The sequence below is a fragment of the Sminthopsis crassicaudata genome, chromosome 2 (genome assembly GCF_048593235.1).
Source record: "Sminthopsis crassicaudata isolate SCR6 chromosome 2, ASM4859323v1, whole genome shotgun sequence".
Classification (NCBI taxonomy): Eukaryota; Metazoa; Chordata; class Mammalia; order Dasyuromorphia; family Dasyuridae; genus Sminthopsis; species Sminthopsis crassicaudata.
In genome coordinates, this window is record NC_133618.1 from 597,602,531 (window position 1) to 597,890,888 (window position 288,358).

The window sequence follows — 288,358 nt, forward strand, 5'->3', positions numbered from 1 at the left end:
ATGCTCTATTATAAAAAGAAAGCAAGACAAGGGTTGAAGTCCACAGACTGTTATAGACTGAGTCTCAGTAGGTATCTACACTTCCTGAGGAGAAGGAGGAAAGAGTGGTATCAAAAGATCAGTACTTTGAGTAAATAAGCTTGTAGAAAATTCCCACATAAATACAACAGTGAATACTGGGTCCACATAATAACTGTCAATTTGGAAAGAAATGACCATAAAAATCACCTATGCAGGACAGTAGGACTGACTGCTCCCAATTAATTGCTATCAGAGAATGACTAAAATCTAAAAGGGTTTGAGAAGAGGACAGAAATATTTTTTTGGCTGATGATTTCTAAAGCACTAGACATTTATTCAGAAGAGCTGAAGTATTTGCTGTCTTTTTGGTTGGTATAATAAGTAATAAATCGTGATGAAACAGAGGGCTCTGGAGCATTTCCCACTTTAACTTTTTTATGAACTTTTATATTTTTATGAATTTCCCCTTCTATGGGATTTAGCATCCAGGAGTCTGTTTCTATCTATGTGTATACAGTAGACCAGAAATTCTACTGGTTTCTGTAGTGGGAATCAATTGGAAACGCCTCTGGAATGGTCAGATTACTTTGAAAATTAGTGGCTGATGATAACTGCAAACCCAATGGGATGAGATATTCTCACTCTTTTACAATGAAGAATTAGGATCAAGGGCAGGTGACATCTATCACAGAGATACCCTGGGGGGTCCTGCATCTGGACCTCACTTGTACAGATGCAGATACTAAATTTTGCAAACATATAAAAATGGAGTTGGTTCATATTAGCTATGAGTTGTTTAGGAGCAGAGATTTAATTTCACTATTTTTTATAGGAAATACCTCTAGTCAAAAACCAAGTTATTTGCCCAAGTTACTTGCTCAGTCTTGATGGTTAGGTCCACTTAAGCAAATCTTTCCAAAGATCAGAATTTGCTTGGTGAGTATAGAAACAGGGCAAAGGCAGCTGAAAGTTTTTAAGGGTTATTTTTATCAAGGAACAGTAGCCTGACAAATTACCTTTTGCTCTAGGGATATTTCTATCTAAAGACTGGCTCCCAGAGTACCTTCTCCCTGGACAAAGCTTGAAGTGCACTGATGAATTTTCTCTCCTGCATTTGTCATTATAACAATTCCTTTCATTATTTCAGCAGATGGTCATAGAATTTCCTGAGCTACTGATAAGTCTTTGTTGATTTTATTTAAGGGTGTTGGGGTGTTGCATCCTAGTGACATCTGTTATTTGTTAGTCAACTATCATTAATTAAGTATTTATTCTATACTCTATGCCAAGCACTCTCCTAAATTCTGGAAATAGATATATAGGCAGAAAGAAAAACATCTCTTGCCCTCAGGAGGCTTACTTCTAATGATTTTATTATAGAGTGTGACCTTTTCAATACTTTCAATAGCCTATTGCCAGAAACACCCCAAACTAAAGAAAGCCCCAATTTTAATTTATTTTAACAATATAGGTCATTTATATCAATCATATCATTATCATAACAAAGTCAAAGGAATCTTAGGTATATAGTATAACAGTTTATAAATATTTAACTGAGATTTACAGTTTCAGCTGCTAGGTGAAAAAGGAGATTCTTTGCCTCAGTTGCTGCCCAGTTTTAATGGCTGCAGCCTCAGTCAAACTGAGACCTGTTGAAGACCTTAGCTTCAAAAGTCTCCCATTGGATCTAGGGCCATCTCCAGTTGTCTTGATCTGTATCTTGCCACTGGACCTCATTTCTGGGGGAGAAATGAGGCAGGTAACCTTGCACAGCCTCCCTCACTTAAATCCAATTCACTTGCATGTCCTAGCATCCCTTTTCTGATGTCATGGTCATCTTTGAGAATGACAAACAACAAGCACCTACTATGTGTCAGGCCCCATGTTTGGCAGGAGGTATACAAAGTCCCTTCCACCAAGAAACTTATACTCTTAGATCATAATGAACTGCATGAATATATGTCTCTTCTCTACTGTTCCTACTCCCAAACTCCCCTGCTCATATATCTTGTGATCACTTTTTTAGTAATGAATCTTTCCAAGAATAGCCTACTGGAGCTTATATAATATATATAATCTCTTTCTTGAAGTTTTTCTAGCTTGGTAAGATTGTTCTCTACTCACTGAGAACCCAGGATCACCGTCATCACATGAGAAGAAGCAATGGTACATGCACATAGTAGGAAAAGCACCGAGCTCAGAGTTAGGAACACCTCAGTTTGAGCCTCATCTCACTTACCAACTGTTTTACTCTGCCTCAACTTTCCACTGCTTCAGTTTCTTAATCTGAAAACTCAGAAGAAAGTAGTACTTATTTGTTGAGTAGAACAAATGAGGTCGCATGTAGAAAGTGCTTTGCAAACTTTATAGTGATAAATAATTGTCAGCTATTTTTATAAGATACTAGAAGAGAATGTTAGAAAGATATAGTAAAAAAATGAAAATACTGTTTTTTCTTTACTGATTATTATTATATAATATATTCACAAATGATATCTGCATTTGTAGACTTTTTTTTTAACCTATGATTTTTCATCAGTACAGGGAACTTTGCCCATGGAACTCCCTGCCCTAATGTACATCATGACTCATGTCTGATTTATAGTTTAGAGAGTTGCCTGTAACACTGAAATTATTAAGTTACCCATAGGCATATAGCTAGTTATATGTCAGAGACAAGATTTGAACTCAGGTTTTTCCTAACTGAAAACCTGCTGGCTACACCATGCTCCCTTCCATGTATCTGTTATTCATAGCTACTCATTTATCTAACCTTCCCTTTGGAATTAATATAAAGAGAAAGCTTTATTAAAAAGCTAAACACTTTAATCAATATAAGCAATGTTCAGGTAAAAGTAGACTTTCTTCTACAAGATTTCCCAACCTTTTTTTAATCATACAGTATATATGATAATATTAATGTGGTTAGCAGAGAACATCAGATCATTGTATAAAAAAGCATTTCCCTAGTAGTTATAAAATAACAGCACCTGAACTAATTATTGCCATTTAATGGTTAGGTATTACAAAATTTATTCTTAAAAGGATACCACATCTTTTTGATAAGATAATTGAATTCTTGTTATAATCAAATTTTCCTACTGGTTTTCACAAGATAACAAATGTCTCTGAGAGGTATTTTTTCATTCCCCAGATGCTGTTGCTGCTGACAGCTGGGGTTTGGGGGGGAGGGCAAGTTAGCAACACAAGCTGAACAGGAAAAGCAGATTCAAAAGAATTTGGTGAGGGGGAAACAGGCATCTGAATAAAGAGACTCCTTGTAAGTTATAAAATAAAGAGTAGAAAGAAAACTAGAGAAAGAGGGATCTCTTGGCAGCTGATGCAAAAGTGACTTCAGAATCAATATAAATAACTGCCAAAGCAACATATTAGAAATGCTACTGCTGAAAATCCACTTAGGATTTAACTGTAAATATCAGTACAGAGAGGACCTAGGAGAAGCAACCCATGTTCACTCACACCAAAACCAAACAGACTAAGTATAATTTTTTTCTTTAAAAGAGAAATAATGGCAGTAATGACAATACATGAGAAAAAGGATAGCTACTACTGGTGGAGGGAAGAGTCTACAAATGGAACTTTATTTTCCATGAGAGTCCGGCTTCTCCTCAAACCTATTAGTTTTGAAGTGAGGTCACTTTGTGATGCCATTTCTAAAATGGGATAAATCTTACCTCGGGGCCTAGTTTCCCTAAGCATATTTTAGAGCATTTGAAACATGAGTAAAGCAGCATAGTAACATTGCTACCCCTTCAGCAACATCAAATGGTAATCATTAAGGCTCTATGATTACATGTGCTAAGAAAAATTAAACATGAAAGATTCCTGTTCATCAAGTAAAGTAGCACAATATTAGAGCCTCATCACTACTAACCACTAATGGTTAATAGTCCTGTGACCACTAATGGAGGTGTTACAGAGGGAACAGGAATGATTTAAGAGGGTCTCACTATTAATGCAGGTGGTGCTAACTTATGACAAAGAGTCATTTCTACATAGTCTTTGAGGTTATTCAATGTTTAAGATTTTAAACAATTTATAGCATAGCCCCTAAATAAGACTGAAGGAACACTTAAAAAACTATGTAGGTAACCAAATCCCCCAAAACTACACTGCTATATTATAAAGAGTACTCAGTGACTCTAATAGTCTCTCTCTTTCAAAAAATTAAATTCACATGCACTGTCTAAGGATTATTGGCTCTGTGTTCTTTTTTTCTTCCAAACTGTCCCTTAATGCCTGAAACGCACTCTCACCTCACTTCTTAAACTTACAATTTCTAGTTACTTTTCAAATCACCTTTTACAATGACTTATCCTGATTTTTACAAACAACTTTGTCTTCACCAACAAATTATCTTTTATTTTGTTTATTCTTTATGCAAAAATTCCCTTAATGATTCTAACTTCTTCGAGAGCAGATAATGTTTCATTTTTGACTTCCTATTGTTAGTAGTACTAGCCTAATAATACAGTACAGGCTTCTTAAGTACTTCTTGATTGATTAGTACACTGGGAGATTAAAGACTTCATTTATGTGAACAATTCTATTGATTCTAATGGCCACCACTTTATGTCTCTCCTCCTGTGTGATTCTTGTCTATGTTTTCCATTAATTCATCATAGAGGATGTCCTAGAGGACTTTTAAAAAAACTATTTTAGGAGCATCAGCGTATCAATTGAGTTGTCTATGTATCATTTCTCATCTTAATTCAGAAAAAGTCCTTTAGTCCTACAGAATATCATTTATGCTATGATATTGTGCAGGTTGCAGTTGTTAATATGCTACCCAGTAGCTTTCCATCAAGTTACATCACAAAGAAAATATTATAATTCAAGAGATGGATATTTGTAGCAAGGATTAGATCAGTGGAAGTGCTGAGTGATTGCCAAAATGCCCATTCTGACTACTGAGCTCTAGGCTTTCTTGGCCTGTTAATCATTCTCTGCACCTGTCCAAGATATTACATGTATGTAAGTGGTGCAGGAGATGGAGTGCTAGACCTAAGGTCAAGAAGATGGTTCAAATCTGACCTTTCTAGTGATGCTGTGATAATCATTTCATCTCTGCCTGCCTCAGTTTCCATCATTGTAAAAAGAGGATAATAATAGCACTTTCCTCACAGATTTGTTGTAAGTATCAAATAAGATAAAATTTTAAAAGGCTTAGCAGAATGTCTGGAACAAAGTAGATACTTAATAAATGCTTATTCCTTTCTTCTTCCTCTTCTTCTTGCTCTTTTTCTTCTTTCTCTAAATATGTATATCCACACAGGTATGTATACATAATGTCTATATATCTATGTGGTATAATTACTTCTTATATGTTGATGCATATAGATGCATAAGCATTTATGATTTATATGTTTATTGAAATTAATTTAATGAATGAAATTTATGAAAACATGATCTTGATATAACACTTTGATGTTTAGAAAATGTTATATATAAATTGTCTAATTTTGTACATCAACAAATTGTCTCATCAAATTGACCAACAATAGTGAACTAGGCATTATAATTATCTGTATTTTTGAGACTATTCAGTGATTCCACCAACATTTATTAAGCACTTATTATAAGCCAAATACTAGGGTGGGTATAGACAATAAAAATACCAGATAACACCATCACTGCCCTGATGGGAATTGTATTCTATTAGATAAGGAAACTAAGGCTCACAAGTCACATAGATAGCCAAGATCAAAATTGGTATTGAGCTCCAGATCTTCGCAACTTCAGGTATGACACTGTCTACTTTCCTATAATTCCTATCAATATAACTTCTACTCTGATATCTTTGGCCATAACAACACATTACAAGGAGGCATTTCATAAACAACCTTCTCTTGATGATTCAGAGTCATTGTAATAATGATCATCATTACACAGTGCAGTAACATAATTCTAGGTCTGCTTTTTAGTTTAGTTTACTTTTGTTTTTTATGGGCTTTATTTTCAATTTTCTTCCCAAACATTAGATTCTGGCTTCTATTGTTGTTTGGATATTTTCTGCCTTTAAACTGTTCTCTTGTCGCAAAATCTCCTTCAGTTCTACTGCTTCCAATCTTCTGTGGGCTGAAGACCCTAGGTTTATTAAGAATATGTTAGAATATCTGGCATAATGTTTGCATTAGAGATCATATCTAAGCTCAGTTGCTCTTTATCACTTCAAAAGAGTAATAAATTGACAAATTAAAATTAGAAAAACAGCAAAAAGGAGACAGCAAATAATTTATCTCAATGAAAATCTCCCCAAAATTAGTAGAGTCTGAAAAGATGAGCAAATGACAAATAAAAGTGAGTAAATATTATGGGATAAAAAAGATGTGAAACTTCAAAGAAAGAAATCATACTGTGAAAACAACTCAACTAGTCCTTTAGAAATTACTAAATGACTCAAGAATTTCCTGAGTGGTTTAGATGTTCTATGATGAAAAAAAAAATCTTTAAAAATAGAAATTGAACCTCTTGATAAGAGTTTTTTATAAATAAAATAGTGAGAAAACTCATAAAAGTAGTAGATATTGGGGAAACAAGACTAAGAGATTCAGAATTCAAAAATTCTGAGACTGAGGAAAGAAAATAAGAAAGACATATTAGAAGGGCCCTTGGGATTTCTACACATGAAGAATTGACTTTGAAGACAGCATGTCAACAGAGAAAACACTGAGAATTATTGGTCCCAGAAAAACACAGAAAAAACTAAGCTTGAATATTATACTTGAGGAAGTTATAAAGAAAATAGGTCCAAATACAGATACATAAAAGGTTAAGAATAGAAGACAAGAATATCAACTTCAATTCATCCAGAAATGTAGTAGTCATTTTGGTTCAGACCTTTAGCACTAAAGGAATAATCTTGAAAATCATAAGGAGAAAGACCTTCACAAACAAAGGAAAAATAATTCCAATTTTCAAGACTGTTAACTGTGAAAAATAAAAGGAACTTGCACTATGGTATTCAGAAAACTAAAGGACATTCGTTTGATCCAATAAATATTATGTTCTGTAAATCTTAACTTAGTTGCTAATGAAAAAACAAATTTGTTTTAATAGGAGGAATTTGAATTATTCTTATAGAAAGCACAGATGAATGAACATAACATTTCACATGCAAATCTATTACACAGAAGAAACCAAAGAAAGACACAATCCAAATAGTATGAAAATATGTCAGAATGCTTCTAAGCTTAAAATATAGACATGCTTTCAAGATTAGCATTTTAAAGAAATCTTGCTTCTCTGAAGATTATTGAGAGAAGACAAAAAATATGGAGAATCCCATCAAGTATAATTTAGAAATGATGGATTATCTCTGTCTAGAACAAATGCTACCTCTCCTACACTACACTGTCTCCTTGGTGCATGGATATTTCTGGGACTGGGACGTCAGAGCTCAAAATCTTTCTAACAGGGAACTAGAACATTAGTCTTATCTATACTAGACAAAAGAGGAGACAAGCTTGTTTTTTAGAGGTCTTGCTTTGTATGAAGGTCATTGCAAAAGCAAAAAAAAGAACACATAGGTAAAACATGAAAATAAATTATATCACAGAGTATTTTAGGGGTGTAAAGAACTGAATTCATATTTTTGGAGTGAAATACTATAGATAAAACTGTTTCAAACAAAAAGAGTGATGGATAATGTGTAAAAGAATCTTTTATCAGATTTGATTATAAGCTAAAGTAGGAGAATATTGTTATTTTTAGAAGGGAATAATGATAAAATGAGGATTAAAGAATGTTCGGAGATGCAGCTAGGGGAGATGGTAAGTCATGTCTGGGGCAGTTGATTCTCAGATGTGTGTGTGTGTGTGTGTGTGTGTGTGTGTGTGTGTGTGTGTGTGTGTGTATCTCCCTAACCTTGTTCCTGATCTCCAGTTTCATATCACCAACTATTTACTAGATATCTTGTAGTAAATATAACATAGCTGTCTCAAAATCAATATGTCTAAATATGTCTAAAACAGTTCTCATCATCTTTCCCAAAAACCTTACCCTCTTCCAAAATGTCACTAGTTTTTGTCAAGATTACTACTTCATCCACTATATTATACCCTCTCTAAACAAGGCAAAAATTATGGATCTGAATAAAATGTTAGAAGAACATTTTAACAGATAGACACGCAGTGATTATTGAATAAGAACATTAAAAAATAGGCCAATGTAGGTGACACCATGGATAGAGCACTGGTCCTGTAGTCAGGAGGACTGAGTTCAAATGTAACCTATGACACCTAACACTTATTAGCTGTATAACTCTGGGCAAGTCACTTAACCCCAATTATCTCACAAACAAAAATAAAAGAGGCATATTTGTTTTTTCACACAATTCCCATTTAAAAATTGATCAAATACTAGATGCAGGGGTACTCAAACTATGGCCCTTGTGCCAGATGTCGCCTACTGAGGACGTTTATGCAGCCCACCCTGTTATGGCAAATGGGCTGAGGGGCAGAGACAAAGTGTGAGTTTTTGTTTTTACTATAGTCCAGCCCTCCAACAGTCTGAGGGACAGTGAACTGGTGGCCCCTACTTAAAAAGTTTGAGGACTAGTGTAGAGCATAATGAACTAATAAATGCAAAAAGCCAGAAAAAATAAATCCATCCATAAAAGACTATTAAAAATAAACATGATAATAAAGGAAATATTAAAATATATAAGTAAAGATTAATGGGAACAATAAAAAATTAAGAAAACAACAGTGAGGCAACATAAAATGAGGTTTTAAAATTGTCATCAAGAAGAAAAAATATGTCTCTGAAAGCATTAATAAAACAACAAGCTAGGCATGCAGTTTAAAAATTGTTTCAAGATCAACAGATTAAGACATTTTGAAAATAAGAAAAATAGATCCAGTTGAAAATAGTCTATTGAAGTGAACAACAATAATAACAACAAAAATTTTTATAGAAAACAATAAAGTCAACACATTAATAAAAGGTTAATAAAATCATCAAAAATCAAATTGCCAAAATTTTAAAAATCAACAAGGCAAATTCACAATTAGGAAGAGATAGAAAAATAATTATTAGAAACTGCTGTCCTCTGTTATAATTCAGAAAACTTAGAATTTGAAGGAAATGGATGAATATCAACAAAAGTACTAAGTACCAAAATTAATAAAATAGGAAGTAAAGAATCTAATTAACTCAATTTCAGGAAGAAAAAATGTTCCATAAATTAACTTCATAACTTTAAGCCAGAGAGATCTGTAAGTGAATGCTTTTAAACAAAGACTAATTAATTCCTATTTAAATTCTTCTCAAAAGTAAGAGAAAGCACTCTACTAGACTTCTTTTATGAGACAAATATGATTCTGGTATCTAAATCAAGGAGAAATAAAGCAAAGAGAACTATAAAGTTCACATTATTAATAATTGATGCAAAATATACTAAAGTATTAGTTGAGACTATAGAAATAGATTTATAGCATTATTCATTATTACAATGTTGGATCTTTCACTTTTCACATAATTAATTATATTGTGAAAGTCAAAAATATTTCCATGATTTTTTGAGTCAATTGACTTTTGGATAGGCTGCCACTGATAGAGATGTGGTTCTTCTTTTTACTCTTTTCTAGAAATATTTAGAAAGCTTCATACCATCATCATCACCCCTACCACCTCCCTGCTTCACCTTTCATACTCAACTCTGTAATGGTATCTTGCTGATCAGTTCTCAGCTAATATCACTCCAGCTACCTTCTGACAGAAAACATAGGAAGTCAACCAGGTATGCCTGAGGGGAAACAAACAAATAAATAACAACAACAACAAATATTTTTCCTATAAAGATGTATAGTCCCTCTCTACCATTTAGCCTCCTTGGCTATTCCTTCTCTTATTCTGGTGTGAGATTGTTGTTGAACTACTTTGACCATATCCTTTCACTTGTTGATCTTTCTACTGTGTATTTGATCCCAGTGTTTCTTTAAGTCTTCCTTTGTGCATGTGAATTATAATGTGTTATCTATAATAAAGGCCTCTTGCTTTAAGCTTTGGCTGACCTAGCTGGTTATTTTGTAAAACCCTCCTTAAGTTCTCAGTTAGCTAAGATAACAAACATTAAGGGAAAAAAAAAAGGTAGTGAATTATTTTAAAATTTAAGTATCAAAGTCCCAAAATTTCTTCAACATATGAAACTTTTATTGTGGGAAGCATTACAAAACTATCTGTGACCTATTTTTTAAATGCTAAGGATCTTCCTGAATTTCAGAACCTTCTTTGATATTTTTAGGTTCAATGTGTGTTAGAAGCAATATTTGAACCCATGTCACATTAATACCAGTTATAGCACTCTAAACAACATACCACTCTGGTTATATCATTATGTAATTACATATAATTTTATGTATTATATATTACAAATAATATCTTTATATGTAAAAATTATATCAACAGAGGCCAAAAAGACTGACAAAATGTTATATTTCTTATGTTTAAAAAACTGAGAAAATAGAAGAGATATTTTAATATGATCAAACATATCCAAAATTAAGAATTAGTTTTACTTATAATGGAGAAACATAGGAAATTTTCACATTGTGATCATAACAAAGCAAAGATGTCTTGACTATTACTTGACATTACTTGACAAGAAATGATTTGTAAGGATGAAGAGATAAGTATTTATAAAAAGTCTATTAAATTATAGCATTTTTGCAGATGGTATGATGGTTTACTTAGAAAACACAATTAAGTCATTATGTCAGTTGTTATTTCATATCTAATAAAATGGACTAAGAGTTTGAATAAATGCTTAATTTAATAAAACTATTTACTACTAGATTAATAATAATCTACAAAATGGTAAAAGCTGATAAAAGCTTTCAGGCAGTTGACAAGTAAATTCCTTGAGTTCTTAGAACTTCTTGCCAAAGTCCTAGAAATGTATTTAATAACTCCATGACTATCAGGTCGACCAAACTTCTCTTACTTGTGCTTCACAAAATCATGGTTCACAACAGCAATGATTATTCATATAGAAAATAGGGGTCTCACAAGTATCCTGACCCTAAACAGCTTCATCATTATACTCAATTTTGGAGGTTGGGGAGCAGAGCCAAAATGGTGGAGAGCAGACATGATTTTCTGTGACCTCCTCTGACCTTCTCTAAAACCAACAGCCTATTAAGCCTCTAAACTGGTTTTAGAGTCAAAGAATGCACAAATATTTGGAGTACATTACATTCTCAAAAGATACCGTAGAAGATCTTCAGAATAGTTCTGTTTCAAATGGGAAGGGGGACAGTCTGGTTAAATTAACACCCATTCCTATTTAAAAACACTAAAGAGTATGGGAATAAATGGACTTTTCCTTAAAATGATCAGTAGCATCTATTTAAAACTATCAGCAAGCATCATATATAATGGGGATAAACTAGAACCATTCCCAATAAGAACAGGAATGAAACAAGGTTGCCCACTATCACCGTTACCATTCAACATTGTATTAGAAATGTTAGCTTTGTCAATGAGAAGAAAAAGAGATTAAAAGAATTAAATGAGTTGGAAAATTATCAAGTGCTCACGGGTAGGCCAAACAAATATAATAAAAATGACAATACTACCTAAATTACTAAATTAATCTCCTTAGTTATTGCCATACCAATCAAATTTCCAAGAAATATTTTTTACAGATCTAGAAAAAATAGTAACAGAGTTCATCTGGAAGAACAAAAAGTCAAGAATCATAGAGAGTCACAGACAGTGGGAGGACTCCAGGTGAGGTATAAGACCTTTTAGCCCAGAGGGAACCTGCTAACAATGTCTGACTCAGCTCCCTATCTCCCCTAAGGGCTCTTGGCCTTCCTGAGAAGTCAGGGGGTGGTGACAACCTATGTTGTGATTGAAGCAGAGTGATAGTGATGAGGGTGATAAACTTTTGGCGCCCAATGTGGGGCTCTAGGTGAGGACAGATACACAAATCAGCTTGACTGACTCTATTGAGTTCAGTGGAGAAGTCCCCATGACTCAGAATAGGGTAATATAAAAATAGGCAAGTGGGAAGAATCGGTAAGGGCTAATCTAGGCACTTCCATTTTTCAACCAAAGTGAGGCAAATACTAAGAAATAAGTCTCCCTTCCCCCCTCCCAGGGAAGTATGAAGCATGCTTAGTTAGGTTGACAGAGAAGCAAGGTTTTTTGATAACTCAGAAGCAATTCTTTGGGTTTTCAGATGCTCTGCAGTATAATTTATAAGAAAGAGAGTTTGGAGATAGAGATGTGGAAGTTAGATGGAGAACAACTAACTGAATACAATGGAGTAAAATTGGTTTTAAGGAATCCTATAAGTTTTAAAACAAGGAAAGATTTTAACTTGGACAGCCAGACAAGGAAGTATAAGGAGAAAAGCCTACAGACCCCTTGCTTCCATACATAGTAGACTTGTCTATCCATACACTGAGAAAAATTCTGGCAAGCGCCGTATGTCTGGTATGGGAGGACCAATAGTGGCTAGGCTTGGTGCTGCCCCTTTGGGGTGGAGGTTTGGGGATGGAGCCGGGGTTTTTGCTCCTTTTGTATTAAAAAAAATGAATCACCATTATTCTATGGGGAAGAGACATCAAGATACTCCTCCAAAAATAAAAGAGAGGGGGAAGCTGTAACATCCTTTCGTATCTCAGCTGTAATCCTTCTCTGGGAGGAGGTTTCTTTTCTGTATAATCTTTTCCTCTGTGAACAGGTTTCTTGAGAGGCTTCTGGAGCCTTCCCCTCCAAAAGTGTGGGATTGCTGTACTTGCAAATCCATGGGATGTCTTCTTTTTGACTCAATCCAGACTATCCAATCTAGACTCCCATCCCAGTCTAGACTGTTCTTCAGACTCAATGTTGCCTGCTTGTGATAACTCAGGGGCTTGTGGGAAATACTTCAACCAATGAACTTGCTCCTTTTAAAGGTGTAAACTCCTTTAAATATGTAAACTACTTTTCAAAAGTCTAAAGGTGTAAACTCCTTTTAAAGGTTTGAACTAAAGGTGTGAATTCTGAGCTAGAGAATTGTTTAGACAACCTGAGTGAGTTATCACCTTGTAATCCTAACAGGGAGCCATAGGTAACTCTAGAAAATTTCTAAACTTAACTATAACTTTTTTTTTTGATGGAGATGCACTGGTTCCATCAGACAGGTATCATAAGGACTAGGGGAACTGAATGTACATCACAACATAACATTCTCACTCTTTTTATATTCACTTCCATCTTGTTTTCTTACTCATTTACTTTCTTTTTTTAAATCTAATTTCTCTTGTGCAGGAAGAGAATTGTATAAATATGTTTGTACATATTGGATTTAACATATATTTTCACATGTTTAACATATATTGAATTGCTTGCCATTTAGGGGAAAAGAGGGGAAAGAGGATAAAATCTGAAACACAAGGCTATGCAAAGGTCAATGTTGTCAAATTATCTGTGTATATGTTTTGAAAATAAAGAGCTTTATGAAAAATTATTAAAAATAAATAAATTGCAAAGACTTTATCTTTGAAAATCAGAAAAAGGGAAGATTTCTCCACTTTCCCCTTCAGAGGGATTTGCCTGATAGAGATGAACTACTTTTGAATATGATCCCAATTTTTTTCCAGTTTTTTTTAAAGTCTATCTTTAATAAAAAGTTACCTAAAGGTTTAAACCCCCCCCCCCCCACTGCCAAGGATCCACTTAACTTAAGGAATTGTCAAGATTTCCTTTAATTGGAAGATTTTCTTCTTTTTCCCCTACCCTGTAACTTAGATAACTCCTTCCTAAAAAGGGTTTGGGAATCAAAGGGTAAGATTTTAGGGAGGGCTTTTGTTTTTTAATACTATCTTTTTATCCTGAGTATTTAGTATTTTAGTTACAATTATACCTATATATATATATATATATAGGCATATATGTGTGCTTACATATACTCATTTGTATATATGTGTATTTTTATGTATGTATATGTATGCATGTGTGCATATTATCTATATATGTGCATATACATGTGTGTGCATATATACATGGTTGTGGTTTATATTTATCTTCAGCACAGTGCCTGGCATATAGGAGATACTTAATAATGCTAAATTATCTTTTTTCCCCAATAATTGTAATGCCTATGAAATTATTGAAGGGAATGGAATATTTTGACTTCTTTGGCTATGTTTCTATCTAATCAAGACGAAGAGGAATTTTCATATAAATTCAATGGAATAATATTCCTCAGTAGAAGTCTCTAAAGTAAATAAAATTTGATAAACTCATGATAGGATTGTTTAAAAGGGAGAAATTTTGGCAAGGAAATCTGGGAACATTGAAAGGATAGTGTTATGGAATGAGTCCAGGTATCAACTTAAGTCTCTGGGCAATTTACATGCAAGAAGGATATGTTTTGAGGTAAATTGTGCATATCAGTTATGTGGAGTAGTGACTAGTAGTGCTAGAAATATTGTTGACCATCCAGTAGACATACAGCTTCTACTGTTAGACTTGTTTTATGCTAGAAGATTTTTCTGAATTTCCCATGGTATCATTTCTTTACTATGTAAAAATTACCATTTACATTGTTTTGTGTTTTTATTTTTATTTATTTTAAGCTTATCCAATTTTAGTATCATTTTTAGATTGTTTTGGTGTTAGTGAATTCCCTACAAAAATTTTTGGTACTTTTGAATTAAGAAATTAGGTATAATTGGAACTTGGATGGTTCTTCCAGGGCAATTTCAACTATTATAGTCACAGAAGTTTTTTTCTATGCTACACCTTAGCTCAGCTGCACCTAGGTCCTATATCTTGTAGTTTGAATTACAAAAGGATTAATTAGCAAGAGATCAGGAATAGTTGTCCGAAATCCATTCCTGAGTTCCAACTATATTTCCTGACCATTTTAAGTATTCATTGATTTTCATCCAAATTTCCTCAGAAAAGACATTTAAAATTATCATATTTAAAATTATGCTATTAAAATTATCAAAACCTATTATTATTATTATTATTATTATCATTATTATTAATGCTCACATTGAGATAGCAAGTTGAAGTTTAGAAAATATTTTTTACCACATCATAATCATATGAGAAAAGTAGTCTAAGTGCTATCACCCACATTCTAAATAGAAAAAGTGGGGGCCAAGAAAAATTAATGAAATTGCCTGAGGTGACATATCTAATAATTTTCATAGAAAAATCCAAACCTGGATTTGCTAGCTACTATATTATGCTATATCTCAGGGTTCGACCCAATATGCTGTGTGACCTGAAATAACTTTCCTTCACTGGATTTCTGTTTCCTAATCTGCTAAATGAGGGGAATGGACAAGATTATAAATCAAATGTATTCCAACTCCAAAGTATTTTGTATAATTGGTCCCTTTTTATGTCTTGAGAAATGGAGAGTAAGGATGTCTATCTCTAACAAATATTCTCTATACTTTTGGGGGGAAATACAAAATTAAGTGTTTTAAACTAGTAAAATCACCATCTAATATCTAAATGTGCATTTAACAAAAACAAGTCAATGCATATTTTTAATAAAGTGATCATTAATGTTATATATTTGTTTTTTCTGAGTATTTAGTATTTTAGTTACAATTATACCAATATTCCATCCCTCTGAAAGAAAACAACATTCCATTCTTTAGGAACATGGTAGAAACAGGAGATGAGGGAAGTAAGTTGCCTGTTCATTTGAAAGAGGACTCTGGAACTAGAGAAATCCAGAATGAACCTAATAGAGCCCAAGGGAGACTGAATACTGAAGCAAAGTATTGCATAGAAATGTCTTTCTTCTTAGCGTTATTGGCTGCAGCTGTGAGTTGTTGATAGGAGCACATTGATTTTTATGGGAGGATGGCTGGGCCCTGGACTGAGGATGAGACTAATTAGGGAAAGATTGAGCAGGTGTAAATGAGAAAGAGAGAGAGAACAAGCAAGGAAAATGCAACAGAGAGCAAGCTAATGAGTAGTTTGAGGAAGACCAGCAGGGAAATAAGAAAAAGCAAAGCTGGTTGAAGGAAGAGAGATAATGGGTAATGGGGTGAAGAGAAATGATGAAACCAGAAAACCATCCACAATTACATCATGGTTCTTCTGCATGTACCCTTGCTTCCTAATCTTGTTCCAGCTTCCTTCCTTGTGCTGGAATAAGGCAATGACTGTTCTCTCCCAAACCAGTCATCTTGCTTCTGGATAGGGGCTCTGGATGATGGCTGATGAAGGACTAAGTAAGTAATGATCATTTATGAATTCTTCATATCCTTTGTTGTTGTAGAAAATGGAATCTATGCTATTGAGTCTATGCAAATATTTTAATGTCTTGTAGAGAGTTTTTGGAGAGTAAAATTTTAGAAGCCCTGACTTGATTTGAATTAAACATTATCATTTTTTAAAGTCACATTAAAATCACATTAAGATGAGTTCAAGGCACTGGAAAATACAGATGTGCCTTCAGCATAGCCCTTACCTTCAAAAAGCTTATGATGGTAATAGATATTGTTTTGGTGTTTTTATCCTTGTCAGCATTAGTCTGGAGTTCTTTGCATATTTATCAGGCATATTCATGGTGAAGCTAGCCCAGCAAAACCTGATAAACTTAATGAGGTTAAAGGGGTAAATTCTAGTGACTTTGGTTATGTTTAAAAGCCTTTGTGACTTCTGGATGGACATAAATATCTTCATAAGAAAATTTTGATAGCACCTTCCTTTGGAAGGTGCGGATATATTCACTGATACATCTTGACATGATTGAAGACAAAGAACAAAGATTAGTTTCACAGGGCTTAGGCAGGTTTTTGGTTTTCAGTTTCAGGATTTATGGATTCATTCCCATCACTGATTAAATCTCAGAATGGGAAACTGTCTGGAGGAATGGAAGAAGGAAAACTACCCCTTGATGATGGGCCTTTAAAAAGGAGCAGAGGAGAGATTTGAAGTAGTCCTTTTTGTGAGAAGGCTGAGAATCTAGAGAGGATGCTGATTTGTGGCTATGTGAGAGGAAATGGTGTAACCAAAAACTCTGTTAATAAGTTACCCACCAAGGTCCAGAATGGTGTCTGGGAAGAGCTAGTAAAGAGAGTGCTTCTTTAGCCACTGGAGAGATGTCAGCTTTGGTACAATATGGCCATATACTAGAGGAAAGTAAAGAGAAAGGCAGAGAAGATTGTGCTTGTCAGAATTATGCCCTATGAGTGGCTAAAATGAGAATACTCACTTGAACTAATTTCATTATAGAAAAAAAAAATCAGTTATTAGCATATAAAGCTTAGTGCTATTGATGTGGGTTAAGATTCCTTTCGGATTCCCAACCCCCATGAATTCCAATGGGAGATATATGGGCTCTCCCAGCCCCCATGGGATCTAAGCCAACTTGGGCTGTCCCAGCTCCCATTCTAATGAGCTGCTCAGGTTTCCCAACCCCCACCTTAAGCACAAACAGCTTCCTTCTTATCTAAAAACCCATTGAATTGTATTCAAATTCTAACCCTGCCTGAAGCTCAAGCCAGAGGCCAACCTGGGACTCCACTCACAAGCCCCTTCAGATTACCAAAGCCCTCTATTATTAAAGGAGCAGAACTGGAGTCCAGTCTTTGCAGAAGTCCCAAACATGACATCCTTACGCTGGTCATGTCAAGGGTTTCTGCCCACTGGACCTGTAGCTCCGGTGCCCTCAACTTTACTAACTAAGCTTTACTTCCAAACCCCACAACAAACCTCTTTTATCAATCTAGGTTTTCTTGTCTGTAAATTCCTTTACAGAAGTCTCTTGTGCGGCCACTAGACCTCAATTAAACCTATTCCATTTAGATACTACTTACCTAATTGTCATCACTATAACATTCAAAAATAAGAAACAGATTTCAACTTAATCTTTTTATTTCTCAAAACTATGATTGTTTTCTGAATGACTGTCTATATCACTTCAAAACTTCAGGAAATGGGAAAAAAAAAAAAAAGAAATGTCAGTTCTATTTATGTAAGACCTGCTGTCCTAGCTGGGTATTCACTTTATATAAACTTTAATAGATACATTTGGTCTCTCTTGTGGAATGTAAGCTTCTTGAGGATATATTTTGTTTTTGTCTGTGTACTCAGAGCCTAGCAGAGTGCCTGAAACATAACATGTCTTAATAAAAAGCTTGTTGATTAGTTTAGAGTTTCATAATTCCTGATTGCTGGAGGAGTATTAAGGGTTCATGAAACTAAAGGAGTAGTAAACAAATGAAACAAAAAACTATTTGTATTTGGATCAAGAGCCACAAATTACTCCAATGACAAGAGACTCCACAGAGTTGGAAATTCGTGCAGAACCCTTTGCAGAAGATAAACTCCAAACAGAATCAGGCTATTTAGCAGCTTTCTACTTAAACTATTATTCTTGATAAATAGGTGGTCAGGTTAAGTGTTTTTCACAGTTGACTGATGACTAGGAGGTAGACAGAAGAGTGGAGTGTAAACTCACAGAAAAGATTCTTATCTTGGAAATATAACTCAGAATAATGAGGGAAAGGAAAGGGGATCCCCATTTCTCGGTGCATAGATAGTAAAATAATCCCATGAGGCACAGTGTCCCCTGTAAATGAATTTACAGGCCTGAAAACCTAGATTGATAAATAAAAAGTTTATTGTAGAAATTTGGAAGTAAAGCTCAGTTAGAAAGACATCAGGGCCAGAGGTGGCCACTGGGCAGGCAGGAACCCTTGCATGGCTGGAAGGATACCATGTGTTGGCAGGGAGGGGTCCTACAAAGAGAGAGTTCCAGCTCGCCTCTTTTATACCTAGAAGAAGATGGGCGGTACTCCCAAATTCTTGGCAGGCTTTTCAATAAGCTTATATCGGGTGGTGGCTGGGGAAAGCTGAGCTGATAATGGGGCTGCGCCCGGATATTCAAAAGGGTGCTTTTGACCAGGATTTGTGAATTAAAGTCAGCCATGGACAGTTAGAGAGGAATCTTAAAGGGACCTCAACCCCCATTAAGAAGAGGAAAAATGCATCTTTATTTTCATTAACTCCTAACTGAAAGTGTGAATTTCCCTTTTTTCTGTTTTCATTCTGTTAAGAAGGGGTAGATAGATTTGACCTGGTTGCCAAGGCAGTCCATGACACAAATACAATTAAGAACCTGAGGCTTAGAGCCAACAGGTTCTGGTGGTAAATAGGTTGAAGGTTCAATGGAAGGAATAGCTCACATGGCCCCAGGTCATGTCCTAGACAAGCCTGACCCTAAAGTGGGGGGAATCAGGTCTTTTCCTCATTCTTGGGCTCATCACACTTCCTTTTGATAGCAGAAATCTGTGAAAAAGCTTTTAAACAAAGCTCAGGTTTTGCTAAGGACCAGAACCTAGACTGTTGGCTGTAATCAAAAAAGGATTAATGGGGGCTCCCTTCTATAAAGATTCTCTGATTTATCTCCACCCACAATTAAGAAACTACTTGTGAAGTTATACAAAACATTTTCAAAGAAGTCAAGTTGTGAAAAAAATAGATCTCCCACCCTAATGAAAATAAAAACCCTCAAGAAAAATTAAGCTTAGAAGAGAGAGACAGAGATAGAATGAGTCAGTCTTTATTCAATTACAATCAGTTCTTTCTTTGAGTACAGGATTTTTCATCATAAGTCCTTCAGAGTAGTCATGGATGATTGTCTTATTGAGAATAGCAAAATCATTCATAGCTAGTCACCCTAGAACACTGCTATTATTTTGTATACAGCACACTTCACTTTGAGTTCATAGAGTACTTTCCTGTTTTTTTTTCTTCCTGAGAGCATCTTATTCATAATTTCCCACAGAACAATACTATTCCATCATAAACACACACCATAATTTATTGGCCATTCCTCAAATGATGGGCGTTCCCTCAATTTTCAACTTTTTTTTGCCCTGAGAAGAGAGCTGCTATGAATATTCTTTGTACATAGGTCGTTTTCCTTTTTTTGAGTCTCCTTTGGTATTCATGCCAAGTAGTAATATTGTTAGGTCAAGGATCTCTCTATAAGGTAAATAATAAGATACAGAGCAACTATTTTCTCTATGACAACAGAAATGTTTAAAACACAAATTGAAGTATGCTATAAATCACTCCTATTTTGTTCTCCTTTGGAATTAGTACTTAAAGCATGAAACACCTTGTGGGCCTGCTGAACAGGTATTTCATCTCTGATATGTATTGTCTGAGGGGGTCAAGTAGCATCTAGGTGATTCAGTGAATAGAGAGCACTGGGCCTGAAATCAGGAAGATTCATCATCTCAGAGCAAATGCAATAGTTTTCCTTGGGAAAGTCACTGAACCTGTTTACCTCAGTTTCCTTTTCTGTAAAATGATATAGAGAAGGAAATGGACATCACTACAGTATCTTTGCCAAGAAAACCTCAAATGGAGCCAGGAAAAGTCTGAAACAACTGAGTGACAAAAGTATCGTTTCAGCAACTTACCAAAATCTATATCTTCTGGCCAATCATCATGCCTCATCTTTCTAGCAATAGTCAGTTCCTATGACTTTAGAAAGGTATGGCTTTAGAAAGCACCTTGTAATGGGCAACACAATCCCAGTTTATTATTTTGAAAGTAAAAAGTTGAGTCAAGATGTGAAGGGTAAAAACTGGACCTTAGCCTCCATAAGCTATATGAGTAGTGGTGTTTATGCTGTGTATGGGACAGTGATGATCCCTACCCAAATTGAAATTAGAGACTCTTAAGGTAGAAAAGCAAAAAAGGATTTAATATGATCTTGTGAGAAAGGGCAAGTCCCAACATACAAGATGTTGTCAGTAGAGAAGTACAAAGCACAAGCTGCAAATATTTTGCAGAAACCTAATGCAGAAACCCCCCACTTCTGACCTTTTCTTCCAAGTGGCTAGATTTCTAAAAATCAAAATCAGTTAATGGAAAATTCCAAAATCTTGGTGAGACATCAATTGCTATATCACCCATATTGACAAAGGAGAAAATCTATACTTCTCTGGATTTGTCTGAGTAAATAAAATGAACAGGAATACACCCAATAACCCAATTGTAAATTATCTTTTACTATTTGATTAAATCTTAGCCTTAGAAAATCTTTGGGATATTTCCCACATTGTTTAGTTTTGGAAGTAGAAAGGGGGGAAATATTTTGTTCCTAATACAAAAAATTGTTATTAAATGCAAGAAAGAAATACTCATTTATCAGAATTCATAAAACACTGAGAGTGACCTACTAGTTGCTCCCTTGTGACAATAAAATTTTAGGTCAGTTCTATTTTACTGGGTTCCTCTTATAAAGAACTCAAAAATCATGCAAATAAGAACAATTTCCTCTGGACTCCATGGCATAGATTGAAGACTTCCTGAAGCCAAAATAAGCAGTGAGTTCTTATGACTCTTCCATATTCCCCTACAAATAGCCATAAAATCCTGGAGAGACTTACAGGAACTGATGTTAAGTGAAATGAGCAGAACCAGGAGATCACTATACACTTCAACAACAATACTACATGATGATCAATTCTGATGGATGTGACCATTTTCAACAATGAGATGAAGCAAATCAGTTCCAATAGACCAGTAATGAACTGAACCAGAAAGAACTCTGGGAGATGACTATGAACCACTACATAGAATTCCCAATCCCTCTAATTTTGTCCGCTTGCATTTTTGATTTCCTTCACAGGCTAATTGTACACTATTTCAAAGTCTGATTCTTTTTGTACAGCACAACAACTGTTTGGACATGTATACATACGTTGTATTTAATTTATACTTTAACATATTTAAGATATATTGGTCAACATGCCATCTGGGATGGGGGGAGGAGAGGAAAAATTAGGACAAAAGGTTTGGCAATTGTCAGTGTTGTAAAATTACCTATGCATTTATCTGGTAAATAAATAAGTTTAAAAACCAAAACAAACAAACAAATAACCATAAAATAATATCCCCAAACAAATCCTGGAATAGCAGAAATCAGCAAAAAGGATGGGTTGAAACAATCTTCGAGCCCAAGCAATCCGGAAGATCAGCAGTAAAGATCTGCCTCATTAGGATAAAAGGGGAACACACCCCAGGTTAGGAAGTATTTCAACAAACCAGGAGAAAGTCCCACCTCAGGAGAACCAGTAGCAGAGCCTTAGCCCCAGTGTGGTAGAGCAGGCAAATACCACACCAGAAACCTTCATGTGTCGCTGCTTAGCCAGGGGAACAAGCAGGCTCCAACTTCAAGAATAGTCATGTGCTTCAGCATAGCCTGGACAAAGAGGCAATCTCCAGTGGCCAGATTCCATGTACTTCAGTGTAGCCCCCGGGGCAATCAGATAGATACCAATCCTATAAACAGGCAGCTGGCAGCAGCACCCTCCCACATGCTTCATTAAAGCCTTGGGCAAACGGGCAGCCTCCAGGAGCCAAGCCTTCACCTGCTATGGCATAGATCTGGGGAAATGCAGAAACATCTTAGCAGCCTCAGTACATACCAGATACCACTACTAGGGCCTACCTGGTGCCTAATGGCCTCCAGGATTGCCAGTCACCCTCATCTTACCCCTTCATTGCAGCACCAGACATGGGAGTCCCCTGTGGGACTCAGAGCAGCATCAGCTCAACACTAGGCAAACAGCTAGTGTTGGTAGCCAAGAAGTCCTAGGAGCAAAGTTCAGATTTTTAAAAATTGCAAGGGAGAAGATTCTGGGAAAATGGTAGAATAAGTCAGAAAATTCCAAGCTTTTCAGATTTTCCCTACAAAGGAGAAAAACATGTGACTGAATGAATGTGGAGCTGTAAAAACAAAGAAGTGTTGGGGCAAAACAGTAGTGCTTTTGGGACCAAACATACAAAGAAAGATTTATAGGGTTGGCTCCTGGAATACATCCAGGCTAGTTTCATGAAACCACAATAAGGGAGTCCTGGGCTACCTGGGACTTATCCTCTGTCCCAGCCATAAGTTTCACCTCCCAGACACTTGGGTTGTTGGGTGTCTGATTTGGGAAAACTTTACAGAATCTCTTCTGATAAGGAAGGGGCCTGTTGTGCTGTGGAAATGCAGCTCTAGGAGACAAGGTGAGTACCAAAGCTGTGAGACAGGAATGCTGCTGACTATGGGCACTTATAAGAATCTGGAGTCCTTGGTGAAGGAGAATTTAAAGAGGCATAACCCCCTCACCCCAAGACTAGAGGTAATTATACCAACAATCTCCCATAAATGAAAACAAAAATGATCAAGCAAAGAGGAATTCAACCATAGAAAGTTACTATGGGATTAGGAAAGATTAGCATCCTTCTTCAGAAGATAATACTGAAGTAAAAAAACAAAACAAAACAAAACAAAAAACAAAAACAAACAAACAAATAAAACAATACAACTTCTATTCCCAAAGAGTAATATTAAATGGTTACCTGCCCAAAAAAAGGATTCATAGAAGTAAAAAACAAACAAAACAAACAAATAAACAAAAAGGAAAAAATCCACAAAAATCCAGTATCAAAAATGAAAAGAGTGAGATCACCACCAACAAAAAAAATGCTAAAGCAATTGTTAGGAAATATTTTGTTCAATTATGTGTCAACAAATCTGACAGTCTGAGCAAAATTCATGAATATTTGTGAAAATATAAATTTCTAAGAGACTTCATCTTTCCCTTCTTCTCCCCTCTCCTTTTCTTCTCTTTCTCCTCCTTCCTTATTCTTTCTTTTTCCTCTTCCCATCTCCATCCTTCCCTCTATCCCTTCTCTTTCCTCTCTTCCTAGACAGTGCAATGGTAGAGAGAGTCAAGATGACCACAGAGCCGATCAAGGTGGACATCATGGAGCTGTACCAGGAATGTTTCTCTAAGATGACCATATGTCTGACAGTTAAACTGACAGCCATCACCAAAATCTTTAAACTTCTGGAAAATATGAGCAAGTTAACTAACTTTATCTAGAAATAACATGGGACACTGCAGTAAACATAAGGATAAATCTAAAGGACTTAAGCCAGAAATATGCAGCACTTTAGCCTTATCTGGATGAGATCACTTTAATTGGAAAGCAAATAGCAGCTCTTGAGAATGCAGCCTACTAGTTGAATTCATTTTCAAAGACACTAGAAGCAAAGTACAAGTTAGAGAGGCAATGAAAGAATTCTTTAGCACAAAGACTTTATAAGAATATTTCATAACAACTGAAATGTATTGGATGGAATTTAATAAACTTCTAGACTTTAGTTCCCTGAAATACAGCAGTGCTATAGATTTAAGAATCACAGCCACACCTTTTGTTGGATGTGTAACTTTGACCACCCTTTGATGCTTTCCTAAAATTGCAGGCCACCCTTGGAATTCCACCTTATGGTACCCTGGATCATGGCTCAGAAATTAGGATCAAGCTTTGTTAGATCAATAACAAATGAGAGGCTCTGATACCCTGTCTTCTCCCTCCTTCCCTTTATCTTTGAATCTTTGTTCTGAATGTTCTCTACCTCCTTCTAACATGTTATTGAACTTGAATAATAAATGCTGACTTATGACCCACAAAAAATAAAATATAAACTTCTAGATTAATAGATAAGAAAATAGAATTTCTAACTAACCCCATCTTAGAAAAAGAAATTAAATATATAATGAATTCAATTCCATAGGAAAAATTCCCCAGGGCAAGTTGGATTTATGAGTGAATTCTACCAAACATTTAAAAAACAATTAATTCCAATACTATAATGTAATTAAAGTTGGTAAAGAGGGAGTCCTAACAAACTTTTTTCAATGATACAAATATAGTATTGCTCCCTAAACCAGGAAGAGCTAAAACAGAGAAAGAAAATTATATGTCAATTTCCCTAATGAATATTGATGCAGAAAATTTTGAACAGAACATTAGGAAGGTGATAGCAGCAATATATCATCAGTATTATACACTATGACTTGTGGGGACTTATACCAGGAATGCAGGGTTGGTCCTATATTAGGAAAATCATCCTCACAATTGATCATATCAATAATAAAACCAACAGAAATCATCTGATTTTCCATTAAATGCTGAAAAGGCTTTTGGCAAAATATAGCATTCATTCCTACTAAAAATGCTAGAGAACATAGGAATAAATGGAGCATTGTGTAAAATGATAAGAAATATCTACCTTAATATCAGCAATCTTTTCATGTAGATACTTTAGAAGCCTTCCCAGTAACATCAGATGTGAAGCAATGAAGTCCATGATCATTACTATTATTCAATATAGTACTAGACATTTTAGCTATAGCAATAAAAGAAGAAAAAGTAATTGAAGGAATTAGAATAGAGAATGAAGAAAGAAACTATCATTCTTTGCAGATGCTATGAAGACATATTTAAGAATCCTAGAAAATCAATTTTAAAAACCACTTAGAACAATTAAGAACTTTAGCAAAGTTGCAGGACATAAGGCAAACCCACATAAATCATCAGCATTTTTTATATGAATAACAAAGCTCAGCATTAAACATAGACAAATTGAAAGTAACTTCAAACAATATAAAATACTTAAGAATGTATCTGCCAAGACAAATCTGAGAACTAAATGAACACAATTACAAAACACTTTTCATACAAATAAAATCAAATCTAAACAAATGGGAAAATATCGTTTGCTTATTTGTAGGCCAATGAAAATGACAATTTTGCCTGAACTAATTTACTAATTCAATGCCATACAAACCAAATTACCAAAAAAGTTATTTGATAGATCTAAATAAAAATAACAACAAAATTCATCTAGAAGAACAAAAAGTCAAGAATATCAAGGAAATTAATGAAAATATATAGAAGAAAGTGGCAAAGCAATATGATATCTCAAACTATATTATAAAGCAGTAATCATCAAAACTAACTGGTACTGGCTAAGAAATAGGGTGGTTGAGAAGTGGAATAGATGAAGTACACAAGACACAATAGTCAATGATCATAGTAACTTAGTGTTTGATAAATACAAGTGTCACAGTTTTGGGGATAAGAACTCACTCTTTGACAAAAACCTGATAGAAAAACTAGGTCCAGAACAACATTTCACACTATATACCAAAATAAGGTCTAAATGGGCACATGATTTAGACATAAGCATTAACATCAATATAGACAAATAGCAACATAAGCAAGGGATAGTTTGTGTTAGATCTATGAAGAAGGGAAGAATCCATGATTTAACAAAATAGATAATTTTGATTATATTTAATTTAAAAGCTTTTATACAAAAACACCAATGCAACCATTATTAGAAAGCAGAAAGCTGGGAAAAAATTCTTCATAGGATGTATCTCTGATATAGACCTCATTTTTCAAATATATTGAGAATTGAGTCAAATTTATAAGAATATAAGCCATTCCCCTATTGAAAGTTGGTCAAAAGGTATAAACAGGCAATTCTCAGAAGAAATCAAAGCTATCTATTAGCATATGAAGAAGTGCTTCAAATCATTTTTGATTAGATAAATGCAAATTAAAACAACTTGGTGGTAGCATTTCACAACTACCAGACTGGTATTCTGACCAAAAAAAGAAAATGAGAAATGTTGGAGAGAATGTGGGAAAATATGGACACTAATGCATTATTGGTAGAGTTGTGAACTGATTCAACAATTCTAGAGAGCAATTTGGAACTATGCCCCAAGTGCTATATAAGTGTACATTCCCTTTGATCCAGCAATAACACCATTAAGTCTGCCTCCCAATGAGATCTTAAAGGGAGAAGAATCTACATCTGCAAATATATTTGTAGCAATCCTTTTTGTGGTGGCCAAATATTGAAAAGTGAGGGGATGCCAAACAGCAGAATGACTGAATAAACTGTAGTATATAAATACAATGGAATATAATTGTGCAATAAGAAATGATGAATAGGTAGTTTCCAGAAAAAAAAATTGAAAGGATTTCAAATAGATGAAAGGTGAAATAAGTAGAACAAGGAAAATATTGTGCACAATATTAGCAACATTATGATCAACCATGAATGACTCGGCTCTTCTTTAGAACATAATCCAAGTACAAAAGACTCATGAAGGAAGATGCTATCCACATCCAAATAAAAAAAATGATGGATCCTGAAAGCATATAGAAATATATTTTTCACTTATTTTATTCTTTTTCATGTTTATCCCTTGTGATCTATTTTTTCTTTCACTACTGTAGCTAATATGGAAATTTTTTGCATAATAGCTTATACATAAACTGTATCAACATTAAGCCTACCGTTTTCAATAAAGGGAGGAGAAGAAAGGGGAGAGAAATTGGAATTCAAAATCTTTTTAAAATAATGCTAAAATAGTTTTGACATGTAATTGGGAGAAATATACTATTTAATACATACACGCGTGTGTGTGCACACTTGGCTTCTACACTTTTGATGAATGCTAATACACACTTCTCCTATGGTTTTCATATTAGATTTAAAGACCTCTCCTGGTATGCTTTAAAAAAAAAAAACCTCAGAATATGGTTTTTATTATTCACATTTTAAAAGGATTCTCTTTTCTTGAAAAGGATTCCCCTTGAGGTTCCTTTAAACATCCAACTCCCCTAATGCATTTAAAATACATGATGTGCAACAAGTTCATTTCTAAATATATATTCAGGAGCTGCTCTCCTCTTGAGCCTTTAGTTCTTTTATCAATAAAATAATAGGGTTGGATTAGTTTTCTACAGTCTCTTCCACCTCTGAACAGCATGGGTCTATGACTTCAAAGTCAGAAACACCTGTATAAGTAAACTTATAAAATGCAGCATATCTGAAAACCAGCTTATATTTGCCATGTTTGGCAAAGAAGGGGAGGTAAAGACAACTTTAGAGAAGAAAATTATTGCTTAGATGAAGAATAGAAAGTCAGGGTACCAGTAAACATTGATTCTTTGTTTTGTAAAGACCATATCTTTAGGCATATCTGCATTATGATGCGACATTAAATGCTATTACTCCCAGCCCAGGGTGTCTAGGTAATTTCCCTCTTGCTGTGATGGTAAATTCATTTTGTTAAGGAAGGCAGACAGAAAGCTGCCTGACATTCTGAGTTTTGCTTTCACCACTCTTCCCATCTACTCCACCACTCCCCCTCCATTATAGACACAGGTGATGAAGGTGAGGATCCTTTGTGTAATCAGAGAAATAAGACTGGAGTGATGCATAAAATGCCACCTCTATGCCCTAGGCATTGAAAGAACAGAGGGGGTGCTGGGTAATCACAAGTGCCTCTGGCATACTCCGTACTGATTAGTGTCAGGTCTGAGAGGCAGCAACAAAACCTCATCACTCTCCCCAAATGAGAATGCACAAAGTATACTTGTTCTTTATTGCTTTAGCTTCAGAACCCAAGTGGGAATGGAACAAAAAGTAGCCAAAGTTATTAGTTACCTTAAAATATGTAGATGTCCTCTTTGTGACTTGGAATGAGAAGCAGGGATGATAGGGAAGGGAAAGGAAAATGTAACATTAAATATATTTGTGTGTATGTATACATATATATGTACATGGAGCACATCATGGGAAAATCAGATACCTAGCTTTTAGTCTGAATCTGTAGTAACCACCATTACTACTCAGATCACCTCTTAATCTCATCTCAATTTATAAATTTAAGGAACTTGAACTTGGAGAGAGTGACCTGTCATAGGCAACAGCTCTGAAACTCAAATCTAGAATTCCAAAAGGAGTACCCACTCTTATCATGCCAGCCTAAGATTCCAAAAGTCTTTATTTCTTTGAAATGTTTAAAGATCTTTTCTCTAATTTGGGAACTTAATTGAAGAAGTAATTTAGATATTTTAAGGAGGATGTTTCATGAAATTTTAACTTCTTTCCTTGAAATTATACCAAACAAGGCAGTAGACAAATAGAGCTAAAAACATTGAAAGACAATCTAACTGAATCCAAGGAAGCCACTATATGTTTCCTATAGCTCTTCATTGCAATTAATTTCCATTGTTGCCCTGTGAGCCTTTTAAAAGATCACCTACTTGAACAAATATATACTAGCACTGAAAGTAATGAAAAGAAAGAAGAAATGCCTTCTCTTTCCCTAAGCCAATTGTCAGCAGACCTTCTAAAGTTCAACCCTGGTTCCCTGCCTTAGCTTTGTTCTTCTACATTTACATCTGTTGCTAATGAGATGACCTTGAGGGTCCCTTCAATTCTAATATTTTTCTCTGACAGAACCAAATGAGAATAAAATAAAGTATTGTGCCTTCCTTGACAGGTTCATAGTATATACACATACAGGAATATTCTACCAAACGTCATTAACTAGTAATACAAAGAAATTATATTAAATGAAAAACACATCAGGGGGGACATTTGGTATTATTGAAAAATGTTTATATAGGGGATTGATTATATGGAATTGCCAGGAGGATTTTGTGTTTTTATGATGGGGCATTTAAGAGTCAGACACTGTTTTTGCCCCCCTTTTTGGTATCCTCTGTGCTTAGTACACTGGCATGCTCTGTTAATATAGGTTTGTTGACTTGTTTACAACATATTAATTATATTATCACCAAATGATTTTATAGAGGGAACTATAAGTACAGTATCCAAGCTTAAGAAGAAAGGAATATGGCTTTCAAAGCTTAGAATTTTAGGATCTTAATTCTCAAAGGAAGCTAAACAATTTTTCTCTTTCAACCTTTTCTCCAAAACTTCCATTTTGCATATTAGAAAACTAAGAATACTTTCTCTTACCTCTGAGCTTGTGGATAAGAAAATGAGAAATGGTTCCAAATGTGTTTTTCAAAGAGACAAGTGTTGCTGATATCATAACAGAATCATCAGGACTCAGACATTTTAATGTTCTGTACATTCAAGGCTCTGAGCAGTTGGTCACATAGCCAAATGTGCAAGACCTCCAGAAACATATATGATAAGAAAATACAAAAAGTGGCAAAGCCCTCTGGGAACATAAGATTCCTGGAATTTCATGTAATGATCCACAAAGATAAAGTCCAACCTACTTCATGCTTTTTTGCCTTTCAAAATTCTCAGCCATGCTAATATAATGGAATGTGTTAGCCTATAATAAACACCATTCCTAGCTTCCTTTCCTTTTATCTAATATCTATAACAAGTCACAAAGTGGAAGACTGGTGTCCTCAATTGGGTTTTTGGCAATATTATTACTACTTCCTCAACCCAACAACTCAATTGCTCCGCCTTTCACTGTTGTGATAATACAAGTCCTGCAAGTATACATTAGAATTGCTTTTACCTATGGAAGTTGTAAAATGTTGACTTTGAAAACCTAAATTACCTGAAAGAATTGGAAAAGTTCAAATTGTGGAAAGGAGATTGCTTTTTAAATAAATTCAGTATCTGCAAGTATTTTGTCTACGTAAGATTGACTTTTAGAGAAATAGCTCCCAATGACCCAATATTAACTATAGTAGAGCATTTCACATAGGAGTCACCAATAATGAACTTGGGAATAACGATTTCACTGTGCCAGCTGTTAGAATGATTGAACAGAACATCATTATAAATAAGCAGAACAATTTAGAGGAAAAAGAAAAATCTTTGTGCTACTATGATATATTGAAGCAAACTATTTTCCTAGCTTCATCCCATTTTCCAAAATAATTCATTGCTGTAGTTTTATCACTAACAATCAGTACAGAAAACATGAAAGCTCACAAGCTTCCTAGTGTAATTAAATGCAATTACTATATATTTTAAACATCATCAGTCTTCAAGAAATCTGAGACTGATTTCTGATGAGAGGAAATTTTCATGTCCTTGGAAAGTTCATTTTTCCTCCTCAAATAAGGGCAAATTGTGTTCAGTGGTCTTCCATTAATAGCCAGAAAGAAGCCAAGAATGCATCTTTCATAATGTTCCCGCAGTATGCTTGTCCATTTAGAGAGAATACAAATCTAATTTCATCAAATCCAACAAGCATTTATTATAAATGATGATATATTCTCAATCTCCTCAAATACCTTTTTAAGCATTAAGAGCCATTTAATGTCCATGGAAATTATATTACTTTTTCAATTTGTCATGAAGAACATCAACTATTCTTTGGAAAAGGCCAATGGTCCCTAGATGTCAAATAGATATGAGCCCAAATCTCTAATTAATCATGCTATGGGTCCAAGAAAACGCAAGGCATTTATTTCAAGTTCTCAATATTTTCCTCATATTGAGAATGGGAAAAAATGTGATTCTTTTACATAGTAAAGTATTACAATATTAATTTTTTGTCTCACCCTCTGTGATCATTCTTGCCCTCAGAACTAACCATTGTACCCAGCTCAAAGCATTTGTCCTGAAAACAACAGCATTGCAGTATTTGACTTTTTACATAATCAATAGGTTTTTTATATCTTGTATGATGGATGTTTAATGCAAAGTGCTCCAACAGGAAAGTCCTTTGGATTCCATAGCCATCCTTTCATCATTGATACAGATTATGTGCACACAGTTGTTTGTCTGATGGTTAGAAACCGTGACAATAGGGTTGGATTTTCTTCTGTTACTGATGCCCATTAAACTATTTCAGAAATTGTGAAAAGGTGGATGTACAATTTCTCCAGGATAATTTTTATAAAACCTACTTTTGCTTTGACCTTAGCTAAGGCAAGAAAAATCTGGCTCTTCCATCTATTTTTCAAACAAACTAGGTTAACATATTCTCAATATTACAAGAAATAGTGGAACACATTAAGCACCATTTATCAATGTTTTTAGAGTTATAATGCAAGAGTATGGCTCTTATTCATTAAATTGTTCTCTTTTCTGTACACATTTCAGAAAGTACATTTGGAGAGGTTGGAATTCCAGTGTATGAAAATTAATGGAGAATAATGAAAGGTTGGTAAATTCATTACAAGTTTCAAAACCATCTCATATATTATCTCTTTCCAAAAGTCATATCTCCTTATGCAAGTAAAGGTGAACTTAACAATTACTTGTTTAACTTGAGCCAAATAAATCTTTTTGCCTCCATTATCTAGAAATTTCTGATAAAAAAAATTGTTGAGCTAATTGAACCAAATAATTGTCATAATTTTCCACTTCATCTCACAATGTGGAGTATATTAAATCACAACAAAAATCCAATGGGAGTTTGAAATCAGTATTTTGTTCCATTGATCAATGGACAGCTGGAAAACTGTCTTCAAAGCATGCTTATGTCTCTATAATTATCTTTAATATTTAGATAATTAGAAAAAAGACAGTTTCTGTGTGATGAAAATCAATATACTAAGGGAGTTTGAATCTGAAATTCTTAAAGAAATTATAGAATAATAAACAGGTCTCTTGATAGGTCAATCCCAAGGACAGAGCCAAAGCTTTAAAGTGTGGTGAAACAAATAATCATACCTTCTTAGCCTAATGACCCCTTTTTTACTACTATAATCCGGTTTTCCAAGCTTATCAGAAATACCGTCTTTCTCTCCCCATCCCATGTCTTCTGCAAGTTCTGTTTATATAATCTAAACTCTTTCTCCCTTTCAATTATATGTACTTCATTGTGCCAAATATATCTTTCTGTAAAATCAGTTCTCACTATTTTGTTGTCTTTCTCCATGGCCTTAGAAACTGAATTATGGGCTATATCCATCTACAGAGCCAGATTCTGCCAGTATATAAAGCTTTCCCAAGAAGGGTCATGCTCTCTAGTCCCTGTTTAAACTTAGCCAGGCAAACAGAAAGAGTAACAGATAGGGAGTGAAATGAATATGTTCCTACAGAAAAAATTGTAAGAAATGAGGCAGAAAGAGATTTTTGCTAGTGGGTTAATTGAATTTGCTTGTGTGTATTTATAACAACATTTCTTGGCAATTTCCAACATATTGCTAAGATGTTGCAAAAAAAAAAAAAACAAAAAAAAAAAAAAAAACTCAGAAAGGTTCACTTTCTTTTTGCTTTTTCTTAAGACATAATGAATAAAAGATACTTAACAAAGGAAGCTCAAGTAACTTATAAACCAAAGAACTATAATGATTGGTAAAAACAAAAAGATGATATAGAATTTTTACAAGGACCAAAAAGTCTTTTTGTTTTTAATTTTTTAAGATCAAGGTTCTCTCCCTTATTTCCACCCACAATTTAAAAATCACATATGAAGTTATGGAAAACATATTCATAAAAGTCAAGTTATGAATGAAAATATTTATTTCCTACCCTGATGAAAATGAAAAATCCTCAAAAAATTAAGAGCTGAGAGAGAGAGAGAGAGAGAGAGAGAGAGAGGGAGAGGGAAAGGGAGAGGGAGAGGGAGAGGGAGAGGGAGAGAGAGAGGGAGAGAGAGAGAGAGAGAGAGAGAGAGAGAGAGAGAGAGAGAGAGAGAGAGAGAGAGATTGGATAAGATTTTTTTTCATCAGAAGTCTTTCAGAGTTATCATGGATGATTGTACTACTGAGAATAGAAAAGTCATTTACAGCTGGTCATTTCAAAACATTAATATTACTTTGTATATAGGACATTTCACTTTGAATTTCTGGGGGACTTTTCAATTTTTTTTTTCTGAGAGCATCCTACTCATCATTTCCCATAGAAAAACAATATTACATCACAAATACATATCACATTTTATTGTGATATTTATTATGGGCATCTCTCCAATTTATATTTTTTTGCCCTGAGAAGAAGCTGATGTAAATATTTTTGTACATATAGTCATTTTCCTTCTTAAAAATCTCTTTTGGTATTCATGCTTAGTAATTGTTAGCTCAAAGGATATGCATTTATTTATGGCCCTTCAGGCACAGATCATAATTTTTGATCATTTATCAGTTGGGGCATGGCTCTTATTTTTTATAAATTGATTCAGTTCCTTCTATGTTTAAGAAATAAAAGATCCTTATTTCTTAACAAATATTGCTCAGATACATAATAAGCCAAAGTTAAATCATTGAAATGTTCTTATATTTTATTAACATTGCTGCAATAAGATTTAACTTCTAATCCTTTGGCAATTCCTGTGTGATGCTCTAGGATCCTGTTAACACTGCTGTAAAAGTGCCATGTTCCACATATTGACACAATAAATCAAAAGTTATAAAAAATACTCTAACCCATTAAATGGGTTATCAGTGAAATGGAGGATCTACAATTAACAAGTTTTATATAATTTAGTCTGTATTTCAATTAACTTTGTCAGCAAACAGACCACTTTTTGTTAGATTGGACAAGATTCTCTTGCTTAAAAAATATCCATTAGTGAGTTCTTACAAAAATATTCCTTTTACTAAAAGGCCCATGATGTCTATCTTTCATGTTCTATATTTCACGTGCTGACATATAGATACCCCCTTTCCCTGTCCCCTCATAATTCAGTAGTCTTTTGTGTAGTATTTTCTCCTACAAGAATCTAAATTCCTTGAGAATAGAGATTGCTTTTCTTTTTGCTTGAATTTGTATTCCAAGCATTTGGCACTGTCTGGCATTTATTAGTAAATTCTTGCTGATTTAAGACTTTAGAAATTTTAATTTGTTTCAAAACAATGGCAAGAAAATTATGGCTGATCCCTTTTTCTTGAGATAGGCAGGTGGGTGGTCACAATGGTATAGCCTCCTAAGTGGGTTTTACTGCTTCAATTCAGTCAACAAACATTAACTATGTACTTATTATGTATCAGGTGTTTTAGTGAAGATACATAGAAAGAAAATAACAATTTATGGCTTCAGAAAATTTACATATAATGGGGAAGATATAAATATTTAAAAGTATATGTATATATAATATGTAAACAAAAATAAACTTAAACATAACAACTACATACAAAATATATACAAAGTAGATGGAAGAAAATATGAATGGAGAACTTCCTGAATAAAGTGGGATTTGACCTTTATTGAAGTAAGCCAGGGAAGACAAGAGGCAGAAGTGAGGACCCAGAGCCTTCCAGATATGAGCGATAGCCCGTGCAAAGGTTCAAAGAAAAGAAAGAAGGACTGCTTTATTCAAGATCTGCAAGTGGACCAGTGTGACTGAATTGTAAAATATATAGGGGAGTAAAAATGTAAGACGAATAGAAAGTGAGGAAGGGGTCAAATTATGAAAAGCTTTAAGCGTCAAAAATGAAGAGGAAATTTTGGATCCTGGAGGTAATAAAGATGCACTGAAATGTACAGTCAAGGGGATTTATTGAGATGGAGGAAAAATAGTCAGCCCTAGGCATGAGAAAGAAAAAAAAAATCCCTTTTAGTCACTGAATCCCCACAAGAACTGCCATATTGTTTGTTCTTTCATATACCAGGCTCTCTGAAAGTTATATCCAGAATCATAAATCTGCTAAAGTTCATCATAGCTTTTACCCTCCAATTTCAATGAATAATAAAAAAGAAAAAGAAAAAAAAGATAATGAATGGATGAAAGGCAAAGAGTATTTGATCAGAGCAGAAACAAAGTAAACAGCAAGGAACTAAATAACATGAAGGGTATGTTTTCCAATCAGCTTCTGAGAGATAGCCTTACCATACCATCAAAGAAGGTTGGGAATCAAATTCTATTCTACTCTTAACATACTCTTAACATAGTAGAAGTAAGAAAGACACTATTTAAACTTCCTGCAGGTCATTTGATATAATAAACTACAAGAAGTCCCTTCTGAGTTACTCCATTCCCTTTATTAGCTCTCCATTTAGGTAGGAACCAAAATTGAAGGGAAATCATATTCCACCCCATATCTCTACTATATCTATGCTTGTTATCCCAGGCTGAATCTCATAACCTTGGTCTGTACCCTCGATATTTTTTAGATATTGATCTAAATGACACATTACATAAACATGTAGGTATATATAATACATGTAATATAATGTATATGTAGTATAGTATTATAGTAGCTATATTATATATATTTTATATAGATATAGACACACATATGCATATATATATGTGTACATATGTACACATATATATCTGCATGTGTTTATGTGTGTTCTGTCCTTTTAAATATTTAATACTTATAGGCATATCTAGATATACAAGTATATATAATGCATATCCTATACTGTATGTGTAGTATAGTGTTACAGTAGTTATGTTATATACATATATAAAAATATAGATTTATATGTATATATTTGTGTGAATCATGTCTTTTTAAGTGTTTTAATACTTATTTGTTGGTGCATCTATATAGTGCTCAATGTTCAATTAATATATATGTATATATGTGTGTGTGTTTATATATCTATATCTACATCTATATCTATATATGACATCAAGAGTTTTAGAGGTAAAATCCCATATATTGAGTAAACCTAATTCATCATTTTACAAATGAGAAAATCAAATCCTGGAGAGATTGTGATTTTGTTTTTGTATGTATGAGATAAAACAAGAATTTTCATACCTTCATCTATTGGTGGTTGTGATTTGTTCAACATAGGGAACAAACATCAAATGCAGATTTGAACTCAGGTCCTATTAACCCAGAGCTAGAGTTCTTCCCACTGTATCATTTTCCCTCCCCAAACAGAATAATGCAATTGATAAGATAAATCTGAAGCAGAGGACTCAAAGATTGCTTTTAGTTGAAAAGATTAGGAAAGTTTCATAGAAGAAGGAGCTTTTAAGTTACAGTATGAAATCAACAGTCAGAGATTTAGGCCAAACATATTATAAGCCTTACAGAATACCCAAAGGTAGGAGGTTGTAGGGAAATAGTCCAACTTGAGTGGAAAAAAAGATGCACAAAGAAATGTAGCATGAAGTATATTTGGAAAATTAAGGTGACATCAGATTTTAGAGGGCTTTGATTCCAGGCTAAGGAGTCTGGACTTTGTAATCAATGAAGAGCTATGAAAGGTTTGGGGGCATTAGAATGATATAAGCAGACTTATCCATTAATGAAAATTAGACTGTCAGTGGATATAAAGTGGATTGTGGAAAAGAGAGTACAAAGGTAAGAAAATCAAAATATTAAGATGAAATTTATTTTAAAAATTTTAGGTGGTATTAAGTATATGTTTAAATATAGTGGCCATGGGCATGAGAACTGAGAGGAATATAAGAAATTACAGAAAAATATGGGATAATTCATGAATTTTATGTCATCTCTGTGTAAGTTCAATCTTTTCACATTCTTTCATATACACTATCACCCTTTTTATACATTGCATTGGACAGCCATTTATGAAGTCACAATTATCAATTTTTTTTTTTTTGAGGCTGGGGTTAAGTGACTTGCCCGGGGTCACACAGCTAGGAAGTGTTAAGTGTCTGAGACCAGATTTGAACTCTGGTCCTCCTGAATTCAAGGCTGGTGCTCTATCCACTGTGCCATCTAGCTGCCCCACAATTATCAAATGTTACAGGTATTTACATTCTGTTTGAATATCACCCTACTCCACCCCAGAAAATACAGAGTAAATATAATTATGTTTAGGAAAAATACATATGTGTACCCAATCATATACACACACATACCCCCATACAAAAGAGTAGTGGTAGCAAGGTCTAAGGCAGAGGCAAGATGGCAAACCAACCTTCCAAGTGTTGCAGTTATTTACTTGCTCAGCTTTCATGCCCTGTGCATTTTATTCCTGTTCCATGTTCCTGTTCCTTTGACACTGAGATCTCCACAGAGAATGAAGAAAACTCTCACTAAACCCAGAGGAATAGAAAATAAAATAAGTCCATCAGCTCAGAGGAAACACTCTCTCTTATTTGTTATTCACCAGAGTCATGAGGGAAAAGCTCTTTTTGTTCTTGTAGAAACAAAACCAGCTTTAGGCTCTTCCCAAGCACTTGTCAGAAACCCTTGGAGTCCTTTTTGCAAACATTTAATTAATTAGATCCCCACCCCAGGTAGGAAGTAAACATTAATATCTTTCTATTCTAAACAAGTCAAAGAAGTGGCCCAAAGTGAAACACAGAGTCAGAATGAACATGATTCAGGCTATTTTGGTCTTTGTAACACATGTATCTACTCTTGCCATAGCTGGATCCAATAAAACATGCTATGGAAATCAGTAAGTCTAGCAAAAGTCCCCAGTGAGCAATGTGATACATGCAGTGAAAACTTTGAAGACTGTGGTCAATTGCACTGAAATGGAATCCCACAATGTTGGCATTTGTCAAGCTCCATTTTCAAGTAATTGTCTTTTAATAAGAGAAAGCCAGGACTCCCTCTCAAAATTCTTAAAAGTTGAATTAAAAAATGGTCTGCAGTTCCTAACACTTTGAAAAGAACACTTTAAAAATTTTCTTGCTACTGTATCCTGCTCACCTGGACAATTTATTGTGTAGGAAATTAATAGACATCTGGGATCCTGCTGCAGTTCCGAGTTCTCTCACTTGTCCTGCAGTTAAGGGAGCTCTGAAGTCCCAATACAAGGAAACAAAGAATGTTGCAGTATTTGCCCTGTCTGGCCCAAATGTGATTTTATTGAGGTTTTTATCAATGAACATCTGAGGCCAGTAAAGAAAAAAAAAGAATCGTGGTTGTGGTATGGGATAGGATAGGCGATTGTTGATTCTTAAAGACCATTCTCTGGGCTTTCAGAGGGTTATATAAAGGGAGAGCAGATGAGAATGGGATCTTAGTGATTAACTGTCTCAATCTTGCCCCTCACTCCCAAATCTGTTTCTCTGCTTGGCTTACCTATTTATGGTATATATGGGGAAGTTCAGTTTCAGTCATCTCTCAGGCATTTAGGAAAGTGACTGTGTCACCCTGTGTGCATCACTATATCATGTCTTCAAACCTGTTTCCTTTTTTAAAATGGAGATGATAATGGCACTAATCTGACAATGTTGTAACAAATAACAAATGAGCTAAAGCACATGAAATGTTGGGCAAACTACACAGCAGGTCTCAGGAGAGTTAGTGCCATTTTAAGTTTTGATAACTTAATAAAACAGCAGTATGATTTTTGGGGTGCCATATCTAACCACCCCCACTACCCAAAGTCAAATGGTTAAAACTAGCCCTTAGCATTACCTTTGACCATAACCTTTCTCTTCCTTCCCAAATCCAATAAGTTGTTTTAAATTCTCTTTATCTTCTGCTTTAGGCCAGACCTGCCAAATCTTGGCAATAGGCTCCAAGATCATCATCTCACCTCTACTGTCACATCCTTCCAAACTGTGTCACACCTTTCCAGGCTTATCTTTTTTATTGCATATTCTAGTCACCCTAACTCCTAAGCTTAAATGGATAACATCCTCTGGACCTCTTCTTCATTTATAAAACGGGGGACAATAATTATCATGAATACCTAAAAGCTTTGTAAACATTAAAATGTTATATAAATGAATGTTATGATCCTGTGGCTTTTTATTGTTCAGAATCCACTCATTTTAGAGTTTAGAGGTTGAGGATTCCTCAAATATCTTTCTTTTTTTTCTTCCTTTGTAGTGATTTGGGGAGCTCAGCAATTTGCCATTCAGCTAATCAACCAAATTTGATTAGGCTGGCAAGTCATGACTTCTTATAACTGATATCTCTGTTTGGGGAAGGCTGAGACTTACATAAAATTATCTCTTTAGGACTCAGCATAGAGAAAGAGAATGATAATCTAGGAAGGAATCTTTTCCCTAGACATTTTTTCTTATTATATACAGACTTACTAAATTCTCTTATTCTTTACAGCACTTATGACCCCTCATTTGATACTTCATAAATAATCACACTCAGAGGCCAGTTTTCATCAAGGTATGTCTTACACTAGCATCTAGAGTATTTTTCCTGGTCTTTACAAAATCCTGGGGCATAACTGGTAGCTGGAAACAGGTGTTTTTTTTTTTCTTACTACCTTCTAAGCAAACAATTTGCCTTTTATTATTTTTTCCTACTCTAATACTGACTGTTTGCAAAAATATGTAAATTCTGTAGCATGGCATTCAAATCACTCCATGTTATGATCCTACCTTAACTTTCCAGCTCTATTTTATGGTACTCCCCCTCCACATACTCTGCCTCCAGCCAAACTGGATTTCTTTAGTTTTCATTATTAGTCCTCATTATTACTTCTGATCACCTACACACATTTCACATTCTCCTTCCCCTGTTTTTTCTCATAAATTCTCATATGTATATAAAGAGGAGAGTTCTAATTGACAACAACCGACTAGTTAAACTTGATGAATGGCTTAGAATATAATCTCAGACTTATTAAGAAAATATAATTATCTTGTGCTACAATTTGTTCTCTGTGACTTTTTTCATCAGTTAGCAAGACATTGCCCTGTTTTTGAAGCTATTCTTGAGCTCACACACAGGAATTCAGATTTATTTATTTATTTTTTGAGAAAAGAGCTTTAAGCAAATAGATAAGCACATCCAAGCTTGCTGTTAGTGGTACAGAGCACAATGCCCAGCACATAGTAGCTATTTAATAAATGTTGATTGATTAATGGGGAACATTAACATAAGTAAAATACATGTAATGTTGGCCAAGTCATTTCACTTTTCTGGATTATAGTTGTCTCATCTATAGCTTAGACTACAAAGTACATAAGACTCCTTCAGACTTGTAATATATGAAAGTAGAGATTAGCAAAACTTATTGGGGCAATACCAATGAACACAAATAAATAGAAAAATCTGATGTATTTTGAAACCATAAGCAAGATGGTGATAAGCTTTTCACAGTAAAGGATATCTGTCATGATGTATAATAAAAATATACTGTATAAGTATATTATGTAGCAATAAATTATATGTAGTATATTGCTTAATATACCTTATATTATAATAAATAAATTATAAATATTATATACACACATATATATGTGTATTTCACAGTTCCCTGTGGCATTCGAAGGCTTACATAGTTTGCATCTTCTTTGTACACTTTGCATCTGTTCCCCACCTTGGTTTCAACTCCATGCAACAAGATGCACCTCCCAGAATAAAATCATCACTGCTAAACACAATACCAGGTTGCTAACTCAAGCATTTCCCTCTCTTTTCTGTTTGAAGGACTGAATGAAGAGTTGAAATTTCTCCCAATACCTTCCCCTATGGAGGACAGAATTATACTTGCAAATCACTCCAACTTGGATTTCTTACCCTTTATAGTTTCAACTCCATGGAACAAGATTCCTCTTTCTCAGCTACCTCCTGGTGTCCTATCTGCTATTTACTTTCCTGTCTCCTTATGTGTGTTGTCTCCGCCTTTAGATTGTAAGATCATTGAGAGCAGGAGCTATCTTTCTTTTTTGTAATTGTATCCCCAGCTTCTAGCACAGTACATGATACTTATAGACACTTAATAAAAATTTATTGGATTGGATCGAAATGTGGTGTGTCCTGAGATAGATCTTTAAATGTACTAATATGTTTATTCTTATGGAATTTTCACATAAATATATTTGCTTGTGAAGGAGGTTTTGCATTCTCAATTTTTATTTTGCTTTTAAATTTAAATTTGTTTATAATTTCAGGGGACAATATGAATTGCAATGAAAGATTCTGTCAACATTTGTTGCTAAATATTCATTCTCCCTTCATATTCTGCAGAAGGGGAAAAAAAAAAAAGATCCTAGTATCTTAGAGAAGTAAAAAGCTATGCAGGTTATTTAGTTGAGTATTCTCATTTGTACTTCAAAGAAGGTCAAATGTTTTGTCCTAGGTAAGTGAGCACCAAATTTGCATAGTAAACTGGTTCTTCTGAGACTGAGGCTAATGTTTTGGTTTTTATTTTTCCTATGGCATTCAAAATAAAAATGGTTATGATACCCAGAGAGAAGACTGTGGGGACTGAGTATGGATCACAATATAGTATTTTCACCTTTTTATTGTTATTTGTTTGCATTTTGGTTTCTTTCTCATTTTTTTTCCTTTTTGATCTGATTTTTCTTATGCAACAAAATAATTTTAGATAAAAATTACACGTTTACTATATTGGATTACTTGCCATCTAGGAGAGAGGGGGAGGGGGGAGGGAAGAAAAAAATTGAAACACAAGGTTTTGCAAAGGTGAATTTTGAAAATTATCTATTCATATGCTTTGAAAAGAAACAGCTTTAATAAAAAATATGGTGATGACATATATTGACAGGGAGCCATGTAAACTTTGCAAGGCACTTTCTTTTTGTGAACCTCATTTTCCTTCTATGAAAAACAAAAGACAAACAGATGGACTAAATTGACTACTGGCTGGCTGGTTAGGATCTTCTCACTAGAAATACACAAACTAGTTATTTATGTCCCCAATGTATTCTGGTGGAAACTCTAGAAGAATTATTTGTATCCAGGAAGAGTAGTGCTTTTGAAGCAACTGATACTGTTTAGGGCATTTAGAAATTAACAGATTTGTGCATGGTTACATAGTCAGTTGTTTACATTAGCAATTGAATTAAATTGCAATATCTTTGAAGAGAAAATTGAGCATAAGGAAGAATTTCAGATTCAAACTCTTTAGCTTGTTCTTCCTATGGTGGTTACATAAGTTAATTAGCTAATATTAGATATGATTCCTCCTTTCTATGAATCATAATTATATGCTGCTTTGGAGATATTTGAGTATTCTCATTTGTATGTACATCTGCATATCTGACTGTAAATGAGATTTAGGTGTCCTTATAGAATTGCAATTTTGTGTATATAGAGATCTCCTGGTGAAGAAACTCTCTACCAATGTACAGAAACAAGAGTCCTATTATCTTGAAGAATGACTAAGCTACTCAAGAGACAAAATGACTTCTCCGGAGTCATCTGTTCATTTTGTATTAGGGAAAATATGTAAACCACTTGTTCTTGACTAGAAGACCCAGCCTTAACCAATAGTGGGGCTTGTCTTCAATACAGATTCTCTAGCCAAAAATTGCCCATTTATGGGCTCTTCCCTCTACTACTGAAGCTTGAACTTATTCCTTCTGATGGTGTGTGTGCGTGTGTGTGTGTATGTGTGTATGTATGTGTGTGTTTGTGTGTATAGATAGTTGTAAGCCCCTTAAGGCAGTTATAATTCATCCACCACCAGGGCATACTTAGCATAGTTATATGGCATAGTATTATTTATACTCTTAAGTTTTGTTTTTTTTTTTGTCTTTCTCACCCATGTGTATATATGAATATATAAAAAGAAACATTGAGTACAAATAAAAAAAAATTGTGTTATAAATTTTAATGATCTTTGAACTTTTTGTTATAACTACAGACATGTATTTACATGCATCCATATACACATACATATTTAGATACATATATATATATATATATTGCACATGCATATATATTTGTATTATTATGTTATATGTAGGAACATACCTATATACATATATATATATACACACATTTATGTCTCACACACACATAATTTCCCTTCAAATAAGATGTACAAGCTGTAAGTAAACCTAATGGATCAACAATATTAATAGAGTAGTTTTCTTGGAAATTCAGTTTAGCATAATGAAAAAAAAACATTGGTGTTAGTTAGAAAACATAGACTTGATTTTGTGCCCTAGTTTTATCACATCCTGAGTGCCTCATATGGCTCACTTCTTCTACAATTATTCTCATCAGACTTTACTCGATTTCCTGGTCATCTTCTTAGCAATTGCCTTATAGCTATAGAATCAAATATAATTTCATACTTTTCTAATACTTTTAAATTTATATTTTATCTAAGTTTTATAATACACACAATTATTATGACAATAATGCATATTATATTCACAATTAAACAAATATATAATGTATTGGTGAAACAATTTCAAAACATTTTATTGAGAAGAGTGCATGATCAGAAACGTTCTGAGACCACTAATTTGTAATTTATAGCATGGTATTACTTCTCCTCTTCTGCTTTCTAGTTTAAAAAAAAAAAAATCATAATCAAGTCAATACTTCTGTCTAGTAGTTAATCTCCCATGGTTCCACTCATCATATCAATAACTCTCCAAAAGAAACTCTAGGCTTCTGGCCACCATTGCCCTTTGTCTTGTTTTTCAGATGAATGAAAGCTCCTTGAGATCAGGAATTGCCTTCCTTTTTATGTTTGTATCTTCAGCACTTAGGACAGAGTTTGGCATATTGTTGTTTATTCTGTGTTCTCAAAGAGGACCATGACATTAGGAAGGTGATGCTGTGACATGCAAATGATTTGTATTCAAGTGAAGGAGGACTGTCCACAAGTCTCACTTTTTCTTCTGGAGCCATTTGAGTCTAGTGGCAATGTGATGGGAGAACTTGGCCCTTTTAAGCTAAAGTCTAGAGTAGTACTCAATTGTTAGGTTCTTACTAAGTACTAATGAGATAATGAGATATTGGGTTTTTACTAAGTGCTAAGTCGGTACTTAACAATTTTCTAGTTCTGGCCTTTCCTGGTAGTTTGACTTGTGAATTCCTGGGGAACAGCTTGCGTGCTTGGGAGGAGCAAGCTCATTGGTTGAAGTGATTCTTCCCAGAAGCCCTTGCATTATCCCACGCCCATTCTCTGTGAGGATAAAGAGGGCAGCTCTGGAAGAAAAAGTTAATCTCTGCTTTAGACCAGGCTTGATGCGGCTCTCTGCAGGAAGGGAAGTCACTTCTCTGGACTAGAGTTAATGGCAACTATCTGGAGACAACAGCACGTTACATTTGGCACCCAACGTGGGGCAAGGACTTTTCCTTATCCTGAGAAGGATTTATTCTGAGCCCTTCAGAGGAGATCATAAGACACTGTGCTACAATGGGAACAAATACTTTTTACACCCGGACAATGATGAACGTGGAAAGACAGGGTCCCCCCTGGCAAGGGCATCTCATTATTACTTAGTAAGACCCTAACACTCAATAAATATGATTTTTTTGTTTGTTTCTGATTTTTTTTTCATTCATTCAGACTAATTATATGATTGTGGAAAAATCACAACCCCTCCCAGACTTAGTTGTTTACCAATAAAATGAAGATAATAGATAGGGTTAATATGAGGAAAGTGGCTTTCAATTAGATAAATGTAAGATTGTTTTCATGTCTAAATTCTGTGACACCATACATTGTTAAAGATCAGCAGTGTAACTATAATTTATAGTCTTAGGAATTTTTTATTTTTTTTGTATCAAGACCCCTTTGGCAGTCTGTTGAACCTATGAACCATTTCTCAGAATAATTTACTTAAATAAATAAAATAAAACACCCAGGCTTACAAAGGGCAGATAGGTAGCACAGTGGATAAAGGACAGGGCTTAGAATCAGAAAGATTCTTCTTCATGAATTCAAATCCAGCTTCAGATACTTCCTGGCTATGTGAGACTTCACACTGTTTGCCTAAGGACAAATAATAATAATAATAATAATAATAATAATAATAATAATAATAATAATAATAATAATAATAAAATAATAATAATAATAATAATAATAATAATATGAGCTAGAGAAGGAAGTGGCAAACAACTCCAGTATCTTTGCCAAGAAAACACTAAATGGATGCCTAAAAAGTCATCCATGACTAACATGACTCAATAATTGCAAGTATTACAAAGAAAATCAATTTAAAAATAATATAGTTATAAAATGTTTTTAAAGAAAGTTTACAACTGTGCCCAAAGGGCTTTCAAACTGTGCAAACCCTTTGATCCAGCAATGTCTCTATTGGGTCTGTGTTCCAAAGATATTCTAAAGGAGGGAAAAGGACCCACATGCACAAAAAAACATTTGTAGCAGCCCTTTTTGAAGTGTCAAGGAATTGTAAACTGAATGGATGCCCATCAGTTGAAGAATGGCTGAATAAGTTATAGTATATTAATGTTAAGGAATATTATTGTTCTGTAAGAAATGATCAGTGAGATGATTTCAGAAAGACCTGGAGAGACTTACAATAACTGATGTTAAACAAAATGAGCAGAACCAGGAGATCATTATATACCGCAACAGCAAAATTATGCAAAGGCTATGACTCTTTTCAACAATAAGATGGTTGAGGCAAATTCCAATGATCTTGTGATGGAGAGAACTATCTGCACCCAGAGAGATGACTGTGGGGACTGAATGTGCATCACAACATAGTATTTTTTACCATTTTTTGTTTTTATTTGCTTGTTTTGTTGTTTTCTTTCTCATTTTTCCCTTTTTGATCTGATTTTTCTTGCACAGCATGATAAAGGTAGAAGTATGTACATGTTTAACATATATTGAATTACTTGATATCTAGGGGAAGTGTTGGGAATGGAGGGAGAAAAAAATTTGGAGCACAAGGTTTTGGAAGGGTGAATGCTGAAAACTACCTTTGCATATATTTTGAAAAGAAAAAGCTATTGTTTTTAAAAAAAGAAAATTCACCTATCTCATGTTAAGAATTCTGGTCTTAAAAGAGCCTGAGGCTCCAAGAAGTTATAAGTTGTTCATTGTCACACAGCCAATGTGGGTCAGACTTTATGCCATAATGCCACACTGCCTCTTGACATTTGTCAAATGGAGATATTACTATGTCAACCCTTTTGTAATCTGTTAAGCATTGTGTTATTATCATCATCATAATAAACATCAATGATACTGATAATAACAGCAACATACACATGCTTCTAGACCTCCACATTCTTAAGCTTTATTTACAATAGATTTAGTACAAACATTGATATCAGGAGGGAACCGTACATTAGACATCTCTGAGAAGTATTAGTGCTTATTTTTTAATCTAGGAAGGGATTTTAGTTGAAAGTTTGAAAAGCAATGTAGCAAAGTTCTGGACTTATTTTGCCCAAACAAAACATATGGCAACAGGTCAGCTTATTAGAGCAAATCTGGTAATGATCCCTATCTTAGAGTTTTAGGAGTACCCCAAAGGGAAAATTTTTCTTCTAATATTATGAACTAGAGCTCAGATTCCAATAAGTTTTCCCCAATATCAATTGTCCAAGTTGATATCAATTAGCTTTTACAAAGAAATCCTTATTGAGAAGATATAGCGAGAACAAAAGTCTAAATACATTTCTATTTCCAGACATACCATCCCATCTACCATCTCTTTCTGTTATTATTTTCTTGCATTTTTGTTTTTCTTCCCAGGTTATTTTTACCTTTCTAAATCCAATTTTTCTTGTGCAACAAGTTAACTGTATAAATATTTACACATATATTGTATTTGTATTTAACAAGAACTTTAACATGTTTAACATGTGTGGGAGTGCCTGCCATCTAGGGGAGGGAGTGGAGGGAAGGAGAGGAAAAGTTGTAACAGAAGTGAATGCAATTGTCAATGTTGAAAAATTACCCATGCATATGTTTTGTTAATAAAGAGCTATAATAATAATAATAATAATAATAATAATAATAATAATAATAATAATAATAATGTAAAAATGTGTTTTGGTCACTGAATAAATAGATGAAAAATAGTCACAGAATATCTGCAATTACTCTAAAGTAGAGATTTAGTCCTCTCTATTTTATACCATCATATACTTTCAGAAATAGTGTCCCTTTTTCCTTTCCCTTTCTTCCTCCCTTCCTCCCTCCTTCCTCCCTCCTTCTTCCCTTCCTCCCTTTCTCCCTTCCCCCTTCCTCCCTTCCTTCTTGTTCTTTCTTTTATAAGGATGAACTGAATGAATATATGTTTAAAATGAGTAATTGTTGCTTTGTGTCTCATTACCAAAATAACATTTATTTCCCTTTTCTGTCTTCTTTCTAAGTCATTAAAGAGTATTTACCATATTTTCCATCCAAAAATTATAGTATTTAAGCTTCTCTTCCAAAGTAGTAGTCAGGATTTTTCTACCCACACAAGATAGTGAGGCAAAGAAAATGCCATTCTTTCTTCTAAATTCCCCTTCAAATGAGTAATTTAGACTCTTTTCCAACCTAGGCTAATCCTCATAAAGTGCAGAGCTCCATTTCTTCTCATTCATCTGAAGCAGTCACTACCTCCCTCATAGTTAGGCTCTTTGTTTTCCCACACTGAAACCTTATTAAGACATGATGCATTTTTTCTCCCAAGTTCATCTTCTCAAAAAGTAGTTTTCTAGGTTTTTCCTAGAATTACTCAATTTTCTCGAGTCCCTAAATTCCCATTAGTTCTTCTATGAGAAAAGCATTTACTTTCTCAAGTGTTAATCTAGGCTTTTGTGCCAGTATTATTCCTCTTTACTCTTTTCTGACTGATGAAACATTGTGTTTCCATGTTTTCCTATGATAAGCTATTCAGCTGAGACAGTCAGCTCAACAGCAACAGGAAAAAAGCATGAAATTGTTTAGCAAGACATTGATCTTGCAGAACATGAAAAAAGATGTAAAAGAACTTAGTTGTTTTGACAATAATATTATTACCGTAAAAATTGTTCACCTGGTTCCACTTGCTTCACTCTGTATCATTCCATATAAGTTTTCTCAGGTTTCTCTAAAATGGTTCTCTTCTTTATTTTTTATGGTACAATAATGTTCTATAATATTCCTTCACCAGAATTAGTGCTATTCCTCACTTTATTCCCCTTCTCAACTCACCTCTCCACTTAGTTTCCATTTTAGAGAAGTGATAAACTAAATCAGTTGGGTTTTTCCAATTAACAAATTTAATAAACATTCTTATTTTCAATTCTATTTTCAAGAAAGATGATCAAAATAACAAAAAAATTTCAAATGACAACTTTATGAAAGTAATAGCATAACATAGTGGAAAAATTCTGTACTCAGAGTCAGAATTTGGGTTCTAATCTAGATTTTGCTACTAATTGGCAAATGTTTCTACCTCTGTGACTCATTCTGTAAGATGAGAGAATTGATAGAGAAAATCTTTACTATCTGTTCTAGTCATGGAATTTTATTAATCCCTGACAGGCGATCCTGATTGCTATTATTTAACTTATATGGAAAGACCAATGGACCTGGAACAGAAGACCTTGGTTGGAATCTCATCCCTGAGAACAAATTATAGGGAAATCATTTAAACTCTCTGAATCTCCTCACCTATAAATGAAGATAATAAGACTTGAACAGTCTTCTTCCCAAAGTGGTTCTGAGGATCAAACAATATGATGCAGGTCGTTAAACTTATAACTGCTCTTTAAATGTAAGTTATGATTAAATAATAAAATGCTACAACCATCTCTTTGAGCCTCAGTAACCTTATTTGTTAGATGAGCAGGTTAGATAGATGACATGTAAGGTCCTTCATACCACTAATATTCTCTTAACTTATGATCCTATTCAAGGCTGAACTATTATTATTCTCTTGTAGGGACTAAGGGGTGCCTACCCTAAGTCCTCTTCCCCCCCTCTGCACTTTTCAAACACCAGATATGTATCATTATAACTGTTGGCTGACAGCAGGTTAAAAGAGCAAAGAAATATCCAATTTAATGCTCACAATTTATGTCATGAATCCAACTGAAAATTAATCTAAATGAATGTACATTCTTTAAATATATATTGTATAACATAAAGTCTGGTCAGGAGATTATACTTTTATATCATCATTTCTAATCTAGCAGTATGTCATCTAGATGTCAAAACTGGGAAAACATTTTCAGAGCATTGAGGGTTACAAGAAAGTTGGTACATTAATATGATTATAATGAAATGTTTACTTAAACTGAAATTAAATTGTCCATTTCACTGTAACTTCAATTGTTAAAAAGAAAATAGCACTGACAATGCCTTCCACCACCATGGTGAGTGATGATTTGAATTTGAGATTACTTTGCTTCTTGTTGTAGTTAGGTATGATTTCCTACATTGGTGTATAATTTCACATAGGTCTTAATTAAGTGGCAACTGGGGTTTAACTGTCACTTTATGACATGACTATAATTCCATGTACTCGAATTTTATAATACAAGCATAGTCATTTTTTTTCCAACTATAAAAGAACAGGGATAGCAAAGATAATTATAGCTCAAAAGCAATTTTCTCCAGACAGGTGACCTAGATTAATAAATAGAAGTGTGGTTTCCAGAACAAGAGAAGTGAAGGACCTACTGTATGATAGTCTGCCATAGCTTGATCTACAGTTTTGTTCTCACATTTAAGAAAATATATTGATAAGCTTAAAAGATCTAAGGGTGGCCAAAGAGCATCATAACTAGCAATCAATAAAAATGTGTTTATTTTTGGTTTTGTTGTTCAGTTGTTTCAGTCCAGGGTCTGACTCTTCATGACCTCTTTTGGGGGATTTTCTTGGCAAAAATACTGGAGTGGTTTTCCATTTCCTTCTCCTGCTTATTTTACATATGAGGAAATGTCCAGGGTCACACAGGTAAGAAGTGTCTGAAACTTTTCTTGATTCCAGGCCTAGTGCTCTGTCAACTCTGTAGCAGGTGAGATGAATGAAAACTCCAAGAGACAAAGTTTTTGGAAAACTAGTATTCAATTTATTAATTAGGTTAGCTGATAATCAATAAACAGATGGTAAGTAGTTTCTTTCAGTAACCAAAGACCCCAAGGGAGAACTTGAAAGGCTTTGGATCACTTCTGAAAGAGAACTCTCTTGACAAGTGAGGATCAACCCTAATTGGTCTACATTTAATATGGAATAAAAATATTCAGCTTCTCCTCCTGAGAACATGGTTTGTCCATGAGATTCAATAGCCTCCAACAATCTAGGCAAGGGAAGCCTTTCATCCACATCTGTCTGACTTGTTTTCTGCTTCATGAATAGGTTGCCTAAAACTCTAATGAAGGGTACCAAAGATAGGGGATTTTTCCTCCTGGAACAAAGGCTCCCAGAAAGGAAACTGTTTCCACTTTAAACAGAAAGTAGGTCTTCCAATTGAATTGAGTCCTGCCTAACAAGGAAGCATATACTTTGAGGGCTAATCTCATCACTCAACCTTACCCTGCAAAAGCTGCCTGATCTTTTTAGCAAGTAGGTTTTAAGAGAAAAAAAAGAAAAAAGATGGATCATAAATTAATAATTAGTTATCAGTATAATAGTATAATATTAACTGCCTTCACAGACACCATGCTAAATACTAGAAAGAGGTCTGAATAATATGCCATGGTAGAAATTGGGGACCAGTTTGGCCTTTAGAAAAGAAAACATGAGACATGATGCCATTATTGATTTCAATAATAAGGAAGATTATACTGTTAAAGAATGATTTGACTAGTTCTGCTTGGTCTCTGAAGGTTACATGAGGAGGATAATTGGATGCAGCATGGTATAATAGAATTCTGACTTGGGATCTGCTTTTGTAATATGTGTTTTCCAGAGAATAAATAAATCTTGGAATGCTAGACTTGGGGTAAGGAGCAGATGGGTTCAGAGCCTGCCTCCAATACTAAATATTTGCTTGATCATGGGTAAATCTTTGAACCTCATTTTCCATTTTTGTAAAATGGTGATACCATCTCTAGTACCTACTTCACAAAGTTTTACTGGATAAAATTTAAATTTAAACTAAAGGATATAAAACATTTTATAGTCTTTAAATGTTTTATTAATGTCAGCTATTTGGATAGTGATGCAAAGTGGATTTATGTTTTCATTAGTGCCTTCTATTCATTCTATAAGTTCCCAGATTGAGGGAGGAAGAATGACTAAAGTCTTCAACCCTGGAGTCCTAAAGGTGGTGACCTATCATAATTGCAAATGAAACCTTACATAGTATTTGAATAGATGGATACCATAGAAGAGAGAAAGTGTACTAGTAAATGCAAGGAGATAAGTTGACAAAATCAAAGTCATCCTAAGAAATAACTATGAAGTCATAGAGGAAGATCCCAATATTATAATTAAGGGTTTACATAGAAGCTTAGACTGTTTGTAGTAGGAAAGAATCACTGAATTGTGAATAAGGGTGGAGTATGATGAAAGTATTTTAAAATTTATTCTGTTAATCTTTTACAGAATGAATTGAAGGAGGGGTTGAAGATCTTCAGGCTAAGGAGACTATTAACAGGTATTTCACTTAGAAGGTAAGAGGCTGGAATTGTAGCAATGAGGATGGAAAGGGAGCAGAGTTGAAGACAATTGATTCATGCATCATTTCATCTATCAACCTATCATTGCATTTGTACATTTATCCATTCATTCAACAAAGATTTATTAAGCAGCTACATATAGCTTCACATTCTTATATAGCTATACTACATATACTACATGTATATGTATGTATATATATATATATATGGCCTATGTTACATATATACAAGTTATATATATATATATATTTATATGGCAGAGTAGTGTTAAGGCAGATGTGAAAAAGTTGTCGTGGTTCAATCATGTTTAGGTCTTTATCACTAATTTGGGGTTTTCTTGGTGAAAAATTGGAGTAGTTTGCCATTTCTTTCTCTGACTCATTTTATAGATGAGGAAACTGAGGCAAACTGGATTAAGTGAATCACCCAGGATCATATAGATAATGCCTGAGGCTAAATTTGAACTCAGTAAGATGAATGAGGAAGACTTGAGTTAAAAACTGGATTTAGACACTTTCTGGATTTATGAGAGCACTTGAGCAAAGCACTTTAACTTCTGTTTGCTTCAGTTTCCTCATATGTAAAATGGGGGTGATAATAGCATCTACTTCCCAGAGGTGTTCTGAAGATAAAATGAGATATTTGTAAAAGTGCTTCTCAGACTTCAAAGTACTATGTAAATACTATTTATGATTGTAATGGTAATAAATATGACTGTGCTAGGTTGTAGGGGAGAAATAAAAATGTATGAGGCATAGGATAGGGCAGTTGAAAAAAAGTTCCCAATTTGGAGCGAGAAATCTGGGTTCCAAATCACAGTTAGGACTTTTATTCACTTTCGCTTTTTCTTTCTTTCTTGTCCAGGGTCACACAGCTAGGAAATGATAAGTGTCTAAGCTAGGAGTTGAACTCAGGTCCTCCTGACTCCAGAACTAAAGCTTGATCTGCTTTGCCATCTAGTTGCCCTCACTTACTTTCTCTAGGCCTGTTTTCTCCTTTCTAAAATGAGAGTACTATACTAGATGACCTCTGATGTTTTTTCTACTTCTGAATTTATGATTCTGTAGTCCCCAATAGAAAGAAACTTATAAACTACTAGTGGAGATAAGATAAACATAGACACTAGGAGAGATAATGCAAAAATCTACAATTTTCTTCACATGTTTATAAGATAAGAAATTAAAAGACAAAAGTAGTGAAACAGGGAAGAAAAGGGAGGGAAATATCTTTGGAAAAGGCAGCTTTCAAGCTGGGTCTTGAAAAATCAGTAGGATTTCAAGAGTCAGTTGATAAGGTAGTGGAATGTAGAGAAGTAGAGGAGAGTTAAGGATGACTCAGATTTTGCACCTGAGAAAATGGTTGGGACATCAACATAAAGAGGGAAATGTGGAGGAAGAACAAGTTTGAGTGGACAGATGTTCAGCTTAAAACTGAAGCCTATGAGATATAAAGGTATAATTTGGAAATAGGAAAAAGGAAATGAAATAAATTTGGATATTCCCTTTATAGCTATAGGAACCATTCAAAGAGATTTATCTGTAAATGACTTATCTGTTGATAGTTAATTGGGACTTCATTTCATGTTATAATAATAACTCACATTTAAATAAAATTTAAGGAGTTACAAAATATTTTCCACAGCAATTTTGTGAAGTAGGTGATACTACCATTTCCTTTTGTAAATGATAAACTAAGGTTTACATTGGATAATGATTTAGCTAGTATCATAAAGTTAATTAACATTAAATATAGCATTTGAAACTACTGTTCTTTCCACCAGATCAACTGTTCACAAACTTAAATCAGCTTGCCATTTTGCAGATAGATACTTTACACATAGACACTTTGCATATAGATATTTTGCATACTGCCCCTGAAACATACCTTAAATTCTTTACTACTCATTTCATAAATAATCAATTCAATTCCACAAGCATCAAATGCCAGCAATATACCAAGCACTTTGCTGGGGATTTGTTGTTCAATCATTTTTAGTTGTTTCTAACTCTTCATTCCATTTCCTTCTCTACTTCATTTTACAGAGGAGGAAAATGAGGTAAATAGAGTTAAGTAGCTTGCCCAGGATCACATAGCTAATCAGTGTCTGAAGGTAAATGAAACTTAGGAAGATGAGGTTTCCTGACTCCCGGTCCACAGTCTAACCACTGAACCAGGTAGCTGTGCTTTCCTGGGGATATTACATTTTTATTAGAAGGGAAATAGTTATACAGAAAACTAAATATAGTATATATGTAAAATAAATGCAGAGGATTGGGTGTGGCACTAAAGTAGGAAAATAAAGCCAGACTATAAGTCCCCTGAGGATGACTACTTAATAGCGACAAGTCTGGGATCTTGTCCCAAATAAGACTTAATAAATGTTAACTAGCTTCTTGTAGAGATTGAATGTAGATGGTTCAGAGCAAAATCTGTTCCTGCTTTAGGAAAGATCAATTGTTTTTCTCTCTGAACTAAAAAAAAAAAAAAAAAAAAAAAACAACAACAACAACAACAACCTTGAGAACATCTTCCAAATATCATAAGGTTTAAGTGAACTCCTTAAATGTTGCTATTGAAATCTGAGATGGCTCAAACATGACCAGCTTTTAAGGATGCTCTGTGTAATTTCTTCTTGAAATGAAAACGAACGATTCAATTTATTGGACACTGGGCAAGAACTGTTAGGGTAGAACTGGCAGGCTTCCCAGAGAGTCTCTTGACTAATTTTATTATGAATTCCTGTTTCTAATCCAATAAAAAAAAACTTTATGAAATAGTTTTCATTTGCAGGAGATGCTATAAAGATGTACTTATCAAAGCACACCTTATATCTTTATATCTGCAGTGACTATTCCCTTGGTGATCAAAACATTTCACTGATTCTCTCCTTTGTAATACTTAGTGTTAGTCCATTGTACAATGTTCCATAAGATGACACTAGATTCCTTACCTTATAGATGGGGTCTCTCTTGGGCAAGAATTCTAATTGGCTGATAGATATAATAAAAGGTGAATAAAAGAAATTCAAAGAAATCTTCAATGAAGTGATACAGAGTGAAGAAAGAGCTCAATCAGTAAATATATATTAATTGCCTATAATTTGTCAGGCACTGTACTAGGTGCTAAGGAAAAAAGGCAAAAGTGAAGCAATGCTTACTCTGAAGTTCTGATTCTCATATAGATACAAAATAAATGTGAGGTAATTTTGGGGAGAGCAGCTAGGTGATGCAGTGGATGGAGCACCAGGCCTGGTATCAGGATCCCTCCTCTTTCTTAGTTCATATCTAGCCACAAACATTTACTAGTTGTGTGATTCCTAGCAAGTCACTTAACCCTGTTTGCCTCAGCTTCCCCATCTGTAAAATGAGCTGGAAAAGAAATGGCAAACCACTGCAGTGTTTTTGCCAAAAAAACAAACAAACCCAAATTGAGCCACAAGTATGGGCATAACTGAAAATGACTGAACAACAATTTTAGGGAAAGAAAATAAACAGCTGTAAGGATCAAGAAAGAATTCATATAAGAAGTGTCTCCTGAACTTAACTCTAAATGACACCAGAATGGGGGAAAAATGGAAGCAACAAGGAACAAGTAAATGGAGAGAAATTGAAAATTAAAGGATTGTTTGAAAGAAGAGGGAATAGAATCAAAGTCCACTACCAAAAGGGTTGCCTATTCAAAAAGGGCCACCATTTAATCAGAGACTAAAATAGAAGAGAAGAAAATGGGGATGATATCAGGAGGCTCGTACAGAATGGCCTTGATTTTCCCAGTAAAGTGTGACAGTAGGTCCTCTTGTTGAAAAGACATAGAAAACTTAAACTAGGTCAAATTTTCTCTTCTTTCCTTAAGTTCTCTAGGTTTTTGTGCAAGAAAATGAATTAGGTAGGAGTAAAAGAATTTCCAGGCTGACATGAAGGTCCAGTAGAGAATACATAATATAAATATGTAGTAGATCCATGCTCTTTGTTTTCAAGACTTCTTCCAGGATCATTTAGTAACAAGTGGAACAAAGGTGACAGATGAGGTTGTTTTGGAGGTAAATGGGTGAAAGGGTGGCTCCTATATTAAATATAGAAAGTACTAGGGTAGATATTCTATATTCTGACATATTCTAATTTCAAGTAATAATATACCCAAAGACAATGGAAAGAGCCATGGCTGTGATTTTACTTGGACAAATATTTCCAGTGATAGCTAGGCATTGGTGAATTGTAGTCCTTTCTTCTCCCACTCCTCCAGCTCTGTCTAGATGAATGTGAGCAGGAGAAAGGGGTCAAGAAAGGAGATGATTCTCAGACATTCAGCTTTGCAGCCAAGGAGTCCATAATCATTCAGGCCCTTCCTCCCATTGGGTTGCTGCAGTTTCATCTCCTTGCTTTGGATAATTAATGCCAGCTGCTCTAGAGGATTGCTTGCCACATTTTTCAAGACAGTTCAGTCTAATTTATCTGTCTCAGGAACCCCAGTCCTGCTTTGACCACAGTCCTAACTCCCATTTAGATCAGACTCTATGCTGCCAGATCTTGTACCCTAATCACAAATCCTGAACACAATTCCCCCTTCTTCTCCAATATTACAAAGAGAAGAAGGGACTACAATTCACCAATGACTTGCTATCACTGGAAATATTTGTCCAAGTAAAATCACAGCCGTGGCTCTTAGACTTATATAAGTAAGGTTTCAATGAAGGAGGTATCCAGAGGGTTAAGGGAAAGTAACTCTGGTCTAAAAATAAAAGGCAACAATAAAACAAAAATAAAATGGGTCGCTCAAGAATGGAATTCAAACACTCCTCTGATTAATATAGCAGGTGTGTAATCAGGTCTGATGTTTCATTAAAGCATTTTAAAGCCTTCAGACCATAACAATCTGCTCTGGGTCTCCCATTATGGCAATGTTACTCAACCTCCTTCCTTTCCTTTTCCTTCTCAATATGCTGCCTTCTTTAAGACCATCAATAATAAATGGACATTTAGGTTTCTAAAGGATACTAAAGACAGGTGGCACTGGAATCAAAGACAACCCTCTGGCTTTTAATATGGGCTATTCACTGTTCCATAGACCCAAAAATCAGGTTTCTTCCACTATAATCAAAGCATTATCACCAGAGGGAATCATCAAGAAGAAAATTGATAGGAAATTTTCTGGTCAGCACCAGAAAGAATACAGCTGTCTCATGTATGTGTTCCAGTTGTAGAACCAGAAAATAAACCAAAGAATTGCATTCCATTTTCACCTTAGACCAGCAGAGGTAGTTGTTTAAGAAAAAAAATCTCTTCTCTGATTAGTATTCAACTAATAAAATCAAATTGAAGTCATTCTGGGTAGCCTTAAGCAAATTATTAAATAGATCAACTTTTTATTGCCACTTCTCACCAAATCCTCTGCCCCCATGCTCCCACAACACTCATTCTATAGTCTTCTTCCCCCCACCCCACCAACCAATGTAATATTTTTAACCATTCCTGTAGAGTATGATGTTATGGAAAGAATGTTGGATTCGGAGCTAGAGAATCAAGGTTCAAATTCTGTCTGTCAGTTTTTGAATATTAATTCCAAATGAAGTCAGCGCATGAAGTAAATGAAAAATAAAAAAGAGACAATTTAAAGAATAAGCTTTTTAGGCAGAGCTCTGGATTATGAGCTAACAAGCTTTGTGACCTTTAATAAATCCCTTAATCTCTCTGGGCCTCCATTTACTAAATTGTAAAATCAGAGGAATTGAACTAGAGAACTTTAGATCATTTCAGTTCTAAAGATATAATCCTATGATCCTCTTTCTTCCCATTTATCTATGTCAAAATGTACATCCCATATATCCAGAGCCATAACTTGGTAAAAATACATTTGAGTCCATTTCAACTGGACAGGACACCGAAGAAAGTCTCTCAGCAAGGAAGGGACAGCCTGTACCTCAGAAAGTCCTGTGGGGACAATTGGAGTCCATTCCTTTCTCTGTTAACCCTAATGACAACCTTGTTTCACTGATGGTCAGTATGGAATTGCCTACCTATAAGCTTTATGATTGCTAACATGAGAAATACTTTTAAACACAAAGTCTTTGTGCCAGTGGACTATAGTTGTATTTTGAAATGTAATTTAAAAAATACAAATAACTTCAAAAACAAAACCTTACTTAAGCAAAACTTTTTTCATACAAATCCATCACTGGCCAGTTAACCTCTGAATTTCCATTTATGCTTCCCTTGAGGCAATATGTAGCCATGCAGGTACCTTGAAAAGGAGAAATGGAAGAATGCTTTACCAAGAAGAAGAAACTCCCTTTCTATATCTATACTTGAAGCAAAACCCTATTTTTCTTCATGCTCAGTCTAGGTCTGCATTTGCCAGATTCTCTCAGAGTCCTATCTGAAAACCACTAATTTGGTGAAGTTATTTTAATAAGAAGTTAATAGATACATGCTTTATCTTTTCAAGTAAAAATGAATGCTTTCTGGAGATACAATTCCTTACCTCTAAAAAGTGACTAAAATAATATAGATTTAAGACTGCTGGCAAAAGGAAGGTTTTCTGCTGCTATGGAAGAGGGAGATTTTTTTTTTTTGGAATGTGTAGGGCTGGCACCCTGTGAAGCATACCAAAGCCTTTACAATCTACCTGTAAGACTGACCCTGCTGATGTTGTCACAGATGAGCAATAGAGCACAATAGAGTGATAAGAAAAGAAAGCAACCTCTCTTCCTTCCTGCTCATAAAACATACTGCTTTCCTCCTTAAATTGGTGAGTCAGAAACATTTGACAGGTATTTAATTTAAAAATCACAACTGGCTAACATAGGGATACTTAATTTATTCACTCAACGAACACTTATTGAATACCTTGTATATGCAAAGTATCATGAAAAGTATAAAGGTTAACGAATTATTCTCCCTGACCCCAAGAAGGTTCCAATTTAATAGGAAGTATGAAATGAACATATGTAACTAACTATGTGGTGAATACTAGGTAGCATTTTTCTCTGCAATAAAAACCTGGTCTTTTCAATCTAATTTAATCTGAATGAAATCCCTCACTGCTTTATTGGGTCAATTTCAAATATATTGATTGATAACACTAGTAGGGGCTGATTTATGAGTTCCTCATCATTTTCTAAAACCTACCATGTTGTTGCTGCAGTAAGGTGGCTTGAAAAATTGAAAATTGAAATTGATTTTGGATGACCTACTTTCCTTCCTGGAATTTAATATGTTCTCTAATTATGCTTGTCCCTTTGCACATCAGAAAGAGCTAAATAAGTCTAAAGGTAAACAAGCTTGTTGCCCCATCTCTTGATTGCAAAATGGGGAAGGTTTATTATTTTTTTTGGAAGAAATGTGTTCTGAGTACCCTTGTAGATGGATAATTTGCCTATAGAAGATACTAAATAAGAACAAAAAAGGCATTCTAAAGAAAATGCAATTATCTTAACAAGTACATAATTTGATTTTATATACATCATGATGATTATTCATTTGTATACTGTCTTATTTTGTTCAACTAACCAGGATTTACTGAGTTCCTACTATATGCAAAGCACTATATTATGATTCTCATTCTTTTTTTTTTCCTTTTTGGATTATCATTCTTAATAAACTTCCAGTTATATTTGGGAAGATGGAACTTAGGTACATTACAAAAGCTAAAAATACAATAAATGTTACACGAAAGGTACCACAATAGACACAGAATTAGACATTGTTGACTGTTCCCTCCTTCTGGAATCTTTCCTCACTGGGTATTTGTAACATTGCTCTGTCATTTTTCTTAAACTTACTTGCTGGACAGGTCATTTTCAGCTTTGTTTTAAGATATTCATTCATATATCAATACTCCTTCAAGATAGTACTCAAAGAGTCTGTTCTGGTCCCTCCTCTCTATGCTTTCTGTGTAATCCCATTAATGCCCATGGATGCAGCAGTCATGCATATAAAGATAACCCCAAAATCTACAAGTCTAGCTCTCATCTCCAGAGTTCTAATCCCTCACATATACTTCCTGCTTGATATTGACTTACCATGCCCCCCAAAAAAAGTCAATATCCTTCACCTTAAACAAGGAATTCTTAACCTTTGTTGCATCTGGTGAAGGTTATGGACCCTTCTCAAAATAATGTTTTTAAATGTAGAAAATAAAATGCATAGAATTATAAAGGAAACCAATTATATGGAAATAGTTACTATAGAAGGCAACACCATTCTCTCAATCTCTCAGACTTGCAATTTAGGAATCATCTTGGAATCCTTACTATCTCTCACCACTCATATCCAACCTGTTACCAAGATCTGTCAACATTTCTCAAATAAGTACCCACTACTATCTCTCTAGTGCAGGTTCTCATCAAAAAGGGACTGTTGTAATAGCCTGCTGATGGATCTGCCTACCTCAAGTCTCAAAACACTCCAATACTTCCTCCTTCCTGCCACTGAAGTGCCTGTCCCAAGAATTAAAATGGACAAAAGACTGGACCTCTCATCCCTGGGTCAAGGGGCCTTAGGCTTATAGGAAAATGTTGCTTAAATTAAATTAATGGGAGTGTTATGTTCAGACTGGGCCCCATCCCCCGGTTCATGAGACCCTAGACTTTCCAAGAAGTATGTGTCTAAGAGTCAGGACAATATTGCAAAACATGCCAACAGGTTCCATTGTGTGCTCACTCTCGTCCAGACACTTCCCCATTGTAAATGAGAAACTGTGTCAGTGATTCCCAAAATTTGTAACCACAAGGCTGTACCAGGATGTGGCAAATGGGCTTAAAAGTGTACCTCACTAAAGGTTCGGGGCTGATCTCTACTAGCCTGTCTAGTGGGATCAGTTGCCGGCCAGCTAATAAATGGTGCTTTAAATTGAATAATCTGGTCAAAGCTGTTTATCTCGTGTCAGTCCATTTCAGAATCATGTTACTTCCTTATCCTTACTCAATCAACTCCAGAAGCTTCCTATTGCCTCTAGGAGCAAATTTAAAAAAAAAAAAAAATCCTCCGCTTGGCATTCAAAGCCCTTCATAACTCTCTCTCTTTCTTCCTTCCTTTCCATTTTTCTTACATCTTGCTGTCCTTATGTACTCTTTGATCCAGTGATACTAGCCTCTTGGTTATTCTCTGAATAAGACATTCCCTCTTTCAGCTCCTAGCATTCCCTCTGTTTGTCCTCCATGCCTGGAATGCTCTCCTTCTGCTTTGAGTATTGGCCTCCTTGGCTTTCTTTAAGTTGCAACTAAAATCCCACCTTCTTCAGGAAGCCTTCCCCAATCCCTCTTAATTCTAGAACCTTCCCTCTGCTTATTGTTTCCTATTTGTACTGCATATAGCTTTGTTTATGTGTTGTCATTCCTCCATTAGATTGTAAAACCTTTATGGCAAGAACTGGGTTTTTTTTGGTCTCTTTCTGTATCCTTAGTATTTAACACAATACCTGGCACATAGTAGGGGGATTAACAAATGTTTATTGAATGATTGATTATTAAAGTATTACAAAGACAAGTTCATGGTTCCATTTTTAAGAATCCCTAAAAAATCCAATTCCTTTTCTCTGTTTTTTTTAAATAAGAGAATCGCCAGCACTCAATCATTAATAACTTGAGTCATTCCCAGTGCTTTACTTTGTCCTTATACCCATATCCAATCAATTGTCATATACTGTCAATTTCATTTCCTCCCCAGGTCTTATGTCAGCCTATTTCTCTCTACCCTCACTGTACTCACTTTTGTCCAAGATTGATGACCTCTCACCTGGACAACTGTGACAGTCTCCTAATTGAACTTCTCTCCCCATCTCTTTCCCCCAGTCTATCCTCTACAAAGCTGCCAAATTGATAGAACAATAAAGAAAGGGATAGTCACATCATTTTTTTCTGTCTCAAATTCCCCTCTAAACAACTTTAAATAAGGCATCAAAATGAATTCTGGAGTGGCAGAACCCACAAAAGGATAGGGTGAAACAATTTCCTAGCCCAAAACCACTTAAAAGATTGGCAAGAAAAGTTGGTCACACTGGGGTGAGAATGGAGTACTGCACAGCACAGACAGCGCTCCATCTAGCAAGTGAGCAGGCTGAGTCCTAGCAAGCCCTGTATCCCTATACAAAGCAATCAGCAGCAAGCTTGGGGGTAACTGAATCTAGAAGATGAATGGTTGAAATAGATTATGAGATCCCTTTGTTGCATTTGTTGCAGGACTCTGTAGCATTGTTTATTTGCAGATTCAGGTTGTAGTTTTGGGTGGCAGACTCAGGCAAGGAGGAGCACTAGCACACAAGAACTTGTGGCCCCAAGAGAGCAGGGACCCTGGTCACAGTTTTAGGGTAGAAAAGAATGATTGCTCACAGACCAAAACTCAGGCCAGGAGAACAGTGACTATACCTCCTTAGATCATACTATCTTGGAAGAAGTAAAAGCTTATAGACATCCAGAACTGGTTCTGAAAAGAACTGCACGAAACCCCCTGAATATATGAGGCAATGCCTATCCACCATAAGAGCAAAATCAAAATTTAACATAAGGTTAAATTCAAGAAATGAGCTAGAAACAAGTGAGCTAACAACAAAAACAGCAACAAAACTGACTCTAGAAAGTTATTGTATTGAAAGGGAAAATGAAAACACAAACTCTGAAGAAACAATAAAGACAAAACTGCCACATCTAAAGCCTCAAAATAAAATGTGAATTGGTCTTAGGTACAAAAGAGAATTCCTTAAAATGCTCAAAAAGGATTTTTAAAATAAAATAAGAGAAGTAGAATAATTGGGGAAATAAATGAGAATATCACAAGAAAATAATAAAAAATGAGCCAACAACTTGGTAAATGAATGAGGCATGCAAAAAATACTGAAGAAAATTATACCTTTAAAAAATAGAATAAATCGGTGGGGGTTGGAGTGTGGGGGATGTGGCGGAGGCAGCGGCAGCGGTGGTGGCTGCAGCGGGGCCAGGGCCAGGGGCAGCAGGGGCAGCCAGTGAGGCGGCGGGAGGCACGGGCGAGGCCGCCATGGCCAAGCAGTACGACACGGTGGAATGCCCCTTCTGCGATGAAGTGTTTAAGTACGAGAAGCTGGCCAAAATCGGCCAGGGCACCTTTGGTGAAGTCTTTAAGGCCAAACGTCGACAGACTGGCAAGAAGGTGGCCGTGAAGAAAGTGTTGATGGAAAATGAAAAGGAGGGGTTTCCCATCACTGCCTTAAGGGAAATCAAGATTCTCCAGCTTCTCAAACATGAGAATGTAGTCAACCTAATTGAGATCTGTAGGACCAAAGCCTCTCCCTATAACCGCTGCAAAGGCAGCATCTACCTGGTGTTTGATTTCTGTGAACATGACCTTGCTGGGCTGCTGAGCAATGCCCATGTTAAGTTCACTCTGTTGGAGATCAAGAAGGTGATGCAAATGCTGCTCAATGGTCTCTACTACATTCATCAGAACAAGATTTTACATCGAGATATGAAAGCTGCTAATGTTCTCATCACTTGGGATGGGGTCCTGAAGTTGGCTGACTTTTGTTTGTCTCGGGCTTTCAGTCTGGCCAAGAATAGCCAGCCAAACCGCTACACTAACAGAGTGGTGACCCTCTGGTACTGACCACCAGAACTGCTGCTTGGAGAGCGTGACTATGGCCCCCCAATAGATCTTTGGGGTGGAGGCTGCATCATGGCAGAGTAGTGGACTCGTAGCCCTATTATGCAGGGTAACACAGAACAACACCTACTGACCTTCATCAGTCAGCTCTGTGGCTCCATTACTCCAGAGGTGTGGCCTAATGTGGATAAATACGAGCTGTATGAGAAACTGGACCTGCCTAAAGGACAGAAATGGAAGGTCAAACAGCGTCTCAAAGCCTATGTTAAGGACCCTTATGCACTGGACCTAATCGACAAACTGTGGTGCTGGACCCCACCCAGCGTATTGACAGTGATGCTGCTCTCAACCATGACTTTTTCTGGTCAGACCCTATGCCCTCGGACCTCAAGAACATGCTCTCCACTCACAGTACTTCCATGTTTGAATACTTGGCTCCCTCTACAGAGAGGTGGTGGGCACATGTCCCAACAGCCAGCCAATCAGAGCCGCAACCCAGCAGCCACTAATCAGAGTTTGATCAAGTATTCTAAGGTCATACACAAGATTGGTCTTTGTGTTTTTGTTGTTTTTGTTTTTATATATATATGTATGTATATATATGTGTGTACATATATATATATATATATATGTATATATACATGTGACTTATGTTGCTGAGATCATGGGACATTTTTAATTGTTTCCCATTGCATACATACATACATACATATATATATATATATATATATATATATATATATATATATATATATATATATTTTAAACTTTTGCTCTGGCACCAAGGATCCCAGCTAGCATTATTATCCTAGACTGGCAAGCTAGCTGGTAAGGATGGAGCTCAGACTAATGGAAGGACATTGCAACATCTGGCTACTCCATCCTCAGGACTCACATTTATGGATGACACCTGGCACTGTCTTCCCTTCTAGAAGAGATTTCCGATTTTGAATGGAGCAAGCACAAAGCATCTTCAGACCATTCTATTTCTGGGTCGTCCTAGAAATTCTACAGGTTTCTCTTCCTTCCTCTATTAACCAGAGGATTAGATAATTTTGGATAGCCCTGGAGCTTCTGGTATTAGAAAAATCCCTGGAAGCTTCTTTGGGTCTTGCCTTTGGAGAGTGTACCTGTTGACTGATGGGAAGATCACCAACCCTCTTTGAATCTCATGGTTCTCTCAACACCTCTCATTGTACATTCTGAGACATACCCTTCCATGGAGTGAGCCCCTGGGAATCCAAGAGGATCAATTGGGTCTGGTCCCTCCTTGATCTCATTGCAGCAGCTTGGAGGGCAGAGGAACAATTTTGGTTTTCTTTTTAGAAAAATTGTATCATGTTAACTTCTTTGATTTTTGCTTGACAACACTGGTTATAATTAAAAGTTGACTTTTCCTAAAAAAAATAGAATAAGTCAAATACTAAGAGACACAAAATTGGCCAAATAGAAAAAAGATGTGTGTAATATTTCATTGGCAAAACAAGTAATCTAGGAACTAGATCAAGGAAAAACAATTTAAGAATGATTAGATTACCTGAAAGCCATGGTAAAAAACAAACAAACAAACAAAAACCTATATATCATCTTTCAAGAAATTATCAAAAAAATTTCCTGACATTGTAAAGCTAGAGAGTAAAATAGAAATTGAAAGAGTTTACCAATTTCCTCTTGAACATAATTCAAAATAAAATCTCCCAGAAATACTATAGCCAAATTAGAAGGCTCCCAAGTCAAGGAGAGCATATTTTTAAGAAGCAAGAAGGAAACAATTCAAATACCATGAAATCAGCATCAGAATAACATAAGAAATAGCAGTTTCTACATTAAAGGATCAGAGGGCTCAAGATATGATATTCTAAAGGGCAAAAGGAACTAGGATTACAACCAAGAATCACCTACCCAGCAAAATTCAGTAAAAATCTTTTAGGGAAAAATGAAATAGAGACTTTTCAGGCATGCTAGATTCAAAGACCAGAGCTGAATAGAAAATTTGACTTTCAAAAACAAGAGTGAAGGTAAATAGGAAGATAGGGATGGATATAAAAGATAAATGCATGAGTAAAAACATATTAATTTAATAATTACTATATGCTAAACACTAAATCTTTTTAACTTTCCCCAGACAACACATTTCTTTTTCTTTTCCTACATCTTTATTCATACTTTCCCTACCTGAGGATGTCCTCCTGTAACTCTACTTCACAAGTTAGCACCAGACTTCCACTCTCCATCCTCCATGACATCATTTCCAGTAATGTAAGAAAAGGACAGGAATTGATGGATACCTGCATGTGGGAAGGGAAAAGGAAGTTTAAGATACCTTGAGTTTCAAGTTCATGTGACAAGATTAGAACAAATCATCTGTGAGGGCGCTTCTGGTTGTGATCTATGATACAATGATCCTACTCTATGAAATGTTTATGAATGAGAGACCAAGATATAGACTGAGAGAATAAGCAGGGCCGGATCACAGACTGAAGTACAATCTCTAATGTACTAAAAAGTTTGGAGCTGGGTGACATCCCTCTTGGTGATCCTGAAAAGAGAGGGAGAACAGAGAATGGAAAATGGATACTGGAAACTAGTATTGAAAATGGGGAAGGGACAGAGAGGGAGGAAGAGAGAGGAGGAAAGAGGAGTAGGGAAGTAAGTATACAAGAGGAAGCATGAGGGAGATAAAAATTCTTTTCAACATCACACCTTGTATACTCTTAGTATTCAAATATGCTTCAAAATCCTTGGAATCTTGTAATGAGCAAGAAGGAGCAAGATTGCCTAATGAAAACTTATTAATACTGATTCATAAATTTGGGGAAATAATTTGTGTATTGCTTTAGACTTTTCAGTACCCTCCTTCTCTAATCTATTTTGAATTGCATAGCAATCCTGTGAAATACATAGAGAATAGTCTTCCTTCCTTCCTTCCTTCCTTCCTTCCTTTCCTTCCCTTCCCTTCCTTCCTTCCTTCCTTCCTTCCTTCCTTCCTTCCTTCCTTCCTTCCTTCCTTCCTTCCTTCCTTCCTTCCTTCCTTCCTTCCTTCCTTCTCTTTCTTTCTTCCTTTCTTTCTTTGTTTCTTCCTTCCTTCCTTCCTTCCTTCTCTTTCTTTCTTCCTTTCTTTCTTTGTTTCTTCCTTCCTTCCTTCCTTCCTTCCTTCTCTTTCTTTCTTCCTTTCTTTCTTTGTTTCTTCCTTCCTTCCTTCCTTCCTTCCTTCCTTTCTTTCTTTCTTTCTTTCTTCTTTCTTTCTTTCTTTCTTTCTTTCTTTCTTTCTTTCTTTCTTTCTTTCTTTCTTTCTTTCTTTCTTTCTTTCTTTCTTTCTTTCTTTCTTTTCTTTCTTTCTTTCTTTCTTTCTTTCTTTCTTTCTTTCTTTCTTTCTTTCTTTCTTTCTTTCTGTCTGTCTGTCTGTCTGTCTTTCTTTCTTTCTTTCCTGTCTGTCTTTCTCTTTCTGTCTTTCTTTCCCTTTCTTATTTCCTCCCTTCCTCTTCCTTTTCTCCCTCCTTCCTTCCTTCCTTTTGTTCTTTCCTTCCTCCTTTTCTTCTTCCTTTTTTTACTTTTCTTTCTTTTTTCTTCCTTTCTCTTTCTTCCTTTCTTTCTTTCCCTTTCTTCTTTCTTCCATTCTTCTCTCCCTCCCTCCTTCACTTCTTTCCTCCCTCCCTCTTTCCCTTCCTTCCTTCCTTGTCTTTTTTTTTTGTTTTCTTTTTTCCTCCTTCTGCAATGCAAGTCTCCCAAAGTCATAGAATTTCTTAACCCAAACCTGCCCACATCCAAATTGCTTAAATCTCAATCCTGTGTTTCAATATGTTGATGGAATATTAATATATTAATATTAGGGCAGTTAATCTTTCCCCCAACATACACAGAAGCACACACACTCACACACACACACAGTACTAATTGGGACAATTGCAGACTGTAGGTTCTCTGAATTAACATTATTCTCAGATAGACTGCAAAGGGATGCATCTATGGGTCCTTTGGACAATGGATATATAAAGAGAGCACTAGACTCTGGTGTAGATCTCCTGAGAGCCCAAGGAAGTTCATTGTGGAATCATCTTTATCTCCTTGCCGGCTACTACTTCTCTGCTTTTATAATTTTGGGAACTGCTTTTTACTTACCTGGTTGATTATTTATATTGAGAATTGCTGAATATATTTTAATGAAAAAAATGCATGGTTTAATCATCAGGCTCTGAGAAATCCATTGCCTCAAATGTAGAACCCTGACTAGAACAACTACTTATTTAAAATGGGCTGACTCTTAAGTTTTCTCTTTATCTTCAGTCACCAGTGACTTTGGCTTTGAATATCTAGAGTAAAAAGTTAGTGCTAGAAGAGACTTTAAAAGTCATATACTGCTATCCCTTCATTTACCCACAAGGGTAAATTTAAAGAGTCAGGGACTGACTCTTTAAGTTTTCTTTTTCTCTTCAGTTACCGATGACTTTGAGTTTGGATATCTAGAGTAAAGAATTAGTGCTAGAAGAGACTTTTAAGGTCATATACTGCTATCACTTCATTTACCAAGAAGGAAACAGTAAGAAATTACCTAATATTCTGTAGATAATATATAGCAGAAACAAAATTTGAACTTAAGTCTTCAGATTCCAAGTCCAAAATTCTTTCCATTATACCATGATGCTTTTCATTATATCATGGAGAAAAGGGAAGAAGATCTCTCTGAGTGATGAGAAGGGAAAATATGTATAGATTAAAGGGAATAAAAAGGAAGTCCAGAGGCAGGGGGGCTTGGCTTGAATTCTAGCTCTCCTATCTGTTATATGATCTTAGATAAGTTATTTAAAGTCTGTGCTTCTCAATTTCCCCAGACCCTATGATAAATGGACCAAAGCCTCCCATCTCACATACTCACAACACAATTTTAAATATATGGAAAAAGAGCCATGGGAAGTATAGATTTCTATCACATCATGCAGGAGGTTCTTGTTCACATACAAAATTGAGCCAAGATGGACTGTCACAGTTGCAATGAATTTTGCATGAATGACCCTTGAGAGTCTTCTCAGCAACTCACTTATCTCCTAGATTACCCCTGGCATCAAATAGATTTGTGAATTAACTGAGGGGTGACCTATGGGAAGGGAGGTCTCAGTATTCGCCACCTATAAAAATTCAGTAGAGCAGATCATGTAGTAAGCTGTCAATATTAGCCTAGTCTATTTAAGAGAAACTGATGAAGCTGTTGGAAATGATATACATTAATGGTGCATCCAGAATCAACCCTTCCCACAGCTTAATAATTCTATAAAAATGGATACATTCCTGTAGTTGTGAAAGCAAGTTAATGGTCTCATTGGGGAAGGGAGGACATATAATACTTTTTTTTCCCTTTAGGAGGAGGAATGATTGGATGAGTTATACATATTCATCAGAGGATGAATAATAATCAGGGATGGTTTCTCATTTCAGATGAAATTTGCATGAGCCTTGGGCATTAGTGATTGAATGCCACCTCTGGCTTTACCCTGGAGCACACCCAAGGAAGTGATGGTCCTTTACTAATATTATAATCCCTTAGTACCAGGGCTGCATGTGAAAGTATGTAGAGCACAGCACATGCTTTTTAGTGATTTCCCAAACCTTCTCCACTGTGTTCTCTGCTCTATTGTCCTCATTTATAGCAGAGATCCAGCATGATTGTTCCATTACTATAGCAATGTGCTTCAGATTCAGATACTGTGGATTCCTTTGTTTCAATAATATGATTAATTTTTATTTTTCTGTTTTGTTTTGAGGATTTTCTGCACATTACAACAGTGCTGTGCATATAGTCAGGGAACCCTTGAAGGAGCAGTGTATAATGTATATTGTAGAAAGTTGGCCTGTGTCCAAAACCAATTCTATTACCAATTAGTTCTATCTATAAAATAGGGGTAATGACATTTATCCTAGCTACATTGAGTTACTTTGATGGCTAAGTAGAATAATATACACAAAGCGTCTTGTAACTACAGAGGACAGGTGTAGAGTCAGTACAGCACTGGGAATAGAGAGCCAAGATAGACTGGAAGTTAAAGCTGTGTCTCTGACACACCACTATCTGTGCATATGTCATGAAGAATCAGACATGACTGAGTGACCAACTAGCAACAACATATCATGTGTAAAGCAATATGACCACAAGGTGAGGCAAGGGGAAAACAAAGGGAAAAGACTCCTTACTACATGAGATTTCCTTAATAAAACAAAGACAGATGCTATTTATCAATAGGTAATTATGCAAACAGTTTATTTAATAACAGAGAAGCTGATAGCAAATTAAGGGGAAAGGAGAAAGTAGTACTTTTATTTGTTTATTAGTGCTACCTAATACATTATGATCTCTTTCTGGAATTGAGAAAAGTGAGTTGGGCTCAAGGAATTCCATAACTATTGAGAAATAAAACACAAGACCTCTAACCTTACAGTCACTCTGATTTATCCACTTAGAGTTATCCTCAGCTCTTTACTCTCATTCATCTTCTTTAGTTCATATTTAATGATTTACCAAATTTTGTCAATTCATTCTTCACATCTGTCCCTTTCTTTCTGCTGATATGTCTATCAATCTAGTTAATATCATGATCATTTCTTTCATGGACTATTTCAGTAGTCTTCTACTAAGTCTTTTTGTAGCCAATCTTCTCCCCTACCAATTGATCTTCCAAGAAATTGGATGTACAGGTCTATGAGCTAGTACATAAAAATCTTGGCCAAGCATTGCAGAAGGAAAAAGCTGAGACTCAAAATCAAATAAGAGAGTGTCAAGTAGTTTTCATTTGGGTATTAAACAGTATCTTAATTATTAAATTATAGAATAATCTTCAAAATAATTAAATAATTATGAGATAAGCTTTAATTTTTATAAGTTGGTCTCCATCAATAATCTATCTTTTTACATAACTATTCCTGCAATATGGCTATCCAATCATAAGACCTAAAAAGCTACCATCTTTGAAGACTCAAAACAATGGATTACACATGCAAGGTAAAAGAGAGATGCTTGGTGAATATAAGTAAACTGCAGCACATTAAAATGATGAATTGTACAAGAAGCAACATAGCAGATAACACTCAGAAAATGTAAGCTTGGGAAAGAAAATGTATGCTTAGCCCATTCAGCCAATAAGCATTTATTAAGTATCTACTAGGATAAGAAGAATAGCAAGAATGAGGAACAAGAACAAATTAATGACTGAGATATTGCAATGATATATATAAGATTTAAAAACCTAGAGAAAGCTTTTCAGTACAATTGATAGATCCATTCCAGAACATAGAAGAATTATGGCAAACCATGGACAAAGATCTCAGAAGAGGACTTGTACCAGTGGATGGAATATATACTTTGGTGTATACTTATGGTATTTCCTTTGTGAGAACAAACTAAAATTTGAAATAACTTTTAGAAATTTAGAATGTCATTTGGGAGAGGTGACTGAGCCAGAAAAAAATATGGGACTCTTTTTTAGGCTTTAGAAATTTTATATTACATAGGATTTAGATGTACACAGTTCAGCAATTTTTCTGAGAAGGAAACTCTAAAGCATGGTAAATTGACATGGAAACCAGTAAATATGAACATTTGATAAAATTTGGGTGGAGTCAAGCACAAGCAAGATATCAAATGTGCACTTGGGTAGACCTAAAACAAGACCTGGGTGGGTAGATTCAAAATATAAATGTTTTGAGTAGATCTAGATCCCAAATTCCTTGTAGCCATCACTGGAATTCCTGGAAAGTTATTGGGATCAGGATAACATTCTTTATTCAGACAGTCTCTAGTCATATAAAATTAGACAAACAATATAATTTTCCAAACAATATAATAATGCATTTTAATGAATCTCATTGATATTTATATATCAATATTGAGTCAAATATTAAAGTGAGTGAACTAGACTATGCTTCCCTACTGAACTTTATTCGCAGGGAAATAATTAATGTAATAACTTCCTTAATACTGTCTTCTGCTTTGCCTACACTGCTCTCAATTATATGATATACAAGATTGAGGAAACTCTTTTCTGGACATGCTTATAGAATTTGTGTAAATCTACAGACTGGTATCATGCTTTTGAGATAAAATTGAGTTATTAACACATCATCAGAAAATAAGGGGACAAATGACTATGAATTGCACAAATGGAAATTACAAAGGTAATGTTTTTGTATCTTATTTTGGTGAAAATCTTAAATTGCTAGAAAAAAGTATCTCTCTAGTTGCATCTGCCAAAAAATCTTTTCTGATCTGAGTATGTGTGTGTGTGTGTGTGTGTGTGTATGTATGTATTTTTAAAATCTCATCTAGCTTTTCCCAATTATCCTGAATGTTTGTGCCTTCCCTTTCAGATTACCTCCAATTTTTTCCATTGTGTACGTTTTCATAAACAATTTTTCTATATTGTTTCACCATTTAGACTGTGACCTTATTCAGAAAGCAGGAACTGTTTTTTGTCTTTCTTTGTATTTTTAGCATTTAATATAGTGCCTGACACATAATAGGTACTTAATAAAATGTTTATTAACTGACCTGAAGGATCATTTTTTAGGCAACATTTTGTTCTACTAAGTCAAATACTTTGTTTTAAACAATGTACCATAAACACAAAGGGATCTTACATTCTGTATACTTCTTAGCCTATTCTGTCTTCATAAAGATTTAGTCTGATACAAAAAACTCATAAATCTTACTTGTCCTCTTTTCATATTTTCATCAAGAATATCCTTGGTATATTCATAGATCCTTCTCATAAAAAAATTATATCTATGGGAAAGTAAATATGGATTGGTAGATGTTCATGTATTTTCAATCACCTCTTTAGACAATAATGTAGTCTGTTTCTATTCTTTTTGGCATCTTGCCTTTCTGTGATATATCTTGAAAGCTGATTCTCTTAGTTAATTAAAAATTGTTATCACCAGTATGAATTTCTTTTTTGTGTTCAGTTTCAATTGGTCTTTCTAACTTAAGATTGTGGGATTTTCACTTCCTTTTATGCCAAATGAGATAATGGTAGTTCTACTGGAACTACTACAACAAATAAATCACCACAGAAATTATGGTAAATTTGTTTCACTTCTTATCTATTCATTATACTCCTCCTAATTACACTCTTAAGATGATCTAGATTAATCAGTTGCCATGTTAAATTTTCTTCAAGCATGCTATGCATTAAACAATGCATATATATTATTCAATTTGGTTTAATAAGCATTTAATTGGTACTTACTGTTAGCAAGGCATTGTCCTATAGGCACAGGTCATGTAATCATGAAATCTGACATAAATTCTGACCTCAAAGGTGTTATAATCTAATAGTGGACATAAGACATCTAAAGAATCACTATGGTTCATGGAAGAATGAGATAAAAAGGAATAGTAAATGTGCCCATGATTTTTTTTTTTTTTTAAGATAGCATACTTCCTTAAAAGTAACTTGTTCTCAAGTCTTTGCATCAAGTCCTTGCTTAGAAGGGAAAAAAAACAAAAAACAAAAAAAAAAATTTTCTCTTGAGGAAATCCATTCCAGTTTTTGATAATTTTATTTGTTGGGAAGTTTTTGTTGTTGGTTATTTTATGATGATCATAACATGGTCTTCTTGGGACTTCTCTTCATTGCTTCTACTTCTATCTTATTGGTCTAAACAGAAGACATTTTTTTACACAAGAGCTGGATAAAGAAACCTATTATATTCCTTTAAGTCTTGTCTTCTTTAATCCCTATAATCACTTATCAGATGATATAGTCTTGTGGCTCCTTGCCATGCTGACTGTCTACTATTGGATTGTCTCTGACTTATCAATATCCTTCCTAAAAAATAGAACCCAGAACAGATCATTATTCTTCAGATGTGGTTTGACAAGGGAAGAATACAATGGGACCATCACCATCCTGTTTCTATGCTTATATATTTCAAGTATCTCTCTTGGCTCCCATATCACATTATTGATTCATAATGACCTTAAGTACCACTAAAATCTCCTAATGTTTAAAAATGAACTACACTTTCATCATACTGAATAAGAAATTTAAAATTTCATATTAGAATTATAAGCTCACTCAAATCTAACAGGTCTGAGCTTCCAAATTATGGGAACTTGACCGTTCCATGAACTCTGTATATTTTTGACAGTAGATACTAGGAACTAGCCATTCCTAGAGATGTTTATGCTCCAGAGAGGAGTGGCTCCCTCCCTGGGCATAGACAATTAATAAAGAACTGTCAAGATACAGACGATATGGAACGAGTCAACTAGTGAAGCCCTCCTGTACCCTGCACCTGCACAGATGTATGTGCCAAACCCTTATATAATTTTTTGGCAAAAATCCTTCTTTGTCTAAAGACATATAAAAAGTCAGTGTCCCATATTATGGCTGAGTCTCATGCGTGGGGAGGACACTTTGCCTGGAAAAATCTTTACACAATTCAAGTTGAGAAGGCTGAAAAAGAGGGGCTCCCAGCCGTTTGATGATCTTGTGGGTTCCCTTGAGTTGGTGATGTATTCTCTTCCTCTATCTGCTATAATTGTCATATTGTTAATTGTTCGTATTCTCTTCCTCTATCTGCTATAATTGTCATATTGTTAATTGTTCTTATTTCTATTTGTTTTTTTATGCAAATCTAAACTATCTATACTTTGTCTTATTTGATTAAAACTTTTTACTTTTACTTTTTAACTGAGCTTGAGAGCGTCATTTATAGGAGCGAATCCGAACTTTTCTTTAAAATCACAATACACATACTTTCCCTATCTCATAGTTGTGTAACAAGTTGGAGTTTTGTAGATCAAAGTCTGAAACTTTACATTTATTCCCATTAAATTCCATTTTACTTGATTGAGTCTTATTGTGTTCAGACTAGCTCTCTGGAGGACCAAGGTCCTCCTTGGTCTTAGAAGAGGAGTGATGAGGCAGGACCCACGTGGATGGTGAAACATGGAGTTTATTTATTCCAAATTCTCTCACCCATATATATTTGAATACCCTTTTATAAACAAAGCAACACTATAGTGCCCATGTATACTACATAAACAACTTGCTAATGTGTGTAGATGACTCTTTGTCACCTGGAATCACTCTGGTTCAATCACAACACAGGTGGTCACCAACCCGACTACTCAGGAAGGTGGATAGTCCAGACATTGTCAGCAGGTTCCCTCTGGGCTGAAGGGTTTATCCTTCATCCAGAGTTCCCCCACTGTCTGTGCTCCTCTACAGAGTCTCAAACTCTAGTCTAGCCACAGGTGATCACTATTCTTAAATTTACTAATATACCTTGGATCAGGTATTGTTTCAGGGGAAACTCACCACCATCAAGTAGAAATAGCTATAGGGCATAGTGGAGAAATTGTTATATTTGGAGACAAGAAGTTCTGAGGTAGAATCCTATTTTAGGTAGCTATTAGTTCTGGGAACCTAGGTAAGTCATTTAACTTCTTGCAGCCTCAGTTTTTTCATCCATATTATGGGGATAATTATTACCCTAGTTCAAAGACTTTTGTGAAGATCAAATGAGATAACAGATGTGAATCATTTAGTAAAATTTTAAAACACTTTAAAAAGGTTTACTTTTAAATGATGCCAGATGATGTGTTGGAGATACTTAAGAAATCCATTATTGCTTACTTTGAGCAACTATCTTTGATGGCTTTATTCTAGGAAGGCAGGCATCTTTCCTTTATGTCCAGACATTCCATGGAATAATCTTATCCTATCCCCAGTTGTCTGTATTCAAAGTTATTCAAGATCTAGATGGGAGGTAGTTTAGTGAGCCTTAGATAGTCCTGCCATAGCAAGTGGCTGTACAGACCAGCATGATCCTTTGGTGCCAAACAGGAATAATGAGGCACCCATTCTCTGTGTGTTTACAGTGAAATACTCTTGGGAGCATTACACCCAATAGATTTCTAGAATAATTCATGATACCTTACAAATAATCCTCCTTTCTAGGCAATTGAATTCAATATCTTTTAAGCACATGGAATTTCCATAATGAGAGAAAAAACTTTTTGAAGATTCTTTGATTGAGCAGATCTTTGAGTCTGAACTTACTCTACAATTTGGAGGCTCATTAAACAGATTAAAGGATCATTGTCTGTAGCGACCTGTCGTCTCCAGAAGCTGCTGGATCGCTCTCTGGGAAGAGATCTGCTGTGTCAACTCAAATCTCTTGGACAGATTCTTCTTCCTGTAGTGAATCGTTGTCTCCAGGCACTTGCTGTTAACTCTTGTCCAGAGAAGTGACTTCCCTTCCTGCAGAGAGCCCCGTCAAGCCTGATGCAATGCAGAGTCTTCTTCTATCTCTGGGTGTCCTCTCTTTTATTCTCCCAGAGAATGGGCGTGGGATAATGCAAGGGCTTCTGGGAAGAACCACTTCAGCCAATGAGCTTGCTCCTTCTATCAAGTCAACCTGAGTTCTCACCTTGTAATTGTCCAACCTGAATTCTCACCTTGTCACTATCCAGACAACCTGAGTTCTCACCTAGTAATCCTAACATCTCCCCCTTTCTTTTGATTTAGAACATAGGACAGTCATGATCTTGAAACATAAATCCATCAATATGGGAAGTATTACACATAATTACATAAATTACCTAAGCACATAGTAACATAGTAACATAATACATGCTAGAAGTATATGACAAATAACATAATCAAATAATCATAAATTGAAAATTTATAAATGTCCATAAGTCCATTGTCCATTAGTTTCATCTTGTGTGAGGAAGTCCAATGATTCCTGCTGGTTTTTAAAGTTCTTTAACAGTCTTCTTATTATCCATGCTCTTTCAGTGTCAGATGTTTCTTAGATCTTCTCCTTTATTTTGAGGTCTTTCTCTTTTTCTGTCTCTCTCTGATGGACAAGGCGAATATGACTCGTTGGCACCCATCTGATTCCTTCTCCTGCTGAAGAAATACAAGCAAACCCTCTCCCCCAGGCAGTTAACCTATCTGGTCCCTTCCCTTCACAACTTTCTGGATCTCTCCACATCACCTGGTGATTATCTAAGGACAGTGGAGATGCTCGCACTGGACACTGCCCTTCTGGTGGGTTATAAAACCTGTCTGCCGGAGCCAGTGCATCTTTGTCAAAAATTAGAAAATTAATGGTATAGAGAACTAAATTTAGAAGTTCCCTAGGGCTACCTGTGGCTCCCCCTTTCTTTTGTTTTTGGAGGAATGTCTTAATATCTCTGTTTCTTCTCTCTACTATTGCCTGCCCTTGAGGATTAAAGGGTATGCCCGTGGTATGTAAAATCTTATACTGTGCACAAAAGTGTGTAAAATGTTTGGACGTATATGCAGGTCCATTGTCTGTTTTTATTGCTTGTGGCACACCCATAATTGCAAAAGCTTGTATAAGGAATTCAGTGACCACTCGGGCTGTCTCTTTTGCTGATGGCATTGCAAATGTGAATCCTGAAAAGGTGTCTACCACGACATGAATAAAAGATAGACGACCAAAAGATTTATAATGGGTCACATCCATTTGCCAGATTTCATTGGGTCTCAAACCACGAGGATTCTTCCCTGGAGGGAGTGTAGGAGCATGGAAAGGAAGACAAGCTGTACAGCTTTTTACTATGCTCCTAGCTTCCTCTCTTGTGATTCCAAATTGTAAACGTAAAGCTCGAGCAGCCTGATGATATTTAGAATGAGATTCTTGTGCTTCCTGAAATAAAGGACTACTGGCTAACATGGTTAGAAGGCTATCTGCCTTTGAATTTCCATTAAAAATGGGACCTGGAAGTCCACTATGTGAGTGGACATGCAAGATATAAATCTTGCCTGGATGTTTTCTCACTTGCTCTTGAAGTTCCTTAAAGAGCTGATAAATATTGGAGGCTGCAAATTTTATTTGGGCTGTGGCAATTCTTTGTACTACACCTACTGAATAGGCTGAATCAGTAATTATATTTACGTCTCCTGGGTAATAAGTAAGAGCTAGCATGATAGCAAATAATTCATTCTGTTGAGTGGATTGAAAAGGAGTCCTGATTACTCTCTTTATGGTTAAATCATGAGAGTATATAGCACAAATATTTTCTTTGGAGGTGTCTGTAAAGATTGTTGGTCCTTTAAGAGGAACCTTAGAAACCTTTTCTTCAAAAATCCATCGCCAATTATGTAGTAGCCGGGTAATCTTTAATGGAGATCCATGTGCAAAATTTTGAGCGGTGGCCAATAAAATTTGCCATTCTGGGATGGTCTCACAGCATACATTAATTTGTGCGTTAGTATAGAATGTGTATATTTTTTCAGGACTTATTCCAGATAATTGTGTTACTCTCTTAATAGCCTTTAATAAAATCCTAGCCACAAGCACTGGGTAAGGTGTAAGGCTTTGTTCTGGTTGTGCTGGGAGGTTCACCCACTCAATCACTCTGTCTCCTTGATGAAGGACTGCTGTGGGTGCCTCTTTTGTAGCAAAAACTGATATTTCCAAGGGTTTTTGAGTGACTCTTTCAACCACATTGGATAAAGCCAGTTCAACTTCTCTCAAAGCCTCTTGTGCTTCTTTTGTAAGCTGGCGTGGTGAATTTAAAGCACTGTCTCCCCTTAAAATGTCATCTAGAGGTTGTAGTTGATTGGTAGTTAAGCCTAACACTGGACGCATCCATTGGATATCTCCTATTAATTTTTGAAAGTCATTTAAGGTGTTCAACTTCTCTGTTCTTAAAGAAAGCTTTTGTACTGTGAGTGTCTTAGGATATACTTCATATCCTAAATATTGAAAAGGAGCATGTCTTTGAATTTTTTCTGTAGCTATATGCAGTTTGTAGTACTTTAATGTTTCCATGGTCTTTTGTAGACATGCTTCTAACATTTGTTCCTCAGGTGCACATCCCAAAATATCATCCATATAATGTAACAATATTACTTTTGGAAAGGCTTTTCTTACTGGAGCAAGAGCAGCTGCAACATACATTTGGCACATAGTAGGGCTGTTTTTCATTCCCTGTGGCAAAACTGTCCATTCATATCTTTTATAAGGCTCGGCCAAATTAACACTAGGCACTGAAAAAGCAAATCTTTTCATATCCTCCTTATCTAGAGGAATAGAATAGAAACAATCCTTAATGTCTATAACCCATAGAGGCCATTCTCACCTAGTAATCCTAACAATTGTCCTCTGAGTAAAGTCAAGAAGCACTTGATCTCTCTGTATAGTCAAAGTGTTTGCATTTAGAGATTGATAATTTATTGCCTAATAGAGCTCTCTTAGTTCTTGAAGGAGTTCTACACCTTTATGCTTCTTATGAAGTTCTAAGGCATTTCCTCCTGGGCCAGCTTTCTCTGAGTTTTTAGAATTTATTAATGTCCCACTGAGGCAGGAAATAAGAATTTATGGGCACTTATTCATCTAGCCATCAGAGACCCTTTCTTTGTCTTTCAGTTTCATAAAGGAAAGAAAAGGTTTTTGCTATATATGTGACAGTTTTTAAAACTGTCAAAAAAAATCTATTTATTTGACCCTCAAGTACAGTGTAAATGGTGAAGGGCAAAGGAAAGTCCAAGTTATATTCTTGCTTTCATTATTGTTATAATGAAAGGGATGTACTATGATATACTAAATATAAATTAATTCAATCTAAGGATCTCAAAATCTGTGGAGTGTGTCTATAAAATATGTGTGTCTATGATATGAATGACATGAGGGTGTTACTGTATCCAAGGAGAACACCAATATATTGAGACTTAAGAAAACTAGCAAAAAAAAAAAATACTTTGACATTTTGAAAGGCTGCATTATATGGGAACTCCTTTCAGTTTCTCATAATTTTTTATATTTATATAAATTAAAATCCCTCAGTGATAAAGGGGAAAGAGAACTGCATTTGAAATTTTAGGATTGAAGTTTAAATCCTGCCTCTTATTTTAGGAAGTTAGTCAATGAGAATTTATTAAACACCTTTTATATATAGGATAGTTTCCCTAAGTTTGCACATTTTACATTTCTTTGCTCAGAGCACAACACCTTCTCTGATAAGGGCATGTCATATTGGGCAGTCCTATGCCAGTGTCTCCCATGTTACAAATCAATTCTAAAGCTCTTAAGAGAGACCTTGAGAGTGTCCTTGTATCATTTTTTTCTGACCACATTGTGAGTGTTTGCCCTGTATAATTCTCCTTAAAATAGTCTTTTTGGCAAGCATACATTTGGCATTCAAACATTATGGCCAGTCCAACAGAGTTGTGCTGTCTATAGTAGAGTTGAAATACTTGGCCGTTCAGTTCAAGAAAGGACCTCAGTGTTTGGTATCTTATCCTTTTAAGTGATCTTCAAAATATTCCTAAGACAATTCATTTGGAAGCATTTCAATTTCCTGGCATGGCACTGAAAAAGTGCCTAGGTTTCATCGCCATATCCATTCACAGTAGATACATGGCAAATTGGAGGGATTAACTATGCAGGTGAGATAATTTATAGAGCACTGGGTTTAGAGTTAAGAAGTACTGAATTCAAATGCTGCCTCAGTTACTTGATAGCTCTGTGATCTTTGGCAAGTAAGTAATTTAGTAAGTGCCTTTCAGACTGTTTTCTTCTCACTAAAATGATGAGGTTGGGTTAGTGGTTTCAGAAGCCTTAATTCTATGCTCTTCTAAACTTAATTCCATGCTCCTCCTACTGATTTGTTCTTGACAGGTGGACTCTGTCCAAGTTTTGAAGATCATTTAGGGTCATTTAAACAGGAGAGGCATTAGCAAAAGATGTAAAAAAGATTATGAAACCCTTGCCAAGTAGAAATTAGTCCAGTTGGTTTATTTAACCTTTCAAAGTCATCAAAGGTTTTAGTTTTCAGAATATTGTAGAGATAGTTTCTGATGGGTTGGTTATTTCATTTGATCTGTTTAGCTTCAGGCAGAGGCAAGTACCTTCAAAATGCACTACCTTGCTTCATTTAGTTTTTAATGGTCCCAAAGAAGTAGATATATTTGGATAAGATACACCTCTTCATTTGGAAAATTTTGGTTTGAATAACAAGTCACAGGAATGACAACTATATACTATTTTGTTTTCCCTTTAAGTGCAGATATTATTTGACTTAAAAGGATAACAAGAAATATACTTTACAGACAATTGGAGTCTTTAGTCTCTTTGTCCTTACCTAATCAAAATGTGTGTGACTTATTGTGATAGGCTTATGATACCAAGAGTTAAAGACCCAAAAAGACACTTAAAGCTAAGGAAGAAAAATGGAATTTGACCCACAAAGCAGGGAAGCCTGTCTGCAGCACAAAGAGTTGGTATAAAGTTGTCAAGTCTTGTCATGAGTCTTTAAATCTATGCTGTCACATGGAAGAGCAGCCAAACCCTCCTCCAATTATTAGGTGCTTGACTACCTATAAAGTGATTTACAAAAGCACTTTTCTGACAGGAAGCAGTGAAGTGATTCAGTGGGACTCTGAGAACATGGCACTATTTAGCATCTTGCTCCTGTTCTTATCTTAATATTAATTTATTGATATCATTAAAAGAAAAAGAAAGCATAGGGGGAAAAAATGTTTGCAGCAGGAGGAAGGCTGATCCTTTATAGGATTTTATAGTTAGTATTTAATGTGAGCTGTTTGCAATTTCTCTGCCTCAAAGTTCCCATTGTCATTTTTATCAATATTCAAAAATAGCATTTCCTTATTAGTGGCTATCTGTACTTAGGAAAGATGAAACAGAATGTGTTAAGGGCCAAAAATAAACTTGTGGTTCTTGGAAATATTTGCCTGTACAAGTTTGTACAAAGAAAAGTGTTTGCAGAATGGTGAAGAGTACCATGAATCAGAATACCCTGAGTCTGAATTCTCCCTTAGACACCAGCTAGTTGGGGTGACAAGACTACAATTCCTTCAGGGCTTTTGCAAGATCATCACCTGTCGAATTGTAATATAAATAGCATTAGGGATGTATAAGGTTCTTGGGGAGTGGTAGTAGTAGGGGTGGGAGTGGTAGTGGTAGTAATAGTAGTGGTAATGATGATGGTGGTGGTAATACTACTACTAGTAGTAATAGTAGCAGTAGTAGTAGTAGTAGTATTGTTATGCATGTTCCTTCACAAAATTGTTATGGGGAAAGTGGTGTGAAAATTGTAAAACACCTAAATATAAGCTATGATTAAAATTCCTTTCTCTTACTCTGGGAGAGTTCACGCCATTCACATTTACAGTTAAAACTACTAATTCTATATTTCCTGTCTCTTATTTACTCCAGATTATATTTTTCTCTTTCCTTTTCGCCTTTCCCTCCTCCCCAGTGTTTTACTTATGAGCACCATTTGCCCTTCCTCTTTAGAGCCCCTCCCTCTTTCTTATACATTTCTCCTAATCTATTTTCCCTTCTATTAGCCTTCTCCTTCCCTTTTCCCATTTCCTGTTTCCCCTTTCCCTCCCACTTTCCTATAAGGTGAGAGAAGTTTCTTTGTGAAAGCAAATATGTCTAATATTCTTTCTTTGAGACAAATGTGATGAGAGTAAGATTCACACAATGTTCATCCTCCTCCCTTCTTTCCCTCAAATATAATAGGTTTTCTTTGTCTTTTTGGGAGATGTAATTTCACTCATTTTACCTTCCTTTTCCCTTTTTTTTTTTTTTTTTTTTTTTTTTTGGTACAATCCCCTTTCCATCCCTAGTTTCTTTTTATATTATAACAGTAAAATCAAATTATACATGCATTCTATATGTATAGCCATAACAAAGCTATAGTTTTCAAGAGTTCTTTTCTTTTTACCTTTTTATTTTTTCTCTTTAGTTCTATATTTGGAGGTCAATTTTTTTGTTCAGCTCTGGTCTTTTCACCAGAAATAAATGGAATGCACCTCTTTCATTGAATGTCCACTTTTTTTCTGAAAGAAAATATTCAGTTTAGCAGGGTAGCTTATTCTTGGCTGCATTCCAAGTTCTTTTACCTTTCAGAATATCACATTCCAGGCCCTTTGATCTTTTAAGGTGGAAGCTATTAGGTCCTGGGTAATCCATATTGTGGCTCCTCGGTATTTGAATTGTTTCTTTCTAATTGCTTGCAATATTTTTTCATTGGTTTGATCATCCTGAAATTTAGCCATGATATTCCTTAGAGTTTTAATTTCGGGGTCTCTTTCAGGAGGTATTTGGTGAATTCTTTCAATGGCTATTTTATCTTCTGATTCTAGGACATTTTTTGATGATTTCCTGAAAAATAATGTTTAGGTTCTTTTTTTATCATGGTTTTCAGGAAGTTCAATAATCCTTACATTGTCTCTCCTAGATCTATTTTCTAGGTCAATGTTTTCTCAAGTAGGTATTTTATATTTTCTTCTATTTTTTTCCATTTTTTTTTTTTTTGGTTTTGCTTGACTGATTCTTGATGTCTCATTGAGTCATTCATTTCCATTTTTTCAGTTCTGATATTTAGTGAATTATTTTCTTCATTTTTTTTTCATATTTATTTATTTATTTTTATTATAGGTACAATACATGTGTGTGAATATCATTTTCTTGTTGCACAATAAACATTAGAATCCGAAGGTACATGCAACCTGGGCAGACAGATATTAGTGCTAACAATTTACATTCACTTCCCAGTGTTTCTTCTCTGGGTGTAGCTACCTCTGTCCATCATTGATCAACTGGAAGTGAGTTGGATCTTCTTTATGTTGAAGATTTCCACTTCCATCAGAATACATCCTCATACAGTATTGTTGTTGAAGTGTACAGTGATCTTCTGGTTCTGCTCATTTCACTCAGCATCAGTTGATTTAAGTCTCTCCAGGCCTCTCTGTATTCCTCCTGCTGGTCATTTCTTACAGAGCAATAATATTCCATAACCTTCATATACCACAATTTACCCAACCATTCTCCAACTGATGGACATCCATTCATCTTCCAGTTTCTAGCTACAACAAAAAGAGCTGCCACAAACATTTTGGCACATATATGTCTCTTTCCGCTCTTTAGTATTTCTTTGGGATATAATCCCAGTAGTAGCGCTGCTGGGTCAAAGGGTATGCACAGTTTGATAACTTTTTGGGCATAATTCCAGATTGCTCTCCAGAATGGCTGGATTCTTTCGCAACTCCACCAGCAATTTTGTTAGTGATATATAAAAATGCCGAGGATTTATGTGGATTTATTTTGTATCCTGCCACTTTGCTGAAATTTTGAATTATTTCTAGTAGCTTTTTAGCAGAGTCTTTGGGGTTCTCTAAGTATACCATCATGTCATCTGCAAAAAGTGAAAGTTTAATTTCCTCATTTCCTACTCTAATTCCTTGAATCTCTTTCTCGGCTCTTATTGCCGAGGCTAGCGTTTCTAGTACTATATTGAATAGTAATGGTGATAGTGGACAACCTTGTTTCACTCCTGATCTTACTGGGAAAGGTTGCAGTTTATTTCTATTGCATATTATGCTTACTGAAGGTCTTAAATATATGCTCCTGATTATTCTAAGGAATAGTCCATTTATTCCTATACTCTCAAGAGTTTTTAGTAGGAATGGATGTTGGATTTTGTCAAATTCTTTTTCTGCATCTATTGAGATGATCATATGGTTCTTATTAATTTGATTATTAATATGGTCAATTATATTAATAGTTTTCCTAATATTAAACCAGCCCTGCATTCCTGGAATAAATCCTACTTGATCATAGTGGATTATCTTGGAGATGATTTTCTGAAGTCTTAACACTTCTTAGCTGTGTGACCCTGGGTAAGTCACTTGACCCCAATTGCCTCAGGGGAAAAAAAAAAAACAACTCATTCATATAGAGAAATGTAACAAAAGTTGTCTTTACAAGAGTAGAAAACCATGGTTTTTACCTATAATGAAACTATGAATTATCTTCTTTGGTCCCTCCTCCCACAGTTTCCCCAAAGGAACAAATTGCATTTGCATTAAACAGTGGTCATACTACTATAGATGACATGCTGGATCCTAACCCTGGCCTCTTGACTAGTGTATGAAAATTACTAACTTAAACATTTTCCAAAATCACCAACATAAGTATGTTTAGACTTGGTGGATCCACAGAAGTGAGACTTGCTCAGTAAATTATTTCTTGAACCCAGGTAACCAAGTTGTTGTTTTGATTAATTATGTTTTTATGGCTAAGCTACTGTCTGAAAAAGATTGTTTTTAGCTTAGTGTTCCTACTCTACCTTGGAGACAAAATTTTTGTATAAAAGTTTTCTTCCCCCTGATCCTAATTGCCAATTAGTTATGTTATTTGGCTGATCTGCTTTGCTGAAGTAAAGTTTTGATTTAAAGAGAATTCTGTGTGAGTGTTTGCACTCTGAGTCTGAACCAAACACTTTCCTGCATCAATATTGTACAGGTAAAATGCCACTCATAATAACTTCCTTCCTGAATTCTTCTATTCCATATAGTTTTAGAGATGATGATGATGTGGTATAAGTGTGGTAGAAAGTAATAGTAATTATTATTAACTATTATGTTGATAACCAATTATTAAATTGGGATTTAATAATTTCTCTTTCTATTTCCCTCCTTACTAAGGTCCAGTTCTTGTTAAAGTCAGTCTCTGAAAGTCAGGTTAATTGTTGAGATTATTCCTAGCTCTCCAGGATCATGCTTTTCAATTTTGGGCCAGATCCCACCCAACTAGGAGACTTAAACTTCTGTTTGGAATATAAATATAATCTTGTAGTATGCTTTCTAGAGCCCCCATGCTGGGGTGCCAAAATATACCATCCAGACCAACTCTCTGGAGGATCTCAGAACCTGCCTTAGTCTTAGTGGAGGAGTGAAGGAGGCAGGAAACTCTTGAGGATGGTCAAAGATGGAGTTCTTATTTCAAGTTCTCTCAGCTCTTAAATACCTTGGTATGATTACATCATTATGGCACACGGAGCATGTGCCAACTAGAGAACCATTATATTATCACATCACACTGAGCAAGTGCTAACTATAGTAGCATTACATCACCACAGCACAAATGCTATTTATAATCACCCAGCTATTGCTATGTAAATGCCTCTTACTATAAGTATCCCTTGCTTCAAGTAGAACACAGGTGGTCACCCCCTTCTTGACTTCTCTGGAAGGGAGAGAACAGGAAAGAGAAGTGGTCACACCTTGCCTGGAATATCTCATATGATTGAAGTAAAATTGTTAAGGAAAGAAAAGGTTTCCATGAAATTCATTCATCCAGGGGTCATGGACAGCAATACAGCACTTTATTCTTTTAGTTACCCCAGTGGTTCTGCTTGTTTAATCTTGTTGAAAAAAAAAAAAAAAAAAGGAGGCCAGGCTGAGGAATTGGTGGGAAGTACTATTTAAGAACTGTGACACAAACAAAGAATTCTGGCAAATAGGGCAAATGAAATAAAGCAAAGTGGAAAAAAACAGACTAGAATAATGGAGTGTACACTATGATTATATCAAAGGAAGTAAGAGGGTATAGAGAAATAATTCTGATGAGAACTTAGAGTCATTGAAATACATTATGATATTATTCATTAGAAGTGATTAATTTATATGTAAAAAGTTATTCAATAAAAAAAAAAAATGGAGAGAGATCAGACAACACAACTGCCTCTGAGTGGAGAGGTCAGAGAACAGCAACTGCCTCTCAGTCTCCTTTTATTATCATCATCTTCTCACATAAAGAGATCCATTCTATGGGTCTGAGTTAGACCTCCAGCAACCACTGGCAGGTGGCTCCCATATCACAACAATATGTAGTCTGGTCATATCTTTACCCTAGGGAAAACATCCTCTGTGATCATACCCCTCCATTAGAATTTTGGTGGATGAATGAGAAAGCCAGCCAAAAGAGTTATTAGGAATTGCTGAATCTCATGATCAAGCCATCTCAGCAGGAGGAGCCCCATGTTCCTATTACATTTCCATCATCAAGGTTCATTTTTTCTTGTCAGAGGCATTCCCTTTTAGAAAGGTATTTAAGGCTTTTAAGAGATTCTATTGGGGGTCTTTGATTACTGAAATAAATCACTCATCACCACTTTGTTGATTGCAGGTTAGCCAAATTAATAAATTGATTATTTACTAGCCAGAAATTGTCTTTCATGGCTTTTCCTTCATCACAAAGTATCCCTGAATTAGCAGCTAGAGAATATGAATTAAAATCCTACCTATATTTACTCCCTGTGTGACTTTAGTTAAGGCATTTGACTCCTTAGGGCATTAGTTTATTCATCCTTAAAATGAATAGGTTCAATTGGATTCCTTTTGGTCCCTTATATCTCTGAATCTATGAGTTTAAAACATAAAAGGAGAACGACAGTATTTTTCTTAGATACTTATATCTGGGGGACATAAACAATCTGGTTAATAGATTTATTTTAAAATGAAACAGGGATAGTTCCTTGGGATCTGGGAGAGCCAGAAGAAATATACTACAAGACCATAAAATGAGCAATATTTAAAATATTAACTTTGTTTATCAGGTATCTTTATTTAAGGTAGGGAGTATCCTAGACAGAGAGCATTTATATTCTAGTCTCAGAAATGGTGAAGTATTTAGTAAAGCAGTAAATTGGAGTATGGTCTATTAATCAATAATTCAAAAAACATTTATTAAACATCTGCTCTTTGCCCAGTATCCAGAGGCAGAGTGGTATATTAGCTAGAATACTGTGCTTAGAATAATAAAAACTTAAATTCAAATCTGATCTCAGAGACTTAAAAGCTTTTTGATTTTCAGTTTTCTTGATTGTAGAGTGGGATAGTACTACTTACACTATCTCTCAGGGTTATTGTGAAGGTGAATTAAAATAATGTGGGCAAAGCACCTTGAGGCACTTGGGTGGTGCAGTTGATTGGACATTTCCTTACTAGCTGTGTACTCATGGGAAAACGACTTAATTTTTGTCTCAGTTTCCAGATGAAGACATTGATAATTCCTCCTCCTGCCCTTATTGTAAGAATCAAATGAGATAATTGTGCAAGGCTTAGCTCACTGTCTGACACATAGTAGGTATTATATAAAGATTAGTTGCTTATTATTATTATTAATTATAGAGTGTGAATCTTTGAGTTGGGAAGAATTGAGTCTGAATCTATCCTCAGATATCTGCCAGCTGTGTGGCTCGCATCAAGTCAATCTCATTAGATTGAGTTCTTTCTATGAATGGGAATAAATAATCTACTTCATAGAGTGATTGTGAGGATAATCACAACAACATATATAAAAGTGATTTGTGAATCATAAAGCCTTACATAAATACTATACTATATGATCATTTTATCATTTTTTTTATTCACTAAAAGATACTAAGTATAACATGGAATATATTTTCTCCTATTTCACAAATAATCTCTCTTCACAGTTCCCATAAGACTCTTAAATTGTTACAGTTTGAGAGACTGAATGACATATTCTTTGTGTGGCTAAATGAAACTTAGACTCAGGCATTATTCTGTGATTATGGGGATAGAGGAGGGGGCCAATGTAGCCAACATCAAAAACTGGAGAAATGTGTTTTATCCATGCTGAATGTGTGTATGTGTGTGTGTGTGTGTGTGTGTGTGTGTGTGTGTGTGTGTGTTTCACTGTCTCCTTCCAACACTTCCAATTTTCTCTGACTTTCTGCTATAAATGGAATCGATTAATTACTTGCCATCATTTTTATTGGCAATGCTTTAAAATTTTAGTACCATTTCAGGACACACCTTGGTATTTTATATGATACAACTTGTCTTCATACCAAAGGGAATTTGTAATTATTTGGGATGTTCAGTGTGTCTCCCCTCATTTCATTTGACTAGAAATGTCCATGATTAGACTATCAATATCCTATTCAGGGTACATTAAATTGTGTTCCTGGGGAAGAGCTGTTTAAAGGGTCAAATATCCAATTAAGATCTTGTCTGCCCTTAAGAAAAATGTTGTTTACTTGACTCCTACAAGGCACTCTCCAGATGGAATCTCAGGATTTACAAGAGATAAACTCGACCAGATTCATTTCTTCAGCACTGATGCATAGTGACCTTGTATGCTTGAAAATATTCAATAGATACCTGCTATTTTGTTTTTTCAAGCCCTCAAAGATTTATAATCCTGCTAACTGATGTCCATCCAACTTCAAAAAAATTCAGGGAGGAATAATCTCAATAACATTTTCTGCTGAACCATTTGGAATGGGTAATTACTTTCACACCAGGCATTTCTAGAAAATCAAATGATAAATGGGATCTTTAAGTTCCTCTTTTCCCTGGAGGTTCATGAGCTTAAGAAAATCTCTATAAGAAGTTTGTCTTTTTTTTCTACAACTTTAATAACTCCATTAAGCCTTTGGCTGTTCTCAATATCCAGCTGTGAAGACTTGGGTGTGGAATGTAATTTTTTTCTGGTCATCAGTTAGAAGGAAGTTATCTCTTAAAAATGTTTTATTTCTTTTAAAACATGAAGCTTAAATAAGGCTCATTTGGATAAGTAAAAAGTCAGAAAATGTATATAGAAAAATCTTTTAAAATAAAGGTAAGAAAGAGTTTAAAAAATTGGCTATTTTTTATCTTTCTTAGAATTAAAGGATACAAAAACAATGTAAATATACGAAATCCTCAAACATGCCTTGAACAGTGCTATACATATTATATTTTTATGTAAAAATCCCAATTTGCTTTTTTAAGTGCTCATTATTGCAATCTAATGAACAGATTTGCTTCTAAGTGGGTGAACTCTGTTAGGGTTTATGAACTTGATTTAAAACTATGATATATATATATATATATGTATATGTATGTATATATATACACACATATTTGTATTTATATTTATATATATAAATATTCACATATATATATATATATACACATACACATATGCATACCTATATATACACATCCATATTATGTACTTCAATATAATTGTTCTATCAAGGTAATCACTCAAATTGCATTTTTAATTTACTCTAACCCAAGATTTAGTAAATATTCCTTTCTTCCCAGGACTCAGCTGTCTGTAATCTGGAGGACAAGGGGAATGAGAGAGATATAGATGACTTAAGGCCACATGGTATAGAGGATAGAATCCTGGAGATTTGAAGCTAGATTCTGCCACTTCCTCTTTGTGTGACCTTTGGCATCACTTATTCTGTCCTCATCCATAAAATGAGGGAATTGGAATAAATCCCTTCCAAATCTATTATTCTAAATTAGTTTATTCAAAATCCATGCTGAACTGGAACCCAAGTGACCTAATTAGCTTTATGACCTTGAACTAATCATTTAGCTGTTGTATCTCAATTTCTTCATCTAACAAATGAATGGATTATACGAAATGTTTTCTGAGAATCATTTTAGCTCAGATGTTCTCCATGTGATTCTTTTAGTCAAGCATTAGGAATAAAAGGTAAAGAGTAAGCATTCTCCATGTCTACTGAGAATAGAATGAGAAAAAGGAGCTTAACTTGCAGACGCAATCTATAAAGGAAGACTGTACTAAAAGAAATAATGATCCCAAATTCTGGATTTCTCTGGCTATAAAAACTTTTTTTTTTTTTTTTTTTTAATAGTGAGACATAATTCTTGTCTATATACAGATTCTATAGAGCAGGGGTCCTCAAACTACGGCCTGTGGGCCACATGTGGCCTGCTGAGGACGTTTATGCGGCCCGACGGGTTATGGCAAAATCAGACTGGAAGTGACTTCGACCTAAACTCCCATTAGCAACGCACACTTCCGGCACTGGGCTGAGGCGGCAGAGACAGAGTGTGAGGTGATAGGGAGGTGAGGTGAGTTCCCAGACCTGGGTGTATGGTGTGGGGAAGGGATAGAGATGTAGAAGATGGAGAACTGATGGCAATAACTCCTTTCTTAGACCCCACCATGCTAAGGGCACCATCAGTTGTCACGCTGGCTAGTTTAGCCCAGTCCAGCTCCAAACCATTCATAGTTTGGCAAACCTTTTCAGAGATATCCTCATTAGCCAAAAGGAGGCCCATAGTTCCCATTGAAATACTGTTGATTTAACTTTACTTCATTTTAAATATTGTATTTGTTCCCATTTTTTTTCTTCACTTCAAAATAAGACATATGCAGTGTGCATAGGAATTTGCTCATAGTTTTTGTTTTTACTGTAATCCAGCCCTCCCACAATCTGAGGGACAGTGAACTGGCCTCCTATTTAAAAAGTTTGAGGACCACTGCTCTAGAGTATCTAAAAAGCTCTAGTATCTTAAAAATGTACTAATAATTTTGAGTCACTCTGTATAGGGTTATTTCCTATATAGTATAGTGGGATTTTTGAACCAGAGATAACTACACTATCATATGTGGCAAACAGACTATTATTCAATTCAATACTAATATTCAATCAGGTGTGTTCAACTCTTCATAACTTCTTTTGGGGATTTCTTGGAAAAGATGCTATAATGGTTTGCCATTTCATTCTCTAGCTCATTTTACAGATTAGGAAACTTAGGGGAAAAGGTTTAAGTGATTTCCCTTTGAAGTCAGGAAGATGACTTGTGACTTCTGGATCAGCAATCTATCTACTGAGCCATTTAGCTTCCTTAAGTAGATAGAGATAAGAAGATAAAGAAACTGAGGCAATAGGGCAAAGTGGCTTGCTGAAGATGATGTAGCTTGTAAATGTCTGATGCTGGATTTGAACTCATGAAAACAAATCTATAGTACCTCCCTAGAATCTGCATGGATGAGATCTTGCATCTTTGGAGGACACACCATCACCTCTCCTAGCACACTTTCATCAGATGCCAGGCTATTGTCTGTACTAATTGATTACTCTTCCACTTCCCTGTTCTTTTCCTCCCATATTTAAAAAAAAAAAATCCTAGTTACAGCTCTGAAAGACCCTAGTCCAAGGAATCATTTTTAGGGAAAACAAGTAACCAAGAAAAGAAGGGATTGTTTATTCTGGCTGTCAAATGATAGCAGTCTATTGGTAGAAATTCTCTGTCCTGGTATTATAGTATAATTAGATGAATCCTGCTGATTTAAGAGAGGAAAAATATTCAGCTCTGTCCGGTTCAAGTGCTGGACACTACTGAATCTTAATTTTAATCTCTTAAATCAGTATATAGATTTAGTATGCTGGGATTACTAAATAAATGCAACCAAAAGATAATGAAGAAACATCATGTATCTCTGTTCGGTATAACCCCTGTAGTGATGAATCATGTCTAAATATATTAAGAGATGAGCCAGAGAAAGGATCAATCTCCATAAACCTTAGACTCTTAGCCAGGAAATTCAATTTGACAAATATTTATTAAGTACCTACTGTGTGCCTTCCTTTAGGGAATAAAAAGATAAATAAACCTTACTCCCTCTTATCCTTTTTTTTTTTTTTTTCTGGTCATTAGGTTTGCAGTTAAGTGATATCATGGAGAGAAGAAAATGTACTTACACAAACAGACACGAGACAAAATAGCTACATTGACTATGTTCTTTAAGGTTTATAAAGTACATTACTTATTACAACTCATTTGATCCTCCATCTGGTGAGACATTATCACTATTTTGCAATGGAGGAAAATGGAGTTCCGAGGGATTAAGTGTTTTACCCATAGGTACACCCCTACGAAGTGTCTGATGGCAAGAATCTCATTGAGGCCTCTCTAAAATAAAACTAGAAATTTTGGTAGTGCCAATCCTTCAGCATGTGCTAAGAGATACATAGAAGGTTGTACTAGGAATGAGGCAAAAAAGGTCACTTCCAAATCACAAGACCAGGGGGGGTCTTAAAATTATAAAACAAACTTAGAAAGTAGGCATTTTCAACTTTTTTATGTCATGGAGCCCTTTGGCAATCTGGTGAAGACTTTGAATATCTTCCTGAAACAACATTTTTAAATAATTAAAAAGTTTTAGTTCAAAACTAATCCTTCCAAGTTCAAGGATTTTCTGAAATTTATCCTGGAACACCATGAGGGTCTGCAGACCCCAGGTTGAGTCCTTGTTAGTGGGAATAAATCTTGTCCATTATCATGATTACAATTTTTATTTTTTAATAATATTCAATTTCAAAATATATGCAAAGATAGTTTTTAACATTTACTCTTGTAAAACTTTGTCCCAAATTTTTCTGCCCCTTTTCTTCTCACCCTCTTCCCCTAGAAAGTAAGTAATCCAGTATATATTAACCATGTACAATTCTACAAATAAATATTTCCATATTTATCATGCTGCAGAAAAAAAAAATCAGATCAAAAAGGAAAACAATAAGAAAGAGAAAAAAAGCAAGCAAACAATAACAAAAATATTGAAAAGACTATGGTGTGCTATTCAGTCCCCATGGTCCTTTTAGATACAGATGGGTCTCACAAAAGACTCACAAATCTTTTGAAATTAGCTTGAATCACCTCATTGTTGAAAAGAGCTATGTCCATCAGAGTTGTTGCTATATACAATGTTCTCTTGGTTCTACTCATTTCACTCAGCATCAGTTCCTGTAAGTCTCTCCAGCATTTCTGAAATCATCTTACTGATCATTTCTTATAGAACAATAATATTTCATAACATGCATATACCATAACTTATTCAATCATTCCCCAACTGATGGGCATCCACTTAGTTTCCAGTTCTTTGCCACTACAAAAAGGGATGCTACAAACATTTTTGCATGTGTGGATCTTTTTCCCTTTTTTATGATCTCTTTGGGATATAGGCCTAGTAGAAACACTGCTGGATCAAAGGGTATGCACAGGACAAACTCTTAATTACAGACTATATCAATGATAATTTAGAGCAATTTTTTTTTTCATATGATCTGAAATGATTTTAATTTCTTCATCTAAAAATTGTTCATATCCTTTGCTTCTTTTATCACTTGGAGAATGTCTTGTATTCTTCTAAATTTGAGTCAATTCTCTATATACTTTAGAAATGAGTCCTTTATCATAACCTTTGGATGTAAAATGCTTTTCCTAGTTTTCTGATTTCCTTCTGTTCTTGGTTTTGTTTATACAAAGCCTTTAACTTTAATCAAAATTATCTATTTTGCATTTCATAGTGTTCTGCAGTTCTTTAGGCATAAATTCCTTCCTCCTCCACAGATCTGAGAGGTAGACTTTTCCTTGTTTTCCTATTTTGCTTATAGTATTATCCTTTATATTTAAGTCATAACCCATTTCAATGGATTCATGTCAATGCCTAGCTTCTGCCATACTATTTTCCAGTTTTCCCAGCAATTTTTGTTAGATAATGAGTTATTTTCCTAGAAGCTAGAGTCTTGGGTTTATCAAACGCTAGGTTACTATAGTCATTGACTATTGTGTTTTGTGAACCTAACCACCTTCACTGATCAACTACTCTGCTTCTTAGCCAATTCTAAATGGTTCTCATGATCATTGCTCTATAACAGTTTTAGGTTTAGTACAGCTAGGCCATATTAATTTGCATTTTTTCATTAATACCCTTGAAATTCTTGACCTTTTGTTCTTCCGGATGAATTTTGTTATTATTTTTTCTAGCTCTGTAAAGTAATTTCTTGGCAATTTGATTCATATGGTACTGAATAAGTAAATTAATTTAGGCACAATTGCAATTTTCATTATATTGGTTCCCTCTACTCATGAGCACTTGATATTCTTTCAGTTGTTTACATCTGACTTTATTTGTGTGGAAAGTTGTGTGGAAATTGTGTTCATATAGTTCCTTTATCTTGGCAAGTAGACTCCCAAATATTTTATATTATTTACAATTATTTTAAATGGCTATTCTCTTGATATATCTTGCTGCTGGACTTTATTGGTAACATGCAGAAATGTTGATGATATATGTGGATTTATTTTGTATCCTGCAATTTTGCTATAGTTGTTAATTGTTTCTAATAGCTTTTTAATTGATTCTTTAAGATATATTATCATATATTATATTATCATATCATCTGCAGAGTGATAATTTGGTTTCCTCATTATTACTCTAATTCCTTTATTTTTTTTCTTCTCTTCCTAATAAAGCTAACATTTTTAATACATTATTGAATAGTAATAGTGATAGTGAACAACCTTGTTTCATCCCTGAATGATTGCTACTTTTAAAAGATAAATGGCATAGTGGATAGAGTGTTACATTGGAGTTAGGAAGTGCTGAATTCAAATCCAATCTCAGCCACTTACTAATTTTGTGACCTTAGGAAAGTGATATAGTCCTGTTTACCTCAGTTTCCTCATCTATAGAATGAGCTGAAGAAGGAAATGGCCAACCATTCTTGTATCTTTGTCAAGAAAACCCCAAATGAGGTTCTGAAGAGTTATACACAGTTGAACAATAATAACAACAAATTTTAAAAGAACCTTAAGGCTGAAAGATGCAAGCAAGTTTTCTCAGGGAAAAAAAAATAATAGCAACAACAATAACAAAACCCAAGAAATGATAGGAAATCCTTATTCATGGAAAGATTTTTTTTTCTTATTTCAAGCTGTATGCAAATAACAAATAAAATAGATTACATGATTATATTATAAATCCTGGGTTCACTAGCTACCCTGAAGAGCCATCTCTTTCTCTACAAGCTGAAACCAGGAATTGTCAGAGAAACTGCCTAATGTGGAAAGCCTATTGAGTAAAGAGTGTGATTGACAAAACGGAATAGCATTAATCTCACTACTGTATTCTCATTCTTATTCCCTTTGTCAAAACAAAAGCAGTTATGTTTCTGGAAGTGAGTGATTGATGGGGTAGATAATTCTTTATAGGAAGTAACATTTCCATTCTGAATCATGGAAGCAATAGATACCTATTTGTTACAGAATGAAAACCTACAGAATAGACCTTTGCATGGAAGAAGCCCCTCACTTAGAGCTCAAATCATGGCCATCTCAGAAATTACCTATCTAGTCACACAACTTAAATAATCAGTAAATTCTTCTTAGACCAATCCAGTATCTGATTTCTTCAGAAACACTAAAAAAGTGAAAACAATAGAGAATACAGAGAGTGATTATTGCTGGTAAACTTGTGAAATACAAAATATGCATATTGAGGAAGGAGAAAAATGTAATAGATGCATACCTCACAAGTGTACTGTTACAATCAGATAGTCCTATAAAATCAGATCTGCTCTCAAATGATAAATATTTATTGCTGCTTAATATTTAGAAGATTGTGCATCTGCAGAGTCAATATAATGTAGTAAATAGAATGCTGAATTTGGAGTCAGGAAGACCTGAGTTTATCACTTGTATTTACTAACTACATGATACTTTTTGGGCAAATCACCTGATTGTTCTAATGATCAGTTTTCTCATATGTAATATAGAAATGATAAAAATATGCTGCTCACATGGTTGTTGTGAGGATCAAATGAAATAATATATACTAAAATACTTTTAATTTTAAAATTTAAAATTTTATGTTTGTTTTTAGATTTATGGAATAAAACAAGGATTTCTAAAATTATATATATATTATATATATAATAAAAATGATTTCATGTGCAACTGCAAATCTATTATGAAAAACTTGCTATCCCTTTTAAAGATAAACTAGTTAGGTAAATTTTCCTCTTTTTTCTTCCCTAACTTTTCCAACCCTCTTCTGGTAGATGGCTACCATTAGACACAAATGGGCAAATATATGTAAAATTATTCTATTAGTACTTCTATTTATTAGTTTCTTCTCTGAACACAGATAATGTTTTTCATTGTAGTTACTCTGGTATTTATAATAGTAAAAATATTTGTCAAAATTGTTCTTAAAACAACACCATAATGAGGATAATGCAACATGACTAAGGGGCTCTGTGACAGAGAACTGAAATTTAGAGAATGCAAATTTTTGAAAAAAAATCTTTAAAGATGGCATGACTTTAAATTTGTTTTATGCATAAAACTTATACTTCTACTTTGGTATAGAGAAAATTGAAGCCAACCATTATAAGGTCTTAATTAATTATTAATTATGTAATTACATATAATTAAAATCAGAAGCTGCAAGATAAAAAGCTTCTCTCCTTAGTTGAGAGCTTACACTCCAACTATTTGTCTTTTTGGCTCAGCAATACCCTTCTCACTCTTTATGGGAGATCCTCCCTAGAAATAGCCTTGTGATATCCATGTGTTTTCCCCATAGAATTAATGTCAAGTTATCCCCTGCCAATAAGGGACTGAAGTATTCCCTCTCCCACTCAGAATTGGTTCTAATTTTTTTTTTTGTATTATTTGTATATCATGAATGACAACATTGATAAGAGTTTTATGATATTTGCTCCAGGCTCCTAAATTGTTTCTTATGGATTTGTATCTTAAATATTATTATTGTCACCCACATGGGCTCTGCTGCAATAAACTTTGGGGATTATTGAAATATTGATGGACTAATTTAATACCCTGGCCTTTCATCTGCATGTTATAATCTGGGCAATGCAAATTTTTCATTCATTTTGTTCTTCCACTGTTACAATTTAGACTAATATCTTTTCCTATGCTGTAGATTTTCCTGAGCATACTTTGCAGTATTCCTGAGCTTGATGCAATTGTTATAATGTCATCTTCAAAAAAGATTTATAGGAGCTCACACTCAATAGAGAATGCTATCCAACACTGTACAGTGTCTGTGTCTTATGGAAGGCAATTGAAAGAGGAGCTAAAACAGGAATTTTCTAGCTGAAGGGAATGCAGGGGAAACTGGATTTTAAAATTCACATGGTCCCATAGAATGACAAGGAAGGAAAATCACAATTCTTCTTATTTATCTCTTTTCCTTATTGTTCAGAAGACACAGAACAGTTGACCCCTGATTGCCAAGCCTCAATTCCTGCTTATTTTTGGACTATTCTTCCAACAACATCCCAGTGCTTTCTCAGAGGAACTTGATTCACTGCTTTGGGCTCCTGCCCTGATTGGTGGGACAGTTAGATTGTACAGTGGATAGAGCACTGGATCTGAAGTCAGAAGGACTGATTTGGTCTCAGATACTTGCTAGCTATGTGACCTTGGACAAATAATTTAATTTCTATCTGCCTCAACTTCTTTATCTGCAAAATGGGTATAATAATAGCACTAACCTCTGAGGATTGTTGTGTAAATCAAATGAGATAATATTTGTAAAGCACTTAGCAACACAGTGCCTGGCACTTAAAATCTTTATTTTAAGAAGTGCTCATCTAATCCATCCTCATTACTAACCTAAATGAGTCTCCAACTCCTCGGACTATTTTTTTTTATCTCCAAATTCTCCTTCCTTTCTTACTTTGTTTTAAAAAATAGCTTTTTATTTTCAAAAACAAAGAGTTTTCAACATTCATCCTTGCAAAACTTTGTATTCCAAATTTTTCTCCCTCACTTTCTCCCACCCCATTCTCCTAGACAGCAAATAATTCAATATAGGTTAAATATATGCAATTCTTCTCTATATATTTTCATATTTATCATGCTGTGCAAAAAAAAAAAAAAATCAGATAAAAAAGGGAAAAATGAGAAAAAAAAAGAACAAAAAGTTGAAAATTCTATGTTGTAATCCATATTTAGTTTCCATCATCCTCTCTCTGGATGTAGATGGCTCTTTCCCTCAAAAGTCTATTAGAATTGGCTTGAATCACCTCATTGTTAAAAAGAGTACTTCTTTCTGCAAAGATGGGTTGACAAACTCTTGGTTATATCAGGTTAGTCTTGACCTGGAGCTGGGAAGCCATTTGAGTGACTATGCCCCAGGCCAAGATTGAATAAGCTTTACTTATTTTGGGAGTTGTCTGGGAAGGGTGTGTCCCTCCCAGAGGCAGGAGGATTTGAGAGTCAGGAGTACCTTTCCCCCCAAAGATTAACCAGGACACAATTTATATCAATTTTAGATCTAGGAAATAACCAAGAGTGTTGATAACTACTAGGAAAAGCTACTGATCATTTTCCAATTCTTTTCCCCTTGCCTGTGTCCAAGATCTAGGATTATAACTGCCCTGATATCCACCAAAGGTAGGCATTATGGAACTGACATCCACTTCCTACCAGATCCTAATTTCTTTTGCATTTTATATGGGGCATCTGTCATGACAATGACTCTGATTTAGTGGGTGCTATAAAACTACATAAAGAAATCCTACATGGACCATGGTGACCATGGGAATATGACACAATTTCTCGGAAACCTAAAATTGTAAACTACAGAAAAGATGATGATCTTACTAGCAGGAGGGAGTTTTCACACAGGAAATCCCTATCATTAATAATATCAAAGTGCAACAACCAATCCACCACATAAAATGCAGCTATTATGTCTCCTTTTAGTCTTCAAGTTTGTTAAATTTGTCCTCAAAGTATGTTGCCCAACTGTGAACAGAATACCATGGATGTTGTCTGAGAACTTCAAAATATACTTGGCATTGCTTTTTGTGATCAAGTTAGTCCAGAGAGGTGGATAATAGTATCATAGTCTTTTGAACTGTACAAAGCCACAGAGATCATCCAATCTAATCCCCTCACTTGATGTAGGGTGATTCCTTGATTAGAAGTTTTGCCTGTGAAAGGTCGATATTTAGAACAAAAATTTGAGATGAAAAAATGACTATTAACTTTCAGAATAACTTGTCTCCCTTGACAATATCTCACTCACGTAAGTCTCCAGAGATGTTATTTTAAGATTTAAGTTCTTTCTATATTTACATAAAGCCTGAACTCACAATCCCCACCCCCACCTCACCTGCCCGTGGAAATGTCTAACCACCTTCTATCCATATATTTCTTTTTACTAATCAGCCAGAGAACACAATGAGTTAAAAGAAAGGCATTAAATGAAATGATGTAGTGAGGAAAATAGCAATAGACAATGATTCTGCAATAAGTGGACTGTCCTAGGAATCATGTGGAAAGTCACACATGTAAGTGTTGAGGTGTGAGAACTGATGGTTGAGAGATTGATCCCCTGACAGCAATGGGATCCCCTGGCCGGTCTCCAGGCTTTGTGAAAGAATTCACAAACCCCAATGAATACAGATTTGAGGTTTGTGGAAAGAATGGGTTTATTACACTGAGAAGAAAATATCTTCATCAGCCTGCACAATCCTGTTAGGACTTTTGCAAAGGTCTGGGCACACATCTTTTGTTTGGCCCGGAGCTGGAAGGCTTTTAATAGAGGGTGATGATTGCCCCTGGCCAAGATCTCTAATTGAACAGATTACTATCTCGGAGTTTTCCCTATGAACAGGAGGGTGGGACCCCTCCCAGAGGGGTTTGAGATTTTTAACCTAGGATTACCCTCCCCTCCAAGATCTCAGTTTATATCATAGGGAATATACAAACATTTATGCAAAAAAGGGCACACATATTGGAGGGAAGATATGGTCAGGACATATGTACACATATAAATTTGTTGATCGGATGCTGGTCACATGCCTGATGTACATGTACATGTACATATTATATATAAATATAATATATAACATGTAATGTATTTATACATCAGGCACGGATCAGCATCCGATCAACAAATTCATCAATAAACATTTAGTAAGTAAGTACCAACTATGTGTGAGGCATTCTGAGTGCTGGTGGAATAATTCTCTGAAGCTCTATCTCTGCTGTTTTAGTGTGTCTATTTCCCAAAGAGATATATGTTACTATTGTTCTCTGGTGGGTATCATATCTCCACTAATCCATATTGGATCTACATCAAATCAATCTCCATTGCTCTGTGTTAAATCTCTACTTACTTTCCTCTGGACATTACATTTAGGATTTGCTGATTACCATTACTTTTTCCCTTCAGAGGGATTTTTCTTTTTAATCTCATTTCCAAGAGTTAAGGTACAGTCAAAGGCAGGTCTTTACATATTCTATCATCAGACTAAGAAAAAGTAGCTTTCTCTCCATAAGATTAAAAGTCTATCAGTTTCTAGGAGCTACCATTTAAAATAATACACACACATACATATCCCAACCAGTCATCTAACAAGTTCACTTGCCTTTTGAAATGATTTCCTTTTCTTGAACTATTCTTTCCCAAGCCTCTATCTTGTTTTGGATTAAAAAAATTCCTTTTTTTTTTTTTTTTTTTTTTTTAAAGTCTAATCAGTTCTTAATTGTCAACCTTCATTCTTTCTCCACCCATTTCAAGTGACCTCATTCCAACACATGATAGAGAGGCTTTTGCTTTTCCCTAGCATTCAAATACTTCTGGAGGTTCCCAAGCTGATGAATGAACAAAAAGGATAATTCAAGGTTCAAATCCTTTGTGATACTGTCCTATGTTTCATCTCCTTATAGGGGTTATGTTTTTACCTATTTCACATCTCAAAGTCCTTCTCTGTCATCCTCCATTCTCTGTTCTTTTTCTTTGTCCTCTATATTTTCTCCTTGATGAAGCTAATCATTCATTCCACTTGGTCTTTCTGATTCTAAAAAAGAAAAGAAAACAAACAAATCCTTCAGTGTGCTCTGTTATCTTCTCAAGCTTTCATTTGATATATTTTCTACTTTTTACAGCTAGCCTCCTAGAAAAATTTATCTATAATTATTGCCTCTACAACCTTGCCTCTTAATTCTTTGCCATGTAATATCTAAGTGTCACTTAAATGAAGTTCACATTGTTGTTTCTCAGAGTAATGTATTTTAAATCTTATTTCATTTTAAAAATATTTATTTATTTTTTAAAATAGCATTATAATTTCTTCTGGTATTGCTTTTTCTCAATGCCATCCCCCCCCCAAAAAAAAACCACCAATAGAATTGATAAATAAAATGACAAAGTCTGAAAACATGTGTGTATCCCCTATCTCTGCAAAGGACTAGGGTGGAAGAATCTTTTCATATCTTTTCTTTGAAGCCTTACTTTTCTTTAAAATTTTGCAAAATGCACATGGATTTTTATGGATGTCTTTTCTATTTACATTGGTTGTAGTAATTGCATATATTGTTTTCTTGGCTCTGTTTATTTCACTCTGTGTCAGTTCTTTTCATTCCTCTCTGTATTCATCACACATCATTTTTTATGTCACAGTAATATGCCATTATATTAATATACCACATTTTGTTTACCCATTCCCAAATGATGGGCATCTACTTTGTTTCCAATTCTTTTCTGTCATCAAAAGTGTCACAATAAATATTTTGGTATATAGCGTGACTTTCTTTTTATGATATGTTTGAATCGATTCTCCTATTTCTTTTGAGTTATCAATTTTGTTAGCATATTTGTACATATGTTGAGAATATCCTTTTTTTCACATGTGAAAAGGAAACAGGCCAGGTTTTTCAATGGCTTCACAGTCAAATAATTGACTGAAAAATTCTGAGAATTCAATATCCCTATGAGTTTATTGTTTATATATTTTAAAAACATGTAATTCCACCCACAGAGCAAACTGATGCCATAGAAAAGCTAACTGCCAACAAGATGTTTGTCGTGCATCTCTTAAGCTCATAAAAAATCTCTTTATAGATAAAACAAGACAACTTTATTTGCTTACCCTGATATTATTAATGTCAATGAGGCACAAAACAGAAAAACATATGTCATCAATGTTGTTTACCATCATCAAGGAACATGGCCAGAAAAAAATTAAGTGAAAGAGGGATTCCAGTAGATCAGGTTTTTTTTTTTTTTTTTTTTTTTTTTTATCTGAGGCCCACAGATTTCATGTGAACTTGTATGGAAAATATCCCAATTTTCACTAATCCTTAATTGAAACTTTATATTTCCTTTTATTATTTAAAATATTATTTCAAGAATGTATTCATAGGCTTTACTAGATTACCAAGAGAGAAAATGACCTATGTCAAAAGAAAGCTTAGAAAAGCTGTAGATAGAATACAATCACCTCTTTGTGGATGACATTCTAATTATGTCAAACCGTGGAATGCCACAGAGACTTCTTAGGGAAATTATCAATCAATCAAAGGAGTTGGGCTTAAAAATACATGTGGGAAAAACTAAATGCCCTGGTTATTCCCCTTACATAGATTTCCTTTTTTCCATCATTTTTTCTCTTTTAGAATCCCTGGTTCAATCTTTATCTTTTCCAAGCTTTCTTCTTGATTCCTGATAACCCTCTTGCCCTCTCCTCTAAAACTTGCTTGAGCCTTCACCTCTGATAACTTCTATCTACTTTGTATGTATCTCATGTGTATCTACATGCCTATATACATTATCTTCCCCCAAAAGAATGTGAAACATGGACTACACACACACACACACACACACACACACACACACATACACACATACATACACTCAGTACACGACTGACACATAGTCAGCATCTATTAAAAGCAAACAAGCAACAATAAAAAAGGTGAAAAATACTATCCTTTACTCCTCATTCAGTCCCCATAATTCTATCTCTGGATGTAGATAGAATTTTACATCCCAAGTCTGTTGGTATTGCCTTGAATCACCACCTTGTTAAACAGAGCCAAGTTCAATACAATTGATCATTAGATAATCTTGTGGCTATTGTGCACAATGTTCTCTTGATTCTGCTCAAGAAGTTCATTTTTTAACAAGGGAAGAAAAAATATAAGTGAGAACTTAAGCAATAGGGAAGAGAGAGGTGGTACCTGCATAAGAACTAGACAGCTTGTGGGGCATTCCAGAGAATTGATCTGGGAGTGAAGCAGAATGTTTGGAATCCCCTAAAGAAATGGTTATCCCAGCCAAGTACTCAATAATCAACAAACAAGGCCCGGGGTAATGTTGTCCTGAGATAGGCAAAGCAGCTCATAAACAGGTAGAGTAGTCTAGAAAGTGACTAGAAGTAGTATATAGTTTGATAAACTATCATTTTATAAGCAATGATATTTCCAAATCATGCTGATAGGGCTCACTTTAATAATTTTATATGAATCAATGTTTATTTAGTCATAGTTGTTAGTTTTGATTTATTTAACATTAAACTGAATAAATGTGCCATAGAAGCAAATCAATTACTACTCAGTTAATTGGGATGCTTGCTATTAATACTAAAGTATAAATACATCTATTAAGGTCTTTGAGTTTCTTATTTGTATTTATGTCATAATGAATAAACTATTGTTTTGATGAGAATGCAAAACTTTAGACTAATTAATTATAGAAAATCTATTCCATTTGGTTAAGAACTCTCAAGAGTGATAGAAGCAATCACAAAAAATCAAATAAACAATTTTAATTACATGAAATTGAAAAATATTTCATGTAGATATAATTACTACTATCAGTGATTGCTTAGAAAAATTTTTGCTTCAAATATCCTTTTATGATTTGACATACAAAATATATATTATAAAAGGATTAATTCAATACTGTGCCTTTTTCTGAGCCAAAGCTAATTATTACTTGTGTATCTAAGAACTAAATCAAGGATATGCATGTAGATCCCATAGTCAAGTTCTTCAACCAAATTGGGAATCACTTACCAATTTAGAGCCCTACAACTGGTCTGAGAAAACAAACAGGGAAGCGGGGGATAAGAAAGAAGTGAAATTTAATACAGTTGGGAAAGGGAGCCACAAAGTTAGGAGATTGATGAAATTAAGTAGATGAAACAAAGTGATTAGGTTGTGATTGACAATTCTAGGAATAAATCCGGAAATTTGAGTTGACCCCATAGCAATACATGTCTTCACTTTTTTCCTAGTTAGCAATATCTAATCTATGCACAGGCCTTTTCAGTAATGTAAAGGTTTTTAGAAGCATCATAAAGAAAACAGGCTACAAGATACATGTATACTAGCATAAAACATGAGTTATTTACAAATAGACAAATGGCCAAAAGATATTAACAGTTCACAAGAAGAATTCCAAATTATTCACAATTCTGTGATAGAATGTTCCAAACTACTGAGAAATGAAAAACAAAATAATTCCAATATTTTACCTTCTGCTCAGCAAATTGTCAAAGATGACAATAGAAGGAAATAGCATTTAAGGGGCTGTGAAAAGAGAGGTATACTAATACATAGATGGTGGAACTGTGAATTGGTCCAATCTTTTGAGAAATCAGTTCAAATGATGTTAAAAAAAACAAACAAACAAAAAAAAAAAAACATGGCTAATGTTAACATCCTTCAATCCAGAGAATCCACTGCTAAGCATATACCATCATGAAATCAAAGAAAGAAAGGTCCCATATACATCAACATATTCATAGCAGCACATTTGTTTTTGTTGTTCCATTAGGGAAAAAACATTACAAATAAAGTAGATACCGATCAATTGTGAGATGACTAAACAAACTGTGTTAAATGAATGCAATGGACTATTACTAACTATAAGAAATTGTGAATATGAAAAATTCAGAGAACAATGAGAAGACTGATCCAGAGTGAATTGATCAGAGCCAGAAACAATGAGCACATTAATTACAAAAAGGTAAATTAGAGACAACAAAAACTTCAAAATGAATGTTGTATAATTACAAGGTTTAAGTTTGTTCTTGGAGAAAATGTAAGGAAATGCACCTTTTGCAAAAGTAGGGGGTTATGAGCATGGAGCACTGAATATTTTGTCAAACTTGGTTCCTAGATTATTTTGTAAAATTTCTTTTTTTTATGATTACTGGTATATTTATTTGTTACAATGTAGAGTTCACCAGGATGATTTCAAAAGATTGTGGAAAGACTTATATGAACTGATGCTAAGTGAAGTGAGTAGAACCAAGAGAGCATTGTACGTAGTAATAACAAGATTATGTTATTATCAGTTATGAGAGATTTAGCTCTTCTTAACAGTGTAGTGATCCAAGACAATTCTAATAAACTTAGGATGCAAAATGCCATCTGCATCTAAAAGAGAATTATGGGGGTTGATTATGTATGAAACATTGCATTCTCACCTTTTTGTGGTTGTTTGCTTAATCTTTCTCATGATGTTCCCCTTTTGGTCTCACTTTTCTTGCACAACATGACAAATATGGAAATATGTTTAAAAGGATAGCACATATTTAACCTATATCAGATTGTTTGCTGTCTTGGGGAGGGAGGAGATAAGGGAGGGAAGAAGAAAAATTTAGAACACAAAGACTTACAAAATGAATGTTGAAAATTATCTTTACATGTATTTGAGAAAATAAATACTATTGAGGAGAAATAAATTAAATTAACCAAAAAATGTGTCTCATTGCAACAGGAAAATATATTCTAAAATGAAGATGTGAAAATTTAAAAAAAAAATAATTTCCTTAAAACCAAAAAGAATTTAACAAAAAGAAAGCTATGTACTATATATGTGATTATCTATTACCTGCTAACCATTACTACTACATTTCCCAAAAAAAGTACTTAAGTGTTCACATTAATTTACTTTAAGCCTTTATTCGTTTTTTGAGTAGGCTCTCTAGCAGTTTCTCTTTTATTTATTAAAATACTTTAATGAAAAGTAATGTCACCAGTGTTAGCATTCCTTCCAACAATACAGATCATGATTTTTCTTTGACGAGCTTTGTCCTCTTATAAATCTGGCTATGGAGCCCCTCCCCAGTATGGGGATGATAATGTGGATAACAAACTGTCTTTCAATTATTTTTCACTTTTGCTACACAAATGGTCCATCTTTTCTGTTCACATATTTATCTGATAACATCTTATAAACCATTTCTCTATAGTTCACTGGTTGAAATGAATTACAACCAGGTCAGTCTACAAACTTCTCTCTTGCTATTTGAGTAAACATCAAATTAATTTATTTGGAAATTTTAGTATTCCATGAGTCTCTGCCACAACACTGGAAGAATACTGATTTTAAGGGGTGAGGGGTTTGAAAGCTTGGCATCTGTTTGAAAGGAAAGTTTCTGGACATTGAAATAATTGGCCATTTTCCCAAAGGTAAATCAGACTTTTTTTTACTCCTATTCAATTCTTGGCCCAACATGCTTCCTATCTTTCATGCTCATAATGAATGAATTCTATGGGTTGTCCACCTAACAACAAACCATAGTCTGAATGATAAGCATTCTTTATCCACTTGATTTTTCCTTGTAAAATTGTTAGATCAAACTCTTGAGTGACCATAGATCATAATTAGAAGTGTTTGGAAGTTCTGCGGCTTGATGTAATTGATGTAATGTCATTTTCAAACAAGACCATCTGGAGAATGTTACCATCAGTAAGGAATCACTCTTCAGTTTAAAGTCTGTGCTGGATATCATCCATGATAATGGCAAGCACCTTTGGCAAGCATATATCTTCATTTTATGTTTATTTTGATATTAAACCATCAGAGGGTAGTAAAACAAAATTGTTTCTGGTGTTTTATCTTTTAAAGAATCTTGCATTATTTTGACACATATATGAGAAATACTTCATTGTAGAACAATCTGAATTGGCATTTTATTTTTCTGAATTTTATATAAACATATATGTGTGTATATACACATATACACATATATGTATATATGTGAACATATAGACAAAGTATACAATGCAGATATACATTGCTTGTATATACATACACAAATATACATGCATATTTGTGTGTTTATACATGTATTATGTGTCCTGTAAATATGTGTATATACATACATATTAAATATATAAACAACAAACCAAAAATACAGTGGTATCGTGTATTCTCTACATGCCCTCTACAATATACATTAGTACCTGTTCTGTCCCACATGGGGGATAACAGGTGCTTATAATTAGGACAGTTAGTAAACCAGAAAGAAAATCTGGGAGAAAAAAGCAAAACAAAACTTGTATCCAAAATGTGACCAGAAGTCAGAAGCTGAGCTGGGTCAGGAGCCAGTGTTTCTGGTAATGAAAAGTCAATGTATTGTTCATGTGTTGTACTATGCTCAGAGTGACCATGCATTTCTGTACTCTTTGGAGACTATCATGTTCAATGACTTGTGGTAATGAGAACATTACCGTGAGAATATTACTATTAACAAGATGAACCTTTGTTTCTGAGGAAAGCTTGAGGTCACTAAAGGGCATGATCAAGTGTAATACATTATAAATGAGGAATTATGCACAAGAAGGTGTGCATAGGAAGTCCCCAAAGCACATATGATTGAAGAAGAAAATGGCCTGCTTATCCTAATGAAAGTGAGAAACAACCAATGGATAGCTACATTTTCCATTATTATCCTTTGTGATGTTACAAAGACATAAGGAAGGCTTCCGGCACATTGGGAGAGCTAGTATCATCATCTTATAGAAGGACCTGGACAAGAGTTATCCAGGATAAGTGGGCTCAAAGAGATTATAAAGTGTAGCAGTGCAGAGAATCTCTACATCAGTGATATCACAGGTATTTCAGAGTCTTAGAAAATGGGAGATAAATCCATGGTACTGAGAAAACTGGTTGTTCCTAGCCAGGGATGTCTTCTTTATTTATTTATTTATTTATTTTTAAAGACCAGGAGATATTCCTGCAAATGTTGGTAAAATAATGGTCATGGTCTTCCTTTGTGACATTTTATCTTCCTAAGCCAGCAGCATATGTTGCTACCATCACCTTGTTCAGCCTCATCACTGTGGATTGACCATTGGCCACTTCATGTCCCCTGTCTCAGTATTTCAGGTGAACCTTGGGAGACTTCTGAGATAAAAAACTCATGAGTATATTTTGGTTAGGGATGTTATTACAGAAACAGTTGTAAGGTATCCAGAGAGTGTATATTCATTGTTTCATATAACAAAGAGTCAGGAGAACATACTTTGAGAATAATTGAATTTGCCATCTTGGCAAAGAGCTGATGGAAGCTAACAAACAAAATGTGATTGTCCATAAAGCAAACCCACAGAATGCAGAACAGCCAACATAAAGACCTGAGGCAATTTGCTTTGTTCTCTAAAACAACAATAAACAATTGAAAGAGACTTGTAATACTTGAAATGTTCCTTCTTCTACTCAGTCTTACTTCAGATTAAGAATTTAAATAATAATAATATAACATTATTTGTTTAATAAAATATTTATAGACATATAAATAGTTTTGTTTCAACAATATTAGTGAAATGACAAAACGGTTAAGTCAGGTCAATAAGCAGGTGCGGTAGAACTAACATAAAGATGACTTGGAAGGCAAATATGTACATGGAAGTACTCCAAAATAGATTGACAAAAGGGCACCTGTAATTTAGGGCAAGAGCAGGGGAGTCTGCAAACCACTCACAGTAGATGGGGTGAGACCTGTAAAAAGTCTGGTTACAGAATTTTTTTATGAAAGGACCCTATAATATGGCTCAGGCAACAATAAAGAGAGCCTCTTCTTCCAACCACATGTAACAGAGCAAGATAGCCTTTCTGATTTTTTACTCAACCTTTAAAGGACATCTTGATCTTTTGTTAACTAAAGGAATTGTTGCCTTCCATTTGAAATAGAATAATAGGACCATATATTTAGAGCTGTGGAAGATCTCAGAGGCCATTTATTCTAACTGTGTCATTTTACAGATGAGAAAATTGAGAACCAAGGAGGTCAAGTCTTGTCCCATGTCATTGTAACAGTGGCAATTGCTGGATTCAAACCCATGCTCTCTGATAACAGTTTTTATTTCTATTCCCATTTCATGTGAAATATTAAGGCAAAAGGAAATCGCAACCAAATAGGCAGATGGTTTGCAGGTCTCTATCATTGGAGAAGCATGTGAAGGACTTGTTAGTATTGGTGTTATGTGCCCAAAGGCAAAAAATAACACTGTTGTTCAGGATATTTGATAAAATTTTGTGTTATGCTTAAAACCATGAGAGAGAGAAAGTATGTCCATGAAGATAACTGCAGGTCATATACCAGCATCTTTTGAAGAAGATGAAAGAATAGAAATACTCAATAAAAACTTGAAAATATTTTTCCAGACCCATTTAATATAAACATTGATATAGGACATTCTAATTTTTTTATTTAAATTTTTTAAAATTATAGCTTTTTATTGACAAAACATATGACCCTTGCAAAAACTTTTGTTCCAAGTTTTCCCTTCCTTCCCTCCACCCCCTTCCCTAGATGGCAGGTAGTCCTCTACATGTTAAACATGTTAAAGTATATGTTAAATACAATATATGTGTACATATTTATATAGTTATCTTGTTGCACAAGAAAAATATGATTTACAAAGAAGATAAAAATATCCTGGAAAGAAAAACAAAAATGCAAGCAAACAACAATAGAAAGAGTGCAAATGGTTTATGTTGTGGTCTACACTGATTTCCCAGTGTTCTTTTGCTGGGTGTAGCTGGTTCTGTTCATCACCAATCAATTGGAACTAAATTGGATCCTCTTATTGCCAAAGACAGCCACTTCCATCAGAATTGATCCTCATATAGTATTGTTGTTGAAGTGTATAATGATCTCCTGGTTCTGCTCATTTCACTCAGCATCAGTTCATGTAAGTCTCTCCAGGCCTTTCCAAAATCATCCTGCTGGTCATTTCTTACAGAACAATAATATTCAATAACATTCATGTACCACAACTTGTTTAGCCATTGTCCAGTTGATGGGCATCCTTTCAGTTTCCAGTTTCTGGCCACTACAAAAAGAGCTGCTGCAAACATTTTGGCACATACAGAGATCCCTTTTCCTTCTTTAATATCTCTTTGGATTATAAACCTAGTAGTAACACTGCTGGATCAAAGGGTATACACAATTTGATAACTTTTTGAGTATAGTTCCAAATTACTCTCTTGAATGGTTGGATCCGTTCACAACTCCACCAACAATACATCAGTGTCCCAATTTTCCCACATCCCCTCCAACATTCATCATTATCTTTTACTGTCATCTTAGCCAATCTGATAGGTGTGTAGTGGTATCTCAGAGTTGTCTTAATTTGCATTTCTCTGATCAATAATGATTTGGAACACCTTTTCATATGAGTAGAAATAGTTCCAATTTCATCTTCTGAAAATTGTTCATATCCTTTGACCATTTATCAATTGGAGAATGGCTTGATTTCGTATAAATTAGAGTCAAATCTCTATATATTTTTGAAATGAAGCTTTAATCAGAAGCTTTAACTGTAAAAATGTTTTCCCAATTTATTGCTTCTCTTCTAATCTTGTCTACAGTAGTTTTGTTTGTACAAAAGCTTTTTAACTCAAAGTTTTCTGTTTTGAGATCAACAATGGTCTCTAGTTCTTCTTTGGTCACAAATTCCTTTCTACTCCACAGTATGAGAGGTAAACTATCCTATGTTCTTATAATTTATTTATAATCTCATTTTTATGCTTAGATCATGAACTTATTTTGGTCTTATGCTGGTGTATGATGTTAAATATGTTAAGAATCTCTTTTTCATCTCTTGATTGCTGAAACTACCATTTCTAATACAATATTGAATAGTAATGGTGATAGTGGGGAACCTTGTTTAACTCCTGATTTTATTGGGAATGGTTCCAGTTTATTACCATTACTATGATACTTACTGATGGTAGATGCTACTGACTATTTTAAGGAAAAGTCCATTTATTCCTATACTCTCTAGTGTTTTTAATAGGAATGGATGTCAGATTTTATCAAATGCTTTTTCTGCATCTATGGAAATGATCATATGGCTTTTGTTAATTTGGCTGCTGATACAGTTAATTATGCTAATAGTTTTCCTAATATTGAACCAGCCCTGCATTCCTGGTATAAATCTTACTTGGCCATGGTGTATTATCCTGGGGGTGATTTTCTGTAATTTTTTTGCTAATATTTTATGTAAGATTTTTGCATCAATGTTCATTAGGGGGATTGATCTATAATTTTCTTTTTCTGTTTTCAACCTACCTGGTTTAGGTATCAGTACCATATCTGTGTCATAAAAGGAATTTGGTAGAACTCCTTCAATCCCTATTTTTTCAAATAGTTTTTATAGCATTGGAGTTAATTGTTCTTTAAGTGTTTGGTAGATTTCACATGTAAATCCATCTGGTCCTGGGATTTTTTCTTAGGTAGTTGATTAATAGCTTGTTCTATTTCTTTTTCTAAAATGGAACTTGTTAACCAATTTACTTCTTCCTCTGTTAATCTGGGCAACCTATATTTTTGAAGGTATTCATCCATTTCATTTAAGTTATCAAATTTATTGGCCTAATTTATTGGGCAAAGTAATTCCTAATTATTGCTCTAATTTCCTCTTCATTAGTAGCAAGTTCTCTGTTTACATTTTTAAGATGAAGAATTTGATTTTCCTCTTTCCTTTTTCTAATCAAATTTACCAAGGGTTTATCTATTTTGTTGTTTTTTTTTTTCATAGAACCAACTGTTAGTTTTATTTATTAATTCAATAGGTTTTATTTTTCTTTGTTTTGTTTTTACTTTCAATTTAGTAATCTTTCCTTTTATTTTTTGAATTTCAAGTTTAGTGTTTGGGGGTTTTTAATTTGCTCTTTTTTTTTTTTTCAGTTGCAAGCTAATTCATTGATTTTTTCTTTCTCTGTTTTATGCAAGTAGGCCTCTAGAGATATAACATCCCATATATTTTGGTATGTCATTTCATTATTGTCATTCTCTTGGGTATTAATTGTGTCTATGATTTGCTGTTTTGCCCAATCATTCTTTAGGATGAGATTATTTAGTTTCCATTTACTTTTTGGTCTAATTTCCCCTGGCTTTTTATTGAATGTAGTTTTTATTGCATTGTGATCTAAAAAGGATCCATTTACTATTTCTGTTTTTTTTTTTTTTTTTTTTTTTTTTTTTTTTTTTTTTTTGCATTTGAATTTGAGGTCTTTATGTACTAATATAGTATTTTTTGTTTAGGTTCCATGAATTGCTGAGAAGAAAGTGTACTCCTTTCTGTCTCCAGTTTTCTCCAAAGATTTATCATACCTAACTTTTCTAGTGTTCTACTTACCTCTTTAACTTCTTTCTTATTTATTTTGTGGTTTGATTTATTTAGTTCTGAGAATGGAAGGTTGAGATCTCCCACTATTATAGTTTTGAGGTTTATTTCTTCTTGAAGCTCTCTTAATTTCTCCTTTAGGAATTTAGATGTCATACCACTTGGTGCATATATGTTTATAATATTGATATTGCTTTATTATCTATACTACCCTTTAGCAAGAGATTGTGCCCTTCCTTATCTCTTTTAATTAGACCAATTTTTGCTTTTGCTTGATCTGAGATCAGGATGGCTACCCCTGCTTTTATGACTTCACCTGAAGCATAGTAGATTCTGCTCTAGCCTTTTACCTTTACTCTGTATGTATTAACCCTGCTTCAAATGTGTTTCCTGTAAACAACATATTGTAGGATTCTGGCTTTTAATCCATTCTGCTATCTGCCTCTGCTTTATGGGAGAGTTTACCCCATTCACATTTATGGTTAAAATTACTAATTCTGTATTTCCTGCCATCTTTTTAAACCCAGATTATGCTTTTCTCTTTACTTTCCTTCTTATCCCCTTCCCCAGTAGTAAACTTATATGCACCACTTGCCTCATGCAGCCCTCCCTCTTTAGGATCACTCTCCCCTCTTAGAGTCCTTCCTCTTTTCTTAAACCTTTCCCTTAAATTTTCTGCATTCCTTCTATTTATTTTCCTCCTTCTCTTTTTGCTTTTCCCTTTCCACTTTTCAATGAGGTGGGAGAAGTTTCTCTGTAAACTGAATATATCTAATATTTTCTCTTTGAGCTAATTCTGATGAGAGTAAGATTCACAGTATGTTCATCCTCCTCCCTTCTTTCCTTCAGATATAATAGATTTCCTTTGCCTCTTCATGAGATATTATACCTCCACTTTTCCCTTTTTCTGGTACAATTTCCTTTCTACTTCTAGATACTTTTAAATATTATAACAGTAAAATCAAATTATACATGTACTCTTTAGATATATTCCTATTAGAAATACAGTTCTCAAGAGTTCTTTTTACCTTTATATGATTCCCTTGAATCCTATATTTGGAGGTCAAACATTTTGTGTAGCTCTGATTTTTTTCATCAGAACTAAATGGAATTCACTATTTCATTGAATGTCCATTTTCTTCCCTGGAAGAAAATGCTCAGTTTGGCTGGCTAAGTTATTCTTGGCTGCATACCAAGTTCCTTTGCCTTTTGGAATACCAGATTCCAACCCCTTTGGTCCTTTAATGTGGACACTGCTAGATCCTGAGTAATCATCATTGTGGCTCCTCTGCATTTATTTATTTATTTGTTTGTTTGTTTGTTTGTTTGTTTGTTTGTTTATTTATTTTTCTGGCTGCTTGTAGTAATTTTTTTTTTTTGGTATGATAGTTCTGGAATTTAGTCACAATATTTCTTAGAGTTTTGATTTTGGGATCTCTTTCAGAAGGTGATTGATCAATTCCTTCAATGTCTATTTTACCTTCTGTTTCTATAACATCTGGGCAGTTCTTTTTGATGATTTCCTGAAAAATAGTGTCCAGGCTCCTTTTTTTTTTTTTTTTTTTTTTTTTCATCATGATTTTCAGGGAGTCCAATAATCTTTAGATTATCTATCCTAGATCTATTTTCCAGGTCTGTTGTTTTCCCAAATAGGTATTTAACTTTTTTTATATTTTTTCATTTTTTTTTTTTTTTTTTTTTTTGGTTTTGCTTGATGATTCTTGGTGTCTCCTCAAGTCATTAATTTCCATTTATTCAAGTCTGATTTTAAATGAATAATTTCCTTCATTTACTTTTTAAATTTCTTTTTGCAATTGTCCAATTGAATTTTTAAATGAGTTGTTTTGTTCTATGGACTTTTTTTCCCCCATTTTGCCAATTTTAATTTTTAAAAAGTTATTTTCTTAGTCCAATTCACTAATTCTGTTTTTTTAGGCTGTTGATTTCTTCATCCACTCTATCTTTTAATGAGTGGGATGACTTATCCAGACCCTCTTGTAAAACTTCCTTTTCCTTTCCCCATTTTGCTTCTACTTCTCTTTTAAGAGCCTTTTTAATTTCTTCTGTGAGAGTCTTGTTTGATGGGGACCAGATCATATCTTCCTTTGGGGTTTCATCTAAACACAATCTGTTTTTAATATTCTCCAGATTTGAAGTCTGCTCTCTTTCAGTATAGAAGCTATCTGTAGTTAGAGCTCTCTTTAACTTTTTACTAATTTTAACAACAACAACAACAACAACAACAAAGCTTCAGTCTGCTTTGGGGTCAATGTGGGGTTACTGAGCTCCCTCAACAGACAACAGGAAGTAGTAGTGAAGCAGCAGTGGGACAGCAATGACCATGCTGGGATCAGCGGCTGTGCTAGTATTTGTATCTATGCTGTGGTCATCAGCTTCACTGATATTGTGCTGAGTCCCTCCTGGTGCTGGGAGGGTGTGGACAGGTCCTGAGATACTCTAGAGTTTCGGGATTAAAGTCTTTACCCCCTGTGTTTGTAGTTTCTCTACTGATCTACTGGCTTGCTGACAGGGCAGAGTAGCTGCCACTGTGATAGAGGTCTCCCTGCAAATTTTCAGCTGGTGAAGACCACCCACTGCTCCAGTCTGCTCAGAGTGAACTGTTTTCTGAGCTCTCACTGCCTGCCTGAGTCTGCCCCTGCCCTAGCAGTCTCTATCCATGAGCAAAAACTGACCTTTTCTGTCAAATTTCGAGATTATCTTCTGTTGGTAATGTTTTGTACTCCCAATATTCGTGGGATTTGACAATCAAGCATTAATTCTGAGGCTGAGTTTTGTAAAAAAAATAGTTTGAGGGTAAAGGAGAGTTCAGAGGGAGATGTGTGTCCTATTAGACATCTTGGCTCCACTCCCACATCTGGACATTCTAATTTGAAGGAAAATTGATATATTCCCAAATAGCAAGAGACACCAGGCAGATGGCTATTTGGAAATCTCATTGGATGAGTTCCCTGGCAAATGGAGTCTAGAGATAAGAGGGCATGGGGATAATCATAGATACCAGGGGAGATATATCTCTTTCTGTGACAGGGGATTGAGAACAGTTTTGTAGAGCAGGATACTGGCAATTTGGGTCAAGGTACTAAGGAGATGGAATGAATCAAAAGCAAGGAAGAATGAGTGGGAAGTCAACATTCTAGATCAAAAGAGATGCATGCTTACCTCTTTTTTTTTTTTAACTCCTCACCTAAACTAAGTTACTAGTTCTACTTTTGAGGAGCACACATCACTCATGGAGATGGTAGTGCACAATTATGTGCAATACTTCAGCGTAAGACTCTTTGGCTCTTTGAGGCAGTGGACGCTGTGTTCATGAAGCTGCATTTCTTTTGTCTCCTGGAAGAGATACCATTTTTCCCCTTTAGTTTCTTCAAACCAACTTGAAATTAGGTCTTCTGAAATTAAACAGAAAGCACCTTCACAAAAAGAATGCATAAAGATTGAAGAAAGTATATTTTCTTCAATTTCAGCTTGTTTAAAGAAAGCATTTTATCCATTGAAGTTTTAAAAATTTTCTACTCAACTGCTTCTCTGACTCTGGGATTGTTTGGGGTTTATTTAATTGTGTGATTTCCATCAAAACATTTTTAGAGGGTTTATTTCTCCAGGGTAGCACCAACACTATACTAAGCTACCAGAAATGGATGCATGAATCTTTCCTCCTGGATGAAAGTCAGGATTCGGGAAGGACAGACCGCCAAGTCAAAGTTAGCCTGTCCTTCTGTAGCTTCCTTCTACCACCCCAGTCATCTGGCCTTTAGCACTTGGGGTAATACCCTGCAAGAACTTCTCAGTGGTCCACATCTCCTGATTGATGAACATCCTAGAACACAATTTCAGAAAAACTTCCAATCATACTTTACTTTACTTTTTACTTTCCAGTCTCAGTCTGTTTGCCAAATACTAGGGCTACTAATACCAGAAACTACAGTCTGGGGGAAATTCCTGATTGGAAATTGCCAGTGTTTCTTTGCCTCTAGTACCCCATTGTCTGCTTTTAGAAATATGAGCCATTATCAGATAGAATCAGCCATTGTTCTGGATGGCCTGTGTCAGTTTACTCTCATGTACAGCTGCATTCCTTCCCACATTTCTTTGACTTTCCCTTCAAAATGTTCCTTCCTGGCTACCATGTCCTTGAAGGACTGTTTTCCCAACTGGAATATAGATAGCCTCCTTGAGGAAATTTATATAATATATACTACAATCCAGGCACTGTGCTAAGTGATTTACAAATATTATTTCATTTGATTCTCACAAAAACCCTGAGAGTTAGACACTGTTACTTTAGAGTTGAAGAAGCTGGGTCAGACAAAGCTTGAGTGACTTGCCTAGGATTACACATATAGTGAATGACTGAGGTCAGTTTTGAACTCAAGTCTTTCTGACTCCTGACTTATCACTTTATCCATTGTGCCGCTTAGCTATCCCATAATTTCATAATTTCAACACATATAATATAATCTAGCCTAACTAAATGCAAGATTCTACCATGACCACACCATGATACTTAAAGAACATTAATTGTCTAAAGTCTCACTTGGGTCTTGTGCTATCTTCAAAATATTCATCTCCTTTTTATAAATTTTATGTACATTCAAAGGGACAGCAATGTTACTGACCAAGTTTATTGGTAACATTTTTCACTTTGTTTTTACAAGTTGAATTTAAGAAACTGGAAGTCATTTTTGCAAACGTCAGCAGAGGCAATGTTGCAAGAAAGAAAGATTCACTGAGAAAGTGGTAGAAAGAGTGTTAGTTTTGCAATTGAAGGACAAGTTCAAATTCTGTCATTTGCTAAGTCACAACTCTTTGAGCCTCACATTGGGTCTCATGCATAGAACACAAGAATAAACAGTGTGACATAATTTAATTCTTTCTGTTACAACAATTTTTAAAAGAAATTTCATTGAAGAGTGTGAGGTGTGAATGGATTTTTCTTTGCCAAACCATAAGTGGTCAGATTAAAGAGCTGCTTAACAGTGGGCATACTTGGATGATTTGGGTGTCAACATTGGTGTACTTTATGTCTGTCTGTAAGTTGGAATATATACTACTGCAGTTAACAAGGAGTATTGCATTTAAAAGTTGGCAGATGAGACACTAAAGGCAAGTTTCTCAATATTACTATCCAAAATACATTAACATAATGCCAAAAGTGAATTTTGGAGCAGCAGGAAGAACAAAGGATCAGAGTGAGATGTTTTCCCAGATCAAGATAACTTAGTATGTCAGTAAGAGAAGTCTGTAATACCAAGATGGGGATTGGCCTGGAACATACATAGTGACCAATACTAGTAATAAGTCTTAAAGGCAATGATAACAATAGTAGCAACAGCAACCTTAAAAGCTCTCAAATAAGAGATGGATCTGGAGCCTAGTAAGCAATCTCACAGAGGATGCTGGTGCTAACACTGGATAAAGGACTGGAAACTGTTTGTCAACTCTATTACCCATACCCACTTCATTAGGTAGGAAAAAGGGATCCACTGGTTTAAGGGAAAACAAAGAGGAAGAATGGAGAAATTATCTTATAGAAATGGTTTGCAAAATGAAAAGCTATTATAGTGAAAAGGAAAATAAAGGGCAGGCAACACTTGAACTTTACTCTTAACTGAAGAATACACACACACACACACACACAAACATGAACACAGTAGGTATGAAATTTGTTTTATCCAACAGAGAAGTAGAAAGGGAATGGGAAAAGTGAAGAAAAATTAAAGGAAGCAAAGTTCAGATGCAAAATAAATTTTTAGGATGGGGCAGGATAAAGAGACAGAGACAGAACTGGAAAGAAATGAAAGAAACTAGGATGGAAAAAAATGAACAATTAGTAATCATAACTGTGAATGTAAATGGGATGAACTCATCCATAAAATGTAAAATAGATAGCAGTACATATTAGAAACCAGAATCCAACAACATGTTGTTTATAAGAAATACATTTAAAATAGAAAGATTGACCCAGATTTAAAATAAGGGGCTGGAGCAAAATCTATTATGCTTCAGCTGAAATTTTAAAAAAGGATAGGAGGCAACCATGATCTCAGACAAAGCAAAAGCAAAAATAAACAAATTTTAAAAGATAAATAGAGAAACTACATCTTGGTAAAATATACAATAGAAAATGAAGTAATATCAATACTAAACATGTGCAAGAAAAATACCTTTCAAAGTCTTAAAAGAAAAATTAAATTAATTACAGGATGAAGTAGATAATAAAATCATACAATTAGGGGCCCTCAACCTTTCCATCCTAGAGACAGATAAATCTAACCAAAAAGTAAATAACAGAATTTAAGGAGGTGAATAGAATTTTAGAAGTTAAATATGTTAGTTCTCTGGAAAAAACTGAATGGGAAGTAGTATACATTTCTCATCTATATATGACATCTACACAAAAACTAATAATATATTTGGTCATAAAATCTCACAATTAAATGTAGAGAACCAGACCAAACTTAAAACTATATTATAAAGCTGCAGTCATCAAAATGATTTGGAATTGGCAAATGGAAAAAAGCGGAAATACCCTTTTCAGATTATAGTGCAATAAAATTATATTCAATAAAAGGCTATAGATTAAACCAAATAATATAATCCTAAAAATGAAGGAAGGAAAAATCATAGAAACAATAAATGCATTAAACATAATGACAACATGAAACAACATGCCAAAATTTGTGTGATGCAGCTAACACAATACTCTGGGAAAATTATATATCTCTTTTTTATTTATAATTTTTTTCACAGTATATATGCATGAGTAATTTTTTTATAATATTATCCCTTGTATTCATTTTTCCAAATTATCCCCTCCCTCCCCTTGATGACAGGCAATCCCATACATTTTACATATGTTACAATATAACCTAGATACAATATATGTGTGTAAATACCATTTTCTTGTTGCACATTAAGTATTAGATTCCAAAGGTATAAGTAACCTGGGTAGATAGACAGTAGTGCTAACAATTTACATTCACTTCCCAGTGTTCCTTCTCTGATTGTAGTTGTTTCTGTCCATCATTGATCAACTGGAAGTGAGTTGGATCTTCTTTATGTTGAAGATATCCACTTCCATCAGGATACATCTTCATACAACATTGAAGTGTACAGCGATCTTCTGGTTCTATTCATTTCACTCAGCATCAGTTGATGTAAGTCTCTCCAAGCCTCTCTGTATTCCTCCTGCTCGTCATTTCTTACAGAGCAATAATATTCCATAACATTCATATACCTTAATTTACCCAACCATTCTCCAATTGATGGACATCCATTCATCTTCCAGTTTCTAGCTACTCCAAAAAAAGCTGCCACAAACATTTTGGCACATACAGGTCCCTTTCCGCTCTTAAGTATTTCTTTGGGATATAAGCCCAATAGCAGCAATGCTGGATTAAAGGGTATGCACAGTTTGATAGTTTTTTGGGCATAGCTCCAAATTGCTCTCCAGAATGGTTGGATTCTTTCACAACTCCACCAACAATGTATTAGTGTCCCAGTTTTCCCACATCCTCTCCAACATTCATCATTATTTGTTCCTGTCATCTTAGCCAATCTGACAGCTGTGTAGTGGTATCTCAGAGTTGTCTTAATTTGCATTTCTCTGATCAGTAGTGATTTGGAACACTCTTTCATATGAGTGGATATAATTTCAATTTCATCATCTGAGAATTGTCTGTTCATATCCTTTGACCATTTATCAATTGGAGAATGGTTTGGTTTCCTATAAATTAGGGTCAGTTCTCTATATATTTTGGAAATGAGACCTTTGTCAGCACCTTTAACTTTAAAAATATTTTCCCAATTTGTTACTTCCCTTCTAATCTTGTTTGCATTAGTATTGTTTGTACAGAAACTTTTTAGTTTGATGTAATCAAAATCTTCTATTTTGTGATCAATAATGATCTCTAGTTCTCCTCTGGTCATAAATTCCTTTCTCCTCCAGAGGTCTAAGAGGTAGACTATTCTCTGTTCCTCTAATCTATTTATTATCTCACTCTTTATGCCGAAATCATGGACCCATTTTGATCTTATCTTGGTATATGGTGTTAAGTGTGGATTTATATCTAATTTCTGCCATACTAATTTCCAGTTTTCCCAACAGTTTTTTTCCAAATAATGAATTTTTATCCCTAATGTTGGTATCTTTGGGTTTGTCAAAGACTAGATTGCTATAGATGTACCCTTTTTTGTCCTTTGTATCTAATCTGTTCCACTGATTGACTGGTCTATTTCTTAGCCAATACCAAATGGTTTTGGTGACTGCTGCTATATAATATAGCTTTAGATCAGGTACACTTAGACCACCTTCATCTGACTTTTTTTTTTTCATTAGTTCCCTTGCAATTCTCGACCTTTTATTTTTCCATATGAATTTTGTTGTTATTTTTTCTAGGTCATTAAAGAAAATTATATATCTCTAAATGTATATATCAATAAAAGAGAGAAAGAACTGATTAATGAATTGGACATGCAACTTTAAAAAAAAAACTAGAAAAAACATTAAAAATTGCTAATTACCAAAATGGATATCCTGAAAAATCAAAGGAAAAATTAATAAAATTGAAAGTTAAAAAAATTGAATTAATAAATAAGACCAAGAGCTGCTTTCATTAAGTAAAAATATGCAATATAATAGGTAAACTATTGACTAATTTGATTTTTTTAAACAAGAAAACAATATTACAAGTATTAGAATTGAAAAGGATAAATGTACCACTAATAAAATTAAAATTAAACCAGTTATTAAATATTACATCTAATTATATGACAGTACAACAAATAATCTATGTAAAATGTATGGATATTTATGAAAATACAAATTTCCTAGATTAAGAGGAGAAGAAATGGAATACTTAAATAACTATCTTAGAAAAACAAATTGAACAAGAAATGAATTAGCTCTTTAGGAAAACATCCCCAGGACCAGATGAATTTACAAATGAATTCTACCAAACAGTTAAAGAATATTTAATTTATTAATAAACTATTTTTTAAATAAGCAAGGAAAGAGTATTACCAAAATTCACTTAATGACACAAATATCATTTGGTTATTTATACAAGGGAAAGTAAAAACTGAAAAAAAGGAAATTTCTAATCAATTACCCTAATGATTATTGATGCAAATTTTTTTTTAAATAAAATACTAGCAAAGGGACAGTAGCTATGACAAGGTGGGTTTTATACCAGGGATGCAGGGTTGAGTTCCTCTATTCTGTGGTTGCTACCTTATTTTTCCTCATCTGCCTTCATCTCTTCCTAGTGATCCCAGTGATATCAGAGGAGGTAGATGGGAGAAGCTATTGACTCCTTAAGAAGGGCTGATGTGGAAGAGCCGTGTTTATGTTGGATCTATAGATATAAAATCCTCCTCTACCTAATACCATACACAACACTTATTCAGTGGGCAAAGGTAGACAGTGAATAGATAGAAATCTGCACCTGGATTCAGAAAGATATCACAGTCCCTGGATCATAGTAGGTACTATATAAATGCTTATTCCCTTCCTGTATTTCTTAACAGCTTGGAAAAATACATGAGTTAGTTTGAGTCCCTAATCTTAGTGTTAAAGTCAGTTATATTTAATAATAGCCTGTAATTTAGAATTAGAAATTTAGATATGGAAGGGGCCTCAAAGGCAACTTTCTCATTCTATTTTTGGTCAATCTGATGCCCCAAATTTGCCCAAGATCATACAAGAAAGAAAATAGCATGTCTGGAATTTGAACACAGCTCCTCTCACTCCCAATCTAGTATTCATTCTATCATGCCATGGGGCCATTCCCTTGATGAATCTTGTGGCTTTGAAACATTGCCATTGCTCAAGTTTGCAGAGACTACTTCTGGTTTCCTAAATAGTTCCAATTTGAGAAATCAAAGTGAGTAATTCTGCTTGGACAGTAACATTGCTTTTCCTGTATGATAAAATCTATAGAGGAAGGAGTTATTTGGAGGACAGAGTAAGATTCTTTGAAAGCTTTTGCCACTGCTGTACTTTCCTCTGTCTCTGTCCAAACTTGTGCAAAGGGGGAAAAGGGAAAGAAAAACATTCCTCAGAAATCCTCTTCAGATTTTGTTTTTGCACAGGATGCATAAAATTAGGCCATAATTCAAGCTCAAACTGATTAGGTTCTGGGTTTATGTACCAACATTTTCACACCAATTTCAGTAAAATATGGATGCAAATAATTGGCTGAGGAACCAAAGAGTGTTTTTCTTCACCAGCCAAGTCCAGTCAGCAGATCTTCTGTTCATCACACCTAAAGCAAAGACCATATTCTGATCATTAATCATTTTCAAAGAAAGCTATTGCTTGTTTCTTTCCCAGATGGGTGACCAACCTGTGCTCATCCACCTTTAACCTCTCTTCCATATGGAAATAAGCCTATTAATCATATTTTGCTCAGTTGTTTGTGTATTTCCCTGAAAAGTCTGAGGGTCTTGTCCACATATATCAAATGCTTTAATTCTCTTTAGTCTAGTTTCTGACCTCATCATTCAACTGAAACTAATCTTTTCAATTACCAATGATCTCTGAATCACAAAATCTAATGGGATTTCTTTTAGTTTTCATCTTTCTTGACCCCTCTTTACCTTTTGACATTGTTTTTCAATGCCTTTTCTTGGTACTTCCTTCTCTCCAGGTTTTTGCAATATTGTTCTCTCCTGATCCTCCTTTTATCTATCTACCTGATGACTTCTCAGTTTTTGTTAACTTAATCTACCTTCAGATCATATCCACTAATAGTGGCTAAACTCCAAGGCTCTATTTTAGGCCCTTGACATTACTGTACTTGGTGATTTCATTTGCTATTAGGAATTACTTTACTATCTTTATGTAAATCATTTTCATATTCAATATGGACTCAGTGTCCCCTCTCCTTTCTCCTTTTCACTTTGATATCAGGAAGTGGATAAAATGCTTCATCAATGTCAACCACTATTTATTAAATGTTTACTTTATGCAATTATATAAATGTTGCAATCAACATTGATAGCATTTTTCACATAGTGGAAATCACAGATTTTGATGTTACTGATGTACATACAAGGTGCTGTACTAAACATTTCTGGGATCCAAGATAAGTTATTCCAAAAACAAAAGAAAGGGGGAGCTACAGGTAACCCTAAATAACTTCTAAATTTAGTTCTCTATACCATTAATTTTCTAATTTTTGACAAAGATGCACTGGCTCCAGCAGACAGGTTTTATAACCCACCAGAAGGGCAGTATCCAGTGCAAACAGCTCCACTGTCCTTAGATAATCGCCAGGTGATGTGGAGAGATCCAGAAACTGGTGAATTGAAGGGACCAGCTAGGTTAACTGCCTGGGGGAGAGGGTTTGCTTGTATTTCTTCAGATGGAGAAGGAATCAGATGGGTGCCAACTAGTTGTATTCCGCCTTGTCCATCGGAGAGAGACAGAAAAAGAGAAAGACCTCAAAACAAAGGAGAAAATCTAAGAAACATCTGACACTGAAAGAGCATGGCTAATAAGAAGACTGTTACAGAACTTACAACCAGCAGGAATCATTAGATTTCCTAACACAAGATGAGACTAATGGACAATAGACTTAATGGACATTTATAAATTCTCAATTTATGATTATTTGATCATGTTATTTGTTACATACTTCTAGTATGTACCATATTACTATGCTACTATGTTACTATATGTTTATTTAATCTATGTAATTATGTGTAATGCCTCCCATATTGATGGATTTATGTTTCAAGTTCATGACCACCCTATGTTCTAAATCAAAAGAAAGGGGGAGATGTTAGGTTCTTACTAAGTGCTAAGTCAGTACTTAACAATTCTCTAGTTCTGGCCTTTACTGGGAGTTTAATCCCTTTGAACTTCTGGGGAGGAACTTGCATGCTTAGGAGAAGCAAGTTCATTGGTTGAAGTATTTTGTCCCAGAAGCCCCTGAGTTATTCCATGCCCATTCTCTGGGAGGATAAAAGAGGGTGGCACTCTGGAGGAGGAGAACTCTCTACCCTAGGTCAAAGTTGGCAGCAGTTGAGACAGCAGATCTCCTCCCTGAGAGTGATCGGCAGTCTCTGGAGACAACAGAACTTTATATGTTGGTGTCCACAACGTGGGGCAAAGACTTTTGTTATCCTGACAACGACTTATTCTGAACCCTTCAGAGAAGCTAGCTCGGACCTCCGCAACCACCATCACCATTACCATCACCATAATCATTTATAGCACTTTAAAATTTGCAAAATACTTTACATGTGAAATTTCATTTTATCTTCACAAAAATCATGTGATATCACTGTTATTTTATCCTGATTTTACAGATAAGGAAATTGAAGAACAGAAGGCAAGTTACTTACTCAGGGCCTCACGTCTAGTAATATCTAGGACAGGATTCAAATGTAGTCTTCTTAATTCCAACTCCACTGTTCTATCTACTGCACCACCTCACTACTCCTAATGGGCTTTAATGGAGAAAATATCAAGATATGTATACGGATAACCATACTACAGGGTAATGTGAAAGGCAACATAGCATAGTTGCTTCAGAATTGGTCTTTGTAACAACAACTTTGTATATAGTTTGCTCAGCCTCTCCATGCTTTGTGTCTAGTTCTCAAAATGTGGTCCAACATCTTTTCAGGGAGTCATCAGTGTCAGCACTAGAAGTCATTATCCTGTTTTGGTAGAGGGGCTTTTCTCATCTATGGGGTCCCTATAATAAAGAAAATCTTGGAGGAAGTTAAATTTACACTTGAAAGTCAAGGAATATTTCATTAGATAGTAGTTAGAGATAAATGAGAGTACTTGCTACACAAAAGAAATGGCATAAACAAAAATAAAGAAGAAAGAAGTAGATGGAATGTTTAGGAGTCTAGTGAAGCTTTGAGGAATTGTGAATAGATTAGTTTGACTGGAAGAAGGGTTTCCACTTAATAGACTGCAGTCATATTATTGCATCTCCTCATAACTGAACTATTTTTGTGTTTTCTCATCTTATATCAGCCTTCATTTTCCTTTGTCCCAATATATCCTCTCTTTCTCCTCCTCATTCACCAATAGTAGTAGTGGCAATGATCTCAAGGAAAATAAATAATACTACACCAGAATTCTGATTAGCACTGTTGTTAATCATCTATGATGCTGGACAAGTCATTTAATTTCCCTGGGCCTTACTTTCTTGAGTTGTAAAATGAGAGATTTGCACAAAATGATCTTTAAAGTACCTTCCAGCTTTCCATGAACCTATGTCTTTTCAACTTTTTGTTCTTGTTTTCTTCTCTCCCTCTAGAAGGAAATCTCTTTGAAGGCAGGGCAAAGAGTATTTCATTTTTGTCTTTGTCTTGCCAGATCTTTGGCAGAGTGCCTCTGAGTCAAATACTTATGGAATTGAATTGAGCCTATTTTTCTTTTTGTAATATTTTTATAAATTTTATAATTATAAATTTTTTGACAGTACATATGCATGAGTAATTTTTTTTATAACATTATCCCTTATATTCATTTTTCCAAATTTTCCCCTCCCTCCCTCTAATCCCCCCCCTAGATGACAGGCAATCCCATACATTTTACATACGTTACAATATAACCTAGATACAATATATGTGTGTAAGTCCAATTTTCTTGTTGCACATTAAGAATTGGATTCCGAAGCTATAAGTAACCTGGATAGAAAGATAGTAGTGCTAACAGTTTACATTCAATCCCCAGTGTTCCTTCTCTGGGTGTAACTGTTTCTGTCCATCAGTGATCAACTGGAAGTGAGTTGGATCTTCTTTATGTTGAAGATATCCACTTCCATTAGAATATATCTTCATACAGTATTGTTGTTGAAGTATATAGTGATCTTCTGGTTCTTCTCATTTCACTCAACATCAGTTCATGTAAGTCTCTCCAAACCCCTCTGTTCATTTCTTACAGAGCAATAATATTCCATAACATCCATATACCATAATTTACCCAACCATTCTCCAATTGATGGACATCCATTCATTTTCCAGTTTCTGGCCACTACAAAAAGAGCTGCCACAAACATTTTGGCACATACATGACCCTTTCTCATCTTTAGCATTTCTTTGGGATATAAGCCCAGTAGTAGCATTGTTGGATTAAAAGGTATGCACAGTTTGATAACTTTTTGGGCATAGCTCCAAATTGCCCTCCAGAATGGCTGGATTCTTTCACAGCTCCACCAACAATGCATTAGTGTCCCAGTTTTCCCACATCCCCTCTAACATTCATCATTATTTGTTCCTGTCATCTTAGCCAATCTGACAGGGGTGTAGTGGTATCTCAGAGTTGTCTTAATTTGAATCTCTCTGATCAATAGTGATTTGGAACACTTTCATATGAGTGGAAATAGTTTCAATTTCATCATCTGAAAATTGTCTGTTCATATTCTTTGATCATTTATCAATTAGAGAATGGTTTGATTTCTTATAAATTAGGGTGAGTTCTTTATTTTGGAAATGAGGCCTTTATCAGAACCTCTAACTGTAAAAATATTTTCCCAATTTGTTACTTCCCTTCTAATCTTGTTTGCATTAGTTTTGTTTGTACAAAAGCTTTTTAATTTGATGTAATCAAAATTTTCTATTTTGTGATCAATAATGATCTCTAGTTCTCCTTTGGTCATAAATTCCACAGGTCTGAGAGATAGACTATCCTCTGTTCCTCTAATCTATTTATGACCTCATTCTTTATGCCTAAATCATGGACCCATTTTGATCTTATCTTGGTATATGGTGTTAAGTGTGGGTCCATATCTAATTTCTGCCATACTAATTTCCAGTTTTCCCAACAGTTTTTTTCAAATAATGAATTCTTATCCCACATGTTGGTATCTTTGGGTTTGTCAAACACTAGATTGTTATAGTTGTACCCTATTTTGTCCTGTGTACCTAATCTGTTCCACTGATCAACTAGTCTATTTCTTAGCCAATACCAAATGGTTTTGGTGACTGCTGCTTTATAATATAGCTTTAGATCAGGTACAGCTAGACCACCTTCATCTGACTTTTTTTTTTCATTGATTCCCTTGAAATTCTCAATCTTTTCTTCTTCCATATGAATTTTTTTGTTAATTTTTCTAGGTCGAGCCTCTTATTCTTGACAATCCCTATTTTATTTTGGTGTCAATTTCCATTATATATATATATATATATATATATATATATATGTATATATATATATATATATATATATGATTGTTGATTGTTTTTTTCCAAATCTGCAGTATTTATAATGAATAGTCTGATTTTCTTCTTCTCAGACTTGAAAAAGATTTCAGTAGGAGATTTTAAAACATTTGTTATTCAATTCCTCTAATTCTTGATATGCCATTGTATTGAATGAATGAATGAATGAATGAAACCTGATGTTTCATTATTGATCTAGTTTCTCAGTCTCATGACCACAAAATGTTCTTTTCCTAGATTTACTTCACAAAACTATTAGGATGATTCAAAGGAATTGGAAAATCCTAGGATTTTTTAAAATAATTTTACTTGCTATTAATTCCTTCTCATATTTATGAAACAAAACTCTACTGGGATATTTATCTATCTATTAATTACTCAATTCATTAAAATATTGGTATTTAGAATTGCCTACAGAAGAATCAGAAAAAGCTTGAAATAAAGGCTGTACTCCCTTGCATTTGTATGAAAATGTCTATACTTTAGCAAGTGGTATGGAGGAAGCAGGATAATACACTGATCTTGGAATCATCAAATATGGATTCAGATCATGTCTTTGACACTTTTACTAATTTTGTGACCTTAGGGGGAGTCACTTAAATTCTTTGTATCTTAGACAATTCTCTAGGGCTTATCCTCTAGAGTCATAGACAGCTTGTTACCTGAATTGGTACAATGAGTTCTCTATTCAGTAATACAATAGTCTTTTGGCATTTAGGCCTAACTGTAACTCTGTAAGGTTGCTGTTTAAGAATTGTAATCATAGAAATAAAGAATTTTAAGGGATTTCGGGGATCATTTTGTCCAAACTCTTCCCTAAGAAAACTTAGATCCTCAGAGCTTGTTATTTTCCTGTCATTCTAGACAGAGCCAAGATTAGGCTGCATCTCCCAGTCTAATATCCTTTAGAAGGCACAAAATTCCACCCAAAAATTGCAAAACATTATGTAACAAGGCATTTCCCCAACTGTATGAATCTTTGAAGTTAGAATGATAATTGCTAAAGACTAATCCCCAAAGAGACTAATTGACGTGTGCAAAAAATATTGCAAAATTAGTCTACAAATTATATGGATTTCCCAAACAGATTGTGAGTATGTAGGTACAAGCCTTATTGACCATGTTCTGCTTGGAACCTTACATGCATTTCATGCTTAAATATATGCTAATGGGTTGAGAAAACTGAAAGAATTAATCATATGTCCTGATTTAGATTACCTAAATGCCAGAATGATTAGATAGATAGATAGATAGATAGATAGATAGATAGATAAAAAGATAGATAGATCTGTGTGTATATATGTATATATTAAATATATATACTCTCTCTCTATCTATATACTAAATGTATATACTCTGAATATTGTTATCTTCTGAGGTAGTATTATTAATAACCTTGCTTTTTATTTTATATGATGGTTCTTTGAAGCTGGATATATTAGACCATACACATCTCCCACTTGAAGCTCCAGAGCCCCTTTCTAGCTTAACAGAATTGAGCCCCCACTTACTATGTTTAGGAAACTCAAAATACATTTGATTTAAGAGTTGACAGATATATAGTTTTAAATAAGGGTAACAATGAAGTGGGTGCTCCAATAGTAATAAAAAAACCAGCAGGCACATAATAGCGCTTTTTAAGTTTATAAAGGGCTTTCTTTTGACAGTTGGCCACAGGCTTCTAATAGTGAACTTTAGATGATTTATTGCTGAAGTTATTTGCAAAATACAGCATTGAGGCTGTGGAAATAATGCTGGAATTGGAATCAGAGCACAAGGACTTTCATTTACTTGACTTTAGTTTTCTTATCTTTTAAATAAGGAGCTTGGGTTAGGTGACCTCTCACATCTCTCACAGTTCTAAATGTATGATTCTATGATCCCTCTTCTGGCAGAGATCACAACTTCTGTACATTTCAGTAACCCTTTTTATTACTTTCAGAGATTAAAATAAATATTCTCTTAGTAGTCAACTTTCCAGTGGTGAATTTCTCCAAACAACAGCGTTTATGATTATCCAACAACAGTTAATCCACTCAAAGACTAGACCAAAAGCTCTTCCACCTGAGTAGTGCCTGTTGCAGCTTAAATAGTTGGCACAACAATAAAGAATTAAAGATCATCTTTATGTTAGGATGAGACATTGGACTAAGATGTTGGTGAAGGAACATAAATATTATCACATTTTTATATAAGGAAACCTGAGGGAATTAGAACAGCTAGTGGGAGTGATAATTGAGTGAACCACACTGATTTTCTTTTTTGATTCAATTCTGGAGCTAGTTCAGTTCCTTGTTTATTCAATAACGAGTTTAATCCAGTTTTGGTTTTGGTGATTAAACTTTATTCAGTTTTAAGAATGGTGGGATACCCTTTTGAATTCTTTGAACCTAGACTATGTGACTGGAAAGCTAGTCCACCTCTCAAGAGTGATGTAAAACATTTGCTCTGGTGGGTGAAATGATTAGAAACAGAATACCTACATAGTAACAACATGATTATGTGATGATCAATTATGATAGACTTAGCTTTTCAAGATAATACACTGATCTAAGATAATTCTTATAGGGTGGGGATAGAAAAATGTCATCTGCATGCAGAGAGAGAACCATGGAGACTGAATCTAGATCAAAGCATACTATTTTCATCAGTTTTGTTATTGTTATTTGCTTTTTTCCTCATGGTTTTTCCCTTCTTCTGATTTTCTTTCATTACATGACTAATGTGGAAATGTTTAAAATGTTTTCTCACAATTATATATTTCAAGCAACCTACACATCTTATTTGAAAATAGGCCCTTTACTGTTAATTTTTATTTCCATGTTCCTTTGATTGAATATAGCCACTTGGGGTGGGAGAATCAGGGAATGGGAAAGGGAATTGTGGAACATAATTTTTTTTTCCATTTTCAAGGAATTGCATCTATTTACTCTTGCCCTACCAATTTGGAAAAGTCCCTAATTTTTTCTCCAATTAGAAATCATATTACCTAATTTATCACATTTGACTAATTGTTTTTAATAAATAAAAACCTGTTTCTTCCTGTATTCTGGATCTAGTTCCAAAGTTAAAGGACCTAGGCCTGATTTAATAGGCAATTAGCATGCATTGCTTAATAGATAGGTTCAGAAGCTCAAAACTTTGCTTTCTAAGTCATTTTATCTTTCACCCACCACAAAATTTGAAGTTATGAGAAGTTATATAATTTCTCTAAGTCTACATCATTGGCAAGGGCTCGAGTCAGTCCTCAGATTCAGATATTTAAACTCCACCATGGTACTTCTACACTAGAACTGAAGCACAGAAGGTAACAAATTGTATTGGGAGGAACCAGTAAAAAAAAATAGCAATCAATAAAGGGTTCATTTTCTTTCAATCAAATGAAGTCAAAAATGATTTAGGGTCTTTGGAAACACAGTTTAAAAAAAATAGGTTTCTTAACAGAAGATGATACATTAAAAAGAGATTCACTGAATATAGTCAAAGATCAATTTTAATACATAGTGCAATAATCTGGAAGAAATGGAAGATTTTTGTATTGCAGTCAGTAAAAATTCTCACTTAACAGTGTGAGGGCCTTGTGCCCATGATGCTGATTATGAAAATTATCAACTATTGCCTCATTTTTAAAAATAAGGCTATGAGTACTCCCATCATCCTTTTATTACTCAATATTTATTGAGTCATATTTCAGAACATAATACTTTATTAGTTATGCAAAATATTTTTCAGAAGAGAAAGAAGACACAGGAAAGACTTCATATAAAGTATTGAAAATGCCCCTATTTACAGTAAGAGTTATACTTGTGAATAATGTGGTTGATCGCTGTAACAAGTATCTTGTCTCAATCAATAGAAAATGGGCACTTCTATTGCACCTAGAAATTTCAAATGAACTGGGATGGTATAAAATGTCAGATCCAATATAAAACTATTTTTGTTTGGGTAGAACCTAGTTCCAGCATAGCAGGAGGCCAAATCACAGTGCCTTGTAGTCCTTGATCTCCCCATTCTCACAGTCATATTAATGTATTAAACAAATCCTCATTTCTTTAATAAATAAAAAAGGCTCAGAGTATCATTAAACTGCTCTCAACATGAACTGCATGAGAGGAAAAGCTTGTCTGAGAGCTTATTCAGAACACTTATTCTTTTGAATGAGATGACTCTTAGTCTATTTATTGAAACTGAAGTTCAAAAGTAAAAACTATTATATTTTCTTTGGACACAGTGTTTGTCTCTCTTAGAAGCTCAAGAAAGCCCCCATGATTTTGAACATGTGCAACTTTCACTACTTTTCTCTAGAAATGGCACAAGAAATCTTTATGAAGATTTCTTTTTTAAAATTCAATTTTACTTTATTTTCAATTCCTTCCACCTTCTTTTCTACTCCTGAGGAAGAAAAACATACAATATCAGTTATACATATGAAATCATGCAAAAATATTTATGTATTAGTTCTGTGCCAAACAAGAGATAAGAAAAAGAAAGAGAAAAATATATACTTCAATTTACAGTTGAGTCCATCAATTCTCCCTCTGGAAATGGGTATCATTTTTTCATCATGAATCCTTTCAAATTGTGGAAGATCATTGAATTGATCAAAGCTGTTAGGTTGAAGACAGATTCTAATGAGCAAATGATTCAACTCCAAAAATTATTCAATTCCCATTAATTTGATAATTTTAATGTCTTGGTCATATTTGGAGTTCTAAGCACATCTTCTTTTTGACTCTACTGTATAAAATAATTAGGATACTAAGGATGCTCATCTCTAAAAGACTGCAATTGATTTACATTACATTAATTTGCTACCAAGGAACCAAATACATGAATGTTCTTTTCACATTGTTAATGCCCATCCAGACATTATTTGGGCATGTCATGTCCTCCTTCTAGCACCACCACTGGGCATTTCATGGGTCCTCACTGAATACATAATTCATTTTCTGTACTAGTCAGCCTACAGTTTTGCATAAAACAAATTGAGTTTTTAAGTAACAAGCAAGAAAGTATTAAAATCTCAAATGTATGGCAGAATATTAGTATGAGATAACAGAAATATTATTGAATGATGACCTCAGACCACATTTTACTATCAGAACTTTATTTTGGTTATCATAAATGAGTAAAGTAAGATTAGGTGGTCACTAAGCCATTTCACAGATCCAGATCCTTTGCCTTATATCCAAGGTATCTTCTTAAAAAAAGTCATTATAATGAGATACCAATGGAGATATCAGTTTTCTATTTATATTGTATTATCATGGACTTATAGGACTTAGGGATGAAAGATACTTTAGGGATTCTCTTGTCCAAATGCCCTCATTTTACAAATAAGGAAAATGAATTCAGAGAAATAAAATATCAAAGGTTCTTTAATTTGCTTTGCTCCAGAGAAGCTATCTACTTTAGAGAGATGGGGAAAAATGGCCTTGTCCAAAGAGAAAGCATAGAATTGACACTCTGTCTCTAAGAGCAGAAATAACTTATAAATCATATAAAGGGTATTTCAGTGGCACAACCCAGGGCATTTAAGCAGGCAATTACAAAAGCAAATCAACCATAAGGAAGAGGTTTTTCACTGTCATTCTCAGTCTCTGAGTACATTTCATTCCATTTCCTCTTCTGATTACAACCTATCTTTTGAAAATGTGGCTACTGGTTGTTAATACCCAATCTATTTGTGTGCTTGCCTTGGAGTGTTCTCAAGGCCAAAAAAAAAATTAACAAAAAGAAAATAGGGAGAAATAGATATCTACTTTTCTATAAATCTATAAATCAGGCAGGATAGAAAATAGCACTGAGTGATTCATTTTTCTAAGACTCTCTAAACTACCACAGGAAGGGGGAGTAACATAAAAATAAGTTTATCCCTTGAGCAGCATAAAATCACCACCCCATAATTAGAGTGTATTCAGTAAATTCTCCTATAATGCCAGCAAAATTAGATTTTTTTTTCTTTAATCAGCATAGGAAATCAGAAGTCAATGGTCTCCTCGTCTGGCAAGTTGTACCCATCTAGAGCATTATATAACCATCTGCAATCATGGCTGCTTATGATTGGCAAACTTAATTTGACTGTCACAAAATCAAAGAATTTCAGACCTGGAAGAGCCCCTAGGATTCATTTAGCTTAGCACTTTCTTCTTCAAGGTGGTCCATCTGAGGTATATACTTAAATACATTTTGCATTTTGGTGGATACTGTTTTAAAGATGGATCCTTCTAGCTAAGAAATCCTCTTGTGGACTGCACCTATTTCTACCCTGAATTCTTATCATTTCCATTGCAAAAGAATGATTAATCCCTAGATAATTGACCCTATTGCTTTGAGACTGGGACATTTTAACAAATGCTTTAACTTTTCTGAGTCTCACTTTCCTTAACTGCAAAATGATTATTTTTTTGCCAAAAATATTGTTCTAAAATCCTGTCTAGTTCTAAACAATCTAATCTGATGACTTTAATTTCCCCCAATTTCTTGCGGGTGGTTTAATGTAGGAGAGATGGACAGATAAGTAAGAGAGAGATAGGAAGAGAGGGAAGAAAAGGGAAGGGCGAACAGTATCCTGCTTTTAGTTGTGTCATTGAGGAGCTGTTTGATTGTGGGAAAATTGCTGTCCCTTACTTGGTAGCAATTTTCTTTTCTGGAAAATAAAAGGATTCAAACATTTCCTAGGGGAAAGTAGGGGAGAGCTTGCCTCATTTGATGCCAAAATAGAAAAGTACTCCAGGATTTTTTATATTTTGTGTGTGTGTGTGTGTGTGTGTGTGTGTGTGTGTGTGTGTGTGTGTGTATCTTAACTTGTCAATTAGATCCTAGATAGTTCCTTATTAGCTTATTTTGTACTCTCTTGTATTATCCAAGAGTCTAATTATAGATGACATTTAAATATAGTGTTTCACAATTTATGAAACATTTGTTGTATATCCTCGGCATCCTCTATATTGCATTTACTTTATGTCCTTTGTTTTCTCCAAGTTTATTAATGCATTATATTTAGATAAAGAGCTTTACAATGTGTGAGGCTTTTCTATATAATAGTATGAAGTAAAATAATGTATCATCTCTATTTCAAATATAAAAAACTGGAAAAATAACATTTAATAAATGTTTAAAGGAATATGCAAAGGAGAAATGGATTTTTCAGGCAACTTTTTATATTAATTGTTATACTTCAAAATGTTTTCACTTTTTGAAATAGTCTGCTCCCATTTTAGTTTAATTCAATTATCTGAGTTGGACTCAGCCATATTAAGAAAGGCCTCCCATTGTATTTAAGACCATCTCCAGTAATCCTGAACTTTATCTTGCCACTGGACCCACATGGCTTGGAGGAGAGAGTGAGGATGGTGACTTTGTACGCCCCTCCCTCATTTTAAATCCAATTCACTTATAAGTCAGGGTATTACCTTATTGATGTTATTGGTCCTCCTGGAGAATTATAGGTTCAGAAGCTCAAAACTTTATTTTCTCAGTCATTTTCTTTCATCTACCACAAAACTTGAAGTCTGTGAGTAATAGTCATTAGTGCTTCAGTGGGGTTCCAACTGACCAGTTTCAGTTGGGCAATGCTACTCTCTTTCTTTCCCTCCTTTCCTCTCTCCCTTTTTCCCTTCCTTTCATTCCTCCCTCTCTTCTTTCCTGCTTCCTTTCCTTTCTTCCTCCCTTCCTTATTTCCTTCCTTTCTTTCTTCCTTCTTATCTTCCTTCCTTCCTTCCTTCTTTCCTTTTTTCTTTCTTTCCTTACTTCCCTTTTTTTCTTCCCTCTCTTCTTTCTCTCCCTCTTTCCACATGAATAACCATGCCCTCACCTATCTCAAGGGTAAATGCTCTGCCCATAGGAATACAAAATTTGATCAATGAAACCTTGCAAAATATCTGATTTCAGAAAAACCTAGAAAAATTTTATGTGAACTGATATAAAAGAAATTGAGAACTAGATGAATGTTGTACACAATAGCATAAGGAATAATTGTGAATGACTTACCTATTCTTAGCAATACAAAAATCTAAGGTAATTCCAAAGGATTAATGATGAAAAATGCCATCTACTTCCAGAGATGAATTCCAGTATGAATGCTGATCAAAGCAAACTTGACTTTTAAAACAATTTTTCTGGAGTTTTTTGTTTGTTTCTGGTTTTGTTTTTTGGTTTGGGTTTTCTTTTTCAACAGGAATAATATGTACACATGTTTTGCATGTTTTGCATAATATATATTTCAAATTGCTTACCTTATCAATGAAGGGAGACCAAAGAGGAGGAAGAAAAGTAGAGATTTTGGAATTCAAAATAAAAAAAAATAAATGTTGGAAATTTTTACATGTGATTAGAAAATATATTAAAAATCTTAATTCATTACATCTAGCCCTTCTGGAGAGCACTTTGGAACTGTGCTCAAAAAGTTATCAAACTGTGCATGTCCTTTGATCCAGCAGTGTTACTACTGGGCTTATATCCCAAAGAAAGCTTAAAGAAGGGAAAGGGACCTTATGTGCCAAAATGTTTGTGGTAGCTCTCTTTGTAGTGGCCAGAAACTGGAAACTGAGTGGATGCCCATCAATTGGAGAATGGCTGAATAAATTGTGGTATATGAATATTATGGAATATTATTATTGTTCTGTAAGAAATGACCAACAGGATGATTTCAGAAAGGCTTGGAGAGACTTACATGAACTGATGCTGAGTAAAATGAGCAGAACAAGAAGATGATTATATAGTCAACAACAATACTATATGATGATCAATTCTGATGGATGTGGCCCTCTTCAACAATGAGATGAACCAAATCAGTTCCAATAGAGCAGTAATGAACTGAACCAGCTACACCCAGGGAAAGAACTCTGGGAGATGACTATGAACGACTACATAGAATTCCCAATCCTTCTGTTTTTGTCTGCCTGCATTTTTGATTTCCTTCACAGGCTAATTATACACTATTTCAAAGTTCGATTCTTTTTTTTTTTTTTTTACAGCAAAATAACTGTTTGGACATGCATTGTATTTAATTTATACTTTAACATATGTAACATGTATTGGTCAACCTAACATCTGGGGGAGAGGGTGGGGGGAAGGAAGGGAAAAATTGGAACAAAAGGCTTGGCAAAGGTCAAAATTAACCATGCATATATTTTATAAATAAAAAGCTATAATAAAAAAATCTTAATTTATAATCCTCCCTCATTACTAACAAACTTTTTAGAACTGTGCTCCTTATTAAGTCAGAGGTCTGTTGTACCCTGTTGCACCATTTAGTGCCTCCCTGCCTCAAATTGTAAGGAATTTATCCCCAGATAACTATATATTTACTTTCTACATGTTCTTAAGCTTCTTTAGTGAAGGAATTCTCCCTTGGATCAAGTTGTTGCTTAAGGAATGCTTATTTAGTTAGATGAAATTGAATTTCAATCTCTAGCAATACATAAATGTGGTCATGTTTTCCTTCCCCAGTTTGGGAGTCAGCACTATCCCCTAACTATACTTAATATGCAACTGCCTTCCAGTCCTGAGTGGAAGAGCTGACCTGAAGGCAGTGCCAACCTCACTCAACTCTACCAGAATAGCAAGGGTCCCAAGATAGCATTTGTTTTAACAGTCTCCCAAATCTTAAATTATGATTTAGCAATGAAGTCATCATGATGCACTCAAATGTTTGATACTAAAATGAAAATAATATAAATTGCGGTTAGAAGTTTTTAAGTGTGATTTCTTTTTTTGTTTTTTAAGATGATAGTCATACGCTGAATTAAAAAAAATAACTATGCCAGCTTTTCTCTCTCCTATTTTTGTTAAATAAATTCTATAGTGTACCTCACACATCATCAATGTACATTAAAAGTTAACAGCTGAACCTGTTATAGACACAATTGTTTTTCTCAAGACCTACCCTGATGAAAGGTAGGATTTATTGATCCTGTCAGAATATAGGACCCATGTGGTTTCAATCTGTGACATGTTTTAGGAACATTCTCTCAAAATTTAGGAACTTCTCAAAACAGAAATGAATCACAGTCTCTCTAAGCCTCTGCTTTCTGTGTAAATTTGACCAATTATCAGATGTTCAGCATGTGACAATTAAAGACTTTTTGGAAATATTCACCTAGAGATGACTATGTAATTTGGGTGTTTAGCAACTTATTGAAAAAGTTATACACCCAAAGTACTTCCTTCTTCATTGTCCATATCATTCTTTTCAGCATAACCAAAGACAGAGTCATTTAAGACAGAGATATTGACCTCTTCCAAGTCTTTGTTTTCCTTTGGAAGGTATAGCATGCTTTCCTTCCCCTTAGTAAATCCCTTTTGAAGAGATTCAAATGAAACGCATTGCATAGGTCTACATATCTTGTCCTGCTCTATTTTGTTAGTTCTCTTCAACTTTATTCTTTCATATTCTTTTTATGGCTAAAATGTTCAGTACCTCTTTCCTCCCTTTTCTTTTCTTTAAGAAAGGTTGTTTTTTTTTTTTTTAAACTTTCCCATCACAGTCATTTCTAGATATAATCACTTTCCCTTCTTCCCATCCCCATCTGAAATTGAGCTCTCCCTTTTAACAAAGTGAAAATGGAAAGAAAAAAAAATGAAAAGAAAAATGACATAATCTTATTTGCACTATCTAACTGGTGGGGTCAGGGTGAAGAAAGTGCTGTATAAATTCTAAAGTCTTTTATTAATAAGATTGGTTTTTGTCATTATCATCTTTATTATACCTGATTGTTACATGACAAGTCTAGTGAGCAATTACAGCAAATACAAAGCTGGGGCTGCTTTCTTAAGTCTCTGATGATTGATTTTTTTTTTTAATGCTCCAAACCCCACCAAGCTAAGTTCCTTCTGAATATTGCTATTACTTCTTCTCTTGCAGCTCTTTCTACTATGAAAAGGAAAAAAAAAGATATCCATAAAAATCTGAACTGAAAAAACAGGAAATAGAGTGATTCTTCAAAAAAAAAAGTGATTCTTCATCAAAGAAACTCATGCAACTCAGTCAAATTAAACATTTATAAAGTATTTACTCTTGTAGGGCGCTGTGAGGCACAACTCCAAAAGAGATTTTAATGTACAAAAAATCATTTTTGAATACATGTTCCAGGATATTACGTTTTTAAATTTAAGATTTTTATTTTCAAAATATATGCATAGATAACTTTTGACATTTACTCTTGCAAATCTTGTGTTCCAAATTTTTATTCTCCTTCCCTTTCTCTCCACTCAACTCTTCTAGATAGCAAGTAAACCAATATTTGTTAAACATGTGCAATTTTTCTATACATATTTCCACAATTATCCTGCTGTAGAAGAAAAATCAACTCCAAAAGAGGAAAAAAAATGAGAAAAAAAAGCAAATTGGAAGCAAACAATAACAAAAAAGTAAAAATACTAGGTTCCCATAGTCCTCACTCTGGGTGTAGATGGCTTTCTCTATCCCAAATCCACTGGAAATGGTCTAAATCACCTCGCTGTTAAAAAGAGCCATGTTCTGACCCACATTTAACACTACATATTAAGATAAGATCAAAATGGGTCCATGATTTAGGCATAAAGAACAAGATCATAAATAAATTAGAGGAACATAGGATAGTTTACCTCTCAGACTAGTGGAGGAGGAAAGAATTTGTGACCAAAGGACCATTATTGATCACAAAATAGAAAATTTTGATTACATCAAATTAAAAAGCTTTTGTACAAACAAAACTAATGCAAACAAGATTAGAAGGGAAGTAACAAATTGGGAAAACATTTTTACAGTTAAAGGTTCTGATAAAGGCCTCTTCTCCAAAATATACAGAGAATTGACTTTAATTTATAAGAAATCAAGCCATTCTCCAATTGATAAATGGTCAAAGGATATGAACAGACAATTCTCAGATGATGAAATTGAAACTATTTCCACTCATATGAAAGAATGTTCCAAATCACTACTGATCAGAGAAATGCAAATTAAGACAACTCTGAGATACCACTACACACCTGTCAGATTGGCTAAGATGACAGGAACAAATAATGATGAATGTTGGAGGGGATGTGGGAAAACTGGGACACTGATGCATTTTTGGTGGAGTTGTGAAAGAATCCAACCATTCTGGAGAGCAATCTGGAATTATGCCCAAAAAGTTATCAAACTGTGCATACCCTTTAATCCAGCAATGCTACTATTGGGCTTATATCCCAAGGAGATACTACATCAACTGATGCTGAGTGGAAACGTAGCAGAACCAGAAGATCATTATACACTTCAACAATGATACAGTATGAGGATGTATTCTGATGGAAGTGGATATCTTCAACATAAAGAAGAGCTAATCCAATTCCAATTGATCAATGATGGATAGAATTAGCTACACCCAGAAAAGGAACACTGGGAAATGAGTGTAAACTGTTAGCATTTTTTTGTTTTTCTCCCCAGATTATTTTTACCTCCCGAATCCAGTTCTTCCTTTGCAACAACAACCACAAAATTTGTTTCTGCACATACACACACACACACACACACACACACACACACACATATATACATATATACATATATTGTACCTAGGATATATTATAACACATTTAATATGTATGGGAATGCCTGCCATCTAGGGGAGGGGGTGGAGGGAAGGAGGGGAAAAATTTGGAACAGAAAGGAGTACAAGGGATAATGTTGTAAAAAAATTACCTATGCATATGTACTGTCAAAAATGTTATAATTATAAAATTAATTTTTTTAAAAAGAGCCACATTCTTCAGAATTGATCATCACAACATCTTGCTGTTACTGGATACAATGTTCTCCTGGTTCTATTACTTCACTCACATCAGTTCATGTAAACCTCAAGAATACTACTGTTAATATCACAGTAATGAAAAACAAAAGTCTCAAGACACATATCACTTTGAGAGTTAAAAGTTTTCTGAATTTACCAAAACCAAAAGATTTAAAAATTAAGCCTTTACTGCTTACAAACTATGTGATTGTCATTTAATTTCTCTGTGATTCACCTTTGTAATATAGAACCTGTGAATACTAATGTAACACCAAGATACTTCATATGTTTAATATGCTGTTTTAGTTCATTAACTATTCAAAAACTTCACTCAAACCTCCACCAATATAGCTGTCAAAAAGACCATACAACTAGGATATATTATAACATATTTACCATGTATAAGACTGCCTGCCATCTAGGGGAAAGGGTGGGGGGAAGGAAGGGAAAAATCAGAACAGAAGTGAGTGCAAGGAATAATGTTGTAAAAAAATTACCCATTCATATGTACTACAAAAAAGTTATAATTATAAAATTAAAAAAAATTTAAATTAAAAAAATACCATACAAAATATATAAGAATCTTAAGATTGAAAGCATTTTTGGGAAAAAAACAAAATAAATAATAAATAAATAATAAGAAATTGAATCAGGTAATGCCCTTTTGTGAATGACTACCATCTAGTATATGTCAAATTTATGGTACAAATGGTGAAAATTAGGGTCTAAAATTCTGCTGATCATATTAGAGTTCTAGGAACTGACATACTTTCTTTCCCTACAGGTTCTATAAACAGATCAGAGAGTCCTCATGCATGGAATTGTCATTGGGAAATGCAGTATTGGACTTGGAAGAGGAAAACATTGGCCATGTGGAAAGAGGGTGGCAAGAATCAGAATGGAGCAATGTTAAGAGCCTTGGGTGTGAACAGATGGCCTATGTGAGTTGAGGCTTTTCCATCTGCTTGCACCTGAGGCCTTCATGCTGCCCCATTCTGGGCCATGCAACTGCTTTGTCTTTCTCCCAAGCACCTGGGGCTCCCTGTCTCCCATGTCAATCTACTTTTCTTTCTTCCTTTCAAGTCTATGATCACTTGAGTCAATCCTGCATGTAAACAAAACACACCAGAAGAGCCAATTCCTAGAGCTTTATCAAATATGAGGAGAACAATTCATATTATAACTGGGCAGCTAAGGTTGCAATGAAAAGCATGAGTTACTAGCAGAAGAAAGTTCCACTCATTATCATTCCCCCTGCCAAAAATGGGGATGATCATTCTAGGTAAGCTATGAGTCTGGGGCCAAATGACAGAGAACAGATATGACTTTGTGTGACCTCCTCTGACCTTCTCTGAAACCAACAGAAGATTAAGTCTCTAAACTGGTTTTGGAGTCAAAGAACCCAAAAATATTTGGAGTACAATATTCCCAGGAGAAGATACCTTGGAAGAACTTCAGAACAGATTTGTTTCAAATAGGCAGGGAGACAGTCTGCTAAGCTGGAGCCCAGACCACAGCATAGGGTACAAGGAACTGGGGCAGGGAGCCAGAGCATTGCAGCTTCTATGCACCTGGGAATCTTCTGTGAGCCTCTAAGGCTACTCAGTCATGGTTGCAAGCTGGTGGTTTGACAGATTTGCTACAAAAGGCAAATTGCAAACTACTGAACCCCCAAAGAATACCAAACAAAGCCGCCATTACTCAGCACCAAAAATCAATCAGACTAAAAGCCCCAGGACAAATTAAAGCAGCTGTCACTCCTTTGCCTTGAGCAAACCTCAAGCCTTAAACAAATGAATAATAATAAAAAATTAAAAAAAAACAACGAAAAGAACTGTCACCATAGACAGCTTTTATGGAGACGAAAAGAACAGACCTCAAATCCTGAGGTTCCTAAAGGCAAAGCAACTCCAGAGGAAGCCCCAAAGGAAGATTTGAGCTGGTCTCCATTTCACAAAGCTTTCCTGGAAGATTGCATAAAGGATCTTAAAAGAGAATTAAAAGAAAAATGGAGAAAGAAAATGAGATCATTGCAAAAAGGAATAGAAAAAGCTATGAGTCTGGGTTGGGGAATGTGGAGGGACTGCATGCCTCCATCTGGAGCATGGTCTGCATATAGTGCAAGTGCAAAAAATAGATATCTCATCCTTACTTGGATCCATTAATGTTTAAAATTAGTCCTGCCGAGTCCCTGCTGAGTGTGTGTGGGATAAATACATCCCATTTTTTCAAGGCAGCATGATCTACATCTCTGAATATTAATGTTGGAACACTTACTGCCCAAATGCTCCCAGCCTTAATAAGAAATTAAGCAGTCATCCACTGGGTCTAAGAGTGAATCATAGGATTACAAAATTTCAAGCTAGAAGAGACCTTGGAGATCACTAGTTCCTCCTTTCTCTCTGTTCTGCAGTGTCATGTAAAAGAAGTGCTATCTAATTCATTCCTTATTGTTATTTTAATAAATATCTATTTTTCCTAATTAGTAAATTAGCACCCAAAATTGAGTTTCATAAATAATACACAAATCAGTTTTGATTTGGGTTACAGTGTATTTTTTTTTTTTTTTTTTTTTTTTTTTTTTTTGGTGATGCAGTACATGTTAAGTAGCTGAGGCCAGATTTGATTCAGGTTCTTCTGACTTTAAAGTGGGTGCTCTATCCACTGTGTCATCTAGCTGCTCCCTATAATGTATTTTTAAAGTGTAATTTAGTTACTCATAAAACAGACTGGTATTGCTCAAGGTAAGAATTCATTTCTGAACTACATAAGGTAAAGGATTAAAAATAGGTTTTCAGAGCAGGGGGAAAAGGGAGGCTGAAGTTGTCTGCATTATAATCAGGAGAAGACCTCAAAAATGGGTGAAAGGGAGTCTGTGACTGAGCCTTCAGATCAATATGAAGTGAGGCTTTCTGCACTGAATTTAGAGCAGAGACTTCAGCTTTGTGAAAGCAGAGATCTGGCTCTTTGCCTGTTTTATTTAAGAAGAGGAGAGAAAAGAAAAATATCTGTTCACAGACTTAAGTCTGGTGACAGAACCTAGAGAAATTTTTGCCAATTCCAGGATAAGGATCTCTGCCCTTTTTAAAAAGGTACTAATGTTATCTCAGTTTAGGATCTGGACTGAACTTCAAACTGGAATTATGGAACACTGGCTGCCTGGATTCCATAGGAGGAAGCCTGTAGAATAGAGGGAGATCTCATTGTAGTAGAGAATTGCATTGATCCCCCAAACTGACCCATCCAGCTGAGATATCAAACTCAATTAGGAGCTAAACCTGCTCTGTTGTGGAGCAGCCCACTTTAGCAATGGAACCACTGGATTATTACAAGTGACTCTTCTAGGGAGAATCTTGGAGAAACAGAAAGGAAATAAAGGTCCACAATTTCAGGACTGTTTCTCTGGTCATACATATTCTTCACATGTGTGCTTTAAGTTTGTGACCACTTCTAACTATGGATGTTATTCTCATTAGTGGAAGGCTGAACTTTAGAAATATAGATGGAGTACTAATTGGCATTCTTGTTTTGCCTTCTATTATGCAAATATTTTTATTAAATTAATAGATCTGGATCAAATGACCAATAATATGGTAGCTAGACATTTTCTCCAGATTCTACTAACTTCCAAAGGAGGAATTAGGTAACAGAGGTAGAATAATTACATCTTTTCCCACTGGATCAAAAACAAGAAGTCCAATAGTCTTATGAATTAATAGTGAAAAATACAACCTTAATGCATTTTCTCTACAACTTTCCTCCACCAGTCTCTGGCAGGGTGCACAAATAAACCCATTGTTTAACATTCACCCAAAGAGTTTTCTCATTTTTTTTTTTTTTTCTGCAGTCTCTTCCATGTACCTATATCTATTCTTCCTCCCTTATCCCATGGCAAAAACTAAAGAGCCATGGCTCTACTTAACCACAAGTAGAGATGCAAAAGCTATTGGGGTGGGTGGGGCTTTAAGTGCATTTCTCTTCTATTTGGGAGTGGCCTTTAGATGAAGAAACCCCAAGGCTAGTCCCTGGAACATTTACCTAGTCTATACCAAAATTTGCAAAACGCAAGAAATGTTGATAGCCTAGACAGAAAACTTAAGAAAAAGAGGAAACTTGGATAAAGGTCCAGATCCTATAGCAAATCTCAAAAGAAAAAGGAACAGAATCCACCTGAGGACAGTCCCCTCAACTCAGAGACTACTTGGAGTAGGGACCCAGGCTGACAAAAAAAGAGATTTCTCAATGTGGAAAGAAACAGAAACAGGTTAGTTTAACCTTGCATGTAAACCCTCTATCAAAGTGGAAAGGGTTAGAAAATAAGTGCCATGAGAATATAGGGAGAAAAAGACTAAAACCACAAAAGATCTCAAGAGAAAAAAATTTAACTTATAAACCTAAAGTATCAAGTGGATAAATCAATATTTCAAAATTGTGTTAAGATTAAGAAAACTTTGTTTCATAAGAAAGATGAATATTAAGACATCTAAGGAATTGAAAACCTCTCTATACAGATAGTGTAAAACAAAGAGAATTGAACCAATCTATTAAAACAGCATAAAAACACAGGAAGGTGTTCCAGAATGGTCCAAGAGAGAAATGAGAAGTAGTTAGGAGAGTACAAATGGCAGAATTTATGGGCTGCCCAATAGAAATTGGCAGAATAAAAAAAATCTTGATTTCACCGTTGTGATTCTCTCCTAAAAAGTGTTTACATCAGTAGTTCTCTAAGGGTTCACTAAATGTGCCACAAACTATTTAGAACTTATAGTCATATGCATATACTCAATTCCTCCCCAGCTATATGGAATTTACTTGTGTAATCATATATCTCCCAACTCTCTGCATAACACTGTTTCATATGCAAAAAGTTAATAAATGAACTAAAGAAGGGACTCATAAAATGTGAAAACCATGATCATCCTTTGCCTTAGGTTCTAGGGAGTCCTAGATAAAGTCTTGACTTCTCTGCAACACAAACCATTCCTTCCAGCCTTTCTCCACATCTAAGCAAACTGAAGGGAGAATTACCAGATTATCTTTAAAAATTATGATAGTAGCCATTGCCTTATTACAAGTTAGTAAAACCAGGCTTACTGTAGGAACTTATTTGGAAAGGGGTTAATGGATTCTAGAGTACAAGGAAAAAACCTTTAGGGAGCACAAGTAAGCCCACCTTCCCAGATATCCCTAGACATTCATTCACAACAGCTTCCCCCATTGTATTGTCAGGCTTGGACACCAACTCTAAAAGCCAGGTCCTTCCCTTAGGATCAGTGCCCTGCTTTCTGAGATGTATGCCATATATTCTTACTGAATGTCAAGGTCAGGGAAAGGACTGTAATGACTTCCTCCCATCACAAGAGATCTTGTTCTGTTAGCCCCATGGGGTGGACCCAGAGAAGTGCACAAGAGGAGAAGACTTCACCTTCTCAGAAAAGCTGGGTCTACATCCAGCTGTGAGTTGGCCCAGAAAAGGCACCTGTGACGCATTAATGCAAGATGAAAGCCAGGGTGCCCCAGAGGTGGCTTCCTGAGGTCTCTTTCTGGTGGGAGGGAGAATCCTAACCAGGTTCTCACTTGGCTTTGATCCAATTACATGCTTTTCTCTTTGCTTCAATGGTCAGAATTCTGACTGTTGCTTATTAACTTTCACTGATATGAAGGAAGCACTAATTACAATTGTTTGCTTCCTTGTCCTTGTGTTTCTGGTGGACTTCAGGCCATCTTTTAGACTCAAGAGAAATCTGTTTATCAGGATATAGTCTGATTTCTTAGCAAAAGCTTCCTGAACAGCCCTGGGATCAGAGGGGAGAGCATGTAAGGGCTCTATATTTACAGACTGTTTACAATTCAGCGTCTGAAATCTCTCTGCATTGATTTTTCTCTCACTGTCACCTGTGCCCTTACTGACAAGTCAATTTCAAGCAGAAAATTTCTATTTCTCTAGTGCTTAATATGTTTCCCATTGTGCATTAACAATACTCAATTCCCTAGTGAATTTTAATTTTAAGTTCACCTTTTGACATCTACTTAAAGAATTCTGAATTATCTGCTATTCAGTAGTTCTAATTGCCTTTTGGGGGGCACAAGGAGAGCAAAAACTTTAACTCCTTATCAAGATACTAGATCTTAAAGAAGACTCCAAAACATGAGACAATTAGATAATAGTGCAACCAATCAATCAACAAACATTTATTAAGTACCTATTGTGTTTCAGGCCCTATAGTTGAAGATTAGTTATAGCCAATCAAGAAATAAATACTTATCAAGTACCTACTTTGTGCCAAACACTAAGCTGAGCTCTGGAAATGCATGTACAAAGAATGAAATGATGCTTATCATAATGACTTTATGTTCTAATGGAGGCTACAGAAGAATATGTACACTAGATTTATATGTAATGAATATAGTAATGCAATAATGTATACGAAGTGCATAGAGAAGCATGGAAAGAATAATGTAAACTGATACAAAGTGAAATAAGCAGAGCCAGGAAAAAATATATATACAGTAACTACAACAATATAAATGGAAAAAAAAACCCCAACACATCAAAAAATCAAAAGTAAGTGTAACAAAATTATAAAATGAGTACTGGGTCTGTATCCCAAAGAGATAATAAAAGAAAAAAAAAAGGACCCACATGTGCAAAAATGTTTGTAGAAGCCCTTTTGGTAATGAAAAGGAATCAGAAATTGAGTGAATGCCCATCAATTAGGGAATGGCTGAATAAGTTATGGTATATGAATGTTACAGAATGTTATTGCCCTGTAAGAAATGATGTGCAAGCTGATTTCAGAAAAGCCTGGAAAGACTTACATGAATGGATGCTGAATGAACAGCTAATAATTTAGGTTCCATACCATAGGACAGAGACTTGACTTGTGATTTTATTGATAGAGGGACTTTCCAAATGAGGACAACTCCTTTTATCAATGGAGAAAAGCACTTTTTCTGCATCTCACAGATTTAAAGACTTGCTTAGGACACTGGGATTTGCAAAGAGTTAACATAGCCCCTACGTGTAAGAGATAGTTTGGGGGCTCAGGGTGGACCCCCAAAAATGTGGGGCTCCAGATTGGTGTCACAAGGTGCCTCAAAAATAATTTGCAGGCTTAGACCCATTTCCAAATCAAGGGGCAAAGTTTATTATAATTGTAATGCCAATTAAAGCAGGCTAAATTCCAAAATAAGTTAGCAAAGAACAAGGAGCAAGAAAATAAATTTATAGAGAAAAGTGAGAATGATCAGGTGCTTCATGTCATTGATATGCTAATTTTATGGTTTAGAGGTGGATTTGAGGAGTGGTCTAGTTCTGACTTTGTAGTCAGATACAATACCCATAGTTCTCTGGGTAGAGCTCACAGGAAGGGACCTTCTAGAGTTGTGTTTTTATGCCTGAAATGTCATTTGGTCAAGCAATGGACACTCACTTTTGTTCTTCATGTTGCATTAATTTTAAGTATCTCCTTATTGTTGCTCATTAATTTCAGAAATTCTGTTATCACTGACCAGTAGGCTGCTATCTGACAGCCAGCAATATTTGTGGCCTTAGCATCCTGGTCATATAAACTGGGGCAGAATAGCCTAGGGGAAGAAATGCATCATTTCAAGCTACATCACACCCAAGGCCAAGTGGATTTAGGGTTATTGTTGCATCCTTCCTAAGGTCTGCACCACATCATTAGAATTCAGTTCAGATCTTCTTGACCCTTAGGCCAGTTCTTTATTGATTATAACCACTTAAGTGAGGAGGAAATTGAAATAATGAATAAAATAAAATGAAATGAAATGACTTGTCTGAGGTTATGCAGCTAAAAAGTGTTGGAACCAAGATATACATCTGAATCTCTGACTCTAAGGTCATAGCTATTTCTACTGTTAAACAAGTTGTTTCACTCCTTTGAAACCTGAATTTTCATCAATAAAATAAAGGAAGTTAAATTAGATTTTCTTAAATATCCTGAAATTTTAAATTTCTATGACTCTGATTTCTATGTGATATATAGTTTCAAAAATATCCAATTTTAACCAGGGTAGATCATTTTAATAGAATACCTTGTCATAATCCTTAAAGAGTTCAGCTGCTTCTTAGGCACCTTAGAAAAATTCCCATTGTTACTAAATTCAGTAATAATAATAATAACACTTCTAGGAGATTTTAAAGTTTATAAGACACTTTCCTAACCCTGTGAAGAAGGAGGTGAAAAGTTTTATGATTCCCATTTTATGGATGAGAAATTAAGTCATGGAGATACTATAATGGTCAGTTCTGACCTCAAGATTCTAAATGCCAAGTCCAACACTCATTCTGCATATTCATCTTGGTGTTGTGGATAAAGCCCTAGATGTTTTGTCCGATAATTTAGGTTCAAACCTTAACAGTGCCACTTAAAAAAGGACCCTGTAAGTTTCTTATTAGAACCTGAACTTAGACTCACACACTAGGTCAAAGTGACAGGTATGACCATAGAGTAACCTTGCCTATTTCTGTTCTTCTGCTTAGTTGGACATCACACTTATGAGGTGCTTCTACAGATAAGATTAGTCATTGTTCCCCAAAAATATTTACCCTGGAAGGTCCTCCTCAGCCCAATCCCATCATGGTATGCATTCTGTTACTCCCACTATTGTATACATCCCAAACCCATTCCCAACATTGTGTGCATCTGGTTATTGCTTTAGGCTTTGAAAAATATAAATTTTTGTATAACAGCTGCCTGATGACCTAACTACATTCTTTTTGCTTCCATATCACCTGATTGCTTTGTTATATAAACACTGTTCCCCAGTCACTCTGTTCTGAATGATTTTTTAACATGAGTTCTGTTGGCTAGCCTAAATTCTCTACAATTAAAAGATTAAAAACCAATCTCTATCTTGCCTCAGTTTCTCTGGCATTATATGATCAGATTCAAATACCTCTCCATATGTCAATTCCCTCATTTGTAAATAAGGATAATATCCAAATGATATTTGCCTCCTAAGATTTGTCAGGAAAAGCATTTTGTAAAATGCAAAGCACTATATAACTGCAAGTGATCCTTGTTGCAGATTCTTTCAGATTATGGTGTTATTCTTCTGTCTAGGATTTGTGACCAGGAAGAGACTTGAGCAATTGCAAGCTATAAGAACCTATACTATGGACTGAGAAACACATTTTAGATGGTTGAGATAAACATTCCCTCAGCAGGCAAGGAATTCTAAATCAAGGCTATCACTTAGTCTGATTATGGCAGACAAAAAAAGCAGTAGGGAAGAATAAATAGAAAACATTTCAGAGAAATCAGTGATGAGCCTTTTTTTTAAGGTCAAGGAACATAGGGAAATGAGAAGAGTGTCTTTGAAATGCTGGTATATGGGGCCCCATGCTGTTCCGCAGATTGATTACCAACAGCATTAAGGATGTACAATGCTTGCTGAGCTTCTTCTGGGACATTAGAAAGCACTTCATATTTATATTCCAAGCAAATTTTTTTTCATTATTGTCACTGGCAGATGAGTCAGTGAGCATGAAGGCTTTATGATGCAAAGGGTAATTTCTTTAATTCTCCCAGCAGCAAAGAACACACACACATGCACACACACACACACACACACACACACACACACACACACACACACACACACTCTACTAGTTCACAGTATATCATGAAATAATGTAATGCTTTATATTGACATAGTTCATTAAACCTCTCTCATATTTTCTTATCCTGCTCACTTCTTGTCTTCTCTCAAATTTTCCACTGAAGGTATACTCAGTGTGCTTTTAGACTTTCTTCTGGGGATTTTAACATTCTGTCACTAACATTCTAACAAAAATGGGTCCCCAGAAAGTTATTAAAGACTTGAAGCAGTTTGTGGATCAATCAATACTCATACAAAATTATCTTTCAAGAGCCCCCACCAGCATGACCTTTACAAAGACATAAATAAAGGAAACATTAGTTCAAAACACAAGATATTTAATCAAGTAGGATAGCAACTAAATGTCAAGACAAGATCCCCAAAAATCCACAGGGATATTCTCTCCCACATGTTACCATACTACCAAGCAAATACATATAGAGAAAAAACATACAATCACAGACTTACCTAGAGGAAATGCTTATGTCTAAACTTAATAGTGATTACTCTAACCTCACTGCCAAAAGGCTCTGTATGTTACATTTCACACCTTTCCTAGGATTCTCTTATACCTTTAGGGAGATGGGAAGCGGCATCTGTCTCCATCATAGACTCAAGTCCTCACCAGATGTTCCCCACTTGTAAGGGCCTAAGCACCCAACTTTATTTAACTACTTAACAGTCAGTTTAGTTCCTACAAAGGAATCTTTATTTCAATTACAACATGGACAAAAATACAAATATCTTCAATACTTATGTGGTATAACCCTAAATATCTCAGTCCCTAGAAAAGGATTAGGTTCACAGTATAACTCAGTTTCCATATAATATTAATTAGTCTGTTTCCCTTAATATTGTTTTACAGATTATATCCAATGGTGCTGAAGAGTATCTTTCTGTGACAGATATGACAATATTCCTTCCAAATCTCCCTTTTGCCCCTAATGAATTAGACAAAGTTAGTATATTGGAGGGAGGAAATTTAGGTCCTTTGTTCTAAATTCCTATCTTTATTTGCATTCCTACCAAAAATAAGATTGTTGATTTTTCTTTAGCATTCTTGCCAGTTACAAACATACCAATACAGGTGTAATGCTCTGGCTTCCTTTCATTCTCATTTAAGAGGGCCAGCCTAACTATTCCTGAACATTCTGTAATTTCTCTGATAACTTCCTTATTGTTCTTATATCCATCTGTAGAGTTCAGTTTACTTCATGGGAAGAGTGTAAAACTAATGTAAAGGATCAAAATCTAGACCTGAGTACAATTCTCATGAAATGGGAGAACTCTTGAGGAAATAAAAAGCCTGCATTGATGCTTCTTATCCTTTTCCTAGGAATTAGGAGAAGGTTCTGTCCATAGCTAAGTTCAACCAAACCCTAAGGGCAAGTGAATGACAGAGCAAATAGGAAGGGCTTATGGAACATTGCCTGACTTTCAAACCAGGAACTTTTGGACATGCTTTTATGACTGACCACAATAGTGTAAACATATCATCTGGAAACATTTAAATCGACAATATATATGTATAGTGTAGGAGAATTGAACCATTTTGCCAGTCAATTACATACCTGTGTTGAAATAATAATACATTTCTGAGTGTTTACAATTTGTGTTTTTTCAAAGCATAAATGTGAGTTTACATTTAATAATAGAGCCTTAATTTTCTGAATGCCTCCATACTTTAAAACGGCTTATGATTTCATCAGTATGCCCATTCTTTGCCCCACAAATGGAGGTTCCATGTTTGAAAAGACATCAAGTCTATTGTGGCCAAAACAACTTTCCATTAGGTAGTGGATAGCCTTTAGTGAAAAGTCTAGGCAAACTTAGGTAGGTTGGTCTCAGAAGACAGACTCAGCATCTGTCCTTGTCACTGTGTCTGTACTTTAATACTTTTCAACTTGGTGAGACCTGACAGAGTGTGTGTCCTGCTGGCATAGGAATCTTCCTAAACCTAGAGGTCATGTCATAAAAATACAGTATTCTCAGCATTTATACTTGATTAACAACTCCCACAGTTCCTTAGAAGTGTACAAATTGCCCTTTTGATTGATCTCTATACTGTACCCAAAGCAAGAGGAAGATGTATATGTTTGCTACTAGTCAATATATACAGACTGGCCTCCCTAGATGTGTAAGTGTAGGTGGGAAGGATGTGTATGGAAGAAACAAATAGGAAATCAATACTTGCCCTTGTGGCTGACAGGTGTAACAAAGCAATCAGGAAGGAATGAAGAAATTGATATTACCTAAGACAAGTAAAATCTTTTCAATGGTCCAACCTTGAGATGCACATCAATGAAGAAGTTTTCTGTATTGGGGGGAAGGTAATAGGAAGAGAAAGGAGTTGATTCCTTAAAGAAGAAAGTTATTATTCAAATGTATCCAAAAATGGAAGCTCTAGATTTGGAGTCCACAAGCCTGGGTTTGTTTCTCAGTTATAATACAAGATTTCAGACTCATTTTCTTCATCTGTCACATTCATCATTTACCTTCTTACAATGTTGCTAGGAAATCACTTTATAAACTACAAAGTCCCTTATATAAAGCCAAATAAATAAGAAAAATGTGAAAAACTGAATTGTTTTTTTTTTTAGTGATAAAGCTCAGTTCAACACACATTTTCTTTTCTTTTTTTATTATAGCTTTTTATTTGCAAGTTATATGCATAGGTAATTTTTCAGCATTGACAATTGCAAAACCTTTTGTTCCAACTTTTCCCCTCCTTCCCCTCAATCCTTCCCCCAGATGGCAGGTTGACCAATACATGTTAAATATGTTAAAGTATAAGTTAAATACAATATATGTATACATGTCCAAACAGTTATTTTGCTGTACAAAAAGAATCGGACTTTGAAATAGTGTACAATTAGCCTGTGGAAGAAATAAAAAATGCAGGTGGACAAAAACATAGGGATTGGGAATTCTAGGTAGTGGTTCATAGTCATTTCCCAGAGTTCTTTCTCTAGGTGTAACTGGTTCAATTCATCACTGTGCTATGGGAACCGATTTGGTTCATCTCATCATTGAAGAGGGCCACGTCCATCAGAATTGATCATCATATAGTATTGCTGTTGAAGTATATGAAGTATATAATGATCTCTGAGTCCTGCTCATTTCACTCAGCATCAGTTCATATAAGTCTCTCCAGGCCTTTCTGAAATCATTATGCTGGTTATTTCTTACAGAACAATAATATTCCTTAATATTCATATACCCATAATTTATTCAGCCATTCTCCAGTTGATGGGCATCCACTTAGTTTCCAGTTTCTAGCCACTACAAAGAGTGCTGCCACAAACATTCTTGTACATACAGATTCATACATAGTACATGTAAAGAGCCCTTCATTGTTGTAAAAAGGTACACAGCAAATCAAAATGATTTAGCAGCAGGCTGTGAGTGAAAGAAACCATTTAAACATCAGACCTGAAAGAATAAGGGTGGAGTCCAGAGAGTTAGGAAAGAGTTAGGGTGAGCTCTAGACAAACAAACTTGCATGTACAATATGGTTATGTCAGCGGCTGCATGATGGGATCCCAGGAAATAGGATATGGTATACAGGATAATAAAAGTACTTTAGTCAAAAACGTTATTTCTAAGCCAACAATGTGCCTGTTCCTGCTCTCATTTGTTGAATTGAGTAAACCTTAGACATGCTACAAGACAGTCCCAGGAATCTGGCTTCCCTTTTTGTGTGAATGGTTAAGATTCACATCATTGCTGACAATGGCTGTACCATATCAAGTTCATGCCAGGTATAGAGAAAAGGTATAGGGAATAATAGGTGATCATAGGGAAAGGTAGGAAAGAGAAAGGCATGTCCTTGGGGACTGTTCAGTAAACTTTAGTGGTTTCCTATTTAAAATAAACTATAAGCGTCCCTCTTAAAATTTTAAAGCCTTTTACAATCTAGTCCCAACCTATTTTTCCATCTTCATTGAAAATTATACCCCTTCCAGACTCTGATCAAGTCAAATAAGCTTTTTCTCTATTCCTTACTTGCTGTATTCCATTTCCCCATCTCCATGCTTTTGCACTATCTGGAATGTAAAACTTCCCTACCCTCTACTTCATGGAGCAATGCCTTCCTATAAAATGCAGCTTAGGTACTATATTCTATACAAAGATTTTCCTGGTTCTGTCTCCTAAACTCCAACTATTGTTAGCCTCCCAAACTACTTTGTATTTAGTTACTTTGTGTATATTTCTATTTACTGACAACATATTTATAATATTATATCATATTACATATATAACATAGTATTACATTGTATTACATATATAATATAATATATTATATGTATTACATTATTATATTATATTACATATATAATATATGTAGTTATTATCCCTTCAACTTCCTTAGGACATAGACTTTTTGCCAGTAGGGATTGTAATTTTTGTAATTTTATCCCTTATGCCTGTCAGAGTGTTTGACACATAGTTACTTAATAAATATTTGTTAATTGATTAACTAATGAGAATTCTAATTAAGAATTTAAATGATATCCTTTTTTATGGGAAAGAGGGACATCATCTGCACTGTCAGCTTCATCCAGCAAACGCATTACATTAACTACAGATTAAAACATCTAACTTTATTATTGTTATTAAATGCTACACATTTACCTTGTGCTTTAAGGTACATAAAGTTCCTTACTTATATACAAACACATTGATTAAACATATGTGAGATATCAATCTTTTTATTTCCAGAGTATGGTCTAAGAAAGACAAATCAATTAGGTTGTATCTGTGGCTTTATTCTTCTTAAGTTGGAGAACATGTATACATGGGAACACAGCTAGAACCAAGCTCAAGGTGGGCATAGGCAGCAGGAGTTATAAAGATAAAATTACAGAGAGGTAAGTGTAATAACATAGCTGTCTTATCACGTCATCTCTGGGCTGCATTATTTTTCAGAACTGGAATATATTAATAAATAAATAAAATATTAATTATTAATAATATTATTATTAAAGTGGAAGTTAACATGAATTAGTCTGTGTGGCTTATTTAAGCAAAGTAGGGGAAGTTCTGGATTCAGTATGCTAATAATGAAAGAAACTTTCCATATGCCTTGTTTAAAGAATATTCAGCTGTATCTGATTTTCAGGTCAGTTCAGCTTCTTCTGGATAATAAGAGAGCTTAAGAAAATCAATGTGATTAGTTAATTCAATAACCATTCAATTTTCACAGAGAAAACCTCTTCATAGAGAGGTGATGGACTTGAGTATAAATTGGGATATTTGATTTTGGTTTGGTTTTGGACAGGCCAATATTGATTGGAATTAGTGTTCTTTGAATATAATTGTTGTAGTAGGAGTCTTGTTTTCCTGGCTTTTCTTTTTTGGAGAAAGGAAAGATAGAAGGGGGAAAAGACAGATTTTGATTTAAAAAATAATTAAAGCTATATAAACTCTTCAAGGAGAGTGGGATTTATAGGAGATACCAATCAGAAGAGCTTCCTAGTAAAGTCTAAGGCAAGTCTTGTTTTATGTTTCAGTGGAACAATAATTTGTTCTATGCTGATACTCCTTCCAGCAGATCATAGATTATCCAAACCTGTTCATCTTCTGGTCTAAATCCTTCTGTAAAGTCCATTAAATTAATGGTCTTTTTTAGGCTTTTCATATTATTCCATGGATATTCCATGAAGGCTATCCATTTTTATCTTTCATTTCCACTATTTGGCTAGTTTACTTCTTTTTCTGATCAGATATCTCCTAGATAATATTTTTGTGCTATCTATTACAGATCAATTCAAAACTTGTGTCTTGTTAATTTCATTATCTATTCATAACCTTTTCCCTTCAGATAACAGTACTTTCAGGAACATAAAGTGAAAATTATAAAATGATGTCTTGCTTACTTACTAAAAGTTAGCATTATAAAACCACTTATGCTAAACAATATAATTGTAATGCCTGGGTCTGATACAAAAGATAGATGAAAAAGTGAGCATCTTTTCCTTCATTTAAGAGTTTGGGGCATTATGAGCTGGGAACCTCTATTTCACATACTGTCTGATTCTAGTTTTGTTTAACTTGATTCTTTTTCTTTGTTATTTTGTATTATGACATCTGACTTTCTGAAAGGGGAGCACATATTTGAAAATGACCAGGAAATTAAAATAAAAGAAATCAATACATTTTTTTTTTATTAAAGTGAATGATCCTCTTTAGATATTTGGAAACAGTCAAACTTCTTCTCTTTTTTATCACATCATACTACACTAACAGCAAACTTCTTCTCTCCCACTTACTACTAAGCAAATATAATACAGGAAATGTAGATCAAATGTCTATTTGAGTAAGGAATAAAATTAATTTGCAAAAAGAGTAATTTGAATATGCAGAATCTTTCAAAAGCATTCAGCCTGGGTTTATAACAGTTTGAACTTTAGCCCAAAGTTTGAAAATTGATATGAAAGAAAATATGATAATATTAATCATACTATAATAAAATGATAGCCAGCAAAAGCCCAGAGCTCATTCTGTTGCAAATTAGCAATCAATAAGTAAAATAGGAGGACTAAGCTATTTTACACTCACTATCAATCATTTAATGAAACAGATTAAAAAAAAAAAGTTCTTCTTAAAATCAAACATTTACCATTGCTATACATTGACAGTGTTGGATTATTATTACATTCCCCAGAAGAATGCAAGCTCTTTAAAGCAAAGCACTATTATTGTATTTTTCTTTGGTTTCCCCAGTGTCTTATTGCCTAATTACTGATCAAATCAAGACCTTTGCCTTGTTAATTTCATTATCTCTTTACAATTTTTTCTCTCAGAATGTTTTCAGGAACACAGAGTTAACACAGCTATAGATTGAAAAATGTTATGTTACTAAAAGTCAGTATTATATAACCACATATTAAATATTAAGATTCTAATGTCAGAGCCTAGTGCAAAGAATTTCTTGTTGAATTGAATTGAATGGCCAATTTTACAATACTGTAAAGAATGGCTATAGAGAGCTGCTTGGGGCATGGAGAGATTAAGTGACTTGTCTAGGTCACCCAAAGGCAGGTCTTGAACTCAGAACTTCCCAGGCTGCTCATCAGCTGCAAACCAGACTGTCTCTGAATAAAAACTAGGAAAACATGCACTGGTATAGAGTTTTAAGCTTTGTAAGGCATTTTAGCTAGGTTATCTCAAATGAGACAACATAAGTAAGATGAATATACTTGTATATAGGTTATAATTGACATGATACCTTTGGTTAAATAAACTGAGTATAATATTTCTCAAAGGGAGATATGGAGCCACTTCAAGGAAACTAGAGTAGTCTCTGTTTTTTTTTTTTTTTTGTTTGTTTTGGTTTTGGTTTTGGTTTTGGTTTGGTGTTTTTTTGCAAGGCAATTGGGTTAAGTGTCGAGGGTCACAGAACTAGTACATGTCAATGTGTGAGGCCATATTTGAACACAGATCCTCCTAGCTGTCCTCAAATAGGACTATATTCTCACAAATAAACATTACACCTATTAAGTGTAAGAGAAAGGGCCTTATACTGGGAAGCAGGGAATGTGACCATGCTTTGATTAAGTACAAGGACTGTGTGATCTTGGACAGTTCAGTTCAAAAGACTCAGTTGTATTTTCTTTAACATGGGAGTAATAATACTTCACTGGCCTATAGAACTTGTCTAATATGAGGTGAAGGGAGGGAAATATAACAATAATGTAAAAATAAATATTTAACATATATGACATTGTATATAATAATATAACATATTATAATAACATAGCATCCACTATGTGCCAGACACGGTGCTCCTTGATTTTACATATATTATAAAGATTTAATCCTCCAAACAACTCTGTGAGAGAGGTGCCATAGTTATTTCCAATTGACAGTTGAGAAAACTAAGCCAAACAGAAGGTCATTGAGCTAATAAATATCTGAGGCTACCTTTGAAATCAGATCAATCTGTCTTTGGACCCAGGATTTTATCCACCATCCTATCGAAAACATCTCACCTAGTTAAATATATACCATTATTTAAATATTTTTAGCCAACCATTCATATAGAGGAGGAGGCAAAAAAGAAAGCAAATGAAAAAAGAGATAAGGAAAAAAAAATTGAAAGGAGAGAGAAAGGAAAGGAAGAAAGAAGGTATTATTTGAAAATTAATTTATTTTCAAAGATTACTGTACAAAGATATATATTTTTTCCTTCCAACATAGGTTAAATCAGCTTACTCAACCTCTGTTTTATTTTCCCTGTGATAATAAATAACTGTTTGATACTAACTTAAGTAGGTATTTTATCCTTGAAAATATAAATTATTTATTTTATTACATAATTTTTTTTATTTCAAAAATACTATTCATCCCTATTTGAAGATCTCATGTTTTTCTCATATTTCTATGAGAGTCTGACAAATTTGATGACTTCTACCCATGTATTAATAGAGGTATATACAATTTGGGTAGGAGGGGACTTTTGTGATTAGATAGCTGAATTTTTTAAAAAATTATATACAGGAAAACTGAAGAAGGCCAGAGTCACAGAGATTACATAGTGGAATCTAAGCTGAGTTTCAAAAATGTTCACAGGGAAATAAATCATAGGTTTTGTTTTTTTAATCACATTAATATGTATCTTCTTCATATAATCACTTACCAATATCCATTCTTTGTTCTTTATTGTAACAACAGCAAAGTAAAGTAAACCATTCAATATTGTATCAGACAAATTGTCTAACATTCTACATTTGTAGAATGTTATTCTCTCTATTGGAGCCTAGATAAATAATTTCCCAAGATAGCAGGTCATAAGAAGCAACAGGATTTGAACTTATACTTGTTTTCAGTATTACTGTGGTTTCACTCATACCATAAATAATAAGAGTCTTTCCCCTGGTCAGACACTGTGGCAATATTCCCATCCTGCTGTACAAAAGTGATGACATCATTTAAGCCTTTCTTCTTTCTTTGTCTATTTAGGAGTTGTTAGGATTACTAGGTGAGAACTCAGGTTGTCTGGACAATTACAAGGTGAGAACTCAGGTTGACTTGACAGTTCTCTGGCTCAGACCTGTAAAGGGAGTTTACACCTTAAGAATCCTAGAAGGAGCAAGCTCATTGGTTGAAGTGGTTCTTCCCAGAAGCCCTTGCATTATCCCACGCCCATTCTCTGGGAGGATAAAAGAGGACACCACTCCAGAGATAGGAGAAGACTCTGCACTACATCTGGCTTGACGGGGCTCTCTGCAGGAAGGGAAGTCACTTCTCTGGACAAGAGTTAACAGCAACTGCCTGGAGACAACGGTTCGCTACAGGAAGAAGAATCTGTCTGAGAGATTTGAGTAGACACAGCAGATCTCTTCCCAGAGAGCGATCCGGCAGCTTCTGGAGACGACAGCTCGCTACAAGGAGTGAACTGGGCCATAGAATAAGGAACATTTCCAAATAAAGAAGAACATTGTCTGAAGGCTAAAATTCAAGAAACAACTTGATATAATGGGTCAGCTAGTTTAGCCCTATAAGGCCTCTTAATATTCAACTCAGGTAAACATTAATTTCCATTTACAAAGCCTTCTTCCCAATTGATATCTAGTAAGCATGTATCAACTGCAACTAAAAGCATCATGAAAGATAAATAATAAACCTTTGAGATCTGTAATGTACTTGGATCATCTGGACCTCTCTTCCAAATATTTATTTTTTAGATTTCCCTTATGTTTCAGTTATGTTATAGTTGATCTCCTTCCAAAACTTTAATGGTGCACAGAAAAATAACACAGCAATATGCAACACCTCTTTGAGAATGCTCAATTATAATTCCCTATTGTGGATACCATGGAAGTAAGAAGTCCCTCATCTGAGGCATCCATAACTCTTCATGTCATGCCAAAAAAAAAAGTAAGGCAGTTATATATAGTTGTGGTTAGAATAGATAGCTGTGGATACAGTGGGTAGAAACCTAGCTCTTTTACTCTGGGCAAGTCACTTAATTTCTGTCTGCCTAATTTCTAAAATGAGATAATAATAATATCTACCTCCTACAATTGTCATAAGTATCAAATGAGATAACATTTATAAAACTTTTCATGGTGGCTAGAACATAGTAAACGCTACCTGAATATTATTACTAATATTTTTCTAATATTATTATTATTAAGGTATTTTTCAAAAAATATTGTTCATTATAAAGCTTTATCCTCCATAGCCAAATCATTGATTGTAGAATGTAGTCAATAGTGGTGAAACCTTACTTAAAAGAGAACATGTGATTTTTCCCCCTTAAGTTTTTTTTTAAATTATTATTAGATATCCACCTTTGGTTTGGATGCTTTTGTATTTCCAACCAATAATAGCCATAAACACAGATGCTTCAAGCACTGCATGAAATTCAGACTTTGGCAGCCCAGCTTCATCACTTAGCAAATATTAAATCAAGTACTTTTCTACTCAGCACATATATCACTGACTGTAATCTGTATGGCTTGTATTAAGTATCAGATTTTTGCCAAACTAAATCATCATTGATTTACATTAATGTAGCAGCATTCCATAAAACCATTAATAAAGAGATCTGAAATGGTGCCTGTACATGTGTTATTTATTCAATGATGATTTATTGTGCCACGAATGTATAAAACACACTTGTTAAGTACTAAGGGAGTTAGAGATATTTATGTTTGCTATTTTCATGGAGGCTCTACATCTAGTTGGTTTTGTTTCTTTTTTCTTTTTAAATATATATATATATATATATATATATATATATATATATATATATATATATATATATATATATATATATATATATATATATATATATTTTCACCATGTTAATTACCTAACTAGTTTTTAATGCAATGTCATACATTTTGATAAGTAATGTCCTTTTATGTACTTCCAGTGTTCTCTGCAGGGGTAATTAGGTGTTGTGGTAGATAGAGGCATAGAGGGATAGAGTTTGGAAGCCTCCTTTTCCTAAGTTCAAATCTGTCCTCAAACACTAACTGTTGGACAAGTCACTTAATTATGTTTGCCTCAATTTCCTCATCAGCAAAATGAATTAAAGAAGGAAATGGTAAACCACTCCAGTGTCTTTGCCAAGAAAACCCCAAATAGAGCCATGGAATATCTGACACAACTGAAATATTACTGAACAACACAAAAATGTTCTCTGATCTAGTTAGTTTTTCCAATTTTATCTTCATCTGTAGATATTTGGCTGTGAGTATTAACATTGTTAGATTCTTGCAGTAATCAGGAGAATTTCTAATTACTTTGATGAACTTTCCCAGTTGATTAGATGAAATTTTAGGGTACCTTTCTTTGTCATAAGGGGAGACCTTATACTTGGAGGCAGGCATACTACCCTCTTGGTGAAAGAAGTGACACTTTGCCAGGAAGACATAAGGAATTATTCAGATTTTTTTCCATTGACTGGAATGATTGACCATATGAGGCCCAGGAGGACAATTCTTTTGTCAGAAGAACCACTTGTTCATTGTGGTCTATAAAAATAAACTGTGGACTTGTTTAACCTTTGGGATATTAGGCTCTTTCCCTTAGATTACCAGATTTTTCATTTCTCTCCAAAAAACATGGTTTATTACAGCCAAAGTATGAGACCATCTTTAAATAAACTATATATTTGCATTGACTTAGTTATATTTACTTAAAATTAAATGAAGAATTTTTGGTATAAAAATAACATTTTAATAAGAGCTTTCTACGAAATAATGGCTTGTCTGATTTTTCAAACAGTGACAGAAATTATTACATCAATTGTGTACTTTAACTTTCTCTATTGGGATGCTTTGCTTAGGGCTCCACCTCATTCTCCATCCCTTTAGATGTGTAAATGTTCAGACCTTTCTCTGTATAAGTTTCCTAGTGTCTTTTTTTCTTCCCACTTTCCCTTTGGAAGTGGGAATGAATGCAAGCTCAGCTGTGTGCCATAGTTCAGATTGAATCTAAATTTATAACTCTCATTATTGATCACTCTGAACTGACATTCTCTCTCTCTCTCTCTCTCTCTCTCTCTCTCTCTCTCTCTCTCTCTCTCTCTCTCTCTCTCTCTCTCTCTTTGTGTGTGTGTGTGTGTGTGTGTGTGTGTGTGTGTGTGTGTGTACACATATGTGAAAAGGGAAGGATAGGGGAAGAAAAGAAACTAGCATCCAAGCTACAAACTCTAATGTAGAAAAATGCCCCCACACATAATGACAACTATTCTAGTGAAGTCTTTCTGAGGCAGTTGCTATAGTTAGGCTCTCCCCTATCCTGCCCTCACATCACTTCACATTCACACTGGTTTCCTGATGCAACACAATTCACCAAAAGCACAAAATCTTCTCTCCTTGCTGTAGCACTCGGCACATTCATTATTCTGTGCCAAATATAGCAGCCATCACCCCATTTCCTGAAGCTCCCAAATATTCCCAGTGAAATTGCAACAAACTTTTCCCCTGCCCTGTTCTTACAGCAGCTTAAGATGTGAAAGAATATTTAAATTTGGCACCTCACTTTTCTAGCCTTGCAATGCCTCAGTCTCTTATGAAAAATATTACAAAAGAAAAAAAACTTGCCAAATAGCTCAGAGGGATTTTCACAGTGTTTCAAATGAAAATGTTTTGTTCTTTTGGAGAAATAAAAGTGTTCTTTCCAGGACTATCAAATCACCCATTTTAACTGGGTAGATAATAAAACTACTGATCAGCTTTAATAAAAAAAATGAATTTTATTATTTTCCATTTTATGTCCTCGTTATTGATGAACCTGACCAAATAGATGGCTATCTTGGTGTCAAGTCAGACCCACAGAACAACATGTTGTTGTTGTTTTATGATGTATACATCAGTCTTGAAAAGAAACTTAGTAAATACACCTGGTCCATGGAAAATCTGAACCAGCTTTTCTTCCCTTCAGATAATTAAATCCATGAAATTGGTATTCCTTCCCATTAGCTTGCCACACATTGCCACTTGCTTGGATGATTTGCTATTTACAAGGCAGACCAGAATTTACTATCATCATCTACCTAAGGGGCTGGAAAGAACTAATTGCTCAGAACTGTGTCTTCTACAGATTTCTGCATAAAACCAAATAGATGTTGACTTTCTGTGGTCATTATCTGTTACTTATACTTCGTGGAGATGTTTCAGAATTCTAATTCTCTAATATGTGTCACTTAACAATTGATATCTGGAGCCTTTTACAAAGAAGAGGCAATGTTTTCCCTTGCTCAGACAATTATAAAACACTCATATGTATAAGGGGGCAACCTAGAGATGAGATTATAAGATAAGAATAAATTAAAAATAAACCTCTTCGAGGCATTTAAACAGAATGAAAGAAACAAAATATAATCGATCTTTTTGGTATTAAATGCACTGTATAGTTATAGCATAAAATTAGTCTTATTACCACTTTAAATGATTCCTTATAAAAGCAAGCCCAAACAAGCATTGTTCAACAATCAACATTTAATTCACAACCAATAATTTTGCTTTTCCAAATTGGAAAATTTATTTACTTCTTTAAGCTCATCTTTGGTAGTTTCTATTAATTCATTGTGATGATGAAAGTAGAGATCATAGATTCAAGCAGATAAGTGGTCCAGTTAGTTTTAGACAAATGCCTAGAAGTATAAGTCACTGATTGCAAAATGTCTCAGGTGAAAGTTCCTGTTTCTGGAAAACCAAGTCTAACTTGGAATCAACATGGAATAAAGTATAGGCAAGATTTCAGATCTAATCATAGACCTGATTTTACTGTATGACCTTGAGAAAATCTCTTTATCTCCTTCATTTGTAAAATTGAAAAGTTACAAGATGATATTTCAGTTTTAAATTCTATGGTCCTATAGGATTATTATATGTCAAGTAAATATTATATGTATATGTGAAGTAAATATTTCTTTATCATTCTTTCCTAATCCAAATACAATTACTAGAATGATAATTGACATTTATATATAACTTTATATGAATGCAAAGCACATTGCATGCATTATTTCATCTGAACTTCAAAATGATAATAATGTATATCATGCAATAATTGTGCAGATGGCATATTTATATCATTTCTTTGTGCCAGGTCATATATCATAATGATAAAGAAATCTGGTACTTCAAAATCACATCTCCCATTCTTTCTTCTCCCTCACTGATTCATAGATAACTAGTTTCTAAGTCTTGTCAGTTTTATCTGCACAATATCTCTGGCATTTTTCCTCCTTTGCTCTACTTATACAACTAACACACTACTTCAGACCTTCAACACTTCTTCTCTGGACTGTTCCAAAAGTAACCTAATTGTTTTCTTTAAATTCAGTTTTGCTTCTCCAAATCATCTGCCATGCAGCTCCCAAATGTATATTCCTAAAGCACAGGTTGGATTTTGTCACTTTTTCTCTCAAGAAGCTTTTATGCCCTCTCATTGGCTATAGTACTGAATGCAAATTTTTCCAATTTGACGATTAAAGACACCACAATCTGATTTCAACCTTTTTGTTTGTTTGTTTGTTTGTTTTTAATCCAGGGTGATTGTATATTCTTTCCTCATTGGTAGTCTACATTTCTAAGCAACTGGACTCTTTGCTGTTTCCTGTATACTGTGTTCTCTCTCCCCACTTTGTGTTTTGTACAAGTTGTCCTTCATGGCTAGAATGGATTCCTTCCCAGTCCCTGCTCCTTTCACTTCCACTTTGCCTTAAAACTCAGGTCAGGAGGCTGCAAACTACAAAAAAAACTTTCTGATTGCCGCAATGTCCCCTTCCAAAAACAAAACAAAATTATACAAAAAAAAAACTTATTTATATTTATTTACCAGTGTATATATTGTCCCCTTCCTGTTCTGTTGCCTTGTTGTGGCACAGAGGCTTGTACAACTCAATGCTGGGTCATACAAGGTTACCCAGGACAGGTAAGTTATAGTGGAGAGTTCTGACAAAAGGTAATTCACTGGAGAAGGAAATGACAAACCATTCCAGGAACAGAGAGAGAGCTTGGACAGACTTTGTGAGATAGTAGAACAAGATGTGCTATGTTTCAATGGCTCAAAAAGAATCAGACACAATTGAGTGACCCAACAAGGAAAATAACAACCATTTTCCATTCTCCACTTTCTTCTGTAGAAGATAAGCTCCTTGAAGGCAAGGACTGTTTCATTTGTGTGTTTATATCCCTGGTACCTAAAATAGTGCCTGACACTAAGTGATTTAGTAATTGAGTTGAATGGAATGGAATTGAGTTAAGATTAATTTATAACCAGGCTCATCGGGATCTTTAGCTGTCCAGATTAGATTTTAGTTTTTGTTGTGTTGGGGTAAAGAGAATCGTTTTGTTTCTTAACAGAATTCCATATTTAAATGCACATTGCTATTTACTTATGAGACTGAGGGTTTCTTGGGAGAATAAAATTTAGAAAGCTCAATGTGATCGTCTTTCTGAAATGTAGAATCTTTCACTCTCTTGGTTCTATTCACAGTATTGACCTTACAAATAGGTAGCATCCTTATCATTTGAGAAATTGTTGAACAATCTGTTGTTTAGGATTGTAATAGAATACTATTGTGCTATAAAAACAGATGAGCAGAAGGCTTTCAGAAAAAGATTTATATGAAATGATGAAAAGTGAAGTGAGCAGAACTAGGAGAACATTGTACACAGGAACAGAAAAATTGTGAGATGGACAACAGTGAATGACTTAGCTATTCTCAGAATATAATGATCCAAGATGATACTGAAAGATTTGGAATGAAAAATGCTATCTATCTCCAGAGAAAGAATTGATATAGTATGATTGCATGTAGAAGGATATTTTTAATATCATTTTTTTCTTATTTTTTTGTGCAGCATGGCTAATATCGAAATATGTTTAACATGATTTCACATGGATGATTGATAATCACATTTCTTGCTTTCACAATGTACGAGGGAGGAGAGGAAGGAAAGGATTAGGAATTATTTTTTTAAATAAATGCTTAAAATCAATAAATAATAAATTGGATGAAAAAAACACAAGTTGGGGGCATTGAGTCCTTTTTTGGGTCTCCCTATTCATTTATTGACTAACACCAATAAATTCTTTACTTAAAGTTATTTAAGTTATTTACTAAAGTTATTTAGATAACTTAAAGTATGATTCCCAGTTTAAAAAAAATAATCACAAATCCACTAGAACACTGGGAAGCTGGTCATTTTACTTTTCAAAATAAATGAGTTTATTTGATCATTCTCAGTGAACTAGTATTGCTGGTCAATCAGGAAGTACATTCCAGAGGTGCTGGTGATATAAAGACAGACAAAAATTTAATTCTGACTTAAAGAATTGAATGAGGGCAACAATAAGATAGAAATATAGATCTATACACATATGTATATCATATCATGTATGTACATTATATATATCATATCATATATATCGTATTGTGTGAGAGAGAGAGAGAGAAAGAGAGAGAGAAAAAGAAAGAGAAAGAGAGAGAAAGAGAGAGAGAGAGAGAGAGAGAGAGAGAGAGAGAGAAAGAGAGAGAGAGAAAGAAAGAAAGAAAGAGATACATGAAACGAAAAGTAATCTCAGAGGAAGGCCCAATCCACACAGAACTTTTGTAGAAGGTAGGATTTGAGTTCAGTTTTCAAGAAGATCAGGGAGGTTGAGAGATGGAATTGAAGCATGGAAAACAGTTTATGAAAAGGCACACAATTGAAAGAACTGAGGAAAATCCTAGAGAACGTAAAGATCTTGATATTTTCACTACTTGAAATATGGGACATAGTAGAAAGCCAAAAAAGTGAGACTGGGGGTAATAATGATAAATTTTACTTACTTTACAATTTTGTGGATTCCTTGCCCTGACTATTCAAATTATTTAGCTGATTTTGCTGGCTTAGAAGAGTATAGAAAAATGTGGTAAACACTGGTAATTAGTAGTCTGAGGCTTTTAGCTGCAGCTGCTTCTGTTTGTGTATATGAATAGATAAGTGTATGCAATTAGAAGAAAAATCCATTTTGCATACTAGGAAAGCCAAAAACATCCACCTCAACGTTGCTTCTGTAAATACCTCATTTCTCTGCACCCAATTGCAGATGGAAGCTAATGAGTCAGGTTCTTGTACCTCTGATTGCTGTTTGTATCATGGTGGTAACTGAACAAAAGACCAGAGCTATAATAAAGAAATTGTATCACTACATTCAAGTGCTTTGAGATCTGAAATGCAAGGTATCCCCATGCAAGTGTAAACATGCCAGCTGATGGAGTAAAAAAAGCCTATCTAAATGCTAGCATCTTCTTTTGTCCTTTGGAAAAGGTAAGGGAGCAACTGAAAAGAAAGAGCAAACCTTTAACCTAATCAAGAACTTTTCACTGATAGTATTAATTTACCATAGTTAATTATTCCTTCATTTCCCAGTGAATTTGTTGACTATTTCAGATAGTATACATTTAGGCTATTTTGAAGTCCATGATTTTTTGTGGATTTGACCTATTTCCTGTTTCTGTATCAAACCAATTAAAAAGTATTTAGTTTACAGATTATAGTAAAAACTGAAAACAAAAATGAAGAAAATTTCCTTCACTATCTAGTCTTCCTTCTCTTTCTAATCCTTCTATTCTGATAAAATTATTCTTTCCTGTGTCACCAGTGACTTCATAAATCCAATGGACTTATTTTGGTTCTCAATCTCATTGATTCTTCTCTAGGATTTGATACTCCTGATTATTCTATTTTCTACACCATTCTTTCCTCCTTTGGTTTCTATGACATTATTCTCACTTGACTTCTCTCCTATATTTCTAAGGTCTCCTCGGTTCTCTTTATAAGTTCACTATCCTATTTACATATTCTATAAATGGATGTCATTCTCCATATCCCAATCTTTTGCTACTCTATATACTTTCCCATAGCAATATCATCAATTCCCACAGCTTCAATTATCAATTCAATAAATACGGCTCTCAAATCAGCATATGTGGTCCCATCTTCTAAGCAAAACCCCCGTCTCATATCTCTAACTGACTTCTGGGCATCTCTATTCAAATGCCCATACTGACATCACCTCAAACATACTGTGTTTAAAATTAAATTCGTCTTCTATCCTATTTCCCCATTCCAAACTTGTTCCTCCTCACAATCTCTCTATTTCTGTTTGTAGTATCATCATCCTATCAATTATCTGGGCACAAAACCATGGAATTATTTTAATCCCCTCTCCCTTCTGCATTCACTCATGCATTCACTTACAAATCTTATATATTCTTCTCCCAAAATGTTACAACTATCGCTTCCACATCACAGAGTTAGGAGTATGGTGCCCTCCCTGTAATATAGAAAATATACATAAAATTTTTTGTTCTTTCTTTTGTACCAAAGAAGAAGTCTAATTATTATGGTATTAAAAATAAAACATATTAAAATATATAATACCGCATATACACAAATATGTGGTTATATATATATGCATTTTGAATTACTAATTTTTTTCTGACTCATCTGCTAATTTTCACATGTATCCTGCAATTTTTGCAAACTCATCCCAAATTGCTATCTAGTTTCTTATGTCAGCCTATGATATGTTGAAGCTGAGATGAGGAAAGTTGCAATGTAGTAGAGAAAATTGTAGTAACATTCTACTCCAACTCTATTCGACAAATCAACAACTATTTCTGGCTCATTATCTTCCTAATATAGGTTTTTTTTCTCTGCTCAAAAATCACTAACATTTCTCAGTTGCCTAGAGGAACAAAATCACTGATTTTAAGAACTGTAAAGGACTATAGTAGCTTTTTATCCAACTCTTTTTTTTTTTTTTTTTTGCTGAGGCAATTGAGGTTAAGTGAGTTGCCCAGGGTCACACAGCTTAGAAGTGTTAAGTGTCTGAAGTCAGATTTGAACTCAGGCCCTCCTAACTTCAGTGCTTGTTCTCTATCCACTGCACCATTTAGCTGGCCTGCCTCATTCAATTCTTAACAGAACAAATAACTTCTTACAAAATATCCTCAACAAGTGGCTGATATAACATGAAATGAAAGCCCAAACTCCCAACTTACCTTTTCAGTTGTTTTTTTTGTTTGTTTGTTTGTTTTTCTTTTTTCATTCTTCTCCTGTCAGGTTTCTCCTGTCAGGTCTTCTTTCCAAATAAACTGAACAAATAGACATTCTTATAGGCAGTTGTGTAATGTCCTATCTGTGTACATCATGCAGGTGATTTTCTAGCTGTTGAAAGTATTCATTTCTCATTTTCAACCACTGAAATCCTTTTCCTTCAAGACTTAGCTTACATTCCATTTCTTCCTCTCACCGGAAAGTAATTATTTCCATTTCTCTTTTCTTAGAGAGCTTTTATCTCTTGACCTCTCATATCTTCAATCATTCTTATTTATGAATATTCCCTCATTTCTATTAAATTTTAAACTCATTGAGGGCAGAAACTATATTGCTTTTATTTTTTATATCTTAAGGTAATTTTTGGAATGTAATAAATTTGTATTTAAAGTATAATAATCTAGAAGGTGGAATGTAAGAGTGAGTCAATTTAACACAATTAAATACAAATTCTCATTCTTAAACAATGAGGCAGAAAAAGTCACAAATATAATATGTCTAATAACATTACCCAGTTCACTCATGACACAATAATACATATAGACAGATGTTCATAACGTCTGCTTAATCTGTTCTTAAGTCTCAGATAATACTTAAATATTAATCTTATTTAGAGATATTACTATCAGATCTTAAGCAGTTGATTCACACACACACACACATACACACACACACACACACACACACACACACACAAACACAATGATCTTCATCCTCTGTAATTTCTTATTTTCAACCTCTCAGGGCAAGATGACAGAGCAAGGCCAATGGGTGGTAATTAAGTGACTTTTTCTGCCTCATTGTTTAAGAATTGCAATGGCAGGAGGTCCACCCCATTCTTCCTTCCACAACTAACACCACTATCACTAATGATCAGATGTGCCACATTTAGTTTTACCCACTCCATTTACTAGACAGCCAAATATTTTGTACTGAGGCAATCTGCAAAATAAAAATAAATAAAATGCAATCTTGGCTCATTTTGTAGTTAATTAACAAAGTTCTTCAGGCTCTTCTTGGAAAAAATAAAGTTCTCACTTCATTCTGTGTGTGTCTGTTTGGAAAGGGGGGAAAAGAGCAACTGTAATTAATGCCTCTTTTAAAAAATATAAGCAGTGGGGAACATCTTCTAAATAATGGCCTCTGAGCAGGGAAATTATAAGGTGCAAAGATAAATGTGATTCGTTGAGTAAACAAAAGAGATTAAGGCAATAAATGAGACATTTGAGATTAAAAAAAAAAAAAAACAGGGTGCTATCTCCATTGGAAAGTATACAGTATTTTGTGAGGAAAGTGGACTTGAATTCTAACCCAGAAGGTGAGTTTTATAGACATAACTTCTGTATGACTGTCACTTTCCTGACCTGAAAGGGTTTTTCCTGTCTATAGCAGCCCCTATAGAAAAGCTTTTGTGTCCTAACAATAGTCAAGATTCTCTAGAGTTCAATGCACTTAGCATTCTCTTGGCATTTCTTTTACGTCAGACCTCTCGGGACTCCTCACTTTATGGGCAAATAGTGCCTAATAAAAGAGGCCCTTGTAAGAATAAATAAAACACTCACTGTCAAAATCATAATTTTAACCTTTTCTTTGTTTCCCTCATACTTAATACATTATAAGTAATAACTATTTATAGACTTATTGGAAAAGCAGATGAATTAAAAACAAAAATGTATTTTGTTGGTGAAGGTCAGAGGATAACTTTTTTTTGAAAATAAAATTTAATTCTTCTTTTCCTGTTTTGATTGCTCTGTCTCAGTTGCCTTTGCTGACTCATCAGCTCTCAAGAGAAGATGAAGAAAAAAAAATGAGGTAGGAGGAAAAGGAGGGAAAGGAAAGTAAGAAAAGAAAAGAAAAGAAAGGCAGATTACAGCTACTCTGTGTGCCATAAATTCCTCATTCTTTTTATGCATTAAAATGTTCAACATTGCTAGCACCTCTAACAACTTTTACATATTCCTCATCTTCATTCTTTCCTGTGTTTTCCTTTCCTGTGTTCACTCAAGTTTAGGCTCTTACCACTTTACAACTAGATTATTATTACACACTTCTTTACTAGTCCTTTGCTTTCAACCTCTGTCAATTCCAAATGTTATCACAATGTCAGATTTCCTTAAGAATCATCATGATTGTGTCACCCTTTCTCAATACTTTTCAATGGTCCTCTAATTTCTTTTTTTAATGTGAATATTTTTTTATTAATTTTATAATTATAACATTTTTTACAACATTATCCCTTGTACTCCCTTCTGTTCCAAATTTTCCCCTACTTTCCTCCACCCACTCCTCTAGATAGATGGTAGGCATTCCCATACATATTAAATATGTTATAGTATATCATAGGTACAATATATATGTGCAGAAACGAATTTTGTTGTTGTTGTTGTTGCAAAGGAAGAATTGGATCTGGAAGGTAAAAATAACCTGGGGAGAAAAACAAAAAAGGAAAATTTCCCCGAGGAAATACTAAAGAAGGGAAAGGGACCTGTATGTGCCAAAATGTTTGTGGCAGCCTTCTTTGTAGTGGCTAGAAACTGGAAAATGAATGGATGTCCATCGATTGGAGAATGATTGGATAAATTATGGCATATGAATGTTATGGAATATTATTGTTCTGTAAGAAATGACCAACAGGAGGAATACAGAGAGGCTTGGAGAGACTTACATTAACTGATGCTGAGTGAAACGAGCAGAACTAGGGGATCATTATACACTTCAACAATGATACTGTATGAGGATGTATTCTGATGGAAGTGGATTTCTTCAACATAAAGAAGAGCTAATCCAATTCCAATTGATCAATGATGGACAGAATCAGCTACACCCAGAAAAGGAACACTGGGAAATGAGTGTAAACTGTTAGCATTTTTTTTTTGTTTTTCTCCCCAGGTCCTCTAATTTCTTACCTAATGAAGTCTAAACCCCATAGTGTGGCATTTAAAGTTGCTTCCTAGTCTGGCTTCAACTTACCTCTCCATCTTTGTATTTCATTTCTTCCAATATAAATGCTGTAATCCAGACACAATTCCCTAGTCTCTAGAAATATATTGTACTTTCTTACCTCTGCTCATGAAATTCTTGAGTTCTACCTGGATGAAAAAATTCTGATCTTTGCTTAAGGAAATAAATTCCTTGATACTGATTTTAGTTCTTTTTGACATTGCCAAGAAAAACACATTTTAAGTTTAATTGATTTTTTAAAAATAGTCTGAAAAGGCTCAACCTCTGTTTTTCTAAATTTTTTTAAATAATGATTTTCCTCAGATTATACATTTTAATACATTGTTCACTTTTTCCAATGCTGGCCCTATAGACAAAGTTTTAAAATATAATTCCTAAATTTGAAAAATGCATCCTGAGGCATATGAAAAATGTATTTTGTGGATCATCATTGCCACTGACTGCAAAATATTTGAGTTTGGACCAGATTTAGAACAGGAAAGTCTACTTAGACTGTGAAATCCAGGAGGGCTGGGATTGTATCTTATGTAAATTTTGCGTCTGACCATTGTTGCCTAGCACTGTCCTATCCTGCTCACAGTTATTAGCACCATTATTAAATGGATGTTGATGAATCAGTCAGTAGTGTAAAGATTCCGTTCCAATAAAGGAATTATGAGCCTGCTTGGTGGGACCGGCACTTCTAGTTCTCATGAAATTTCTTATTAAGTATAAAGGTAACCTGTGGCTGTTGAGATTAGCCCCCTTTCTGCACCTGCTCTGGGCCTGGCCCCTTCCTGCTCCTAGGAGCTCTGGGGATGGTCTTCTCCGGCTCACAATCCTCACAGAACCCATCAAACATTTGTCTCTGCTTTTCCTTCCATTTCAATATGAGGGTCTGACTCTAAGGTCTGCAGAGCAGCCACCTGTTATAATTAAAAACATCATTCCAAGCTTTATTCTTCCTGCCAATTAGTTGTAAGCAACATCACTGGAATTTTGTTTCTCCCAAAACTGAAATGAAGGTCATGGATGTCAACCATTTCTGGTTCATATTAAATCTCACTTTCCCTTTAAGCCTCTCTCTTCACATGCACATTTGAATCTTTTTACAATATCAGACATAGTGAAGCAGGATTCAAGGAAGAGATACTGAAAATGCTGGCAAAGCTGGGCTAATGATTGATGGGAAACCTTTAAAATATTTAATGTTCTCACCTCAGATTTAAACTGATTTATTCCTCTACTTCAAATATAAACTGATTTATAACTAGAGGGGAAAATACTTGACCACTACAAAGAATGTTCATGAAAAGTTCTTCTGAAGTCACTAGTGTTCTAGTCATAACTTATAGATCATTTTAATTCTACAGAATGAAAAAACAATTAGATTGAAATGAGTGTCATAACCTTCTTGCCTGTGCAATAGATAATCCAGGTTAGATCTTGGCCCTTTTCTTTATTAAAGAGCAAAAATAATCATTTCACTCTACCTACATAAAGATCCATCTCCTTGTTTTCCTCTCCATGGGTCATCTCTAACACCTGAACTAACCAGACTTCCTTAAACCTAAGAATATGGGTCGAATGGATGCTGAGTCTTCTGATTTCAAGACCATTATGGACTGAACTCTATGGATGACTGAGCTCAATGCTCAGTGATCAGCTGAGGTATGAGGGCTCAAATGTATTACTGCACAACATCAGAGAAGTCTTATTATTAATAACAAGAAAGGTTTAAATATTCAGGCTATCATTTTGTTCCTCATTTTAATGATTCAGGGAAACGAATCACAACCCATTTAAAAAAAGGAAACCCTATTTTGATATTATGACATGTATACTCTTCAACCCTTCCTCCCTTCATATTGGGAAATTAGAAACAGTAATCAAAACTATATGACCTTTCCTAGAAGGGACCTGCCATTTTATACCCAATGGCTCTACCCACCATCCTTCTGTTTTCTCATTCCATAGCCTTCTTCCCTTCCCATCATTCTCCTACATATGTCTACTTCTATTAGAGTTATAGATGAAATCTGAAGTAACTAAGGAGACCAAGTTTCAATCTTCTGAGCATATTGATTTATTAAGCAATGCAGGTCCACTGCATAGCAAAGAGGGACCAAGACTCTTCAGCTTCACTGTGGTCCCTGAATACAAAAGAAGACAAAATTTTATACATTTAAGGAAAACAATTAACAGGATATAAACCAGTATACAAAATTAAATAATCTAATTTCTTATTGGAGAAAAGATTGGAGGTTTTCCAAGTGGGAAAAGGTGAACAAGTATGTATAATTCCCTGATGTCAAAAAATGAGATCTTCACTGTTCCTGCTCTCTAAGTGTCTATATTCAGCAAAAGGAAGAAGGAAACAGTAGTTGTCACCATTTTTCAGATAAGACCTATGTGTTGATTGAGTTGTAAAACTGTGAGAAAAATTGCATCATTGTTCTAATTTGGTTTTCTGGTTAACATAATGTAGGTCTTTAGTTAAGGGTCTCTAAGCAACAGACAGGGCAGCTAAGTGGTGCAGTGGATAAAATTCTGGATCTAGCATAAGGAAAATCTGAATTCAAATCTAGCCTTATGTCCCTATATTCCTCACCTCTAAAACGAGCAGAAAGAAAGTGGCAAACCACTCTAGTATTTTTGCCAAGAAAACCCCAAATTAGGTCACGAAGAGTCAGACATAGCTGAAATGACTAAATAACAATAAAACTTGGCTCTTACTGGTACTATGTCTCCTTACCTCTCGGCTCTAGTTCCAGAGTGTAATATTCCTTTAGTCTTTTTCTGGTACCCAATGTTTATTCTATATTCCCTTCTGTCTCCAGTTCCACTATAAGACCAAGACTTTCTCCTTTCATCTCCATCCCTTCCCATAAAGGCTTCCTCCAATACCAAAAGAGGGTAAAAGTTTAATTTGAATAGTGCCTCTGCTCTGTATTCCATTCTTTTAGTCATCAGGAAAAGAAGTAGGGAAGTTTATGCTAATCCATGTCAGCAGCCTAGTGGAACTTGTCAATAAAACAATGTATGTTGACACAGATATCCCTCTCATGTGCCCCCTCACATCCCTCCTCTCTCAGGGGAGCATTTTGTCTGTTTATGAACTGTAGATAGAAGATGAAAAACAATACTGAAATGTGTGGCTGCTGATGGCAGGGAGAGGATCATCAGCTAATTGTTTCTGCCTTCTGTGCCATGGAAAACATTTTATTTTTGTCAAAACCAACTACAGAGCCTGAGTGACAGGGCAATGACAGCCTAAAATCTTTTGAACAAAACCTGCCGAGATAGGCAGCAGCATGTATAAAGAGGGTATCAGGGGAATGACAGCTTTTTCTAAGAAAGGGATTCTTTCCATCTTTGCTCATTAGCATGTGTCAGGAACTTCATCAATGACTGAGAAGCCTGGTTTGTCAAGTTAAAAACAGCCAGGAAGATTTCAAAAACTCTCTTCAAAGGCAGCACAAGCTCACCGTATTTCAATCACAATGTCTTTAATTCATCTTGTATGTGTTGATGTCTGTAACTAGACTATGAGTCTTGTTTGCAATGAGTTGCCAGTTTGTTTAAAATGTTTAAAAAGAACAGCAATAATGAGTTAACCAGTCTTGGAAAGCCAACTAGTTGGTCTAGTCCAACAATGCATTTGATTTAGATTCTTTTTCTTTCCCTGTGTTGAATCACCACTGAAGTCCTACTAATGCCTTATGATGACATGTATTCCTGGATTTTCAGAGAGTCTGCCAGCAGAGCACAGACTGCTAGATCTTGCCAAATTGGAAAGACTTTGAGAACTGGTCTCTTAACTTATGATATGGCTGTCCTATATGTACCATCTTAGCTAAGTCTGAAAAAGCTCATTACCTAAAAGCTGATTACCAGGTGATATGTGTGAAGGGAATGTAAGGTCATTGGTCTAGATAAGATTTAGGGAATGTCTGGCCCATAGGTCATATACTGCAAAATAGTTTGATCTAGCCCTTCAGACAACAATTAGTGATGATGAGCTGAAAGCTGGATACAGCAACCTCCCACTAGTTGAGTTTTATAATTTGCCAGCTGTGTATGGTCCATGAATGGTGTTATAAATATCCAAATGGACCTTGGCAGAAAAAAGATTCCTCATTCCTGGTGTAGATCATAACAGCCTTGTGGAATAGTATTACTGACCCATTTTACAGATGAGAGAACTGAGTCTTGGAGAGTTTAAGTGATTTTTACTGTATGTCCTGTATCTAGCAAGCTTCTAAATGAAAATTGGAACCTTGATCTTCCTGAATCCAGTTTTCTGGTTCTCTTTTCACTAAATGGCATATAGCATAGTATAGTTTAGGATAGATAGAAAAATATAGATATAGATAGACACTTTTTAATTAAATGTCTTAGTGACTGACTGATTTTCTTGTCTATTCTAATTTCTTGTTAAAGTTATTATTATTTATTTGCAAACAAGATTTTAAAATCTTAGATTTCTGAATTTCCTCCCTTGTAACTGCCTTATAAAGGAAGTTAATGTGTTTCATTACCCCCATTTTATAGATGAAGAAATGAGGATTACAGAGGATAATTTGCCAAATGTTATATAATTATTAAAGTTCAGAGTGAAAATTCAAACCCAGTTTTTCTTAAATTCTACTTTACTGCAGCTTTCATTGTACCAAAGTAGGTAGCATATGTTGTTCAGTCATTTTTAATTGCATCCGACTCTTTTTGACCCCATTTTGGGGTTTTCTTGGCAAGAATATTAGTGTTTGCTATTTCCTTCAGTTTACAGATAAGGAAACTGAGGGAATTAGTGTCAAGTGACTTGCCTAGTAAAGTCTGAAATCACATTTGAACTCAAGAGAAATGGTTCTTCTTTATTCTAGGCCTGGCACTCTGTGCACTATGGTGCCACTTGGCTGTTAATATATTTGGTATGCACTTGATAAGTATTTGTTAACTGATATTTTCTAGCCACCAGGATTTCTTGTCAAACTCATAAAAACTTCCCCTCTATCTACATTTGAAGAGAATTTGAACAAAATGCTTTTGTTTTCTCCATCTGAAGTGCATTTTCCCTTGCAACAAATCTATAAGGTGGTCATTATTATTTTCCTTTTTTTTTTTTTAATTCAGTACTTTACAAACATCAAAAAGTAGCATTTCTCTATACAAAGTAGAAAATAAAAAGTTTATGAAACTAAATCTCTATTCCTCTATTTGCTTTCTGTAAAGCATGCAATAAATTCAACCTATAATTTTCAAAGCTTTTCTGCTTGTTTGTATTTCCTTCTGAACTTCTTTCTATATTTCTTTGTATACTTTAAAAATATTTCAATGATCTTCCTTTTTATCTTTTCTTATTTTGTTTTTCCAATACTATTGTTACCTCCCTCTCCTCTCAACATTTCCTTTCAAAATTAGAAAAAAAATAAAATCATTTTAATAAATAAGCATAATCAAGCAAAATAAATCTACACATGTCCAAATATGATTGTCTCTTTCCACAACTTAGGCCCAATACTTCTTTGTCAGAAGATCAGTTTATATTACATCATGGATCCTCTGGAAACATAGTTTATCATTGACTTGACAGAGTTTTAAAGTCTTTTAAAATTGTTTATTTTTAAATAAAAATGTTGTTTTTGAGTAGTTTTAGTCACATTCAACTCTCCATTATTTCATTTGGGGTTTTCTTGGCAAAGATACTGGACAGGTTTCTATTTCCTTTTCAAGCTCATTTTATAGATAAGGGAACTGAGGCAAATAGGTTTAAGTGATTCAAGATTCCATACTTAATAATTGCCTGAGGCTAAATTTGAATTCAGCTCTCCCCTTGATTCTAGGGCCAACACTCTATCTAACACACCTTGCTGCCCTGGTTCTTCCCATTTCACTCCATATTAATTCATACTTCCTGGCATTCTCTGCAATCATCTCTTTCTTGAGATAAATTTTGAAAGTCTTTTTCTTGACATAACAAAATTGATTATATGCCACAATTTATTTGACCACCCCCCAATTAAGGAACAATCTTTTTAGTTTCCAGGTCTTTTCATTTTTTCCCCCTTTTCTATCCTCACTTCAAAATTAGAATTTTTTTTAGCTTGTATCTTTTCCCTTTTTACCCCTCTCTCCTAATCCCCACTTGTTTCCTTATTGAGTCTGATATATTTTATCTCAAACTCTTTGTGAATAAGGAAGTATGAATTTTTGTTTAACATCCTTTGTCCAGTTCAGGTAAGAATAAAACTCATCTGATAAACATTCCCAACATGTTTTTCTCTATGTTTCTATCCTTTTGTTGGACTCTTATTTGTATGTCAGAGTTCCCATTCAGTTCTGATCTTTATTCAAGAATTCATGAAAGTCCTCTATTCATTAAAGATCATTTTTTCCTTCTATAGGAACATAATCACCTTTCAGAAAAACTTATTCTTGATTTTAAACCTATATCCTTTGTCTTTTGGACTACTGTATTTAAGTATCTTTTTTTATTATTTGTGACAAATTACCAGATCTTATATAAACCTTATTGTAGTTTTTGGTACTTAAAATCTTTCTGAATGCAGTTTTTTTTTCTTTTTTTCTTAAATTTTTTGGATGTAAGTTATAACATTTTCAAGTTTCTTTTGGAGTTTTTTTTTAATACATAGACATCTCTTTTAAATCCCCTAGCTCTCATTTCATTGGGGGAGAGGAAAAAATTTGTTATACTATATATTCATAGTCAAGCAAAAGCAATTCTCACAATGGCTATATACAAAGATATATGTTTCATTCTGCACCTAAATCCTTCACTTCTCTATAATAATAGCATGTTTCACTATATGTCCTCTGAAATCATGAATTGTTATTGTATTGATCATATTTCTTATAGCCTTCAAAATTATTTGTTTTGCAGTGGTATTTTATAAATGGTTCTCCTGATTGTACTCTTTTTATTTTTTATCAGTTTATAAGTCTTCAGAATTTCTCATTTTTATGATATAAATATCAAAGTATAAATTATACTCCTAGTTCTGCTCATATGACGGCAACAGTTTATAAAAAAATTTTCATATCTTTTTGAAATTATTGATTTCTTTATTTCTTATACCACAATATTACATTACATTCATAGAAAAAATTTATCCATTCCTCAATTAATAATCATCTTTTTAGTTTCCAGTGTTTGTTTTATTTTATTTTGCTATCACAAAAGGAGCTGATGTATTTTTGTACATAGAAAATCTTTTATTTTTTTCTTTTGTCTTCTCCATAGGTATGGACCTAAAGGTGATATAGCTGGGTCAAAGAGCATGCACTGTTAATTTTAGGTATTTTTTTGTATGTAATTTCAATTTGTTTTTCAAAATGGTTGTGCCTATTTACAGGTCCACCAAATCCATGTACCTGCTTTTCCACAGCCCCTTTAACATTTATGTTTCTCCAATTTTATCCTGTTTGCCACTCTGATTAGTGTGAGATAGACTTCTAATTACTTTAATTTGAATTTCTCTATTAATGAGTTAAAGCATTTTAAAATATGAGAATATTTGTCCTGCTAGAAACTGGAAGATGAATGGATGTCCATCAATTGGAGAATGGTTGGGTAAATTATGGTATATGAATGTTATGGAATATTATTGCTCTGTAAGAAATGACCAGCAGGATGAATACAGAGAGGTTTGGAGAGACTTATATGAACTGATGCTGAGTGAAATGAGCAGAACCAGATCACTTATACACTTCAATAACAATATTGTATGAGGATGTATTCTGATGGAAGTGGATATCTTCAACATAAAGAAGATCCAACTCACTTCCAGTTGATCAATGATGGACAGAAACAACTACACCCAGAGAAGGAACACTGGGAAGTGAATGTAAAGTGTTAGCACTACTGTCTTCCTACCCAGGTTACTTATACCTTCGGAAGCTAATACTTAACGTGCAACAAGAAAATTGGATTTACACACATATCTAGGTTATACTGTAACATATGTAAAATGTATGGGATTGCCTGTCATCTAGGGATGCATATATACTATCAAAAATTATAATTATAAAATTAAAAAATAAACAAATTTTTTTTTAAAAAGGGAAAAAAAGAGAATATTTGCCCTGAATTTCTTCCTTTAAGAACTGTCCATTCATATCTGTAAGCCTATCAACTGGAAAATATTTCTTACTTTTATACATTTGAATCTTTCCCCAAAAGTGTGGGAAACTATTTCAGTAAGTCTGTTGATTGTGTTAAGAATTCTCTTTGCCAACCAAGAGCCATGACTTCTTTCACATACTCAGCAGCATGCAAAGCTTTACTAACTTTGTCTGGAAACCAGATTATATTTACAAAGAGAGGCAATATAGTATAAAGATTAAAATTTTGCCTTGAGAATTAGGAAAACCCAGATTCAAAACTTGTATCCTACACCTACTATGTATGTGACCCTGGACAAGTCACTTAATCCAAAGAGCCTCAGAACCCCTAAGATTATTAATTTTAGAGACCTGCTTTGTTAAATGGAATTAATCCCTATGTGCCTCCTATACCAAGGAAATCACAGATATGGTCCAAAATAAAATAGTTACAAAGAAAATGTTTCTAGATTTTACTCCTGTTTTTGCTAACTCAAATTACATTGTTCAATTACTCATAATCACCACCAACAAAAACAAACAAACAAAAGTTTCCATATTAGGAACTTTGAGATAATGGACCTTTTTTCCACCCATGAGGGAAATTTGGATTTTAGTGGTCAACATCTGGCTAAAAAGTAAAGTTCTCAAAAATAATTTATATAAATAACTTCACTATCTGGTTTTTAAAAGGAATTGATCTAAAATGTGACATATAGTCCCTAAAGTTTATGCTTAACTTTAACTATGGTTCAAGTCATAGTTGAGAAAAACCATTTAAGTTTTAATAGGAAAATATCCAATAATTTCAGAGAAGACCCTTGAATTTAATTTAAATAGCCAGTGAATTCAATTCCATCTTATTTATTTCAGATGCTCACATATTTGAAGCAACAACAATAATTCATATAGTTCATCCCTGCATCTGCTGATTTCTCAGTTTTAAGTGTTTACGCAGCAGGTAGTTTGTGATGGGAGAGATAGAAAACTTTAGATAGACTTTGAGCTTTGTTCATGAACTAGAAATATGTTCTTCAGACGCTTGTTGAAGCCAGCTCCCCAAAACTTAATTTGCTGTAAGGGGAAAAAATATATTCAATCCTAAACAAAGCATTATCCTTATAATTGGCTAAAGTAAAAAAGAGAGAACTAAAAAGAAATTCAGGGTACCCATTCTATAAATACAGGAATTAGAACAATTAAGAGAAAAAAATTAAAGCTAAATCACTATTAGGATTCAAAATAGACTTATTTTGAGAAATTATTTTTAGTCAATTCACAGCTTCTGCCAAAGGCGGGCACAGTCTTTGAGTCTTTCTGGTTTGTTCATTGTGCTTTTTTCACTGAAAGCAAAGCCATAAAAATGTCTTTCATTTTAGGAAATGATCAAAGGCTCCCATCACTTCTAACTAGTTATAAGAAGATAATAAAATGAATCCTTCCACATATACAAAAGTGCAGACTCTTAGAGTTAGACCTGGAGGGGACCTCCTAGGGCTTCTCCCTCACTTTATAAAGAAGGAAATGGGATAATCAAAAAGATGGACTTACCCAATATCATACAAATAATTTATAATAAATTCAGGTTTGGAACCCAAATTTTAGATCCTTTGATAACAAATCCAGGGCTCCTGCCATAGTTCTTCTTCTTGATACTTAACAGTAATTTTTAGGACTCAACTATCTATAGAAAATTATTAAAGTTATTAGTGTCAAGACTAAAATCCTAAAATTGTGAATTAATATTTTTTAAAATGAGTTAAATTTAGTTGCATCATATCAATAAGCCACAGATCACTTCCTATTGAAATTTGCATCAATATGATAGAAAGAACCAGAAGAATGTCAATAAATTGAATATATTTTACTAATTTTAAAAATTAATATTTATATCTTGAGAAGTATTGTTCCCAAGTTCCTTTCTTACATAGTGCTATCTATAAAAGTCAGAACTTTAATATAGACTCTTAAAATTCTGGGAGAGAACTTAGAGGTCATCTAAATTGTCTAAACACTGCTCGGTTTACAGAAAACATGTTTGCCAAATAAAGATAAAAATGACAGTATTTGCTTTACACACACATTCAAGTATTCCTTGCCGTAATTCCATTTTCTGCCCCTAAGGGTCTAGAGCCCACAGAATAAAAATTACTAATATAATTCACCCTCCCAATTTATATATGGAGAAAACTGAAGCCCAAAAATGTTCACACAGACAATAAGTAGATCTTCAATTCACAATTAGATTTTCTGTTACAAATTTCATATTTTTCCCATTAGGTGGGACAGAGACTTTAGATATCTATCTGTCAATAAGCGTGAATTAGGCACCTACATTGTGCCAGGCAGCGGCCATCCCCAACTGTTCTGATCTGTATCTTGCCACTGGAACTCAGACTCCAAGAGAAGTGAGACTTATAACTTTGCACAGCCCTTTGTCACTTTAGTCCAATTTATTTGCATGTCATGACATCATCTCCTGTTGTCATGGACCTCTTCAAGAACAAAGGACAAATAACAACTTTGTGCCAGGTATTCTGCTAGATGCGAGGATTCAAATTTGAAAGAAAAATCATCTTTTATCAGACAAGCTCCTAGTAAAAAACTATACACCTTCTTATATCCACTTTTCCTCTTATTTACTTCTTATAAATTTGTACTCTGCCTTCCTGCTTTTATCATGCATCTGAAACTCTTCTCTCTGATTGCAAAATCAAATGGTCTTTTATCAGATCTTATCTTCCTTAGGTCCTGTAGTATCTAACATTATTGATCTTGCTCTGTACTCCTGTCTAGGTTTTTACATAACTTCTTTTCTGTTTTTTATCCTTCCATAGTTTCATACTTCCTCTTCTTGATATTTAATAGTTTTTAGGACTCAAATAAATGTCTATAGAAAGTTATTAGTGTCAAAATTCTAAAATCCTAAAATTATGATTAATCTTAGTACTCCTTTGCAATATTATCTTTCAAGCCATGTCTATGAACTTGGCTATACTTCAAGGCTCTGTCCTAGGTACTCTTGTCCCCATTACACTCTTACCTATCTAAGTGTGACTTCATGGTTTCATCTGCTCCCAAATCTTCATATCTATGCAAATGATTTCCAGATCTCATATGGGCTCTTCATCAGAACTTGCTGTTATCCAGTCATTTTTCAGTTGTTTCCAACTCTTCATGACCCCATTTGGCATTTTCTTGTCAATGATACTAAAATGATTTACCATTTCCTTATCCAGCTCATTTTTACAGATGAAGAAACTGAGGCAAATAGAGTTAAGTGATTTGCTCATGGCCACACAGCTCATAAGTCCAGATTTGGATTCCAGGCCTGGCAATCTATCTACTATGATACCTCACTGCTCTATCACCTGAGCTTACTAAATGCTTAATGAATCCTCCAAATTTATCCCAAGAATATGTCCAGAAAACCCACTTCATTACATTTTTCCTCATACCCATCCTCTTCCAAATTTTCCTACTTGTTCCCTATCACCATTTATCAGACATACAAGTTTGCAATCTTCTTGTCATTTTAGAGGCTACCTAGTTGCCTCCCTTCTTGTCATTCTTTCACTCACCTCCCACATCCAGTTAGCTGCCAAATATTGTCATTTCATTTTTAATAGTCTTTCTCATATCTGTCCTCTTCTAGGGAAATAAAAGAAAGTAAGGATTTATTGAATACTTACTATGTATCAGGTACTATGTTAAGCATTTTAAAATAATGTCATTTGATTTGCACAAGCAATCCATTTTTTTGGCCACACTCTGTAACGAGCTGTCGTCTTCAGAAGCTGCTGGATCGCTCTCTGGGAAGAGATCTGCTGTGTCTACTCAAATCTCTCAGACAGATTCTTCTTCCTGTAACGAACCGTTGTCTCCAGGCAGTTGCTGTTAACTCTTGTCCAAAGAAGTGACTTCCCTTCCTGCAGAGAGCCCCGTCAAGCCTGATGCAATTCAGAGTCTTCTCCTCTTCCTCGAGTGCTGTCCTCTTTATCCTCCCAGAGAATGGGCGTGGGATAATGCAAGGGCTTCTGGGAAGAACCACTTCAGCCAATGGGCTTGCTCCTTCTATCAAGTCAACCTGAGTTCTCACCTTGTAATTGTCCAGAAAACCTGAATTCTCACCTTGTCACTGTCCAGACAACCTCAGTTCTCACTTAGTAATCCTAACATCTCCCCCTTTCTTTTGATTTAGAACATAGGACAGTCATGACCTTGAAACATAAATCCATCAATATGGGAAGTATTACAGATAATTACATAAATTACATAAGCACATAGTAACATAGTAACGTAACACATGCTAGAAGTATATAACATAATCATAAATTGAAAATTTATAAATGTCCATAAGTCCATTGTCCATTAGTCTCATCTTGTGTGAGGAAGTCCAATGATTCCTGCTGGTTTTAAAGTTCTTTAACAGTCTTCTTATTATCCATGCTCTTTCAGTGTCAGATGTTTCTTAGATCTTCTCCTTTATTTTGAGGTCTTTCTCTTTTTCTGTCTTTCTCTGATGGACAAGGCGAATATGACTCGTTGGCACCCATCTGATTCCTTCTCCTGCTGAAGAAATACAAGCAAACCCTCTCCCCCAGGCAGTTAACCTATCTAATTACCTTCTATTTACCACTTTCTAAATCTCTTCTCATCATCTGGCCATTATATTGGAGTTGTTTGCACTGGACACAGCCCTGTTGGTTTAAAAGGCCTGTATTCTCCCCAAGTGTAATCCATTTTTTCAATCTGATTGCCTTTTGACTCACTTATCAGGTAATCCCTTTCTGCCATGTAATTGCTTTTCTGCTGGTTGATTAAATCAGAGTCCTGGCCTTCTAAAGGTTCTTTGGGTGTAACATCAGCTGCCATCATGCCCCAAGTCTTTTTTGCCTGGGGCCCTGGATCTGGGCCCCTCATCCCATTTCCCTGAATTATTCTACACTCTGATGCCCAATGGAGTCCTCTGTTGCATTTTGGACATGGGGTTTTAGGTCTTCTTTCACCCTGTCTTCTCACTGTATCTCCATACCTACACTGAGCTCTTAGATGCCCAATTTTTCCACATTGAAAACATCACCGAGTTTCTCTAGAAGGCCCTTGCCAGGAGGGACCCTGTCTTTCCACATTCATCATTGTCCGGGTGTAAAAAGCATTTGTTCCCACTGTAGCACAGCGTCTTATGATCTCCTCTAAAGGAGCATCTTTGTCTAATCCCCATATAATTCTTTTGCAAATCTCATTGGCATTTTCCTTAGCCAGATGTCTGGTCATTATTTCTGTAGCTGCATTTTCTCCAATAGTTCTTTTGACAGCAGTTTGCAAACGTCCCACAAAATCTGCAAAAGGTTCATTGGGACCTTGCTGTATTTTAGTGAAAGCCTCTCCACGATCTTTCTGTCCAGGAAGGACACCCCAAGCTTTTATTGCAGCCTTAGCAATTTGTTCATATATTGTCATGGTATAATTAATCTGTTCCGAATTCTCTCCATACTGACCTTCACCAGCTAAGTGCTCAAAAGTGAATTGTGTGTTAACTCCTATTTCCAAATTGCATCTGACTTGAATTTTACATAATTCATGAAATTCCGCAAGCCATAATAAATTTTCTCCAGGTTCCAGACATGTCCTTGCTATGGATTTCCAATCATTCGGGGTTAGGACTTCATAAGACAAACCATCTAGTAACATTTTGACATAAGCTGATGTAGCCCCATAAAGGGTACAACCTTTTTTCAAATCCTTAATTTTATTCAAATCTAAAGGTGCATATCTTCTCCTTTTTTTACCTACAGAGTCAGTATTTTCAATCACAGGATATGCATGTATAAAATCACTTATATCCTGTCCTTCTCTCTTAGCTTTAACCAATGCTTTTTCTAATCTTGTCATAGGCTTAGGCTTCTTCACAGGCAATTCTGTTTGTGTTTCTGCCTCTTCCCCTCTTTCTTCCTCCATCTCTGAAGGTGGGGTTGATGTGGGCCTGTCAATAATCTGTTCTCTAGGCAGGGTTGAAGCTTCTTCAAGAGAATCATACCATAATTCCTCATTTAAATCCTCTTGCTCTAGGGAAAGATCTTGATCTTTCCTTTTTTCCTCACACTTCCTCCTCTGTTCATTTTTAGAACTTTTCCTTCTCCTACAACTTGCTTGATAGTTTAAGGCTAATTGAACTATGTTGTAGATATAAAATACTTCTGCAGAAATTGAACGAGGCCCATTTTTTGCTTGAAATTCTTTCATTTCATATCCCACTAGCTTCCATTTATCTACATCTATCTTTTCTTCCTCTAAGAACCAAGGAGATGTGCGTCTTAATGCAGCCAAGAGTTTAGCAATCTGTACCCAGGTTACAAGTAAACTCTGCTCCTCAATTATCTTGATTATACTCTCTATAGTACCACTCCTGAATGGAGCTGAGGTTGCGTCTGGGGCTGAGGTTGAGTCGGCTGAGGTCCAGGGATTGAATATAGCTAACATCTGCCCCATTTCAGCTATAAGAGATTCCTGGTTTAGCCCTTAACAAGTTAAGTTCCTTATTTATCTATTAGCACGCTCACTTAATCTTTAACAAAATTTCCTCGTTACTCACGGTTCTGGGTCAGAGAGACTGAGATCTAGATCGGAAGCTTTTCCACTGGAATCAGGACTGTGTCTGTCCCTGTTCGGGCGCCAAATTGCGAAGGTCTGGTCTAGCTCCTCTTGTCAGGATAAGCAAAAGTCCTTGCCCCACGTTGGGCGCCAATTGTTGCGAGCTGTCGTCTCTAGAAGCTGCTGGATCGCTCTCTGGGAAGAGATCTGCTGTGTCTACTCAAATCTCTCAGACAGATTCTTCTTCCTGTAACGAACCGTTGTCTCCAGGCAGTTGCTGTTAACTCTTGTCCAAAGAAGTGACTTCCCTTCCTGCAGAGAGCCCCGTCAAGCCTGATGCAATTCAGAGTCTTCTCCTCTTCCTCGAGTGCTGTCCTCTTTATCCTCCCAGAGAATGGGCGTGGGATAATGCAAGGGCTTCTGGGAAGAACCACTTCAGCCAATGGGCTTGCTCCTTCTATCAAGTCAACCTGAGTTCTCACCTTGTAATTGTCCAGAAAACCTGAATTCTCACCTTGTCACTGTCCAGACAACCTCAGTTCTCACTTAGTAATCCTAACAACACTCTTAATGGAGCTCTCATATCCTCTTACCTGGACTATAGCAATTACCTCCAAAGTATCCTACCTACCTCAAATGTCTCCCACTATTTCATTCTCTATATAATTGCCAAAATGACTTTTCTAAAGGGAATGTCTGACCAAGTCTCTCCTTTCCTCAATCAATCAGTCAACGAGCATTTATTAATTTCTTCTTATGTGTAACTCAGCAAACTTCAGTTACTGTCTATATATGTAAAGTCAAATGCAAGCCCCTGAATTTGGCATTGGGAGTGCTTTAAAACTTCATCTTAGATGGCAGAGTAAGGGTAGAGATTTACCTAAGCTATTCTAAATTTGCCTTTAAAAACTTTAAATATTTCAAAACAAATTCAAGAGCAGCAGAACCAACAAAAAGTTAGTGAAACAACTTTCTGACCCAAGACAACTTAGAAATTTGTCAAGGAAGGTTTCTCATGGAGTGAAGGTTGCTCTTAGAATCAAGCACAGATCACGCCCCAGCAATACCAGCAGCAGGTTTTAGAGGCAAGTTCATCAATGGCAGCAGCAGCTTTGGGAGCTCTCATTTCACATGAGGTCAGAGATTAAAGGGGTCCTTGGCTGTCACTGTATTGTTGTATTGCCCAGTTGCAATTCTAGATCACAGTTCAAGGGGGGAGAAAAGAATCCTTGCTTCTTAACACAGGGGAACAGGAATCCTGGTCATAGTTACAAGGCAGAAAAGGGTGCGTGTGGTCACTCATCAGTGTATCCAATGGTAGCCATCTCTAGGGTGGTGGGGAAGGAAAAAAAAACTAGAGAAAAAGAAGTAAAAAAGTAATTGACATGATAAGTTCATTATATATTTAAAAGAAATACCAAGATGCACAAAATAGATTTTTAGTTTCATGTGTAATCATCTTTTTATTATACCATAATATATAAATGCTAGTTTTATTCCATATACTAAAAATAATTTTAAATCAAATAAAAGGTTGAGGAAAACCTGAGAAAAGAAATTAGAGTAATGTAAGAAAGTCAACAAAAGCTTAGTAAAAAGGGCAAAAAGTTACTGAAGAAAATATCTTAAAAATTAAAATTGTCCAAATATTAAGAGACATAAAAATTCACTGAAGAGAAGGACCTTTTTAAAAAGGAGAAGTGGCCAAATGGAAAAGTATGCACAAAATCTCACTGAAGAAAATATCTTAAAAATGAGAACCAGGAAAGTAGAAGTTAATAATTCCATGAGACATTAAGAAGCAATGAAACAAAATCAAAAGAATGAGAAAAATAAGAAAATGTGAAATATTTCATTGGAATAAACTGACCTGAAAATAGATGAAAAAGAAATAATTTAAGAATTACTAAACAACTTGGAAGTCATAATCAAAACATAGCCTAGATATTATTTTTCAAGAATTTATCTAGGAAAATTTTGTTTTATTTAAGAAATTTATCTAGGAAAACTGCCCCAATTTCCTCATAAAAAGCAACAAAAAGAATCCACTAATCACCTCCTGAAAAATATCACACAATGAAAACTCCTAGGAATATCATCACCTAGTTTCAGGGCTCCCAGCTTGAGAAGAAAATATTGCAAATAGCTAGAAAACAACAATTCAAATATTGTATGGCCGCAGTCAGGATCTATAAGATTTAGTAATGCATTGTTGATGGAATTGTGACTTCATCCTGGAGAGCAATTTGGAAGTATGTCCAAAGGCTACCAAACTGTGCATACCATTGGACCCAGCAATATCACTACTAGATCTGTATCCCAAAGTGATCAAAGAAAAGTAAAAAGGAAGCTATATCTATTTTATAAATATATATGTTATATATATATAAATATACATATACATATAAATATAACAAAACCAGGAGAACATTATATCTAGTAATAGTAATTGCATTTCAATTGGGAATGACTTCAGATTAATAGAAGTCAATTCTGAAGGATTTACATTGAAAAATGAAACCTACCTCTAGAAAAAAAACCAATGAAATCTGAATGCAGATCAAAGGGTATTTTTAAATTTTTCTTTATTTTTCTGTTGTGGTTTTGTTTTGTTTTGTTTTTTGTCTTTTTTTTTTTTTTTTTTTTTTTTTTTTTGCAAAATGGCTAATATAGAAATGTTTTTCAGGGCTTCACTTATATAATCTATATTAAAATTCTTCCTTTTCCAATGGAAAGAGAGAATTTGGAACTTGGAATTCTTAAAAAATGAATATTAAGTATTTTACACGTTATTAAAAAAATAAAAAGAGGGGAAAACAACTTCATTCCAACTTACCTCTCCAGATTTATTAAACATTACTATCCAATTTGCGGGCTAAGCAAACTTCCATTTTTATTATTCCTCAGATTCTCCATTTCTTCCATGCCTTTGTATTGTTAACTATCAAAAAAGATAATGACAGAATCCAAGCATTGGAAGGCCCTTTAACAGCCATCTTGTCTAATTTATGCCTGCATAATAATGTCCTTTTTGTACAACATGCCAGACAATTGGTCAGCCAGCCTTCACTTAAAGCCCAGGGGCAGATGAGCATGAGGAACTTCACTGCTTCACCAGACTGCCTACTCTTTTTTGAGATAGCTCTACTTCTTATCAATTTTTTCTTCATATCAAACATAAATTTGCCTTTTGGGAACACATACCAATTGTTTCTATTTTACCTTCTCTCCTTTTACAGTCAAGCAAAATGATCAAATATAAATACCTAATTTTGACCTAGTTAGGAGCAGAACCCAGTTTTCCTGTTTCCCAAATGAATGTTCTTTCCATTGTACCAACCATTTCAATTAATTTAGCACTAAAAAGAAAATATTCATTCTAGGTTTTCTCTGAATATCATTCATGTAATTTCAATAACTCAAAAACTCAAGTAGAAAAAAAATGCCCTCACTGTATGGATTAGAATCTAATTTATTTTACACAGCTCTCTTCTAAAAGGCTATTCATAAGAGAATATAATGATTTCTGTTCCTGAATATATGATTTTCTGTCCCTGGTGCCCATTAGATTGGAGAACAGCTTAAAAATGAAGACCCTAATCTATGAAAAATTCCAAAGTGAAAGGAGGCTTAAGTCAATGTAATGAAGGGCATTAAAAAATCAGTGCAATCAATAACATGAAGAATCTATGATTTCCATAACAGGGGACCCCTCATGTGGGGACTCTCTTTATGCAAATCAGAACCTGTCTATGACTAAGAAGATACCTTTCATAGAACTGTTCAGTGGCTTGCTCAGGATCATATGAGACAGTTGGTTTTAAAATCAGAACTTTCCAATTCCCAAACACGCACTGTAGGAACTATAACAGTCAATAAAGACAATTAAGAAAAAATTAATAAAATAAAAATTAATAATAATAAAATGAAAACAATAGTGCAGAGAGTGGTAATTTTTATCTTTATAATTAATGTCCTTCATGAGTTATTGCCCAAAAAAGGACCAGATGATGTCTCAGCACTCTTGAGTTTACAAATTAAATTTGGGGAAATGTCTTGTTGATTGTTACTGCAGGTACTCAGAAAATGACTGGGCATGGATTGATAATTACATAGAGTTGGCTAATTACTAGGAGACAAGTGAAGTGAATGCAAATGATTTATTAGAGAAAGCTGAGTGGGCAGACATGTATTTGAAGGAATTGGTAGCATAGCTGACTATGTGGTACTAGCTTTCAATAACTTTCTGTCAGGTTTCATCAGTGACCTCTGCTCAGAATAATCAATATTCTCTGGAAATTTCTCTGGACCAAAGTTTGTCTGAGGAAGAAATGTGAGGAAGGGAGCATAGATGGAATTTTTTAAGCTGTGCTTAAGATCATAGAATGAGAGCTAGAAAAGGAGATTTCAGAAATCATTCATCTAACCCTGGCGAGATGAAATGACTTGTCCACAAACCCACACATGGTAAATTACCACAAATGGAGCTTGAATCCAGATCTTCAAATTCTGTATATTCTATATTTTAATATTCTTTCAGTCTCTTATTCTTTACTATATATCTTATCTCGAACTGCTTATAAATTTGTCAAGTTGTCTTAGTGCCTCCTCCCAAAGAGTGACTAAACTCTAATATTTAACCAAAACTCAGAAATTATTAGTTTCCAGTTGCCCACTTTACTTTGGGGACAAATTGCATTAGCTCCTATCTCAACTTATTAATCTATCCTCCAGGGTTTTTGTGTCCTTGAGAGCATGCTGCTGATCCAAGAGATTGATGAAGCAAGTCACTAAACAAATATTTACTGCCTGGGCTAGCTGTACTCTCTTAGTTTCATGCTGGGTGGGCACTGGTAAAATGAGAAAGTTGGCCTTGGAGGAAAGTGTTGACATCTCAGGACAAACTCACTGGATTACTTTCTTTTGTGGCACAGTTATTCCTGTCTTAAAAATTTTACACTATTTGCTATGTCATTTTTCCATTATAATCTTTATTTTCATTTTTCCTCCTATTTTTGCTCACAGAAACAGACTGCTTCAGGTCTCCTAGAAAAAGAATAGGAATTGCATTTTAATAACCCAATCACATGTAAAGATGGAAAATAAATAGTGTATGTAGTACAAAGCTTGGAGTGATTTATAATTGAATTTACATTTTCTTAATATCTTATGCTTATAAGGTTCAAGATTCCATTTCCTGGATACATGCCATTATGTTACTACCTTATGAATTCACATACTTATTGGAGCCATTATTTTGTATTTATGTAATGCTATGCTCAACATGCTTTATACATTCTCATGTAACCATATTTCTTCCTTACTCTTTTTGAGAAAAAAAGGAAGGAAGGAAGGAAGGAAGGAAGAAAGGAAGGAAGGAAGGAAGGAAGGAAGGAAGGAAGGAAGGAAGGAAGGAAGGAAGGAAGGAAGGAAGGAAGGAAGGAAGGAAGGAAGGAAGGAGGGAAGGAGGGAAGAAGGGAGGAGGAAGGAAGGAAAGAAAAAAAGAGAAGATCATTCTTTCTTTTCCCAAATCTTCAGTCTTTTGGATTTCTTCTCCCACTTGACTTTTTTTTTTGTTTTTTTGTTTTTATTCTTTACAGATACCTGGACAACAATCTTTATTATTTGAAATTGATTGAATGGGAGGGCCAAAAGATTAAAAGGTCAATATAGGCTTGGAAAGAGGTTTCTAATGAAAAACTCCAGGGATCCATACTTGGCCTTGTACTATTAACATTTGTTTAAGGGCTCAGATAATGGCACAGATATTATTGTTATCAGGTTTGCAGATAACACAATATTGATAGGTATCGTTTATAAAATGAAGTTCCAAAAAGACTGACAAATTAGAGCAACACTGCTCTGAATCTAATGACAAAATTTAATTTCAGTAAATTTGCAGTCTTATACGTTGATTTTTAAAAAACAACAACTTAAATACAAATAAAGAATAATGCATGATTAGATGATTTTCTCTGAAAAGTTGTGGTTTGTCTATAAAAAGAATTGGATAGGAGATGGGAGAAATAGTGGGCAATCAATGCAAATTGGCAGTATGATATGGCAGCCAAAAGTGCTGACATAAAATTAGGTTGCAGCAAAAGTAGCATAATGTCCAAGAATAAAGTGATATTTTTCTCCGTACCCTGTCCTATTTTGATCCCATATGGCCTGTTGTCTTCAGTTGTGAACATCAAAGAATACAATGAAAAATAACAAGATTGAGAACATCTAGAACATCTGAAATAACAATCAAGTTCATGCCATATGTGAGTCAGCTAAAAAAAATAGGGATATACTACTTGAGGAAGAGAGGACTCTGAAGAACTTGTTAACTATCTTATAGTACTGGGAAAGCTGTAAGGTAAAAGAGGATTAGAAAACTTTTTTTTATCCCAAAAGGCCAGAACTCAAAATAATGGATAGAAACTCATAAAAGAAACTTTAGATAAGAGACAGAAAAACTTAGAACTCTCTCAAAATGGAATTGGATGCCCCAGGATGGAGAAAGAGGGAAGCCAAAAAACCCTCTCTCTGGAGTTCTTCCAGCAAAAATGGGATGATCGTTTGAGTATACTAAAGACTAGGTTATAGATTGGACTTACCTGGCCCTTGAGGTCCTTGTCCACTTTGAAATTCTCTAATCTTGAATCATTCTCATGGTTTATTTTCCTTGTTTTCAAGGCAAAGTGTTGCTGGAGAAACAGGGATATATTATCTTATAAAATATGAACAACATTGAAGACATGACCCACTACAAATCCACACCATTCTTTTTTGTTTGTTTGTTTAGAAGCCCTTTTATTTCTTTTGTGGATTCACTTCCAAATTATCTCTCTGTTCTCTTTGAGATCATAATTCCACCTATCCTTCCTTATTTGGGGATGGTTTATTTCATTCCTCATTGAAAACATAAAAGTCAAAGCATGAGTTCCCTCCCTTCACCACATTTTGTCGTGTTGTTCAGCTACATTTCAGTTAGGTCTGATTCCTTGTGACCCCATTTGGGATTTTCTTGGCAAAAATACTGGAGTGGTTTACCATTTCCTTCTCAAATTGAGTTAATCAGGGGTAAGTGATTTGCCGGGTTCACACAAGTAGTAAGTGTCTGAGGGCAGATTTGAAGTCACAGAGATGAGTCTTTCTGACTCCATGCCCGGGGATCCATGCAAGATGCCATCTTACAGCATACTTGGTTTTTACATCCTTCAGCGTTGGAGTTGGACATTGTTAACACAAGATATTCCCTGATGCCTTAGGTCGGGATTCTTAAATTTTTTTCACTCTTGACTCTTTTTGCTTGAGAAATTTTTACATGATCCAATATATATATATATATATATATATATATATATATATATATATATATATATATATATATGTATGTATATAAAATAGGTATAAAAATCAATTTGCAACTCCCACATTCAGTTGCAAGACCCCACATGGGGTCATGGATCTGAATTTAAGAATATGTGTTTTAGATAACATTTCTTTTTATTTTCTTAGGGTTCTTGTCCCAAAGAATGGTATTCTATTCAAAATATTGGCCACTAAGTGTTACAATGGTTAGAGCATCACTCCTGGAATCAGGAAGCCCTGAGTTCAAATCCTGACTCAGACATTTAATACTTATTGCCTGGGCAAGGTACTTAACCCCAAGAAGAAGAAGAATACAGGAAAGCACTGATTCCAACATTTAACTAGCTGTGATTCTAGGCAAGGCATTTCATTTCTTAGACCCTCAGTTTCATCATCTATAATGAGGTTCATAATTGATGTTCTCTGTCTTATGGGTTTGTTGTAAAGAAAGTATTTTACAAATTTTAAAGCCCAGTAGAAACACAAGTTTTTTTCTTGTTTTTATTGTTGCTCCCACACTTAGACTGTCCCTTTTGAGCATCTTTCCTTTCTCCCTCTCCATAGGCTTCTTTTCCTCTATGCATAGAATCATAGATCTTGATAGCTGGAAGGACCTCAGTGTCCATCTTATCCAACCCACTGTAATATTCTTGACAAATGAGTATTCAGACTTTCCTTGAAGGCTTCCAAGAAGGGAGATCCATACACATATCTTTCTCCTTTAAAAATTAAAAAAAAATCAAAATATAATCCTTTAATCCTGTTTTCCTCTCTGGTTACTCTTTTCCTCTTTATTTTTAATGTCTTTGAATCCCACTGCTTTTGTTTTTTTCACTAACCATTGCTATGGTTAATAGTTGGACTTCTTTCTCCGTTATTATATATAAATTGAATATTCAAAGGTCACCAGTGACTTCTTTCTTGCCATATCTAATAGCATTTTCAATGTCCTCACTTTACCTGACAAAGTTGATAGTATTCTCCTTGAAATATCCTTTCTCTTCAGCCAAGAGGAAATAGCCTGGAAGGTGAGGTGAAAGTAGTTATACTATGACTTTACTCCAGTCTTGGTTATTTACACCCTGTGATTACTTGAACAAATCTCTTCTCCCACAGGTACAAAAATTCATCAAATGACCTTATAAGACCGACCCCTGCCAATTCCAAGGTAATGTTTTTAGTCTCAGTGCAGCCATTAAATAGCAATGTGGGCTAAAAATAATCCCTCTTCTTGTAAGGGCTTCAGTTTCTCATCTATGACCTATAGGAGTCAGATCAGAGAATTTAAGTCCCTTCCAGAAGTGATATATCACATTTCTACACATCTACATATATTACACATCACATATTTACCTTTATGCAGTAGAAAATCAATATCAATGCTACCAAATAAACTCAATTTTAATTGACTATAGAATGTTTTATATGTGTATTAATGGTTCTTTAAAAGTTATAAATCCTTGAGAACCATACACACAGGCATGCATGCACGTGCACATATAAAAACAAATCTGAATGTATGCAGACACATGCATCTTTACCTCTAGTGTATTCTAATTGCCCTCCTATGGATACAGCTGCAAACATAATATACCATGTTGCTTCTTCTCAGAAGCTATTGCAATTTTTAAACAGATGAAATAAAATTAGTTGAGATTTTTTTAAATTGAAGATTTTTTCTCTCTGTCCCATAGGGCATTTGGAAAGGATGCTTGTTGTCTAAAGGGCAATGCCGAGGAATCTGGGCTGATAGAATTTCAGGTGTTTATACTACACAGGTGTTATGAAATGCATAGCAGATCTTTTAGCTAATTGAGGGTTATTGCTGCTGTGGGTGAAGAGGCACAGATATACACAAGACTTAAAATAATCTATTTAAAATATTAATGAAGCAATTCTGAAAGGAAGAAAATTGATTTTCCCAAATAGTAAAATTTATTAAAGCTGGTGTCAATGGCCAGCAGAGCTCTGATAAAAAGTCACATTCAGAACTTGATTCATTTTCTTTGGTTTGCACTAAAAATGGGGGACACTAAATGGTATTGCCTAGTGGAACCTGGCATCTACCCTTTCAAACTGACCTTTTCTTTAAATAAACTCTGTTGTTGACTTGGTAAAGCTCTTGATATTGATAAAACATAGATGCATAGAGCTGGACAGGATCCGAGACCATTGAATACAACATCCTCATTAAATGGATGAGGGCACCCAAATGAGGGAAGTGATGAGATATGTTTAAGGTCATACAGATAATAGTTAATCTTAGACTCATGCCTAGAACTGAAGTTTTCTAAATCAAAATGCTTTGCTTTTTCATTGGGTCTCACTGTCTCAGTACATAAAGTTAGGGGACATGGAAAAAAAAAACATGTCTTTTGTGATTGACATATGGCCCATTGACACTCTGTGATCAAATGTATCTGCTTCTTACCACTTATGCAGTTGTAAGATGTAGACTTGGCAGTCAATCTTCCTAGTATATCTAAGCTGTTCATGAATATATGTAAAGAATTGACCTCCTTCATTTATTCAGGTCCATAGATTTGTGGGGTATCTGGAAGTAATTGGTAAACATTCTCCCTGAATATTGAAAATGGCAACATGGTGAAGTGATGATAATATAGGGTCTTCAGAGACAGAAATACTAAGTTCAAATCCCCCTTCCATACCTCCTTACTTTCTTGTGAATTTGGACAAATCAATATACTACCATTCAATTTATTCATCTGTTAAAAGAGGGGGTTAGACTATAGAGCCCTGAGGTCTGGGCCTTTTAATTCTACAACGATAAATCATCTCACCACTCTGCCTCAGTTTATCCCTTTGTAAAACAAATTTGGACAAGATGATCCTGAAAGCCCATTATGTTCTTCACATCAATGACACTGACCTCTTATTCAATGACTAAGATATTCCACTTCTCAGCACTGGACATTTTCTCTGCCTATCCCCTCATGTCAGGAATGTTCTTTTCCCTTTTCTCTGACTATTGACCTCCCTGGCTACCATTAAGTCCCAACTAAAATCCTATCTTTTATTGTTGTTGTTGTTTGTGCTGAGGCAATTGGGGTTAACCCTTGCCCAGGGTGACACAGCTAGGAAATATTAAATGTCTGAGTTTAAACTCAGGTCCTCCTGACTTCAGGGCTGCTGCTCAATTCATTGCACAGTCTAGTTGCCCCATAAAATCCTATCTTGTAAAGGAAGCATTCTTCAACCCCTCTTAATGACCTCCCTCTGATAATTTTTCTTATGTATACTCTATATAGGGCTTTTTATTTGTATATTGTTTTCTCCATTTGATCATTAGCTCTTTGCCATCTTTTGTATCCTCAATATTTAGAACATTGCCTGGTACATGGTAAGCCAATAAAAATTTTATTGATTTATTACTATTCTATGAACATCTCCATGAATCATGTGACTATTCAGTTGTGCATAGAATAATACCCAGCAAACAGAAATGGTTTTTTGTTTGTTTTTTAGTTTATAGTTACCAATATTTTCTTTTTTTTATTATAGCTTTTTATTGACAGAACATATGCATGGGTAATTTTTTAACACTGTCCCTTGCAATCACTTCTGTTCCAACTTTTCCCTTCCTCCCCTCACGCCCTCCCCTAAATGGCAAGCAGTCTCATATATATTAAACATATTTTTATTAATAGTTTTTTTTATTTACCAGATATATGCATGGGTAATTTTACAACATTGATAATTACCAAACCTTTTGTTCTAATTTCCCCCTTCCTTTCCTCCCCCCAGATGGCAGGTTAACCATTACATGTTAAATATGTTAAAGTATAAATTAAATACAATATATGTATACATGTCCAAACAGTTGTTTTGCTGTAAAAAAAATCGGACTTGAAATAGTATACAATTAACCTGTAAAGGAAATCCAAAATGCAGGAAGACAAAAATAGAGGGATTGGACATTCTATGTAGTAGTTCATAGTCATCTCCCAGAGTTCTTTTGCTGGGTGTAGCTGGTTCAGTTCATTACTGCTCTATTGGAACTAATTTGGTTCATCTCATTGTTGAAAATGGCCACATCCATCAGAATTGATCATCAAATAGTATTGTTGTTGAAGTGTATAGTGATCTTCTGGTCCTGCTCATTTCACTCAGCATCAGTTCATGTAAGTCTCTCCAGGCCTTTCTGAAATCATCCTGTTGGTTATTTCTTACAGAACAGAAATATTCCATAATATTCATATACCACAATTTATTCAGCCATTCTCCAATTGATGGGCATCCCAAGTTAAACATATTAAAGCATCTCTTAAATACAATGTATATGTACATATTTCTATAGTTCTCTTGTTGCACAGGGAAAATTGGATTCAGAAGGTAAAGATAAAATGGGAAGAAAAACAATAATGCAAGCAATCTATACTAATTTCCCAGTGTTCTTTCTCTGGGTGTAGCTGGTTCTGTCCATTACTGATCAATTGGAACTAAATTGGATCTCCTCATTGCCAAAGATATCCATTTCCATCAGAATTGATCCTCATATAGTATTGCTATTGAAGTGTATAATGATCTTCTGGTTCTGCTCATTGCACTTAGCATAAGTTTGTGTAAGTCTCTCCAGCCTCTCTGTATTCATCCTGTTGGTAATTTCTTATAAAACAATAATATTCCGTAACATTCATATAAGATAATTTACCAAGCCATTCTCCAATTGATGGGCATCCATTCATTTCCAGTTTCTAGCCACTATGAAAAGGGCTGCCACAAACATATTTGCACATGTGGGTCCCTTTCCCTTCTTTAAGATATCTTTGAGATATAAACCCAGTAACAATGGTTCAAAGGGTATGCACAATTTGATAACTTTTTGAGCATAGTTCCAAATTGCTCTCCCAAATGGTTAGATCCATTCACAACTCACCAACAATGCATTAGCGTCTCAGTTCTCCTGCATCCTCTCCAAAATTCTTCATTATCTTTTCCTGTCATCTTAGCCAATCTGACAGGTGTGTAGTAGTATCTCAAAGCTGTCTTAATTTGCATTTCTCTGATCAATAGTAATTTACAATACCCTTTTATATGAGTTGAAATAGTTTGTAAATTCCTTCCTCCTCCACAAGTCTAAGAGGTAAGCTATTCTTTGTTCTTCTAATTTATTTATAATCTCATTCTTTATGCCTAAATCATGAACCCATTTTGATCTCTTCTTGGTGTATGGTGTTAAATGTGGATCCATACCTAGCTGTTTCTGCCATACTAATTTCCAGTTTTCCCAGCAGTTTTTGTTTGTTTGTTTGTTTGTTTTTTATCAAATAGTGAATTCTTATCCCAAAAGTTGGAATCTTTGGGTTTGTCAAACACTACATTGCTACAATTATTGACTATTTCATCCTGTGAACCAAACCTATTCCACTGATCAATTAGTTTATTTCTTAGCCAATACCAAATGGTTTTGGTGACTACTGCCTTATAATATAGTTTTAGATCTTGTAAAGCAAGGCCACCTTCATTTTTCTTTTCATTTGTTCCCTTGAAATTTTTGACCTTTTGTTCTATATGAATTTTGAGCTTATTTTTTCTAGGACATTAAGATAGTTTCTTGGGAGTCTGATTGATATAGCACTAAATAAATAGATTAGGTAATATTGTCATCTTTATTATATTTGCTCAGCTAATCCAAGAGAACTTAATATTTTTTCCAATTGTTTAGATCTGACTTTATTCATGTGGAAAGTGTTTTGTAGTTTTGCTCATATAATTCCTAATTTTCCTTTGGCAGATAAATTCCCAAATATTTTAGGCTATCGATAGTTATTTTAAAATGGAATTTCTCTTTGTATCTCTTGCTGTTGGATTTTGTTAGTGATATATAAAAATGCTGAGAATTGATATGGATTTATTTTGTATCTTGCAACATTACTGAAGTTATGGATTATTTCTAATAGCTTTTGAGTAGAATCTCTGGGGTTCTCTAAGTATACCAGCATATCATCTATAAAGAGTGATAATTTGGTTTCCTCATTACCTATTCTAATTCCTTTAATCTCTTTCTCAAATATTATTGCCAAAGCTAACATTTCTAATACAATATTGAATAGGAATTGAATTGGAATAGGTTGATAGGGGCAACATTGTTTCACTCCTGATCCTAGTGGGAATGGCTCCAGTTTATCTTCATTACATATGATGCTTACTGATGGTTTTTAAATAGATGCTACTGACTATTTTAAGGAAAAGTCCATTTATTCCTATACTCTCTTGTGTTTTTAATAGGAATGGATGTCGGATTTTATCAAATGCTTTTTCTGCATCTATGGAAATGATCATATGGCTTTTGTTAATTTGGCTGCTGATACAGCTAATTATGTTAATAGTTTTTCTAATATTGAACCAGCCCTGCATTCCTGGTATAAATACTACTTGGTCATGGTGTATTATGCTGGGGATGGTTTTCTGTAATCTTTTTGCTAATATTTATTTAAGATTTTTGCATCAATGTTCATTAGAGAGATTGGTCTATAATTTTCTTTCTCTGTTTTCAAGCTCTGTTTTCTCTGGTTTAAGTATCAGTACCATGTCTGTGTCATAAAAGGAATTTGGTAGGACTCCTTCCATCCCTATTTTTTAAAATAGTTTTTATAGCATTGAAGTTAATTGTTCTTTAAATGTTTGGTAGAATTCACATGTAAATGCATCTGGTCCTGGGGATTTTTTCTTAGGGAGTTGGTTAATAGCTTGTTCTATTGCTTTTTCTAAAATGGGACTGTTTAACCAATTTACTTCTTCCTCTGTTAATCTGAGCAAGCTATATTTTTTAAAGTATTCATCTATTTCACTTAAGTCATCGATTATTGGCATAAAGTTGGGCAAAGTAACTCCTAATTATTGCTCTAATTTCCTCTTCATTAGTGGTAAGTTCTCCCTTTTCATTTTAAAGACTAACAATTTGATTTTTCTCTTTCCTTTTTCTAATCAAATCTAACAAGGGTTTATCTATTTTTGTTTTTTAATAGAACTAACTCTTAGTTTTGTTTATTAATTCAATAGTTTTTTTTACTTTACATTTTAATAATCTCTTCTTTTAATTTTAAAATTTCAAGTTTAGTATTTTACTGGGTTTTTTTTTAATTTGCTCTTTTTTTAGCTTTTTTAGTTGCAAGCTTAATTCATTGATTTTTTTCTGTCTCTATTTTATGCAAGCAGGTCTCTAGATATATACAATTTCACCTTATTACCACTTTGGCTGCATCCCACACATTTTGGTATGATGTCTCATTATTGTCATTCTCTTGGGTGAAATTATTAATTGTATCTATGATTTGCTATTTCACCCAATCATTTTTTAGGATGAGATTATTTAGTTTCCAATGATTTTTGCTCTATTTTCCCCTGGCTTTTTATTGAATGTAATTTTTATTGCATCATGATCTGAAAAGGATGCATTTACTATTTCTGCCTTTCTACATTTGAATTTGAGGGCTTTATGTCCTATATATGGTCAGTTTTTGTATAGTTCCATGAACTGGTGAAAATAATGTGGACTCTTTCTGTCTCCATTTAGTTTTCTCCAAAGATCTATTATACCTAATTTTTATAGTATTTTATTTTCCTCTTTAACTTCTTTCTTATTTATTTTGTGGTTTGATTTATCTAGTTGTGAGAGTGCAAGGTTGAGATCTTCCACTATTATAATTTTGCTGTCTATTTCTTTTTGCAGCTCTCTTAACTTCTCCTTTAAGAATTTAGATGCTATACGACTTGGTGCATATATGTTTAACATTGATATTGCTTCATTATCTATGTTACCCTGTGGCAAGATATAGTGCCCTTCCTTATCTCTTTTAATTAGATCATTTTTTTGCCTTTCCTTGATCTGAAATCAGGATGGCTACCACTGCTTTTCTTACTTCACCTGAAGAATAGTAGATTCTGCTCCAGCCTTTTACCTTTACTCTGTGTATATCACCCTGCTTCAAGTGTGTTTCCTGTAAATAACATATTGTAGGATTCTGGCTTTTAATCAAGTCTTCTATCCACCTCTGCTTTATGGGGGAGTTTACCCCATTTGCATTTATTATTAAAATTACTAATTCTGTATTTCTTGCCATCTTGTTAACCTCAGTTTATGCTTTTCTCTTTTCTTTCCCCTTTCCCCCCCTCCCCAGCATTAAACTGTGAGTAGTAGTTGCCTCATACAGCCCTCCCTCTTTAAGATCCTTCCATATACATTAGACTACCTCCCTTTTTCTTAAACCTTTCCCTTACAATTTCTGTATTACCTTCTATTTAGCTTACTCCTTCCCTTTTCACCTTTTCCCTCCCACTTTTCAATGAAGTGGGGGAAGTTTTTTTGTAAATCAAAAATGTCTAATATGTTTTCTCTTTAAACCAATTCTGATGGGAGTAAGATACACACTATGTTCATCCTCTTCCCTTCTTTCCCTCAGTTATAGTAGGTTTCCTTTGTCTCTTCATGAGATGTAATGCCACCACTTTTCCCTTTGTCTGGTACAATTTCCTTTCTACCTCTAGTTTCTTTTCTATATTATAAATATAAAACCAAATTATGCATGTATTCTTTTTTATGTATTCTTTATGTATACTCATAACAGAAATATAATTCCCAAGATTTCTTTGTGCCTTTTTGTGTTTCTCTTGAGTCCTACATTTGGAGATCAAACTTTTTGTTTAGTTCCAGTTTTTTCATCAGAAATAGATGGAATTCACCTATTTCATTGAATGTCCATATTCATCCTGGAAAACATCATCATTTTGGCTGGGTAAGTTATTCTTGGCTGCATACCAAGTTCCTTAGCCTTTCTGAATATCAGATTCCAGGCCCTTTGATCCTTTTTTTTATTTTTTTTTAAATTTTTTCTGAGGGTGGGGTTAAGTGACTTGCCCAAGGTCACACAGCTAGGAAGTGTTTAGTATCTGAGACCAGATTTGAACTTGGGTCCTCCTGAATTCAGGGCTGGTGCTCTATCCACCTAGCTGCCCCCCCCCTTCAATCCTTTAATGTGGATGCTGCTAGAACCTGAGTAATCTTTATTGTGGCTCCTCTGTGTTTGAATTATTTTTTCCCTAGCTTTTTGTAGCATTTTTACCTTGGTCTGATAGTTCTGGAATTTACCCACAATATTTCTTGAAGTTTTGATTTTGGGATCTCTTTCGGTAGGTGATCGATGAATTCTTTCAATTTCTATTTTACCCTTTGTTTCTATGACATCTGGGCAGTTCTCTTTCATGATTTCCTTAAAAATAATGTCTAGGCTCTTTTTTTCATCATTAATTTTCAGGAAGTTCAATAATCCTCAGATTATCTCTCCTAGATCTATTTTCCACGTCTGTTGTTTTCCCAAGAAAGCATTTAACAGTTTTTCCATGGTTTCAGATTTTTGGTTTCACTTGACTGATTCTCATTTCCTCAAATCATTCATTTCCATTTGCTCAATTCTGATTTTTAATGAATTTTTCTTCATTTTTTTATTTCTTCTTGTGATTGTCCAATTGAGGTTTTAAATGAGTTATTTTGTTTTTTGGATTTTTTCCCCATTTTTCCAATTTTATTTTTTAGAGAGCTACTTTCTTTTTCCAATTCACTAATTCTGTTTTTCAAGGATTTGATTCCTTTATCCACTCTATCTTTAAATGTGTGGGATGACTTATCCAGACTTTCTTGCCAAGCTTTCCTTTCCTTTCCCCATTTTTCTTCTAGTTCCGTTGTGAGAGCCTTTTAAATTTCTTCTATGAGAGCCTTGCCTCTTTGGGGCTTCATCTTGAAACAATCTGTTTTCAGTCTCCTCAGGGTTTGAAGTCTGGTCTCTATCAGTATAGATGCTATCCATAGTTAGAGTGTGCTTTAACTTTTTACTCATTTTAATAGCAACAAAAAAAATAACAAAAACAAAAATAAACTGCAGTCTGCTTTTGAGGCACTGTGATGTTACGATGCTTCCTCTACAGACTACAGGAGGTAACTGTGAGACAGCAGTGGAACAGCAATGGCTGTGAAGTCTGCACATCATTTGCCCTCTGAGATTCTGAGAGCATACTGAGTCACTTCTGGTGCTGGGTGGGTGTGGTCAGGCTCCAAGAGACCCTAGTATTTCAGGATTATAGTCTTTAGCCCCTGTGCTTATAGCTTCCCTGCTGTTCTACTGGCTTACTGCCAAGGCAAAGTAGCCAATACTGTGGTAAAGTTCTCCCCACACATTTTTCTGTCTGGCTGAGAGCACACCCTTCCCCCTCTGGTCTGCTCAGCGTGAGCTGCCTTCCATGCTCTCACTGCCAACTTGCCTGATACTGTGCCTAGTCTAACCATTCCTGCCCGTGAGCAAAAACAGACATTTTCTGACAAATTTTGAGGATATATATTCTGTTGGTAATGTGTTGTACTCCCAATATTTGTGTGTGTGTGTGTTTGTTTTTTTTCAGTCAAGCACCAATTCTGAGGCCGTATCATGAAAGAAATAGTATGACAGCAAGGAAGAGCTTAGATAGACATGTGTATCTTCTCCACCATCTTGATTCCGCCCCTCCAAACAGAAATGTTTAATAAATGCTTGTGTAATGAATGAATAACATGTTTGGGGGTTAAGAACAAAACAATCTATTGATTGCTAAATGATGAATTCATTGAACAGGCAAAATATAGAATGACAGAGTATTGTAGAGTTGGAAGGACCCTCAATGCCACTTAGCTGAATACATTATCTGGAAAAAAAATCATCCTATAATATCCCTTGACAAGTGATTTCCTAGCCTTTACTTTGAAAGCTATAGTAAGTAATAGGAACTCTCTAATTATTCAGATACCTTATTTTTTCTAATAGCTCTAATGCTAAAGGTTTTTTTTTTAATTAAGTTGAAATTTGTGTCTTTTTTACCTATTTGTTCTGTTTCTATTCTCTGGAATTAATTGGGCCAAGCAGAATGAAATCAGTCCTCATAATTGACTTTTTTGGGGGGAGGAATGAAAAGAACTTGGTTTTTTATTTCATCAATGTAGGGAATTCTTATTATCAATATAGATGAAGAATTCTGCATCTTATAATTTTAAAGAATATCAGGGCACTGAGAAATTAAAGGATTGCATAAGATCTGCATGAATCTATGTTTTAGAACAAAGATATGAACCTACAATTTACTGCTACCAAGTTTGATTTTACTCACTATGCTACATTTTGATAACAATTTTGACATTTGAACTCTACAACTATGGCTGACCTTCAGTCTTCTTTCCATCAGACTAAAGGATCCCGGAAACATTTAATTAGGAACTGCCATGAGTATGACACTATGTCAGGTACTTAGGGACATACAAAGTTAATAACAAACATTGTTTTAACACAATCACAAAAATTCAGAATTAGAGTTAGAAGATTATTATATTCCTGAGAATAACAAAATCATTCCCAGCTGATCATCCCACGATTTTGCTATTAATATATACATAGTACACTTCACTTTGCTTGAACTCGTGGATGTCATTCCAGGTTTTTCTGATAATATCTTCCTCATCATTTCTTACAGAACAATAATATTCAATTGTAGTTACATACCACAATTTATTCTATCATTCACCAATTGATAGGTACCTCAATTTCTGAAAAAAGAGCTGTTAAAATATTTTTGTACATATAGGTTCTTTCCTTTTTTCTTTTATTTATTTAATATTTTACAAGTTACATTCAAAACAATTTTTTATTTGTTTTTAAGATTTTTGAGTTTCAGGTTCTTTCCCTTACCTCCATCCACAATTAAGAAACCATATGGGAAGTTATGAAAACATTTCCAAAAAGTCAAGTTGTAAAAGAAAACATAGTACTCCCACCCTAATAAAAATAAAAACCCTCAAGAAAAATTGTTAGAGAAAGAGAGAGAAAGACAGACAGACAGACACACACACACACATATAGAGAGAGAGAGAGAGAGAAAGAGAGAGAGAGAGAGAGAGAGAGAGAGAGAGAGAGAGAGCACTTCAATCTGTCTTCAGAGACAATCAATTTTTTCTTCTCGGGTATGGATAGGATTTTTCATTTTTATTCCTTCAGAGTAGTCATGGATGATTGTACCACTGAGAATAGCAAAGTCATTTATGCCTGACCATATCTGTATATTGGTATTACTTTGTATACAATACACTTAGCTTTGCTTGAGTTCATGGAGAACTTTCCAGGGTTTTTTTTTTCCTGAGAGCATCCTGCTCATAATTTCCCATAAAAGAATAATATTCCATCACACAGTTTATTGAGTTATTCCCTAATTGATGAGCATCCTTTCAGTTTCCAATTGTTTTGCCTTGGGAAGCAAGTTGCTGTGAATATTGTTGTACATATAGGTAATTTAAAAAAATCTCTTTTGTTATTCATGCCTTGTAGTGGTATTGTACAAATGTATAGTCCTTTGTAAATAGATCATATATATTTTAATTTTTTATTAAAGCTTTTTATTTACAAAACATATGGATAGATAATTTTTCAACAGTGACCCTTGCAAAGCCTTCTGTTCCAAATTATCCCCTCATTCTCTTCACCCTCTCCCCTAGGTAGCAGGTAGTCCAGTACATGTTAAGTATGTTAAAATGTATATTAAATCCAATATATGTAAACAAATGTATACAGTTATCTTGCTGGACAAGAAAAATTGGATCAAGAAGGAAAAATACTAAGAAATAAAAGAAAATGCAAGCAAACAACAAGAGAAAGAGTGAGAGTTCTATGTTGTGGTCCACACATGTAAGGGTCCTTTAAATGGATGGGCACAGCGCAACAGGAGATTGAGGCCCGGAAGTATTCTCTGTGGATATAGGACTGCCCTGTGGGTGGGATCTTGTCCATATTGAGATAGCTTCATAATGGGTGATGGCTCTCTCACTGATTGGCTGTGTGTGTGACCTCACAGGCACTTTATAAGCCCACTGCAGACAGCAGTCACTCTCTTTAACCTGGCTCCCTAGCCTGGGGTAGCTGAGCCAAGCTGATGGATAGCAGAGAGGTAAGGAGTTTGGTAGTGAACACATGGGTCTTCAGACCAGGTGTTCACTAGGGAACTGACAAGTCAGGGCATTATGTAAGTAGGTATAATAAAGGCTTTTAAGATTACACATGGCTGTTCTTGAGCGTGCTGCTGGTTATTAAACTATAGATTCAAGAAATCATGGCCAGAAATCTTTGAAGGCCTCAGAGGAGGCGAGCTGGGTAGAGCTGACACTGCAAAGGTCAGTGGTCAAAGGTATTCTGTTGGGCGTAGGGCAGACTAGTAATTGTAACTGCTAGGAAGGCATGTTACACACACGGGCTTCTCTGAAATCATCCTGGTGATTGTTTCTTACAAACAATAGTATTCCATCACATTCATATACCATAGTTTATTCAGCCACTCTCCAATTAATGAGTATCTATTCAGTTTCAAATGTTTTTGCCACTACAAAAGGGCTGCCACAGATATTTTTGCACACATGGGTCCTTTTCCCTCCTTTAAGACCTCTTTGGGAACAAATGTTGAGAGTATAAAGTATTTGGGAATCCATCTACCAAAGAATAGTCAGGAATTATATGAGAAAAATTACAAAACACTTGTCACAAAAATAAAGAATTAAATAATTGGAAAGACATTCAGTGCTCTTGGATAGGCCGAGCGAATGTAATAAAGATGACAATACTCCCCAAACTAATCTATTTATTTAGTGCTATACCAATCAGACTCCCAAGAAACTATTTTAATGACCTAGAAAAAAATAACAACAAAATTCATATGGAAGAATAAAAAGTCGAGAATTGCAAGGGAACTAATGAAAAAAAAAGTCAGAGGAAGGTGGTCTAAGTGTACCTGATCTAAAGCTATATATATAGAAGCAGTCACCAAAACCATTTGGTATTGGCTAAGAAATAGACCGGTATATCAGTGGAACAGATTAGGTACAAAGGACAAAAAAGGGTACATCTATAGCAATCTAATCTTTGACAAACCCAAAGATACAAACATTAGGGATAAAAATTCATTATTTGGAAAAAACTGTTGGGAAAACTGGAAATTAGTATGGCAGAAATTAGATATGGATCCACACTTGACACCATATACCAAGATAAGATCAAAATGGGTCCATGATTTAGGCATAAAGAGTGAGATAATAAATAGATTAGAGAAACAGAAAATAGTCTACCTCTCAGACCTGTGGAGGAGGAGGAAGGAATTTATGACCAGAGGAGAACTAGAAATCATTATTGATCACAAAATAGAAGATTTTGATTATATCAAACTAAAAAGTTTCTGTACAAACAATACTAATGCAAACAAGATCAGAAGGGAAGTAACAAATTGGGAAAATATTTTTAAAGTTAAAGGTTCTGACAAAGGTCTCATTTCCAAAATATGTAGAGAACTGACCCTAATTTATAAGAAATCAAACCATTCTCCAATTGATAAATGGTCAAAGGATATGAACAGACAATTCTCAGATGATGAAATTGAAACTATATCCACTCATATGAAAGAGTGTTCCAAATCACTACTGATCAGAGAAATGCAAATTAAGACAATTCTGAGATACCACTACACACCTGTCAGATTGGCTAAGATGACAGGAACAAATAATGATGAATGTTGGAGGGGATGTGGGAAAACTGGGACACTGATACATTATTGGTGGAGTTGTGAAAGAATCCAGCCATTCTGGAGAGCAATTTGGAATTATGCCCAAAAAGTTATCAAACTGTGCATACCCTTTGACCCAGCATTGCTGCTATTGGGCTTATATCCCAAAGAAATACTAAAGAGCGGAAAGGGACCTGTATGTGCCAAAATGTTTGTGGCAGCTCTTTTTATTGTAGCTAGAAACTGGAAGATGAATGGATGTCCATCAATTGGAGAATGGTTGGGTAAATTATGGTATATGAAGGTTATGGAATATTATTGCTCTGTAAGAAATGACCAGCAGGAGGAATACAGAGAGGCTTGGAGAGACTTACATCAACTGATGCTGAGTGAAATGAATAGAACCAGAAGATCGCTGTACACTTCAATGCTGTATGAAGATGTATTCTGATGGAAGTGGATATCTTCAACATAAAGAAGATCCAACTCACTTCCAGTTGATCAATGATGGACAGAAATAACTACACCCAGAGAAGGAACACTGGGAAGTGAATGTAAATTGTTAGCACTACTGTCTATCTACCCAGGTCTATACCTTCGGAATCTAATACTTAATGTGCAACAAGAAAATGGTATTTACACACATATATTGTATCTAGGTTATATTGTAACACATGTAAAATGTATGGGATTGCCTGTCATCGGGGGGAAGGAGTGAAGGGAGGGGGGATAATTTAGAAAAATGAATACAAGGGATAATATTATAAAAAAAATTATTCATGCATATATACTGTGGGAAAAAAATTCTAAATAAAAAATAAAGACCTCTTTGGGATATAATCCCAGTAGAAACACTACTGGATCAAAGGGTATGAACAATTTGATAACTTTTTGAGCATAATTCCAAATTGCTGTCCAGAATAGTTGGATCTGTTCACACGTCCACCAACAATGTATCAGTGTTCCAGTTTTCCTATATCCCATCCAACATTCATCACTAACTTTTCCTGTCATTTTAGCCACTCTGAGAGATGTATAATAGTATCTCAGAGTTGTTTTAATTTAATTTAATGCATTTCTCTGATCAACAGTGATTTGTAATACTTTTTCATATGACTAGAAATGGTTTCATTTTTTTCATCTGAAAATTGTCTGTTCATATCTTTGATCATTTATCAATTGGAGCATGGCTTGAATTCTTATAAATTTGAGGCAATTCTTTATATATATTTAGAAATAAGGCCTTTATCAGAACCTTTGAATGTAAAACTGTTTTCCCAATTTATTACTTCCCTTCTAATCTTGTCTGCATTAGTTTTGTTTGTACAAAAACTTTTTTAACTTAATATAATCAAAATTATCTATATTATGATTAATAATGATCTTTAGTTCTTCTTTGGTCAAAAATTCTTTCCTTTTCCACAGATCTGAGAAATAAACTATCCTATGTTTTTTCTAATTTATTCTTAATATCATTCCTTATGTCTAGATTATGAACCCATTTCGACCTTATCTTGGTTTACAGTGTGGGTCAATGCCTAGTTTCTACCATACTTGTTTCCAATTTTCCCAGCAGTTTTTGTCAAATAGTTAATTCTTATCCCAAAATATGGGGTATTGGGATTTGTCAAATATTAGGTTGCTATAGTTATAATTTTGTCCTGTGAACCTAACCTATTCCATTGATCAACTGCTCTATTTCTTAGCCAGTTAGCCAGTGGTTTTGATGACCTTTCTAAGAGTTTTGCATCTGGTATCCTAGGCCACCTTCATTTGCTTTTCTAAGAGTTTTGCATCTGGTATCCTAGGCCACCTTCATTTGCTTTTTTTCATTAATTCCCTTGAAATTCTTGATCTTTTGTTCTTCTAGATGGATTCTGTTATTATTTCTAGGTCAGTAAAATAGTTTCTTGGGAGTTTGATTGTATAGCACTAAATAAGTAGGTTAGTTTAGGTAGTATCGACATCTTTATTATATTCACTTGCCCTATCCAAGAGGACTTCATATTTTTCCAATTGTTTAGATCTGACTTTATTAGTGTGGAAAGTGTTTTGTAGTTTTGCTCACATAGTTCCTGACTTTCCTTTGGCAGATAGATACTAACAACAATTATTGTAAATGGAATTTCTCTTTGTATCTCTTGCTGTCTGATTTTGTTAGTAATGTATAAAAATGCTAATAATTTATATGGATTTATTTTGTATCCTGCAACTTTGCTGAACTTGTGGATTATTTCTAATAGTTTTTTAGTTTATTCTCTGGGGTTCTCTAAGTATACCATCATAACATCTGCAAAGAGTGATAATTTGGTTTCTGCATTACTTACTCTAATTCCTTTAATCTCTTTTTTATTTTCTTATTGCCAAAGCTAGCATTTTAAATACAATATTTAATAGTAATAGTGAGAGGGGGCAACCTTGTTTCTCCCCTGATCTTATTGGGAATGGTTTCAGTTTATCCCCATTACATATTATGCTGATGATTTTAAATAGATGCTACTGACTATTTTAAGGAAATGTGCATTTATTCCTATACTTTCTAGTGTTCTTAATAGGAATGGGTGTTGGATTTTATCAAATTATTTTTTCTGCATCTATTGAGATAATCATATGGTTTTTGTCAATTTAGTTATTGATAAAATCAATTATGCTAATAGTTTGCCTAATATTGAACCTGCCCTGGATTCCTGGGATAAATCCTACTTGGTCATGTTGTATTATCCTGGGGATGATTTTCTGTAATCTCTTTGCTAATATTTTATTTAAGACTTTTGCATCAATATTCATTATGGAAATTGATCTATAATTTTCTTTCTCTGCTTTCAACCTACCTGGTTTAGGTGTCAGTACCATGTCTGTGTCATAAAAGGAATTTGGTAGGAGTCCTTTATTCCCTTTTTTAAAAATAGTTTATATAGTATTGGAGTTAATTGTTCTTTAAATGTTTGGTAGAATTCACATGTAAATCCATCTGGTCCTGAGGATTTTTTCTTAGGGATTTGATTAATATCTGGTTCTGTTTCTAAAATGTAATTTATTTCCTCTTCTGTTAATCTGGACAATCTATATTTTTGTAGGTATTCCTCCATTATGCTTAGGCTATCAAATTCATTGGCATAAAGTTGGGCAAAATAACTCCTAATTATTGTTCTAATTTCCTCTTCATTGGCAGAAAGTTCTCTCTTTTCATTTTTGAGACTAACAATTTGATTTTACTCTTTCCTTTTTTTCATCAAATTAACTAAAGGTTTATCTATTTTTTTAATGAAACCAACTCTTAGTTTTATTTATTAATTCAATAGTTTTTTTAAACTTTCGATTGTATTATTCTCTCCTTTTATTTTTATTATTTCAAGTTTGGTAATTGGTTTGGGGGTTTAATTTGTTCTTTTTTTTAGCTTTGTTACCTGCAAGCCCAATTCATTGATCTTTTCTTTCTCTATTTTATGCATGTAAATATCTAGAGATATAAAATTTCCCCTTATTATCACTTTGGTTGAATCCGACAAATTTTGGTATATTGTCTCATTATTGTCATTCTCTTGGATGAAATTATTGATTGTGTCTTTGATTTGCTGTTTCACTCATTCATTCTTTAGAATGAGATTATTTAGTTTCCAATTAGTTTTTGGACTATTTTCTCCTGGCCTTTTATTGAATGTAAGTTTGATTTCATTGTGTTCTGAAAAAAATGCATTTCCCATTTCTGTCTTTCTGAATTTGTTTTTGAGGTCTTTTTGTGCTAATATATGGTCAATTTTTGTATTGGTTCCATGAACTTCTGAGAAGAAAATGTACTCCTTTCTGTCTCCATAACTAACTTTTCTAGTATTCTATTTACCTCATTAACTTCTTTCTTATTTATTTTGTGGTTTGATTTATCTAGTTCTGAGAGACCAAGGTTGAGGTCTCCCACTATTATTGTTTTGCTATCTATTTCTTCTTGCAACTCTTAACTTCTCCAAGTGTATACCACTTGGTGCATATATATTTAATATTGATATTGCTTCATTATCAATGGTACCCTTTAGTAAGATAAAGTTTCCTTCCTTTTAATTAGATCAAGTTTTGCTTTTGCTTGATCTGAGATCAGGATGTCTACCTCTGCCTTTTTTTTTTTTTTTTTTTTTTTACTTCATCTAAAATATAATAGATTCTGCTGCAGCCTTTTACTTTTACTCTCTATGTATCACTCTGCTTTAAGTGTGCTTTTTGTAAACAACATATTGTAGGATTCTGGCTATTAATCCAGCCTGCTATCCACTTCCATTTTATGGGAGAGTTCACCTCATTCACATTTACAGTTAAACTACTAATTCTGTATTTCCTGCCATCTTATTAACCCCAAATTATACTTTTCTCTTTCCTTTTCTCCTCTCCCTCCTCCCCAGTATTTTACTTATGAGCACTACTTGCCTCAAAAAGTCCTCCCCCTTTCTTGTACCTTTCCTCTACCATTTCTGTTTTCCCTTCTTTGCTTACCTCTTTTCTTCTCCCCCACCCCTTTCCCCTATCACTTTTCTATGAGGAAGAGAAGTTTCTTGGTGAAATCATGTATTTTTAATATTCTTTCTTTGATCCAAATCTGATGAGAGTAATATTTACATAATGTTCATTACTTTCCCTTCTTTTCTTCAATTATAATAGGTTTTCTTTGCCTCTTGCTGATATGTAATTTTTGTAATTTTACCTTTGTTTTTTTTCCCTTTTCCCTTTTTCCAGTACAATCCCCTTTCCACTTCTAGTTTCTTTTTTTATATTATGAGTAAAATCAAATTATACATTCAGTCCCTATGTCTACCCATAACCCATAAATATAGTACTTAAGAGTTCTTTTCTTTTTACCTTTTTATGCTTTTCTTGAGTTCTGTATTTGAAAGTCAATTTTTTTTTGTTTAACTCTGGTCTTTTTATCAGAAATAAATGGAATTCAACTGTTTCATTGAATGAATGTCCATTTTCTTCCCTGAAAGAAAATGCTCAGTTTGGCAGGGCAATTTATTCTTGGATGAATTCCAAGGTCCTTTGCCTTTTGGAATATCAGATTATAGGACCTTGGATCCTTTCAGATGGAAGCTGCTAGGTCCTGGGTAATCCTTATTGTGGCTCCTCAGTATTTGAATTGTTTCTTTTGGCTGCTTATAATATGTTTTCCTTCATCTGATAGTTCTGAAATTTAGCCACAATATTTCTTGGAGTTTTAGTTTGGGAATCTCTTTCAGGAAGTGTTTGGTGAATTCTTTCAATGGCTATTTTGCTTTCTGATTCTATGAAATCCAGGCAGTTCTCTTTGATTATTTCCTGAAAAATAGTGTCTAAGCCTTTTTTTAAAATTATGGTTTTCAGGGATTCTAGTAATCCTTAGATTGTCTCTCCTAGATGTATTTTCCAGGTCAGTTGTTTTCCCAATTAGATAATTTACATTTTTTCTATTTTTTTTTCATTTTCATTTAATTGATTCTTGTTGTCTTATTGAGTCATTCATTTTCATTTATTCCATTCTTAATTTTAGTGAATTATGGTATAATTTTCTTTTTTTACTTCTTTTTTGTATTTGTCCAATTGAATTTTTCAATTGAATTTTCCATTGTTCTATAGAATTTTTTTCCCATTTCAAAAATTCTGTTTTTTAAGGAGTTATTTTTTCTGTTTCACAAATTCTGTTTTTCTGGAAGTTGTTTTATTTTTCCATTTTATCAAATTTATCTTTTAATGAGTTATATGCCTTTTTCATACTCTTTTGCAAAGTTTTCTTTTCCTTTCCCCATTTTTTCCTTTCTCTCTTTTAAAATCCTTTTTAATTTCTTTTAAGAGAGCCTTGTGTGATGGGGACTAAATTATATTGCCTTTGGGGGCTTCATCCAGAGATAATCTGTTTTTATTCTCCTCAGGGTTTGAAATCTGTTCTCTTTCACCATAAAAACTGTCTATTGTCAGAGTTCTCTTTGCTTTTTTACTCATTTTTAAAAAAAAGTTAAGGTCCTCTTTTAGGGCAGGGGAGGTTTTCAAAGCTTCCTCTACATGCAGTGACTTCTATAAGTGGTTGTGACTGCTCTGAGTCTATGCTAACTCACTTTCTATGCTAACTCACTTCTGGCACTGGATATGTGTGACCAGATCCCATGAGATTTTGGTGTTTGGGAGTTCACTATTTATTTTTGTATTTGTGTTGGATGTTTTATAACTTCTCTGTTGATCTATTGGTTTGCAACCAGGGCAGAGTAGTCAACACTCCTGCTTTAGATTCCTCTTCTTTGTGGCCAAGTGAAGTCTGCATTACCCTGGGACTCTTCACTGTCTGTGCTGGTGTCTGTGCTTGGCCTGCTTGCACTTGGCCCACTTCTCTCCAGGCCTGATTGAAACAGACCTTTTTTGGTGATCTTCAAAATTATCTTCTGCTGGTAGATTGTTGCATTCCCAATATTCGTAGATTCTGCCAGTCCAAAATGTTAATTCAGAGACTAGATTTACTAATTAGTCTGAGAGTTGTAGGAGAAGGTCAAAAATTAATGTGTGTCCTCTCTGCCATCTTGGCTTCCCCCCCATTTAGATGATATCTTTTGATCATTTATCAATTGGGGCATGGCTCTTTTTTTTTTTTTAATAAATTTTACTCAGTTCCCTCTAAGTTTGAGAAATGAGGTCTTATCAGAGAAACTTGCTTTAAAATTCTTTTTACAATGACACTTATTAACTGTATTTCCACCATTTATTTTCTACTTTTACTCTGTCCTTTCTCAAAAGTTTTTTAGTACTGACCACTTCCTCCCCAAGATTCCCTCTCTTTTATCATTCTTCCCCTTTTCATATCCTATTCCCCTCCTATTTTCCTTCAGAATAAGCTAGATTTCTATATCCCTATTGAATATGTATGTTATTTTTAATTTGAGCCAATTTTGATGACATTAAGGTTCACTCAATTTTCCTCTCCTCTAGATCTTTCCCTCTTGCTTCTTTTTCCATGGCAGATAATTTGCACATTATACTTCTCCCTTTCCCTTTTCAACAGTACATTTTTCTCTCACTCCTTAATTTCATCAATTTTTGAAAAGGTATTATCCCTTCATATGCAACTCACAACAACATATCCCTCTATCTATATATACTTCTGCCATAATAATGAGGAAGTTCTAATGAGCTACAGGTATCATCCTCCCATGTAGGAATGTAAATGGATGAACTTTATTATTTATGGTATCACTTTCCTGATTACCCACTTATTCTTCTCCAGAGTCCTGTATTTGAAAATGAAATTTTCTATTTAGCTGGTCTTTTCATTATGAATGCTTAGAAAGACACTATTTCATTGAATTACCATTTTTCCCTCTGAAGGATTATACTCTGTTTCAGTAGGTAGGTGATTTTTGATTTTAATCCTAGCTCCATTGCTCTCTGCACTATCATATCCCAAGCCCTCTGGTCCTTTAATGTAGAAGCTGCTAAATAAACATTGTATTATCCTGACTGTGGCTTCACTATACTTGTTTCTTTCTGAATTCTTGCAATATTTTCTCCTTGAACTGAGAATCCCAAAATTTGGCTATCATATTCCTGGGAGTTTTTAATTGTGGGATTTCTTTAAAGAAGTATTTGGTAGATTCTTTCAATTTCTATTTTACCTTCTGGTTCTAGAACAAGAGAATTTTTCTTGATACTTTCTTGAAGATAATGTCTTTTTTGATCATGATTTTCAGATAGATCAATAATTTTTACATTTAATCTCCTGGATCTATTTTCAAGATTAGTTGTTTTTCCAATGAGATATTTCACCTTTTTTCTATTTTTTTTTTCATTTTCCTTTTGGTTTTGCTTTATTGTATCTTGATTTCTCCTAAAGTCATTAGCTCCCATTTGCTCAGTTCAATTTTTAAGGAATTATTTTCCTCATTGAGCTTTTGTATTTCTTTTCCCAATTAGCCAATTTTAAGGCATTCTTCTCATTAGCTTTTTGTACTTCTTTTTGCACCTCTCTCAATTCTTTCCCTATTTTTTCTACTATCTCTTTTACTTGATTTTCAAAATCACTTTTGAGCTCTTCCCTGGCCTGAACCCAATTCTTATTTTTCTTGGAGGCTTTTAATGTAAGAGTTTTGACTTTGTTATCATCTTCTCTGTGTATGTTTTGATCTTCCCTGTCACCATAACTTTCAATGGTCAAAAACTATTTTTTGTTGTCCACTCATTTTTCTAGTTTATTATTCTATTTTTAAGTATTTGTTTAATAAAGTAGGCTCTATTTCCAGGGTGGAAGGTGCACTGTCTCATTTTTCAGGGGTTTTATATAGCTGTTTTCATAAATCCTTCTAGGAATCTGACCACAAACATTCTTTTCTGTCCTGGAACTACGAGGAAGGTCTCTGCTCCACTGTAGCTGTAAGATCTAGAATCCTGCTGCTCTGCACTCCCTGTGAGCAGCACAGAGATCTGGGAGATCTCCAGAAGCCATTGCTGAGCTCCTGCTTCCACTGCTGTTGATTCATTGGCTCCAAAAGCCCAGTCCTAGTTTTCTGGTGTTCCCCTGACACCCTAGTGCATCAAGTCTTTCCTGTTAAGTTATCATTGGCATCTTAGCTTGAGAAGTCTGGAGAGTGCTGCCACTGTGACAGATTCTGAGGCCACACAATCTGCTTCTAATTTCCTGGGGCTCATGCTGCACTTAAGACCCACCCTGGTGTAACTGATCCCTCCTGCCAGCCTTTCAAGCTCTCTTTGGCTGAAAAATTGTTTGATTCCACCTTTTTGTGGGTTCTGATGCTTTAAATTTTGTTTTGAATAATTATTTAAAAAGAATTTGGAGAGGTTTGTAAGAGAGCTCAGGTGAGTCCCTGCCTCCAGTCTCCAATTTGGGACCCTCTCCTAGTCACACAGATAGTAAGCAGCATCAGAAAGAATTCTAACCCATTTCCTCTGATTGGAGATCGAGTCTCTACTGCAGCATTCTACTTTCTATTTTTAATTAACTATTATTTTTTAAATTAAGAAATAAATCCCAAGGGTAGTTAGGTAGTACAGCAGATGGAAGAAAAGAAGGAAGGAAGAAATGGAAGAAAGGGAAGGAAGGAAGGATGGGAAGAAAGGAGGTATGGAGAGGGGAAATGAGGGAGATAAGTAGAAAAGGAGGAAGGGAGGAAGAGAGAAAGGGAGAGAGAAAATGAGGAAAGGAGAAAGAAAAGGAAGAAGGAATGACCTAAAACTACTTAACCAAAGAATACTAAAATTTATGTAAATCTACTGAAAAACCAGAATCAAAGGAACAAGGAAGATCATGAAGTGATCCATAATCCTTGTAATCATACAGACCCAATTTAGCGCCCCTCCATAAACAAGTTTTGGGTAAAAGAAATCCAGGACTAAATCTGGTTTCTGTTTTGCCACACTTCTAAATATCAATAAGCTTCTAAACCTGGGTTCCCAGAGTCCCATTATCATAAATGCTTTTGCCTTGTGTGGTAAAAAAATGAGACGACAGAAAAAAAGGATATTGTTGAAAAGCACTTAAGCACTTTGCAAAAATGTTGGAAAAATCAGTTACTGCAATTTGTTCATTGGGCATTTTGCAAAATAGGAGCATTTCTGAGCATGTTTTATGAGTCATTCCATAGCTACAGTATTAAGAGATAAGCACTGGGTGAAAATATTTGTTGCCCTATAATATATAAAGATATGTTCTACAGTCCTTGGGTAGATGTTTGGCAGAATGCAGTCATCAGCATCTGTGCTTGGAAGCAAATTTTCAGTGTCTGTCTGGACTAACTGGCCAGCATGAACAAACAATAAATGTCTGAAACTCTGTGGGTAACTATTCTTGGGAATTGAAGACTTGATTGGTTCTTATCAAGCTGGAATTGAAAGAGATTTTAGCTAACTCATGTTCACCTTTTAAAGTTCATTACAGTTGAGACACTGATCATAAAATAATGAGCTTCTACTATCTGGGTCATTTCTTTTTTCCTTGGTTGCAAAGATTATCCTTTTAAGTAAAGATATTAAAATATTTATTTCTCATTTTATAACTTAGAAGGGCATGTGCACTCAAACATGAACACAATATGTATTCCCTCCTGATGCTTGCAAAGATTGGATGTTTAAAAGAAGAATTAAGTGGCAAAATTATTAGAAAACAAAAGGTATATCCCACACTATTGCCCTACAGTAGAATAATTGCAACTTTCTAGACAGATTTTTATTTGACGTTTTTCTTTGGCTTTTTAAGAGTCTGGAAGTCAGCAGAGGGATGAAGAAACTTACAGTTATTTGTCAGTGCAGGAAGCCAGAACTGAAATATTTCAAGGATGGGGGGTCACAAGTGAATTGAATGCATGAGCTTGGGATCTGAAAGCTGGGAAATCAGAAGGTAAAGTATGCAGATATCAGCATTATGCTAAAAGTTGTTAAGAAATTGAACCTCTTAGCACTTCACAACTCTGACACTGGCTAAGATGACAGGAAAGATAATGATAAATGTTGGAAGGGGTGTGGGAAAACTGGAAAGTAATGCATTGTTGATGCCTGATCCAACCATTCTGGAGAGAAATTTGAAAATATGTCTAAAGGACTATCAAACTGTATATACCCTTTGACCCAGTAGTGTTTCTACTAAGTTTGTATCCCAAAGAAGTCACGAAAAGGGAAAAGGACTCCCATGTGCAAAAAATGTTTCTAGCAGCCCTTTTTGTACAAGCAAGGAAGTTGAAACTGAGTAGAAGCCCAATAGTTAGGAAATGGCTGAATAAGTTATGTTTATGAATGTTACAGAATGTTATTGTTCTATATGAAATGATGAACAGGCTGATTTCAGAAAAGCCTGGAAAGATTACATAGTAAAAGCATTATGTGATGATCAACAGTGATGGACTTTATTCTTTTCAACAACTGAAGTGATTCATAGCAATTCCAATAGACTTTTGATAGAAAGATCCATCTGCATCCAGAGAGAGGACTATGAACTATGAATATGGATCACAACATATTTTCACCTTTTTGTTGTTTGTTTGCTTGTGCTTTTTTTCTTTCTCATTTTTTCCCTTGATCTGGTATTTCATGTGTAGCATGATAAATGTTGAAATAGTTTTAGAAGAATTGCACATGTTTAACTGTATTGGTACTTGCTGTCCAGGGGAGGAGGGAGGAGAAAAATTAGGAATGCAATGTTGAAAACTATCTTTGCATGTATTCTGAAAAATAAAAACCTATTATTATAATTGGACCTCTTTGAGATAGGAGGTAAAAATGACACAGTCTCTCAGAATTGGGGAGTTTTCTCCCAAAGGTGCAAGGGAAAGGTTTCTGGTTTGGGAGTTAAAGGACTTGGATATCATTCCTCATTCTGACACTTATTAGTTGTGTTGACTTAATTTCTCTAGGTCTGTTTCCTCTACTACAAAATGAGAGGGATAGATAGGATGACTTCTGAAGATATCTTCCACTTCTAAATCTGTGATCATGATAATTCTCTTACCATGAAATCAGTTAATGCAGAGAGCAGACTGTGACATCATTTACACCAGAGTATTGAGGGGGACCAAGGAGTAGGAAGGCTGGTGCCATATCTATGCCTTTGAAAATGGGCAGAAATCAGTCATGAGGATAAATCTTGGTCAAAGAATCAAGTATTGGCAAAGATACAAGAAAAGCTGGGAGACACGATAATTTTTCTCCTTGTGTTACTATTATAAGATTTAGAGGGTAGTATTCTCTAAGGCTATATTCAGAGAGGTATGTTTCAGCTGAGTTTCGTGACCCATGTTTTTCTAACACAACATATAGGGACAACCAGCATTGGGGAAGCAAGGAAAGATGGTTTGGGTGTTGTGTGCTCCATTTTGGCATTATTTATCTGGATTGCACCAGTTACTCTTGTATCTTAAACCTTCTGTTTCATCCAGATAAAAGTGCCCTGGGTGTATTCCCAATAGGACTGAGAATTAGAGTAAGTCAGGGAAAAAAAAGGAGTACATTGCACCAAAATGGGGATCTATTCAACTATCATTGGTTTGGGCTTTGCGAATAGCACCAGGCAGTTGGAAACACCTGGCTCAGGTAATTTGCAGATAAGCAGTCTCAATGATTACATTATCTCACAGTCTTATTCTGAGCAAAGTGCTTATAAATCTTAAAGTGCTCTGTAGTGTAAGCTATTATTGTAGTTATTGTTTATCCATTCATTAAACTGTTTGAAATTCCTAATGGGCACAAATTTGATACTTCTGATTATTGCATAGCATAGCAATAATGACACTTATTTTTTTTGGAAAATGATGAGCATAAAGCTCACTAGGCTGGGAAGAAGCACCAGCAAAACATAATTCACATTGTTGATTTCTCAGACAAGACTGAAGAGGGATCATGGGGGAATTGGCTCTCTGCTTTCATTGAATTCAGGTTAATCAATCCATCGATTTGGAAATGAGAGTTGTCATTTTGCATGCTAGATCTTTCTTACCCAAAGTAAGTTGTTTTCTCTGATTCTCTTATTCACTCCTGATTTGTAAAATTATTTCTTCAAAAGGACTTGAGCTGAAACTCTGCCAAGCAAATGTTCCCCAACCTCTCTCAGTACAAGGCATGAGATTCATAATGAACCCCCCTCTTCAGTGCCACAAATTCTCTAAGGCCATCAAAATCACTTTGATTTCCCCTGCTCTGTGCCTCATTTTAATCCATGCCCCTTTGTCTGATTACACTACCAAATTTATGTGTATGGGCCAATCCTCACTTTGTTGTAATGCTCTGTCATATCAATATCTTTAGAAACAATTTTAACCCCCTTCTACCTCCTACCTTGCAGTGAAATGTCAAATATACCCACACATAGAAAGCGATGATTTTGGAATCAAGGAATCTCATATTGAACTCTTAACTCTGACACTTCATAACTATGTTCTCTGGGCAATTCGTTCAAATTTTCTAGTTTCTTTATTATCTTCATTGTAGATTAGATGTTTCCATCTTCTGTCTTTAGATTTATGTGACTAACTCAAGAGCTGTAATAAAAAAACATAAGGTTCCTAAGTTATGATGGAAATCTGAAAGGTTTCTGGTTCCAGGGTGATAATATTGACAGATTTTAAATATATAAAAAATTAGCTTAAAGTTAAAAAATAAAAAGACCAGTAAGAAAACTTCCTTAGAATGTAAGTTGCTTAGGAGAATTTTCTGCAATAGTCATAAACACAGAAGACATAATAAATATTAATTAAAGATAATGTATAAGCTCAAAAATAACCTGGTGGAGCTGGGTCATTGAATACATATGGGATAGAACCAAGTGAAAGATAATTAGAAAGTTAGGAAGGCACCATATTTTGAAGGGCTTTAAATACTAAACAGGGGATTTTCTATTTTATCTCAGAGGTAATAGGAAGCCTCTAGAGCTCATTGAATGAAGGACTTGGAATAGTTAGCCCTATAGCTGGCAGCTGAGTGAAAGGTAAACTGGAATGGGGAGAGATTTGAAATGAGACGCATTAAAAAGACTATTCTAGTGGAGTGCAAATGAGAATAGGTAAAGGCTTGAATTAGGGTGGTAAGAGGAGAGATGTTGAAAAGATATAAGTGGCAAGATAGGCGATATAGGTGGGGGTAAGGGATAATGAGTAGCTGAGAATAATTCTAAGGTTAGAGTCTTGGAAGAATGGTGGTACCTAAGAGGGAATGTAAAGGGAGATAGGAAAATGAATTCTCTTTTAGACTTATTGATACAGATTTTAGACCTGATAAAGATCTCGGAATATCCAGTAGACAATTACTTAATGTAATTAATGGAACTAGAAGGGATGTTAGAAATCTTAATCTTCTCTACCAGTCCTACAGATGAGGAAACATATGGTCAGGGAAATGAAATGACTTGTCATGTTCACATAGCATGTGGTCTGAACATCCATATCTGAATCCAGATCTTCTACATTCTGGGCAATATTCTTTCTACTCTTCTATACAGCCTCCATTTAGTGAATTTCTTTAGATCTTCTAAAACATTATTACTGTTTTGTATTCAGAAGTTGTGCTTGGAATCATCATAACTATTTTACTCAACAGCCTGAAGATTAATTACCTCTCCAAGATTAATGTAGTTATATCTCTTTTCCCATTTTAGAAACTGCTTTCAAATAACCAAAAGAACACGTTCCCTATTTTCTTTTTGCTTTAGAGGGAATTCATATTTGTTGGCTTCTTTCCACCATAAAACAAACCCTTTACAATCATTTCATTTTGTTCTGACAATTTGAAAGGCATAAAACATTCATCTATCCGTTTCCTCCCCTTTCTCTCCCTAAGGTCAGAAAATGCCCTGTGAACAGATCACAATGAACTATTTACAATAAACAGTATGTCTTTAGAAAACCATGCAACTGTGATTCTCACAATCCAACCAAGCAGTTGTCATACTATTTTTCTCTTTTTTATAGATGGAAAAATCACAGAAGATAAATAATTTGCCATGGTTATATCACTGATATCAAGAATAAGATTTGAACAGTTTTCTAGACTCAAGTCAAATGTTAATTCTAGTTCATTATGATAGTTAACTTGCCACAATTTATGGTCATTGGCTACTCTATTAGATACTGTACATAAATCATCTTATTTAGTACCTATTTTATCCCCATCTTAGAGATGAACAGGCTTCCTCATTTGTGAAGTGAGGAATCATGGATTAAAAAAAAACCATCAAGTCCTCTCCTTCTTTTGTTTTACAGATAAGGAAACTGAGACCTCAAGAATTTAACTAATTTCCCCAAGAACACACAGCTAATAAATTCATGATATAGACTTTGAATTCATATCTTCCTGATTCCAGCACTGTGGAATTTGTTACTATCTACTAATTCTATGCAAATGGCTTTAGCCTATGATCGTGTAAAATCAGAACTTTGAGCTTGTCTAATCTGGTATATGTGTGTGTGCCTATGTGTGTATTGTTGTTTATCCTGTGAAACCTAGACAGTATGCCAGCGCCATGCCAGGAAATTGAATCATTTCTATTTGAATTGTCTTAGGAGGATTTTGGCAAGCTAAGATACCAGACACTGAAGTCCTTTCTCAAACTAAACTGCCAAACGTTCTAACTCTACTACAGAGAATACAACTCCATTGGACTGACCATATTGTGTGAATGCCAGATATACACTTGCCAAAAAGTTTATTTTATGGAAGACTCACGCAGGGCAAGAGCTCACACAGTGGTCAGAAAAAGGTGATACAAGAATACTCTTAAGGTCTCTCAGAATTTTAGAATTGATTGTATATATACAACTTGGTCATTATGCCTGGTTTAACTATACTTTCATTAATCCCCCTCTTTTGATCTCCCTCTACTGACTATGTACTCCCATTTACCCACTTTTTATCTTCTAACTCTGTACATTCCCAAATTATCTTTTTTCTTCTTCAATAAATTTTAAGATTATAATAATCTCTGATTGGCTGGAGATTATTAGGTTATGAGTTTTTTGATTAGGCAAGGGCTATCTTTTGCCTTTCTTGTAATGCCCAAAACTTAACAAAATATCTGACACATGGTAGTTATTTAACAAATGTTTATTGGGGATGATAGTACCTTTAGTACCTGTTTTAAGAAGGATCAAAGACAATCTCAGGTGATATGAACTTTCTAAATTTGAAATCATTATAAAAATTCTACTTATTACTTCTCCCCTTCCCAAAATAACCATTTCCCCTGACCATCTCAATCAGTGACAGAACCATTCCCTATACTTTGAAGCTCATAATCATAAAATATCTTTAATTCCTTCCTCTCCCTGTGTTATTTATATCCAATCAGTCACCAGTCCCAAAGAATCTTCCTTTATAAACTCTTCTGTTTTTCTTTTCTTCCATTCCCACAATCGATATTGTGTCTCACCTGGACTATTGTAACAGGATCCTTTATTCTCTTCTCTTTTTAAATCATTTTGCACACTATGATCAGATATGTCTGTCTAAAACAAATGTCTTTACCAAGAACTTTCAGGGAGTCCCTACTGCTTACAAGATAATAAGCCACTTTTTACCTGAGTAATCTGGCAGTAGATTACATTTCCAATCTCATCTACTTTTATACTGTTATCTAACATGAATCATTCATAATAGTCATCCAGGCAATTTTATTCTCTTTTAAACACAATTTGCTCCTATCCCAACTTTGTTTGGCCAGAACAATAATGGGGCCTCAATGACTCGACTAGATTGAGGAGGTGAAATGTTGCTGTTAGTAGGGAAGTATCCCCTTGATTCAAAATGTATTTGTCCCTTAAGAAAAAAAAAAGAAAATATTCCTTGCTTCTTATAGCTACAGAACTTAGCAGTTGTGATATCAATTCTGATTCTCAAGAGTGTATAAGACACTTAGATAAGGCTATAAAGTAGTAGAGAGAACTTAAATAAAAAAGGATTCTGAGAAACCTTCATTCTTCCATCTCCTTTTTAAAAAAATTATTATTTACCTTTCTACCAAAAATAGTAAATTTTTGAAAAAAGATTAACTATTTAATTTGGAATTTTTTTACTGGACAGCTAGGAAGCACAGTGGACAAAGTGCTGGGGCTGGAAACAGGAAGACTCACCTTTCTGAATTCAAATTTGACCTCAGACACTTACTAGCTATGTGATCCTGGGAAAGTCACTTAATCTCTTTTGATTCAACTTTCTCATCTGTAATAGGAGCTGGAGAAGGAACTGGTAAACCATCCCAGTAACTATGCTAAGAAAATACTAAATAATCCCTCTAGGAGCTTACATATTATTGATGGGCACAACATAAGTCAATACACAATATCTACAAAATAATTCCCAGGTCAGTACACTAATAATTGGGGCAACAGGATGGATATTATAGAAGAAATAATACATAAGAGTTGAACCTTGAAGAGAACTAGGGACTGTAAGAAGAGATCAGAAAAGATAACATTCAAGGTCTAGAAACAGGACATGGAATAGTATATATGGGAAATAGAAATTAGGCCAGTTTGGTTGAAATAGAAAATAAGTGAAAAGGAAAAATATATAAGAATCTGGAGAAGTGAACTGTTTACCAAGTGGGGTCACAAAGATATGAATCCCACTGTCACAGACCATAGAATGAATGTCAAACATGACTTCTAGAGGCAGTAAGAAGCCACTGAAGCTTATTGATCCATGCAGTGACAGACTAGTCCAGAAGGCAGAAGATGGAACAAAACACTCATCTTCTACCAGTGAGGCAATGAACTTCAAATGCAGAGGGAGCTATATTTGTATCATATCCAGTATGGGAATATGATCTACTAGACTACGCATACTTATGTTTGAAGGTTTTCATTTGGGGGAGATTCTTGGTATTTTTTTCAATGTGTCAATTAAATTAGAAAGACAGATTATAAATGTGTAAAATTAACCTAGTTAAAAAAAAATCACTTTGTCAGCTAAACAGAAGATAGACTGGAGTAGGGGGAGAATTGAGGCAAAGAGACCAATTAAAAGGCCATTCAGCAGTTTTGCAAGAGATAATGAGGGCCTGAACTACATATATAAGTGGATAGAAGGGAATATTATAATAATAATAACAAATAAATATAAAGGAAAGAATTGGTATAGTTGGGATCTTCTCATGTGGTTTTCTTTATATAGACAAAAAAAAAATGACTCCATTAATGCAATGTGCAATCAACCTGAGAATATGTGCAACAGCTCAATACCATGGTGCATAGGATAAAATCTGGGATAGTCTAAATTTAATGGCAGCTGTGTGATGCAATGGGTAGAATGCCAGGCCTGGAATCAGGAAGATTCATCTTCCTAAGTTCAAAAACTGCCTCAGACATTTGCTAGGGATCACTTTTCCTCTTTGCCTCAGTTTCATCATCTGTAAAAGGAGCTAGAGAAGGAAATAGCAAACCCCCACTCTAATAACTTTGCCAAGAAAACTCAAACATTTGAATCCTATTGTGATAAATCCTACTCAATAGCAACAACAAAATCATAAATATTCAACATGAAGTTCCTGACAAGTATATATGGAGCTTATAGAATCTGCCTAGGCTCCCCCATTACTCCAGACTCCAGCAGGAAAGAAAAAGGTCTGTTTTCTCCTACTTTTCTAGAAATTTTTCTTGCATCTAGAAATCTGGAAGAGTATCACAGAAAGAAGTATTGTCTAATAGGACCATGAAAAGTCAGATGACTGAACCAACTGAGCACCAATAAAAACACTAAAACGAAAAACCTGACTATGTTTCTTTGGCTGAAACAAGGATTTCTATTCTGGGCAGTTTATAGACAGAGCCCTAGATTTGGAGTTTGGGGACCTGGGTTTGATTCCCAGTTCTGCCGCCTATCCTTTTCATGTGTTCAAGTCGTTTAGAAGACTCTGGGATCAGAGGATCATAGAGTTACTAGGCAGCTGCTACTTCTGCTAAGAGAGGTCTCTGAAGTCATCTAGTCCAAACGCCCGACGATACAAAAGAGAAAACTAAGACCCAGAGACTTATTTGTCCCAGGTCACATAGGTTTAGTAAAAGCAAAGCTGGGATTAGAACTCATTCAGCAGCACTCTGCTTTGCAATTGTAGATCAAATCTGCCGCTAAAAGATAATAACCGCTAACATAATACTAGCTAATGCTACATATACTAACATACTAATATAAGTTAATTATGTAACCTCCCCGATCCTGTCTCCTCATCGGTAAAATGAATGGATAGGATTCGTTTTTCTGAGGTTCCTCCCAGTTAGAAGTGTAGAGGACATCAAAAATATTCTCCTCTTATAAGTCAGTGAGAGCTGCTTTAGGAAGTTTCTGGGTGGGGGAGAGGACTGAATATCAGAAATGTAAACGATGTGAAGAAAACGCATTGCAAAGGCGCACCTCCATCACCACAAGCTGCATCCCCAGAGGTCAGATTTTGAAGCCCGGAGAGACTCTAGAGGCTGCTTTAATCCAATTCCCCGGATTCCTGCGCAGAAAGAGTTGCGATCTCCAGACCCCCGGGGCTTCGCTCGGGGTCTCGCAGGTAGTAAGCTACAGAGCGGCGATTCAGAGCCGGGTGGTCCGATTCCAAACGCGAGGTGCTCAGTGACAAATAGGGGAAGGAAGGGCACTTGGCAAGAGGCTGCTCTCGAGCGCACGTGCATCAGCTGCTTTCCTCCTTTCGAATGGCCCGAGGAGATAACTGTAGCTGGCTCGCCCACTGCCGACCCCCCACAGTCTACAGTCCTTCCTGACCCCCAAGAAGCGCTGCGAGCTGCGCTCTCCTCTTCCTAACCCTGGCCGTCTCCACCGAGGTCGCAGACACTCCTGAGACGGAAGAGGAGGAGGATGATAATGTGCTGATCTTAAACACGAGCAACTTCAATGAGGTGCTGGCCACCTGTGACTACCTCTTGGTGGACTTCTACGCCCCTTGGTGTAAGCCCTGTAAAGATTTGATACCTGAGTTTTCCAAGGCAGCGGAACTATTGAAAGCCGAGAACTCTAATATCAAATTGGCCAAAATAGATGCCACTGAAGAGCAAGATCTAGCAGAACAGTTTAACATTCGAGTGTTCCCTACTATCAAGTTATTTAAAAATGGAGATGCATCTTTCTCTAAGGATTATACAAACGGCAGAGAAGCTAAAGATATTGTGGAATGGATGAAGAAACGAATCCAGCCCTCTGTCATTTTGCTGGAGGAGGATGCTGCTGCAGAGGCTTTAATGGTTTCCAATGAAGTTTTTGTTTTAGGCATATTCAAAGATGCTCAGTCCTCCAATGCTAAGAATTTCGCAGATGCTGCAGAGTACTTCGATAACATCCCATTTGGAATGACTTTCAACGAAGACTTCTTCACCAAATATCAATTGGATAAAGATGCCATTATTCTTTTTAAGAAGTTTGATGAAGGTCGAATCGACTTTGATGAAGAGATTACAAAAATGAATGTAGTAAGTTTTGTCAATCACCACCAGCTGCCCTTGGTCATCGAGTTCTCCGAGGAGACTGCCCCGAAGATTTTTGCAGGTCAGTTGAAAACTCATTTATTATTGTTCCTGCCCAAGGACAGTCCGGATTTTGATAACAAAATGGAGCAATTCAAAAAAGCAGCTGAAAGTTTCAGGGAGAAAATCCTATTTATCGTCATTGATACCAACAACAATGACAACATGGGTATCCTTAATTTCTTTGCCTTGAATCAAGAAGACTGCCCAACAATGCGACTCATTAGTATGGAGACTGAAATGGCCAAGTACAAGCCTGAGTCAGAAGATTTGACTATAGAGACAATAGAGGAATTCTGCAGGCAGTTTTTGGAGGGCAAATTCAACTTCCATTTGATAAGCCAAGATGTGCCTGATGACTGGGATAAAGGGCCTGTTAAAGTGTTGGTTGGAAAGAACTTTGAAAGTGTTGCTTTTGATCCAAGAAGGAATGTCTTTGTGAACTTCTATGCTCCTTGGTGTATACAGTGCAAAAAACTAGATCCCATTTGGGAAAAACTGGGAGAAGCTTACAAGGATCATGAAAATATAACCATTGCCAAGATGGACTCATCAGTTAATGAGGTAGATTCAGTTGTGGTCCACAGTTTTCCCACCCAGAAGTACTTCCCTACAGGTCCTGGTAAAAAAATCATTGAATACCATGGGGTAAGGACACTAGAAGGTTTCACAAATTTCCTAGACAATGGTGGCCATGAGGGACTAAGGGAAATAGGTCATTTAGAAGTCCTAGATGAAGTTGAAGAATTTGAGTTAGAAGATCAGAATGAACAACAACAAGATAAAGATGAAAAAGAGAAGATCAACATAGCTTAAAATTAAGACACTGCACTATGGGTTGTACCAATCAAATCGGAAATGGATCTGAAGGCTTGTAAGATTCCCAACTGAAGAAGAGCATTGATTAAAAACCCAGAGTTGTGTGTGTGTGTTTTATTTTAAATAGTACATCATCCTAGCCTCAATGTCAATTTGAATGCCTTTTCCTCATTGCTTTTTCAATTTTTGGAAAGGGAATTGTCACTAATAACCAAGATCATCTGGGTGAGCCTCCTGTTCTTGCAGGGAAAAAGTGGAATGGATATGTAATTTCCTTTGTTGTACATAGGTTTTTATCACATATTCTGGTTTAAAGTGGGTTGTAAAGTTAAAAGCATGACTCCTATCTTTTCAAAACCGTTTGGTTTATATAACACTTGCAATGTCTCTTTAAAAAAGTTTATACCATCACTTTTAAAGAATCTTGTCTGTAGGGTTTATGTTTAAAAACCTTACAGACAAGATTCTTTAAAAGTAATTCAGTTATAGTAATTCAATTATAGGCTTAGGCTATCAGACAGTATCATTACTTTGTTAGCTGGTCCTCTGGTCCTCCAGATCATGAGGGGAAGCCACTAGGCTAAACTCAGAGTCTTGCACCTTCTCAGTAGTGTTAATTTGACTGAATGCTCTTGAATTTTGCCTCTCAGAGTTGGGTGGGAGGACAATCTAGTTTGGTTTTTGTGACAGCAATCAGTGGAGAAGAGGAAGATGACTAAGTAGCCTTCCCACCAGGATCATATTCATAAACAATGGCACTTCCCATTTTTCTGAGACAGGCTCTTCCTTTTCTGGTGCAATTCTTGGTGGTTGTTGGTTATATTGTCAAATGTAAAAGATGTAGGATACAAGACCTACTTGATGGAGTAAATTAGGACTCATGGTTTGGGGAAATTGGACAAGCTAATAATTGAGTGGTCATAGGCCAAAGATGTTTGAGCTTAATCAGAATTGATAGCATCATAGATTTAGAGTTAGAAATTACCTTGGAGGTCTGCTTCAAGCTCTTCAGATGAGGAAACTTAGACCAGAGATTAAGATCACATATATAATAAGTAGAAAAGCTGGGATTTGAACTAATGTTTGTTTTTTTTATTCCATTTTTTGCCATACTGTTGTAAACGAAGTTGAAATTTTAGAAAGAAATGGGGAAAATAGAATTGTTTTATGAACCCAGGGGTATAGATTTTCCTTCATTAGGGACTATAAGAATCAAATACTTGAAATTATGACCCAATATTTACATAGGGATTTAAGGTTCACAGAAATACTTTTCCACAATAACTCTCTAAGGAAGTTAATTCTAGCATTGCAATGTCCAATTTACAGAAATTTATCCAGAATGACATAGTTGATAAGTGCAGAGCCTGTATTCAAACTTAACTTTCCTGAATGAAAGGCTAACACTTAACTGTGATAATGGCATCAGTGCCACCTTCACTGTCATTACTGAGCCTGGGCTTAGGAAACTAGAATGTGTCCTCATGGTAGAGTCCCAGGTAGTTTTATTCATCCACATTCTGCTTTATAACAATATGGTAGCTGTATGTGAAAGCTAGTGACCCCCAATGTATCTAAAATTGTGTCTGCATATAAAGTGGTAGAACATTTCCAATATTTTATCTCTGAGAACTTTTAGTCATACCCAAAGTTGGTCAATAGAATCATGCTTTTAGCAGAGATCTGAATATGGCAGTCCCTGAAATTATGTTACCATGTAGTTTATAACAACTGGTTTTAATTCAGTAAATCTTAATTGCCTACTATATTCTAGATATTGGAGGATACAAAGACAAAAATTAAAACAAAAACCAGTTGCTGTCTAATAGGAATTGAGAGACCACTGGGGAGATACAACATATGCCCAAATAAGTTAGTGCTAGAAAGTTTTTCAGGATGTGCTGCTACCATCAAACTCATTATAATGGCAGTACTTGGTAGAATAAATTCATTCTAACATGAAACAAACATTTGTTAAGATCTAGAGTTTCAACAAGACATGACCTTGCTCTCATGGAAACTGCATAAGATCAAAGCTGAGGGGCCTTAGTCATCATCTGGTTCAAAAACCCTTCCTTTTACAGAGGAGTAAAGTGATTCATTGAGGGGGCAAATCCGAATTAGAGATCTGGAGGCAGAAGAGTTATTAGGCTATCTAGTCCACTCTTTAATTTTTCATATGAGAAACAGACAGGAGGTGGTTTGTTTAAAGTCATAGAAGTAATAAGTAGCAAAGGAGTATGGGAACCCAGATTCAATATTCTTTCCACAATAGCAAATAATTTTCTCCAAGGCCCTTGATTAGGAAAGGTGGAACTAAAAACAAATTCACTGATTACCAGCCTAGAATTCTTTATAATGTACCACACTACTTCACATTTAAGAATTGTAGGTAATGATGACTGGAGAGCTCATATAACCAGAAATAGCACAGTCAACTAATGGGGATAAAAATGCCCAAACATTGATGATAACATTTATCACCAGCCCAATTTTCTCCACTCCTCTTCCATTGTTTCTATTTTTTTTTCTTTTTAGTAATACTTAGCTACAATTCATTGTTTAAAGGCATTCAAACAGATTTTGGCTAATGAAGAGTTAAATAACCCTATCTTGTTAATACATTCCTAATTCTAGAAAAGTTAAAAATCATTGAAGGTTTTTTTTGGGAATAAATTAATTGGGGATGGAAGATTATGATGCTTAGATTTAATCATTGTATTGTAGAAAAGGCAGTTGTCTTATGTTTGTCATTAGTTTGCCATTAGCTTAATGCCATCCGTTAATGAAGATTTCCAGGACACATTCACCCAGCTAGAGAGTCTGAATTGAGAGGCTCTGTATTTAGTCCATAAAGAACAGATGCGGTCTCACTGCTGACACAGTTATCTTCCTTGCATTACAGTCTCATCAGTGTCAGTCATTGATCTGGCAGCATATGCCAGCCTTAGGGAGCAAAGGAACTTCAATTGCATCCATCTGGGGTTCTCCTCCCCTTGGTGTCTTTTCACTTGCAAAATCACAGAAGAAATATTTCATGTTGAAGTTTCCTGCTGTGGTTGAGGCTCTGAATTTATATCTGTTAGGTAGAGAATTAGAAGGTGAGTGATGTCAAACATAGGATGATACATAGGATTTAGAATTTAAAGTGATCTTAGAGATTATCTAGTATAACACCTTTGTCTTAGAGATGAGAAAACTTTAGTCCAGAGAAGGCAAATTACTTACCCAAAGTTAAAGAGCAGAGTCAGGCTTCAAACCTAGTCGTCTTAAGTCCAAAGTTAGGACTTTTCCCATTACACCATATAGACCATTCCTTCCCTATGGCACTAGTCATTTTGGACCTCAATTTACCCTTTGTGCCACTAGATATGAATTTTAATCTTAAGAGTTTCAATTAAAAGAGACTTTGAAGATATTCTTGATAATTTACTCTCTATAACCTTCCTAACTATAGTAGACAATCTCTCTATAATGCCTTTCTATAACCTTCCTAACTGTAGTAGACAATCTCTAGAGTACTTCTTGTGCCTGGAAACTCAACTGCCTCATAAGACAGTGCGTTTTATTGGTGATAGTTTTAATAATTGAAAAAAAATCCTTTAGGTAATTAATACTTTTTGTTCATCATTTTGAACAACTCACGTTACATCTCCTTTTCCTCATCTGAAAAGTGAGAGTTGAAGTAGATAATTTCTAAGACCCCTCCTAGTTCTAAAAAAAAGGACTATGACCTTGAGTAAATCTTTACATTTCATTTTCATCTAAAAATAGTTAAATTATATGGTTTCTGAGGACCTTTCATGAAACTAAAATTTCTGAAATATTTATTTTGATTTCTCTTTTATAATTATTATAAACAATTATAATTTTGTAACTTTATAGATCTTGATTTCTCATCCCCTTTTTAATTTTAATTTTAAAAATACTCAGATCTATAATTGATGTAACACTGAAGTTTGGTGGGAATAGTCCTATGACTTTGATTGTACAATTATTATTAATCTTCTCAGAGTAGTTTTACCTACATTTGTCATACAATCCTCCTGTTCCCATATTTCCCACATTTCTACTTGTCAGTAACTTCAAAATCTCTAATTCCTCTTCTTGTAAGGCACTATGAGTAGTGAGGATCAAATCCCTTCAGATTATATTTATTGTAAGATTCTCATCTCTATAGACTATTTCCCTTTGACCATGGAAATAGTCGTACCTGGAATCACTTCCCACCATTGAAATAAGCTTTACCCCTTCTTTCCCCTGATTTCCATCCTTCTCTTTGTTTTCTTTGTCCATTGTCCTATCAGGTTTCTTCTTTCTGAAAGACTACTGGGAATTATTATCCCTTCATTATTAACCTTTGACTTGATTGATGCACATCACAAATTACCTTTACCTTCTTCCTCTCCTATTTCTCTTATGCACTCTCTTCTTCTAGAGATTATTTCCACAAAAATTTCAATTTATCTGCAGGCAGGAAATTTTAAGGCGTAGTCCATGATATTCCAGTCCATTCATATAATTTTTATATTCTCACTTTGTTTCATGTAATTTTAGAAAGAAATCTCTCATTATTTTCTCTGTTTTGTTGCTGTTCTTGATTGCTGTATTTGTGTACCTTTTTTTTTATATTTCTGTTGCCTGAGGTATTTGAAAAATAAATGATTTGTTCAGGTCTGGTTTACTTCTGAGAAATTCTTCATTTTTTTATTGAGTATAATTTTTCATTATGATAAGGTTCAGATTTACAGAGTATGTCACCTAGGATAGCATTTTGAATTCCATTGCTTTTCTGAAAATTCTCTCAGTTTATAGTGGGTGGCAGAATAATCTTGCATTATTTGAATTTCTTTTTCTTTCCTTTTAAATAAAGCTTTCCCCTTTTCCTGGTCACAAACAGAATTTGTCATTGATATTGTCAAATTTAATTATGTGTCATGAAGTTGCAGCATAAAGTTTTGTTTTGTTTTCTGGAGGCAATCCATAAATTTGGTTTTTTGATTGAGACTTTTTTTAAGGTTAGAAGTTCTGGGTAGTTTTATTTTATTTTATATTATGTATTGTTTTATAGAATTTAGGTTTTTTACTTGTCTTTTCTTTTGAGACATCTATAAACTTTATATTGTCTATGCAAGTCAGCTTTGAAATCAACATTTTTTGCTTGCATGGAGACCTTTTTTTTCTTTAACATTAATTTTTTTACTTCTTTTCTTCCAAATTGTCCTTCACTGCTTTATATATGTGTCCCCAATCAATTATCTCCCCTTCTATCCTTGCTCTTTTTCTCTTTTTCTCAGACTTAACATCATAAATTGAAATGTTTTATTCTGCCTATTATTTCTGCTGTGTGGGTCTGTGGGTCGTAAATTTTGTTTTCATAATTCTTATTTCTCTTTTATATCATATAGGAACATTCTACTGTGGGCTTCATGTTTTCTTGAAGTGCATATGTTTCTCTGCTTCAACAGGAGTTGATTCATTTCTTGAAGTTCATATATGTCTAGACTTTTTTAAGCTGATCTGAAAATAGCATTTCTTCCTATTATTACCATTTTCTGTATTGGTCCAAAACTTTTAACTGAGTTTTCTTCTTTCTGAAATCTTGAATAATTACAACAGTCCTGAACCAGCAATGGTCCGTGGAAAGGGTAGATGCTTATGAGTTAATGATTAATTCTCTTGGCTGCTAATTCTTTTTTTTTTTAATTTTATTTAGGTTCTTGGTGTCCTAAGACTATGGAAGCAGCTGAAATTGCTTTCTCTCTTATTCATAATCCCTTTCTTTTTTGGAATGATTTGAAAGATTGTGAGGATCATCAAAAATGGATGATATTCAGTCTTGCAGGTCACATGACTTAGAAATCTCAGGTTTTCTTCCAACTATAGAACTATGATTGTATAAAGATCATATATAAGTTTTGTGATACTATTGTTTACTGATCTCACAAAAAGTTGCTACTTGCCTCCTTTCACAGAACACTTTTTAGCAAATAAAATGGCACATTTTATTATTTGCAACTTAACCTTTAAGTCTTTGAAAATGTTAACTCATTAAAATATGTGTGTAATATATAATTGTGGATGTGTGTAATATAATGGGTATATGTGGGCATTATATAAAAATACAAATATATATATATATATTTCAATTAATACATTTGTATATGTTTGTGAGTATAAACTTGGCTTTTAGTGGGAGAAAAATTATAATTAAAATAACTCATGTGTAAATGTGTGTGCAATTTACAAACTATTTCTCCTATACTGGACCCATGGAGTAGGTTGGGCAAGTTCTATTATCCTCATTGTGCTAATGAGGAGATTAAGGCCCTGTGGAGCTTTTCCATGATGAACTGCAGGCTAGGCAGTCTAGATGGCACAAGAGGTAGAACTCTGGAACTGGAACCAGAACACATGGATTTAAATCATGCTTCCAGACAGCACTTGTTAGTTGTATAACCCAAAGTTATTCACTTAACTTCTCTGCCTCAGTTTCCTCATCTGTAAAATGTGGAAAATAATAGCACCTACTTTTCAGGGTTTTTGCGAGTATCAAATGAGTTAATAATTTAACAATTGGCTTTTACAAATCTATTCAAGTTAGTTTATATCCAAATCTGTGTACTTAAAGTTATCTTCTTGTCTCACCAAAAATGTGAATAACTCCTTCTGCGTGTAGACTAAAAACTTTCTCTGTTCAGATATTTAGACATTGGAGATATAGTATTAATATCCTATAGTTAAAAATCTTTAGACTATGCTTGTCTGGATGAGAAATTGGCATACCTGGTATTTCTGAAAGATTTGGAAAGGTTTGTAGGTGTTCTGTGCTTAAAGATTGATTTATGCAGCACAATGAAAAAAAGAAACTATCCAGTACAAGGGAAGAGAGTCCCAATTAGATTCCAAGCCCACTTCAAAAGTCCCTGGGCAAGTCATTTCACATATGTTAACTCTGATTTGCTATTCTGTAAAATAAAGGGTTGAATTAAAAGCCTCCAAGTTCCATTATTGCTCTAAGATGTATGATCTTATGAAAATTTGTCCTGCTATCACTTAATTTGGCCACCATGTAGAAGAAAGAGACAGAATATCAAAGTTCTGGGTTTTTGGAATCCTGAATTCAAATCCTGCCTCTAACACTTATTATTCAGATGACTCCAGGCAAGTCATTACATTTGTGCCTCTTAATCAGCTCTCTAGGGTTTATCTATTATATCTTAGAAGAATGATTGGAAAAAATTCCCAGAGAGAGCTCCCCACCTATTTCCAAACTCATAGATCCTTTGTGTATTTCTAGAGATCAGCAAAGCAGATGATAAATTGCTCTAGTTGCAGAGATTAACCACAGTGATCAGGATAACCAAATCACTGTCAGAGCATGGTATGATCCAGAGATTAATCTCCATGCACATTCAGCAAAACTGTAGTCTAGGAAATCTAATCATTTCTTCTATTTTTTTTTATCACCCAATGCAGATCACTGCAAGTCAGAAATTTCACTCTTCATCTTTTATCCACATAAACATCAGGATTTTTCTTAACTCCCTAGTTTAGCTTCAGATTGTTTCTATGACTAAGCAGAAATCACCTAAAATAAGGAATATTTGAAGTAGGGAAAAATCCAGCATGATGTGATGGACAGAACTTTGGATCTGGAGACAGAGAATCTGATAGCAGGAATCATACTAATTTCCCACATGACTTAGCACAGACAATTCATTTAACGTCTCTTGGACTATTTCCTGTAAAATGAGAGGGTAGGATTCAGTTGCTTCTAAGGTCCTTTCAAGTCTATGAAAAGTTCTACTATATTTCTAGCTGACAAACTCCAGCTTGATCATGGAATTCTGATTAGAAAATGAAAAGAAAAGTCTGATTAAGGAGGGCACATCTCCCAGAATCACCATGGAACCATCCCAACTATAAATTATTTCCACCGAACAACTGTTGGGATCTGTCTCTCCAGCGATACTTAATATTAGGGCCACCAATATTCCAGATGTCCAGGATCTGTCACTATTGTCTGCAGAGTAATAGGCCAGTATTGATCAGATCCATCTGATGGAAAAGTCATGAGATGGTTCCATGGGAGCTCCAACCTTCACGTTTTGGTCCTCCTCATGCTGTAAGGCCTCTGGATATCACTCCAAACTCCTCCTGAATCCCATCTTTGGACCCCTAGGCTTTGATGGATTGGTTGGTTATTGTCATATCATACCAGGGGCAATCCTTTCACTCCAGTACTTCTCTTACCATTTCATCCCTCACTGTTCTGGTCCCTTTTATGTATTACTACCCACCATTAGAATATATGCTATTGAGAGTTGGGACCATCTTGCTTATTTTTTTTGCATATTCCCAGCATTTAACATATTGCCTTGAAAACAGTGAAAACTTCATTTATATCATTCAAAGAGCGAGAAGTACCAGACTTCTGAATTCTAAGATCCCATGGCATTTCAACAGTTAAATAGTAGAGTAACTGATAGAAAAAGTCTTAAAAAGATTCAGAATGTACTGATTCTGGCTATTTTTTGTCATCACTTCCTCTTGCCATTCCCCATTCCCTACTAGATACACTAACTGTTTTTGTCATGGTTTCCTCAGCTATAAAATAGGAATAATAATAATAGCAATATTAATAGCACCTATCTCCCAGGGTTGTTGTAAGGATCAGATTATGATAATATTATTACAGTGCCTGACACATAGTAGGTGCTATATAAATGCTAGCTATTATAATAATTATTATTAACTTCAGACATGTCCCCTGATGTCATTCAGTTACATTATTAAGCATTTGTGGCAGTCCAATTATTTCAGTCCCAACCAATTCTTTGTGACCCTATTTGGGATTTGCTTAACAAAGATAATGGAGGGATTTGCCATTTCTTTATCCAGCTCACTCCATAGATGAGGTAACTGAGGCAAACAGGATTAAGTGAGCGGTCCAGAGTCACACAGCTAGTTCATGTCTGAGGCCAGATTTGAATTCAGGAAGATGGGTTTGTAGGCCTGACATTCTAACCATTGTGCAACCTATCTGCCCCCAAGCATTTACTAAGTCTTTACTATTTGCAAAGCAGATAGGCAATATAATAATCATAATAGCAAAGTAGCACTTTAAGAGTTATAAAGTGTTGTACAAATATTATTTCATCCTTATAACAGTTTTAAACAGCATAGTATAGTAACTGGAGAATCAATCCCAGTTAGGACTTACTTTTGATGCATACTGGCTGTGTTACCCTAAGGGCGTAATTGGATCTTTTATCAATAAGTCAGTCAATCATTTAACAAGTTTTAAGGGCATAGTTCATTTCAAGAATTGTTAGATACTAAGGATAAAAGCACAACAAATGAAACAATCCTTTCTTAAAATGAGTTTACATTTTAATGGGAGAAACAAGTGCATATAATAATATATAGCATAAATAAAAAATTAATAATTCATATATAGTTCTCTATGCAAAGTTCTCTACTATGCATAGTATTTTGGACAAGAAAATTTCATGTCCGAAGGTAATGCATTAGCACTTTTTAGGGGAAGAAAGGGACTCTTTGAGTTAAAGGAAATGGTTCAGGCAATTCTTAGAAGGCTATAAATCACAAAACAGTTTCTGATTGGTGAGGGATTTTCCTCACTGGAAACTTCCTACACAAATGAGATCCCAGGTTTGGATGCCTGCAAAGAATAAATAAATAAATAGTATCTGGCACTGAGCCAGACAGTTGGGAATAAAAAGATAAAATAGAATAGATGCTTCTTTTTCCAAGGAAGAGGAAAACCAGGAGAGTACAGAGCATGCTACAAAAGAAAGACACTCCTGGGATTCTAGCATTGGGTTCATGCTGCCTGGTCAGGCTCAAAAGCTTGACTGGCATCTTAAACCACAGTCCTAGATATTTTACCAACTCATCAGCACCTGGGGGTCAGTCTGATCAGTGGTACATGTCAGCTATGTTCCCTTTGTCGGGCTTCTCTAAATACTATAATCAACTGAATTCCCTGGCCTACATGTCTGCAGAAACAGCCTGCAATTAGCATAGCTAGCATCTATAACCCAAAAGGCCAAATATTTCCCAGGAAAGTCTTTGGCACGTGTATCTTTAAATCACACTCATTCTAAGTAACTATCCGGAGCTCTGCTTGTTGTTAGCTCACATTCAGAGAGAGAAATTTATTTGACTTTTCTTTTTACTTAAAGAAAAGAATTTAAAATGGCTATTTGATTTTGACGGTAAGCATTCATTGATTCTGAAGGAAATAACTATTAATAGCCAATGATTTGGGGAGATTTACAATTCTTCCTTTTTCTATAGTCCTCATGTCAAAATTGGACATCCCTGATAATGAGATTGGATGAATTTTCTTAACAATCTTGTTCAGACCCACCCATTGTGTTCTCCTCAGGTTTAGATGATGATAAAGTCTTTGAATAGGTTGTCCAAGGCTAAGAGTAAGTTAGAAGTAAATACATTAATCAAGATTCATTTGAATATATTAGTATCTCATTTTAATATTCCTTATTTAATTAATTATTAATCAATCAGAGTTGATTACCACTGTTTAAGAATACCCTTTTTCCAAGCCCATATTAGCTATGAGCTGCTGTAATGGTACTTGACTTTGGAGGGTGCCACTGACCTTTTATTAATATTCTAACATTTTAAATAAAATGACTAATTACCCAGAAATTATGTCTCTCAAACTTTTTAAACACCATGATTCATTATACAAACAGTATTGAGTGCCTATGAGTACAAAATACTATGGAGTGTACGGAATATATAAAACATGCTTTTTCCTTTCAAGGAATTTATAATCTACATAAAATGTGCTCACAAATATGTGTCTGATCAGGTTACAAATTTAAATTTGGTCTTGAGGCACTGTCAGCAACCATGGAAGGTACTCACTGTTAGTTTTAGATAATGTTTATGGCAAGAACACACAGGATCAGGAACATTTCCTATCAGTCTTAGAGTTACCTCAAGTTGCCTCATTCTGAGTAATGAAATATGCTGTACTATCTCTGAAGTTCCTGAGACTTTTTAAATTTTATGTTAGGGAAAGGCCTGGAATTTTTTATCAAGTGAAGTGGATATGAGTCCTTTAAATATTATCACACCCTTCTCACAGCATTCCAGTGTTCTAGAAAAGGAAATAGAATTTGAGGATGTGGAGTCTGTGCCTTCCGTACTGACTGGAGGGAAGGAAGGAGGAAGAGGAGGAAGAGGAGAAGGAGGAAGGGGAGAGGGGCAAAGAGGGGGAAGAGGAAGAGGAAGAGGGGGAGGAGGAGGGGGAAGAGGGGAAGAAGAAAAAAAAGAAGAAAAGCAGAAAAAAAGAAGAAAAGAAAGAAGTAGCAGAAAAAAACAGAAAAGAAGAAAGAAAAAGAAATAATAATAATAAAATGAAAGTAGTGCCTCCTTGGGAAGCAGTGCTTACATTTTCCCATCTGCAATCAGACAACCTTCAATATTAATGAGCATATTCCAACATGCTGCCTGTTAACAATCTCTTTTTATTGATGGACTACAGGTTCTTTAAAGTGCCTTCTGCATTAATACTTATTTATAGTACAAATCTGAATGTTGTTTGATTTGTTGTTCTTTGAGTTGCATCTAACTCTTTATAACCCCATTTGTGCTTTTCTTGGTGAAGATATTGGAGTAATTTGCTATTTCCTTCTCTAGCTCATTTTATATACATAGAGACTGAAGCTAACAGCTTTAAATGACTTGCTCAGTTCACACTGATAGTAAATATCAGTCAGGCTTTGAACTCAGGAAGACTCATCTTCTTGATTTCAGACTCAGAACTCTATCCATTAAACTACCTAGCTGCTAGTCTATTCACTACAATTTACTAAAAATAGACATTTTCAAGCACATTCAATGAAATAAAGATCAAAATGGGATAATTTGCAAAGTTAAAATGATTTAAATTATAAAAAACATATTAGATTATAAGCATAAGTATTGTATAACTGATTAACTTATCCTTTATGTCACTATTACCAAGAATCCAAAGTATTCAATACTAATATCATTAATTTTTATTGTTCATTGTGAATGAAGTAAAATAAATGACTATAAAGAAAAGTATGAAATGTATCCTTAGTGTTTTACAGTACCAACTTTCATGTTATTTGTGTGTCCATCCTATCTAATCTATTTTGAAACAAAATAGTAATATGATTAACATAATAAACTGTTTATAAAAATGCCCTTTAAACTACTTAAGTATTCTTAGGATTTTTGTTGTTGTTGTTTTTTATTATAAAGATGTATAGGATACAAAGGCCCTTCATTATTTATGAAGCTTAGAAAAAGGTGAAAGAACACAGCATCTAGAGTGATTTTGGTTGATAATGAATGCCATTATTTTAAGGAAACGTGTAGTCTAATTTCCCACATGAACTCAATTATAAACCTCTGTCTGAAAGAAGAGAAGTTTTCCACCTTTTTTGTCCTATTAGCTGACCTTTACATCTGCACATACACAAAAAAACTCAAAGGCTAGATACAGAGGGTTGGTATAGAAACAATAATAAAAAATTATAAATATGTAAAATAAAAATATAAAATAAAACAATAATACAAATAGGAATAATAACATGCAGGTGTCTGCTAATATTAGCTCTTTAAAGGAGGTTGGTTAGCAAAACTACTATCTTTCATAAGTGGACAATATGTCAGCAAGTATAATGAGATGTTTAAACTGTCAATCAGCAATATATTCTACAGCATACATGACAGATAGCACTAGAATGGCAGTCAGGAAGACCTGAGTTTGAATCCTGCCTTAGACATTTACTAATCATGAGACTCTGGACAGATCATTGAACTTCTCTCAGCCTCAGTTTTTTCATTGGTAAGATGGAGCTAATAATGACACTTACCTTCCAGGGTTGTTGTGAGAATCAAATAAGGATAGCAAATAAAGAGTGCTACAAGCCTTAAAGAGTTATATGCATACTAGTTGTTGTGGCAGGTCCTTTAGTCATTATCATCATCATCATCATATTTCTTGTTTAATTTAGTACTCCTTGCTGTCATCTTATAACAATTTTGAAATTTCTCTCTGTCAATCTTGTTCTTCTGTAGTAAATCCAGTGGGTTTGATTAAGCCCACCTCCCCTGGTTCTTATTTTCTCCACATGTGACAATCCTTTTCTCTTATTTATTAATTTGTTCAGCCTTTGCCATTGTCTGTTGACCACAGATTGATTTCTTGCACTCCTGTTCACTTTCTGTTCTAGTTTTGCCCAATTTCCCTAATGGATGGAAAATTTCCTTTTTAGATTACCAAGTGAGCTTTAATCTTTGCTTGATCAGTTCTGACTGGCAGGATATCCACTCCCTTCATGTTTTATCTTTAATAACAATCTTGTTCCTATAACTCTAATCTCTGACACCTCAAAGAGACTGAGACTCACTTTAGTGTTGCCAGTTTCCATCATTCATTATCTCAAGTTTATCTAGAAACCTCCTATATAAGTAATAGATCAAACTGATTCAGAAACCTGTTTTGAACAGTCCCAAGAATTATTTTGACTATTACATGAATGGTTGGAATGATTTTTAGTTTTCTGTGACCTCCATATACTTATAGATGACATAACTACAATAACATATAAAACTGAAATATGTGTCATGCTTTGAGGAAACCTAAGATCCACACTCAAAATATGTCAATTTACCCTTCATAAAATATTGTCATTTGGTAAGTATTAGTTCAGTGTTAGAAGATAAGAGTGTGGGGATAGAGGTGAATGACAGAATTTATATTTGTAGAAAAAACCACAGCATTGCTATTTAGATTACCAAATCAAATTTTAATGAATTTCTTAGTAGGATGTTGCACGATACCATGATATGTATGAAATAAATGAAAAGAATAATTATTTTGTTATCCTTTAAAAATGATTCCTCACCATCTCACATTACTTGAAAGATCTATTCTCTCAAAATTATTATTCAACTATCAATCACATGTAACTGTGAATTAATCATATTGACCAAGACATTCTTATTGATGGCAATTCTCATTGCTAATCATAAATCAAAGGACATAAAACTATAATATAGGTTTGCAACCTACTAGTAAAAACAGAGGTTTTCCTAAAAAGGGAACATCTGCAAAGGGCTATCAAACCATGCATGCCCTTTGATCCAGCAGTGTCTCTGCTGGGCCTATATCCCAAAGAGATCATTACAAAGGGAAAAATACCCACCTGTGCAAAACTGTTTGTGACAGCCCTTTTTGTACTGGCAAAGAACTGGAAAGTGAATGGATGCCCATCAGCTGGAGAATGGTTGAATAAGTTATGGAATATTATTGTTCTATAAGAAATGATTAGCAGGATGATTTCAGAAGCATGGGGAGACTTGTATGAACTGATGCTAAAAAAGGGGATAGAACCAAGAGAACACTGTACATAGCAACAACAAGATTATATAATGATCACTTTTGATGGACTTGGATCTTTTAAAAAATGAGGTAATTCAATCCAATTCCAAAGGACTTATGATGGAAAAAGCCATCCGCATTCAGAAATATGACTGTGGAAAGTGAATGTGGATTGCAAGATAATATTTGCACCTTTTTTGTTGTTATTTGCTTGCTTTTTTTTCTTTCTCATTTTTTTCCTTTTTGATCTGATTTTTCTTGTGTAGCATGATAAATGTGGAAATATATATCTATATCTATATAAACATAGATAGATATAGATATAGATATAAAATATGCACACGTTTAACATATATTGGATTGCTTGTTGTCTAGGGGTAGGGGAGTAAAGGAAGAAAGGGAGAAAAACTTGAAGCACAGGGTTGTGCAAGGGAAATGTTGAAAACTATCTTTGCATATACTTTGAAAATTAAAAGCTATTATTAAAAAATTAAATAAAAAAAGAAAAAAAGGGGAAATCTGAAATAAGAATAAAAATCTATACTGCATACTTTTTTCAGTAAAAGAAAGATTTTAGGGGCAGGTAAGACCTAGATTTATATGAATTGAGTGAAACAGGAAAACATTGTACACAGTAACAGCAAGATTGTATGATGACCAATTATGAAAGACTTGATTCTTCTCAGTGGTTCAGTGATCCAAGGCAATCCTAATAAACTTTGGATAGAAAATGCCATCTTCATCCAGAGAGTAAACTATGGAGATTCAATGTAAATCAACACATCAACACATATTTGTTCACTTTTTTTCTTCTGCCATATTTTTCCATTTTGTTTGTTTTCTTTCTCCCAACATGATTCATAAAGAAATATGTATTTAAAAAGTTAATATACATGTAAAAATTAAATTACAATATATAATAAGTGGGGAAGAATCCACAATGTTGGGGCAGCTAGGTAGTACCATAATCTATAAAGCATTGGCCTTCAAGTCAGGAGGACCTGAGTTCAAAAGCAGCCTCAGAAACTTACTAACTATATGACCCTGAGCAAGTCACTTAACCCTAATTGCCTCCCCAAAAAAATAAAGTCTACAATATACCAAGTTCTATTTTAAGCATTTTACAAAAGTGCTTTGATCCCCATTTAAAAAATCCTACAAAATTTAATCCAACAAACATTTATTAAGCCCTTACTACGGAGGGGAGCCCAAAAAAGTTCCTGCGCTTGAGACTTACTTTTTACTGGAATGACCTAATAGATGTAGCTGAGTAAATGTAAAGTTAATTCAAGTAATTTCAATTAAGTGAAAATATCCATATCTGGGAATATAAGTGAAACATAAATCAAAGTCATAGGATTATTTATTGGATGTAGAAAATTAGAACTGGAAGGAGCTACAGGTATTATTGAGTCCTTACGCCATTTATTTAATGTATGTAGAAACTGGGGCCCAGGCAGTGTCTTATATATTTTAGAAATGTCAGTAGCATTATATATCATCTTGTTTAATCCAATTGTTTTATTCATTTTCTTTTTTTTAATTATAATTGGGTTTTCTTATTAAATTGTTTTTAAACTTAAATGTGAAATAGAAAAATAAAAAAAGTATTTCTATATGCACAGCACAACATAGGAAAGGATTCAAAATATAAAACAATAAATTTCCATGTCAAGAAAGCCTATATGTACACAGTTTTCAGAGCTGTCCCTCTTTTCTTTATTTCCTTATAGGTTTCTTTTTGTTTTTCCATTGTGCACTTTTTATTTTATTTTCCCCCTTCCTTCCCTCCTACTCCCAAGAAGATTATAATTAAACATGGATATAAATATATGTAAATACACATATACAAATATACATAGATATCTACAATCATATACACATATACATTTCATATGCATCAAAGACCACATTATGCTTATTGCTTAATAATAAATGAAAAACGTCTCAGAGATGTGAAACAGCATGTCCAAGATCACCCAGATAGAAAGTAGAAAAATGAAGACTTGTTCCAAGTCAGAGGCAGCACACAATAGAGAGAATATAAGGCTTGGAATCAAGAAGACCTGAGTTCAAATTCAGCCTCAGATGCTTACTTTCTGTGTGATTCTAGGCAGGTCATTTAACCTTATTTCCCTCAGTTTTATCATCTGTAAAAAATGAGCAGAGAAGGAAGCTGCAAAGTGCTCCAATATCTTTGCCAAGAAAACCCCAAATAGGGTCATGAAGAGGTAAACATGAGTGAAATTACTCAACATCAACTTCTGATTCCAAATTCAATGTTCTATCCATAGTGTGAGGAAAAACTTCCTGGGGAGCCCACTCAGGCTCAGAAAGTTTATTTTACTTTTTTGTGGTCACAGAGTAGGCGTCAGAGCTTTGGCTAAAGTCCAGTTCTATACCAACTCCAAGACAATAGCAATCAAACAATCAATTATCAAAGATTTATTAGATGTCTACCATGTGGCAAGCATTGTGCTGGGTGTTAAGGATACAAATGTAAAGAATAAAATAAGAGAGTAGCTCTCCTTCATGCATCCTATCAGAATCTGAGTTCTAGAAACTCAGATGCTTATATTGTATTACCTGAATCTCAAAACATAAAAAACAACTTGGAAACTAGTTGAAATGTAAAGGGAAATCTCCAGAATAGCAGCTATTTAAAACTTCTCTCATTAGGGTAGGTCTATGTTAAACACATTTGTGCTTTTGAGTGAGTGAACATGCTAGATGATTAATATTAACTGAATATAAGTGATTTTCATTTTTATTCTAGTACTTCCTCTAAGGAAGGCACAAGAAAATCAGACATATTGAGAATGCAGCTGTCTATTTAAAAAAAATCCTTCAAGGAGTCCGTGAGAAGGAATCTTAGTAAATCATAAATCTGACAAGGAACTTCTATTTCTGATCCATTGGAAGACCACATGTCTGTAACTTATTATAGAACTCCCAGTTCTGTAACATTCATAGAATGCACTGTGAAGACTGAGGAGCTGTCACAGAGTACCAAGAGCACAGCTCTGGGAATCATGGAGTTTAGAACTGGAAGGAGCTTAAGGGAAAATGTAGTCCAGTGATGCCCAAAGAGTTTGGCTTCTTGAGCCCCTTTCAACAACAATAGAAATGCGTTGTGAATCCTCGGGATAATTTAATAGACTGCTCATAATATTCCTTACAATTATGTACTGGTTGGACTATTGTTACAAATCCCCAAGGAGTTCAAGAACCACTAATAGGAATGATTAAACCAGCCTTTTCATTTCCAAAATGGGGAGACCTGAAGTGATCACCTGAAGAAGTGATCTCTAAGTCATTGTGTATCTTACACAAGATTTGATTTGATTTGAACACAGAACTTCTGAATACAGATTGAGTATGCTTTTAACCACACTGCCTGTAATCATAAGCCTTCCACTTAATAAATGCTAATTGAACTGAATTGACTGGTATCTGACATTAGTAACTGTGTGACCTTAGGAAAGTCATATGACAGGGCCTCCATTTCTTCATCTGAAAAATGAAAGATTTTCACTAAAATATTGCTATCTTCTCTTTTGGTTCTAACATGCCATGTGTGTTAAGTAGGAACATATTCTTTTTTTTAAAGAGGGGCAATGAAAATGGGGGTGCAATCAGTCTGCATTCATTTCATTTTGTTTCCAGATGAAGAATCTGAACATTCTATTTGTGAAACAGTGAAAGGATCAACTTCAATTTGTTGATAATTACAAAGAATATACATATTTCATTATGCAACACTAGCTAGAAATTCATTTTCTAACCCATCCATTAGTGAAATATTGGCTGCACATATTAGTGCCTGTGTTAAACAAATTATTCATATTTAAAGATCATTTTCACTGCTTTGTAGCACTTAGAAAAGATAATTTTGTTTATGCTAAAAATATTGATGTAGCTGAACCCTCCAGTGTATACTTCAGATAAAATATGCCAAGAACAATTTTAACCAAGTTGAACTGGCTTGAAAATGAAATCATTTACCATATGCCATGTATGGACTGTGCCATCAATTAAAGTAGCTTTGCCATTTTCATAAAATTTTATAGAATCATTAATCTCACCACTAGGGCAGTATTATTATAACTTTTAACTTTTAAAAATAGATTTAATAAAAATAAATAAATAAAAAGATGAAAAAAATGAAGCCCAATGAGATTAAATCTTTTAGCTGAAATCCTGCAGGATGAGATGTGGGAAGTTAATGAAATAAGGGATAAAACCAGAATCCGTGCCTACTACTCCTTAGTGGAGCCTTCTTAAGACTAAATCACACTACCTCTAAGGCACAGGTCATTTACCAAATAAATGAAAGTGATTTTAAAAACTATAAAAAAAAACTTCAATTACTTAAGCAAACATCCACAGTTGGCATAAATAATAGAATAAGAGACTTACAGGAAATGACACTTCATCCTCTCTCATCTTAAATCATTGAATATGGTCCAGGCAGGAAATCCTAACCTAATTAAAGGAATTTAAATTTGTCTTATTCTGTCCTTGATAGAAATAGAAAGCATTTGGTCCCTAATCATGACATATTTGAAAACGAATAATAAGAGCTCTTCTATTTTAATTTCTTGGGTTTTGTTTTCAAATTAGTTGGTCAATTTTATGCTAGATATTCTTCAGATCTTTCTTTTTTTAAAGAAAATAATGTTTTATTATAAACTTTATAATGATAGGAATTTCAAAATATAAAGAACAGAAAAAGATTAGAAACAAAATCACAATTCTATTATATAAAGCATGATTCTGAAGCATATACTAAATTTACCAAGATTGTATCAACACTACCTTGAGTGCGTGTTAAACTTTTGCTTTCCTGTATATATATTATTTCCTATAGCATTTGCAAACTTTTCTTTTTTGTCTTTTTTCTTAAACAATATTATTATTAACTACCCCTACCCTCAACTCCCTGTTTCACTCAAAGCCCTCTTTTGTAATAATTAATTGTAATGAAACAAGACAAATTCACTCATGGGCCATATCTAAACATGAATATCTTATTTGGTACCTCTCCAGTATATCACATCTCTGCTAAGAGATAGGAAGTATGCTTCATCATTATTCAAAAATTGTGATTAATCATCGGATCGATCAGAATTCTCAAGTCTTTCAAAGTTAGTTTTCTTTACATCATTTCTTAACAATTATGCAAATTGTTCTTCTAGTTCCATTTAATTCACTCTGAGTTAGATCATATAAACTTCTCACATTTCTCTGTAACTTACTGTTTCATTCTTTCTTATGGTTCAATAATATTAAATTACATGATTTGTTCACCCATTCTCCAGTTGATGAGCACCTACTTTGTTTAGAGCTCTTTGCTACACTATAAGTGCTACTATCAATAGATTTTAATTTATTTATTTTTCCCCTTTGTCTTTGGTCCTTTAGGGTAATTGCTCAGAAGTTATAACACCAGTGACTTTGGGATTCTAGCTCAAAACTGCTTTTCAAAATGATTAGGCAAATTCACAATTCCACCAACAGTGCATTAGTTGGCCTGTCTTCCCACAATTCCTATAACTATTGTCATTTTTTTTTGTCTTTGCCAGTTGGATGGGAGTGAAATGAAATCTCAATGATGCTTTAATTTGCATTTCTCTTATGATTAGCAATTTGGAACTTCTTAATATGGTTGGAATAGCTTTCATTTTTTTTGAAAACTGTCAATTTATATCCTTTGACTATCTGTCGGATAATGGCTCTGTTTTTATATGTGTTTATGAATTGTCCATATATTTTGCATTTCAGATCTTTGTCAGAGAAATTCACTGCAAAGATTATTTTCCCACTTTGTTGTTTCTCTTCTAAATTTATTGATTTTGACTGAGCAAAAAAAAATTCAATTTTAGGTCATAGAAATTGTCTTTATCTTTATTCTCATGTTCTCTATCTCTTATTTGGTCAAGAACTTTCCACTTATTCATGTTTTTGAAAGTTATCTTCTTACCTTTCCCCTACTTTGTTAATGAGATGACCTTTTATACCTAATCATATATCCACTTGAAGCCCATTGTACTATATGAAGTAAGATGTTGATCTAAAACTAACTCTCAAACTGCTTTCAATCACAAATTCTTTATATGACCTTGTACTACACTATCAGTGCTACTATCAATAGATTTTAATTCATTTATTTTTCTCCTTTGTCTTTGGTCCTTTAGGGTAATTGCCCAGAAGTTATAACACTAGTGACTTTGGGATTCTAGCTCAAAACTGCTTTTCAAAATGGTTAGCCAAATTCACAATTCCACAAACAGTGCATTAGTTGGCCTGTCTTCCCACAATTCCTATAACTATTGTCAATTTTTTTGTCTTTGCCAATTGGATGGGAGTGAAATGAAATCTCAATGATGCTTTAATTTGCATTTCTCTTATGATTAGCAATTTGGAAATTTTTAATATGGTTGTGATAGCTTTCACAATGATTTCATTCATCTAGCTCTCTTTTTTTTCATTTCTCAAGTAAGGTGATTGATCTCCATCAGCTAATTCATCAAAAGCAAGCATCTTCTGTGTACAAGGGACTTGCTAAGTAATAAAGATACAGAACCAAATGCAAAACAAAATGTTTTCAAGAAGTTTATTATGAACTTTATGATCATAAAAAATTCAAAATATAAAGAACAGAAAAATAATATTAGATATAAAACCATCTATAAAAGATAAAAGTCTTTGTTCTTAAGAAGCTTGCATTCCAAATGATTCTAAGACCCCTTCCACCTCTAATTCTCCTTCATTCTGTAAGCTAATTTAATTTATCCTGTTTCATATAGAACCTATTTTCAGGTTGTATATGCTTATGTTTTCCTTCAAATCCTCTATAACTGTCTTTTAGTCCATTACAATTAATGAGTCATCTTCTTTTACTTTGGGTTTAGATAAAATGTTAAGGGACTTTGGAAGAATCCAAGATTTTTATATTTTAAACAGGTTAATTGAACTATGCCATGCAATGAAAGGCTAAGGTAGGATTCACGATAGTTACCTCTTTCTCAGGTCTATAGCAGAGAGGCATCCTCCCTGCTAAGAGGATGTTCTCATCTAGCTTTATCTGCATGTCCCATGGTGACAAAGATTTGCTACTCACTTCATGGTTGGCCCCATATGATGAGTTTTGGAAATAAGAATTATTTTTAAAATGATGTCTATTTACCTATTAATAAGATTGTCAAATTTTGTAAAGCAGGCAAACAAATGATTTTACATTTTTTGCTTAGAGTTAATGATGTTTTTTAATCCTGAGAGCAATCTTGTCATCTGTGAAAAGAGAATTTTTGCAAATTAGAAAAAAACACACTGAAAGATGAATTCAAACAGGAAATCCTGAGGATAAACTCATTTAAAATTTTAACCAGGTACATGTCCACCTGAAGGCTCATCTAGACAAGGAGACAGAAAATAAAGCATTACTTTTTCCTGTGTGTGATATGATCAGCATTTTTTCTTTTGACTATTAGTAGCATTTCTTCAATTTAAAATAAATTCCTGTGTCTGAACATAGGTGCCCTATTATTTGCAGATTAGTGCAATCTATTTAGGTGATTTTTCTGAAGTTGTATATGGATGACATATATTGTACTTTATATTGAACTAATTATGAAAATTGATAGGAAAATTGGGGGCAAGCTAAGTTTCATACTTCTATAATGTAAGGAAAATATTTCATAAATTATTACATTGCTATTTCACATTAACAAGAACAAGAACTGAACATGTAGTGAGGTTGTTAGTAACTTTTGCTTCACTCTATAGCAAACACTATGATAACCAAAAAAAATGTTCCACAACCAACTTAGCTGTCAATCCCAGCCATGATGCTGAAAACTCTTCTCCCTGAGGTATTGGCTTTGTGTCTCAGCAATAGCTTCCCAGCACAACTTTATAACTTTAAATCTCATTGAAATTGAACACAGGTTCAGGATATCCCAGAGAGCAAGTGACCATTTGTTGGAGAGCCTGGGAAATAACTTGCTTTCTTTTGTGTACATTCTCTGGAGGAAGAAAAGGGGCTCCTTCTCTCCCTCTGACTTGGTTCCAAGGGAATCTTCCAAGCCTATCTCAGCCTGGTTGACTGGATAAAGAAAATAAAGCAGTCAAAAGATGTCAAAGCAATTTTTGATGTGAGGCAAAAAGGAAGAATAAGAACTTCTCTGTCTCTCATCTGCTTCTTTTATCCCTCTATTCCTGTGCACAGAGACATTACTACTTAGTTAGAAACCAATATATATTTCCCTATAGAAGTCAAAGAGAAATGACAAATTCAGATGACATAATTACAAACTGTGGTATAAGTTTGCTACATGGTGGAGAAAGAGCCCGGCTTTAGTCTGATGAGAGAAACACCAACAGACTTTTCCTAAGGTTTATACAACTAATGATCTCAGTATGGAGATCCACACATTCAGAAGTAATGGTGGTGATGTAGTTTCACTCCAAGATAGTGTCAAGTCCCGATAAAATATTATTGGGGACGGGAATGTCATCATACCTCATAAATATCTGGTAAAGAGCGAAAGTTGTTCAGGAAGAACTGGGTTCAAAACCTATTCCTTATACTACTGGCAAGGTGACCATGAGAAAGTCACTTCAGCCTCAGTCTCTCATCTATGACATTTTTGCTTATTTTGAATGGTACCTTCTTGGTCTTAGTCTTATAAGATCCTAGGTTTATGGATTTTTAACTCATAGGAGTCATTTTAGCCTAAATTATTATTTTTTTTATTTTATAGATAAGGAAACTGAGACTTAATAAAACAAAGTGATTTGACCAAGATAAGACTTAGCAGAGCTGGGATTTGAGCACAGATCTCCTGGCTTTAAATCCAGTATTTAAAGCAATGTATCACAACTAAAAACCTCAAGTTCTGAGTAGAGATATGTATCAATGCACTGAACCTTCTTAAGCATCATCACTCTTGTGATATAGCAAGGCTAGATTTCTTTCTTAAAGACCAGGCCTTAAACCAAAACCAATCTAATTTTCATTGGCCACCAACAGATCCTAGGTAAAGGCCCATTTGATTATTGTTTGGGTCCTGATGGACTCAGATTAAACATAAATGGCAGTCATTTCTGCTTTGGTAAGAAATCCGAGGGTCTTCTTCTCCCAGATTCATTCATTTATTTAGATTTTTTGGACTAGGTGAAAGAGGAGATTCTTTGCCTCAATTGCTACTTAGCCTTAATCACTGAAAGGATGCAGTCTCAGACTAAAGACCTTAGTTTAAAAAAGCCAAAATCTCCCATTTCATCCAGGGACATCTCCAGTCACATTGATCTATATCTGGCCACCGGACCCAGATGGCTCTGGAGGGGAATCTGAGGAAGATGATCTTGCCCAGTCCTCCTTCACTTAAATCCAATTTATTTGCATGTCCTGGTATCCCCTTCCTGATGTCACAGTTCTTTTTGAGAATGAAGAACGAACAACAAGAAACATGTACATTTATCCAATTCTACTTCAGAACTATTTGTTAAACATAATATCAAGCACTGGAAGACATAAAAAGATAAAATAGGACACAATCCTATTATTAATACCTTTTAGTCTAATAGGAGGTATGTTTGGTATGTATAAAAATTTCTAAAAAGACCATTACAAGTGCTTTAAATAAATACATAGAAAACATTGTAAGAAATGTAAGAAAGGAGAGTGACTATCCTAATTTTAGATGGGAGTGGTCCAGGAGTGAAGTGGGGGCTTGGGTTTGACCTTAAAGGAACAAAAGAAATTCAATAATGGAAATAGGGGAGCCAAGGGAGTCCATTGAAGAGATGAGAGATGGTATGAGGAAAAACACAGAGAGGAGAAGAATGTGGAACATGTTGAATAATACATTTTGGTTGAAATGTAACTTGTATAAAAATAATCTATATATGACTGAAGAAACTGGATAGTACATTGTTATTAGGGGGATTATATGTTAATTTGTTTTATTTTTCTCTATAGGTCCTAAGAATTAATTTTTTGATATTTATTTCAACCCACTTTCTTCTAGAATTACATTCCTTAATGGAATTAAGTAATCACTCATAATTAACAGAAAGAAAAAAAAAAGACATGTATCCCCAATCCTTATTTTTCTGTGAAAAAATATGAGTATCCTTTGAAATTAATAATGATCCAGTGATTTCATAATAGCAGAGAGAATGGGACAGCAATGTTATTTGCTGATTATAATATATTAGAACAAAAAAAAAAAAAGAATGATTAGAACAAAAAAAAAAAAAATGAATGCTCTTTTCCAACTAGAAATAGAATCCCAAGTATTTATTGAAGGCTTATTATATGTTCAACACTGATAAGTACTATGGGGAATACACAACAAATATAAGATATGATCTTATGAGTAGCTAAAGGAACAGAAGAAGCATACAGGAAGAACTAAATAAATAACTAAATAGTAAATTGCAGAGTACCGATCATATTGCCAATGGAAATTCCAAGTGGATAAAAACAAAAATGGGTCAGAGTAGTCAAGAAAGATATAGGATTTGAAACTGGATCTTTAAATATGAATAGGTTTTAAATAAACACAAAACAAAAAAGATGGCATCTAGGCTAAGAAAACGGCATGAGTAAAGATACAAAAGAATGAAAAAATAAGCACACTGAGGGCATGAATGAGCCTTGCTTTTATATTTGTATTGCTACAGTGTTTGACAAAGCAAGTACTCAGGATATTTTATTAATTTATCCTTGAACATGATTTTGTGGGTCATGCAACTAGGTTGGGAAACAGTGATCAAAATTGGGGTATTGTTGATTGGGCTGTGGTGAGGTTATAAAGAGTCTTTGAAAGCTAGGTAGAGTCTGAACTTAATCTAATAAGCAATTGGGAATTATTCTAGATTCTTGATTCTAGAAGTGAGGGGGCTAAGAAAATAAAAGTAGTATTTTCAGAAGATTATTCTACATTAGTGTGTAAGATGAATTGAGTGAACAAAGAGGGATAGATTACCATATCACAGATATGAAATATTGAAAACTAGTATCAAAGTCACGATAATGAGAGTAAAGGAGGAAAGGACAATTTTAAAAGATATTTTAAAGAAAATCTGTACCTTTCATAGTTTGGATGAAGAACATAAAGGAGAGGGAAAATAAATAATTCCAAGGTTTTTAGCTTGGGCAGAGCTAGAATAATATGAAAACAAAAATGAGATACTTAAAAAAGGAAATGACGTTGAGAGGAGACAAGGAGTTCAATTTTGCTGCATCAACTTTGAGTTTATAGAAGGATATCCAAGCAAAGATGTCTGGGAAATAAGCTTCTGGTAAAAGTCCAGGATTAAAATTGTAAATCTCATGATCAAAGTTACCCTTTTGGGTGAGAAAAACAAGTTAATCATTTGTCACTTAATAAAGTAATCTTCCCTCCATTCCCCAAAATAAACTTCATTCTAATTGAAATCATAATGTACTATATTTCATATCCCTTCCCAAATCTTTTCCTTCTCCCCAAAGAGGTGTGGTAGACTGATTAGAATGCTTTGGTTTAGCTATAACATGAAGATTTAAGAGTATCTCTCAGGGACAGGTGGTGAATAAAACAATAAATCTATGATAAGTATGATGAAAAAAAAACCACATTATCTGGAAAGAGCCCAGTGTGGGAAATAAGTTTCTAATGTAGGATAGACTTAAGAATGAGTGTAATGAAGAAGCAAACATGAAAATGGAAAGTGTCTGGTAGATAAGGTCTAGGCTCTATAGTAAGATAACCCTTTAACTAAATTAAATGGACAAATGTATGTTATTATTGATTCTGCTAATACCTTAAAATAAAGGAAATCTATTTACTCTTTATTGTTTTGTTTTGTTTTAACATGTTTACAAAAGTTCTTGAAAGCCCAATTTTTTTTTGCTTCATCAATAGATAGAAGTGATTCTGAGTTCCCAAAAGCTAAGACCATGGAACATACAAGTTCCTATTAGCTTCTAGGTGCTTAAGGGCTTGGAGATAGATTATCTATGTTTATGTCTCTTCAAGTTCAATCTTATAATATGCATATATAATATACGTATTTATATAAATTTTTAAGACAAATAACATCCATATTATATAATAGGTAACACAATGTATTTTATTACTACATATAACATAATTAATAATATGTTTGTGATCTTATATTATGTGGATAAGAGACATATATATGATATTTCTTCTTTTGCCCAAATTAAAATAACATCTACATATCATAATATACAAATCATGTTCCTTTTAAGAACTCTGAGAGGGGAGCAGCTAAGTGGTACAATAGAGCACCAGCCCTGAAGTCAGGAGGACCTGAGTTCAAATCTGACCTCATGAACTTAGCACTTTCTAGATGTATGACCCTGGGCAAGTCACTTAATCCCAATTGCCTCAGCAAAAAAATGCAAAAGAAAACAAAACAGAATTCTGAGAGGTAAATAGTACAAATATTAGTATCCCCATTTGACAGATGAGAAAATAAAAGTCAAAAGTAGTGGAATGACTTGTCTGAAAGAAGAGCCTGATCCTTTATTTCTAAGACAAAATATTGGTGGATAGGAACAGATAGGATATATCTACTAGGACTCTGCAAAACCACAGAGTTTAAAGTCAAGATATATACTGTGTAGTATTGAACTTCCCAACTTTTTCTGTTATTACACTTCAATTCACTTCATAAATATTTTAATGATTGCTCCCAAACTGCCATTTCCAAGCTCTTGGAGAGACTAGAGAAAAATAATGTTCAGAGAAGAAGTTAGCAGAAAAATCTTGTAGTCATATTTCATTCATATGAGGCTGTGATTGTTCAGTGTTACACTTCTATCCTAAATCATCCCTGGCAATATTATTTGTCATATGCTTAAGAAATGGCTTCTAAAAGAATCATTCTGAGTTGAGTAAGTGACAAATTATGAGGAAATTATGTTTTTAATTTATCACAAGGCTCAAGCCCCCAAAGTTAATATTTAGTTCCAGGTTGTGGAGTCTTAATATCATGAAAGAACTTTTCTTTCTTCATGTAACCAGCCCAGATAGGAGGACCAAATACATGGGGATTGTCCCACAAACAATGAGAGAGAGAGAGAGAGAGAGAGAGAGAGAGAGAGAGAGAGAGAGAGAGAGAGAGAGAGAGAGAAAGAGAGAGAGAGAGAGAGAAAGAGAGAAAGAGAGAGACAGAGAGAAAAACACAGAGAGAGAGAGAGAGACAGAGAGACAGAGAGAGACAGAGAGACAGAGACAGAGAGAGACAGAGAGAGACAAAGGGAGAGACAGAGACAGAGACAGAGACAGAGCGAGAGACACAGAGAGAGAGACAGAGAGAGAGAGCGAGAGACACAGAGAGAGAGAGAAAGACAGAGAGAGACACAGAGAGAGACACACACAGAGAGAGAGAGAGAGAGAGAGACAGAGAGAGAGAGAGAGAGAGACAAAGACAGAGAGACAGAGACAGAGAGACAGAGAGAGAGACAGAGACAGAGTCAGAGACAGAGAGAGAGAGAAGAAGAAGGAAGGATGAAAGAAAAAGAAATAGAGAAACAGAGACAAAGAAAAAGAGAAACAGACACAGAGACACAGAGAAGCAAGAAACAGAGGCAGACAGACAGACAGACAAGTAGAAAAGCCTTAAGTTTCCAAGTCACTTCTCCTGAATGGATACTGAACCCACTGGGAGGTTTGTCACAGTGTAAAAACCCTGACATGAATGGTTTACTGAATCTTGGCAACGTTGACTGGATCTCTAACCTGTGGGTGACCAGAGCCAAACAGAGCAGGCTAGAAACAAGAGAGTCGATAATCAAACACAAGTTCAATCTCAGAGTCAGGGAAATGGCTTGCAAGCAAGGATATATGCATTAACTCCCCAGCTAGTGGGGACCCAGATCCAGTGTGGGGAGATCTCAATACTATTCAGTGAGCTGTTGGGGCACACAGCCTGCTTGCTGCTTGGTTTTGGCTCTGGAAAAAAGAACATCTCCTGATACTTGACAGTAATAATGTCTGAAAGAAGGGACTGAGCTTCTGATTTTTTTTTCTTTTTTCTTAAAGGAAACTGTTCTTGGTTTGAGAGATACATAGGTTAAGAGGAAAAGATTATCCCAAGGAAACTGATAATATATTTGTATGCATTCACTTCTGATGTTATAATTAAAGAGCAACATGCAGTTATGTCTTTGTAAATGACCTCAGTTGAAATATATAAGGGATGAGGACTAGGGAAAATATGTTTTAATTTTATAGTTATGCTAATCAAGAATCTCATAATAATGTAAAACTATGAGAAATAATTTGGTGTACCACTCATGGGGGGTAGACGTAGAGAAGCAAGTCCCATGAGACTCTTCAGATCCTGAGAAGGGTCCTGGTAAAGAATGACTTCTGCTATTGAGTTGTGAACAGGAAGTGGAAAGGAAGGGGGATTCCAGTATTTTATTGACAATAATCCTGGTCCTTTGTATTAAAATAAAATGAGGAATCAGGCACCTTTCACAGTATCTTTGGGTCATACCTAAAGGAGCCTAGAACCACTTATAGCGTGTCTTGGTCTATGGGACCTTCTTAAAGACTAATTCATTTTTATAGGTTATAATCATAGGATTCTAGGTACTTAAGAGTACAGGAGATATTAAAAACCATCTAGTACAATCCCTTCATTTTCCAGAGAAAAAGACAGGCTCATGGAAAGGAAATAGTGTGCTTAAAATCATGGAGCTAGTTGTTAACATCAAATTTTAGATTTTCTGACTTCCCAAGAAAATGTTTTTTCACTAGATCATACTTTATTTTTCCCCTTTTGTTCCTTTTCTTTTCCTGCTTTATTTTTTTTTCGTCTTCTTGTTGTTGTTCAGTCATTCAGTCAAATCCAACTCTTTGTGAGTGGACCATAGCCTACTAGTTCTATCCATGAGATTTTCTTGGCAAAGATAGTGGAGTGGTTTGGCATTTCCCTACCCAGTGGATTAAGGCAAACAGAAGTTAAATGGCTTGCCTATACTCACACAGCTACCATATATGTAGGGCCAGACTTAAACTCAGGTTTTGTAGGCATCAGGCCCAGGTCTATGTCCACTAAGCCACCTAACTGCCTCTTTTTTCTATTTCTTTCCATCTGCATCTATTTATTCATTTGTCACACATATAAATCAATATTTTTGGATGATTTAGAAGGTAGGATGAAATTAGGAATCAAGGGTCCTAGTAATAAGCCTGGGGAGTAGGAAGACTGGGAATGAATCTGTGCAAAAGATGCAGCTCAGATTGAAACAAGAGCATATTTCTCATTCAAGTTCAGATTTTTCTTGGCAGCAAGAGGCTCCAGAGACAGGAAGAAAATTAATTGTTTTGAAAGGATATCAAATTACCAATCTTTCTCTTGTCTCCCAGCTGAGTACAGCATTGTGTTCCATTTTGCAAAACTACCTATATAGTAAAATGTGAAAACAACAAATATAATTATGTGTAATAAATACTTATATATTTGTCCATATATAAATATGAGAAGATTGCTTTTCTACATTTAAAAGAATTCTTTTGAAAATAAAACATCTATGCAGAGCCATAATTAATAATTTTACCATCAGGATCAAATTTCACAAAATGTTTCAAGGGCAAGAAGCAAGGCTTCAAATCATATTTTTAGGATAAAATCACCTCTAGAGATTTAAGAATCAGAATACTGTCCCCTACTCTATCTCCCAGGGACAGAGCAAAAGAGCCTTGGACACATAACAATATCTTAGAGTTTCATTTTTATTGTTCTAGTTAACATTATTTCTTATTATATTAGTCTAAAAATAAAAATAGGTACTAATTTTGAAAATTTCTATACTGCTGAAGACAAGTAAATACTATCATCACCTTTTAAATTTTGGCTTTCCGAAGCAACACTTTTTTGCCCTATTTTAGTTATAGCACTATATTTAAGATTAGTAATTAAGAAATCATGTTGCACATCACTTGGAAAGGATCTTGGAATGAAGACCTAAAAAAGAGTCACTTCCATAACAATCTTAAAATACTCTCCAATTCCTCCTTCCACTAATCACCAAGTATATTATCATACCTCTATGATAAGCACTGTTCTGAGTGATAGAGTACAAAGACAGTAAAGAAATATTTCTGTTTTCAAGAAATATAAAATTTATTGAGGTAGACAGCCACATACATATATCTATACATACAGAGAAATATGTCCTACATGTGTTATATACATACCTATATGTATGTGTACCAAAAACCCATAGAAAATAAAGAAAAGTTACTTTTAGTGAGGGGAAAGACACTAACTACTCTCAAGATCAGGAAAGACTTCAGAGAGTGGGCTCTTAAGTTGTAGTTGAAGAAAACAAGGGGTTCTAAGAGACCAAGGTAGGAAAGGATATATATTCCAGGAACGGAGGATGACAAAGTCATTGTGGTGAGAGCTGGAGTCTCATGTGTGAGAACAGTAGGAAAAGCCAGTTAGGCTGTAATTTAGTTAAAGGTTATGATGTGTAATTAGACCAGAAAGATGGATTGAAGCCAGATTGTAAAGGGCTTTTAGTGCTAAAAGGAGAAGTTTGTCTTTGATCTTAGAAACAATAGGCACTGGATTTTAATGAGTAGGGAAATAAGATGGTCAGATGTTCTTTACAAAAATCACATTGGTATGTAACTGGAGGATGAATTGCAATGTGGAGAGAATTGAGGCAGAAAGACCACTTAGGAGTTAATTACAATTGTCTAAGCATTAAACAATGAGTTCTTGAGCTAAAATTATGGCCAGGTAAATGGAGAGAAGGGGAAAAATGCAAGAGATGTTGAGAAATGAAAAAACGTTGACGATTGACAGAATATACTGGGAGAGGTTGGAAGTGAGAAGAACCTGAGTGACTGGAAGGAGAAATAGAAACAAGAAAATAAAGAAGAGTTAGTTTTTGGGGAGGGAAGGATAATGAGTGTTCTTTTGGTCATGTTGAATTTGAGAGATTTATGGACTTCTTTTTTGACTGACCTGAGTGATGAGTGTGGTGATAGAATTGTAGCTCAAAAGAAAGAGTGGATCTAGATGCACAGGTCTGGGTTATCTGGATAGAGATTATAGTTAAAACCTTATAAACTTATAAAAGGTGTAGCAAGAGAAGCCTCAAGACAGAACCTTGGTGTACCCCATAATGAATGGTCCCAATAGTGATAATGATCCTGGTACAAAGGTATGTATATTTCTTTGTTTTTTTGTCACACTCTCTCTCAGGTTAAAAAATTAAAATTACACATATGAACTTATTTTTATATATTTTCATATAAATCATGTTGGGAGAAAAAAAATCAGAACAAAGGGGAAAAACCATGAGAAAAAATAAAGAAGGAAAAAAGGTGAGAATAGTAGGCATTGATCTATATTCAGTTTTCCATCCAAAGTTAAGTGGATTTTTCTTGGATCATTGAATTGTTGAAAAGAGCCAAGTCCATCACATAATCTAGCTGATACTGTGTACATTTTCCCCTTATTCTGCTTGTTTCACTCACTATCAGTTCATGTAAGTCTTTCCAGGCTTTTCTAAAATCAGCTTGTGCATCATCTTATAGAACAATAATTTTCCATTACATTCATGTACTAACTTATTAAGTCATTCCACAATTGATGGGCATCCACTCATTTTCCAATGCTTTGCCACCACAAAAATTGCTGCAAGCCTATGTTTCTAAAGCACAGTTCTGAACAACAAGATCCAGGGACATCCAGTTTCCTCTAGGCTCTGACTGGCAATCTTGATGCTGATTCCTCTATTTTGTGATCTTATTCTAAAATACCTTTCAAGCTGTTTTATGTATTATTCTCCTTATATATCCTTCAATACAGTTAGAATAGCCTTTATGATATTCTTTCTTCTCCATCTTTCATCTCTTTACCTTTGTTACAGGCTATCGCCAAAATAAAAATGCACTCCCTCCTTATTACCTTCTTTAAGAATCCTAGTTTTTTTTTTTTTTTCAAAAAATCAGTTCAAGCATCACCTCATAAGTGAGTCCTTTTCTGATTCTCATTGTTGTTAATGTTTCCCAAAGATATTTTGTACTTCATTTTATTTAGTTTATATCTACTTATATGTCTACATATTCTCTCCCCAAATATATTATGACTTCATGAACAAACACAGTGTTACATTTTTGTGTTTGTATGAGCTGGAACATAGTGAAATGCTTGGCATGTAGTAGGCACTTAATTAATGCTTATTCTTTGATTTACTCTCAAGATAGGAAGTAAAGGGACCATCCTTGTTAAAAATCATTCTGGATCCTTGTAATAACTGCTTCCTCTTCTAAATGTTTATTAGTCCCTCCTATAATAATACATTCCAGAAATTTTAAATCATGTTAGCCACTATCCATTAAAAATCAGTCCAAACTGGAAAAATGGTACCAGGATCTGAACCAAAATGTGTTTGTGAAATGAAAACATAGGTATGTGTAAATATGAGATTCTATTTACAAAAAAAATCAACTTTCATGCATTGATATTCCTGTCTTTAATATTGAACTTTTGTTTAAATCTAACAACAAAAGTTCTGTACTCTCATATATGAAATGTCTCATACCTTCTCTACCCACCATCTGGGTTACATTAGAAAAGACCTTTTTGAGATTCAATTGTAAAATCAGTGCAGTAATATTCATGTTATAACATCAGTGTGATTTCAAGGAAAGTTCATGGTTAATATTAAAATACTTCCAAAAGTGAATTATTATAAATTGTTATAGATAAGGAGGCAAGACTAAGATCTAAGTTAAAAAATTATGTATCTGACCTTTTGCATACATTTTCCAAACACAAGCTAGTAATAATAATGTTATATTTCTATAGTACTTTCCAGTAGGTTGAAGTTCCATAGAGCAATGATAAATTAATTGCCAACAGCAGCAACAGCTCATGCATATGATAATAATAATAGGTGATAGAGTGCTCTACAGTTTATAAAGCACTTTAGTTGTTACCTCATTTATTCCTTATAATAACCCTGTGAGATGGGAAATGCGAGATGAGAAATTTATGTATAACTCTTCATTTTACAAATGAGGAAACAGAGAGTGAATTGACTTTCCCAGTGTCATTCAACTAATAAATGAGGTAGCCAGGATTAAAGCCAAGGCCTTCTGACTGTCTCTTGTGGTCTTTCACTGAAGATGTTGCTTCTCGATGCTTCCCCAGGGTGTTTGCCTTTTAAAAGAAAATTTTTGAGTAGACAAAGTAAAGAAATGAATCTTTATAATGGTTCAGTTTTCAGGAACTATGGAAGCTGGCAGGGAATTTATAGCTCAAACTTTGGGGGCAAAACTCAAATCATACCACATGGGCAGCGCTTACTTCGCCTACTTTTCAGTTCTCACAATGCCAATAAGCCTAGACTGGCTTCATTCATCTTTTTGTAGGATATTTTTATTCTTTTGTCCTTAACATTGGGGCTCCAGTAACTTACCTGAGGCAGAAATGAAAGTTGAAAAACTCAGTCAGATTTTATTTTGGTGAATGTTTCATTTTTTTCCTTAAGCTTTTATAGCAGAACATTTTTTTTTCAAGCAGAGAATGTTAAAAAAGGAACCCAGAACAAAATGCCATTTGGAACAAAGGTATGGCAAATATGCTTGTTGGATATGTCCACATGGAGCAAATATTTTCAAATGGAACTTGGAATTTAGAATCCTGTTGTCTCTCAGTCATAAAAGCATCACTCAGATGTAAGAGTTTAATGATAGAAAAGTCTCAACAGGTATCTTTGGGGAGGTGGGAGTTAAATGAGAAAAAAGGCCATTGTGCAAATACACTGTAGAGAAACCACTTACAGTAATTTGATGGGCCTAGTCTCCCTTCTAGAATTAATTAACAATTTTAAAGCCTGGCAGTATGATTTCATATTGCAACTTCTGCAATTAAATCCACATTTTTGGGTCCTACCTCATGTCATCTTACTAATCGTTTTCAGCATTTATTTGTGCCAGTTGCCACCACTCTACTGCATGAATAAGAGCTGTTATCGAGAGAAAAAATTAAAAATGTAAATGTACCCAGTCTTATTTAATATATGGGTTTTCTAGGGACATAGAGGCTCGGAGCAATGTGAAAAATTGATCAAAACAGAAAGCTGTTGCTTCTGGTTGACTCTTGTGGCATGCTAAATAGCATCCCGACTAGAATGGACCTGAGCATTCTGGTGACCTAGGCCAGATGAACCTAAGATCGAGAAGAAGAATAAAATGAAGTTTGTAAAAAGCACCCCTGATTTTCTATAGACTGATGAATCTGATGTCCACAGTTGAATTTTCCAGTAGGTGTCATTCTCTTTGATTACTTCTGACACAGCCCCCCAAATCCCCAAAATTTTAGTGCTGCTTCAAAATTTAATAACTTAAAACTTCACTAAGGATTTTGGTATACTATACACAAAGAATTCAAATGAACAATGCATATATAGTGCTCTTGCAAAATAAATATAACTAGTTCTGTATACTGTCCTTTCAAAATCTTATCCTTTCTCTTTCTTTTTTACCATTCCATAATATATTTTAAAAAAACCAAGGGTACAAAATAGGACAAACGAACTGAGAATAGTCTGTTCTATTTTATTAAAATAAAATATTTCTTTGAATAAGAGCCAAGAATTAATGTAAAGTCTGCAACTCTCTGAAAACACTCTTGGCAGTTCAGTTTTTCCCAGACCCATTTTATTGCCAACCCTCAATCTAATAAGGCCAGAAGGGTACTCCAAAGTTTTGGGTTCCCATTAGAATCATAATTCAGGCAGAGAATCAGAGTTTTGCCCTGGGGTCAGTAAAGAGAGTATAGCAGAAATTGTTCATTAAAATTGGAAGTTACCTTGTGGAAGTATCTGATACCTCTCCCAGGTTAACAGGCCGTTTTCCTTAGTAGCTGCTGAGGGGCCACATTTGGTTATATAGAGCCTTTTATAAAAACCTCTTCTTCAAAGAGTAGAGAAGTTATTACTGTTTTTTAAGAGAAGACAGATGATAAAATGTTTTCTAAGCCTAAGGAGGCAGTCAGTGGGTATGTGTCTATAATCAACGAGGTCTGGACTTGGAATCAGGAAGACTTAAGTGAGAATGTTGCTTCTGAGTCTCATTTCTTCTCTGTAGAAAAGAGACTAATAGCATATAACTCTCAAAGTGGTTGTAAGACTCAAATGAGATAATATTTCTAAAACAATATGTAGATGTCACTTATTTGTATGCAGTTTAGGTGGTGCAGTGGAAAGAATATCAGACCTGGGGTCAAGAAAACAGCTCAGATATTTCCTGGATGTATGACTCAAGTCATTTAACTTCTGTTTGCCTCAGTTTCCCCAATTGTAAAATGGAGATACTAAGAAGTTGTTATAGGATTAAATGAAATATTTGTAAAATATATATATATATATCACAACACAGTAACACTATAATAGGTGTTATATAAATGTTTATTTCTTTCCCTCATGTACCCATAATATTGCCTCCTTTATATTTTCTCTTAAACAATTATTTTATTTTTTATGTTTATACATTCCTTTAATAAAGAGTTCATGTAGTATAGTGGGAAAAAGATAGAGATAGACAGATAAAGAAATAGATAGAGATTAGTTAGAGAAAGACAGAGATAGGCAGTATAAATATATGACTATAGACATATGCATGTATGTGTATATTTGTGTATGTATAACACTAATAAATATACTTTAGTTTGGGAAAGAGGATACTAGCAGTGGGAGAAATCAAGAATTGTCATGTAAAATGGTACTTGAGCTGGAAGGAAGAGTTTAAAAAGGACTCTAAAAGAACAAGAAAATGAGGGTATGAATCCCAGACAGGTAGGACCTCTGATGCAAAAACTAGAGATGGAAGAATACATGAGTTTGTGTTTGATTTTACAGAAGAATAGGAAATTTTTGAGATTGGTTGAGTAGGGGAGTCACATAAGTAGATCTGTGTTTGAGGAAAATTACTTTGAATGCAGTATATGAGATGGATAGTTTAGAGCAAAAGGATACTTGAGGCAAGTATTAGGAATTAGGAAATCTAGGTGAGAAGTGATGAGGACCTGATATAGCTAGTTATATGAATAGAGAAGGAAGAGATGCAAGAAGTTTTATGAGGGCATAAATCAACATTTATTAATCACCAATTATGTGCACAACTGTGATGTAGGAATGCTGGGCATCTATCCCTTCCCAGTCGAACAACAAGAGCAATTAAAAAGTCCATCCCAAGTGGATGGATCTGGTAGCATACTAAAGGTGGAAGAGAAAAAGAACAAAGGGGAAGAACAAGATAGTGAATAGACCCATAAAGAGTGGCAAGAAGAAGGAAAAATTCATGACAACTCCTACCCCTTTGAGAAGCAGTGAGAAAAATTGGAAGAGATTTTACCATCAAAATAGAACTTCTACCCTTTACCAAAATAAGGTCAAAATGGGTACATGATTTGGGGGAAAAGAAATTAGAAGAGCAAGACTTAATTTATGAACAAGGGAGGAATTTGTGACCAAAGAAGAACCAGAAAACATTATGAAATGCAAAATGAACAACTTTAAATTAAATATACAAGATTTTGCACAAGCAAAACTGACGTAAACAAGATAAAAAGGGAAGTACAAAGTTGAGAAAAAAATCTTTAGTCAATGTTTCTGATAAAAGCCTTGTTTCTAAAATATATAAAGAGCTGTGTCAAATTTATAAGAAGTCATTTCCCAATTGATAAATGTCCAAAATATGTGAAAAGACAATTTTAGATGAAGAAATTAAAGCCATTTGCATAGTCATATGAAAAATGCTCTAAATCATTATTAATTAGAGAAATGCAAATTAAAACAACTTTGAGTTGCCAATTCATACCTTTCAGATTAGCTAAGAAGACAGGAAAAGATAATGATAAATGTAGGAGGAGATGTGGGAAAACTGAGACATCAATGCACTGCTGGTGCTGTTGCAAAATGATCCAACCATTCTAGAGAGCAGTTTGGAATTATGTCCAAAATGCTATAAAACTGTGCATACCCTTTGATTGCCAGTATTGGATCTGTATCCCAAGGAAATCATAAAAGAGGGAAAAGGACCCATATGTGCAAAAAAAGTTTGTAGCAGTTCTTTGTGTGATGGCAAAAATTTGAAAATGAATAGATGCCCAGTAATTGGGGAATGGCTGAATAAGTTATGGTATATGAAAATAATGGAATATTATTGTTCTATAAAAATGATAAACAAGATAATTTTAGAAATGCCTGGAAAGATTTATATGAACTGATGCTGAGCAAAACAAGCAGAACCAGGAATACATTGTACACAGTAACAGCAAGATTGTGCAATGATAAACCATGACAGACCTGATTCAGTTCAGTGATCCAAGGCAATCCCAATAATCTTTGGATAGAAAACATCTGCGTCCAGAGAGAGAACTATGGAGACTGATTGTAAATCAACACATGCTGTTTACTTTTTTTCCTTGCTTTTTTTTCCCTCTCTCATGGTTTTCCCTTTTGTTCTGATTTTTCTCTCCCAACATGATTCATAAGGAAATGTATTTTTAAAAAATGAATATACATGCATAACCACAAGAAATTAAATGAAAAAAATAGGATTTTGGGACAATAATAATGGCTCTTTACTTGAGACTATGATTCAGGGCAAAAATTAATCAAAAATATTTGGGAATAATGGTTATTCAAGCTATGATTTTATTTCGAGTCCTTCCTTTTTATAAAATTTTCTTCTGGCAGGATATGAATCACTTGCTTAGAAATGAAGAGCCATCATGTTTTTTTCTAATCTTGGGCAAAAATATATGTCTATAGGCAAGAACAGAGATTGTAGGAAAAAGAAATTATTGGATTTCTTACCTCAGAGATATTATATCTAATTTGCCCAATAATTTTTTTCTGCTCTGATGTCTGTAAAGAAAATGTTAAAAAAAAATAACAGGGATGTCTATAGTTAAGATCAATTCTACTGTAGCTTTTAATGATTTTGGTGATAAAACTGCTAGTAAAGAATGTATTTTAATTATACATTCCCAGAGGTAATATTTGAATTAACTGTATAATTAATATTTCTCTTTCTCTCTCTACTAATTTCTATTGAAGATAAGCAAATCAATAAGTAGCTACACTGTGGAATAATAATGATTTTATTATTTGGCAGAATCAAGAACTTAATCATATAAATATTTTCAAAGCTAATTGATTCAACAGTGATATTAATATGTTATTTTTAATGAGTTTATATTTTTGCTTCCAATCCCATCTACTTCCCCCTACTCCAATCTCAAAACAATGACAAAGAATTGAGAAACATTTTTTAAACTATTGATGTCACAAAACAGCAGAAAATGTATAATAACTTATTGATTTTGGTGTCCACCATCATTTGAAATACATTGAAATTAATTCTATTGTACTTTCATGATAAACTCAAATAGTGCGTTTCAAAGCAGTTTGGAAACTATAAATCAATAAAAAAGTAAGGTATTAAAAGAAATATTCATATGGAGACAAAATGCTGCTAGAGCATATCAGTTCCTCATATTTCTAGAAGAAATAATTTCTCTGATATTTGCATTTGTATTAATAAATCTTAAAAATCAAATCCCAATTAATTCAATTCAAAATTTAATCATTTTCAAACTTAATACAATAATGTAAATCAAATGTTCCCAATGATATCCCCAACAGCATTGTACTTGGCACTTTCTTCATTACTGACAATAATATATTTTTTGATCAGAAACAGCTGAATGTTTATTTATTTGAAACAAGATTAAAAATAATAAAAATTAAGATCATCTGGAGCAAACCATCAAAACAATATTTCTGTGTTTGATTGCTTCTGTCTCTTTTATTCTTTTTTTAAAGCTTTTTATTTTCAATACATATATATGGGCAATTTTTCAACACTGACCCTTGAAAAGCCAACTTTCCCCCACTTACCCTCACCCCTTCCCCTAGATGACAAGTAATCCAATATGTATTAAACATGGTAAAATATATGTATTAAATCCAATATATGCATACATATTTATACAATTATCTTTCTGTACAAGAAAAATTAGATCAAAAAGGAAAAACATAACAAAGAAAATAAAATGTAAGCAAACAACAACAAAAAGAGTGAAAATGCTATGTTATGATCCACACTCAGTTCCCACTCAATGTAGATGACTCTTTTCATCACAAGATCATTAGAATTGGCCTGAATTATCTCATTGTGGAGTCAAGTTCATCAGAATTGATCATCATATAATCTTGTTGCAAAACAATATTTCAATTAAATTAAATAAATCTAGAGAATAGTAATGGGTCACAATTTGGGAATTGTCAATATTTCCCCTATGTCTTTTTGCTCTGAAATAACTTTTATACTTTTTAATAGACAGAAACTTGACATGACCAAAAAAAAATCTTTATTGTATAATTAAAATAATAGTGATAGAAAAACAGGCTATTTGAGGAAAACAAGCTCAGATCCCTGTAGAGACACTTTGATTAAAGGATTCAATTTAATTTCTGGCTGTAAGAAGAATTAACATATTCACACATGTAAAAAAAAAAGCTGCCATTTTTAAAAGTAAGATTAAAATTGAGAAGGCTCATAAGAAGGAAAAAGATCAGGGACATCTGAATTTTTGAAAGAGAAGCATAGTATAAAATGGTTGGGTTTTGCTCATAACAAAAATAAAATTAGCTGGGAAGTTCTTAATATCAACTATCATATTGTCCCTGTGAGTCTATAGAAAGGTGAGAAGTAATAGGGACCAATCTAGTGAAAATGAATGTAGCTAGAAAGAATAGTAGCACAGCCAAAGAGGACATCAGTTAGGGAGTCTCCAGGAAAAGCCAAGAGGAAATGGAAATATTAGAAAGAAAAAGAGAAGATAGAAAATTATTATAATTGACTTGAAAATTTTATTGATCTTCCCCTTTTATAAAGTTTCTTTAAAATTCCCCTAAAATCTCTACAGAACCTTCCCAGGCTGAGATAAAGTCAAATAATGGCTTCCTTCGAGAACCAAGGATAAACAACCTAGACTAAGAGTTTTCATATTATACAACTCAAATGCATTCACTAGAATTGTGTAAAATGTCAACATTCCTCTTTTTCTTCTCTGGCTATGATTATATTTTATTATGTTCTGTAAACATCCTTTTTTTTAATGTTTTCTCCATAGTCTTTTTTTGGGTATGTAATATCTACATACGGGCATATTCTAATATAGAAGGTAAGGTTTTAGAGAACAAGCTAATAATTAATATTAGGATCATTATTAGGATGAGAGTCACTAGGATTTTAGACCACAACCAATCTCCCCTACGCCATCTACTACCTTATTAGTTCTATATTCCCTATCTTCCTGTTCCTCTTGCCATTTTCCAGAGTAACTTGCATATATCAGTCACTTATTTAGTATTTACTGAAATAGGCCAAAAGTCAAATGCTTTATATAAATATATGTTATAAATTAATAAATACATATAATATATATACACACACATATGGACTTTATACAAATATACATAAATACTCCAATGATTCTGTCAATATGGATATTGCCTAAAGTCATGCACATGGAAACTAATTCAAGCCTGTCCATAATTTTTGACTTTTTTCAAATGTTCTCCCAAGTTTGACAGGAATAAGGTGGAATTGAGCTCCACCTAAAATACTAGAGGGCTTATTTTCTAATGAAACCATTAGAATTCCAGTAAAGAAAACATTTGTAATGTGGTGGATAAAAAACTTTCCATGTAATCTTTGACAACTCTCATTCTCTGATTCCTAACACATGTTACCCAATGGATTTTTCACCATCCTTACCCATTCCCTCTTTTGTATGGAGATTGTTGAGCATTAAAGCATAAATTGATTTAATCTAAAGGGTTTTATCAGTTCTTCAGAGAATTTCTCTACCTCTGCATCCCCTACACCAGATGTTGGTACAAAAGATACAACAAATAAAATGCATTAATTAAGATATTGCTTCATATTTCTTGTTCCAGGGCAGATTTCTGGAAACTCATAGATATTATGAGAGTTAAATGCAGACATCCCAGAGGCCAACACTGACAAGTTTTACTCAGAGGCAGTTTGGGGCTTATTTAAGCATTGTACTAATTAATTGCAATGCTATGTTCCATGGAAACATTAAAATAATGTGCTAAACTTAAAAATATTTGTGCACTTATCTTCCTGGGTTGTATTTAAAATTGAGACACTACAAAGAAGTCACACTATTTTTAAATTTCAAGTGTTTTATTTACGTAGCTGCAGAGAAAGTAGAACAGATAGGATTGTTGTTTTCAAACTTGTTCCTCAGTCCTTTCTTTGCTATCTTTCCCCTCTTTCCTTCTCCCTCCTATCCTTCTAAATTAATGAATGGTAACTAAGAGAGAAACCAAAGTTTAAATGCAAAATGCCTAAACCATTCACATTGCCTAAAGCAAACGGGAAACCCAGAGGCTTCTGAGCTGAACCACTTGATCTCAGTAACTAGTTCTTTGAAGTCTTCATAGCTCATCTTCCTTGAAGCTTCCTCTGAGAAAGTCTTTCCATGGAGAAGAGACAAGGCAAGATAAAAGATTCTGAAGAAAAAAAAAACAAGTTGTATAAACTCTGCTTAGGAAAGAACCTTTAGAATATTTGTTAGCAGGGATGAAAGCTTCTCTGCTGGACACAATGACATAATTTTTTATAAAGACAGCCCCATCCATCAGGTTGACCTCAAACAGCAGGTGGCAGCTACTAATTAGAAATGAAAGAATTTCACAGAAAATTTTAATAATGCAAAATCAAATAATTCTCCAATAATCACTTGTCAAGCTGAAACAGATGGTGCAACATTAATATGTCTGGGGGGAAAAAAAGGACCAGATGCAGGAAAGGTGAATTCTCACCAGTGCTCAGAGGCAGCATCATTACAGTCTTGAACCCCCTTTATGAACAATAAAACTTGAAATGTGGGACTCAGTTAAAATACCATATTCTTCCTTAGATGCCACAACTATATAAAACCCTACTGTTAGATATTGTTTGGTACCTTAGTTCTATCACTAATCTATAAAATAGACTCTTATAGTTGCCACAAATTAACATGTGGAATGGTGTCATATGAACAGAGAAAAAAGGTAATCCATATTTTTAAAGTAGTGGAAAGAAAAGAGAAAGAAAGGAAAGGAAGGGAGAGAAGTAGAGAAAAAATGAGAGAAGAGAAGAGAGGAGAGGAAAGGAAAGGAAAGGAAAGTAGAGAAAAGAAAGAAAAAAGAGAGGAAAAGGGAAAAAGTATAGGGAAGGGGAGGGTAGAGAAGAGGAATAGAAGGGAGGAGAAGGGAAAAGAAAGAAGGGGAGAGGAGAAGTATACTGAATGATGTTTAAACAAAATGTATTATGAGCAATATTATTGTATAATAAAGAAATAGGAAATCAAAGAATCATCATAAAGTTTATATGAATGAATACAAAGGGAAAAAAGTAGGGCCTGGAGAATTATATACACAATCACTACCATAATAAAAAGAAAAACGATTTTAGAAGGAAGCCATATTCAAAATAAGGGTAATAACCAATAAGAATTCAGGAGGACAGATAGTGAAAGACTTCCCTTCTCAGAGAGATGATGTACTCTGGGTGTTGAATGTTGCATGTACTGTCAAATATGATTGTTGTATTACTTCATTCATCTTATATTTATTTGTGACAAGATATCCTTATGTCGTGAGGAAAGGGAAAAGTGAGGAAAAAAGATTGAGCAAAAAATTTAGAAATGTCTGTGATATATTGTAAAAAATCATAGCCATCCTTGGAGAGACTTACATCAACTGTTGCTGAGTGAAATGAGGAAAACCAGAAGATCACTGTACACTTCAACAACAATACTGTATGAGGATGTATTCTGATGGAAGTGGAAATCTTCAACATAAAGAAGAGCCAACTCACTTCCAGTTGATCAATGATGGACAGAAGTAGCTACACCCAGAGAAGAAACACTGGGAAATGAATGTAAATTGTTAGCACTAATATCTGTCTGCCCAGGTTACATGTACCTTCGGAATCTAATGCTTATTGTGCAACAAGAAAATGGTATTTACACACATGTATTGTATCTAGGTTATATTGCAACACAAGTAAAATGTATTTGGAAAAATGAATACAAGGGATAATATTATTAGAAAATATATAATAAAAAATTATTTTAAAAAATCATAGCCATCAACAAAACTTTACTTTTAAAACTGGCAGGAGAAAGAAATTATAATCATAAAGATAATGAGAGGGTATTTTCTACAAAATCTTACTTTATTCATTTTTAAACTGTTCTAAGAAGGATCTATAGACTTCATCACACTGCCAAAGGGGATTCATGACAAACAAAAGATATTTTTAAATTTTCATCTAAGGAAATCAATCAAGACATTAAGACAATAGTTTCAGTTAAAGTCACAGACTCCAAAAAAAATCACAAAGAAATAACATTTCTAAATAAGAATAATGAAACTAAAGTAAAAATAATAAAAGGGAAGTTTTATTAAAATTCAGTCCATTATAGTACATTCAATATCTGTACAGATATAATTACAAAATTCTCCTTAAAAAAAAAAAAAGGAACATAAATAACTGGGAGGATTGCTCAATCCTCCTGGTGATGCTGTAGTAACATAATAAAAACCACTATACTACTGAAATTAATTTTACATATTTAGTGCCATAACAATCAAACTACCAAAGGGACACTTTATAGAACTACACAAAATGATAACAAAATGCAATTGTTTAAATTCAATTCAAAACAAAAAGTCTAGAATGTCAAGGGAAATAATGGGAAAAAAGTGAGAATGAAAGGGAAATAATACTTCCTGACTTCAAAATATTATAAAGCAGTATTATCAGAGCCATTTGGCACTATTTTTAAAAATAGAAAAATAGAGTGATAAAATTGACTAGGCAAGAAAGAATCAAAAATAACTAGATTCAATCCAGCATTTAATATACCAAAAATACATTAGCTTCTTATTTAATAAAGAAAACTGCAAAACAATATGGCATAAATTTTAGACCACCATATTCTACCATATACCAAAAATCAATTTATTTTGGATCATACTGGGATCTAACACGGTGGAATAGTCGGTACAGTGAGCTCTCCACAAACTTCAAACATATCTAGAAAGTGCAGTAGACTGAATCCTGATGAAGAACTCCAGATATGTTACAATGAGTTATTTGTCCAGCCAGGTTTGGTAAAGGGACTTACAAAGGGAGGACTGGGAATAGTGGAAGTAATTTTCCAGGGGTACACACAGAGTACTTCAACTCCCAGGGAAAGCTTTACACCAGAGGCCCAGAAAGTCTTATACTTGTATAGGAGTACCAGGTCACTATCAAGACACTGAGATTGGTAGAGGTGCCAATTGGCAGTTTTGTTGCCTACTACCCAAAAGGATCATAGATCCAGAGTGGATTGAAAAAAGGAACTGAACACAAGAGTGGTATAAAGAGGTCTTAGTAGGGGGTACACTGAGAAAGAAAGAAGTTTAGAAGTCAGCAGCAATATGCACAGAGCAGGGTCTCAAAACATACAACTCATTTTGCAGAGAAATAATCAACAATGCAGGAATCCCAGACCAAAGAGAGCCTATAATTCTGATATTCTGAGCCAACAGTTTTCCAGCTGGCTGATGGGCTGAAGCTAGCAGCAGCTTATTCTCCCACACATCCAAACTCATACCAGGGCAATCAGACTTTGCCCTGGACCACTTTGGGAGCACTAAAAGCTTTCAGGTCCTCATTTTATCCCTAGAATAGTAGAATAACATAACACTCACAAGAGGAAAGAGATGTGAAGAGAATTAGAAGCAGGCTAGATTTGCTTTCATGCTAAACAAACTCTAAGGATATACATAAATATTTAGAATTCTTTTTAAGTTGGCAAAGATTGGGAATCTGAGAAGATGCCAATAAGTTGGAAAATGGATGAGCAAGTTATATATAAAAATCTGAAGAAAACATTATTGTACTAAATGCTTATCAGTGTAATGACTGACAAGGATTTCAGAGGCCTAATGATGAAACATGCTATTCACCCCTTGATAGAAAGATGAAGGACTCAGAATGCAGAATAAGATAATTTTTTTGGACATGTCCAATATAGAAATTTATTTTGATTAACATTTTTGTGATTTTTGTTTCTCTTATGTTCTCAGTTGGGGGAAGGTTAGGAAAGAAGGCAGGAAGGGGCTTTTAGCTGATTAAGATAAATATCTTGTAAAGATCATACCTAGGTTTTGCAATTGGCAATGCTGAAAAATTACCCATGCATATATCTTGTAAATAAAAAGCTATAAAAATAAAGATCATACCCTTAAAAATTAAAATACAAGCTTATTATATAACATTTGGGAAATACATTTGCAATTATGAAAAGAAAGTAATTAAAATGTCCATATCCTTACTTCCAGAGATTCTCCTACTAGACATATATCTCAATAAAGTCAATAACAAATGGGCTTCATATATATAAAATATTTATCATAGCACTTTTGGTAGTAGCAAAAAAACTAAAATCATAGTAGAAAGCTTTTGGTAAGCTAAACAAATTGTGATACAAGAATATAATGAACTATTATGTGCTGTAAGAAATTACTAAAATGATAAATACAGATAAATATGAGAAGATACTATAAAATGAATAGAACAAGGAAAATGTTATACATAAGGACTATAAAAGTGAAAATAAGAAACCACAAAACACATGAAACTTAATTCTTTGAATTTTTTCATTCTTTGAAGCTATGATGACCAAGCTTGGTCCAAAGAAGAGAGATGATAACCATGTTTAATAAATATTAAACTACTTGCCATCTACAGCAGGGGGTAAAGGAAGGGGGGGTTTGGAACACAAGCTTTTGAAAGGATTAATGTCAAGGAATTATCCATGCATATGGTTTGAAAACTATCTTTCATAATTTTTTTAAAAAAACAAAGAAGAAACATGAGAAAGCACCTGCCCTTGTTTCCTTTCAGAAATAGGAAACTATGGGTACAGAACATTATCACATGGTGCCAAACTTTTTTGATATTTGGTTAGTTTTCCTGAACTTTTTTTTCCTTTTAAATCTTTTTTTATAAATAATGGCTGTTTTGGAGAAACAGGAAGGGCAGAAATATATTAGGATACCAAAGTGATATAAAAACAAACACATCAATAACAATTTGTTAAAAAGGTACTTCTTATTGTTTTATATTCTCCATTTCTCCCAACTTCGTCTTTCTAAAATCCCCACAGAAATCTGGGTTGTAAGAGCAAAATTAATACATTTAGTTGAAGTGATTTGAATTCCCTTTCCCCAATACACGCATGTACACATACATGCAGACATGCATGCATGCATACATATCCTTAAAAGTCTTGCTCAAAACACAGTGAATGCTTCAAGTTCACACTGATTGACAACCAAAAAGGAAATTGTACTGCAATTAACTATGCCTTTACCTGAACCTTGATTTGATGTTGTTTTGTTTTGTTTTTTTCCTTACAAGGAAATATTTATGTAACAAGAATAATTATAACATCCTAGCTAAATAATGTCCTTTATCCACACCTTTGTGAGTCTACCATGTTTTTACTTTCCCAATCTTGTGGCTCTTAAAAGATGAAAGAAGTGTTTTGATTGCTCTATTTGCCAGATCAATAAGTGTGGAACTTGCTTTGGGAGAATTACTTCAACATCATGCCAAATAACACAAGGATTCTTTTGGGAAGCATTTCCATAAGCTCCTTAAGATCTGACATATAAACAGCAGCATCAGACAAAAGGAAATCCTCAGAGCCATGTCTTCTCCTCCCAAGCCTTTTTACTCTATAGTAAAGGGGCTTAATATTGGGAAAATAGATTTTCTCTGTCATTGCAGCAATCAATTGGAACCTTGACGGGGATTATGGGAAATGTGAATGGTTCATGCAGGCTCTGCAGAATAGCATAACTTTAGATATTATTTGAATTTAGTTTTGTAAATATAGTACAATAAAAATGATTCTAATAATAATCATTTTTCTTTTTGGTTTTAAGAATTGTTCCTGACTTTATTGTAGCCAAGTGGTCATGAATGGAAATGAGTACAGAAAGGCTAAGATTCTTCTTGCATTTGGAGCTTCTGGGTGCATTTGTCTCACTCTCAATAGAGAATTTTGCCTTCTGCCAGATTGAAATCAAATTCATTTAATATGAACCCTTGAACTACCATCCAGTCTATTGCAAAAATAGTGCTGCCCTTTTCTCTTCTTTAGTTCCCATATATCTCACTAGGGCTTTCCTAAGGTTTAGCCAGAAATTAAGGGATATTTTCAGATCACAGAAAAAGTTCTTCAGGAAGACATATTGGGATGAGATCAAGAACAATGCTCTTTGTAGTGGCAAGAAATTGGAAACTGAATGGATGCTCATCAATTGGAGAATAACTGAATAAATTATGTTATATGTATGTACAGAACATTATTGTTCTGTAAGAAATGATTCATAGGATAATTTCAGAGAGGCCTGGAGAGACTTACATGAACTGATGCTAAGTAAAATGAGCAGAACCAGGAAATCATTATACACTGCAACAATAAGACTATACAATGATCAATTCTGATGGACATGGTCTCTTCAATGATGTGATGATGTAAACAAGTTCCAATTGTTCAGTAATGAAGAAAGTCATCTACATCTAGAGAGAGAACTATGGGAACTGAATGTAGACCATAGCATAGCATTTTCCCTCTTTCTGTTGTTGTTTGCTTGCATTTTGTTTACTTTCTCATTTTTTTCCTTCTTTATCCAATTTTTCTTGTGCAACAAGATAACTTTATAAATATATATATAAATATATTGGATTTAACATATATTGTAACATATTTAACATATATTGGACTACCTGCCATGTAGGGAAGGGCGTGGGGGGAAGGAGGAGAAAATTTGGAACAGAAAGTTTTGCAAGAGTCAGTGTTGAAATATTTACCCTATGCATATGTTTTGTAAATAAAAATCTTTAATAATTTTTTTTAAAAAGAAAAGAACTGGGGCTGTTCCAAGTCCCAAAGACAGATTCCCTAGTATCAATAAGCTCTTTTTGGCCTTTTTGTTTGAATTCATCAAACTCTGCCAAACATAAATAGTAAAGATTAAAGATGAAAGGTTGAGATGGATGGTAGAAGCTGGTCCACTATGCATGATTCCTCCCCTTGGAAACACAAATGTTCAAGATCAAAATGCATGTCTGACTATTTTGAGAACAACATCAGGAATATACACAAAGAATCCCAGTCATATTTTATTATCTCTAAAGCCTAGGTGGACACATGCATGCAGTATTTGTTCAAGGAAGGGCTAAAATAGTTGATAAAATAGTCATCTGATGAAGACTGTGACCATCACAGAGATCATTCACCTCTAGAAGTAGAGCCCACCTCAACAATGTGTGAAAGAGACCCAGTATATGACAGAGAAGATAAGATAGCTAACCAGCAAATGGTAAGGTGAGCTGTCTTCAAGGTTATTAGGATAACCCCAGCAGATCACAGACCTTCCAGCAGATATAAGTCATATGGACAAGAGAACAACGAAGACCCCAGTATGACAAATAGTAAAGGACATAGATGCCAGAGGGCCTGACTCCAGAGGCTACTCCTTTCTTACTTGTTTTTTCTAGCTATGGAAATCACATGTAATGCTTTAGCCATTAAGGTTAAAGACAACATATGTCCAAGTGAGCCATCTAAGAGCCCAGGATTGGGAATAACAATCAAAACTGAGAACACAAAGGATGTGAAACTATTCTTCTTTGTTCTAAGGGGACAGAACTAGAAGCAACCCACATAAGTAACAGAGAGCACATTGAGTTTCAACATTTTTTTTAAAATTCCCAATAATGAGAAATTTCCCAAAGTGGAATGGTCTGCTTTGGGAGATGCAGTATTCCCCATCACTGAAAGTATAAAAGCAAAAGCCAACCATATGGGGATATCATAGAGATGAGCCCTGATCAAATATGAGTTTGACTAAATGGTTTCTGAGATCCCTCCAATGTCACCACCTTGGACGTCTGTATACTAAGAATGCCAGTTTCAAGAACTTAAGATGTATAGATCCTCAAGAGGCTAATTGCTGCCACCATTTTTCTCCCCCATTAATTTTCACTCCCTAATGTAAGAGATGACTGGATCATCATCCTATCTTGGCCAGTCAATTAGGGTAAGGGCCAACAACTTGACCAACCAGAACGAGTTGTTTTCTCTCTCTTGTTCTGAGTGTCTTCATTTGCCAAATGAAGACATTCAGCTAGTTATCTAAGTTCCTTCCAGTTCTGATACTCTAGCAATCTATGTAGGCTACAGTCCTTCTTGCTATATTTTATTCAAGATACAGAAACATAGTCTAATGCTACATTTACTGCTTGTACTAGGAAAAGGGCAAGATTTTTATTTGGACCAGTTTGCAGCTCACATCTCCTTGCTCTATGAGGTTTTTCATCCATATATAATAGGAAGAGGTAGCAGAAGAATTAAGTGTTTTGGGGAGGAAAAAATGAACACAGTCAAGAGGAAAACTCTATTAAAATTTTTCAAAGTAGCCAGGCTCATCCATCTCTTTCTTCTCTGTCAGTAGTTCTTAGCCACCTCTTGCTGGCTACCACCACCTGCCCCTCTTCTCTAAGAAATAGAAAAACCCATCTCACCTTATCCCCTTAAGCAATTTAAAATTGCAAAGAATCAGGTGAATAGATCTGGCACCAAGCATGTAGCTTATATTTTTAACTTTAGATTATTCTTACTTTGCAGATTGTATGGGATTCAATTCAATAGTAAAAATCATAGTAGGAAGTATTGCATAGTGGACAGAGAGCAAGCAGAAGGCCTAATTTCAGTCTGGCATGATTGTTATATGACTGTGAAAATTACTTATAACTCTTAAGTCTCCTTGTATATCTCTAAGATAATCAATTTAGAGTTGCTGTCAATCTGTGTTAATAGAGGGAATTTTCTTATTGGGAGTGTCCTGCACACATTAAATCATGGGTCCAGACCACATAAGTAAATAATATCTCCATTAGATCAAACAATAAAAGGAAGCACCCATTATATGCAATGAATTATACTAGTTGCTAGAGAAAGAAAACATCAAAGAAGACTTGGGACTCAGCCTAATGGAAGTTAAAATCTGTTTATCTACCTATGGAGATGTTCTGGCATAGTGGGTAAGTGTGGTGAATTTGGAACTGTGAATACCCAAGTTTAAATCTTACTTCTTATATTTATTAGCCATCTAAGCTTTGGGAAGGTTGTTCAATCTCTCAGATTTAATCTGGAAAATGGAGGCTGTGATAGCAGAAGAATCATTGATGATATATTCTTTGTAAAATTCTTTACAAATGAGAAAGGACTCCCTAAACTCAACTATTATTTCATTCAAAAGAAACTTTAAGTGTCTCCACTGTGTGTTCTATCTGCTAGGCAATGGAATCAATACACACAAAACATCGATATAACTGAGATAAAACCAGAGAATTTTGATCTTACAACTAAAATAATTGAGCACTGTGTTCCAAAAAGAAGTAAACATGTAGGGATTACACCAGTGGGGACCATTATGTGTCTAGAAGAAAAATGAATTCTCAAGTAAAGCAGTTCTAAGGTGAGAAGAAAACACACAGAGGTGGGGTTACTGCTGACATGGATTCTTTTCCTACTTCAGTAATACATCAGAGTGGCAGCCTGGACCAGAGGGAAGAACATTTCTCTGGGAGTTGAGATATCTGGCTTCTACTCTTGACAATCCTGCTAATTCTCTTCTAAGCTTGGTTGAGTCATTTCAGAGTAGGTGATGTTCATATAGCATGTTATAATTTAGAAAGTGCTGTATATGAGTATATGAAGGAAAGGGAGTAGGGGAATACACTGCCCCATAGAACATGTGTAGACATGGGTCCACAAGGACCACCTTATAGAACAATTGCTTAGCTGCCATGGCCGTTTCGGTCAGTCATGTGCAGCTCTGTTCTGAAGCACTTGGACTGTCTAGATAATGGAGCTATTCCTTTATTGGGGCTTTAATTCTGTTCAAGAGTATCTATAGCTTCAATATTGGCTTCTGAGCATCTATTCACTAAGTAAATTTTAAAAAGGAGAAAGCTTCTCTGTCTCTGTCTCTCTCTCTTTCTCCATCTCCTCTTTGTCTTTTCTTCATCTTTCAACTGTCTCTGTCTCATATCTCTTTCTTTAACTCTATTCCCTCTCTTCTCTTTTTATCCTTTTCTTCCTTCTTTCCTTTTTTTCCTTCTTCCCTTCCACTGGAAGAAGTCACATGTAAGATTTCCTATGAACACAGTGCAAAGAGTTCAAGTTCTATTTCTGGGTATTTTTTCCCTTTCCTGGATAATAAGAGAACACCGGTCTTAAGGATGGTCATTTCCAGTCTTGGACCCAGCTTTGTGTGTTCAAAATACTGAGAAACTCCTGAGTCCTCAGTTAATGCCAGTCACATTTTGAAAAGCATTTCTTGAAGAAGACAACCACCAGGAGGAGGTCTAATGCCTGACCTAGCAGCTGGAATATAGCATGGACCTTTCTTTCGTTCTCATCAGGATGCATTACAAACTGCTCCATCACTTCCCAGAAATTTCTGCATCTTGGAACATAACTTCAGCCCTGGAACTCCTCCTCAAAAGCTATGAGGCTCCTCACTTTGATTAGTGACTACTCTCAGAAGGTCCATCCATATCAGGAGGCCATCTAGCTATTCATCTCATTTCTTATAGAGCTACATGAAGATTTCTTCATCCTGCCCTTTCCCTCCTTCCTCTCTTCTCAGCTTCCTCTTAATTTTTGTTTCCCCCACTAGAATGTAAGCTCCTTGAGTTCAGCAACCTTCTTTTTGCTTATGTTTGTATTCTCAGCACTTAACTCAGTCCCTGGCATATTATAAATGCTTAATAAATTCTAATTAATGGAATGAATGATCTTGAAGGGGGAAACTGAAGAATCAAAGTGAAGTGAGATGCTGATTCAGCAGTGGTGGGAAATACTTAACCTCCCTGGAGAGTATAACAGTATTAATAGGTTAGCAGAACTCCATTGGTCTTTGTTAATGAGCATTTGTTCATCTCTTATGGTCAGCATTTATTTTGTAGAAAGGAAATACAGAGATGTCCTACATATGATTTATGTGGAATTAATTCATTATTTTTAGTGCTTAGTCTGTGCAGAGAACTGTGTTGGGGATACAAAAGGAAAAGTAAGAAAGGCTTTCCTCTCAAGGAGTTCACCCTCTAATAGGAGAGACAGCACATGACCACAAGTCAGATGGAAAAATCCCATGGTTATTAGGGTGCAATTACAAATTGGATGGTGATGTCTCTTTTTAAAGTCAATTCCATTTTTAAAAATCATATGTTTCTAATGATGATCAATGTGATTGTGTCAAAGTGGCAAGAGTTTCACTTCCAGTTGATCAATGATGGACAGAAACAACTACACCCAGAGAAGGAACACTGGGAAGTGAATGTAAATTATTAGCCCTACTGTCTATCTACCCAGGTTACTTATACCTTCGGAATCTAATACTTAATGTGCAACAAGAAAATGGGATTTACACACATATATTGTATCTAGGTTATATTGTAACACATGTAAAATATATGGGATTGCCTGTCATCGGGGGGAGGGAGTAGAGGGAGGGAGGGGATAATTTGGAAAAATGAATACAAGGGATAATGTTATAAAAAAATTACTCATGCATAAAAAAATGGTTTATATATTAAAATTAGAATCTTGATTGCAAATAAAAAAGGGGGGGGAAAGTGGCAAGAGTTTGTTTGTTTGTTTGTTTTTTCCTGGATCTCCAATAGCTATGACTATAGTTCCTCCAGGGACAGTTTCCAGGCTACCTCTCCACAGGGATTGCTTCCCAGGATGATGATGTGGGCACTGGAGAGGAAGCAACACTATTGCTAGGGCTCCTGGTTTCAGGATCCTGGACTGTCTCCATCATGGACTGGAGGAACATGGTGGTCTGGACAGAATTGATAATTTAATTCACCTAGCACATGCTACTACCTCTTGCCCCCCTGGGGCATCTTGCTACTTTATCTAACACTGACTTCTTGCCCGCTTGTGAATGGCAGTTGGTGGGCATGATTGGTCCTCCTCTATAGAAGTCTCCTCCCCAGATAATGGTTGGGCATGGAGCTAAGAGGGATTCCTTAATGAGAGAGGGAAAGGGTAAAGGCGCCAACCCCTAAGCACAGAAGCCATCATGAATATGTCGTTCCATATATATTAGCTCATCTTATCCTTATTAGCATTCTGCAAAGCACTTAGTCCAGTTATTAATAATCACACTTGAGATAATCACATAAAGCGAAATAATCTCAGACGTGTGACATGCCACATGTTTAGCATACCCTAGGCTGGAAAGGGGCAATTTTGGGGGATTCTCTTCTAGAGCACTGACTAATCCATCTTTATCCATCAGGAAAAAAATCCCATAAAATTAACCCTTCCAATCAGGGGGTCCATTGAAGAGTGGTAGAGCCAGAAGTGAAACCTCAGGCTTCTGACCTTGCATTAATGTGTTTTCCACAGTCCCACAGCTTGTCTCTCAAGCCCATGGCTTTTTTCCTAACTTGTTACTCAGTCTGTTGAAGAATTTAGCTTAAAAAGCACAAGGTCTTGCATTCCATCCAGGACCATTTCCAGTGGTCCTGTTCTATAAGACCCAGATGGCTCTGGAGGCTCTGGAGGCAAATGATCTTGCCCAGCCTTTCCTCACTTAAATCCAATTCACTTTCATGTCAGGGTATCACCTCCTTGATGACATGGTCCTCTTAGAGAATGAAGGACAAACAATAACAACAAACATTGATGAGATCCCCCTATGTGCCATTATGAAATGAAGCCAATCACCTACGAACAATCTACCTCAGAAAATGGTTGTGAGCACAAAATTCATGATAGGCTGAAAAATATTTTGTAGCAAAAAGACTTCCAGAAGTAGAAGAATTTTGATAGTGGATACACATTAAAGTATTATATTTGGAGTTGGAATCCTCAGTTTCAGGAAAATCATTTAGCCCTTCAGGGCTGCAGTTTGTTCATCTGTAAAATGAGGAGGCAGGGCATGGTGCCCTCTACAATTCTTTTCCAGTTCTAAAAATCACTACTTTTCGCTTCTTTATCCTTTGTCTGCTTATATCTCTGAGTCAGCTAGGTGGTTCAGTGGATACAGTGCTGGACCTAAAGGCAGGAAAACTCAACTGCCTAAGTGCAATTCCAGCCTTAAACACTTAATAGCTGTGTGACCTTGAGCAAGTTGCTTTATCCTTGTTTGCCTCAGTTCCTCATGTATAAAATGAGCTGGAGAAGGAAATGGAAAATCCCTCCAATATCTTTGCCATGAAAACTTCAAATTGGGTCACAAATAGTCAGACACATTATTTGTATAATAACAAAAAAACTTATATCTTTGCTGAGAGAGCCATACTTATTACCAGATAAATCCTCCACCTTTACCATTTGCTCCCCTTAAACCTAGGAACTACTCATCTTCTGAGATTCAAATTCAGTATCTCAACACTTAGCTTCCTCTGCTGTACTTTGTTTCTTTGGCAAGAAACACACTGAAATTCAGAGTGAATTTATCGGTGCTCTTTTTCAGCTATAATTAAATGGATGTAAAGTTGCACTTGTGTAGATCTATAAACTGAGTACAGGTGAGTGGAAGTGTTATGGTGTCTAGGATGGTGTTTAACATAAAAGGAGAGCTCAATATACCCAATATAGTTAATTAACATATCTTTACACAGGTCTGGGACCTGATCTGCCAGGTGCATTCCACGTGACTTTCTTGATCCCCCTCTCTGAGCTACCAAGTTCTTCCCTGATGCTCCCCTGAAAAACCTCCAAGGTTGCATTCCCCCTATAAAAGATGCACCCATGGTGAAGATCTTTGCCAAATTCTCTTCAGGACTAAGCCTTCTATGAGATATTCCTCATAGTGCCTTCCCTACAATGGCATCTTTCTCCTTATTATATTTAACTCTGCTTTGTCTGCTAAAGTCCTCTGTGGATACAACCTGTCAGTCAATACTCCCATCTCATGGCATATTCCTTTAATGGATTCTTCCAAACTCCTTTCCACGATGACCCTATTGCTCTCCCAATTCTATTTCATATTTCACATTCATATTCATAAGTACTCCTGGTACATGTTTTACCTCTTCATTTTGTCTGTAACCTCTTCTCCTAAATAAACCTACTTTGGGACAATAAATAATAAATAAAGTAATTAATAAACCCAATATGGTATCATGGGGAAAGGACTTGGTTATGCATTCTAATGCTTCCATTTATTACAGTGTTCCAAGAGGTAAGCCACATTAACTCTCTGGACCTCAATTTCCTCCTTTGTAAAGTGACCAGATAACTTCTAGGGTCCCTTTCTATCTAGAGACTGGTTCTGAGAGCCTGTTGTGTTGATTTTTTACACTATGTAGAGACACCTAGTGGTAGAATGATATATCTAAACTTTACACATTAAGGAAGCAATGATTCTAAGTTAATTTATAGAATAACAAATAACTTCAAGGGAAATTTTCTTTACACATTTAAGATTCTGCCTGGCAGTAGGAGCTGGAAGTCAGGAAGTCTAGTTTAAACTCTGACACTAATCTGTGATGTGAAGTCACAAGTCATTTAACCTCTTTGGAGCCTAATTATAACATAAAATGGCTAAATTACATGATCTTTAAAATATGATTTTTAAGACTACTAAATATTTTCTAGATACCTAATTCTTCTATATTTCATTTCTTTGCCTAAGATTTCTAAATAGTATAATGTCTCAGGTAGAAAGTAAGCTGTCAAAAATGTAATTAAGAAAAAGTAAAATTAAAATTAGATGCAAAAAAAAAAAAAAAGCAAGCTGCAATGTTTATGTAAATCATGAAATGCAACTTAAGGCCTACCGCACCCCCATTTCTAGTTTGCAGTTCTTGTCCTCATCAAATAGACTCTGTATTCTCAACACTGAAATCTGGCAACCCTTTTAAAATGTGCCAGAGAGATAAATTTAAGATACTATCTTATATATACTCAACTGATAAAATAGCAAAAACTGATAAAAGTTCAGTTGAGTTTCTTGTTGAGGCTATGGTGCAACAGCCCCTCAATTACATTGTTGGTAGACCTACAGAGAGAGAATTTTGCAACGGGGTATTTTGCAGGCAGATGTGAATGTTTGGGAGAACAATAGAGAAGTGTGCAATGAAGCACAGAATTTGATACCTTTGAACCCAGCAATTCCAGAGCTAGGTTTCTGGCACATTAAAATATGAAAAAATAAAACAATAACAACAAAAAAAACTATAAAAATCAAAATGTAACTAGCTATTACATTTGTAATAAAAAATGTGTAATAAATAAAATAATAATAAATAAATAAATAATGAATAAATAAAAATTTGTAATAAAAAGTTTGTAAAAAATTGTAAAAAATTTTAAAAATACATTAAAAATTTGTAAAAAATTTGTAATAAAAAATATACATATTATCTTAATGGTCAATGAAAGCAAAATGGTTGAATAACTTATGATATATTGTTGTTGTTCAGTCATTCATTGTATCTTACTCTTCACAACTATTTAGGGTTCATTTAACAGGGATATTAGAGTTGTTTCCCTTTCTTTCTCAAGCTAACTTTACAGATGGAGAAACTGAGGCAAATACGGTTAAGTGACTTGCCAGGGTCACACCACTAGTAAGTGTCTTAAGATTGGGTTTAAATTCAGGTTTCCCTGACTCCAGGCCCAATGTTCTCTTTACTTTTACATTGATGGAATGGAATGTTATGCTACCATTAAAAGGGGGAAATTGAAAAATACAAAGAAATATGGAAAGGTCTGTTAGATGATACTCAAAGAAAACTAGTAGAACCAAAAGCTGCATTCATTCCTCCACTTCATTAAAATCATATTTTGTACATCACAGTGACATTGTAATATGTAATGATGTCTTAAGGGATTTGTTATATCCCTTATATCCACAATAGTGCCTTAAAATACCATCATATGCATTTGTTGTTTCTTGATTGAACTACATATTCCCTGGGGTTCATTTTGTGATTTGGGTTACATCTCTTTTTATGAGTTTGAGTCATTATCTCAAACCAAGTTTCTTTTTTTCAGACTTGCTAGACCAGAACACTTGATCAATTTACTCAGTAACTCCAAAAGGCCCTTACTAGTTTCTTTGGGATCTACACCATAAATTGTAGGATCTAACGGTTGCCACTATGTCCATGATCCTGAGAAAAGGGGATCAGATGTTCCCATATGGGTCTTCTACTATACATTTCTTCCAGAATTCAATTAAAGGAAAAAAAAAAAGACACTGAAGAAATAATCTCCTCTTTCTCTTCTTGTCCTTTCTCTCACTCTCACAATCACCCTCTGTCCCACATACTTATTTACTGTGCCACAACTCTTCTTGCTGCAAATACATTAAGATAAAAAAAAAAATTGGGTTTGGACACATATCACTATGTTAAGGTATCATACAGAAAGATCTAAGAGACATGGGGAAATCTGAAGCCCAGCATTAGTCAGCTATGTGATGTTATTTACACAGTAAGGTACAGAGTAAGGCAGAGAAACTGAAAGAGAAGCAGAGACAAAGATAGAAACACAGTCAAACAAAATGCATTCCTAGAATATAGAAATAGTCAATAAAAATTTAGTAAGCATTTATTATGTCCAAACACTTTGTTAAACAATGGATACAAAGAAAGGTAAAAAAGAAGCCCCTATTCTCAAGGAACTCACTGTCTAATTAGAGGAGACAATAAACAATTATCTTTATATAAGATATTTGGAGGTTTAATTGGAGATTATCAATAGAGGGAAGGGACTAGAATTAGGGATTTTGGCTGGGATGTAAAGAAACCCAGGGAAATCAAAAGACTGAGAGATGAAATAGGAGTACATTAGAGGCATGAGGGGCAGCCAGAACAAATGCCTAGGGATGGGAAATGGAGCAGATATAATTCTGATATATGCCCCTGATCAAGGATTTTAAAGCACTTAAGATTGTTAAAGCTCTTTATCTGGTTTATAGACGTTCATATAATTGTTCAAGTGTTGAAGTGAAAAAATTGAAGTGCAATAAATTAGATGACTTTCCCTAATATCAATTGTGAGTTCTGAAGTGCCCAGTGATGGATTTAGCTAACTCCCACTCCATTACTCCTTGCTAGTTTTGTCCTTTTCATAGCTATCACCCCCATTCTCTGAACTCTCTGGATACATGCATTCGCAGCTTTGATCACTTCCGCATGCAAAGTAAAGGTTTTTATTACTCATCAGTAGTTCTTCAATTTTACTTTTTCAATGTACCAGGAATCAGATTGAAGATTAAATCCTAAATTTTCTGATTAAAATAGCTATAAAACTTTGTGAACTTTCTTTGAAGGGAAATATCCTAATAATTATAGTATCTCATTCAAAATAAAGAAGCGAGTTATAATAAAAGAACAGCAAATAACAATATATTCTGTGGAAACCAAATTACAAAAACAAACTGATTGAATTTAAACATGTCTGTTATGAATAATCTAAAGTTGCATGATCTAGTTTGACATTGATAAAATACCTCCTTAGGCAGGTCACTTCCCTTCTATATGCTTTTGTTTCCTCAAGTATAAAATAAAGGGATTGGGCCAGATGACCTCGAATGTCCTTTTGAGATCTAAATCTCTGTGATCTGAAATTTTAACATCTTTTCCTCATGTAAAAAATATAGCAAAAAGGAAAAAAAAAGCTTGATTTCATTCATGCAGCTCCTTTGAGTTAGTAGCCATGCTCTTAGTTTAGGCTATATATCACTGTTTGATGAGAAAATTAAAGAATTATTTGAGTTTCCTATTAATACTATGAGATAAATGTTCATGAGGTAGTA

General features: G+C 34.6%; 1 long non-coding RNA gene and 3 pseudogenes across 1 annotated transcript; all 4 read left to right on the forward strand.

The window, feature by feature from the left end:
• The first annotated feature begins 16,195 nt into the window (after window positions 1-16,195).
• Window positions 16,196-51,700, forward strand: LOC141553760 (uncharacterized). The gene is made up of 3 exons (XR_012485631.1): window positions 16,196-16,241; window positions 31,730-31,789; window positions 51,648-51,700. It is a non-coding gene; the product is annotated as an uncharacterized LOC141553760 (long non-coding RNA).
• Window positions 23,760-24,103, forward strand: LOC141557046 (biogenesis of lysosome-related organelles complex 1 subunit 2-like; annotated as a pseudogene).
• Window positions 51,701-62,667: 10,967 nt separating the features above from the next.
• LOC141552983 (cyclin-dependent kinase 9 pseudogene) lies at window positions 62,668-227,394 on the forward strand (annotated as a pseudogene).
• Window positions 227,265-229,025, forward strand: LOC141558475 (protein disulfide-isomerase pseudogene; annotated as a pseudogene).
• Window positions 229,026-288,358: the final 59,333 nt, after the last annotated feature.